At 34.8% G+C, this 251,256-nt stretch overlaps 3 protein-coding genes, 7 long non-coding RNA genes, 1 other non-coding gene and 1 pseudogene across 21 annotated transcripts; 6 read left to right on the top strand and 6 right to left on the bottom strand.

Moving 5' to 3' along the window:
• The first annotated feature begins 11,354 nt into the window (after positions 1 to 11,354).
• On the top strand, positions 11,355 to 13,113 carry LOC138857001 (uncharacterized). The gene is made up of 4 exons (XR_011395982.1): positions 11,355 to 12,434; positions 12,508 to 12,535; positions 12,607 to 12,762; positions 12,837 to 13,113. It is a non-coding gene; the product is annotated as an uncharacterized lncRNA (long non-coding RNA).
• Positions 13,114 to 13,549: 436 nt separating this feature from the next.
• Positions 13,550 to 18,447, top strand: LOC138857049 (uncharacterized). The gene is made up of 3 exons (XM_070108462.1): positions 13,550 to 13,790; positions 13,852 to 14,045; positions 18,022 to 18,447. The coding sequence occupies exons 1-3, from the start codon at positions 13,778 to 13,780 to the stop codon at positions 18,211 to 18,213; spliced, it is 399 nt and encodes a 132-aa protein (XP_069964563.1). The 5' UTR covers positions 13,550 to 13,777; the 3' UTR covers positions 18,214 to 18,447.
• On the top strand, positions 15,520 to 17,278 carry LOC106625581 (uncharacterized). The gene is made up of 4 exons (XR_001331086.3): positions 15,520 to 16,599; positions 16,673 to 16,700; positions 16,772 to 16,927; positions 17,002 to 17,278. It is a non-coding gene; the product is annotated as an uncharacterized lncRNA (long non-coding RNA).
• Positions 18,448 to 20,227: 1,780 nt separating the features above from the next.
• LOC138857085 (uncharacterized) lies at positions 20,228 to 21,396 on the top strand. The gene is made up of 4 exons (XR_011396041.1): positions 20,228 to 20,718; positions 20,792 to 20,819; positions 20,891 to 21,046; positions 21,120 to 21,396. It is a non-coding gene; the product is annotated as an uncharacterized lncRNA (long non-coding RNA).
• A 1,542-nt stretch (positions 21,397 to 22,938) lies between these two features.
• On the bottom strand, positions 22,939 to 24,022 carry LOC118682876 (uncharacterized). The gene is made up of 3 exons (XR_011395980.1): positions 23,586 to 24,022; positions 23,174 to 23,516; positions 22,939 to 23,100 (listed from the first exon to the last, which is right to left on the bottom strand). It is a non-coding gene; the product is annotated as an uncharacterized lncRNA (long non-coding RNA).
• Positions 24,023 to 56,454: 32,432 nt separating this feature from the next.
• Positions 56,455 to 176,438, bottom strand: cGlr2 (cGAS-like receptor 2). 8 transcript variants are annotated; one of them, XR_011396223.1, is made up of 5 exons: positions 176,043 to 176,236; positions 142,524 to 143,230; positions 84,811 to 85,015; positions 72,321 to 72,428; positions 70,030 to 70,107 (listed from the first exon to the last, which is right to left on the bottom strand). XR_011396223.1 is itself a non-coding variant. In XM_070109078.1 (4 exons), the coding sequence occupies exons 1-4, from the start codon at positions 176,197 to 176,199 to the stop codon at positions 57,325 to 57,327; spliced, it is 1,206 nt and encodes a 401-aa protein (XP_069965179.1). In that variant the 5' UTR covers positions 176,200 to 176,236; the 3' UTR covers positions 57,237 to 57,324. The 8 variants fall into 8 exon arrangements, 7 of the variants coding, with proteins under 7 accessions (XP_069965177.1, XP_069965179.1, XP_069965180.1 ...); XM_070109078.1 differs by lacking the exons at positions 70,030 to 70,107; positions 72,321 to 72,428 and adding an exon at positions 57,237 to 57,461; XM_070109079.1 differs by lacking the exon at positions 72,321 to 72,428 and having other exon boundaries at positions 69,693 to 70,107.
• On the bottom strand, positions 150,074 to 152,354 carry LOC138856893 (uncharacterized; annotated as a pseudogene).
• LOC118683841 (uncharacterized) lies at positions 176,177 to 184,029 on the top strand. 2 transcript variants are annotated; one of them, XR_004979682.2, is made up of 4 exons: positions 176,177 to 176,306; positions 180,857 to 180,948; positions 181,270 to 181,370; positions 183,871 to 184,029. It is a non-coding gene; the product is annotated as an uncharacterized lncRNA (long non-coding RNA). The 2 variants fall into 2 exon arrangements; XR_011396224.1 differs by lacking the exon at positions 183,871 to 184,029 and adding an exon at positions 183,746 to 183,758.
• Positions 184,030 to 184,121: 92 nt separating this feature from the next.
• LOC138857196 (uncharacterized) lies at positions 184,122 to 184,882 on the bottom strand. The gene is made up of 2 exons (XR_011396225.1): positions 184,700 to 184,882; positions 184,122 to 184,626 (listed from the first exon to the last, which is right to left on the bottom strand). It is a non-coding gene; the product is annotated as an uncharacterized lncRNA (long non-coding RNA).
• Positions 184,883 to 188,053: 3,171 nt separating this feature from the next.
• On the bottom strand, positions 188,054 to 188,815 carry LOC118683842 (uncharacterized). The gene is made up of 2 exons (XR_004979683.2): positions 188,633 to 188,815; positions 188,054 to 188,559 (listed from the first exon to the last, which is right to left on the bottom strand). It is a non-coding gene; the product is annotated as an uncharacterized lncRNA (long non-coding RNA).
• Positions 188,816 to 196,543: 7,728 nt separating this feature from the next.
• Positions 196,544 to 211,492, top strand: Rif1 (Rap1 interacting factor 1). Of its 3 annotated transcripts, none has more exons than XM_070107670.1 (7): positions 196,544 to 196,709; positions 196,767 to 199,190; positions 209,007 to 209,085; positions 209,776 to 209,963; positions 210,031 to 210,491; positions 210,599 to 210,672; positions 210,736 to 211,492. In XM_070107670.1, the coding sequence occupies exons 1-7, from the start codon at positions 196,620 to 196,622 to the stop codon at positions 211,422 to 211,424; spliced, it is 4,005 nt and encodes a 1,334-aa protein (XP_069963771.1). In that variant the 5' UTR covers positions 196,544 to 196,619; the 3' UTR covers positions 211,425 to 211,492. The 3 variants fall into 3 exon arrangements, with proteins under 3 accessions (XP_069963771.1, XP_069963770.1, XP_069963769.1); XM_070107669.1 differs by having other exon boundaries at positions 210,733 to 211,492; XM_070107668.1 differs by having other exon boundaries at positions 196,545 to 196,709; positions 210,599 to 211,492.
• Positions 205,935 to 206,040, bottom strand: LOC118683843 (U6 spliceosomal RNA). The gene has a single exon (XR_004979684.1). It is a non-coding gene; the product is annotated as a U6 spliceosomal RNA (small nuclear RNA).
• Positions 211,493 to 251,256: the final 39,764 nt, after the last annotated feature.

Below are 251,256 nucleotides of genomic sequence, written 5' to 3'. Positions count from 1 at the left end.
AAACATATTTTGATATATTTCTTAAAATAATTCAAGGGCTTGACACCATTATGGAGTCATAAAAGTACAGAATTGTGTTTTGCCGTCGGCATTTTCATATCATGTGTAAAAATATTTGTAAATTTGTCTATAAACAACATATGTACATATGTAGATATGAACACTCATTACTTCATGTGAAATCTCCGTTGACACGGTCAACCAATGATCGAAGCTCACGTTCTTTGCTTTTATGTCAAAGAGTCAATCTATCGAAGGACTGACGCGACGACAAAGCGTCACAACATTGTGTTGTTGGTAGAAAATCCGAGATGTGCCGAAAAATAACCGAACGCTCGCCGATTGTCATCGCTTTCCTTGCCGCTCTAACAGCTTTGCCAACAAATCATTGTAGGTATGTATGTTTTTATATGAACATGCATACATATTGACGAAGATTTTTGCGAGCCACGGAAAAATATTTTAAAATTGTGAAATATTTTAAATCGCAAAAGCTTTGTTGCCACTTTTGTCATTGATTTCTGTGTTTGCAGGGTTGTCACTTTTCCCTTCTATAGGGAACATCAGAAAGATGTTCAATTTATGATTTTTAGCTTTTGCCATTGTCGCGAAAAGACGCTTGTGGGCAAACGCATGCTCGGGGAGATGTGTAAGTCGTTTGCTTTTATGAATGAAACGACTTAAGTAGCTTATTGATTGTGCGCCAGCGTTCATGAATGAAAATGTTGTTGGTGTGTGACTTACTACAAATTTAGGATTTGTCAATTTGGCTGTCATATTGATTTCTGGTGCTGATGCTATTTGAGACAATTGTTGCTTTTGTACAACAATGTTTGTATTTTGCCTATTGGCTGACGTACTTACATTTGTACGCTTAAATGTATGTAGATTTGTGTATGCATTACTTATTTTGCGCGGTCGTACGCATATTTGTACATACATACTTACATATAGAGCAGTGCGCTCACATGTTTTCATTGATAATTGATAATATATTATTACAAGTATATTATATAATATAACATATTGATGATTTTGTAACAACTGAAATTAGAAAATTATGAAAATAGTAAAATATCATTTCTTGCATAAGCTTTCACATTGTATCAATGTAGCATTTGTGCAAAAAAATCATATTTTATCAATTTTTCATCATAAAAATCGTTTATATGGCAAAAAAAAATCATGCATATGTGTAGTGGCATTTGTATTTTTTGTTTTCTCATTCATTTCGCTTCATTTTTCTCTTTATATTGGGAGAAACGTAATTCGTCAGAGAACGTTGTTATAAAATCTCATTTCTGTTAAATAACAGCAAATATTACAGAAAATGGTGAACTCCTTGATCTCAATTTTTCAGCCAACCAATCGAGCATTATACAAAATTCAATTTGCACCTTCTCGTTGTTTTAAGTTCTCTGGTTGAACGATCGCAAGCAAGAAGGGGTCTGGGGCGCACTGCCACATAATTATTTCAGATATATTTTTATTAATCGGATTTATTTTAAAAACGATTATAGGTATGAATTTATTTGTATTTATATTTTTACGTATCTATTAATTATATTACATTGTGTTGTTGAAAAAAACCAAATGACGACTTTGTCGACAAACATATACATATACATATGAGCTCGCATACATATTGACGCCGAATTTTGCTCATCTGGCGGAGTTGACAAAATTTGTTTCAATGGACAATTTTACGACAATGACGGTCGGCTATGTTGTCTCGTTTGTCCTTTTTGCAGTGGTTTGCTATTGAAAGATGACTTATGCTCTTTTGAAATATTGCGATTACCGATTGTGCTGCATTTTCATAGCGTCGTATTTAGATAAAATGGGCTAAATCGAAAAACTATAAAACAATGATAATAAGTAAACATATAAAAGTACTATATGGAGTGTGCTTACAGTATATAGAAGTAGTCAATGATTTCATATACATGTCAATTTTATATAAATTTTTTAATTTAATGCCATATATAGTGCGTAATATGAATAAAATTAAAATATTATTTTAACTCGCTAATAGGTCATGTTGCCAATTCTTCTTTCTGAAGGGAACATCAGACAAATTCTTCAATTTCTGATTTTTAGCATCGTTGTGAGGAAGCAGCTTGTGGGCAACATACAAATGCGAGGGGGATGATAAGGTTTTCAGTGATACAAATTGTAAGATGGAAATTTTGCTGATTCTTCAATTTTACTGAAGACATTCAAATTCAATTTCATTCATAAACTTAATTTCGCATTTGCGGTAGGAATTCTATATGAAAACCAAATGTGGTTTACCAGGCGCACAGAAAAAATAGCGCGGCGCAGAGTTATGAACGAACGCACTATGCTTTGAAGCAGACGCACGTTCCTTATTAATGAATTTGTTGTCGTTGTAATATGAACTACTTAGAAAATATGCCGCGAGTTCGCTTAATAATTATTGGCCGATGATATGCGTCTACGTTTTTTTTGTCACTTGCGCGAATGTTTGATTTTTTGCGAAAGACATTTAGATGGACATACATATGTACATATGTGTACATATATGCAAATATATTTGGACATGCTAATGAAGGAAGGCAATTTAAAGAATATTCACATATAGACATATGAACATTTGAAGCAAGTTAACAACAATAGTTTGAGTTCACAGATTAGACAAAGTAGCTAGAATATCGTCTGTCATGCTGCTTGTATAACACACTTCCATTTTGCAACGTGAAATATTTTGCTAAGTTCAAATCCTATCAGATATTTTTATACTCTCGCAACCTGTTGCTACAGAGTATAATAGTTTTGTTCACCTAACGGTTGTTTGTATCACCTAAAACTAATCGAGGTGGATATAGGGTTATATATATATAAATGATCAGGATGAAGAGACGAGTTGAAATCCGGCTGACTGTCTGTCCGTCCGTCCGTGCAAGCTCTAACTTGAGTAAAAATTGAGATATCTTTATGAGACTTGGTAGACATGTTTCTTGATACCGTAAGATGGTTGGTATTGCAGATGGGCGTAATCGGACCACTGCCACGCCCACAAAACGCCATTAATCAAAAACAAATAACTTGCCATAACTAAGTTCCGCAATAAGATACAAGACTGTTATTTGGTACACAGGATCACATTAGGGAGGGGCATCTGCATTTAAAACTTTTTTTTTAAAAGTGGGCGTGGTCCCGCCTCTAATAGGTTTAATGTGCATATCTCCTAAACCGCTTACGCTATAATAACAAAATTCACTAGAAGCAAATGTTTTTAGCACTTCTATTGACGGTGTGAAAATAGTTGAAATCGGGTGGCAACTCCGCCCACTCCCCATATAACGGTACTGTTAAAAACTACTAAAAGCGCGATAAATCAAGCACTAAACACGCCAGAGACATTAAATTTTATCTCTGAGATGGTATAAGATGACTTTATAGGAACCGTGTTCAAAATTAGACAGTGGGCATGGCACAGCCCACTTTTCGGTGAAAACCCATATCTTGAGATCTGCTCAACCGATTTCAACCAAATCGGTGCATAACGTTGTTTTCATGTTTCTATGTCATAGTGCGAAAATGGGTGAAATCGGACTACAACCACGCTTACTTCCCATGTAACACCATTTTCAATTCCATCTGATTCTTTCACTTTCCACTATGCAAATCAGGTAACAATGATTATATCGGGGTAAAACTTTGCGTGAATAATGCAATTAAAGTATGCCACCTTGCGGCCAAAAATTGTCTAAATCGAACCAAAACTGTTCAAGCCTCTAAGTACTAAATATGTGGGCCCCAGTGCCTATAGTTGACCTTCTACCGAAAATATCAGTCAATCCACAAAGAAATCTCAAACGAGTATACCATTTGACTTTGCGAGAGTATAAAATGTTCGGTTACATCCGAACTTAGCCCTTCCTTACTTGTTTTATACTCTTTCTTTATTTTTATAACTCTTTTTTATTAAATGATATTTTAATTCTAATTTCCTTATTATTTCCTCCATTATTTACATTTCACTGAAAATCCTACCATCCCCCTCGCATTTGTATGTTGTCCACAAGCTGCTTCCTCACAACGATGCTAAAAATCAGAAATTGAAGAATTTGTCTGATGTTCACTTCAGAAAGGAGAATTGGCAACATGACCTATTAGCGAGTTTAAATAATATTTATATTTTTGCATATTATGCACTATATATAGCATTAAATTAAAAAATTTATATAAAATTGCCATTCATAAGAAATCTTTAACTACTTCTATATATTCTAAGCACAGTCCATGTAGTACTTTTATATGTTTACTTATTATCATTGTTTCATAGTTTTTCGATTTAGCCCATTTTATCTAAATACGACGCTATAAAAATGCAGCCTAATTGGTAATCGCAATATTTCAAAAGAGCATAAGTCAACTTTCAATAGCAAACCACTGCAAAAAGGACAAACGTCGATTCAAACAAACTTTGTCAACTAAGCGACGATTCACACAATTTGGTGTCAATATGTATGCGAGCGCATATATGTATGGATGTATGTATATACATATGTATGTTTGTGGACAAAGTCGTCATTTGGTTTTTTTCAACAACACAATGTCTGCGTGAACTCGCCGTTATTTCGTTGGCTTGCCACTATACACAGAGGCGTTCTAACTGAGGACTCTTAGTATATTATTATGTTGCTTAATTTGTATTGAAAAATACTAATGCATTTATGAATTACTAGCTTTTACCCGCGGCTTCGCTCGCATCGAATCCATCAAATAAATAACTGATATCCATATAAAGAATATGTTTTATATATATTCCAATTCTTAGTTATGAAATTACGACGACGCGTGGTTCTTACTTCTGCATCATTAATTCTTCTTGCCTGCAATTGTTCTTGCGTTTCCGTTGCTCTTCTAGCTTCCTGCTGCTAAGCTTGTCTTTTCGAACGTACTCGTGCCTGATGAGAAGTTTCAGCTGCTCTCAAAACACGTTGTCGATCTGCTTGCTGTTGCCTTCTCAGCTCTGCTTGAACTTCACATTCTTTATTTCGTGTAACTTTAGCCTTACGCACCGGCGTAGAATTTCTTGACAGCGCCGATTTCCGCTTTCGAGGCATTTTTATATTTAATAAGAGTAACTAATAATATTTGTGTTATTTCTCTGATTTACGTTTTTTATACATTTATGTTTTCTTTCATTTTTAATTTTTTCTAAAAACAATCATTTCTGCCAAACTTTTTTTTTCAATTTCAAAATTTTCAAATTTATTTTCCAAACATATATAATCTTCCAAAATAATTTTTTTAATAATCCGTAAAAAATTTATAAATTTTGTAATAAAAAGTATCCTATGTTCATTCTGACACCTCTAAGAGTATATGTACAAAATTTCATGATGATCTGTTAAGTAGTTTTTGCGTGAAAGCTTAACAAACAAACGGACTTTCGCATTTATAATATTAGTATAGATTTTCGTAATATAATATATATTATATATATATATAAATACACATATATTCATACCTATAATCGTTTTTAAACTAAATTCGATAAATAATATATATATAGCTGAAATAATTATGTGGCAGTGCGCCCCAATCCCTCCTTGCCTGCGATCGTTCAACTCTCAAAAAGCAAAAAGTGTGGACAAAAGTCATTGCTTGTGCGGGGCAAGAAGAAGCAAGCATCAGCGTACGTGTATTTAAGAATGTATGTGTGATTGTCACATTTGTGTAAATACGCATAATAAGGAAATATTCAATAAACCTAAACATATGAACATATTTTCCTGAAATATTTTAATTATCTCTGAAAGTAAAATATGCTATTTAAGTAATTGAATTGAGATATGCTAATTAATTCCAATTAATAAAATAAAAAAAATTAAATAAAATTTCAATTTTACGTATTTTACGATTCGAACATATATGCTCGTATTCGGATTGAACTTAACTTCTTCACGCCTACGACCTAGGCCACTATATAAATGGAAACGCGGCCGCTTAGCCACTGTTTTATTGTTATCTTTTGTTCAATAAGCAATTACTCACTTAACGAACATACATAAGTTGGAAAACTAGCCTATTAAATGTTTATTTTATTATGAATTCTGGGGTTTTTACCGATAATACAGATTTTTAATTCAGAAGGCTTTTCATAATTATAAGTTTGTCATATCATAGAAATTGAAAACATAAATCTAAATAGGCAGGCGCAACGATTTTTCATATAGGAATATTCGTTGTGTCTATTTATAGCATTTCGCATATTGTGTGGTGTATTTTTCTTTTTCGAAGTTATATTTTTCGATGTTCCCTCATCTGGAACTACTAATTAGTACTCAAAAAGATTTCATTTAACATTTGCTCCTTCTCTATTCATTAACATTCTCTGGTTAAACGTTTTGCTTATATTTTTAAACGTTTATATGCAATCATATGTATTGATATGAAATTACTTTTGTGAATATCTATGATAGCATGCATAATAGATTACACATTAATTAAAATGAACTATTTCAAAGGAATATTTGTAGTAAATGTGAAAATAATACCTACTTTTTAAATATTTCTTGTTTGATAATATAATATTATATACTTTCATATACATATGCATATGTGATATGTGTATATTGTACTATATTCATAACATTTTATCTAAATATACTAAGAACTTAATATATTAAAATAGTACTTAATATAAATCATACCTTTCGTCGTTTAAAACTTACACACAGATGAGTGCAACTAATTAACAACGATATACAAGGTGTGTTCCAAAGTAAACAGTAAAAAAGTAACAACGTAAACTCTAGTGGCGCCATCAATATGTCGACTTTTACCGAAAAGTTTCAATTGATGAAACAAGTTTATGGCGATGATTGCCTATCCCGTAGCAGAGCGCACGAGTGGTTTCAACGTTTTCAAAGTGGTCGTGAGGACATAAATGAGGACGAGCCGAAACCCATAAAATCGCGCCTGGAGAAGTCAAAAGTGAAGACTGATTTATTTTTATGATTCCAAGGGTATTGTCCACAAAGAATTTGTTCTACCCGGCCAAAACGTTAATGCGGTATTCTACCTTGGAGTTTTGAAGCGTTTGGTGCGCCGTATTCAACGTGTACGGCCCGAATATCGCGAAGATGGAAGTTGGCGTTTGTTGCACGATAATGCGCCGTCTCATCGATCGACACTTGTGGCCGAATATTTGACCACAAATCACATTTTAACAATCAACCACTCCCCGTATTTACCTGATATGGCACGTGCGACTTCTACCTTTTCGGAAAAATGCATTTGTCGATGAAAGGAAAGCGTTATGCAGACGTGGAGGCCATTCAAAAGACTTGCGCCGGCATACTGGCGGTCATACCGGGCAACGAGTTAAAACACTCGTTCGACATGCTTTTGGACCGTGCAAAAGCCTGTATTAAAGCAGAAGGATACTATTTGGAATAAAATTAATTGATTTTGCCGATAAAACCATTTATTTTGTCTTTTTTTAAAAGTCCTGTTTACTTTGGAATGCACCTTGTAAGATTAAGCAATAATATTATAATATACTTGTATATTGATTTTTTATCTGCGTCTTAAATTTTTAAACTTTGCCTTACTCACAAGAAAGTTAGGGGTACATTTAAAACAAATAACTTGCGCATCTCGAAAAACAGTTTTGTAAAAACTAGAAAACTAATTAATAATAGAAAGTATAAATAGGTCGTGCAGCTAATTAACAATGCTATACATATGAGTTAATTAAATAAGGCAATAATTTTTTCACAAAATGTCGGTATATTTAAGCAAAACTGTTCGTGTCGAGTATCTCTTGACATTTGCATGGCATTGACTCCACTATTTTATGTTAGACGTCCTGTGGAATCACTTCACTCCTTGTATGTCCCTTCGCATAATTTTTCGACATTTTTTTCTTTGTAAGGCCCTATTATTCTTCCAGGTGAGTTTATGGCTTAGATCTGAGGTCGGCTTTAGTATACCGTCCCAGGCTTTCGGCGATAATATTAGTATGAGCGGGTAGAGAAGATTCTCCAGTTCAATAACAAGAAAGTTATGGGTACATTTAAAACGAATTTTCCCTAGATCTGGACTGCAACAAGGACAGTCAAAAATAGTCAACAAATTGTCATGAAACCACTGCTAAGTGCGCCGAGTTGTGTGTTTCGGATCGTTTTCCTACACATCCTAGTACATCCATGTTACGGACATGTTGGCGTTGACAAATTGCAGCATGACGTCGTTCATAATCGATATTAAAATTACTTAAATTGGTCTATTTGTCCATTAATTTTGACAATAGGCCCGATGCCACGCTATAAAATTGCACTCCAAAACATTATATTCTTGCCTACATGTTTCAGTGCTGGAGTAGTGTGCCTATAATCCAGCACATTCTGTTTATCTTTCTTCGTCAGAAAACAGTACCTTTTTTCATTCACTTATTGTCAAGTGGGAGTATTTGAAAGCGATCTCCGAATAATGTTTTCTTTTTCGACCAGATAGCAGCGGCTTCTTCCTGGAAATACTTCCAAACAGTTCAGCTTCTCACAATCACTTTATAAGTAGTATCTATGTTACGGCTGGTGTCCATTTTGTCCAAAAATCGGTGCTTTAATTTTTCTTGGCAGCTTTGTGCGATCCTTTTTTAATTCTCTAATCATCAGATCGCCTTCTCTTGATTTCGTTTTACTCATTATCCCTCTGTGTGGAACTTTTTTTGTAGTATTATTTTTATTATAATAATGGAATGCATTCCCTTCCGAAATGTTGAGCGAATTTGCGATTTCACCAAATGACTTACCATTCTCCTGCATAATGACGTGAACTCCCTATTATTCTTAGCACAATATTTCCTTTTATCCATACTTTTATTACTAAAATTATTAAATTTAGTAATTTTAATCTAAATATGAGACCAGTTTTGCATAGAGTATCTTAATTTGCAAAAAAACTGAAAAATATACGAGCGTTGCTAATTGGGTGCACGACCGTTTTTTATCACATTTTCAATAAAAATTAAATTTCTCCGGTATAGAAGATTTTTAATAAGAATTTTTGACATCTTTCGAGAGACATTTTTATGTAAAAGAAACTGATAAAAACATAATCATAAACCTTAGTATTTTACAAATATATTTACAAGGGCATGTCGTTGGTAATTAGTTGCACGAATCTGTATATACGCAGGTATTATGTTATAACGTAATGCTGGAAACAGTCACCGACCCACAACCGTAGACCGAATCAGCTGATACCAGAGAACTTAAAACAATGAGAAGGTGCAAATTGAATTTTGTATGATGCTCGATTGGTTGGCTGAAAATTTGAGATCAAGGAGTTCACCACTTTCTGTATAGTTTTGCTGTTATTTAACAGAAATGAGAATTTTTAACAACGTTCTCTGACAAAATACGTATCTACCAATATAAAGAGAAAAATGAAATGAAATGAATGAGAAAAAAAGAAATACAAATGCCACTTCACATATGCATGATTATTTTGTGCCATATAAACGATTTTTATGATGAAAAATTGATAAATTATTATTTTTTTGCACAAATGCTACATTGATAAAATGTGAAAGATTATGCAAAAAATGATATTTTACTATTTTCATAATTTTCTAATTTCAATTTTTACAGAATTAATAATTTATGTATGTACATCAATATGTTATATTATGCTCTATATGTAAGTATGTATGTACAAATATGCATATGACCGCGCAAAATTATTAATGCATACACAAATCTACATACATTTAAGCGTACAAATGTAAGTACGTCAGCCAATAGGAAAAATACAAACATTGTTGTACAAAAACAACAATTGTCTCAAATAGCATCAGCACCAGAAATCAATATGGCAGCCAAATTTACAAATCCTAAATTTGTAGTAAAACACACACCAACAACATTTTCATTCGTGAAAGCAAACGCCTTACACATCTCCCCGAGCATGCGTTTGCCAACAAGCGTCTTTTCGCGACGATGGCAAAAGCTAAAAATCATAAATTGAACAAATTTCTGATATTCCCTCCAGAAGGGAAAAGTGACAACCCCTCAAATATGAGTATTAAAATATTTTTGAATAAAAGTGACAACATAGTAAATTTGTCGATTTACAATTCAAGAAACTTTTTAAAGAAAATATTCAATATTCCTCTGATTTATGTATACAGTAAAACCCGGTTAAGTATCACTCCTCCAATCCCTCTTATCTGCCGGTGTCTTGCTGCATCTCACTTTTTTTTTCTTAATTTTTTAAAGAAAACGGTAATTTTTTTTTAAATACATAGAAATAATTTTTTTTGGTACCACTCGCTTAAGTACCACAATCGCTTATGTACTACAAAGCACAAAAAATCTGCATCTTTGGTTTTGGCACTTAACCGGGATTGACTGTATTTGTCAAAGAATTTACGTAAGTACGTTCGAATTTTTTGTACACACATTGACTTTGCACTTGCCCATATGGGACGCTTTGTCGTCGCGTCAGTTCTTCGACAGATTGACTCTTTGACATAAAAGCAAAAAATGTGTCAACGGAGATTTCACATGAAGTAATGAGTGTACATATCTACATAAAAATACATACAAATGTGTAAACGCCATAATATATGTATGTCCTGTTACATATGTTTACACATGCATTTGAAAAGAAAAATTGAAGCATGAATGTGAAATACCGACGGCAAAACACATTGTTTTAAGTTCTCTGCTGATACTACCTATTTTATGAGAGCGCAATGTAAATGAACACTCACCACCGCTTCTACAGACCGTACGGTACGATATATGCGAAAATTGGATATTACAAGTCAGCTGATTGCTCTCTTGCAACGCAGGGTTGCCAGTCTGAATATTTTGTAGTAGTTAAAAAATCAGCATGAATATATTTGAAATATTCTTAAACTAACTCAAAATCACAGTCGAATAAATTTATTTATAAATAGCTAGACTATTTTTAATAGTTGGATTTAAGTTTTGAGCTTTTACATTAGATCGCTTTCTAAATTATAACTAAAAAACTAAATGTGTGAAAAATTGTGTATACAAATAGAACATTGGCAATATTGGTCAAATGCAAACAAAAGAGAACAACTGATTTTTACGTTGCCACTACGGTCATAACTTTTGGCAAATTGGTTTGAAACGTGCGATAAGTACGGAAGGGCGGAAAGTCGTTGACTATTTCCAGCATTTTACATGAAAACAAAAAACGTGAGCTTCGGCCATTGGATTTCCGTGGCAACGGCAATTTCGCACAAAACAGTGAGTTTACATATTTACATACATATGTTGGATGTAGATAAATTTACAAACATCCCTGCCAACCATGGCTAACCATTTTCCCCCGAAGTTTCAACGCAATAACACATTTTTTATTCAAGCATCAACACCAACGCACATTTTTGCCATATACCTTTATACCCTGAACAGGGTATATTAATTTTGCCACGAAGTTTGTAACACCCAGAAGGAAACGTCGGAGACCATATAAAGTATACATATAAATGATCACCGTGACGAGCTGAGTTGATTTAGCCATGTCCGTCCGTCCGTCTGTCCGTCTGTATATACGCGAACTAGTCCCTCAGTTTTTGAGATATCGATCTGAAATTTTGAACACTTCTTTTTCTCCCCAAGAAGCTGCTAATTTGTCGGAACGGCCGATATCGGACCACTATAGCATATAGCTACAATACAAACTGAACAATCGGAATCAAGTGTTTGTATGGGAAACTCTTTCATTTGACGAGGTATCTTCACGAAATTTGGCACGGATTATTAGTTAAGGCAACAATGTAATCTCCGAAGAAATTATTCAGATCGGATGACTATAGCATATAGCTGCTATACAAACTGAACAATCGGAATGAAGTGCTTGTATGGAAAACTTTTTCATTTGACGAGGTATCTTTACGAAATTTGGCATGTATTATTATTTAAAGCATTAATCTAATCTCCGAAGAAATTGTATGGATCGGATGACTATAGCATATAGCTGCCATATTAACTGAACGATCGGAGTAAAGTGCTTGAATGCAACATTTTTTTATTTGACGAGGTATCTTCACGAAATTAGGCACGAGTTATTGCTTAAGCAACAAATTATTCTCCACAGAAATTGGTTAGATCAGATCACTATATCATATAGCTGCCATACAAATTGAACGTTCGGAATCAAGTTTTTGTAAGGGGCCATTGTTTTTGTGAAGGGTATTATAGCAACCGAAGTTAACGTTTTTTCTTGTTTTAATGTAATTTCGAGTTTCCCAAACTAACAAAACTCTCATGTCTTAATCTTATTGAATGATTGCGAATGAGAAAACGTACATATTTGTCATTAGTGCCAATAGAAAAATCACAAAAAGGGAAAATAAAATACAAGTGAAAAATGTCATACGGAAAAGTCATTTGCGTTTTTAAGATGCAGAGGTAAGTCGACAAAATTTTTTGTAATTTGATAAATTTCTACTCTAATTCTCCATTTTTTTGTTTTCTTTTCTAGCATAACAATCAACGCAGATTTATTGAATGTCAGTCAAATATAGCAAGTTGAATAACTAAAATAATAATTTTTTGTAATGAAAACTTATTTTATTTCCAGGCATACAAACACTAAAAATGTGAGGGACTTCTACATACGCTCCAGTCAAGATTTCTTAACGATAGCTTGTCGTTGTGAAAATTTAGTGAAAATTGTAATGCTAGTTTGTATATTATCATATACCGTTGTTAAGCAAAAATGAACTCATTAATACCGGTAAATTCCTTTTTTTTAATTTGTTGCGCATTATTCATCGTTTGCGGATTATACATTTTGATTTGTATTTAAAGGAAATTAATTCTTTGCTGGGCCACAAATGGGAACCCATTCCCCCAAACAAATTAAATTCAGCCCAAAGTTGAATTCCAGCGACATATGATGTATGTACGTGAAGAATACGTCTATGATCTGATGCCCCGCGAAATGACCTATATAATGATGCTTATTAAATTCTTAAGCGAATTTGTATATGTACATATATACTGTTTGGTATAGCTTTAACAGTTTATATTTTGTTTCCTATTATATAAAGCGAGGAAAAGCGTAATAATCAGTTTAGGTTAACTTTACATTTGTAACTAACTGTAAAAGTATGTAAAATAAAATATATGTTAAAAATAAATAATTTCAAATTTAAAAATTTTGTTTGAAATTTTAAGAATTTTTAAGAATTGGATACCAAAATGCAACCTTGCGTCATCTGACAATCGGGAAAATTAAAGCAGTTCTGCTATATGTAGGTTTTTTGTATGACACTGCTGAATGAGTGAAAAAGGGTTACCTGCTCACGTACACACGTAATAGCTCAAACAGTCACCGACGCAGAACCGTGGACTGAATCAGCTGATACAACATATCTTACGGTTGCCAGTATCGGTATTTCATAGTAATGAAAAAAAAATTGAAAATATTGAAATATTCTTAAACTAACTCAATATCATAGTCGAATACATTTATTTATAAAAGACTATTTTTAATAATTGGATTTTAGTTTTAATGTTTAACATTATGAAAAATTATAACTTAAAAACTAAATGTGTGAAAAATCGTGTATACATATTGGGCAATGGCAACATTGGTCAATTGAAAGGAAACGTCAAAATAAATCAAATAGAATAATTAAAAATAATATGGACGACGAAAAATTAATATATTTAGTGGAAGCTCGAAGGGAGCTTTATGACAAAAGTAGTATCTATTATAGATTTTTGCCGAAGAAGGAAGGAAGGAGATGAACACAAGTGGTAAGTTTGGATTTGTTGTTTACGAGTTTGCATAATAAAAAAATAAATTATTTTTGTAAAGGAGAGGTTTGCCAAAGAAGATGGCTAGCGCTTCGCGATCGATTCGGTAGGGAAGTTAGAAAGGCTAAAGTACCATCAGGCTGCGAAGCGGAGTTTTATAAGCAGTGGCACTTAATGGAAGCGATGCAGTTTTTAAAGCCACATATAGTAGAGTCACCACCTCGAGTCTCACTACATTCGCAATCGGTTCTGCGCTAATGCTCTCACAAACGCAAACAAATTAATAGTCAATGTGTTTGTTTTCAAGTTACTTGATTTAATTTTTAATATTTGTTAATAGAGATTAAGTTAATTTAATTATTTACGTCTTGATTATTATTTTTTATTTAATAGACACTATATAAACATATGTGATATTTATGTTTTAAATTAAAAAAAAAAAATTATATTTATAAATTCAAGAATTCATTAAATTTTTAGTAATTTTTTAATATTATACATATGGTCCGCCCATGACAATGTCTATGTTGTTCTGGTATGGTAAAGATCCTACTTTGATAAAATTGGTAGCGAGGCTGTCTCGTAAGTTAAACGCATACGGAAAGAGTCGTAATTTTCATCCTCTCTACGTCATTCACCGACATGAGCGATTCTATCTCCTTCTACTCGATCTACATAGTTTTCCGGACAGTACCGACGATTGTGATCGTTTAACATTATAAAATTATACAAAGTTATGCAAACCAACACTATTTTTTTAGAATTTTCTGGATTACAAAATTGTTGTTTTCAAAATTTTCCATCGAACAGTCAATATTCCAAACGCATCTATAACTCTACGAGCGCGTGACAGCCGATAGTTAAAAATGCGCTTAGTGTTTGTTAGATCATTTAATAAGGGCACATTAAATCACTTCTTAACAGGAATGCAGCATCTCCAACGAAAAAGTGTCGAAAAGGTTCTGGTGACACGTCAGACAATGGCACAGGAGGTGGCAAAGGCAGATAGTTTTCCATTAACGCATGACCAAATGGAGTAACTTGAAAAATGTGTATATAAATAGTAATGAAGGCTCAGTACACTCGTACATTAAACAATTTTATAGACTGTACCTCCATCACTTTGACTTCCATAACTGCCAATACTAACTGATGTGAACATATATTTCGCATTAGATGTTGCCATCAAAACGATGCTATAGAACTTTTTATGATTGTAGAACAGCGAATATTTTGTAGTAGTTAAAAAATCAGCATGAATATATTTGAAATATTCTTAAACTAACTCAAAATCACAGTCGAATAAATTTATTTATAAATAGCTAGACTATTTTTAATAGTTGGATTTAAGTTTTGAGCTTTTACATTAGATCGCTTTCTAAATTATAACTAAAAAACTAAATGTGTGAAAAATTGTGTATACAAATAGAACATTGGCAATATTGGTCAAATGCAAACAAAAGAGAACAACTGATTTTTACGTTGCCACTACGGTCATAACTTTTGGCAAATTTGGTTTGAAACGTGCGATAAGTACGGAAGGGCGGAAAGTCGTTGACTATTTCCAGCATTTTACATGAAAACAAAAAACGTGAGCTTCGGCCATTGGATTTCCGTGGCAACGGCAATTTCGCACAAAACAGTGAGTTTACATATTTACATACATATGTTGGATGTAGATAAATTTACAAACATCCCTGCCAACCATGGCTAACCATTTTCCCCCGAAGTTTCAACGCAATAACACATTTTTTATTCAAGCATCAACACCAACGCACATTTTTGCCATATACCTTTATACCCTGAACAGGGTATATTAATTTTGCCACGAAGTTTGTAACACCCAGAAGGAAACGTCGGAGACCATATAAAGTATACATATAAATGATCACCGTGACGAGCTGAGTTGATTTAGCCATGTCCGTCCGTCCGTCTGTCCGTCTGTATATACGCGAACTAGTCCCTCAGTTTTTGAGATATCGATCTGAAATTTTGAACACTTCTTTTTCTCCCCAAGAAGCTGCTAATTTGTCGGAACGGCCGATATCGGACCACTATAGCATATAGCTACAATACAAACTGAACAATCGGAATCAAGTGTTTGTATGGGAAACTCTTTCATTTGACGAGGTATCTTCACGAAATTTGGCACGGATTATTAGTTAAGGCAACAATGTAATCTCCGAAGAAATTATTCAGATCGGATGACTATAGCATATAGCTGCTATACAAACTGAACAATCGGAATGAAGTGCTTGTATGGAAAACTTTTTCATTTGACGAGGTATCTTTACGAAATTTGGCATGTATTATTATTTAAAGCATTAATCTAATCTCCGAAGAAATTGTATGGATCGGATGACTATAGCATATAGCTGCCATATTAACTGAACGATCGGAGTAAAGTGCTTGAATGCAACATTTTTTTATTTGACGAGGTATCTTCACGAAATTAGGCACGAGTTATTGCTTAAGCAACAAATTATTCTCCACAGAAATTGGTTAGATCAGATCACTATATCATATAGCTGCCATACAAATTGAACGTTCGGAATCAAGTTTTTGTAAGGGGCCATTGTTTTTGTGAAGGGTATTATAGCAACCGAAGTTAACGTTTTTTCTTGTTTTAATGTAATTTCGAGTTTCCCAAACTAACAAAACTCTCATGTCTTAATCTTATTGAATGATTGCGAATGAGAAAACGTACATATTTGTCATTAGTGCCAATAGAAAAATCACAAAAAGGGAAAATAAAATACAAGTGAAAAATGTCATACGGAAAAGTCATTTGCGTTTTTAAGATGCAGAGGTAAGTCGACAAAATTTTTTGTAATTTGATAAATTTCTACTCTAATTCTCCATTTTTTTGTTTTCTTTTCTAGCATAACAATCAACGCAGATTTATTGAATGTCAGTCAAATATAGCAAGTTGAATAACTAAAATAATAATTTTTTGTAATGAAAACTTATTTTATTTCCAGGCATACAAACACTAAAAATGTGAGGGACTTCTACATACGCTCCAGTCAAGATTTCTTAACGATAGCTTGTCGTTGTGAAAATTTAGTGAAAATTGTAATGCTAGTTTGTATATTATCATATACCGTTGTTAAGCAAAAATGAACTCATTAATACCGGTAAATTCCTTTTTTTTAATTTGTTGCGCATTATTCATCGTTTGCGGATTATACATTTTGATTTGTATTTAAAGGAAATTAATTCTTTGCTGGGCCACAAATGGGAACCCATTCCCCCAAACAAATTAAATTCAGCCCAAAGTTGAATTCCAGCGACATATGATGTATGTACGTGAAGAATACGTCTATGATCTGATGCCCCGCGAAATGACCTATATAATGATGCTTATTAAATTCTTAAGCGAATTTGTATATGTACATATATACTGTTTGGTATAGCTTTAACAGTTTATATTTTGTTTCCTATTATATAAAGCGAGGAAAAGCGTAATAATCAGTTTAGGTTAACTTTACATTTGTAACTAACTGTAAAAGTATGTAAAATAAAATATATGTTAAAAATAAATAATTTCAAATTTAAAAATTTTGTTTGAAATTTTAAGAATTTTTAAGAATTGGATACCAAAATGCAACCTTGCGTCATCTGACAATCGGGAAAATTAAAGCAGTTCTGCTATATGTAGGTTTTTTGTATGACACTGCTGAATGAGTGAAAAAGGGTTACCTGCTCACGTACACACGTAATAGCTCAAACAGTCACCGACGCAGAACCGTGGACTGAATCAGCTGATACAACATATCTTACGGTTGCCAGTATCGGTATTTCATAGTAATGAAAAAAAAATTGAAAATATTGAAATATTCTTAAACTAACTCAATATCATAGTCGAATACATTTATTTATAAAAGACTATTTTTAATAATTGGATTTTAGTTTTAATGTTTAACATTATGAAAAATTATAACTTAAAAACTAAATGTGTGAAAAATCGTGTATACATATTGGGCAATGGCAACATTGGTCAATTGAAAGGAAACGTCAAAATAAATCAAATAGAATAATTAAAAATAATATGGACGACGAAAAATTAATATATTTAGTGGAAGCTCGAAGGGAGCTTTATGACAAAAGTAGTATCTATTATAGATTTTTGCCGAAGAAGGAAGGAAGGAGATGAACACAAGTGGTAAGTTTGGATTTGTTGTTTACGAGTTTGCATAATAAAAAAATAAATTATTTTTGTAAAGGAGAGGTTTGCCAAAGAAGATGGCTAGCGCTTCGCGATCGATTCGGTAGGGAAGTTAGAAAGGCTAAAGTACCATCAGGCTGCGAAGCGGAGTTTTATAAGCAGTGGCACTTAATGGAAGCGATGCAGTTTTTAAAGCCACATATAGTAGAGTCACCACCTCGAGTCTCACTACATTCGCAATCGGTTCTGCGCTAATGCTCTCACAAACGCAAACAAATTAATAGTCAATGTGTTTGTTTTCAAGTTACTTGATTTAATTTTTAATATTTGTTAATAGAGATTAAGTTAATTTAATTATTTACGTCTTGATTATTATTTTTTATTTAATAGACACTATATAAACATATGTGATATTTATGTTTTAAATTAAAAAAAAAAAATTATATTTATAAATTCAAGAATTCATTAAATTTTTAGTAATTTTTTAATATTATACATATGGTCCGCCCATGACAATGTCTATGTTGTTCTGGTATGGTAAAGATCCTACTTTGATAAAATTGGTAGCGAGGCTGTCTCGTAAGTTAAACGCATACGGAAAGAGTCGTAATTTTCATCCTCTCTACGTCATTCACCGACATGAGCGATTCTATCTCCTTCTACTCGATCTACATAGTTTTCCGGACAGTACCGACGATTGTGATCGTTTAACATTATAAAATTATACAAAGTTATGCAAACCAACACTATTTTTTTAGAATTTTCTGGATTACAAAATTGTTGTTTTCAAAATTTTCCATCGAACAGTCAATATTCCAAACGCATCTATAACTCTACGAGCGCGTGACAGCCGATAGTTAAAAATGCGCTTAGTGTTTGTTAGATCATTTAATAAGGGCACATTAAATCACTTCTTAACAGGAATGCAGCATCTCCAACGAAAAAGTGTCGAAAAGGTTCTGGTGACACGTCAGACAATGGCACAGGAGGTGGCAAAGGCAGATAGTTTTCCATTAACGCATGACCAAATGGAGTAACTTGAAAAATGTGTATATAAATAGTAATGAAGGCTCAGTACACTCGTACATTAAACAATTTTATAGACTGTACCTCCATCACTTTGACTTCCATAACTGCCAATACTAACTGATGTGAACATATATTTCGCATTAGATGTTGCCATCAAAACGATGCTATAGAACTTTTTATGATTGTAGAACAGCGAATATTTTGTAGTAGTTAAAAAATCAGCATGAATATATTTGAAATATTCTTAAACTAACTCAAAATCACAGTCGAATAAATTTATTTATAAATAGCTAGACTATTTTTAATAGTTGGATTTAAGTTTTGAGCTTTTACATTAGATCGCTTTCTAAATTATAACTAAAAAACTAAATGTGTGAAAAATTGTGTATACAAATAGAACATTGGCAATATTGGTCAAATGCAAACAAAAGAGAACAACTGATTTTTACGTTGCCACTACGGTCATAACTTTTGGCAAATTTGGTTTGAAACGTGCGATAAGTACGGAAGGGCGGAAAGTCGTTGACTATTTCCAGCATTTTACATGAAAACAAAAAACGTGAGCTTCGGCCATTGGATTTCCGTGGCAACGGCAATTTCGCACAAAACAGTGAGTTTACATATTTACATACATATGTTGGATGTAGATAAATTTACAAACATCCCTGCCAACCATGGCTAACCATTTTCCCCCGAAGTTTCAACGCAATAACACATTTTTTATTCAAGCATCAACACCAACGCACATTTTTGCCATATACCTTTATACCCTGAACAGGGTATATTAATTTTGCCACGAAGTTTGTAACACCCAGAAGGAAACGTCGGAGACCATATAAAGTATACATATAAATGATCACCGTGACGAGCTGAGTTGATTTAGCCATGTCCGTCCGTCCGTCTGTCCGTCTGTATATACGCGAACTAGTCCCTCAGTTTTTGAGATATCGATCTGAAATTTTGAACACTTCTTTTTCTCCCCAAGAAGCTGCTAATTTGTCGGAACGGCCGATATCGGACCACTATAGCATATAGCTACAATACAAACTGAACAATCGGAATCAAGTGTTTGTATGGGAAACTCTTTCATTTGACGAGGTATCTTCACGAAATTTGGCACGGATTATTAGTTAAGGCAACAATGTAATCTCCGAAGAAATTATTCAGATCGGATGACTATAGCATATAGCTTTTTCATTTGACGAGGTATCTTTACGAAATTTGGCATGTATTATTATTTAAAGCATTAATCTAATCTCCGAAGAAATTGTATGGATCGGATGACTATAGCATATAGCTGCCATATTAACTGAACGATCGGAGTAAAGTGCTTGAATGCAACATTTTTTTATTTGACGAGGTATCTTCACGAAATTAGGCACGAGTTATTGCTTAAGCAACAAATTATTCTCCACAGAAATTGGTTAGATCAGATCACTATATCATATAGCTGCCATACAAATTGAACGTTCGGAATCAAGTTTTTGTAAGGGGCCATTGTTTTTGTGAAGGGTATTATAGCAACCGAAGTTAACGTTTTTTCTTGTTTTAATGTAATTTCGAGTTTCCCAAACTAACAAAACTCTCATGTCTTAATCTTATTGAATGATTGCGAATGAGAAAACGTACATATTTGTCATTAGTGCCAATAGAAAAATCACAAAAAGGGAAAATAAAATACAAGTGAAAAATGTCATACGGAAAAGTCATTTGCGTTTTTAAGATGCAGAGGTAAGTCGACAAAATTTTTTGTAATTTGATAAATTTCTACTCTAATTCTCCATTTTTTTGTTTTCTTTTCTAGCATAACAATCAACGCAGATTTATTGAATGTCAGTCAAATATAGCAAGTTGAATAACTAAAATAATAATTTTTTGTAATGAAAACTTATTTTATTTCCAGGCATACAAACACTAAAAATGTGAGGGACTTCTACATACGCTCCAGTCAAGATTTCTTAACGATAGCTTGTCGTTGTGAAAATTTAGTGAAAATTGTAATGCTAGTTTGTATATTATCATATACCGTTGTTAAGCAAAAATGAACTCATTAATACCGGTAAATTCCTTTTTTTAATTTGTTGCGCATTATTCATCGTTTGCGGATTATACATTTTGATTTGTATTTAAAGGAAATTAATTCTTTGCTGGGCCACAAATGGGAACCCATTCCCCCAAACAAATTAAATTCAGCCCAAAGTTGAATTCCAGCGACATGTGATGTATGTACGTGAAGAATACGTCTATGATCTGATGCCCCGCGAAATGACCTATATAATGATGCTTATTAAATTCTTAAGCGAATTTGTATATGTACATATATACTGTTTGGTATAGCTTTAACAGTTTATATTTTGTTTCCTATTATATAAAGCGAGGAAAAGCGTAATAATCAGTTTAGGTTAACTTTACATTTGTAACTAACTGTAAAAGTATGTAAAATAAAATATATGTTAAAAATAAATAATTTCAAATTTAAAAATTTTGTTTGAAATTTTAAGAATTTTTAAGAATTGGATACCAAAATGCAACCTTGCGTCATCTGACAATCGGGAAAATTAAAGCAGTTCTGCTATATGTAGGTTTTTTGTATGACACTGCTGAATGAGTGAAAAAGGGTTACCTGCTCACGTACACACGTAATAGCTCAAACAGTCACCGACGCAGAACCGTGGACTGAATCAGCTGATACAACATATCTTACGGTTGCCAGTATCGGTATTTCATAGTAATGAAAAAAAATTGAAAATATTGAAATATTCTTAAACTAACTCAATATCATAGTCGAATACATTTATTTATAAAAGACTATTTTTAATAATTGGATTTTAGTTTTAATGTTTAACATTATGAAAAATTATAACTTAAAAACTAAATGTGTGAAAAATCGTGTATACATATTGGGCAATGGCAACATTGGTCAATTGAAAGGAAACGTCAAAATAAATCAAATAGAATAATTAAAAATAATATGGACGACGAAAAATTAATATATTTAGTGGAAAAGTAGTATCTATTATAGATTTTTGCCGAAGAAGGAAGGAAGGAGATGAACACAAGTGGTAAGTTTGGATTTGTTGTTTACGAGTTTGCATAATAAAAAAATAAATTATTTTTGTAAAGGAGAGGTTTGCCAAAGAAGATGGCTAGCGCTTCGCGATCGATTCGGTAGGGAAGTTCGAAAGGCTAAAGTACCATCAGGCTGCGAAGCGGAGTTTTATAAGCAGTGGCACTTAATGGAAGCGATGCAGTTTTTAAAGCCACATATAGTAGAGTCACCACCTCGAGTCTCACTACATTCGCAATCGGTTCTGCGCTAATGCTCTCACAAACGCAAACAAATTAATAGTCAATGTGTTTGTTTTCAAGTTACTTGATTTAATTTTTAATATTTGTTAATAGAGATTAAGTTAATTTAATTATTTACGTCTTGATTATTATTTTTTATTTAATAGACACTATATAAACATATGTGATATTTATGTTTTAAATTAAAAAAAAAAAATTATATTTATAAATTCAAGAATTCATTAAATTTTTAGTAATTTTTTAATATTATACATATGGTCCGCCCATGACAATGTCTATGTTGTTCTGGTATGGTAAAGATCCTACTTTGATAAAATTGGTAGCGAGGCTGTCTCGTAAGTTAAACGCATACGGAAAGAGTCGTAATTTTCATCCTCTCTACGTCATTCACCGACATGAGCGATTCTATCTCCTTCTACTCGATCTACATAGTTTTCCGGACAGTACCGACGATTGTGATCGTTTAACATTATAAAATTATACAAAGTTATGCAAACCAACACTACTTTTTTAGAATTTTCTGGATTACAAAATTGTTGTTTTCAAAATTTTCCATCGAACAGTCAATATTCCAAACGCATCTATAACTCTACGAGCGCGTGACAGCCGATAGTTAAAAATGCGCTTAGTGTTTGTTAGATAGATAGATTAGATGTTAATAAGGGCACATTAAATCACTTCTTAACAGGAATGCAGCATCTCCAACGAAAAAGTGTCGAAAAGGTTCTGGTGACACGTCAGACAATGGCACAGGAGGTGGCAAAGGCAGATAGTTTTCCATTAACGCATGACCAAATGGAGTAACTTGAAAAATGTGTATATAAATAGTAATGAAGGCTCAGTACACTCGTACATTAAACAATTTTATAGACTGTACCTCCATCACTTTGACTTCCATAACTGCCAATACTAACTGATGTGAACATATATTTCGCATTAGATGTTGCCATCAAAACGATGCTATAGAACTTTTTATGATTGTAGAACATCGAATGGGAATTAGCCGGGCACTTAATAGCAACGTGCTTTCCATTAATTGCACCGACACAATTCAGAATGTTCCACATATTTAAAAAAATCTTTAGCGAGGTCCTTGTATTAAGACTCTGTTGGCTCACTTACTAACTGGGGAAAGCAACCGCCAGATTATCTCACATGTCCTAATTTATAACTCCATGCAATACTCTGCACCGATACGCCTTGTGATAAATCTCTAACAACTATAAGAAAAGCACACCTAAGTATATACACATGTACATAAATTTACAATACACTATCAATTAACTTACAGTAACAACAACGAAAGCCTTTCTTCGGGACCAATCTGATGTTTTGGCTTCTGTCGGCAATGATTTCCTTACTAAGACCAGAAGCAAGTTTAATACGTCTAGCGGCATCCTTGTGTGCAAACTAATGGTTCTGGTTCGCTGTCCTTGATCTAGTTTTTAACTGATAACCACCGGTGGCAATGTCTTTACTGATTGGGCGAATTTTAAACCTTCTCTGCTTTTTTTTGTTTTCATACTTTTTATAAAATGAGTAAATTCGCACAAACTTAAAAACATTTCATCAATATCGTCTTCTTCCATTTTAGTAATCAAGTCGACAGCATGTTTAATAAAATTGTAAAAAATGCCAAATGTAAAGAAAAGAGAACAGCTGGTTTCTGCGTTGCCACTAAGGGCATAACTTTTGACAAATTTGGTTTGATACGGGCGGTAAGGAATGTCGGTGACTCTTTGAACTATAAAGAGAAAGTAGTGAAGATTGTCACGCCACCTATGGTGAGTTTACAAGTTCTTACACAACATTCGAAGCAGAGAATGTAAAATATAGAGAAGGTCCAACTACGGACCAGCGTGTGAATTGTCAAAACCTAACAAAATGCGATGAGGGTATTTCACCACAGTCGGCTCGGACGGAGAAATTTTAACAGTGGCGTGTGAACAGAGCTGAGCATTGTATGAAAATTATGCTCAGAATTATATTACAGCCGCATGTTAGCTTATATTTTTATACGTTTATATGCAATCATATTCATAGATATGACATTCATTTTCTGAATATCTATGATATCATGAAAAATGTATTACATTTTAATTAAAATATGCTACTTCAAAGGAATATATGCAGTTGCTTTTTAGATATTGCATATGTATGTATCTGCTATGTTTTACTATATACATACATACATAAGTAGTATAACACACTATCATAATATCTTAAAAATCTTAATATATTTAAATAGTAATATATGCAAATCACACCTTTCATGATTTAAAGCTTACATACATACATTTGTATATACTTATGTAAGTAAAATTCAAATTCAAATCAAGTTATTATCATTTATCAGTAATAACATTTGCGCGCACTGCTCTATATGTACATACATACATATGTGCTTATGACATTGCCACACAAATAATGGATACACAAACCTACATTCATATATTCGTACACATGTAAATATGTTACCCACAAAAACTACAAACATTGTTCTACAAAAACAACAATCGTCACAAGTCAATATGTCAGCCAAATAGGCGAAGGTCAAATTTATAGTAAATCAAACAACAACAACATTTTCATTCATGAACGCAGGCGTACTTTCAACAAGCAACCTCGCTTCATTCATAAAAACAGACACCCTCTCATCTCCTCGAGCATGCGTTTGCCTACAAGCTTCTTTTCGCGACGATGGCAAAAGCTAAAAATCATAAATTGAACAAATTTCTGATATTCCCTCTAGCAGGTAAAAGTTGCAACCCCGCAAACCCACAAAACACAGAAAATATTGACAAAACTGGCAACAAAGCTTTGTCGATTTAAAATATTTTTCAATTTTAAAACATTTTTCCATGACGAAAATCTCCGTCAATATGTATGCATGCTCATACATAAACATACATATTTACGATGGTTTGTTGGCAAAGCTGTTAGAGCGGCAAGGGAAGCGGTGACAATCGGCGGCCGTTCGTTATTTTTTTCGGCATAGCTCGGTTTTTCTACCAACAACACAATGTTGTGACGCTTTGTCGTCGCGTCAGTCCTTCGACACAGTGACTCTTTGACAAGAAAACAAAAAACGTGAGCTTCGGCCATTGGTTGTCCGTGGCAACGGAGATTTCGCATGAAACAATGAGTGTACATACTTACACACATATGTTGCATGTAGACAAATTAATAATTATAATGGGACCTTTCATATTTGTTTACATGCACACATAATTATACATATATATTGTATAAAAATATTTGGGCCCGCTTCGTCTTTTCTTATCGGGTTATGTCAAGCAAGATGTGTACAAAATCAAACCCAGAAATCTGACTGAACTGAAGCAGTCCATTAAATAGATAATTGAGGCAATCCCGAATTAGGTGTCGCATATGCGTGGTTGAGTATGGAAGAATAATTAATTGTTTAAATAAATAAAATTTTCTATACAATAACAAAATTTAATGTTATGCATTGACTAAAAAGAAACTTATTACGGTTTAATTTTGTAGCACGATTCGTTAGCCACCCTGTATAGGAAGAATATCTTCAAATTATATCCAAAGTCGTTTGCGCATTGTAAATATACGAATCTGTAAGCGTACATTTCTTAACATTGAAATTAGCATTATTTTTCTCAATTAACATTGAAAATGCTCGATTCTGCTATTTTTCAGTCCCCTGATGTTAATTGTGGACATTTGGTGAAATACCCTCATCGTTTTCAGTACCCCTTCCAAAAGTGGTGAAATACCCTCATCGTTTTCAGTACCCCTTCGAAACGTGAAATATTTTGCTAATGGCCGCACTGTGAACCTTCTCTATATTTTACATTCTCTGTTCGAAGGTTTGAAAACCTAGTGATTCACTAGTCTTTTAACCACTTTTAGCTTGCAGGGATTATATGTTCTTTCATACATATTTGTTTACGTGAATACATAGTTATATCAGAGAACGTAAATGAATAGAGAAGGAACAAACGTTAAATGAAATCTTTTTGAGTACTGATTTGTAATTCCAGATGAGGGAACATCGAAAAATATAACTAGGAAAAAGAAAAATACACCACGCAATGTGCGAAATGCTATAAATAGACCGAACGAATATTCCTAAATGAAAAATCGTTGCGCATACCTATTTAGATTTATGTTTTCAATTTCTATGATATGACAAATTTATAATTATGAAAAGCCTTCTGCATTAAAAATCTGTATTATCGGTAAAAACCCCAGAATTCATAATAAAATAAACATTTAATAGGCAATTTTTAAATTTTTTTATGTGCGTTGCGTGTCTAAGCGGGGCGTTTCCACTTTTGTGGTGGCTTAGGTCGTAAAAGTGAAGGAGTTAAGCTCATTCCGAATACCAGCATATAAGTTCGAATCTTAAAACTCATGTAAACTAAATTTTATTTAATTTTTTTTTTTTATTAATTGGAGTCTAAGCATCATAATTCAATTTCTTTAATAATATATTTTACTTCCTGATATAATTAAAATATATCAGGAAAATATGTTCATATGTTTAGGTTTATTAAATATTTCCTAATTAAGCGTATTTACACAAATGTGATAATCACACATGCATTCTTAAATACACGTACGCTGATGCTTGCTTCTTCTTGCCCCGCACAAACAAAGACTTTTGTCCACACTTTTTGCTTTTTGCGAGAAGCAAGCTGAACGATCGCTGGCAAGGAGGGGTCAGGGGTGCACTGCCACATAATTTTTTCAGATATATCTTTATTAATCAAATTTATTTTAAAAACGATTATAAGTATGAATTTATGTATATTTATATTTTTACGTATATTATTACTATATTACGATAATAAATAAAAATCATTTATGCATCAGTATTTTTCAATTAAAATTAAGCAACATAATAATATACTATGAGCCCTCAGTTGAAACGCCTTTGTGTATGGTGGCAAGCCAATGAAATAACGGCGAGTTCGCGCGGACATTGTGTTGAAAAAAACCAAATGACGACTTTGTCGACAAACATACATATATACACATGAGCTCGCATACATATTGACGCCGAATTTTGCGCATCTGGGGGAGTTGACAACATTTGTTTGAATCGACAATTTTACGACAATGTCGGTCGGCTATGTTGTCTCGTTTGTCCTTTTTGCAGTGGTTTGCTATTGAAAGTTGACTTGCGATTACCGATTGGGCTGCATTTTCATAGCGTCGTAGTTAGATAAAATGGGCTAAATTGAGAAACTATGAAACAATGATAATTACTACACATATAAAAGTACTATATGGACTGTGCTTAGAATATATAGAAGTTAATGATTTCATATGAATGGCAATGTTACTTATATAATTTTTTTAATTTAATGCCATATATAGTGTATAATATGAATAAAATTAAAATATTATTTTAACTCACTAATATGTCATGTTGCAGATCATCGAACAAAACGGCGCATATGTTAACTAAATCCGATCACTGTAACACTTTTTATAAAGCATTGAATGAATGCCCCTCAATATGTCTTTCGCAAAAAATCGAACATTCGCGCAAGTGACAAAAAACGTAGACGCCATCATCGGCCAATAATATTCAAGCGAACTCGCGGCATATTTTCTAAGTATTTCATATTACAACGACAACAAATTCATTCACAAGGAACGTGCGTCTGCTTCAAAGCAAAGTGCGCTCGTTCATAACTCTGCGCCGCGCTATATTTTCTGTGCGCCTGGTAAACCACATTTGGTTTTCATATAGAATTCCTATCGCAAATGCGCGATATGAATGAAATTGAATTTGAATGTCTTCAGTAACATTGAAGAATCAGCAAAATTTCAATTTTACAATTTGTATCACTGAAAATCCTACTTACCATCCCCCTCGCATTTGTATGTTGCCCACAAGCTGCTTCCTCACAACATTTGCTAAAAATCAGAAATTGAAGAATTTGTCTGATGTTCACTTCAAAAAGGTGAATTGGCAACATGACCTATTAGCGAGTTTAAATAATATTTATATTTTTGCATATTATGCACTATATATAGCATTAAATTAAAAAATTTATATAAAATTGCCATTCATAAGAAATCTTTAACTACTTCTATATATTCTAAGCACAGTCCATGTAGTACTTTTATATGTTTACTTATTATCATTGTTTCATAGTTTTTCGATTTAGCCCATTTTATCTAAATACGACGCTATAAAAATGCAGCCTAATTGGTAATCGCAATATTTCAAAAGAGCATAAGTCAACTTTCAATAGCAAACCACTGCAAAAAGGACAAACGAGACAACATAGCCGACCGACATTGTCACAAAATTGTCGATTCAAACAAATTTTGTCAACTCCGCGACGATTCACACAATTTGGTGTCAATATGTATGCGAGCTCATATATGCAGAGAACGTAAAATACAGAGAAGGTCCAACTACAGACCAGCGTGTGAATTGTCAAAACCTAACAAAATGCGATGAGCGTGTTTCACCACAGTCGGCTCGGAAGGAGAAATTTTAACAGTGGCGAGTGAACAGAGCTGAGCATTGAATAAAAATTATGCTCAGGACTTGCGTTGATTTTACAGCCGCATGTTAGCTTATATTTTTATACGTTTATATGCAATCATATTCATAGATATGAAATTCCTTTTCTGAATATCTATGATATCATGAAAAATGTATTACATTTTAGTTAAAATATATTACTTCAAAGGAATATTTATAGTTGCTTTTTAAATATTGCTTATGTTTGATAATATGAAATGCTTTCATATAAGTACATATGTATGTATATGTATCTGCTATGTTTTACTATATATATACATACATAAGTATATAACACACTAACATAATATCTTAAAAATCTTAATATATTTAAATAGTAATATATGCCAATCACACCTTTCATGATTTAAAGCTTACATACATACATATGTATTATTAGTTTATCAGTAATAACAATTGCGCGCACTGGTCTATATGTACATACATACATATGTGCTTATGACATTGCTACACAAATAATGGATACACAAACCTACATTCATATATTCGTAAATATGTCACTCGCAAAAACTACAAACTTGTTCTACAAAAACAACAATCGTCACAAGTCAATATGTCAGCCAAATAGGCGAAGCTCAAATTTATAGTTAATCACACAACAACAACATTTTCATTCATGAACGCAGGCGTACTTTCAACAAACAATCTCGCTTCATTCATAAAAACAGACACCCTCTCATCTCCCCGAGCATGCCTTTGCCTACAAGCTTCTTTTCGCTACGATGGCAAAAGCTAAATATCATAAATTGAACAATTTTCTAATATTCCCTCTAGAAGGGAAAAGTGACAACCCCGCAAACCCACAAAACACAGAAAAAATTGACAAAACTGGCAACAAAGCTTTTGTCGAGTTAAAATATTGTATTTTACAATTTTAAAATATTTTTCCGTGACAAAAATCTCCGTCAATATATATGCATGCTCATACACAAACACATACTTACGATAGTTTGTATGCAAAGCTGTTAGAGATGCAAGGGAAGCGGTGACAATCGGCGACCGTTCGTTTTTTTTTTTTGCGGCATAGCTCGGATTTTCTACCAACAACACAATGTTGTGACGCTTTGTTGTCGCGTCAGCCCTTCGACACAGTGACTCTTTGACAAGAAAACAAAAAACGTAAGCTTCGGCCATTGGTTGTCCGTGGCAACGGAGATTTCGCATGAAACAATGAGTGTACATACTTACACACATATGTTGCATGTAGACAAATTAATAATTATAATGGGACCTTTCATATTTGTTTACATGCACACATAATTATACATATATATTGTATAAAAATATTTGGGCCCGCTTCGTCTTTTCTTATCGGGTTATGTCAAGCAAGATGTGTACAAAATCAAACCCAGAAATCTGACTGAACTGAAGCAGTCCATTAAATAGATAATTGAGGCAATCCCGAATTAAGTGTCGCATATGCGTGGTTAAGTATGGAAGAATAATTAATTGTTTAAATAAATAAAATTTTCTATACAATAAAAAAAATAAATGTAATCCATTGACTAAAAAGAAATTTATTGCGGTTTAATTTTGTAGCACGATTCATTAGCCACCCTGTATAGGAAGAATATCTTCAAATTATATCCAAAGTCGTTTGCGTATTGTAAATATACGAATCTGTAAGCGTACATTTCTTAACATTGAAATTAGCATTATTTTTCTCAATTAACATTGAAAATGCTCAATTCTGCTATTTTTCAGTCCCCTGATGTTAATTGTGGACATTTGGTGAAATACCCTCATCGTTTTCAGTACCCCTTCCAAAAGTGGTGAAATACCCTCATCGTTTTCAGTACCCCTTCGAAACGTGAAATATTTTGCTAATGGCCGCACTGTGAACCTTCTCTATAATCTACATTCTCTGGTTGAACGATCGCAGGCAAGGAGGGATTGGGGCGCACTGCCACATAATTATGTCAGGTATATATTTTATTTATCGAATTTAGTTTAAAAACGATTATAGGTATGAATATATGTGTATGTATATATATATATATATATATATATATATAATATATATTATATTACGAAAATAATTCATAAATGCATCAGTATTTTTCAATACAAATAAAGCAACATAATAATATATTAGGAGCCCTCACGCCTCTGTGCATGGTGGCAAGCCAACGAAATAACGGCGAGGTCGCGTAACGACTTTGTCTACAAATATACATATTTACATACATACATATATCAGAGAACGTATATCATAGAGAAGGTTCACAGTGCGGCCATTAGCGAAATATTTCATGCTTCGCAGGGGAACTGAAAAAGATCAGCGTGTTTCCCCACATTTGGAAGGGGTACTGAAAACGATGAGCGTGTTTCACCAAATGTCCACAATTAACATCAGGGGACTGAAAAATAGCAGAATTGAGCATTTTCAATGTTAATTGAGAAAAATAATGCTAATTTCAATGTTAAGAAATGTACGCTTATAAATTCGTATATTTACAATGCGCAAACGATTTTGCATATAATTTGAAGATATTCTGCCTATACAGGGTGGCTAATGAATCGTGCTACAAAATTAAACCGTGATAAATTTCTTTTTACTCAATGCATTACATTAAATTTTGATATTGTATAGAAAATTTTATTTTATTTAAAAAATTAATTATTCTTCCGTACTCAACCACGCTTATGCGACAACTTATTCGGGATTGCCTCAATTATCTATTTAATGGACTGCTTCAGTTCAGTCAGATTTCTGGGTTTGATTTTGTACACCTCTTGCTTGATATAACCCAAAAAGAAAAGACCAAGCGGTCGCAAATATTCTTATACATAATATATGTATAATTATGTGTGCATGTAAACAAATATGAAAGTACCCATTATAATTATTAATTTGTATACATGCTTCATATGTATGTAAATATGTACACTCATTGTTTCATGGGAAGAGTCACTGTGTCGAAGGGCTGACGCGACAACAAAGCGTCACAACATTGTGTTGTTGGTAGAAAATCCGAGCTATGCCGCAAAAAAAAAAAACGAACGGTCGCCGATTGTCACCGCTTCCCTTGCATCTCTAACAGCTTTGCATACAAACTATCGTAAGTATGTGTTTGTGTATGAGCATGCATATATATTGACGGAGATTTTTGTCACGGAAAAATATTTTAAAATTGTAAAATACAATATTTTAACTCGACAAAAGCTTTGTTGCCAGTTTTGTCAATTTTTTCTGTGTTTTGTGGGTTTGCGGGGTTGTCACTTTTCCCTTCTAGAGGGAATATTAGAAAATTGTTCAATTTATGATATTTAGCTTTTGCCATCGTAGCGAAAAGAAGCTTGTAGGCAAAGGCATGCTCGGGGAGATGAGAGGGTGTCTGTTTTTATGAATGAAGCGAGATTGTTTGTTGAAAGTACGCCTGCGTTCATGAATGAAAATGTTGTTGTTGTGTGATTAACTATAAATTTGAGCTTCGCCTATTTGGCTGACATATTGACTTGTGACGATTGTTGTTTTTGTAGAACAAGTTTGTAGTTTTTGCGAGTGACATATTTACGAATATATGAATGTAGGTTTGTGTATCCATTATTTGTGTAGCATGAAAGGTGTGATTGGCATATATTACTATTTAAATATATTAAGATTTTTAAGATATTATGTTAGTGTGTTATATACTTATGTATGTATATATATAGTAAAACATAGCAGATACATATACATACATATGTACTTATATGAAAGCATTTCATATTATCAAACATAAGCAATATTTAAAAAGCAACTATAAATATTCCTTTGAAGTAATATATTTTAACTAAAATGTAATACATTTTTCATGATATCATAGATATTCAGAAAAGGAATTTCATATCTATGAATATGATTGCATATAAACGTATAAAAATATAAGCTAACATGCGGCTGTAAAATCAACGCAAGTCCTGAGCATAATTTTTATTCAATGCTCAGCTCTGTTCACTCGCCACTGTTAAAATTTCTCCTTCCGAGCCGACTGTGGTGAAACACGCTCATCGCATTTTGTTAGGTTTTGACAATTCACACGCTGGTCTGTAGTTGGACCTTCTCTGTATTTTACGTTCTCTGCATATATGAGCTCGCATACATATTGACACCAAATTGTGTGAATCGTCGCGGAGTTGACAAAATTTGTTTGAATCGACAATTTTGTGACAATGTCGGTCGGCTATGTTGTCTCGTTTGTCCTTTTTGCAGTGGTTTGCTATTGAAAGTTGACTTATGCTCTTTTGAAATATTGCGATTACCAATTAGGCTGCATTTTTATAGCGTCGTATTTAGATAAAATGGGCTAAATCGAAAAACTATGAAACAATGATAATAAGTAAACATATAAAAGTACTACATGGACTGTGCTTAGAATATATAGAAGTAGTTAAAGATTTCTTATGAATGGCAATTTTATATAAATTTTTTAATTTAATGCTATATATAGTGCATAATATGCAAAAATATAAATATTATTTAAACTCGCTAATAGGTCATGTTGCCAATTCACCTTTTTGAAGTGAACATCAGACAAATTCTTCAATTTCTGATTTTTAGCAAATGTTGTGAGGAAGCAGCTTGTGGGCAACATACAAATGCGAGGGGGATGGTAAGTAGGATTTTCAGTGATACAAATTGTAAAATTGAAATTTTGCTGATTCTTCAATGTTACTGAAGACATTCAAATTCAATTTCATTCATATCGCGCATTTGCGATAGGAATTCTATATGAAAACCAAATGTGGTTTACCAGGCGCACAGAAAATATAGCGCGGCGCAGAGTTATGAACAAGCGCACTTTGCTTTGAAGCAGACGCACGTTCCTTGTGAATGAATTTGTTGTCGTTGTAATATGAAATACTTAGAAAATATGCCGCGAGTTCGCTTGAATATTAATGGCCGATGATGGCGTCTACGTTTTTTGTCACTTGCGCGAATGTTCGATTTTTTGCGAAAGACATATTGAGGGGCATTCATTCAATGCTTTATTAAAAGTGTTACAGTGATCGGATTTAGTTAACATATGCGCCGTTTTGTTCGATGATCTGCAACATGACATATTAGTGAGTTAAAATAATATTTTAATTTTATTCATATTATACACTATATATGGCATTAAATTAAAAAAATTATATAAGTAACATTGCCATTCATATGAAATCATTAACTTCTATATATTCTAAGCACAGTCCATATAGTACTTTTATATGTGTAGTAATTATCATTGTTTCATAGTTTCTCAATTTAGCCCATTTTATCTAACTACGACGCTATGAAAATGCAGCCCAATCGGTAATCGCAAGTCAACTTTCAATAGCAAACCACTGCAAAAAGGACAAACGAGACAACATAGCCGACCGACATTGTCGTAAAATTGTCGATTCAAACAAATTTTGTCAACTCCCCCAGATGCGCAAAATTCGGCGTCAATATGTATGCGAGCTCATGTGTATATATGTATGTTTGTCGACAAAGTCGTCATTTGGTTTTTTTCAACACAATGTCCGCGCGAACTCGCCGTTATTTCATTGGCTTGCCACCATACACAAAGGCGTTTCAACTGAGGGCTCATAGTATATTATTATGTTGCTTAATTTTAATTGAAAAATACTGATGCATAAATGATTTTTATTTATTATCGTAATATAGTAATAATATACGTAAAAATATAAATATACATAAATTCATACTTATAATCGTTTTTAAAATAAATTTGATTAATAAAGATATATCTGAAAAAATTATGTGGCAGTGCACCCCTGACCCCTCCTTGCCAGCGATCGTTCAGCTTGCTTCTCGCAAAAAGCAAAAAGTGTGGACAAAAGTCTTTGTTTGTGCGGGGCAAGAAGAAGCAAGCGTCAGCGTACGTGTATTTAAGAATGCATGTGTGATTATCACATTTGTGTAAATACGCTTAATTAGGAAATATTTAATAAACCTAAACATATGAACATATTTTCCTGATATATTTTAATTATATCAGGAAGTAAAATATATTATTAAAGAAATTGAATTATGATGCTTAGACTCCAATTAATAAAAAAAAAAAATTAAATAAAATTTAGTTTACATGAGTTTTAAGATTCGAACTTATATGCTGGTATTCGGAATGAGCTTAACTCCTTCACTTTTACGACCTAAGCCACCACAAAAGTGGAAACGCCCCGCTTAGACACGCAACGCACATAAAAAAATTTAAAAATTGCCTATTAAATGTTTATTTTATTATGAATTCTGGGGTTTTTACCGATAATACAGATTTTTAATGCAGAAGGCTTTTCATAATTATAAATTTGTCATATCATAGAAATTGAAAACATAAATCTAAATAGGTATGCGCAACGATTTTTCATTTAGGAATATTCGTTCGGTCTATTTATAGCATTTCGCACATTGCGTGGTGTATTTTTCTTTTTCCTAGTTATATTTTTCGATGTTCCCTCATCTGGAATTACAAATCAGTACTCAAAAAGATTTCATTTAACGTTTGTTCCTTCTCTATTCATTTACGTTCTCTGATATAACTATGTATTCACGTAAACAAATATGAAAGAACATATAATCCCTGCAAGCTAAAAGTGGTTAAAAAACTAGTGAATCACTAGGTTTTCAAACCTTCGAACAGAGAATGTAAAATATAGAGAAGGTTCACAGTGCGGCCATTAGCAAAATATTTCACGTTTCGAAGGGGTACTGAAAACGATGAGGGTATTTCACCAAATGTCCACAATTAACATCAGGGGACTGAAAAATAGCAGAATTGAGCATTTTCAATGTTAATTGAGAAAAATAATGCTAATTTCAATGTTAAGAAATGTACGCTTACAGATTCGTATATTTACAATGCGCAAACGACTTTGGATATAATTTGAAGATATTCTTCCTATACAGGGTGGCTTACGAATCGTGCTACAAAATTAAACCGTAATAAGTTTCTTTTTAGTCAATGCATAACATTAAATTTTGTTATTGTATAGAAAATTTTATTTATTTAAACAATTAATTATTCTTCCATACTCAACCACGCATATGCGACACCTAATTCGGGATTGCCTCAATTATCTATTTAATGGACTGCTTCAGTTCAGTCAGATTTCTGGGTTTGATTTTGTACACATCTTGCTTGACATAACCCGATAAGAAAAGACGAAGCGGGCCCAAATATTTTTATACAATATATATGTATAATTATGTGTGCATGTAAACAAATATGAAAGTACCCATTATAATTATTAATTTGTCTACATGCAACATATGTGTGTAAGTATGTACACTCATTGTTTCATGCGAAATCTCCGTTGCCACGGACAACCAATGGCCGAAGCTCACGTTTTTTGTTTTCTTGTCAAAGAGTCACTGTGTCGAAGGACTGACGCGACGACAAAGCGTCACAACATTGTGTTGTTGGTAGAAAAACCGAGCTATGCCGAAAAAAATAACGAACGGCCGCCGATTGTCACCGCTTCCCTTGCCGCTCTAACAGCTTTGCCAACAAACCATCGTAAATATGTATGTTTATGTATGAGCATGCATACATATTGACGGAGATTTTCGTCATGGAAAAATGTTTTAAAATTGAAAAATATTTTAAAATTGAAAAATATTTTAAATCGACAAAGCTTTGTTGCCAGTTTTGTCAATATTTTCTGTGTTTTGTGGGTTTGCGGGGTTGCAACTTTTACCTGCTAGAGGGAATATCAGAAATTTGTTCAATTTATGATTTTTAGCTTTTGCCATCGTCGCGAAAAGAAGCTTGTAGGCAAACGCATGCTCGAGGAGATGAGAGGGTGTCTGTTTTTATGAATGAAGCGAGGTTGCTTGTTGAAAGTACGCCTGCGTTCATGAATGAAAATGATGTTGTTGTTTGATTTACTATAAATTTGGAATTCGCCTATTGGGCTGACATATTGACTTGTGACGATTGTTGTTTTTATAAAACAATGTTTGTAGTTTTTGCGGGTGACAAATTTACATGTGTACGAATATATGAATGTAGGTTTGTGTATTTATCATTTGTGTGGCAATGTCATAAGCACATATGTATGTATGTACATATAGAGCAGTGCGCGCAAATGTTATTACTGATAAATGATAATAACTTGATTTGAATTTGAATTTTACTTACATAAGTATATACATATGTATGTATGTAAGCTTTAAATCATGAAAGGTGTGATTTGCATATATTACTATTTAAATATATTAAGATTTTTAAGATATTATGATAGTGTGTTATACTACTTATGTATGTATGTATATAGTAAAACATAGCAGATACATACATATGCATACATATGTATGTACTTATATGAAAGCATTTCATAATATCAAACATAAGCAATATCTAAAAAGCAACTGCAAATATTCCTTTGAAGTAGCATATTTTAATTAAAATGTAATACATTTTTCATGATTTCATAGATATTCAGAAAATGAATTTCATATCTATGAATATGATTGCATATAAACGTATAAAAATATAAGCTAACATGCGGCTGTAATATAAATGCAAACTTCTGAGCATAATTTTCATACAATGCTCAGCTCTGTTCACGCGCCACTGTTAAAATTTCTCCTTCCGAGCCGACTGTGGATTTCACCACAGCATTTTGTTAGGTTTTGACAATTCACACGCTGGTCCGTAGTTGGACCTTCTCTATATTTTACATTCTCTGGTTCAACTCTCAAAAAGCAAAAAGTGTGGACAAAAGTCGTTGCTTGTGCGGGGCAAGAAGAAGCAAGCATCAGCGTACGTGTACTTATGAATGTATGTGTGATTATCACATTTGTGTAAATACGCATAAAGGGAATATGCAATAAACCCAAACATATGAACCTATTTTCCTGAAATATTTTAATTATCTCAGGAAGTTAGATATGCTATTAAAGTAATTGAATTATGATATGCTTAGATTCCAATTAATAAAAAAAAAAATTAAATAAAATTTCAGTTTCATGAGTTTTAGGATTCGAACGTATAGGTTCGTATTCGGATTGTGCTTAACCCCTTCCCGCTTACGACCTCAGCCACCACAAAAGTGGAAACATAGCCGCTTAGCCACCGTTTTGTTGCTATCCTTTGTTTAATAAGCAATTGCTCACATAACGCACATACATAAGTTGGAAAAATAGCCTATTAAATGTTTATTTTATTATGAATTCTGGGGTTTTTACACATAATAACATTTAATACAGATTTTTAATTCAGAAGGCTTTTCATAATTATAAATATGTCATTTCATAGAAATTGAAAACATAAATCTAAATAGGTATGCGCAACGATTTTTCATCTAGGAATATTCGTTGTGTCTATTTATAGCATTTCGCACATTGCGTGGTGTATTTTTATTTTTCGAAGTTATATTTTTCGATGTTCCCTCATCTGGAACAACAAATTAGTACTCAAAAAGATTTCATTTAACATTTGATCTTTCTCTATTCATTTACATTCTCTGATATTATATTATTTTCTCATTTAACACTGAAATCAGTCGCTGACAAGTGGTATGTAGATACGTAATAGTCCCTTTAATATGTATTTCTTAGACAGCTACGTCACAATGGTTAAGCCAATAAATCTGCTATTCTCTGTAGCTATTGCTACAGTGACGTATTTCGCTCATGTACTTCCTAAGGAAACACACAGGCGTAGATTACAGATATATGGATCTCCTTGTAGGCATAGCGGGACGAAATCGGACTACAACCACGTCTACGTGCTATATAACACAATTTTAAATTCCATCTTGTATTTTACGTTTCAGTATATAAATCAAAGTTATATGAATATATCGAGATAAAACTTTGCAAAAATAGTGCCTTTAAGATATTTCATCTCAAGTCTATGAATTGCCAAAACGGACCAAACCTGATCAAGTCTCCACATAATAAATATGTGAATATGGCTGACCTATTGCCGAAATTTTTGGTTAAACTGCGAGATATAATATTGAAATTCGGGGAGAATGTTTCTTTGATAATAATATACCCTTGTGTCAATTTTGTTAATACTTCCCTTAGCCTCCATATATGTACCTATTATAAGAATTTTCGAACATCCAGTTGACCTTATACCCCATATGTACATATATTGGTCAATATGTGAGTTATTTTAATGAAATGAGATGATAACAGAAAATGTGTTTTTCTAATAACTGTGTATCTAAAATGGATAAAATCGGGCGAAAATTTTCCATAGCCCCAAATATTTATATATCACTCCATGTACATTGGTGATGATATGTGAGGTACCTTAATGAAACCCAAAAAGAACATTTTTCTGTTTATAATACAATACCATGCCAAAATTAGGCAAAATCTGGTCAATACTACCCTTATCTCCCATATGCCTAATAAAAGCCATTCAAACTTTCTCTTATCTTTATACCGTATATATAATATAAGTAACCATGTAAGATATCTTAGCAAATTTAACTGATCGTATAATATTAGATCTACTATAGTTTAATGACGAAAATACATTATATGAGTCTACGAATTATTCCAACTCCCATAAGTTTTTAAGTGTACCTGAAAAATGACAAAGATTAATGCAATCAGCCCTTCCATTACTCTACCCGCAATATACCTTATATAATGATTTCCGACTTTCGACCTGTCTTTAAACCGTTTAGGTTGGTCAGAATGTGTGTTATTTTAATGAGATTTTTTTAAGTTATAAAATCATATTATTGGTTAAGTGCACCTTGGTCTGAACCTAATATACGTATAATGAATATCGATCCTTTCTTTGACGTTTTTCACATCAACTTAATATATTAAATTTAGCCTCTTGGATTGAGTTTATATCACTAAATTAAATTAAATTAAATTGTATTAATAATGAAACTAAGTGAGCATATGTCCTTCAAAATAGTTTAATAATATATTAATAATAATATTTCATCACATACATATCAATATCGCGTTTTCCTTAATTTTCATTGTTTTCCAATTTTTGTTAGTGATTTTCTACAGCAGCAACAAATTTATCTGTTCCTATATTTTTTTGGTAGGACTTCAATCTGGCCGTCTCTCTCTTTCCAATTGCTAAACGTCAGACCTCCTAAACTTTGACAGTTGCCTGAGTTCAGGAGGTTTTGACGTTTAGCAATTGCGCTGTCATTTCTAGTGAGAAATGAGTGGGCATCTCTTTATCTCTGGGCATGTCCAGTGTGAGAGCACCTCAAAATTAGTGTTTTTTATAACATTTTCCATTGTTGTCAGATCAGAACAAAAAAAATGTTTGGGCTTTTTAAATAAAACACCCAATTTGCATTTTCCACACAACCTATAAGGTACGAAAAGGGCGCGTTACCGAAGTTATTTTTGGGGGATCGGTTCCCTAGTAAGCCTATATTACCCATTATAAATTTATTTGAATAATAAATAAAAGTAAAAAAAAAATCGATAACAATTCATAAATAATACATATAAAATAAAATTAACAAAAGCAATATCACGTCATATCACAGATTAAAAAATATGTATAACCATAAAAATATATATATTTCAAATGCATACATTTAATCCCCAAAGGGCATCATTTATATGTACAAAATTTCTAAAAACGTCATTACTTTCGAGTCTTTTAAAATTTAGCTTATTGTAACCACTAAAAAAGACAACTAAAAACCTACTTAATTTTTTAAATTGGAAATGAAAATATCTTTATTAAAAATTTTAGTTACAAAATTCATATATAATACATATAATTCAATAATAAAAGAGCAATACCTATCTTGGGATCACAGTCTTCACAACACAAAAAGGCCTAATATCTTTTAATTAAGTAAATAGAATTTCTCCCATATCTATTTTATGACGATTCCTGTCAAATTCCTCAACAAATTTTATTTTTAACTTGTTAATACATATATGTAACCAATTCGTTAGGCGGCTTCACTAAGTTGCATTTATCGATTTGGTTTTGGGGCATGAAGATGAACTCATCTGAAGGAATTTCATCTCCCAAATAAAGTAATAGCAGGAGGCATGTGAACATTTTGAAAATTTTCAAATAAAGAGAGAGAGAATAACTAAATGCATTTTCTTTTTAAAAGTTAATTCTAAACTATTATCTAAAGTAATGGATTTAACAATAAAGTTGTAAATCCTGCCAAGAAAGGCCATTTAAAAGGTATTATTGCATACATTAAAAATAACATTATTGCTAAGTTCTGAAATTACTGTAGCTTCTGATTCTAAAGCTCACAGTAACCTTTGATTACGATATTTACGTAACGTAAACCCCACGACTTCCTAAATAAACTGAGAACATAAAAGGTGTTACTCTAGTACCGCCCCTACTTCTAATCTGACTAAAAAAATGTTCTAAGCTGTACTGACATAGTCGTCTTGTCTTTAGGTATGGAAATTCTGAGTGTGACAGCAATCGATATAACCGTCTTAAACTATTTCGATTAATTAATCACCCCTTTAAAAAATTGAAAAAAGTCCCAAAACACATACATTTTTTTTTATTTTCGATATAAAATTTCTTTTTATAACTATGTATATAAATATTCAGTGATAAGACGTTACTTCAAAATAATTTAATAATGCAATTTCGATGTATCGAAACACATATTTTAACACTTGTTACTATTATCAAAAACTTTTGTAACACTTTCGCACTCAAATATACGCAGAAGTACAATTTTTATTGCACTATTAATAGCACTTGCAAAACTATTAATGATATGCGCACAGTCGTTACTTCAAAATACATACAATATAGTATGTACATAGATAATTCACAAGCTTCGTCTTATGTCTTATGTCGTATTTCAATAGCTTAAAAAATACGACACTTGTGAGCACCCCTTAATTGTTGTATGTCATATTATGTAATATTTCTACACTTCACCAACTGGTAATAATAATAATAACCCAACGATTACCCTCCTCCCGCCCAACCGACGCGAGGGGCGCAATCCGCATACGTGCGGAATTAGCCGAGTCAGAAAAGGCAAGAGAGTTTTTTAAGTGTTGAGATCTAAAACTGCTCAGCTACAGGAACAAAAATCTCAACAGCCAAGATCTAAAGTTACAATATAATAAATTGTTACATTTTCATTTATTAAGAGAAAACAATAAAGTCTTTTTAATTTTGAAAAGTGAGTCAGATAAGTCAAATGTGCTGGAATCAGAATTAAAATCATGACATATACGGCGGAATGGCTCGTTTAGTTCAAAATTTGATCAACAGGGTTTTAACAGTAAAGGTCTAAACTGGCTCGAAAAGCGAATCGGGATATTAAATTTAATTTCAGAGAAAAGAACTGCAAACAGTTCCATTCAAGATTTTCACTAAGAATATTATGCCAAGCATTTCCCTACGACTTTTAAACGACTAGTGTATGGAAGTAGACTTACCCTAGAATCCTATCGGAAATGCGCTAAGGCGAAAAGAAAAATTGTTTTTGAACAGACTCTAACTTGTCAGAATGGATTTGGTAGTTAGGGTTCCATACAACAGAGCCATGTTCCAATATAGGTCTAACCAAAGTTGTATAAAGTGTTTTAGTAATATACGGATCTCTAAATTCTTTAGACCAACGTTTAACAAAACTGAGGACAGCTTTTGCTTTCAAGACCATGGTGTCAATATGGAGACAAAAATTAAGCTTAGGGTCCATATTAACTCCCAAATCAACATAGTTAAAAACTTGCTCCAGAGTATGGTGTTTTATTACATAAGAAGAGGGGTGCACAGATCTACGGGAAAAGCTCATCGTCTTACATTTATTCAAATTCAATAGCAAATTATTTCTATCACACCATGCAACCAAATTGAATAAGTCTGTTTGAACAGACACCTTTCCTCAGTTGAAGTGTATGATTTAAAAAGCTTTACGTCGTCAGCGTATAATAAAATTATTGAGAATTCAATTAGTGAAGATGTATCGTTAATAAACAACAAGAACAGAATCGGGCCAAGATGACTGAATGAAAAATTAAGAATACAAAAATGCCACGGGAAAGTTACAAAAATAAAATTAAAGTTTCTTTATGTTGAAACAGCTGCATTTTGGTTCACATTGCAACCACAGAAATAACAAAATATGTTTATATTTTACTTTTCTTCAACTTAATTTACCTGAATTCCTTCCATATTATTAAAGAAATTGATGAAATTTATTTAATTTATTAATTTTAGACACTTAAACGTCAACAATAAAAATACAGATACAGCTGATAGAATAGCACACTCAAAAAACATACCTCGCCGTGTTGTATTTGTCGCATTTCAATTTTGTACGGGAAACAACAACAGTGTTGATATGAGAGTCATAAAAAAATTAGACAATACGACGATATGACACAATATGACACCTTGTGAATACCCTAACGTAACGTTATTAACACCCTATTGTAACGTAATTTAACACTCAAATGCGTTTTTATTCAGTCGATAATGTGATATAAATCTATAAAGTAAGCATGTATACAAACAAGCAAGTAAATGCAAGCAAATATTCACATGCGGCTCGCCTAGTGCATCAGGAGGATTACTTTGATCCTTTAATATCTTCCTTTTAATTTTTTCGTTGTGAAACTCATTGTAAACTTTAGTAGACTTTATTCGGTATTTCAAATTTATCAAACACCTCCAAATTGTCACAATAGTAAACAGCTGATTCGAATATTGGTTTTGCATATGTTCGAAAAGACGAAAATCCAAGCAGATTCTGTGACACTGTTGAAAATCAGAACTGGTTTGCAATTCTGTCTTGGATTCCACAACACCCCTGATTTATATACACCTCTCGACCTGAAGAGCGGGTTCGCATGGTAAAACCTAGACCGGAACGTTCTGAACATTCCTTAAATTCGACTGAAATATTCGAGGCTGGTATTCTAGACCGTTATGTGTAGCGACGCAATCAATTAGAAACTATTTGCTATCTGCACTAAAGTTAAAATTTGTAAAATCCAATAGAAGAACGCAAGACATTGTTCACAAAGAAGAAGAGAGAGAAGATGATAACTTGCCAAAAAGTCAGGTTGCCATTCCTCTTAGAGACGGTAACCGTCTTGTTAAAAAAGGTGAAAAACCACATATAAATCGGTATAGAAGATTCATTCCAGATGCTTTAATATCCATGGAAAAATGAACAGGAAGATCTTATTGAATACGACAACGAACAAACTTGCATAGAACATCGAAATCTAATTGAGGAAAATCAAAGATAAAAAGGGAATCTTAAAAAGTATTTATAATGAAGATGCACAAAATGAACTGTATATTAATATAAGGTTCGATATATCGAAAACTATCGAAACACACATTTTACGAGTCAAAACCTCCTGAACTCAACTCAACTGTCAAAGTTCAGGAGGTGATTTACGCTTTACCTTCCAATTACATGAGAGTTGGGTATCTCTTATTTTTGGTTCTATAATAAAAAAAATTAGGTTAGGCTATCCTATAATAATTTTTAATCGTAATATATGTTGTTCTAATTTAAATGCTCTCACATTGGACTAAGTTGGCATATCATACTCTACTTCCGTGATCCGTGAAAGAATGCACCGACCCAGCTTTTTCTGAACACGATCAATTCGACACCTCAATTGTACAGCATGATACGGCCTACATGTGCCATTGCAGTATATGTAAATAATTTAGTTTAAACTAGTTTTAAGTTGAAACAAATAAAATAGCGTGCTATGAAATGCGGACGACTGGTCTCTGCCCATCCCTGCTTATGACAAAGTATTCACAAAATACATTTAGGACATAAAATCGGAAAATGAGTTAAAAACACAAATAGAATGAGAGATTGTGAAATACCCGCAACTTATATACAGTATAAAAAATTTATAATTTTGAGCTTATTCTTTTTAACTTAGCGCTTATTTCAGAAATCACAATCTTTTTATTTCTTTCTGGTTTTTTCATGTCTAAAAAATGCTAAAAACAAACTAATCAAATTCCTTTGCTTCTTCTACTCTCTTTCTACCTATCTCTTCGCCTAGTCAACTTCATCTAAATATGTATATACTTACATAGTATGTACGATGTACATATATAAAAAATACGATTTCTCCGGGGTAAGCTCCTAAACTACTGAACCGATTTTAGTACAGTTTAACACTGTGCTAATCATCAGCCAAATTCACAGGCGTCCAGATGTTTAGTATCTGTATCCTTAAGGGAATTACATACGCAAAGTTTTATTCCGACATATTCATTTGTGTTTTATTTGTATACTGTTATATGGGAAGTAGGCGTGGTTGTCGTCCGATTTCGCCTATTTTCATTTTCATTGGCTGAAATTGGTCAAGTAGTTCCTGAGATACATGATTTAAACTAAAAGTGGGCGGTGCCACGCTCATTGTCCAATTTTTATTTTCGATAACGAATTTAAATTGTTTTTAATGGATTTTGAAGTTAAAGGTATTTATTTTATGTTATAAAATGAACAAAAACTAACTTGTGTTGTAGTTATTTTTAAATCGATATTTAGTTTACCCTTTATTTTATATATTTTATGTGCGAAAATTTGCCCAAATTTGCCTACATGTGTATATATTTTCCTATACATCTGCAATATACTAACGTCATCTCTTTCATTCAAAGTCAAGTGTGCCCTGTTATTGTACTGTATTTTTGTGTTTTTCAATATTCCTGATATATCTGCCGGTATTACGGGAATTGATAATTATTTAATACTTAGAGCCTCAACCTAGTTGCAAGCCATATCTTCGGGTTACAAGATTAATTCAGCAAAATTTGGAGAATATGCTCCTAAAACCACAAAGCAGCTGGTTGGGAAATATCCCTGGTTTTGATTCCCTCCATAGGTATAAAAAAATTTCTTCATGATTTTGAAGTTATAAAACATTCCTTGGTTCCGATTGGAGAGCTTAAGAGAGACAAGGATTAAAGATATAAAAAGGCTCTGATGACAACACACACGGAAAATTTCACGTGTCGCTACAAATACGGATTTAATGAGCATATTGCTTTAAACTTGATACTAAAGTCAACTATAGATTTACTGAATGAGACGATATGAAATTTATTTTTAAAATTGTCTTCTAAAAATGTTTTCTAATTATACCATAATATATAAATGTTTTTCTTGCTAAAGGATATCATCGTCCGATGTGCCCAATTTTTTTATGATATACCTATATCATATTTTTATAGATTTTTGGTGAAAACCATATCTCATCGAGTAGTATTTATGGTCGCGGCTCTCATACAAGTAAAACCACCGTGCATCTTGAAATTTAATTGAAATTAAAGGCTTATTGAATAGTTTATTATAATAATATTTACCAGTAATGGTAATATGTAATATATTTTCATACTTCCAATTATCTATTTTATTTCGCTTTTTGTTAACTAAAGCTAACTTCTTACTTCGCCAAAGCCGGTCTCAAGCCCGTGTGGTAAAAGGAGGAGGTTGGAGGAGGCATCCCTGGCTTCTAATAAGCGTTTCGGGAAGTAGGACGAAGAAACGAACAATTCCCTCTAAATGGGTCCACCTTTACCATAAAGGAAAAATACACGAAACCAAATGAGCGAAGGTGACAACAAGAGGATTAGTACTCTTGGTGCCCCCCACACAAGTTGTAATGCACCCACAGCTTCGGCAGGGGCACGGATTCTAGAGGCCTCAGCAGGGCTCACCGACGAACGAAAGAGTTCGTCAATTACCACTTCCAAAGGAGATGAGAACCCTGTCCGAAAGACTGGGAAACGCTCCGGGGCAACTAGACGAGCAGCGAGAGCGAAGCATCATGCCTCTTGCAACCTAGGTTAGGTTTGGTTATACTGGCCGACTGTCACGCTTTGCGTACTGGTCCTTAGTAATGCCAAATGGAGGTTCTGTTTAATTTGACGTGAAGTATTTGTCATACAAGAGGTCAACGCTTTTTGCGAACTTTAAGAGTAACTTGATATCTAAGTTTGATACATGAACAAAATGATCCGAAACTCCTCTCTTTGTCTACTGAGAGAGCTCATGATCTCGTGGTTCTTCTTTGCAGGACAGAAAGTTCATGAGCTACTGAACAGATGACAAGCAAAACAACGAACTACCACTAAGAATCCTGCAGAAATAAATTGCGAAATCAGTGGGTTATTTATGAAATCAGACTTTTTAGTAACTTTTACGTATGTTTCTAATCTTTAGAGATTTAATATAGTTTTGATTTTAAGAAAGAGAGGGTATTTTTTTGCTTAGCAGTACCAATTGTCAACGTATATACATATTTTGGTTAGAATTCCTAGCAAATGTTATGTAAACTTTGACTTAAAATAAATTATCAAAAGACATTTGTTTATTGAGTAAATAAATAATAAGTAATGTTTAAGTTTAGGTTATTTAAAACTTGTAAGTGTTTTGAAATATTAAAATATTTTATTAAGTTAATTTTGAAAATCAGAAATAATTTTAATCACAGTTGTGATTAAAATAAACATGTACATATATTTAGACCGCATCTAGGATATCTAGTTTTTTAAAACTAATATTAATTATGTGTATATTTCTGTTATATGAAAACCGAAAAATACCCAAAAAATACATTAAAAATACATTAAATCTTAAAACTTATTTCTTTCCTTAGTGGCACGACTGTCAAATGTAATAAAAAATTTGGGCTTTGACAGCGCTCTCTCGAATCAAAGAGTTTCGTATCATGTCATCCTTTTAATAATAATTACCCAACGATTACCCTCCTTCCGCCCAACCGACGCAAGGGGCGTAATCTTCATACGTGCGGAATTAGCCGAGTCAGAAAAGGCAAGAGAGAAAAATTTCTACAGCTAAGATTTATAGTTACAATAAATTATAATAAATTGTTACATTTTCATTTATTAAGAGAAAACAATAAAGTCTTTTTAATTTTGAAAAGTGAGTCAGATAAGTCAAATGTGCTGGAATCAGAATTAAAATCATGACATAAACGGCGGAATGGCTCGTTTAGTTGAAAATTTGATCTGCAGGGTTTTAACAGTAAAGGTCTAAACTGCCTCGAAAAGCGAATCGGGATATTAAATTTAATTTCAGACAGGAGAAAAGAACTACAAACTGTTCCATTGAAGATTTTCACTAAGAATATTATGCCAAGCATTTCCCTACGACTAGAGAGTGTAGGTAGATTAATAAGTTTTAAACGACTAGTGTATGGAAGTAGACTTACCCTAGAATCCCATCGGAAATGCGCTAAGGCGAAAAGTAAAAATTGTTTTTGAACAGACTCTAGCTTGTCAGAATGGATTTGGTAGTTAGGGTTCCATACAACAGAGCCATGTTCCAATATAGGTCTAACTAAACTTGTATAAAGTATTTTAGTAATATACGGATCTCTAAATTCTTTAGACCAACGTTTAACAAAACTGAGGACAGCTTTTGCTTTCAAGACCATGGTGTCAATATGAAGACAAAAATTAAGCTTAGGGTCCATATTAACTCCCAAATCAACATAGTTAAAAACTTGCTCCAGAGTATGGTGTTTTATTACATAAGAAGAGGGGTGCACAGATCTACGGGAAAAGCTCATCGTCTTACATTTATTCAAATTCAATAGCAAATTATTTCTATCACACCATGCAACCAAATTGAATAAGTCTGTTTGAACAGACACCTTTCCTCAGTTGAAGTGTATGATTTAAAAAGCTTTACGTCGTCAGCGTATAATAAAATTTTTGAGAATTCAATTAGTGAAGATGTATCGTTAATAAACAACAAGAACAGAATCGGGCCAAGATGACTGAATGAAAAATTAAGAATACAAAAATGCCACGGGAAAGTTACAAAAATAAAATTAAAGTTTCTTTATGTTGAAACAGCTGCATTTTGGTTCACATTGCAACCACAGAAATAACAAAATATGTTTATATTTTACTTTTCTTCAACTTAATTTACCTGAATTCCTTCCATATTATTAAAGAAATTGATGAAATTTATTTAATTTATTAATTTTAGACACTTAAACGTCAACAATAAAAATACAGATACAGCTGATAGAATAGCACACTCAAAAAACATACCTCGCCGTGTTGTATTTGTCGCATTTCAATTTTGTACGGGAAACAACAACAGTGTTGATATGAGAGTCATAAAAAAATTAGACAATACGACGATATGACACAATATGACACCTTGTGAATACCCTAACGTAACGTTATTAACACCCTATTGTAACGTAATTTAACACTCAAATGCGTTTTTATTCAGTCGATAATGTGATATAAATCTATAAAGTAAGCATGTATACAAACAAGCAAGTAAATGCAAGCAAATATTCACATGCGGCTCGCCTAGTGCATCAGGAGGATTACTTTGATCCTTTAATATCTTCCTTTTAATTTTTTTGTTGTGAAACTCATTGTAAACTTTAGTAGACTTTATTCGGTATTTCAAATTTATCAAACACCTCCAAATTGTCACAATAGTAAACAGCTGATTCGAATATTGGTTTTGCATATGTTCGAAAAGACGAAAATCCAAGCAGATTCTGTGACACTGTTGAAAATCAGAACTGGTTTGCAATTCTGTCTTGGATTCCACAACACCCCTGATTTATATACACCTCTCGACCTGAAGAGCGGGTTCGCATGGTAAAACCTAGACCGGAACGTTCTGAACATTCCTTAAATTCGACTGAAATATTCGAGGCTGGTATTCTAGACCGTTATGTGTAGCGACGCAATCAATTAGAAACTATTTGCTATCTGCACTAAAGTTAAAATTTGTAAAATCCAATAGAAGAACGCAAGACATTGTTCACAAAGAAGAAGAGAGAGAAGGTGATAACTTGCCAAAAAGTCAGGTTGCCATTCCTCTTAGAGACGGTAACCGTCTTGTTAAAAAAGGTGAAAAACCACATATAAATCGGTATAGAAGATTCATTCCAGATGCTTTAATATCCATGGAAAAATGAACAGGAAGATCTTATTGAATACGACAACGAACAAACTTGCATAGAACATCGAAATCTAATTGAGGAAAATCAAAGATAAAAAGGGAATCTTAAAAAGTATTTATAATGAAGATGCACAAAATGAACTGTATATTAATATAAGGTTCGATATATCGAAAACTATCGAAACACACATTTTACGAGTCAAAACCTCCTGAACTCAACTCAACTGTCAAAGTTCAGGAGGTGATTTACGCTTTACCTTCCAATTACATGAGAGTTGGGTATCTCTTATTTTTGGTTCTATAATAAAAAAAATTAGGTTAGGCTATCCTATAATAATTTTTAATCGTAATATATGTTGTTCTAATTTAAATGCTCTCACATTGGACTAAGTTGGCATATCATACTCTACTTCCGTGATCCGTGAAAGAATGCACCGACCCAGCTTTTTCTGAACACGATCAATTCGACACCTCAATTGTACAGCATGATACGGCCTACATGTGCCATTGCAGTATATGTAAATAATTTAGTTTAAACTAGTTTTAAGTTGAAACAAATAAAATAGCGTGCTATGAAATGCGGACGACTGGTCTCTGCCCATCCCTGCTTATGACAAAGTATTCACAAAATACATTTAGGACATAAAATCGGAAAATGAGTTAAAAACACAAATAGAATGAGAGATTGTGAAATACCCGCAACTTATATACAGTATAAAAAATTTATAATTTTGAGCTTATTCTTTTTAACTTAGCGCTTATTTCAGAAATCACAATCTTTTTATTTCTTTCTGGTTTTTTCATGTCTAAAAAATGCTAAAAACAAACTAATCAAATTCCTTTGCTTCTTCTACTCTCTTTCTACCTATCTCTTCGCCTAGTCAACTTCATCTAAATATGTATATACTTACATAGTATGTACGATGTACATATATAAAAAATACGATTTCTCCGGGGTAAGCTCCTAAACTACTGAACCGATTTTAGTACAGTTTAACACTGTGCTAATCATCAGCCAAATTCACAGGCGTCCAGATGTTTAGTATCTGTATCCTTAAGGGAATTACATACGCAAAGTTTTATTCCGACATATTCATTTGTGTTTTATTTGTATACTGTTATATGGGAAGTAGGCGTGGTTGTCGTCCGATTTCGCCTATTTTCATTTTCATTGGCTGAAATTGGTCAAGTAGTTCCTGAGATACATGATTTAAACTAAAAGTGGGCGGTGCCACGCTCATTGTCCAATTTTTATTTTCGATAACGAATTTAAATTGTTTTTAATGGATTTTGAAGTTAAAGGTATTTATTTTATGTTATAAAATGAACAAAAACTAACTTGTGTTGTAGTTATTTTTAAATCGATATTTAGTTTACCCTTTATTTTATATATTTTATGTGCGAAAATTTGCCCAAATTTGCCTACATGTGTATATATTTTCCTATACATCTGCAATATACTAACGTCATCTCTTTCATTCAAAGTCAAGTGTGCCCTGTTATTGTACTGTATTTTTGTGTTTTTCAATATTCCTGATATATCTGCCGGTATTACGGGAATTGATAATTATTTAATACTTAGAGCCTCAACCTAGTTGCAAGCCATATCTTCGGGTTACAAGATTAATTCAGCAAAATTTGGAGAATATGCTCCTAAAACCACAAAGCAGCTGGTTGGGAAATATCCCTGGTTTTGATTCCCTCCATAGGTATAAAAAAATTTCTTCATGATTTTGAAGTTATAAAACATTCCTTGGTTCCGATTGGAGAGCTTAAGAGAGACAAGGATTAAAGATATAAAAAGGCTCTGATGACAACACACACGGAAAATTTCACGTGTCGCTACAAATACGGATTTAATGAGCATATTGCTTTAAACTTGATACTAAAGTCAACTATAGATTTACTGAATGAGACGATATGAAATTTATTTTTAAAATTGTCTTCTAAAAATGTTTTCTAATTATACCATAATATATAAATGTTTTTCTTGCTAAAGGATATAATCGTCCGATGTGCCCAATTTTTTTATGATATACCTATATCATATTTTTATAGATTTTTGGTGAAAACCATATCTCATCGAGTAGTATTTATGGTCGCGGCTCTCATACAAGTAAAACCACCGTGCATCTTGAAATTTAATTGAAATTAAAGGCTTATTGAATAGTTTATTATAATAATATTTACCAGTAATGGTAATATGTAATATATTTTCATACTTCCAATTATCTATTTTATTTCGCTTTTTGTTAACTAAAGCTAACTTCTTACTTCGCCAAAGCCGGTCTCAAGCCCGTGTGGTAAAAGGAGGAGGTTGGAGGAGGCATCCCTGGCTTCTAATAAGCGTTTCGGGAAGTAGGACGAAGAAACGAACAATTCCCTCTAAATGGGTCCACCTTTACCATAAAGGAAAAATACACGAAACCAAATGAGCGAAGGTGACAACAAGAGGATTAGTACTCTTGGTGCCCCCCACACAAGTTGTAATGCACCCACAGCTTCGGCAGGGGCACGGATTCTAGAGGCCTCAGCAGGGCTCACCGACGAACGAAAGAGTTCGTCAATTACCACTTCCAAAGGAGATGAGAACCCTGTCCGAAAGACTGGGAAACGCTCCGGGGCAACTAGACGAGCAGCGAGAGCGAAGCATCATGCCTCTTGCAACCTAGGTTAGGTTTGGTTATACTGGCCGACTGTCACGCTTTGCGTACTGGTCCTTAGTAATGCCAAATGGAGGTTCTGTTTAATTTGACGTGAAGTATTTGTCATACAAGAGGTCAACGCTTTTTGCGAACTTTAAGAGTAACTTGATATCTAAGTTTGATACATGAACAAAATGATCCGAAACTCCTCTCTTTGTCTACTGAGAGAGCTCATGATCTCGTGGTTCTTCTTTGCAGGACAGAAAGTTCATGAGCTACTGAACAGATGACAAGCAAAACAACGAACTACCACTAAGAATCCTGCAGAAATAAATTGCGAAATCAGTGGGTTATTTATGAAATCAGACTTTTTAGTAACTTTTACGTATGTTTCTAATCTTTAGAGATTTAATATAGTTTTGATTTTAAGAAAGAGAGGGTATTTTTTTGCTTAGCAGTACCAATTGTCAACGTATATACATATTTTGGTTAGAATTCCTAGCAAATGTTATGTAAACTTTGACTTAAAATAAATTATCAAAAGACATTTGTTTATTGAGTAAATAAATAATAAGTAATGTTTAAGTTTAGGTTATTTAAAACTTGTAAGTGTTTTGAAATATTAAAATATTTTATTAAGTTAATTTTGAAAATCAGTTGTGATTAAAATAAACATGTACATATATTTAGACCGCATCTAGGATATCTAGTTTTTTAAAACTAATATTAATTATGTGTATATTTCTGTTATATGAAAACCGAAAAATACCCAAAAAATACATTAAAAATACATTAAATCTTAAAACTTATTTCTTTCCTTAGTGGCACGACTGTCAAATGTAATAAAAAATTTGGGCTTTGACAGCGCTCTCTCGAATCAAAGAGTTTCGTATCATGTCATCCTTTTAATAATAATTACCCAACGATTACCCTCCTTCCGCCCAACCGACGCAAGGGGCGTAATCTTCATACGTGCGGAATTAGCCGAGTCAGAAAAGGCAAGAGAGAAAAATTTCTACAGCTAAGATTTATAGTTACAATAAATTATAATAAATTGTTACATTTTCATTTATTAAGAGAAAACAATAAAGTCTTTTTAATTTTGAAAAGTGAGTCAGATAAGTCAAATGTACTGGAATCAGAATTAAAATCATGACATAAACGGCGGAATGGCTCGTTTAGTTGAAAATTTGATCTGCAGGGTTTTAACAGTAAAGGTCTAAACTGCCTCGAAAAGCGAATCGGGATATTAAATTTAATTTCAGACAGGAGAAAAGAACTACAAACTGTTCCATTGAAGATTTTCACTAAGAATATTATGCCAAGCATTTCCCTACGACTAGAGAGTGTAGGTAGATTAATAAGTTTTAAACGACTAGTGTATGGAAGTAGACTTACCCTAGAATCCCATCGGAAATGCGCTAAGGCGAAAAGTAAAAATTGTTTTTGAACAGACTCTAGCTTGTCAGAATGGATTTGGTAGTTAGGGTTCCATACAACAGAGCCATGTTCCAATATAGGTCTAACTAAACTTGTATAAAGTATTTTAGTAATATACGGATCTCTAAATTCTTTAGACCAACGTTTAACAAAACTGAGGACAGCTTTTGCTTTCAAGACCATGGTGTCAATATGAAGACAAAAATTAAGCTTAGGGTCCAAATTAACTCCCAAATCAACATAGTTAAAAACTTGCTCCAGAGTATGGTGTTTTATTACATAAGAAGAGGGGTGCACAGATCTACGGGAAAAGCACATCGTCTTACATTTATTCAAATTCAATAGCAAATTATTTCTATCACACCATGCAACCAAATTGAATAAGTCTGTTTGAACAGACACCTTTCCTCAGTTGAAGTGTATGATTTAAAAAGCTTTACGTCGTCAGCGTATAATAAAATTTTTGAGAATTCAATTACTGAAGAGATATCGTTAATAAACAACAAGAACAGAATCGGGCCAAGATGACTACCTTGCGGAACACCTGAAGAAACATAATATCACTCGTTGTGTTCTATTATAAAGATAGGAAGCTACCCATTGAAGAAATCTTGGCTGAAAGCCCAGCAGATCAAGTTTATGTACGAGAATCGAGATATTTACTTTATCGAAAGCTTTGCTAAAGTCTGTGTATATAACATCCGTATGCTTATGTTCCCTAAAACCCAATGATACATGGTTTACAAATTCAAGCAAGTTTGGTAGAGTCGATTTCCCTTTACGAAATCCATGCTGAGATGAGGTAATTAACGGAGAAATCGAAAAGGTTATATGGTCAGTGATGATAGCTTCAAAAAGTTTAGGTATAACTGATAGTTTTGCGATACCTCTATAGTTTTCAATGTTGGATCTAAATCCACTTTTATGTAAAGGAATTATAAATGACTGTTTCCATATTGAAGGAAATATACCGTGTTTAAGAGAGGAATTAAATATCCTTGTCAAAGGCAAGTAAATATATTTGGCACTATTTTTTAGGAAGCATGAGGGTATCATGTCTGGGCCATAACTAAAAGATGGTTTTAACTTATTTAATTTAAGTAAAACATCTTCTTCAGAAATAATTGGAGTGTTAATTAAAGTATTCGAACATAGCACGTGCTTATAAGAAAAAGTTTTGGAAGAATTATTACAGTAGTTTGACTTGAAAAATTCTGCAAACATATTGGATATAATAATATTGTCAGTTGAAATGATAGATTTGTATTTCATCGCGGGCGGAAATTTTGAAATCCTGCGTTTGGAGTTGACGAAATCATAAAACGATTTTGGATTACTTACAACATTCTTTTTTACTTTATTTAATTGTAATTATTACAACATTTTTTGTTTAGGTCAAAATATTGTCGACGCAATACAGAATATTTAGAAAAGTCGACAAGTGAACCGGTTTTTCTTAAATGTTTAAAGGCTCGAGGTTTTCTGTAACTCTTTCGAAGACCACGGACTTCTACTTTTACTTTTATTAACAATTACTATTGGAACATACTTTTAAATAATTTCGTAATAATGTTATTAAAATGAGAAACACTCAATTCAATATCACCATTATAATTAGGCCATGATATTGTAGAAAGTTCTGTATTTAACTTTTTAAAATTAGCTTTTGCAAAGTTGAACCGAGTACGGAATCACGAAGTTTGATAATTATTATCGCGTACATTGCTCATGATTTCGACAGACATTTCCAAAGCAGGATGGTACGAGTCCTCTGGTAGAACAAGAAGATTACTCTGAATAACGTAACACTTTGAAGAGGTATCAACGGTTACTAAATCTAAGCATTTACCAAATTTATTCGGATTCAAATAAATTTGGTTCAGACCCAACTCGAACATTTTTTCGAAAAACTCATGAAAACATGACCGATTGCAAATCGGTACGATGTAGTCATCGAAACCTTTCCACGAAGCACACGGTAAATTGAAATCTCCTAATACGATTATTGAATCTGCATTATTTGCCATCGAAGTAGCACTATTTATTAAATAAGTATGCTGCATGTATACAGATAAGTCCGAATGGGGTGGTATATAAGACAGGGTTAAATAAATAAAGCAACTATTAACATAGACTCTAATACATTTAAATTCAAATGAGTCGGTTCCTGAAACAAGAACATCTTCAGATGGGATAGAGGAATGTACAGCAAATAGAACACCTCCTCCGATGTTGCTCAGTCGATCAGATCTAAATATTTGAAATTCGCTGTTTAAAATCTCATTATTAAAAATGTGAGGTTCTAACCATGTTTCTGTGAATCCAATTATATGGAATTTAAAATTGGAACTGTTTAAATACACGTCGGTTAATTTTGTATTAAGACCTCCAACATTTTGATAATAAATGCTTAGCGATTTTTTACCAATTAGTTCTTTTTATATCGGTGGTTGCTTTTGTAATTTAGCAATGTTTTCCTCAGTTTGACTTCTAAGTTTAGGCTTAAATTCGCGTACAAAAGCCCCAGGTGGCCAGTGTTAAGCCCACCACTTACTTGCTACTTTAAACTCCGCGTTTGCAAATTAAAGTAAAGTTGAATGTTTTTATTTTCATTTCGAAAATGTTCACAAAATTGGTTTATTTGAATATGAATAATTATAAAAAGCTTATCTGGACGCAATCACTCCCTGGTCACATACCAGTGGAGAGGTAATTAAAAGAAAATAAAAGTTATCGATGATAAAATAAAACGCGCCAAGAAAATGAGGTTACGCGCCAAAGGAAAGCTCGGTGTTTGCTGGTCAGCAGCGACAGTCGCTGAGAGAAGGGCCGTCCGCTTCGAGAACAGATATTTTTGTACTGTGTGTTGTGTAGAGATCCTAGTCGGTGTGTGTATGTGTGCGGCAGTATGATGAGTTGTGTGTGGTGTGTGGGTGTTCTGCGGTTGCCAGGTGTGGTGGGTGTGCCAGTGTTGCATTGTGTGTGGTGTGTTTGAGTTCTTCGGGGCGGGAATTTGGCCATCCCGGCCCCCCTAGGCGAATGTTCAGCCTAGCAGTCGTTGTAACTGTTGCAACGTTGCTGAGTCCGGACGTGCGGCGATAGTTCGACCTACGCCTAGTAGGTGCGATGTTTTGCTGACGCCATGGACGGGAGTCAGATCGGGATGCCGTTCTTCGGCGACGTGCCACGCGATTGGTTTGCTGCGGTCGGTTTGCGCCACGGATTCGTGTGGCAGGCTGCCGACTAACCTCTCGCCTCGGGGTATGGTGAAGCAACGTGTGATGCTGCTTGCCACACATTTGGCACAAAGCCCCGGAGTCGCATTCCTGAGTCGTGTGGGTATGTGCCAGACAATTGTGACAATGCCCATGCGCCTGGGCAACTTGCTGGCGTTGTGTCGGCGTCATGCCTTTGAAGAGACCACAGTGCTGCAGTTTGTGTGGACGTCGACAAAGGGGGCATCGGATGCGATAAGGCGCCTCTGGAGGAGACGGAACGGCTGCAGATTCTCGTGTACTGCTACGAGCGGTGGTTGACAGTGCGGTTGCGGCTGATGTACGGGGCGCCGCTGTTGGAATAACCCCAGGGCGAGGCACAGGGATGGCCGATCGCATTGTTGGCGTTGGGGTGGAATGCATCTCTGTATCCATATCTACCTGTATGGAGAAAAGGGCATGTTTAGTGACGATTCAGTGGTATAGAGTATGGATATCTTTCTATATGTGACCAACTTTAATTAGTTTGGTGATTGTATTAGTCTACCCATTATTTTATTTGTATATGATTGTAATTTGTCATATTATATTTGCGGTTTTTTATTTCTGTCTTCGGTTATTTAGACGGATATTTCGATTTTTGCTTGTAGGTATTATTGAACGGATGGTTTACTACTTGCGTTTTCGCTATTATTTGAGATTGACAGGAAGCATAGTTTAACGAGTGGTCTGGTTAGCGTTCCGTTTCGAGTACGGAGGTCAACTACTCTTATATGACCGTCGGAACCATGATGTAGCTTAAGACAAAATCTCCAAGCTTTGGCGCCTCTTCGGGAGTTTTCCAGCGGGACCTTTTATGAAGGTCCTTTACCACGCCTGGATCAGGTATGGCCAGAATGGGTGCTCCTTTTAGAAAGCGCCCTGGAGTTAGGGCTGTGAGATCTAAGGGATCTTGCGAGAGTGTCGTTAGTGGCCGTGAATTGAAAACGGCTTCAATGCGAATTAATAATGTTATAAATTCTTCATAATTAAATTTGTAGTTTCCAGTTACTTTTTTAAAGTGGGATTTGAAGCTTTTTACAGCTGATTCCCATAAACCACCCATATGAGGAGCGCTTGGAGGGATAAACTGCCAGTTAATACCTTGGGGAGCGTACTTTTGTACAATTTCAGGTGAGACTTGTTTGACAAAATTCACGAACTGTTTTTCTGTGTCTCTGTGAGCTCCTATAAATGTCTTGCCATTGTCGCTCATGAGCTTTGACGGAAAACCGCGTCGTCCGACGAAGCGAGCAAATGCCGCGAGAAAAGCCTCCTTTGTCAGATTCGTACATAGCTCGAGGTGCACTGCTTTTGTCGTGAAACAGACAAAGACAGCCACATAGCCTTTCATGAGGGTGGGAGACCTTAACATGGATGCCTTTATCTGAAAAGGCCCAGCAAAGTCGACACCTGTAATGGTGAAAGGCAGAGCGGTGCAAGTGCTGCCATAATCTGCGTTCTCATCTTCTGCTTATGCATAGTGCAGATCTTGCACATGAAAATGCATTTCTTTATTTTGGGCTTGAGTTTTGGAATATAAAACTCTTGACGGACGATTTGTTACATGAGGCGATGTTCTGCGTGTAGCAATAGCACGTGGACATAGTTAAGGTATAAGGTGGCAAGTTGCGATTTCTCTGGGATAACTATGGGACGACGTTCGTTATACGTCAGGCTTAAATTGGCAAGCCGACCATTCGCACGGAGTACTCCTTTCGTGTCAATGAATGGATTTAAGACTAAGAGTGAGCTCTTTTTATCTATCGGCTTCGATTCTCTTAGTAATGATATTTCTCGGCTGAAGTAACGCGCTTGCGTAGATGCGATAAGAGCGACCTTTGCTTTTTGTAAGTCTAGGTGCGTTACTGTATCGCATTGAGAGTGTAATGAAGACACTCCCTTAAGTTTAATTTTGAGTCGCTCTATGAACTTGAGCATGTAAGCGATTACCCTGAGGGCTCGGGGATACGAGGAAAATCGCTCAAGGATGTCATTATCCTGCAATGTTGCGTGAAAGGAGTCGATTTTTCGACTTTATGGGGCAATTATATTGCGCATGGGCGATTGTGGCCACGAATCAAGAGATTCTGTTAACCATCGGGGGCCATTCCACCAGAGGGTGGTGGTGACAAGGTGCAGGGATTTGCACCCTCTTGTACCTAGATCAGCAGGATTATCAGCACTGGCTACATGTGGCTGATCCTACTAGGTCAAGTATTTGAGACGTTCGGTTGGAAATATACGTCTTCCATGCATGTGGTGGTTTTTCTAACCAGGCTAATACAATTTCGGAATCGGACCATAGATATAATTTATATTGTGCCATGTTTAAATGCGTTTGTATGATGAACACGAGTTTGGCTAGTAGTAGCGCTCCACATAATTCAAGTCGTGGTAGACTTATTGTTCTTAAAGGAGCCACTTTTGCTTTTGCTACCAGTAAGTGGCATGTGGTCGCAGTGTCGGTTTGTGTGCGAACATATATAGTTGCGCAATATGCCTTTTCAAAAGCGTCACAGAAGCCGTGTAGTGCGACTTTGTGCTCTGGGGCATAATTCACCCATCGTGAGATTTGTATCTGTGAGATATCATTTAGATTGCTTGAAAACTGGGACCACTTTTCTAAACGAAGTGGTTTTACTTGTTCGCCCCACTCGGTTCCATCTAGCCATAATTCTTGTATAAGGATTTTGGCTTGTATCATAACTGGCGAAAGCCATCCTGCGGGGTCGAAAAGTTTCGCCACAGAGGATAGAATTTGTCGCTTCGTTATGGCGGATAATGCAGATATTGACTCTGTAGTGTATGAAAACTGGTCAGATATCGCATTCCATTGGATCCCCAGAGTTTTTGTTGTACTTTCCTTTTCGAATTTAAGGAAATTAGTATCTAACAAATTTTCATGTGGTATATTTTTTAAAATATTAGGGTGGTTCGCCGTTATCTTTTTCAACGGCAACCCTGCGGTTTTGAGGGCTCTTACCACTTGTGATAGTGACTCGTATGCTTGTGGAAGACTGTGACTTCCAGACAAGATATCGTTTACATATGTTTGTGTTTTTAACACTTGGGTTGCCAGAGGAAATTATGTCTTGGTATTTTTTGCAAATTCGTGTAGTGTTCGAATGGTTATATATGGAGCACAGTTGACGCCAAAGGTAACTGTTTTTAATTTATAGTCGCGTAGGGGACTATTGGGGGGTTTTCGGAAAATAATTCGCTGAAAATCCTGATCGTCTTTATGTACGACTATTTGTCTATACATTTTTTCGACGTCTCCATTGAATACGTATTTGAATTTACGCCAATTTAAAATGAGTAGCATTAAATCTGGTTGGAGCGTGGGTCCCGTAAATACGATATCATTTAGGGAATTCCCCGAGCTGGTGGATCTTGATGCATTAAAGACAACTCTTACTTTAGTTGTTTTTTTGTCTGGCTTTACTACTGCATGGTGCGGCAAGTAAAATGAGTAGTATTTGCCGTTGATGATTTTTTCGCATGAGCTTATTTCCTCCATGTGGTTTAAATGGAGGTATTCTTCCAACACACCATCATATTCTGGTTTGAGTTCGCCTTTTTTAAGTAGGTTTTTTTCCATACTTTGAAACTGCTGTATTGCAGAGGTGCGAGAGTGACCTAAGGCGATTGTGTTGGGAAATTGTTGCTTTAGTGGTAGTCGTACGACGTACCAACCATTATCTGATCTATTTGTTGTGGCTTTGTAAAAGTCTTCATAATACTGACCGTCTGGGGTTGTAATTGAAATGGGGGGGAGTTCTTCTAACTCCCAAAATTTTTTTAATTGTGAATTGAGGTATTCGTTTGAGATTTCCTCAACTTGAGTGGTCATAGTGGTAACTGGTTCCGTAACTAGTCCACTTAGGATTCAATCGAAAATGGTATTTTGTGCCAATAGGGTATTTGACATTTTCTCAATACCTTCGAGTATTATCTGTGGTATGAGATCGCTGCCTAATAGAAGATCTATTTGAGCAGGAGTGTTGCAGTTGGGATCTGCTAGCTTTAGGTGTGAAACCTTTTGCTATTTATGTGATAGCTTGGAAGCATATTTGTAAGTTGCGGTAAGACTATAGCTTCTGCTTGTATGTGCTTATCCGCTTGGGGGGATAACTACTCTTCCGCCCATTCCCGTGATTTCAAAATTGGCTAGTTTTGTTGGCAGTTGTAGCCTATTTTGAGCCCTAGACGCTTGTGATCCTTGGTCTATTAAGGCCCTAAGTTTAAACGGTTCTCCTCGGTGTTCGATGGAGACGACTGCTGTAGGTAGTAGTACTCTACTTTGATTTTCGTTGTGTAGCGTTTGGGTTTTTATTGCCTTTGAGCAGCATGGTGCTTCTTGGCAATTTTCGGGATTTCGCACTTCGGGATTTGCTGTTGCAACTAAACCCGTGGCTCTTTTCAAATTTGCGCTGTTTGGGGGTGATCTGGAAAAATTGTTATAATGAAGCATAGAATGATGTCGTTTATGACAATAAACGCAACTAAATTTGCTTTCGCACTCTTTAAGTGTATGCGCATTTTACAAGCAGTTTGTACAAAGTCTTTTTGTTTTTACAAAATTGTTTCGGTCGATAATATTCAATTTTTTGAATCTCTCGCAAGATTTGAGCTTATGCCCCCCTGTACATAGTTCGCATGACGTTTGTTTGTACTGTTCGGATGTGAACGTTTGATTTCTGAAGAAGCTTCTATTTAAATTGTTGTTGCTACTGGCTTGGGGACTGTGGAAGCTTCTATTTAGGTCGTGTTGAACGGTTTTCGTTCTGACCATTTTTTTATCTACCCTTTCTGCGATTTCGTATTGGGTTATTAAAAAGTCTTTCATCTGTTGCCACGTTGGGCATTTTTTTCGAGATGAGAGCGATTGCTCCCACAAAAGTAACGATTTTTCTGGTAAAGCTGCGGTGCATATATTTACCAGTATTGGGTCCCAGCTGTCTGTGGGAATATTTTGTGTGGATAGAACCGACAAGCAATTAGAAACAGTGGATTGCAGTTTTATAAACTCTTCACTTGTTTCCTTTTGAATCTTAGGCAAGTTCATTAGTATCGTTACTTGCTTATCGACCAATATTCTCTAATTTTCATATCTAGATTTAAGTGCTTCCCAAGCCAAATTGAAATATCGTCATTTAGTGCGAACTGTTTTACTATTACGCCTGCTTGACCTTTTGTTTTGTATCGAAGGTGATACAATTTTTGTGCATTTGATAATTTTGGGTGGTTCATGTAAACGGCTGCAAACATGTTCCGGAAGGACGGCCATTGTTCATAACCACCATGAAATATTTCTGTGTCATATGCGGGCACCTTAAGATGGATGCATGAACTTGCCTCTTGACTTTGTACTTGTGGCAGCTCCACTCGCTGATGTGGAGTAGGTGCAATTGTTTTTATTAGCTTCAGCTGATCGGAAATCATTGCTTTAGTGTCTTCGAACTGGTCTAAGCAGTTTTTATATTTGGCGTAAGCCGAGGACTTAAAATTTTCTGTTAGATCTGATTCGTCAGATTCTACTATGGTGTCATATGAAGCTTGGAGACGTATCCAAAAATTGTTGAGATTTTCTTTTTTGATTTCTAATGCCGATTCAGAATTATCTTGAATCGGAGCAGATGAAAATCGAGTGTAGTATCTTATTAAACTGTCACTCTCAGCAATGAATTTACTATATGTAATGTCTTCCCCCTTTTTTGTTTTGTAGCACCTTGCTTTGAGCGTGTATCTTCTGCAGGTGTACATGGACTTTTTTCGTCCGCATTATTCTTGGTACTTTTAATAATTGTGTAGATTTAGAATCTTTAGAATCCGCGTTCATTTAAAAAAATTCAATTAATCAAATGATTTCTCTCAGTGTAAAGTGATTAAATTTAAGCGAAATTCGTAATTGTAACGCGTAGCCTCTTTTATCTAAATAAGATAATTAGTAAATCGGTTTATTTTTATTTTATTTTTAAATCGGATTAAATAAGATAGCGTGCTTCGTTATTACGGTATTTATTTATTATTTATCTCGATTGTATTGTTTATTTCAACAATTATTCAAAAATTGCAATATCTATTTTTTTTTATATCTTTTTTGTGTTCGTATGTGTTATAGGGTATACCTATAAGCGAATTAGTATGTGTCAATGAGAGCTCGTATAAGAGATCAATGTACTTTATACATAAGTATGTATGCAATCCTACTTGTTTTTTGTTTGCCAAACAACAAGGGGTATTGCCGAGTATGTGCCAAATTGGACTTTGAAATATATTAAATTAAATTGTCTAGCAGCAATGTATATAATATTGTTCACAATTTTTTATTAATGTTATTTATTTATTTATAGGAATATAAATAATTATTTTTTTTTGGTTAAGAATTGGTTTTTCTTTACCGAACCGTTTAAAATGTTTTTTTTTTGTTTGGATGCGCTTTTTGAAGTTCTTTAACTTTCAGTGGTACCTTAGTAGGGTATAATAATATGTCCCGTACTTGTTTAAATACGTATGCAAACAAGCGGACGTTGTTTCTCAGTTAAGAAAGAGCGCATAAACGTAATTAGCAACAAAGTAATCGTATGTGCACTACGATTCGTAAATATGCATTCTCGGTATATGAATGTAAATATGTACGTATGTATAAGAGTAAAATAATGTACGTATATTTTATATGTTTAAAATTTTTTTATTTTCTTTACCTTTCTCTCTCTTCTCTTTTTTTTGTAGGTAAAATATGTTAATAATATTACTAATATATATTTGCATGCGCTCAAAATTATAAGTTGCTAAAAATTTTGGTATATATTGTGCAAAGTATGTAAATATGTATGTAATGAGAGATTTGGCATATAGGTAAGAAATTCTTTAATTTTTTTTGTTTTTAGTGAATATTGTTCTTATATCTCTATTTATTCGTTATATGTTGCTATGTGGGTATATGTATATGTGTCTTATTTTTTTTATCTGCCTTTGCTTACTTGTTTTAGGCAATCCTGCTTATTACTTGATCAAGCATAAGGGGTATTGCCGGATATTTTTGCAAGTAGAGTACTTGAATTTCATATATATGTATATATGTATACATCATATATTTGTGTTTTGGATTTTTAATATTTGTGTTAAACACGAAGGTAAGCTTTCCTAGGCAATAAAAATATATATATATAAATTATATATATAATAGTTTCGTTCACCTAACGGTTGTTTGTATCACCTAAAACTAATCGAGTTAGATATAGGGTTATATATATATAAATGATCAGGTTGAAGAGACGAGTTGAAAACCGGGTGACTGTCTGTCCGTCCGTCCGTCTGTCCGTCCGTCCGTGCAAGCTCTAACTTGAGTAAAAATTGAGATATCTTTATGAAACTTGGTAGACATGTTTCTTGGTACCGTGAGACGGTTGGTATTGCAGATGGGCGTAATCGGACCACTGCCACGCCCACAAAATGCCATTAATCAGAAACAAATAAATTGTCATAACTAAGCTCCGCAATTAGATACAAGACTGTTATTTGGTACACAGGATCACATTAGGGAGGGGCATCTGCAGTTAAAAATTTTTTTAGGTTTAATGTGCATATCTCCTAAACCGCTAATGCTATAATAACAAAATTCACTGGAAGCAAATGTTTTTAGCACCTCTATTGACGGTGTGAAAATAGTTGAAATCGGGTTGCAACTCCACCCACTCCCCATATAACGGTACTGGTAAAAACTACTAAAAGCGTGATAAATCAAGCACTAAACACGCCAGAGACATTAAAATTTATATCTGGGATGGTATAAAATAACTTATCAGCCCACTTTTAGGTGAAAACCAATATCTTGAGATCTGTTTAACCGATTTCAACCAAATTCGGTGCATAACGTTGTTTTCATGTTTCTATGTCATAGTGCGAAAATGGGCGAAATCGGACTACAACCACGCCTACTTCCCATATAACACCATTTTCAATTCCATCTGATTCTTTCACTTTCCACTATGCATATCAAGCAACAACGATTATATCGGGGTAAAACTTTGACCAAAAATTGTCTAAATCGCACCAAAACTGTTCAAGGCTCTAAGTACTAAATATGTAGACCCCAGTGCTTATAGTTGACCTTCTACCGAAAATATCAGCCAATCCACAAGGAAATCTCAAACGAGTATACCATTTGACATTGCGAGAGTATAAAATGTTCGGTTACATCCGAACTTAGCCCTTCCTTACTTGTTATTAATTTTTTTTTTCACAATAGTGCCATTCTGAATGGCTCGAAGGACCAATGTTAAGCGCACCACTTACTTGCCACTTTAAACTCCGCGTTTGCAAATTAAAGTAAAGTTGAAGGTTTTTTTTTCGTTTCGAAAATGTTCACAAAATTGGTTTATTTGAATATGAATAATTATAAAAAGCTTATCTGGACGCAATCACTCCCTGGTCGCATACCAGTGGAGAGGTAATTAAAATAAAATTTATCGATGATAAAATAAAACGCGCCAAGAAAATGAGGTTACGCGCCAAAGGAAAGCTCGGTGTTTGCTGGTCAGCAGCGACAGTCGCTGAGAGAAGGGCCGTCCGCTTCGAGAACAGATATTTTTGTACTGTGTGTTGTGTAGAGATCCTAGTCGGTGTGTGTATGTGTGCGGCAGTATGATGAGTTGTGTGTGGTATGTGGATGTTCTGCGGTTTCCAGGTGTGGTGGGTGTGCCAGTGTTGCATTGTGTGGTGTGTTTGAGTTCTGCGGGGCGGGAATCTTAACTCATTTGGCCAGCCAGAATGAACTATCTAAGATCTTTTTGAATGTTTCAAGAGATACGTCTATTTTAAACGATGATATACTTCTATCATAATTGAAGTTAAATTTACGGATATTGATATCATAAATTTTTAAACGTGACAAAATGTAAGACTTAATGTCCTCCACCAATGTATCTTTGGCAAGTCTAGAAATAAATATAGACTTTTTAGGTGGAATAACTACCAAATTTTTAATGGATGTTACTAAGTTATTAGGGAAGCCTCTGGAATTGTGAGACACTTATTACTATTAGATAGAGCTTTTGGGGAATTGAGCTTTTTGGAAGTTGACGGCTTATCACCTTGAAGGCAAGGAGAAGAGAGATTTATTAGGTCATTGGGCGGAGACGTTCTTTTCTGTACAGAAGAACTAAGTGTTACTTCATCGGAAGGACGTTTACGCTTAGGAGCAGGTTTGGAGGATTCATGAGAATCATTCAGGCATTTAAAAGATGAGAACAATTTTTCGTAGTGCCTAAATTTTTCAGTGAGGGTTACAAGATCTCGACCGATTTCGTTAAAGCCATTGCGTGTCTCCCTATAAACTTTAAATATATCGATTTCCATAGATCTACAATTTAAACAGGACCAACGCAATCCTTTATAGTCGAGAATAGAATCAAGCATCACAAAGCTAGCATGAAACATAGCGATCTGACTCGCCTTTAATGTTACAATTGGGGAAGTTACAAATCATCAAATTAAAGAGTAAGTAAAAGAAAATTTAATGGATGTAGAATAAATTAGTGTGTTAATAAAATATTAATAATAATAATATTTACGAACAAACGCAAAAATAATAGAATTTTTTTTTTTTCATCAAAGTTCAAAACCAAGACAGTTTGAAAAAGCAATATAGCGAGCAGTTTTAGATGCACTGGAACAAATAAAAAGCTACACGCAACATAGCTGTGAATTAAGAAGTAAATGAGGTAAATAAAGAGAGAATATAGAATAAAATAAAACAAAATGAAACAAAAAGCTGACTCGGCACCAAAAATTCGAAAATTTTAATTTTTTAATAATGCACAAAACCTTTAATACTAAGCTTGCAACTCAGAGTTAAATCACTAAAAATTGAATTACAAGTAAATCACTAAAAAATCAATAGAAGTTTAAGAATTTTGTAAAATTAAACACAATAGTTCACAGCAAAAAAATTAAAGCTTGAAGTGTTGCCACCTTCTGTTGCCACCTTCTTGGTTTGATACTTCGTCTAGGCCTTTGAACTGCGAAGCTTCTAGATACTTTAGGGGAGTTCTAGATAGTGCTGGACAGAGGCATAGGAGGTGTGCCAGCGTCTCGCTGATGCCTATCTCTATGCAATTTTTGCATGTATCGTTGTTACTTAAACCTATCCGGCTTGCATGTAATGCGAGTAGGGTGTGACCTGTCAAGAGGCCAACAAGCATCCGGCAGTTGTTCCGAGACCGTGTAAGTATCAAGCATGCGAATTTTCCCTTTGGGCTCTTGCATATTATCATGACGATCCTGCATTCTATCTCGCACTGATTCGCCTGTCAGCACTTTCGGAAATTTATATACAATGGTATATCGTTTTTAATGATTTCTGTATTCTGTTTACTCTCATTTATTGTGACCTGGAATCTTCTCTCCCAAATAAAGCGCATCACGTTACTGATTGTGTCTAGGAAAATTCCCGTCACTAGTAAAGACTAGACGCCCAGAACATATTCCTTAAGCTCTAGAGCTTTTTCCTTATTTAGGGTTAACGAGTGAAGTACAGTGTCCGTTGATCTACCTTTCATATATGCGTGATGTCCTTTCGATATGTTAGCCTATTAGGGCTTTTCTCTAAGTCGACATCTAGAATTTTTTGACATGTCTTCAGAAGGAATGAGGTTAGACTTATTAATCTATATTCTTTTGAATAAAGGGGAATTTCTTTGCCCGCTTTCGGTATGATACGACCCCCGCCTCACTCAAAAGGATATGTACGTGATTAAGCCTAAAACATCCTTCATATATTGTGATCAGCTATGGAAATTTAAACGGTTCGAAGGCGTTGATTGCTCAAAGTATTTTGTGCTTTGTTATGATGCCATTAGAGACGTACTCTACGCTACCTCCTACAGATTGGAGATTTTAGCGTCCGTACACCCTGCGTAAGTGGAACGGCAAAACTAAAAAAAAATTATCGAAAGACAACTTTCTCACTAATGGTTGACAGCCAAGGTTGCCGGGCACTCAACACGGAATATTCAAGAAAAACAATACTAGATAATAAATTCCCACGGTCCGACGCGAGATATTTCCAACCTGTCATACCACTCAGGAAGAATGACGGTCTCGTGTTATCCCCATAAATGGTTATTAAAGCGTTCAGCAGTTTCAAACCTTTCAAAGTAGCCGGTACGGATTACTACAGAATGGTACAGATCTACTGTCTCACCATGTTGCCAGTATACACAATGTCTGTGTTCGTTTAACGTACAAGTATGTGGCAAGATGCCAAAATTATTTTCATATCAAAACCGGTGAAGGAAAACTACTCATAGCCAAAATCTTACAGACCGTCAGTTCAACATTCTTTGTATTAAAAACTAAGGAAAGGATCTGCTACAATCTAATCAAACGACAAATCCCACCCAGCCGTGTGGAATTCAGGCAGCACGCGTACGTCAAAGGGAAATCGGTTGATATCTCTCTACATGAAGTAGTTAGAACAATGCAAAAAGGAGAATTCACACCAACAGTATTAATTGACGTGGAAGGTGCATTCAACAACGCTTGTACGGCTACACTGATATCGGCTATCGCTTCTTTTGACATTAATTAGAACCTGCTGGTCTGGTTACCTCATATTATATGTTAAGCAATAGACAAGGGGAAGATATAAAAGTCGCTCACCAGATCACTTGAGGCACCTCGGAAAGAGATATCTTTTGGGTCACTTTGATTCATGAATTAATACTCGACAGATAAAACTTCTTCAGGGATGAATTTTAATTGCCTCTCCCGGCTCATAGAAACGGCCCTTGACATCTTCGCCAACTTGGCGGAAAGTCCCGTCCTAACTGTCGGCTTACGACTATACATGTTCTATTGGGCCAACACAAGTGTCATCCGTCCCAAACTTACATACGGCGCAGTGGTGTGGTGGATGACATTATCGAAAAAGTGGTGAAATAATCCCCTAGAACAAATGCAATGGTCCTGGAGGTAGGAAGGTAGCTTCAAACTAAATGACTATAATTCAGTCTTTCAGGCCGAAATTCTTGGCATAGCAGAAGAGGTCAAGTGGGCTTATGTTCTAACCAACATGATCATAAAATTTCTAGTGGACAGCCAAGCCTTCATAGCGTCAATACTAAGTCTCACTGCGTTAGGTTATGCAAGCAGGCAATTACCAGACTCTCAGTGGGTAACTCTGATAATATTATCTGGGTACACAATTCCAATAAGCTGTCCTAGACCATTCAGCTCCTTCAAGTTATTAAGGGTTATTTGAGGCAATGGACCCTAGAGGAACACCTCAGGTCTTAGTACAATAGCAACACGGGGCAAACCACAAAGATACTGTGGAGTAGTGTTGATGGTGGACAGACCTAAAAGCTTCTACTTCTAGCTTCTACAAAAACGAACTTAGTAATATTGTAATGGTCATCACAAGGGACCTACCCTTAATATCCCACCTTCACAAAATTTAAAGGGTAATGCTTCAAATTAAATTGGTTATCACCCGAGACCACAAGGCGCCTAATGATGTCCTTAGAGCGGCCGATTGCGGTCCCTTTTCAACCAACCAAAGCAAAATTCTGTATTTTTATTTTATTTTTCTTTATTAATTTTTCTTTAATAATTTTTGCACGATTTTCTTTGAATAGAATAAATAATAAAATATATTAGATAATTTTTACTACTTAATAACATTAGACTTTATAATTTACATGTTTTGTATAATTCTATTCAGATTTCTTTGAGGATATAAAATTACCAAAGGCGTGAGGTCGGGGATGAAAACCCGATTTTTTGGTAGGCGGTAGCATAGCAAGAACAGTATCGTACTTTCCTTTAATAGTGTTTATTTATTGTTTTACAGCTATAAGTCAAAAGTAAAAAATTTCGATGTAGTCTTCCGTCTTGGTTATTAATGCTAACAAGTTAAAAGAAATTAGTTAAAATATTATACATCTTCTAAACACTTCACTATTTTTTTCTATTTTCTCTGCAGACTTGTCCTCAGGAACTGCTGTACTTTTTATATTATTTAATTCCGTGACTGACACTAGAAAAAGAGAATTTGTTAGTTTTATTCCAAATATTTTTATGCAATAATTTTTATGCTCTGTTACAGTTAAGATGACACAAATTTTAAGATATATTATATAATAATAGTTGGTTGTTAACAAAATTATTAACCAAAAGGTTCGTAGAACAGTTTTATCCCGGTAGAAGGGAACGCTGACCGAAGGACTAATAAACGTTCTGTGGCCGATAATCCAACTGCTTGCAAACAGTGACTACGAGAGCAGGAATTAGCAAACAGTTAAAGAGGGGTGTTTGAAAACACTAGTGAATATCCTTAAAGGACTGTCTATTGAAAACATGGAGGTGTGAGCTTTTACCCAATGATGACGTTCAAAATGAAGACAAATAACTGAAATTCTACATCCATGACAATTTTTAACAATATTTGAACTAAGTTCAGCGCGAATTCTTTAGGCCAAAAGACGTCATTGTTGAAATTATTTTAATAGCGTTTCCTGTAATAGAGGACATTGAAAAACAAATAACCGAATTCTGTCAAATTCCGTATATCAAACTAATAATTTATAAATGCTCATTTTAAATTTGTAAAATATTTGCAGTTAAAAATAATTAAGTATGTTCATTTCAACTCTCGCAACTTGGACTGCTCTCGCATTTTATACCAATAACTAGTGATGTTCCGATACCACTATGTACCTGATGCTAAGCTAATACTCATTTTAAAGTATCGGAGATAGTACTCGATGCTATGCAAAGTACTGTATGTAGGATGATACCTTGTACTTGAAAGTACTTTCTCAGCTTTAAATTTCAACTTATTTTCAAAGAAAATAATTAAAATATTAAAAACTTCGTCCATATTTTCTTTTTGCTTCTGTTTTTTTAAATAAGTTCGCGGTGATGTTTCCAAAAATCATAAAATACCTTATTATAATCATTCGAATCACTACTACTTTTTGATTCCTTTTTACAAGATCTCTCAGCCTTTGAATACTCCTAGCACAGGCCAGTAGTGAAATATACACGCTTGAATCTGAGATCAAGTATGGTAGCCATTGCAATACTACTATGGTACTCAACTTGACCAAAACGTTTTTGAATTTAAATAAGGTTGTTTTATCATAACTGAAATAGCTAGTATTAAACTTTTCGTGTCCTTAATTTGAGTATACATACAATTAATAGTTAGAATGATTTTTGTCAACGTAACATACTTTTCAGCAGGAGTTTCCGGGTTGCAAATTCGAAAGGTTTTAGTATAACTATTATTTGTTTAGTTGCCTCAATCTCACTACCCGAAAGCATTTCGGATCCATTAGAGGTAAACAAAATCATCTGCCTTTTTGTTGCACCTGCAGCAACGCCTGATTCGATCTCTTCGCGTCGACATCTATCCGAATTGATGACAATATTTCTTATCCATAAAACAATAGCTCTACTTTAGAAAATACATCTTTAACTTCATTTAATTTTAAAAAGTTTCCACAATTAAGTTTAGAGTGTGAGCAATTAAGTAGAGTGTTATCCATAAAACAATAGCCCTTACTTTAGAAAATATTTCATTTAATTTTAACAAGTTTCCACAGTTAAGTTTAGAGTGTGAGCAAAACATGGTAAATGGCCAGATTTTCCAACCAAAGAAACTGCAGCATTTACCATGTTTTCCCCATTATCAGTTACAATACAGCGTATTTTGTTTTTTTCTACATCCCCCCTGCAATTTTGTCTGCGGTGTGCCTCAATTTTAAATCCTTTGTAGCAAGACTGCAGCTTTGTATATAATATTTACGCCGCCTCAAAAATGTAATGTTACACCTATTTAACTTCTCTCTGCCATCGTATCGGGTGGTTTAACAGAAACAGAAACCAGAAAATATTTACCTTGGTGCGATACTACTTTCGAAAAGGCAGCGTGAATTGGAGCGGGGTGCTTTGGGGGAAGCATTAAACCGGTCTTTTATATTCGAGTTTCATTAACTTTGCTACGAGTAAATACTTGTACAATGTGCAGGTTGGTTGAAATGTTTCTCTCTGAGAACACATGCAAAGTTACAAGTCAATTTGTCAATTATTTCTTTGTTTGCAAGCCATTTGAAGTTGACATATCAGAGTATTTTTTTAATATGGAAGAAATTGAATATCGCGCAGTGATGAGATTCTTTGTTTTCAACGGTTTAAAAGCAAATGAAATTTATGAGAATTTGTTAAAAGTGTATAAGGAGTCCTCACCTACCAAACGCACCGCTGAATTTTGGGCTGGTGAATTTAACCGTGGTCATACTATCAATGTTAAACGTAAACGTTCCACGTGAAGGACAACCAAAAATCGCAATCACACTAGAAATAATTGAGCCAGTTCATAATATTGTTAGTGAAGATTCAAGTTTGACTAACTCAGACGAACGAGTACTTCATATTTTACATGGAGAATTACATATGAACGCACACGTTAACAATTCAACAAAAACTGGATCGAAAACAAATTTCTTAACATAATTTGGAGCGTTTTAAGCAGAATATAATGGAATTTATAACTATGGATCTACCACCATGATCTTAAATTGAAACAAGAAGTTTTTTGGGATGCAAAAGGAATTTTGTTGATTGATTATCTGCTGAAAGCTAAAACAATTAACTCTGAATACTTTTTCATTAAGACAATGCACCGGCTCACAAAGAGAAAAAAAGAATTTTTTGAAAAAATACAACGAATTAAAGTACGAAGTACTTGAGCATCCACTGTATTCACCAGATTTGGCTCCCAGCGGCTACTACCTCTTTAAAAACCTGAAACAATTCCTACGTGGAAAGCGTTTTTCGTCGAATAAAGAGCTATTACAGCCGTAGACAGGTATTTTGAAGAGCTTCCGGAAAGTCATTATAGGTGAATCATTGTGTCAATAAGTGTATTAAAGTTAAGGGAGATTATATGAAATAAAAATATATATTTCGTACCAAAAACAGTATTTTTTCAACCTGAGCTATCTTAATGAAATTCAGAGAGCGGTTTTCTGAAATAATTGATTGTCCAAAAAGGGTTATAACTAAGTCAATACTTATCTTAGCCCAAATATATTATACTTATCATAGTGATTTCCAATTTTCCAGTTAACTTTAAATAGTATATTAGGTCAATATTATCATCAAACCACAAGCTGAATATGAATGAAATCGGGCTACATGCAAACCCGTTATATGTAAGTATCCGCGACTCCAATTACTTTCCCTCTTATACCCAATATTGTTAAGTTTATATATCATATATCTGAAATAAATGAAGGAAAATTATAGATCCGATGTCTATCTATGTGTACCTTCCCCCGGCACTAATATAATATAATTATTATGGAATAAGTATTTGTGTTAGTTAGATGTAAAGTATGTCAAACTAATGGTTGTATGTATTTAAAAATTGCGTGAGTATAAAATAGTCGGACTTAGTTCTTCCTTACACCCGGAATTAGTTCTTCCTTACTTGGTCAATATTTTTTTAATTGTTAAATTTTTAATTTTATTTACTTTTTTTAATGTATCAACCAAGGTTAATTCAAGATTTTAAATTTTCTATTTTTAATTCCGGTTTTGGACTCTAATTTTTAATCCAAGATGATGTGATATGTGATGACATTTTCCAAAAAAAAAAGAATTTAATTCAATTAATTGATGATTCGCAACTCTAGCATTATCATTCAGTGCGTTCAAAATATAACGTTATTGTTTTTCAAAGTGTCTATTCTCTATTGGATTGGCGTTTGGTGACTGTGATGGCCAATCTAAAGTAACAAAATGGTTTTCTTGCTTTCAGTCTGTTCTTGCTAAAGTCTTTTACCTATATAAAGTTTTATCATTCAAGTTTAGAGCTGCTTAACATTACTTTGAATAAATGTTTGTTCTTTTCTTAGCCAAACAATGTTTGCTTTTGAATGTTTGATGCCAGTTCTCTGAAGTCTGTCCCGTATAGTATTTAGAGATACATATGTATATATAATCCCTTTTCAAACAAAATTTTTTTAGCTTCTCTTAGACTGAGCAGTGGTTTCTTCAATAGCTCTCCGCTTACAATTTCTCTATAATAGTCAGGACACTTCTTCCCAAACGTACAACTCTTATTTAAATATTTTGCAGTTTTTTTAATATTCCATTTCGGACGTTTATATCGCAATTCAGTAGTTTGATACAGTCACAAGTCTCTAAATTTCAGATTTTAAATTAGAGACAATTTTTGTGACTTGTGACGATTTTGCAAATCAGTACGTGACAGTTACAAAAATCTCTCAATTGAAAACGAACAGATCTAATCAGCTGTTACATTTCGTTATTTAGAGATGTATGTATAAAAAACCTAAATGAATATATATATAATGTCGATAAAAAATATTAAATTTTCTGTAACGCAGTCAAAAAGCATAGTTACCAATAAAAATTAAAATAAAATGTTAACTTTGAATCACAATAGTTACGACATTTATTTCAAATTGATTTTATTTTTTATGTATTTGAGTTGCTTACAAAATATAAAAAACGACAATCGATATATCTATACTGACCTCTATAAGTGAAGTGTCAGTATATTCAAAATGGGAAACAAGAATTCTTATCAGTTTTGTGACTTACTTAATATCAGGCGAAACATTTGAGATAGTTTTTTGTGATTAAAGAGGAATGTAGAGCAGGTTCGCCTCCTCGCGGTGCATCCTGGGTAACGCTAAATGACCTGCGGTCTTTACAGCCTTTCTAGAACTCCTATAGATTTGGCCTTTGCTCGACACGGAAATAGCTTGGACTATCAGATGGATCAGTTTGAACCCTGGGCTGGTAGTCGTGGTATTCTGTCACCTAAGTAGGTGTGACACCCTGCAGAAAGGGCTAATGGCCTATTGCCAAGGCCGCCTCCGTCCCGTTAAAACCATGGCAGGCCTCAGAGTACGTTCCCCTACTGTCATTATTAAGTTGAGGTGGTAGCTGTTTATTGAGATGACTCCTTCTTTGCGCTGGTCGGCTCTGAGCGCATTGCCTCATAAGGGCGTGCGTCAACCCTCGCCTTGGTCTCGTAATTGAGACAACCTTGGGACCATAAAACTCGACTACCTTTCCAGGCGATCGATAGCGGCTCTGAGTAGGAACCCAATTCAAAATGAGTAGCAACAACAACATAACTAAGGACGAGGAAGACAGCAGGTCGAAACCGGTGGCAAGCAGGCTGCTCAGAAAACTGATGGTCAGGGGAAGATCTGGATAACCCACAAGATGTGAAAGTGCCTGCAGAAACCTCGGCAATCCATCTCTCCCCACCCAAGAGTGGAGGATGGTTAGGCTTGAGGGGAACCATATCGGCAAGCGATGATACTCCTAAACAAGGAGTCCCCCGCTCCTCTCATCATTGCAATGGAGGCCATAAGCTATGGCTTCGAGAGGGTCGTTCTTAGGATACTCCCAACTGAGGCCAGGGCGGATGGCCCGCTGCCTCCAGCTTGGATGGAAGAGAGTGGGAACTCTCCCACTCGAAAATGGACATCGACCCTATCCTCTTGGATGTGATAAGCACGGAACGCGGATCGTCAGGGGATGATGGAACCATCGTTAGTCTCGAGCGCCTGTTCGAGGAGCCTGGGGTCGACAGTACGGATGACGGTGCGGAGCTCGCACAACTGGAGAGGGGTTTGGAGGATAAGGATTCTCCAAATTAACCTCCAGGACTCAAAGGCGGCCTCCGCCGATCTATAGCTTCGTCTAGGACGGGACGCAGCCGACGTTGTCCATATCCAGGAACCGTGGCTGAGCACCAACGATATCTCTGGTTTAAGGACAAAAAGCCATAAGCTCTTGGCGGCAAGCAGCATAGGTAGAACCAGAGCCTGCTTGGACGACTCGCGCCTGGAGTTAAAAACCTATAGAAATTTCAGAAATAACAACTGGGTCTTGCACTGCAGGAAGCTTCGATCAGCTCTTTCAACCGCACCCGATAGGATTCGACTTCCTATTTGCGGATTCGATTGATGAGCTCGTCGAGGCTTTCAGCTCTGTGAGTAGAACTACTCTTAAAAGCTCCTGTCATCTGAGAACTCAGAAAATTAAGGGAAACCCCCCTAGTGCACTTCGGAGCTAACAGAGATCAGATCTTCGAGCAGAAGACTTTTCAACAAAGCCCGTAAAAGTGGCTCTGGTGACGACTGGGTGTTGTACAAGGCTGGACAGGCCATTTACAAGACCGAGTTGAAGAAAACCAAGAGAGCCTCATGGAGAGCTTTCTGCGGTAGTGTATAGGGCTGTCATGAGGTTCAGGCGCATTCTTGTAAAAAATCATACTCCAGTGGGGTATCTAAAAAATGCAGATAGTAGTTGGACAACGAGCAGCGAGGAGTCGTTGAAACTACTCCGGGATGCTCATTTTCCACTAAATCACTCTGCTGAAGAAGTGCCACTGGGGGAGCTGCAGGAGGGCTGTACAGCCTTCTTGGACCTTTTGGACGATCGTCACCTTACCTGGGCGTTGAAATCCTTCAAACCCTTTAAGTCCCCGGGGCCCGATGGCATTATTCCAGCGCAACTACAGCGCACTATTAAGATGTCATGCAGCTGGCTGGCCCAAATCTATGCGAACTGTGTTAGATTGGGCCGTGTCCCGAAGGTCTGGAGACAGGTTAAGGTTACTTTTATTCCGAAGGCCGGCAAAAGCTCTCACGTCGGTAAAAAAGATTTCAGACCCATCAGCCTATCCTCGTTTCTGTTTGGACGTTGGAGAGACTTATGTCTTCATTGCAGACTTATGTCTGTCGTAGCGGAGTGGATTAGCGCCAAGTCAACCAGAAAAGTTAATAGGGGTACTCCGCAGGGAGGGTACTTTCCCCACTTCTCTGGATCTTGGCGGTAAACCTACTTATAGAACTCGAGGAGCACGGCTGTCGGGTGCCAGCCTTTGCTGATGATGTGGTTCTTATGGTTAAGGGAAAATTCCTAAATACCGTCTACGAGCTCACCAAAGGGACCTAAACGTGGTATCTAGCTGGGCGAATAGAAGGGGCCTAGCCGTCAAACCAAGTAAAAGCGAAATGGTTTTATTTATAGGAGGTATAAGATCCCAAATGTGCCTCTCCCCTCTTTCGGGGGTTCACGTCTTCAACCTGTTGATAAAGTGATATACCTAGGGCTTATCCTCGATAGGGTGGGGACTCTCACTTAAGGTGGTGTTCTGGCTCTACGAAACCGTAGTTGATAAAATAATGTTCTATGGTGTGTTCATCTGGTGGAGTGCGCTCGAAATGTCCACACTGGCTAAAAAGCTTGAGCGGCGCTCATCGGAATCTCCGGTGTACTGCGGACCACAGCTAAAACAGCTCTTAATGCTATTTTAAACATATCACCTGTGGACATTGCCGGTAGGTGCATTGCTGCGAAGTGTGTTATAAGGCTCAGGGAAGCTGGGCTTATGAAGAGGTCCGAACAAGAACACGCAGAAATTATTTCCTCCTTCAGCTGGATTCCGGAAAATTTAGATCACTGCGTCACTGGGGCCACTCAAGGCGGCTCTTTCTCTGCTCATATTTCGACAAGCGACATGTGGAGGGAAAGAAGCCGCTGGAGAAAAGGCGCGGTGAGCTTATTCACGGATGGATCGAAGCTAGGAGGGAAGGTTGGAGGGGGATTTCCTGCAAGGAGCTCTCCGTCAATCTTAGCTTCAGGCTATCGATGTAGTGTTTTTCAGACGGAAGTGACTGCGATCAAGGTGGCTCTGAGCGCGCGAACCGTGCAATCAAAGCTAGTCAAGGAATGTCTGTCCTCACTAGAAATAGCATCTGGCTACTCCAACATCAGGCTCGTTTGGGTGCCTGGTCACAGCAGAATCGTTGGAAACTGCAAAGCTGATGAGCTAGCCAGGGGGGCACCTTGCCTCGCTCACATCGGAATGGGATCGAGTTGGATCTCCTTTAACGTCTTGTCTTCTAGCTTTAGATCAATGGACCTCGCGTGCACTCAGCAGACGCTGGTCGACGACCAACTCCTTTGCGACCGCGAGATCTTCCTGGCCAAGAGTGGATCGCAGTAGGTCGGGGGAACTTCTAGCCCTGAGCAAAGTGCATCCCGCCGTTATGGTAGGAATTCTCACTGAACACTATCTAATGGGTACTCATGCGGTACGGCTTAGAGTACTACCCGATGCCAGTTGCCAAAGTTGTATTGAGAAGGGTGAGGTGAAAACATTCCGGCATTTTCTCCTCCAATGCCCGGCTTTCGCTGGGCTGAGACTGAAACATCTCGGCAATCACACTTTCGTCGGACCTGAATACTTAGCCGAAATGGATATTGGCCGTCTTAACAAGTTTGTTATAGGCACAAAGCGTTTTGCGACTTTACTTCAAAATATCTCAAATAGTGACTAGAAACTCTTACTGAGTTGTGCTATTAAGATGCTTCGTTAGAAGAGTTGCTTCAAAATGTTTCTCATAGTGAACACTCATTTTTCTGATTTCGCAATTAAACATGTGTGAAAGGAAAACCGTTATTTTTTTAACTCGAGCCCTCTGAACTATCGATTAATTGATACAATATACATTATAAATTGTTGCAGAATAGCGAGGCTCCTTGAGAACACCGGGCTGGGAGGCACTATCGTGTACTCCTCCTCTCTCATTCATGTACGTATATACATATGTACATACAAAAGGAGTTTAACGAGTTATAAGAGGAAGAAAGGAAGTGCCGAAAGTGATTTTTGTGGTAATACTTACATACACACATGCACATGCAAAAGTATTCGCTGCATTATATATTTCTGTATATTCTTTATCGATGTAATATTTTGGAAAGTTTTGCATTAGATTAGTATTTTTTATATTTTAGTTAAATGTTATATGTATATTCTTGTATTTTCTTTATGAAACATTAGAACTAGTATATATATACTGGTTTTATACATTTTACACATTTTATACAGATACCTGGCTTCGTATAATTTTCAACGTCTCTTTGCTTCCTGTTATCATATCAGTAAACAGACAGTAGACAGACGTGGGTGTACGTGTTATGCGCCGTATTAAAAAATTAAGTGCGTTAGTGAACAGAACAAAATGTGCTGGAAATAAAAACAGTAGTTTTTTGCTAATTATTTTGGTGGCATTGACGGAAAACACATCCAGTTTTATTGTAAACTTCGTGTCAACGTCATTTCCAATTGAAAAATTCACAAATTTGTGTTTTTCTTATCGTGAACTTCACATGGGAAAAATCTCCAGTATTCGAAAAATTTTCCTAATCGTAGATGTAATTTTTTTTGTGAATCCATCAGCAAGCATACTTACTTTATAAAAACTTACTATATTTATATATGAACTAAGGCTTAGTCACAAAATGCGGTTGACGTTTTTGTTCAACACTAAGGCTGAAAATCCTGATATAGGAAAAGGTTTTTAAAAAGAAAACAAGGAAAAAGTACATGTATTCTGAATGAAATTACATGATTCTTTCCATAGCAAGGACCACCATCAAAATCGATTTCAGAATGAAAAAATCGATTTTCAAGTTGCTACCAAAGGTTTTTTTTAAGTCTATTATTCCTTGAAATATACCATTACATCTTTTTTTTTGTGGTAGAGAACGCAAATTGGGCCTCGAAAACTGTTATCTGCATAACTTATGCAGCTAATACTTAGCAGATCTGATTAGATCCAACAAGATATGTTTATAATTAAAAGTAAAAACACGCTTTTACAAAGTTTTTTTCAATGCCACTAAATCAAAACAAAAACATGTGTGACAGATTGCCGAAGTTCACAATGGCATAATCGAAATCACAACATAAGCTTTTATTCACACGAAATTCGTGATACGAAGTTTTCGTTCGCGTGAATATAAAAACACATGGGATTGATTTTATTCAAACGAAGTTTGCAATAAGGCTGGTTCACATAATAATGTGAAAGTACTATAAAAAACTAAGTAAAACAAGTAGGGAAGGGCTAAGTTCGGATGTAACCGAACATTTTATACTCACGCAAAGTCAAATGGTATACTCGTTTGAGATTTCTTTGTGGATTGGCTGATATTTTCGGTAGAAGGTCAACTATAGGCACTGGGGTCCACATATTTAGTACTTAGGGGCTTGAACAGTTTTGGTTCGATTTAGGCAATTTTTGGTCACAAGGTGGCATACTTTAAACGTATTATTCACGCAAAGTTTTACCCCGATATAATCATTGTTGCTTGATATGCATAGTGGAAAGTGAAAGATTCAGATGGAATTTAAAATGGTGTTATATGGGAAGTAGGCGTGGTTGTACTCCGATTTCGCCCATTTTCGCACTATAACATAGAAATATGAGAAGAATGTTACGTACCGAATTTGGTTGAAATCGATTAAGCAGATCTCAAGATATGGGTTTTCACCTAAAAGTGGGCTGTGCCACGCCCACTGTCTAATTTTGAACGCGGTTCCTATAAAGTCATCTCATACCATCCCAGAGATATAATTTAATGTCTCTGGCGTGTTTAGTGCTTGATTTATCGCGCTTTTAGTAGTTTTTAACAGTACCGTTATATGGGGAGTGGGCGGAGTTGCCACCCGATTTCAACTATTTTCACACTGTGGGTAGAGGTTCTAAAAAAATTTGCTTCCAGTGAATTTTGTTATTATAACATTATAACATGGCGTTTTGTGGCCGTGGCAGTGGTCCGATTACGCCCATCTGCAATACCAACCGTCTCACGGTACCAAGAAACATGTCTACCAAGTTCAATTTTTACTCAAGTTACAGCTGGCACGGACGGACAGACGGTCACCCGGATTTCAACTCGTCTCTTCATCCTGATCATTTATATATACATAACCCTATATCTAACTCGATTAGTTTTAGGTGATACAAACAACCGTTAGGTGAACAAAACTATTATACTCTGTAGCAACAGGTTGCGAGAGTATAAAAAGGGATGATACGAATCTAAACTTTATCTTGACATAAGGGATTATAGCAAAGTCGAGGTTAAAAAAGTGGACGTGGACGCGTGCCCTACTGGGACTATATACGTTTTTTTTTACATTATATTGGGAGTACCAACTTATTTTCGTTACTTATTAAGTATCTCAATTAATTTTAATATTGTCTGTTAAACGGGACAGATAGACATTACCAAAACCAACGCGCAAAGTTTGCTCGCGAGCGCAACCAGCTCCTCTGCATTCACTGTGGTTGCCCAAACTTCTTGCATCAATTACAAAGCAATATATGCAAATACAGATCATTACGGTGTGTATAACAATGAATGTGGAATCGAATTTTTAACCATGTTTAAAATGAAAATTATTAAAAACTCGTAAGGAAGGGCTAATTTTGTGTTTAACCGAACATTTACACTCTCGCATTTTCCAAAGATCAAAGACTGGGAAATACTTTCACGTGTTGGCAAAACTTTATATTAACAAGTAAGGAAGGGCTAAGTTCGGATGTAACCGAACATTTTATACTCTCGCAAAGTCAAATGGTATACTCGTTTGAGATTTCTTTGTGGGTTGACTGATATTTTCGGTAGAAGGTCAACTATAGGCACTGGGGCCCACATATTTAGTACTTAGAGGCTTGAACAGTTTTGGTTCGATTTAGACAATTTTTGGCCGCAAGGTGGCATACTTTAATTGCATTATTCACGCAAAGTTTTACCCCGATATAATCATTGTTACCTGATTTGCATAGTGGAAAGTGAAAGAATCAGATGGAATTGAAAATGGTGTTACATGAGAAGTAAGCGTGGTTGTAGTCCGATTTCGCCCATTTTTGCACTATGACATAGAAACATGAAAACAACGTTATGCACCGAATTTGGTTGAAATCGGTTGAGCAGATCTCAAGATATGGGGCTTCACCTAAAAGTGGGCTGTGCCACGCCCACTGGCTAATTTTGAACGCGGTTCCTATAAAGTCATCTTATACCATCTCAGAGATAAAATTTAATGTCTCTGGCGTGTTTAGTGCTTGATTTATCACGCTTTTAGTAGTTTTTAACAGTACCGTTATATGGGGAGTGGGGGGAGTTGCCACCCGATTTCAACTATTTCCACACCGTCAATAGAAGTGCTAAAAGCATTTGCTTCTAGTGAATTTTGTTATTATAGCATTAGCGGTTTAGGAGATATGCACATTAAACCTATTAGAGGCGGGACCACGCCTACTTTTTAAAAAAAAGTTTAACTGCAGATGCCCCTCCCTAATGTGATCCTGTGTACCAAATAACAGTCTTGTATCTTATTGCGGAGCTTAGTTATGGCAAGTTATTTGTTTTTGATTAATGGCGTTTTGTGGGCGTGGCAGTGGTCCGATTACGCCCATCTGCAATACCAACCGTCTCACGGTACCATGAAACATGTCTACCAAGTTTCATAAAGATATCTCAATTTTTACTCAAGTTAGAGCTTGCACGGACGGACGGACAGACGGACGGACGGACAGACAGTCACCCGGATTTCAACTAGTCTCTTCATCCTGATCATTTATATATATATAACCCTATATCTAACTCGATTAGTTTTAGGTGATACAAACAACCGTTAGGTGAACAAAACTATTATACTCTGTAGCAACAGGTTGCGAGAGTATAAAAATTCTTGCGTAAGAATTCAATTAAATTACAATTATATTTGGTATATTATTAACTTATATTATAAGTCGTAGACTCATTTAGTTTTATTACTATATTTTGCTTCGTGTTTGCGATATTTGTCTAAAACTAACCTACATAACCTAATAAAATGAAATACAAATGCAAAAGTAATGTGTTGACAGATTTGACACATTTTCGCTATTTTCAATGTCGGGGACTATGAGTAATATTGACCCGATTTGATCCATTTCTGGCACAAGACATATTATTACCAGCAAAAGATCTTGTCATTAAGATAACTTACAAATTCAATATAGTCTCCTAAAAAAGTACGTATATGTAGTATATGGAAGCTTGGGTAATTCGTGGAGCGATTTCACACATTTTCAGAATTAAACTATAATATATCCCATACTATAAGTTCACTTAATTTTCTTTACATATCTTACATATTGACCGATATATACGGTATAATACCTACCGGAAGTTTGAAACTCTTATAGTAGGTATATGGGTACGAATAATATTGACCCGATTTTATCCATTTTTGGCATCAAGATACACCTAATTCGGGATTTTTACACGGTTTTGATTCAATATGGTTTGAAATTTTTTTTTTTAATTTTTACACGGTTTTATTTCATGTAGCATGATTCAAAATTGTTTGACCATAAATTTCATTTGTCAGATTTATTATTTGCGATATATGTTCATATTACAAATTTTGAGGATCTCTTTTTTTGTGTATACAAGTAAGTTTACTGGTCAGAGCAATTGTAATAGTTGCATTCCCTTTTTCTGCATATAAGCAAATTTCAAATGACTTAATATTTTTCATCATCATCTATCAATGCAATCAGAAGTGTTTAGTAAAGTAATTTTGTATAGGCAAATTTTCTTAGAGTATATATCTTTCTTTTTTTAGTAACAATGCTTGTGTAAATACGTATTATATATTTATTAAATAAATATTTAATTAAAAAAATATTTAATAAAATAAACATTAATACGTGTTCTTAAAAACTTGTTATTTTTAACCATTTTAATAGGTTTTAAACTAAGGTACCTATTTTTACATACCAACAACTTTTTTTTACACGTTTCTTTCTGAAGAGAGAAAAAGAGGCTCTCTGAATTTCACTAAGATGACTCACATATTGACTGATATACATACGTATATGGTATAACGTCCACAGAAAGTTTAAAAATCCTAACATTAGGGATATGGGGGCTATGGGAGGCATTGGATTGAGTTTATCCCTTTTTTCTTTTCCGATAAGATTTGCTCTCACCAAGTTTGGTTCAGTCCTTTTGTGATTCATTGCATCAAACTATTGTTTTGAATCTTAACATTTAAGCTTAGTTATAATATAATACTTTATAATTTTTCAACTATAGTAATTTTGAAGGCGAGCCCGTGGGGTGATTCCACACCAGAATTCGTAGTCTACTTATAAATCAATGTAATTATTGATTTGGGTTAGTTATCCATAGATATAATATCAATGGAAATTCTGATGACTTTGTCGTGTGATCGAATGTAATTTTAGCGCGAATAGTACAAAGACGGTACGAGTATTGACAAAATAGAACAGGAACTAAAGCGCAAATTTACTACGAAGCTGCGATTATCGGCAGCTCGAACTTTATGAAAGAAAAAAATCACGCAACAAAAAAGTGATCGTTATCATTACCTTAGACTAGGCAATTTACTCTAATATAAAGAAAGATTCTTGGATAAAGCAATGTTTTCTAATGGAAAACACCGTTGATGCATTATTATAACAAATATAAAATTAAAAGGTTCAGTTTAGGTTTACAGAATTTCGTCGTAAGCGTACCAGCACAAATGATAGGTAGTAACTTAACAAATCATTGCGAATATTAAATTAAATTAAATCAATTTAAGTAAGTTAGTTAAGATCATTGGCGTCTCAAAAAAATGCGTGGGTCATATTATTAAAGATTTTCTTCAAATAAAAATTATATACGTCTTTGACTTTCAAAAGACAATATGACACTGAATAAATGAAATAGAACGAGTTTCTGCACCGATTTGTGACAATAGATGAAACATGGATACTTCATTGGATATTTATATAAAAAAATAGGTGTATTATTTTAATATACTCACAAAAAGTTTTGTAAACTTTGATATGATCAGCTTCCGTTTTAACTTTCAGCCTTGCATAGTTTTCTAGTAATCTTGTTTTACTTCGCACACATCTTCTCATATCAGCCAATCCAGACTCTCCAATTTGCTCGTATAAATTTAAATTAGAGTCCCAATAAAAAGGGAGCTCACACTTTTCAAGGCTATTTTTAAGATCTATAAACAGCTTCAAAAAATACATAAGAGATTATAGTTGAGCTTAATTAAATGTCTTATGATAATAAAATAATAATATTAATTCGATGATATTCATTCGTCGTCGATATACATATATCCCATAAAAATCAACTGAAGGACCTCCGCATATATGGCTTAAGGGAAGATATGAACAAAAGACCTCTATTTTTAGCACCAAACTACCATATAATAACTAGGAACTAATGACCAATGTGCATGTACATATACTTACATCAAAAAACTACAAACCAGAGATGGAACATTACTACATTCGTCATATAGCGGACCGATATAAATATTGGGTTGGTAGTAATTGCAGATTTCACTCATAGATTGCTTCAGTTGAATTTTTTGATTTGTTAGCGTAGTCCAAATGTAAAACACATTTTGTTAATTGATAGTTTGCAATTCAGCTGTCAATCAGTAAAAAAAAAGTTTTTTGATCGGTTGCGTAGTTTTCGTTTGGTGTTTGTTGAAAAATGGAAGATCAAAAGAACATTTTTATTTTGTGCTGTTTATGGCGACGAATCTATAAAAGAACGGTAGTGTCAAAATTGGTTTGCCAAATTTCGTTCTGGTGATTTTTCACTCAAAGATGAAAAACGCTCTGGTCGTCCAGTTGAAGTTGATGACGACCTAATCAAAGCAATAATCGATTCGGATCGACAGTACAACACGTGAGATTGCAGAGAAGCTTCAGGTATCACATACATGCATTGAAAATCACTTAAAACAACTTACTTACTTAGTTACCAACCTAATATATACATATATACATATATATATAATAAACATAACATACTGTTTTGGCTGGGCTGCCTTGGCGTAATCTTTTAGGCATTTTCAATCGTGACCAGTTAATTTCTAATTGAGTTCACGACTTTTTGTATAAATTAAGAAAATACTGAATATGATTGTATAAATTTCAATATTTCGTCTAATGACAAATATTGAAGTCATACACAAAATAATTTGTTATAAAGTTTTGCAGATTCCCCCAACTATGTATTTCCTTTAATGTATACAAATTGTGGTAGTATATAATGTATTTTTTTCGAGTTTTAAATGCGATAAATTAACAACGTAATCTGTTATGTGGTCATAAGTTCTTCAAGTTTATGGAAGTTTAGTAAAAAATTTAATTGCTTTAATTAATTTTAATCATAAGAATATGCTAATTTTAAAATATTTGTGTATAATACCCTTTCACAAGTGTATTTCTTATAGCATTAAAGGGTATAAAAAATCTTTATTTTGATTTAGATCGGTCAATCTGTATGACAGCCATATGCTATCACACAATATTACCCGGACGCACAACACTGACATGCCGTATTCATCATATCACAACTCACATTCCACATCATTACACCACGCACCAACACACACACTCAACACAACATCCACGATGCCACACTTGCGGATTCCATAACTGTTCAACACCCAACAAAAACATTAACAAAAGGATGGACGGCAATCGGCCCGGCATCTTTTTCGATACAGCGATCGTACAGAGACAACGTCTGGAATTGCGCCCTGTTTTTCCTCGGTCGTCTGCATTTACTTACTTTACAACATCTTTTTGAATTACAACTAATTATACTTACTTTTGTAACTCTCGGTGAACAACTTTGAAAAAGAACAAGTAAGGAAGGCCTAAGTTCGGATGTAACTGAACATTTTATACTCTCGCAAACTCAAATGGTGCACTCGTTTGAGATTTCTTTGTGGATTGACTGATATTTTCGGTAGAAGGTCAACTATAGGCACTGGGGTCCACATATTTAGTACTTAGGGGCTTGAACAGTTTCGGTTCGGTTAAGACAATTTTTGGTCACAAGGTGGCATACTTTAAACGTATTATTCACGCAAAGTTATATATATAATCATTGTTGCTTGATATGCATAGTGGGAAGTGAAAGAATTAGATGGAATTGAAAATGGTGTTATATGGGAAATAGGCGTGGTTGTAGTTCGATTTCGCCCATTTTCGCACTATAATATAGAAATATGAAAATAACGTTATGCACCGAATTTTGTTGAAATTGGTTAAGCAGATCTCAAGATATGGATTTTCACCTAAAAGTGGGCTGTGCCACGCCCACTGTCTAATTTTGAACGCGGTTCCTATAAAGTCATCTCATACCATCCCAGAGATAAAATTGAATGTCTCTGGCGTGTTTAGTGCTTGATTTATCGCGCTTTTAGTAGTTTTTAACAGTACCGTTATATGGGGAGTGGGCGGAGTTGCAAAGCGATTTCTCCTATTTCCACACCGTCAATATAAGTGCTAAAAACATTTGCTTCCATTGAATTTTGTTATTATAGCATTAGCGGTTTAGGAGATATGCACACTAAACCTATTAGAGGCGGGACCACGCCCACTTTAAAAAAAAAATTTTACTGCAGATGCCCCTCCCTAATGTGATCCTGTGTACCAAATAACAGTCTTGTATTTTATTGCGGAGCTTAGTTATGGCAATTTATTTGTTTTTGATCAATGGCGTTTTGTGGGCGTGGCAGTGGTCCGATTACGCCCATCTGCAATACCAACCGTCTCACGGTACCAAGAAACATGTCTACCAAGTTTCATAAAGATATCTCAATTTTTACTCAAGTTACCGCTTGCACGGACGGACAGACGAACAGACGGACGGACGGACAGACGGTCACCCGGATTTCAACTCGTCTCTTCATCCTGATCATTTATATATATATAACCCTATATCTAACTCGATTAGTTTTATGTGATACAAACAACCGTTAGGTGAACAAAACTATTATACTCTGTAGCAACAGGTTGCGAGAGTATAAAAAGGAGGAAATACATTTGTTTCGGAAAGTGTTAAAACAGTGCATGTTTTCCCTTTTGCCTAATTTTAAACCTTTTCTTAGCCTGGTAAGTAAGTGAAAAAAGGTAAGGTGAAATCTACGTTAGAAAAGTAAACATGGTCCTTCGAGCCTAAACAAAAATCACTACATATTAAAAAAAAATTATGTATTTCCATAAATACAGTGACCAAACAGCTAAAGTGCAGTGAAAGCAAAACAAACGAGTAAGGAAGGGCTAAGTTCGGATGTAACCGAACATTTTATACTCTCGCAAAGTCAAATAGTATACTCGTTTGAGATTTCTTTGTGGATTGACTGATATTTTCGGTAGAAGGTCAACTATAGGCACTGGGGTCCACATATTTAGTACTTAGGGGCTTAAACAGTTTTAATTCGATTTAGACAATTTTTGGCCACAAGGTGGTATACTTTAATCGCATTATTCACGCAAAGTTTTATCCCAATACAGTCATTGTTGCCTGATTTGCATAGTGGAAAGTGAAAAAATCAGATGGAATTTAAAATGGTGTTATATGGGAAGTAGGCGTGGTTGTAGTCCGATTTCGCCCATTTTCGCACTATGACATAGAAACATGAAAACAACGTTATGCACCGAATTTGGTTGAAATCGATTAAGCAGATCTCAAGATATGGGTTTTCACCTAAAAGTGGGCTGTGCCACGCCCACTGTCTAATTTTGAGCGCGGTTCCTATAAAGTCATTTCATACCATCCCAGAGATAAAATTTAATGTCTCTGGCGTGTTTAGTGCTTGATTTATCGCGCTTTTAGTAGTTTTTAACAGTACCGTTATATGGGGAGTGGGCGGAGTTGCCACCCGATTTCAATTATTTTCACACCGTCAATAGAAGTGCTAAAACCATTTGCTTCCAGTGAATTTTGTTATTATAGCGTTAGCGGTTTAGGAGATATGCACATTAAACCTATTAGAGGCGGGACCACGCCCACTTTAAAAAAAAATTTAACTGCAGATGCCCCTCCCTAATGTGATCCGGTGTACCAAATAACAGTCTTGAATCTTATTGCGGAGCTTAGTTATGGCAATTTATTTGTTTTTGATTAATGGCGTTTTGTGGGCGTGGCAGTGGTCCGATTACGCCCATCTGCAATACCAACTGTCTCACGCTACCAAGTTTCATAAAGATATCTCAATTTTTACTCAAGTTAGAGCTTGCACGGACGGACGGACAGACGGACGGACGGACAGACAGTCACCCGGATTTCAACTCGTCTCTTCATCCTGATCATTTATATATATAACTCTATATCTAACTGGATTAGTTTCAGGTTATACAAACAACCGTTAGGTGAACAAAACTCTGTAGCAACAGGTTGCGAGAGTATAGAAATAAGTAGCGCAAAATAAACCTATGTGCGAAAACAGTGCAATTACACAAGAGTATAAAAAATACATATACATATATACATAAAAAGAAAATGCAGTTAAAAAGCAAAAATAGTTATATATGTATCTAAGTATAGGTATGCGAGGAAGAGATCAGCAATCGCATTTTTTGTCTTTTATTCAATTTAATCTTCCTTAACTTTAATACACTTATAAAAATAGCCGTAATAGCTCTTCATTCGACGAAAAACGCTTTTCACGAAGGAAGGGTCTCAGGTTTCTAAAGAGGTAGTAGTTGCTGGATGCTCAAGCAATTCGTACTTTAATTCGTTGAATTTTGTCATTGTGCCTTTGTGAGCAGGATTTTGTGCAGATTTTGTTATGCTGCAAACCAGGTCTTTTCTCACGAATTTTTTCATCCAGCTGATCTAAAAGGCTGCAATAATATTCTAAGTTGATTATTTTACTTTTCAGCAGATAATTAAACAACAAAATTCCTTTCACATCCCAAAAAACTGATGCCATAACCTTCTTTGCTGATCGCTTTGGAGCTGAACAACCAGCTTCATTCCACTGTAAACGTTGTTGCTACGTTCAATTTAGGACCAAGGTGGTAGATCCATAGTTATAAAACGATGCAAGAATTTTTTTTTATTCTGCTTAAAACGCTCCAAATTATGCTGAGAAATTTGTTTTCGATTCAGCTTTTGTTGAATTGCTAACGTGTGCGGCAATAACTTACCAAACAGCTTTCCATGTAAAATATGAAGTACATGTTTGTCTGAGTTGCCTATGGCATTAGCAGTATTACGCTTTGTCAAACTTCGGTCTACACTACCAATATTATGGAATGGCTCAATTATTTCTGGTGTGGTTGCGATTTTTGGTCGTCCATCACGTGGAACGTTTACTTTTAACATATACTATCCACCAGTGTTAAGATCTAAAACTGCTCAACTACAGAAACAAAAATTTCTACAGCTAAAATGTATCGTTACGATACAATAAATTGTTACATTTTTATTTATTAATAGAAAACAATAAAGTCTTTTTAATTTAAAAAGTGAGACAGATAAGTCAAATGTACTGGAATGAGAATTAAAATCATGACATATATGCCGGAATGGTTCGTTTAGTTCGAAATTTGATTTAGTATTTTAACAGTAAAGGTCTAAACAGCCCCGAAAAGCGAACTGGGATATTAAATTTAATTTCAGACAGGAGAAAAGAACTGGAAACTGTTTTATTCAAGATTTTCAATAAGAATATTATGCCAAGCATTTTCCTACGACTAGATAGATTTATAAGTTTTAAACGACTAGTGTATGGAGGTAGACTTACCCTTGAATCCCATCGGAAATGCGCTAAGGCGAAAAGTAAAAATTGTTTTAGAACAGACTCTAACTTGTCAGAATGGATTTGGTAGTTAGGGTTCCATACAACAGAGCCATGTTCCAATATAGGTCTAACTAAAGTTGTATAAAGTGTTTTAGTAATATACGGATCTCTAAATTCTTTAGACCAACGTTTAACAAAACTGAGGACAGCTTTTGCTTTCAAGACCATGGTGTCAATATGAAGACAAAAATTAAGCTTAGGGTCCATATTAACTCCCAAATCAACATAGTTAAAAACTTGCTCCAGAGTATGGTGTTTTATTACATAAGATCTACGGGAAAAGCACATCGTCTTACATTTATTCAAATTCAATAGCAAATTATTTCTATCACACCATGCAACCAAATTGAATAAGTCTGTTTGAACAGACACCTTTCCTCAGTTGAAGTGTATGATTTAAAAAGCTTTACGTCGTGGGCGTATAAAATTTTTTTTGAGAATTCTATTACAGAAGAGATATCGTTAATAGACAACAAGAACAGACTCGGGCCAAAATGACTACCTTGCGGAATACCTGAAGAGACATTAATTGTATCTGAAAGAGTATCCTCAAATATCACTCGTTGTGTTCTATTATAAATATTATATAAGAAGCTACCCATTGAAGAAATCTTGGAAGATTTACTTTATCGAAAGCTTTGCTAATTAAATATCCTTGTCAAAGGCAAGTAAATATATTTGGCACTATTTTTTAGGAATCATGAGGGTATCATGTCTGGGCCGTAACTAAAAGGTTGTTTTAATTTATTTAAATTATATAGGATGTCTTCTTCAAAAATAATTAGAGTGTTAATTAAAGTATTCGGGCACAGCACGTGCTGATAGGAAAAAGTTTTAGAAGAATTATCACAGTATTTCGACTTAAGTTATTATTATAACATTTTTTGTTTAGGTCAAAATACTCGACTCAATACAGAAGATTCAGAATAGGCGACAAGTGAACCGGTTTTTTTAAAATGTTTAACGGCTCGAGTTTTTCTGTTTTTCAATTTATATAACTCTTTCGAAAACCAAGGACTTATACTTTTACTTTTATTAACAATTACTATTGGAACATACTTTTCAAATAATTTCGTACTAATATTATTAAAATGGACACACTCAATTCAATATCAACCATAAAATTAGGCCATGTTATTGTCGAAAGTTCTCTATTTAACTCTTTAAAATTAGCTTTTGCAAAGTTAAACCGAGTACAGAAGCTAGAAGTTTGATGGTTACTATCCCGTACATTGCCTATGATTTCGACAGATATTTCCAAAGCAGCATGATTCGAGTCCTCCGATAGAACAAGAGGATTACTCTGAATAAGGGAACACTTTGAAGAGGTATCACCGTATACTAAATCTAAGCATTTACCAACTCGGACTTTTTTTCGAAAAACTCATAAAATCGTGTCCGACTGCAAATCGGTACGATATCGTCATCGAAAGCTTTCCACGAAGCACGCGGTAAATTGAAATCTCCTAAAACGATTATTGAATCTGCATTATTTGCCATCGAGGTAGCACTATTTATTAAAGAATCATGCTGCATATATACAGATAAGTCCGAATGGGGTGGAATATAAGATAGGGTTAAATAAATAAAGCAACTATTAACGAAGACTTTAATACATACAATGCAAATAAGTCGGTTGCAGGAACGAGAACATCTTTAGATGGGATAGAGGAATGTACGACAAATAGAACACCTCCTCCGATTCTGTTCAGTCGATCAGATCTAAATATTTGAAATTCGCTGTTTAAAATCTCATTATTAAAAATGTGAGGTTCTAACCATGTTTCTGTGAATCCAATTATATGGAATTTAAAATTGGAACTGTATAAGTACAAGTCGGTTAATTTTGTCGGTTAAGACCTCTAACATTTTGATAATAAATGCTTAGCGAATTTCTACCAATCAGTTTTTATATCAGTGGTTGCTTTTGGTAATTTAACAATGTTTTCCTCAGTATGATTTCTAAGTTTAGGCTTAAATTCGCGTACAAAAGCCCCAAGGGGCCAGAATGAGCTATCTGAGATCTAAGTAAAACAATAAAGTTGTTATTGGTCTGAAAATTAAGTTTTGTGTTTGTTTTTTAACAGGTTATGGGCCCAGTCTAATAGAATTTCTTTTTGGTTTTTTTTAATTAAATGCCACGTGCGTAAAATGGAAAAGGCAAAGCGGAATATAAATCCATTTGATGGCGAGAAATATTCTGTTTGGAAATCTAGAATTAGGGCTCTATTTGCAGTATTAGATGTGTCAAAAGTTATTGATAACGAGATGCCGGATGTAGTGGATGATGCCTGGAAAAAAGCAGAGAAATGTGTAAAAAGTACGCTAATAGTATATTTGAGTGACTCTTTTTTGAATTTTGCAACAAACGACAACTCGGCACGTCAACTTCTTATGCTGCTTCTACAGACCGTACGGTAGGATATCCGCGAAAACTGGATTTTTCCCGTAGAAACCAGTCAGCTGATTGCTCTTCTGCAACGCAGGGTTGCCAGTGTCGATATTTTGTAATAATGAAAATAATGAAATTATAGTTTTGAGCTTTTTCGTTATGAAAAAATATAACCAAAAACTAAATGTGTGCCTAGCCATGTATACAAATTGAGAAATGGCAACATTTATTTTAAAAAGGCTAATATAAATTTATTTCAAAATATAGACGACGAAAAATGGAAAAATGGAGGAGTAAAGTAAAAAGTTCGTTTTTTATTGATTTTTCAAAAGATGATAACTTTATGTACATTTGTCCGATTTAAGTCAAATATGCGCCGTTTTGTTCGTAAACTTGTTGCTAACTTTATTATATCCCTCTCGTAGAAGACTGCGTCCCTATTGCCAAAAAACTCGGAGAGCCAATTTTCACAGGCCTCTCTTGAGGCCAACTTCTCACCATTAAGCGCGTTCGCCATGGACAGGAAAAGATGGTAATCACTTGGTGCCAGGTCCGGACTATAAGGTGGGGCATAAGAACCTCCCATCCGAGCTGCAGGAACTTCTGGAGAGTCACCAAAGACGTGTGTGGCCTGGCGTTGTCCTGATGATAGCCTCTTCTGGATGAGTGCTGCCTTCAAGCGGTCTAGTAGTTAGCAATAGAGGACCGAATTGAGCGTTTGGCCATAGGGGAGCAGCTCGCAGTAGATGATTCCTTGCCCATCCCACCAAACACACAGCAAAACCTTCCTGGCCATCAATCAGGTCTTGGCCACCATCTGGGCCGCTTCCCCGAGCTTTGACCACGACCGTTTGCGCTCGATGTTGTCATAAGTGACCCATTTTTCATCGCCAGTCACAATTCGCTTCAGAAACAGGTCTATTTTGTTGCGATTCTGCAGCGATTTGCAGATGGAAATTCGGTCCATCATGTTTTTGCGTTAGTTCGTATGACACCCAAACATCGAGCTCCTTTTTGAATCCAAGGTTATGCAAATGGTTCCAAACGGTTTTCTGGCTTATCTTTAGTTCCTCCGCAATTAAATAAGTGCTCACCTGACGGTCTGTTTCCACTATTTCCATGATTTTATCGCAATTTTCGACGACAGGCCTCCCGACGCGTGGTGCATCTTTGACATCGAAATTACCGGATCGGAACCTAGCAAATCACTTTTGTGCTACACGTTCATTTACAGTATCGGGCCCATAAACTAAATTATTGTTTTCAGCCGCTTTGGCTGCTTTTTCGCTTTGATCGAAGAAAAATTGTAAAATATAGTGAATTTTCTCTTTGTTGGTGTCCATCTTTGACGAGCGCTCACAATGAACTGAGTAAATCAATCGAAAAACTGTCAAAGACAAACTTTTAGCGCCGTATAGTATGATATGATGCGACACGTAACACTAGTACTATGGACAATAACGCCATCTCTTAGATAAAAACCGAACGAACTTTTTACTTGACCTAATATTTGGTTGAAGCTCGAAAGGAGCTTTATGACAAAAGTAGTCCCTACTATAGATTTTTGTCAAAGAAGTATATGTTGTGGGAACAAATCGGGAAGGAGATGCACACAAGTAAGTTTGAATTTGTTATTTACGAGTTTGCATAATATAAAAAATTTATTATTATTAATATAAAGGAGAGGTTTGCCGAAGAAGATATTTAGCCCTTATTTATTGAAAGATATTAAAAAATCTGATGATGTAAATTCCCGAATGGAAATAGAAAAGGATTGATCTCCTGAATGAAAGTAAGGAATTAAATTTCTCAAATGAAAGTGCGGAATGTAAAACAAATAAACAGCCAATGAAAATGAAACTGATCAAATTGATGATATTGACCACAGCAATAAAGATATCAAATAAGTGGGTAAAAGAAGTGAGAGGCTAAAGAACAAGCCACAGATATCCTATAATGAAGACGATAACAGTTTGAATAAATGTATATATAATATATTAAATTCATTTACTATTTTTAACGATGTCCGAAATACGTTTGATGAAATAAAATATAGACACGATAAATCTTTTTGGGAGGAGGCGATAAAAGCAGAGTTGAATGCTCATTAAATAAATAATACCTGGACAATTACAAAGAAGCCAGAAAACAAAAACATTGTTGAAAGTAGATGGGATTTTTCTATTAAATATAATGAATTAGAGAATCCAATAAAATATAAAGCAAAACTAGATGCACGAGAATTTACCCAATAATATCAAGTCGACTATGATGAAACAATTGCTCCAGTTGCTAGGACTAGTTTTCCATTTATAATATCATTAGCAGTCCATTATAATTTGAAAGTTCATCAAATGGATGTAAAAACAGCTATTCTTATTGGCACGTTAAATGAGGAAATATATATGCAACTTTCTCAAGGTATATCATACAATGGTGAAAATGTATGTAAGTTGAGCAGCTAGATGCTGGTTTGAAGTATTAGAACAGACAAGGAATGTGAGTTTACTAATTCTCCAGTAGATCGTTCCATGTATATATGTACATATGTTTTTCACAGAGGTGATATTAAGGAAAATATACAAGTACATACATAGGCATATGTTGATGACGTGGTAATAACTACACGAAACATGACAAGAATGAATAGTTTCAAAAAGTGTTTATGGTAAAGTTTAGAATGACTGACTTGAAAAAAATACGACATTTTATTGGCATTAGAATAAAATGTATGACGATAAAATTTGCTTAATCCAGGCTGCTTATATCAAAAGGGTTCTAAATAAATTTATTATGGGTGATTGTAATGCAGATAGTACCCCTCTACCGAACCAACTAAATTTTGAACTGCTTAACTTTTAACTGATACTCATCCAAATTTAGTTACTGCTGTAAATATTTTGAGTAGATATAGTAGTAAAAATAATTCGGAAAAATATGGCAATGTTTAAAAAGAATACTTAAGTATTTCAAGTGAAACATTAATATGAAATTGATTTTTAAAAACAATACGGATTTTGAAAACATATTTGTTAAATATGTAAAATCTGACTGGGGTGGTAATGAAATTTGGTTCAAATCTAATTTGTTGGAACACGAACAAGAAAACGAGAAGCAGCCTCATCAACCGAAGTTGGGTATATGACCTTATTTGAACCTGTGGGGAAAGCTCTATAGTTAAAATCTCTCTTAAATAGTGTAAATATCAAAATTATAGAATCGATATCGATATTAATATAATTTTTCTAGAGAGCAAGTTGAAAATAATGTGATTTAACAAAGGCACATTGTATTGTATTGTTGTTAAAAAAAAAACTATACTGAAATTTTTTATATTTATATTTCAATGTAATGATGAGATAGATGGTAAGATATTTGAAAGTAATCTGATCTAATTTTTTTTGGATTTTCCCCGTATCCGTGCAGTGAATGCTGGATCACATTATACTTCTCAGAATCCACACAAACCACGTTAGAATAAGTCACGATAATAATTAAATTATAAATTTGTAAGTTCTGTTTTTATGTTATTTTTAAAAAATAGCATTGTACAACACTACGTTTTAAAATTCTTAAGTTGGTCACACTGTACAGTTTGAATACTTATTCACTATCCTTTGTACCATGTGATAAATAAATTCCTGCTTTATTTGTATACTGGAATGTAAAAGAAGAAAAGAGAAAATGTTTCTTCCATTTTCGCACTGTAACAAGGGATTATTGTAAGAATGTTATGTAATGAATTTGGTTGAGCAGGTTCCGAGATATGTGATTTCACCTAAAAGTGGGCGGTGCCACGCCCACCGTCCAATTTTGATACCGGCTCCTATAAAGCTCTCTTTTGCCATTCTGGGTGTAAAATTTATTATGTCTGACGCATTTAGTTATTGATTTAACACGCTTTTAGACGTTTTTAACAAAACCGGTATATTGTGAGTGGGCGGGGTTATCATTCGATTTCACCTATTTTCACCCTATCACCCCGTAAGAAGGGTTGAAAATATTTGTTGTGGGCATTGGTTTGGGAGATATATGGCTAAAACTTATTTAAGGTGAGGCCAAGTCCACTTTTACAAGATTTTCAAACCACAGGTGCTCCTCATTAATTAGATTCGTTGTGCCAAACTTGAGTTCTGTATCCTAATTTACGGGAAAGTTATAGCACTTTATACATTTTCGATTAATGACGTTTTGTGGGCGTGGCACAACTAACACGTGTACCAAGTTTCATCAAGACATCTTAATTTTTACTCAAGTTACAGTTTACGCAGACAGACAAACGGACGGACAGACAGACGTCCGGATTTCAACTCGTCTCGTCATCCTGATCATTTATAATTGTATACATAACCCTATATCTATGTACCTCGATTAGGGTGATACAAACGACTGTTAGGAGAACAAAACTATTATACTCTATAATAACATGTTACAAGACTATAAAAATATAAATATATACATGTATATATATTGGTTAAGCAATAATAAAATTATATTCAAAGTCCACATCGGCATTTATCCATCATACCCCTCGTTCTTGCGTAAAAAACTTCAAAGCATAAACAAATCGTGCACATATGTATGTATAAAGTGCAGTGATCTCTTCACGAGCTCTCACTTGTACACTAATACAAATATATATAAACTGATAACTGTAACTGAAACGCTATGGGACTTGCGGTCCCAACAAATATTAATAAAAATAAATAATTGCGGTTATTAATATAATAATATAAACATTTGTTATCAACCCGAATAGTAAAATAAAATATAAATTATGAATCGATATCTCAACAAAGATATTCATAAAAAATAAAAACGATTACTTTGGTCATTTAATCCGAATTAAAAACTCTTATTTACGTAAAAGCGTATCGGTTGCTGTTACCATTTAGAAAGTATCCCTTCATTTTATTCAATATACACTAGGGAAAATTATTTGATTAATTTAAAGGATCCAAAGCTTCAAAATATTTACAAATACCAAAGATGATTTCGACGACGATTGACGATAAAAGTCTATGCCATGTTACATCTTCAGACACTATACGCTCAAAGCAAGGTGCTACAAAACAAAAAATGGGTAAAGATATTTTATACACTAAATTCGTTTCGGAGAGTGACAGTTTGATAAGATATTGCATTAGATTTCCAATTCAAGACAACTCTGAATTGGTATTAGCAATCAAAAAAGAAAATCTTGACAATTTTAAATCCTCGGCTTACGCAAAATATGAAAATTAGACTAATGTGAAGAAACGAAAGCGATGATTTCCGATCAACTAAAGGTAATAAAAGCAATTTCACCTACTCCACCTCCGAGAGTAGAACTGCCACAAATTCAAAAGCAAGAGTCAGAAATAACATATTTCATGGAGGTTATGAACAATGACCGTCCTTCCGGAAAATTTTTACATCCGTTTACATAAACCATTTTAAATTAACACACTTGCACACAATAGCACAAAAATTGTATCACCTCCGATACAAAACTAAAAGTCAAGCAGACGTAATAGTAAAACAATTCGCTCTAAACGACGATATCAATTTGGCTTGAGAAGCTCTAAAATCTAGATATGAAAATGAAAGAATATTGGTCGATAAGCAAGTAACGATACTAATGAACTTGTCTAAAATTCACAAAGAACTAAGTGACGATTTTATAAAACTACAATCCACTATTTTTAATGGTTTGTCGGTTCTGTTAGAGCAAGAAGCGTTTTTTTACTTTTTTAAAATATATATAACTACTACTATATTACTATATTTCCAACGACCGACCGAATACCGAACTCCGGTATGCTCCTGTTAGCAATTCATTAGCGAATGATTTATTTTAAAAGTTGATCATATGTACAAGTATATATGTACATATTATTCCCTTTACAAAGTTTGAGCAAATAATAAAAAAGAATTGTATGAGTACATTACAAGTATGTGTGTGTATGAATATAAGCAGCGAATTGAATTTATACATCCTCTGAAATGAGAACTATGACAATATTTTATCCACAGCACAGTAAATGTCGTTAGGGTGACCTAATATCCCGGCCCCGTTGATATAACTATTTTTTCAAGAATCGGGAGTAATGACTAGCTTGTGTATTGGACTACGGTGTTTAGTTCTTAGAATTTCAACTCAGTGTTTGCCAATGTGCGATGTAACAACCTTTTTGCGCTCTTTACCAGTTTACTAGAGGGCCGAAATTAGGTTGCCCTGGGTAGAATTAAATTAAAACTAATAAAATCAGAGGAACAATATTTATAGATTTCATTTAACGTTTCATTCTTGAATAATAATTGTTTGAGGTCCCTTAAATGGTTAGACGCGCCCACAAAATTGGTGTCATTGTCCGAAAAGATATTACAGGGATTTTGCGGCGACCACTTATTCGCTTCAATGCATTTCTGGATAGGTCGGAGACCACCTCGATCTACACAGCTTTAGTTACGAGGCACACAAATACAGTTAAGTATGACTTGGTAGGTGATTTTATTTTGCGGTAGACTTTTGTCTGCGTTTATCACTGAACAGAAAGAACCAGGTTTTATGTCATCAATTGCATCGATCAAGTAATCCTCCTTAACTAAAGCAAATGTCTTCCTCTTTTTTCTGCGTACACAATGTTCATGTCAAGCTCATTATTGCATGCGTAAAAACTCAGGGCCAGAAAATCATATTGAAGATTTGAGCTCAGCAGCAGGGCAGCCTCGAGAGACTAGGTTGGCTGGATTTTCTTCGGTAGGCACATACTTCCATTGTCCACTTGCAGTCAGTTCCAGTATGTCAGATACCCTGTTGCGCACAAACGTTGACAGCGTGCCAGAGTGTTGTTTTAACCAATGTAGAACTATTACTAGTCAGTCCCAAAGAAAGTAGTTACGGGAACAGAGGTGAATATATCCTTTACCTTAGCATACAGGTGAGCAAGAAGGTGGGCACCGCAAAGTTCGAGTTTTGAAAGAGACTGCCTATATTACTGGTGCAACCCCTGATTTCGACGTGAGTAAATGTACTGCAACCGGTTCGTCGGAGTCTTCTGTGCATATGTAAATAGCCGATCCGTATGCACGAATTGATGCGTCGAAAATCTATGTAACTGTCGCGAGCATTGGGTAGCAGACAATAGTGAGGCAGATTGAGTGATGGAAACGAGTTAGGAGATGCTAAGCAACTATGCCCGGCTTGATGTATATGTTGGGGCACGAGCTCGTCCCATCATAATTTTAGCAGCCACAATTCTTGCATAATTTTTTTGAGGTTATCACGAGTGGTCAAAGCATTCTAAGTGGATCGAAAAGTGATGACGCGATGGACAGTATTGTGAGCTTTGTGCTTGTGAACTTGTTTTGGTGTGAATGTGAACAACAACGTGTCGCTACGTTGATTCCATGTCACGCCAAATGCACTTCTTATAGAATCATCGGGTGATTGGAATGCCATTTCAATAGAGGAAACTGACCGCATCGAAGTATCTCAATAACTTCTGCCTTTAATGTTTGTAGGGCATCAGTGTCATTCGCACTACACAAAAGATCATCAACATAAACATAAGTAGTAAAGACTTCGTACTGCTTGATATGGAGCGAAAGCAGTGCCATATGTCACAGTGTTGAGCTGGTTTATGAGACGATCTGCGTCTGGAGAAGCTCGCCAGAGAATATAATGAAATTTAGGAACATTTTCATTCAAGGATACTTGCCTGTACATTTTAGTGATATCTGCGGTGATAGCGTACATGTTGCTACTACGCTTCCGTTTGTAGGGTTTTAGTAAGCAGTGATGTGGAATGTAATAGTGTTGTTCATCTAGTTCGGCGCCTTTACTACGGACTAGTGACCAAGACGTTCTTACTCTTCCATGAACGAGACGTACTGGGTCTGGCGAGACGTACTTGTGACCAGTAAGTTTCCGGAAATTGTAAATAAAAGGAAAAATTTTTAATTTTTATCAATATTTTGTCGCCTTCAAAATATAATATGCTTCTTCTGAAGCGATACACGTATGCCACCTCTTTTTCTAATCATCGAAACATGCCTTGTATGCGCTGTACGGGATCGCCGCCAGTTCCCTCTGCGAACTTTCTTTAACAGCCTCAATCGAGTCGAAACGGATTCCACCGAGTGGTAACTTGAGTTTTGGAAACAAAAAATAGTCGCATGGGCCCAAATCCGGTGAGAATGATGGTTGATCGATATTATTGAACTAGTTTTTGGTCTTAAACGCTGGGGTTTTTGCAAAAAATTCAGCTTTTTTGGAACCAGCCGAGCGTTGACGCGTCTCATGCCCAAATTATCGGTTAGAATCAAACGACCTGCTTCACGGCCGATGTTTAGCTTACATGCTATCTCTCTAACACTCGCATGATGATTTCCGAGCACGATTCTACCAGTCGTATACTTGGGTTTTCGATAGAACCGATTCACCATAAGTCTTTTCTAACATTCGCAACGATTCTGCATACGAAATTTGGTTCGAAACACAAAATTTAATTCAAATTCTTTGTTCAATATTTTTTCCATTGTAAAAATCGCAAAACAATACTGAGGTCGACTGATTTTAACAGCTGTTGCAAACAAACTAGATGACAGATCGTGCTCATTTTTGGCATAGTAATTAAGGACAGTGCAACCAACTTAACAAAAAAAAAGTTTAAATGACAATTTCCGGGAACTTTCTGGTCTCAATGTAAAAGTGTCTGGCGAGTGCAAAAAGGAATCGGCGACGAGCGATGTCGAATTAAGCTCCAAGTGCAGCGGGATTGTCATTAAATGGCAGCCTGACAATTATGTGTCCAGTAGTACCTTGATGTGTTGTGGCTATAAAGTGACGTTCACAAATCCGATGATCAGGTTGAATAGGTTTGGGTGGCTAGTCGACAGTTTCGAGCTCCCAAATACGTTGCATGTTTGTGTCGATGAAGTCTTCGCTAAACAGCAGGCATGACTTTGAAGGTGTATAATCCCATAATGTCTTTTGCAATGTAGGTTTAATTTGACCAACAGCGAGGGCTTCAAAAAATGCCTCTGTTCCAAGCAACTGGTCGATGCGTCGAGGTTTGGAAAAGGTCTCGTCGGCCAAAGTTGTGTTGGCTGGCAAATTCCCGTTTATTGTGTCAATTTCAACTTTGGGTTGGTATGCAATATGGGGTGTGATACCAAATTGGAGAGAAAGTTGAAAGGCTGATGTGCGTGACTTCATTGTTGTGGTGGTTCGAGCATTAAGGTTGGTAAATGAATTACCTCTACTGCGAATGCCAATGTGATACTTTTTTCGACGAAGGTGAAGCGTTTGTGCGAACTCATCAGTCATGAAGTTCAGTTGAGAACATAAGTCGGGAAGAGCTCTTCCAAGCTTGTAGGAACCCATGGAATCTTAAACTAGAACTAAAGCTGTTGCTAAAATGACCTGGCCGTGGTCCGATGTCTCCACACACGAATGCGTTCCTGCTAGCTGGTTGTATGTATGAGGTTTGTTTGAATACAATGTCGACGAAGCTTGAAACGATTACGAAATTAGAGGAGGTATTGGAGCTGCAAGTGTAGGCAAAGTTGCGTTGTCATGATGCAAGAGCGTATAATGCGTTCTGTTGCAGGTGCGACAGCGATGCTTCGACCCACACTGACCTACTCTATGACCATTGCTCAGACAATTGATACAGAGGTCGTATTTCTTAACGGCATCGAAGCATTGATTCGTATTCATGTCCTTAAATTGAGAACAACAAATAAGTTTATGTTTATCGCTAGAACAAAGAACACAAAAAGGCTTAGTGATTGCGAACGATGAGTTTTGTACACGGGTAGTAATACGAATCTGTTTGCTGAAATCGGACTTATTGTGAGATGAGGAGTCAGATGAAGGCAGAAGCTGGCAGTGGTGTTCTAAAACTAAGGTGCATTGTAGCCATGTTGGAAACGATTTGTTGTCTAGCGATTCTTTCTATTTGTTACGATTTTACTGATCACACTTACCAATGACAATGTAAATTATCATTGCTTGCGCGATATTGGAGTTTGTGCCCAACGATTCTAACGAAATGAATATAGCGGATGACTTGTCAATCAAACTACGCAATTATTGATAGTTTGATTTACCGGGTGGTTGCAGCGTAAGTAGCGAGGCAATACTTTCCAAAAAAATCAGAGTAGGATTATCGAAGCGTTCCCTGATTCTATCTAAAGCCTTCGGGTAATTTTCGCTTATTAGTTTGCGCGACCAACTCCGATAACCAAATAGTTCCAATAGGTAATGTAGCGAATATGTATGCATGTAAACGGGACTACATGTTGCAAGAGTATAAAAATATCCAAAAACATGGTATAGTTGAACCTACACAGATTTGACGCATATTTGGTTTATGGTTTATTTTTAAATGTACAATCATTTAAATTAGGAACTTACAAAGAATACATTATATTTTACTTACCGCAGTGTGTCCTTCCACTTTCCTGGCTGGCTGATCGATGACAAAAGCTCGAATATAATTTGCAATAGCTTATATGCACAAATATTTGCATTTGCCGTACAGATCAGCACAGGAGAATAGGGGAACTGCACACTACAGTTTACAAACAACAAGCTTACTGTACGGCGAGAAATGTATGTATGTAAATGGAACGCGGGACAATTCAAGAACATATAAAGAAATTGGAATTGAAACATACAACTGTAAAATAATCATAGAAATTAAATATAATATTAGGGTGGGCCCAATCCTACAACATTCACGCCCCCGTGAATCAACCTGATTCACCACCATCAATGACCAGAACAGCAAGACTGCGCGTCGTTTTACTCCACTGGACGTTCGTATGTCTGCTCGTCGCGCCTCGCCATCAAGCCCAGAGTACACTCGCTCTACCTGTTCCTGGTCTGCGGTGATGGACAAATGCGTCACTGGCCGAGAATTAACGAAGCTGAGAACACTTCCATATGAAAATTATTCAGGGTATGCTCCCTTTAAGCAACTTCTTTCAAAGTGTGATGTAAAACTCGCTCGATACAGTGTACCATTCTTTCCCATGCACCACGCTCCGATGGCTTAAAAGGTGGATATTTTTCTACGATACTTCACTTTGTAGACGTACGCAGTCGGATACTTCTGTGAATCGCTTGGCTACTCGGTCAGCACCAACGAAATGATTTCCATTTTCCGACCTAATCCTTAAGGGCGCACCTCGTCGGTTTACAAAATCACAATAATACAAAAGTCGGTACTCAAGTCATGAGCCAGGTCTAGTTGCACAGCTTGCACAGTAAGGCACGTAAATAGTGCCATCCATCTCCTCTTAGTGCTGCGCCGAACACAGTTACTGGTTCAAAGTAATCGAGTCCTGTGTAGCTAAACGGTCTTATGTATGTATGTGTCCACAGAAAGTAGTCCCATCCATGGAGCCACCTTAATCAATCACGCTACGCAACAAACTTCTTAGCTTCTAAGTTCTGGTGGTATATGAGGCTGTTCTAATGTAACACCAATAGCTTTTTAATGGCATGATTTGGTTGTAGAATAATGTGACGTCATGCGCTAATTGGTAGCCAGCTAGCTGCGTCAATGCGTCGCTGTAACAATGGGCTGTTGCGGCAATTGTCCTGACAGTTTTTGATGAACTAGATCTTTATCCGCTATTATTTAAATTCAAAAAATTGCATCTCACGACGACTAAGTCAAATTGTAACTCTTCATCATTTCTAACGGCTATGACAACTTCAGGAGGCTTAACTTGCTTATCCGGCTGTAGGAATTAGACACAACAGTACCATTCAGTGCGCCAAATACTTTTGTGAATTGGATGTAAAATTGCGAAGCTCAGAACCAGCATCCATACGAATCGCTCCGACTTATTGGGATATGGAAATGATCTCTTCCGAGGAGAAGCTATCAACGAACTCATCGACATAGGTGGTTCATTGTCGCCTTAACCGCACGGGCGGTGGTTCTGCGTTTATCTTGGTGCTCCAATGCGTTAACTTTGTTGACATAATCTGCAGCACGTGGTGAACAGGCAGCAGCAAATATCATCACGCACATATCGTAAACATCCGGGGATGAGTTGCGTTACAACCACGCCAGAGAAACCGTTGTGTGCTTCTATTGTCTTCTCATATAGAGAATTGGTGGAACATCTCCTTGATGTTTCCACATGCGGCGACCGCGCCCTCACGAAAATGGAACCGACGGCAAGGGTCGATATTCTTATGGACCCTTCAGGAGCTGTGAATTAAAGAAGACTTCACTTACCTCAGCAGCGGCGTCAAATACCATACGCAGCTTTCCGGGTTTGTTGGGATTGGCAACGGCAAACTGCGGCAAATACTAAGCCTTAGGGGTAACCATAGCGGTTTCTACTGGCGACAATTTCCGAGTGTATTTCGCTTACAATTTCTGACGTAGGAGTCCATGATGTCCTTGCATTGAGTGGCGAAAATTGCATCTCGACGCATTCTTTGCTATACGCTGACTAGACGTTTCAACGCCATGTTGTTGCTGACAAGAGACTGAGCAGCTTGGCGGTTCATAAACAAACACGATGCTGGAGATGGTAAAGTAATTTAAGTTGGGCCAAACAAAACCCATCCTAACTTCGTATTGGCAATAAATGAGCCATGCAGGTTTACCTTCATATGGGTTGATGGTAATCCTAAACGGCAATGATTTAGAACAATCAATAGTCCTGGCCTGGCCTGAGCGTAAGGTTGTACTGGAAGTCGGCTTACATGTTTAGTTGTGATCCAAATCGTCTTTGCTTAAACTCTGTACAGGAAGCTGCAAGTTTAACACAGCATACACATTGCAAAGTTTGTGTTGTTTCTGCATACCGTCAGCACTAATGAGCAAGTCTACCACAAACGTTGACTCCTGCGGCATGTGCTCCAAACCACTGAACATTCAAATGTTGCTCACATCCATGCATCCCCGAGCAGTCTCGAGCAAGAGCAATGTCTATCATTGTGATGGATGAACCTTCATCCAGGAGGGCGTAAGTGTCCACACGCCTTTGGTTCCCGTATAGAGTGACCGGCAAAATACGGAACAGAAGCTTACTATCAGTGGAACTGCAATTTAAGACTGCTGGCCCCGCATCTTTTGATAGCTGCTAGCTGTCGATTGCATGTTGTGTTGATGTAGGCCTACAATTTGCATGGGTATTTGCAGGAGAAAAAGGCGTGGTTGACTGCCTTGACGAGTTTGTAACATTCCCCACAGCTTCATGTAGGAGCTTATGATGTACACTCCGGCAATCTTCAATTGAACAAAGCTTGTAGCGTTGGCAATTACGTGTAACGTGACCCCAATTGAGACAAGGAAAATACAAACGCTTTCGTTTCGCCTTTGTCCATCTGTTTGGTACTAAACATTCCAAAAAAAGCGCACACTCCACTGGCTTATGATGCCCCTGACAAACTGGACATCTCGTTAATCGTTGTTGCTGGACTGTGTATAAAACCGGGCGGTACTTCGATTTTTTGACGAACTATCAACACAAACCGTACAAATTATAATGGCTAATTTCGATAACCACTCACTGAAATGTTTCCCTTTCATATATGGCTGTATAAGCACTGCAAAACTTGCCCACTCAACATGTTTGCTCATATGCAATTTTGACACAAGTACGTCGAATAATGTGTAATGTGTTATTCGGGTAGATTATACAGTGACTTGACCACCTATTATAACAATGCAATCCACTGCCGGTTATTTTAAATATGAAATATAGGGTAATATGTCACTAAGTTTCTTTTATGAATAAAAAGACCACTCAGCAATACGTATGTATATCGCAAAGCAATCACCGTAGTTGATATTATTTATATAAAATTTGTTAAATGTAGTTTTCAGGCAAAGGATATGGATAGCGAAAATGAAACTCTCAAACAAATACATAATTATCATAAATATGAAACAAGTCACAACGGAATTAATGGGTGTTATGATGAGATTAAAAGATTAATTTATTTCCTAAAATTGAAAGTTATTATTCAAAACTATTATCCAAAATTTCAATTGACCGAAACCTCAAAAGAAGTAAATGAAATAATACACATTGATATTTATATTAATAAAAAGCATAGTTTCCTCATGTAACACATGTAATTGCTGTCAACCTCGAATATAGAAATAGCATTACAATTGTCGAAAAGTTTCAACAATTTATTGCGATAAAGGGTAAACCTAAACTAATGATTTTAGATAATGAGTTTAATTCAGTATATGTAAAAAATGTTTTGATTTTTTTTTTCATTTTCTAAACCTAATAGGGGGAATGTTGATATAGAAAAGCTACATTGCACAATTAGCGAAAAAGTAAGAATTTTAGAAAGAGAAAATTTTCAAATGTCCATACAGGAAAAAGTATTTCAAGCTATAGAATGGTATAATACCTCTATTCATTCTATTATAAAAGCACGGTCGATAGATGTAATGGAAGGAAAAGAAGATAAAAATAAAATATATAATAGAATGTTGGAGGCAAAACTTCATAGAATTCAGAAATTAAACGAAAAAAGAGAAATATTTATTTACAATAAGGAGGAGGGATATGTGAGGCACAAATACCAACCCAGATACAGAAAAATGAAACTCCAATAAATATTTAGAGAATAACGAAACTTGCAGATCAGCTTGATCTTAGCAATATTAACAATATTGGTCATTCCGATGGTTGGCAGTCTAATGAACATTGAAAAAATTGGCAGTCAATCTGGATACTTTGACATCACGATTGAAAATATCGATTTTGCGGAAGATTATGAAACTATACTATATATAATAAATCCACAAGAATTATTAACTATTATTAACGAACTACAACTAAATATTATATACAGCAGTCAGAACTTGAGGCAAGTGTTAAACCAGAGAACGTAAATGAATAGAGAAGGAGCAAATGTTAAATGAAATCTTTTTGAGTACTACTTTGTAATTCCAGATGAGGGAACATCGAAAAATATAACTTCGAAAAAGAAAAATACACCACACAATATGCGAAATGCTATAAATAGACACAACGAATATTAATAAAAGAAAAATCGTTTCTATTTAGATTTATGTTTTGAATTTCTATGATATGACAAAATTTATAATTATGAATTAAAAATCTGTATTATCGGTAAAAACTCCAGAATTCATAATAAAATAAACATTTAATATTCTATTTTTCCAACTTATGTATGTGAGTTGCGTGAGCAATTGCTTATTGAGCAAAGGATAACAATAAGCGTAAGCGGGAAGGGGTTAAGCACAATCCAAATACGAGCCTATACGTTCGAATCCTAAAACTAAAATTTAATTTAATTTTTTATTTTATTAATTGGAATCTAAGCATACCATAATTCAATTACTTTAATAGCATATTTTACTTCCTGATATAATTAAAATATTATATATCAGGAAAATATGTTCATATGTTTAGGTTTATTGAATATTTTCTTATTATGCGTATTTACGCAAATGTGATAATCACACATACATTCATAAGTACACGTGCGCTGATGCTTGCTTCTTCTTGCCCCGCACAAGCAATGACTTTTGTCCACACTTTTTGCTTTTTGCGAGAAGCAAGTTGAACCAGAGAACTTAAATGAATTGTTTTAAGTTCTCTGGTTGAACGATCGCAAGCAAGAAGGGGTCAGGGGCGCACTGCCACATAATTATTTCAGATATATTTTTATTAATCGGATTTATTTTAAAAACGATTATAGGTATGAATTTATTTGTATTTATATTTTTACGTATCTATTAATTATATTACATTACGTCAATAAGTCATTAATGTATTAGTATTTTTCAATACAAATTAAGCAACATATTAATATATTAGGAGCCCTCACGCCTCTGTGCATGGTGGCAAGCCAACGAAATAACGGCGAGTTCGCGCGGACATTGCGTTGTTGAAAAAAACCAAATAACGACTTTGTCGACAAATATACATATTTACATACATACAAACGAGGTTGCATACATATTGACGCCAAATTTTGCGCATCGTCGCGGAGTTGACAAAATTTGTTTGAATCGACAATTTTACGACAATGTCGGTCGGCTATGTTGTCTCGTTTGTCCTTTTTGCAGTGGTTTGTTATTGAAAGTTGACTTATGCTCTTTTAAAATATTGCGATTACCGATTGGGCTGCATAGCGTCGTATTTAGATAAAATGGGCTAAATCGACAAACTATGAAATAATGATAATAAGTAAACATATAAAAGTACTATATGGAGTGTGCTTACAGTATATAGAAGTAGTTAATGATTTCATATACAATTTTTCAATTTTATATAAATTTTTTAATTTAATGCCATATATAGTGCATAATATGAATAAAATTAAAATATTATTTTAACTCGCTAGTAGGTCATGTTGCCAATTCTCCTTTCTGAAGGGAACATTAGACAAATTCTTCAGTTTCTGATTTTTAGCATCGTTGTGAGGAAGCAGCTTGTGGGCAACATACAAATGCGAGGGGGATGGTAGGGTTTTCAGTGATACAAATTGTAAAATGGAAATTTTGCTGATTCTTCAATTTTACTGAAGACATTCAAATTCAATTTCATTCATTCATTTTATAAACTTAATTTCGCATTTGCGGTAGGAATTCTATATGAAAACCAAATGTGGTTTACCAGGCGCACAGAAAAAATAGCGCGGCGCAGAGTTATGAACGAACGCACTTTGCTTTGAAGCAGACTCACTTTCCTTATGAATGAATTTGTTGTCGTTGTAATATGAAATACTTAGAAAATAAGCCGCGCGTTAGTTTGAATATTATTGGCCGATGATGGTGCGTCTCCGTTTTTTTGTCATTTGATTTTTTGCGAAAGACATATTAAGGGACATACATATGTACATATGTGTACATATATGCAAATATATTATATTTGGACATGCTAATGAAGGAAGGCAATTTCAAGAATATTCACTTATAGCCATATGAACATTTGAAGCAAGTAAATAACAATAGCTGTTTGAGTTCACAGATTAGACAAAGTACCTAGAATATCGTCTGTGATGCTGCTTGTATAACACACTTCCTTTTTGCAACGTGAAATATTTTGCCTAAGTTCAAATCCTATCAGATATTTTTGTATACTCTTTTTTTATATTATAACTCTTTTTTATTAAATGATATTTTAATTCTATTTTCATATTATTTCCCTAATTATTTATATTTTCTTGTCAGAAGTCAATTTCTTTCTTTTTGATTGCTGCAATTTTTGTTTATGCGCATACCAAAGAACATCTGTGCATATGTATGTATATACATTTTGCTTATAGAGTGGTGTAGTTCGTTGCGTAAATTGATAGGTGTGGTGACATTTTATTTTCGAACTTGCGCATTTTCGATGTTCCCTTATCGTAATTAACATTATAGTACAGCTAACATGCTCCTTCTCTATTCATTTACGTTCTCTGATGGAACCTCGGCGACAACACTGTTGTTGAGTGTATCCAAGTAAGGCGCTTCATCCCGCAATCACCCGCTCCGTAATATCGCACAGACTACTCTCCAGAATGGCAATTCGTTTCTATAAAGCTTTCTTGATCTGCGAAGGCAGCAGCTCATGATCCATACCCCGGTGGTTGTAGAGCGGCTGGTTAATTATTTGCATTTGCAAACAAAAAATACAAATGCCACTTCACATATGCATGATTATTTTTTGCCATATAAACGATTTTTATGATGAAAAACTGATAAAATATGATTTTTTTGCACAAATGCTACATTGATAAAATGTGAAAGATTATGCAAAAAATTATATTTTACTATTTTCATAATTTTCTAATTTCAATTATTACAAAATTATTAATTTATTATGTACATATGTACATCAATTTGTTATATTATATAATATAATAATATATTATCACTTATCAATAAATACATGTGAGCGCACTGCTCTATATGTAAGTATGTATGTACAAATATGCGTATGACCGCGCAAAATAAGTAAAGCATACACAAATCTACATACATTTAAGCGTACAAATGTAAGGACGTCAGCCAATAGGCAAAATACAAACATTGTTGTACAAAAACAACAATTGTCTTAAATAGCATCACCACTAGAAATCAATATGGCAGCCAAATTGACAAATCCTAAATTTGTAGTAAATCACACACCAACAACATTTTCATTCATGAACGCTGGCGCACAAGCAATAAGCTAAGTCGTTTCATTCATAAAAGCAAACGCCTTACACATCTCCCCGAGAATGCGTTTGCCTACAAGCGTCGTTTCGCGACGATGGCAAAAGCTAGAAATCATAAATTGAACATCTTTCTGATGTTCTCTCTAGAAGGGAAAAGTGACAACCCTGCAAACACAGAAAACAATGACAAAAGTGGCAACAAAGCTTTTGTCGATTTAAAATATTTCACAATAAAAATATTTTGCCCTGGCTCGCGTCAATATGTATGCATGTTCATATAAAAACATACATACCAACAATGATTTGTTTGCAAAGCTGTTAGAGCGGCAAGGGAAGCGATGACAATCGGCGAGCGTTCGTTTATTTTTCGGCACATCTCGGATTTTCTACCAACAACACAATGCTGTGACGCTTTGTCGTCGCGTCAGTCCTTCGACACAGTGACTCTTTGCCAAGAAAACCAAAAACGTCAGCTTCGGCCATTGATTGTCCGTGGCAACGGAGATTTCTCATGAAGTAATGAGTGTACATATATACATACAAATACATACAAATGTGCAAACGACATAATATATGTATGTCATGTTATGTACATAAATTTAATTAATTTAAATTTATAAAAAATCTGGAATGAAAAATAAAAAGAAAATTTTGTATAATAAAAAAATATATAAATTTAATAATAGTATATAATTTTCATAAAACCGACTTTCAAAATTTGCCTACCAACATACAGCAAATTCTCACACAACCTAATCATTGAAGATTAAATCTTTTTGATACTTCTCTATTTTATATAAGCTTAAAACATATGTAAATTAATACATAATGTATTTGATTTTGGCGCAATTATCGACACTTGACAATTTCACCTATGCAGAACAAAGAAAGCTAGACACTTTCAATACATATTTACATAGAACTTACAAGAAGAAAAATGTTACAAGTTCTCTCTGGTATTTATGTGATATGTAAATGTGTATTTCTTTGATTTTGGCGCAATTATTGACACTTTATTTAATAAATATGTAAAATGGGCCAAAACTAAAAAGAAGCACATATTTACAAAGTATAAAAGTACAGAATTGTGTTTTGTCGTCGGTGTTTCACATTCATGCTACACGTTGCTTTTCTCAACTAGGGAATGCCTAGGATATGCTATGTACGAATGTAAATAATTGCGTTTTGCCGTCGGCATTTTCATATCATGTGTACATGTAAACAAATATGAAAGAAAAATATTTGTAAATTTGTCTACAAACAACATATGTATGTAGATATGAACACTCATTACTTCATGTTAAATCTCCGTTGACACGGTCAACCAATGATCGAAGTTCACGTTTTTTGCTTTTATGTCAAAGAGTCAATCTGTCGAAGGACTGATGCGACGACAAAGCGTCACAACATTGTGTTGTTGGTAGAAAATCCGAGATGTGCCGAAGAACGCTCGTCAATTGTCATCGCTTCCCTTGTCACTTTAAAAGCTTTTATGTTTATACAAGGTGCGTTCCAAAGTAAACAGGACTTTAAAAAAAGTCAGAACAAATGATTTATCGGCAAAATCAGTTAATTTTATTCAAAATAGTATCCTTCTGCTTTAATACAGGTACAGGTTTTTGCAAGGTCCAAAAGCATGTTGAACGAGTGTTTTAACTCGTTGCCCGGTATGGCCGCCAGTATGGCGGTGCAAGCCTTTTTTATGTCCTCCACGTCTGCATAACGCTTTCCTTTCATCGGCAAATGCATTTTTCCGAAAAGGTAGAAGTCGCACGGTGCCATATCAGGTGAATACAGGGAGTGGTTGATTGTTAAAATGTGATTTTTGGTCAAATAATCGGCCACAAGCGTCGATCGATGAGAGGGACCAAACGCTTCAAAACTCCAAGGTAGAATACCGCATAAACGTATTGGCCGGGTGGAACAAATTATTTGTGGACAATACCCTTGGAATCTAAAAATAATAACTTCACTTCCAATAGATGAAATGTCATGAAATTTTTACTGGAAGTCGATAAAGGATAGCAGATTCTAACGCACTAGTCGACATATAGATGGCGCTACTAGAGTTTACTTTGTTACTTTTTTACTGTTTACTTTGAAACGCACCTTGTATATGAACATGCATACATATTGACGCAGATTTTTGCGAGCCACGGAAAAATATTTTAGAATTGTAAAGTATTTAAAATAGAGAAAAGCGTTGTTGCCACTTTTATCACTTTTTTCTGTGTTTTGTGGGTTTGCAAGGTTGTCACTTTTCCCTTCTAGTGGAAGAAAAAGTTATTCAATTTATGACTTCTAGCTTTTGCCATCGTCGCGAAAAGACACTTGTAGGCAAACGCATGCTCGGGGAGATGTGTAAGGCGTTTGCTTTTATGAATGAAACGACTTCGCATTTTATCATACCGCATTTGTGCAAAAAAAATCATATTTTATTAATTTTTCATCATAAAAATCGTTTATATGACAAAAAATAATCACGCATATATGTATGAAGCGGCATTTGTATTTTTTGTTCAAAGTATTTCATTTTAATCTTTATGTTGGTAGATATGTACGTATTTCTGCAAGCGAACGTTGTTAGAAATTCCGAATTCTGTTAAATAGTAAACAGAAAATGGTGTACTCCGTGCTCGGAATTTTTCAGCTCGGTTAACCGTCCAATCGAGCATCATACAAAATTCAATTTGCACCTTCTCGTTCTTCTAAGTTCTCTGGTTTACAAACAACAAGCATTCTTTATAGCGGGAAATGTATGCAAATTAACTTTCTCCTTGATGGAAGTATTAAAAAAACATAGAAATCAAACGATTAAGTTGAGTGGTCCTGATGGAAGACTGAATCTCTTTATTTCAATTTGGTCTTATATATACATTTTTCTTATATGCTTAAGTTTTACAATAAGTGTCAATTTACAATATTCGCAATTTACAATACAAGCAAAGATGCTTATTTAAGAAGCTGTGGTCTTAGCTTTATTGAAAAGATTACTTAAATAAGCAAAGATGCTTATTAAGAAGTTGTATTATTGCTGAGTGCAAAGAAATAGTTTTGTTTATAATGAGCGTAAAGCTACTTTGTGGAGGCTGCCGTTAACTCCCCCCTCTCTAAGATGAATCGTCCCCGATTCAATATCATTTCTTGATAGGTTATATATTTATCCAAAATAGCGTTATATGATATTTTTTGAGATTCTAAATTTCTGTTTATTTTAGAATTTTTATAAGATTTTTTAAATTTTACAATCCTATAATTTATGTACATTATTAACAAAATTGTTCAGCTAAAATATTTATGTTTTCAAAGTTCATTTCTTTATTTTTTGTTTCAATATATTCTATAATTTCAAAATTATTAATATGATTGTTCTTTAAATATTTCCAAATTTTACAATCGACATTTTCATATATAACATTGTTAATATTTGTATAATTCTCAAAAGTAACAAGGTAAATTCCATTTATGGAATAATATTGCTCCTTCTTTAATTACATCTATTTCTTTATTTTTATACTCTCGCAGCCTGTTGCTACAGAGTATAATAGTTTTGTTCACCTAACGGTTGTTTGTATCACCTAAAACTAATCGAGTTAAATATAGGGTTATGTATTAATAAATGATCAGGATGAAGAGACGAGTAGAAATTCGGGTTACTGTCTGTTCGTCCGTCCGTCTGTCCGTCCGTCCGTGCAAGCTCTAACTTGAGTAAACATTGAGATATCTTTATGAAACTTGGTAGACATGTTTCCTGATACCGTGAGACGGTTGGTATTGCAGATGGGCGTAATCGGACCACTGCCACGCCCACAAAACGCCATTATTCAAAAACAAATAAATTGCCATAACTAAGCTCCACAACAAGATACAAGACTCTAATTTGGTATACAGTATCACAATAGGGAGGGGCATTTTTTTTAAAGTGGGTGTGGTCCCGCCCCTAAGAGGGTTAATGTGCATATCTCCTAAACCGCTAACGCAATAATAACAAAATTCACTGGAAGCAAATGTTTTTAGAATCTCTACCTACAGTGTGAAAATACGTGAAATCGGGTGGCAACTCCGCCCACTCCCCCTATAACGGTACCGTTACAAACTACTAAAAGAGCGATAAATCAAGCACTAAATACGCAAGAGACATTAAATTTTATTTTTGGGATGGTAAGAGATGACTTTATAGGAACCGCGTTCAAAATTAGTCAGTGGGCGTGGCACTCCCACTTTTAGGTGAAAGCCCATATCTTGAGATCTGCTTAACCGATTTCAACCAAATTCGGTCCATAACGTTCTTCTTATATTTCTATGTCATAGTGCGAAATTGGACTACAACCACGCCTACTTCCCATATAACACCATTTTAAATTCCATCTGATTCTTTCACTTTCCACTATGCAAATCAGGTAACAATGACTGTATCGGGATAAAACTTTGCGTGAATAATGCGATTAAAGTATGCCACCTTGTGGCTAAAAATTGTCTTAATCGACCCAAAACTTGTCATGCCCCTAAGTACTAAATATGGGGACCCCAGTGCCTTTAGTTGACCTCCTACCGAACATATCAGTCAATCCACAAAGAAATCTAAAACGAGTATACATTTTGACTTTGGGAGAGTATAGAATGTTCGGTTACATCCGAACTTAGCCCTTCCTTACTTGTTTTTCTTGTATTTTTTTACATTTACCTTTTTTTCTGGACAAAATATCTGATAGGCAAGTATTTGTATTCTTAATTTTACAATACGTGTTTATCATTCCTTTTTTAAAAATTTTTATATTAATACATTATTTTTTGCATTTTGCAATTTCTTTGCCAATTACTAATTTACCGTCCTCTTGTGTGACTGCTCGTACTTCATAGTATTTGCAATCATTTATAATTTTTGGATACCTAATATATATAACAATTACATCTATTTTGTAATATCTTAAAGGTAGAAATGTCCATTAAATCAGTTATAGTCAATCGTTCGGGTTCATTTTGTATTATATTTTTTATCAATTAACTTCCTTTTTTATGGAAGTACTAAAAAAATATAAATTCAAGATTTAATATTATCTTTATGTACTATTCTATTTCTGTAGTTAATTTTAACCTTATTCTCTAAATCTTCTTTTATTACTTGTTTCTTGTATCTAGGATTTAGCTTATTTCTCTCCCCTATTATTTTTTCATATACCTATAACATCTCCACATAAATATGTTTTGTTAAATCTGTTTTTATTTTGTCTTTCTAGCATCCTAGTTTGTGCTAATAAAAGTTTGTCTGGTAAATTATCATGAGAGACCTTATTATAAAGGACTTCGAATGGTTTCTTATCAGTTACCGAATGTATAGTTTTATTATATTGGTGAGCGGCTCTATATATTGATTCTGAAAAGCTTATTAAATTATATTCTTGTTTTATACATCGTGATATTTAAATTATTGTTGAATGTACCCTCTCTATCTGACCATTTGTGGTGTTATGATTTGGGTTGCAGAAATAAATTTCAATCTGAAGTCTCTGCATCAGGGATTTAAATTGTACTGTAGTAAATCCTAGTTCAATATCAATTGTTATTCTCTTTACATTAGGGAAACTTTGTAATATATCTAACACTTTATCTTCTATATTAATCTTATCTTCAATTTGTTTAATCACCAAAAACTTTAAATAACTATCGATACATGTAATGAATTTTAATGATTGTGCATAAAATATATCTATGTGTACTGGTATTCCTTCCTCTTTAGGTATAGGGACCTCTCCAATAGGTATTTTTATGGGATGTCTATCATATTTATTTTTATTACAAATTTCACAATTTCTAATGTATTCTTTAAATTGTTTATGCATTTCTGGCCAATAGTAAAAAGTTGAAATTTGTTTAATGTTTTCGTCAAAGTCCCTGTGCGCTCTGTTATGAGTTTGCTCTATTATTGTTCCCTGGTCTTCTTTGTTTGGTATATCCATGGGAAAATTTTTTGTAAATAAAAACTTGTTAGTAAATGTTTCTTTTATTTTTCGAGTGTATCATATTCAATAATATGTCTAGTTTTTTTAAAATTATTAATAGATTCGTGAATGGTAAAGCGACCTAAGAAGTATTTGTTGCTTGAATTGATTCAATGGTTTTTTTGTTTCTTGAATTTGTGTATTATCAGAACTCTCTGCTGAATGTTGTGTGTCCATTAATGAATCATCAGTTATATTATTTAAGTTTTGTCGGGATAAGGCATCCGCGACTATATTAATTTTTCCCGGTTTATAAATCATTTTTGGAGCATATTCCTCAATAATGGTATGCCATCTTTTCATTTTTACATTGGGATTTCTTGAAGAGACTGCAAATGTCAAAGGTTGGTGATCTGTATGTATTTCTAAATCTGATACTCCATAAAGGTAGTTTCTTAAAGTTTTTAATGCCCAAACTATGGCATAAAGTTCTTTCTCATTTGTTGCATAATTCTTTTCTGTGCAATTCAATGTTTTAGAGATAAATGTAATAGGTTTTCCATCTTGGCTTAATACACCACCTAATGCATCATTTGAGGCATCGGTTGCTAATATAAATTTTTTATTAAAGTCTGGTTGCGTTAATTCTACTTGATTGGTTAGTCATTGTTTAAATTTTTCAAATGCTAAAATTGCATCCTGTTCTAATCGAACTTCAATTTTCTTTGACATATGCTGAGATACATGTCCATTTTCTCCAGATAAATGTTTATTTAGTGGTTTAGCTATTGCTGCGAAATCTTTGATAAATTTCCTATAATATCCAATCATTCCCATGAAACTTCGAAGTTGTCGTACTTTTTTTGGTAATGGAAAATTACAAATCGCTTCGACTTTATGCGGATCCGTTTTGATTACATCTTTTGCAACTATATATCCCAAAAATTCAACTTCATTTTCAAAAAATTTTGACTTTTCTAATGATATTTTCATATTTGATTTTTTAAGTAAGTTGATTACTTGATTCAAATGTTTTATATGATCGACTAAATTGCGTGAAAAAACAATTATATCATCAATATATACGTGGCAGAATTTTCCAATAAATTCTCTTAATACATTATCCATAGCTCGTTGGAAAATACTTGGTGCATTCTTTAAACCAAATGGCATTCTTAAAAATTCGTATTTTCTATTATTTACTGAGAATGCAGTTTTCTCGATGTCCTCAGGCTTCATTAAAATTTGGTGAAATCCTGATTCTAAATCGATTGTGGAGAAATACTGTGATCCTCCTAGATTTGAAAGTATAACATTTGTATCTGGTATCGGATATGTATCCGAAATAGTAATTTCATTTAGTTTTTTGAAATCCACTACCATTCTTAATTTTGCTGTGCCATCATCATTGATACCCTTTTTTGGTACCACCCAGATTGGAGAATTATAAGGACTTTTACTTGGTCGTAGAACTTCGTTTTTTTAAAAGATTATCGATCTCTTTATTCACAAAAGCATTTGATGCTAAAGGATACTGATACTGTTTACTCCAAATTGGAGTATTTACCGAGGTTCTTATTTCCGCACGAATATCCGTTCGAAACGGTAAATTCATGTTTATTGAAGAATGTATTTAATTTATTTTATTTCTTATTTTTTCCCTCAAATATTTAATTCTCTCTTCATTTATGCCGGTATTTCCTTCGGCTGGTGCTTCAGAGAATTCTTCCTCTAAATTTATTTTGTTTATATAATCTCCTTTATTGCCGGTATTACCATCGGCTGGCGTTGTAGAACTTTTTTGTTCCACAATAAATTTTTTATTTTTATTGCCGGTATTATCATCGGCTGGCGTTGTAGAAATTTTTTGTTCCACATTATATTTTTTATTTTTAATATATTCATTGTGCTGGAATAAATCTTCAGTTGGCGCTTTAGGAGTCTCTGCTCCCAAAGTAATTATATTTCCTTTAATATCATGTTGCTCAGATTCATCTCCTAAGCTAAATATGTCTTCTTCCTTTTCATTATTTATTATCAACTTTTTTTCTTTCAAGTTGATCACTGCATTAATTTCTTTCAGGAATTTGTATCCAATTAAAAAGTCTGCTTCTAAATTTTCGATTTCGTAAAAAATTTGCATTTTACCAAATAGAGTAATAAAATGATAATATCGTATTATCGAAAATCCATTAATTGTTTTTTCTTTTATATATATTTAATTCGTTTTTATTCTTATAAATTCCTGATTTTATATAGCAACTTGTTGCTCCCGTTTCTACTAAAATTTTAAAGTTTTGGCCATTAACCCTGTCATGTAAGAAAATATATGGCAGAGTTAGTTTTGATCTAAAAAATTATCCTCTTTAATATTATTTATCCTTTGTGTTTTATTTGGTGGTTGATTACTTATTTGTGCGCTGGCATATGGTCGTTTATCTGTAGTATGTATTCTTGTATTCTGTACATTACTTGTATTATTTACATTATAATGTGGTCGATTTTGGGTTCGAGTACTTGGATCGACATCCATTGGGATAGGTCTTGCCTGAATGTTTTGTTGTAAGGGCCTTTGGTTGTTTTTGAAGTTGGGTTTGTGGAAACCGTAAATTATTATTAAAATTTCCGTTATTGAAGTTAGTACGTTGTCTGTAATAATTCGGATTTTTCCCGAATTGTGATGCGAAAATTGCTCGCATATTATTCGATTCTAATTTTTGTGCTTTTGCCAACGCATTTGGCAAATCACTTGGTGATAATGAAAATATTATATTGGCTAAATTTCCATTTAGACCTGTTATAAATATACGCAGCGCATCCCGCCTATTTTTTGCGTTTAATTCTTTAGTTACGGCATTATCTGATCCGTAAGTCATTATCGTTTTATTAATAAGTAAAGTTAATTTTTCATTAACCTTATTATAGTATTCTATAATTGCCCCGTCGCAAAATCTCCTGTTCGATAATATGAGCTGGTCGCTTATCCGCGTAAGCAAAATCGAGTCGTGCCAAAATAGCATCGAAATTAAGAACCGTTCCGTGATTGGATAAAATGTCGTTAGCGTTGTTTGTAATTTTATTTCTTAGTATAGTTAATGCAGCAAAATATCTACGGCTGCCCCTTACATACAAACTCATTGCGTTATTGGCTAATTCCCTCCAGCGAACGTATTTAGTTTGTTTTCCATTAAATTCTGGTAGTGACTTGACCACCACAAGTGACTCATCACAATTTATATGTGGATCAATCACTTCTATTTTATAATCAACGACTGTAGATGACTGTGTTAAGTCCTGCAGTTGCCTTCGCAACTCCTCTACCTCTAATCTAATAGAAGCATTTGTTGCAGTTATTAGTCTAGCAACAAGATTCTCGTTCTCACTATTTAAAGCCATTTTTTATTATTTTAGTTTTCAGTTCTATGGTTGCCCTTGCAATGATTACAATAGTACAGCCTTTCGTATTTTAGTGTACTTGAATTATTTCCCATTAAAAAAAATATTATCTTCTAGGAAAGAATGCTTTTTATTTTTTCCTATATGATCCTTATCTCGTTTTGTTTTTCTACTATAACCATTCAAGATTTTTCTTTTTAATTTTATTTCTTTTTTGATAATCTTCAATTGTGGCTTTTTACTTTTCCCTATATGATCCTTGTTTTGTTTCTACTACAACCTTTTAAAATTTTAATAAGATTTATCTGACCTACATTTGTCTGAGTCAGTTGGTAAAGCGTCTGTCATTTTGTCAAAGTTTTGGAAATACATTTTTTGTTTTATTTTCTTATATATATATATATTTTTATTTGTTTTGCCGTTATTACTTTCGGCTAGATTTGTGGAATCTCTGTTCCCTTTTTTACAATAAATTTTGTGATCCTTTCTAGGAAAGGAAACTCTTTTATTCTGGAGGGTCTGGAGTTCAGAATCGCAGAAATGAGCTTATGTTATAAACCGGAGGGTCCCCCTTGCGGTGCTGAATCACGGTTTCAAAATATTTGTTATATGGCTGGTCGAGCCTTGATTTATAACATGTCTTATAAATTTGAGTACTTATGCTTAAAATATTTTATATTGCTAGGATTATTACAATAAAATTTTTATAGAATTTTATTGTTATAAATTTAATATACATATGTATATTAAAATATGAACTTACTAGTTTTTCGTCCTTCTCTAAAGGGGTTTGTTGATTGGTGTTATAATTCCTTTGCTCCTGTTGATTCCTGTTCAATTGCTTCGCTTGTGCTGATTGCTGTTTAATTGCTTCACTAGTGTTGATTGTTGTTTAATTGCTTCGCTACTGTTGATTGCTCGCACGGGGTTTGTGTGCCTGTGGTCGCTGAAGTTTTTTGTGCACTATTCTTTTTTTTCTGACTCTTCGATTGTTAATATTTGATGTTATGTTTTATATTTTTTACACATTTTATTCAATTTGATTGCTTCGAAATTGGCGTAGGTATAGAGCAACACTTTTGTTATAGTTCGCTTGCTGTTATTGTTATTTCACTACATAGCGTTGCATTTTTGAAGATTCGTTTGTTCACAGCGTTTACACTTGTTTGCTTGCAATCACTTCTTCAAACTTTAAAAATCTTTAGTATTAGAACTTTTTGTTTTTTGGTATTTAAATTGGTTTTTGTGTTTTTTTTTTTTATTTGTCCACTCGCGTAGCCGTACTTTTTTATTTTGTTTTTTTGCTTTTCTCCTCCCGAGAGGATACTTGATTGCTAATTTTTGTGGTTTCGACACACGTCCCTATGACTATCCTTTCGGCTAGGGATACTTATTTTTTTCTCCCTTTCTTTTTCCGAGGATATCGCTAATACATGCCCCACGCGTTGGGCGCCAATTAACTTCCTCCTTGATGGAAGTATTAAAAAAACATAGTTTTGCGCGCGAACGCACTGAAGAAATCAAACGATTAAGTTGAGTGGTCCTGATGGAAGACTGAATCTCTTTATTTCAATTTGCTCTTATATATACATTTTTCTTATATGCTTAAGTCTTACAATAAGTGTCAATTTACAATATTCGCTTATTCAGCAATTAGTTTTATTGTTTACATTGTATGGGGGGTCTTAGCTTAATAAAAAGAATATTGGTTGCTTAAATAAGCAAAGATGCTTATTTAAGAAGCTGTGGTCTTAACTTTATTGAAAAGAGTATTGATTACTTTGTCGGGGTACTCGACGTTGAGTTTGCCGGTGTGCCAAATAAAATAAAATGTTAATTTAATTTCGACAAAATGTAACTTTAATTACTTTTAGTATAAGGGTAAAAATATGATAATTTTTGTGGGTTAATAAAGTGTTATATGTACAATCCAATTTATGTATTATTTATAGATTAGATTTAAATAAGATAACTTAATTATATATTTAATTATAACCTGATAATCCCGCGTAGATTCCTAAGTGGTGCTGCTGTTGTTGTTGTTGTGTTGCTGGGGCGATCTTATTTTCGCGCCTTTTTGTATCCGTCCGCTGGTATTTGCTCTTTTATCGGCTGATTAATTCCAATTGGAATTTATGAGCGATGTTGGTGCTGTTGAGCCTTTTGCATTGTCCTCTAATTCGTATTTATACGAGTTAGGAGAACAATGCAGGGATGTGTTCATTTGGTATGAACATCCCGGCCGCCTTGCAGGGTCTGCGAATAAAAAAGTTATTAGATCTATTTCGCTTTGGGTTAATGAATATTGTTTTAAGATGGGTTGAGTGGTTACTTAGGGTTTAAATCGCACAAGCACCGGTTAGAGTCCAACCGAGTGCGGTGTTTTGTGCGATCACGGTGCTGTTGTCTGGGTTGAATATTCCGGGTTTCATTATCCTTGGGTAGATGTCTGCTCCCAGTTCCATCATGATTTTGTCATCCTTGTGGAACATAGGGTCGGCTAGGACTAAGTGGTCGAATCTCTTAACGATTTCGCCACCTATATCACGATTGTAGGGTCGGGTCGGTAATTCCTGCGTCATAAGGCAGTTAACTTCGACATGCCAGTCGGGATCAGTTAGTGACCCTATGACGACTTTACATATGCGGTGAGAGTCAAGGTACGTTTTCGGTAACCTCAATCTCTGAGCTAGCTCCGAGGCTATAATTGTCACCTTTCGGGTCGGGTTAATTATGGCACGTATTTTATTCCATTTGCCATCGTGTTTTATTTTTATCGTGGCAGTGGGTATAAGGGTCGGCTTGGCCAGTAGTGTTGGAATCTCTTGATCGTTCGTCGCTCTTTGTTGGTTTGGTTTTCTCTTTGCAGAACAACCTGGGGTGTCCATGTAGAGTTGAATGGTGCTCTCCGTTACACATGTTGCATCGTTTTGAGCTTATGCATCTTTGTGTTGAGTGCGATCTGGCCAAGCAGTTGACGCAGTACTTATACTTAGTTACTGCGTCAAACTTTTCGTGAATGTTCATTTTTGTAAATTTTGAACATGTCACTAATCGGTGATCCTTTTTACACAATCCACAGGCGACGTGTTTATGTATGCGTTTTGATGAATGGGTGATAGTTCGTCGGGCCGTGCGGTGGGTACTTCCTCTTTCTTCTCGAATGGGGGAGAGGGTCGCTTTAAAGCGATGTAAGCGTCTAGCCAGGGTCCCATTGTCGGAGAGTGGGGTGATGCTTCGGGTGACGCTGAGTGAACGTATGGTGAAGGCTGGGCTACTCTGTCGGCTGCAGATAGATTTGTTGCTATTTTGAGGAGCCATGTCACTATAAAGAAATGAGATTAGTTATTTGGTAAGGTGACTATTTTGGTTATTGGGCGGGTAATTGTTCCCTGAGAAGTACGTATGTCAACTACTCTGGTCTTATTGTCTGCACCGAGATAGGTTTTTTCGATGCGACCAAGTTTCCATTCATTTGGGGATAGAGTTTCTTGGCGTATAACTACCATATCATTGATCTCTATATTGCGTTGAGGGTATTTCCACTTATACCGTTTGTGGAGTTCTTTTAGATATTCTTCTTTCCATCGTTTGCAGAAGTGTTGATGGAGTATCTTTAACTTTTGCCATCTATGTGCGATGCTTAGTTGTGTATCTTCTAAGTTGGGTTCTGCTGGGGTTAATAAAGGGGTACCTATTAAGAAATGGCCTGGAGTTAAAGGTTCTATATTCCTGGGGTCTTCACTTAGTGGGCTTAAAGGTCGAGAATTCAAGCAGCTTTCGATTCGGGTTAGAAGGGTAGATAATTCTTCGAAAGTGAATTTTTGGATCTGAGACACCTTTTTTAAGTGGCTCTTTAAACTTTTCACTCCTGCTTCCCAGAGTCCACCCATGTGTGGAGCTCCTGGAGGATTAAAGTGCCAGTTGATGTTTTGGTGTGCTTCACTTGTTGTTACTTGTGTTTTTAGTAATTTTATGAATTCTCGTCGATCTTTGATTAAGAGTTTAGAGGCTCCCACGAAATTAGTGCCATTGTCAGAATAAAGATCGGCGGGACATCCGCGCCTGGAAAAAAATCGTGCGAATGCGGCCATGAATGCTTGGGTGGTGAGATCGCTTGCTGCCTCCAGGTGTATTGCTTTGGTTGCAAAACAAACAAATACGCATACATAACCTTTTGTGATCAAGCACGCTCTGCCGGTGTAATTTTTTATGTCATAGGGACCGGCGAAGTCCATTCCTGTTGCTGCGAATGGGCGGGTTAGGGTGGTACGTTCCGCTGGAAGAGCTGCCATGATTTGAGTAGTTTCTCTCTTCTTGTGTAAGACGCAAATTTTGCACTGATGGATAATGGACTTGATGAGCGTTTTAAGCTTCGGGATCCAAAATTCCGTACGCATGAGTCGTAAAACTAGCTGGTTGCCACCATGTAGGGTAAGTGAGTGGGTAAATTGGGTGAGTAGTTTTGTTAATCGACTGCTATAGGGTAGTATAATCGGATGACGCTCGTTATATGATAGTGCGGCTGAATTGCTCAATCGGCCATTGACTCGCATTATTCCTTTGGGATCGATTAAAGGGTTTAGGGTCAAAATTGTACTATTTCTGTGTATGCTGGTTTTTTGAGTTAAAGCTTCATACTCATCCTGGAAGTGCTTTCTTTGGGTTAAAATAATTAACTTCGTACGGGTAGTTTTGAACTCGTCTGGAGTTATTTCCAACGTTGTGATCTGTTGGGTGACGCATTCGAGCAGAATCTGAATAAATATGCTATGACTCGAATGGCTTTGGGTAGTGATGAAAATCTATCCAGTATATCCTCTTGTGTTGTGTTGACGAAAGTCTTGATTGGCCGCAGTTCCAGTGTTGTATCGATTGATTTTCGGGTAATTGGCCAATGTTTCGGGTCGAGGTTTAACCATTGGGGTCCGTGCCACCAGAGGTCATTGTTAACCATCTCCAGAGGTGTGCATCCGCGACTACCCAGATCTGCTGGATTGTCCTGGCTTTCGATGTGACGCCAGTTTTCGGTTCCAACTTTTTCTGCAATTGTGGCAACTCGATGGGATACAAAGGTTGTCCATGAGCATGGGGGTTTGCTTAACCAAGACAGGACAATTGTAGAATCCGTCCAAAGGTGAGTGCGGTACTGAGTAATGTTTAATTGGGGTAGGGTCGCATCCACTAGATTTGCCAGAAGAACCGCTCCGCAAAGTTCTAGCCTTGGTAAAGATATACTTTTTATTGGGGATACACGAGTCTTGGATATCAAAAGAGTTGTCCAGGTGTTTGTATTTGTAGAAACACTGATGTATAGATTTGCTGCGTAAGCTTTTTCTGATGCGTCAGAGAATCCGTGGAAATTGATGATCGCGGATGTTGAAAAGTGGGTCCACCGAGGAATTTCAATCAGATTTAGGGTTTCGTAATCCTTTATGAAGGTTTTCCAGCGATGGAGAGTTAAGGGTTTTAAACTTTCATCCCAATCGGATTTATCGAGCCATATTTGTTGCATTATTATTTTGGCTGTGACTACAACGGGACTGAGCCAACCAGCTGGGTCGAACAATTTTGCTATAATCGATAATACTTCTCTTTTAGTAAACGATGTCTTATCGTGAATAGGGTTGATGAGAAAAAAGAATGTATCTTTTTTTGCATCCCATCTGATCCCCAGTGTTTTTGTGCTATTGGATTCCGGTAAACTGAGTAAATTGGTATCCAACAGGTGTTCTTGTGAGATTCCAGATAAGACTTTTGGGTCATTTGAGGTCCATTTGCGTAGAGCAAATCCTGCGGACTCCAAAGATGAAGTAAGTTCATCTCGTGCCATCTTCGCAGTTGCTACGTCATGTGCTCCTGCAAGTACATCATCGACGTACATTCCGTTGCGAAGTATCTCTGCGGCCAGTGGGTGGGTTCCTTGTACATCATCCGCTAATTTGAGGAGGGTACGGATAGCTAAATATGGGGCACAGTTAATACCAAACGTAACAGTTTGTAGTTCAAAATCTTCTATGGGGTCGTTAGGCGATCTTCTAAATAAGATTCTTTGAAATGGAGTGTGTTTGCTTTCAACAAGTATTTGACGATACATTTTTTGAATATCTGCATCGAATACGATTCGAAACATACGCCATTTTACCACTAGTATTACCAGGTCTGCTTGCAGAATAGGTCCAGTGTGTAATACATCGTTGAGGCTGTTTCTATTTGAGGTGGGGCATGATGCGTTGAATACCACTCGTAGTTGGGTCGTTAAGCGATCGGGTTTGATGACTGCGTGATGTGGTAGATAATATGTTTTCGTATTCTCTGCGGGGTCATATTCTATTTTTGTCATATGACCGAGTTCCAGGTACTCGTTGATGGCCTTGTCGTATTCTGTTTTTATTTCAGGTTTTCTAGATAGGGATTTTTCATTTCTTAGAAACTGAGCTAAAGCTATATGTCTTGAGTTGCCCAAGTCTATTTTTTCTGGGGTTTTAAAGGGTAATGTTACCACGTAGCGCCCAGTTGAGTGTCTTCGGGTTGTTTTTTGATAATCTTGCTCACACAGTATATCCGAAGTTGAGGGTAGAGGCTTTTTCGGAACTTCTTCGACTTCCCAAAATTGTGTGAGCAAATTGTCTGGGGTCGTCTTATTGAAAAATGACAATATTGAGGGTGAGATGGGTTTTTCAGGTGTGGGTCCGGAAAGAATCCAACCGAATTCTGTTTCTTGGGCTAGTAATGACCCGAGTACATTTCTCTGTACGCCACTGAGAATTATTTGTGGGTACAGATCACTTCCGATAAGGATGTCGACAGGTCTGGGTTTATAGAAGTGAGGGTCAGCTAAACTAAAACCGAATTCTTTATTAGAAATTATTCTATCAAGTGAGTGAGTGGGTAAGTTATCGGTTAAAGTTTTTAAGATAAACGCGTGGGTCGTTATCTTAAATTCCCTTTTTGTTGGTGAACGAAGGGTGAGTTCGCAAGTTTTGGTAGCTGTTGCGGAGACTGTGTTGTTCAATCCGGTCACTTGTGCGTTTTTCTTGAATGTGGGTATGTCCAATTTTCTGTGGAGCTTCTCGGAAATGAACGTAGCTTCTGACCCAGAGTCGATTAGTGCTCGAGCTGTATATAATTGCCCTTTGTAAGAAACTTGCACTATGGCAGTACCTAGCAAAACCTGCTTCCTACTTGAGTTGTGTGGGTCTTGAGTTTTATTTTCAGTGGACTGTAAGATGGTTGTGTAGGCTTGCGGATTTGTATTGGGATTATGGGTTTGGGAGGTACTACTATTGGTAGAGTCAAGAGGCGGGTTCGAGGCTCTTGATCCTTGCGGGAGGGTTTGGGAGCGATATGGGGCATCCCTATGCAGAAGAGTGTTATGTTTCTTTCTACATATTCTGCATGAGTATTTGCTCTTGCAATCCTTGAAACTATGCGATAATGCAAGGCAATTAAAACAGTAACCATTATTTTTTATTACGTTTATTCGGGTCTCAACATTCATTTGTAAAAACTTTGGGCATTCTCGAATGGAATGTTGGGTTCTACATAACTTACAACTCTCAATGTCTTGGGGTTTTCTTGAGATGATGCTGTTTCTTACAGGGTTTTCACTAGCGTGTGGAAAACTCAATTTCGAAGTTCCAGAGACGTTCGCGTGAAAGGTATTAAATTTCCTGTCTTTTCCTTTTCTATAAGGCCCACTGTCGGGTTGGGTAACTGGAACGGGGTCAGTTAGATTTCCTACTGCTTCCAAAGATTTGTATCTATGGGTGAGAAATGCGTCGAAAGTTTTCCATGATGGTATTTCGGAGTTGTCTTCTAGGGTATCCTCAAATTGATGAAGTAAAGTTTTAGGCAATTTCAATCCACATAAGAAGATTAAGATTGGGTCCCAACTAGTCGTGTCTATGTATACATTATGAAGATTTGTAAGACAATTGTTGACGGTCCTCTGAAGGTGTTTAATAGCGCTTCCACTTTCCTGGTTTGCTTGGGGTAAATTAAACAAAATTTTTAATTGCGCGTTGACTTGAACTCGTTTGTTTTCGTATTGCGATACCAGGTCCCTCCATGCCATCAAGAAACCATCATTTGTTAATGGTGCGTTTTTCACTATTGATCTTGCTTCTCCTCGGGTTTTTTGAATTAGGTGAAACAGTCTCTCCACGTTACTAATTTTGTGATTATTTACATATATGGCCGTAAACATGTCTCTGAATGTCCGTGTCACAAGGGGGTAGATGAATTGAAGATCCTATGTCCCGCGATGTGTTTTCATCTGAAGCTCGTTCCTTTATTGTGGGGGTTGGGGTCTTAAGATCATCTATAGCTTGGTTAATGGATCCCAAACATTTCAAATATAATTGATGACCTGTTTTAAATTTTTCTTTAACTTTTGAGAAGTCAATAGTTTCACCGGGTTTTTGTGGGGTTCTACGAAAGGCATCGTATGACTTGTTTGCCTTGTCGTAAATAGCGTTGAGTTCAACTCTTTTTATTTCCAGAGTATAAACGGATTCATCTTCGGGGTGGGTTTCATAATGTTCTTCGATATATTCGAGTAAATCCGAAACACAGAACTTAAATTCTTCCATTTTCGATAGAAACTTTATTTATTTGTTTATTATATAGAAATCGCAGCAATTTATAAAATTTAAATGAAACAAATAATAAATTTCAAATAATTTTTCTTTATTTAAATATCAACAAGCAAATTCCCGAATGCTAGCGAATTTCCAAAAAAAATTTTTTTTTTTTTTTGTGTGTGTGTCTTATATATGCACAATATTTAAAATTCCGATGAACGAAAAATTTCCTACTGGGTTATTTGAATTTTTCCCTACAGGGTTTTTTGCTTGCTCGCAATGCACCAGCAATGAATATTTAAGAGAGCGGGTAATGCAATTTGAATATATATATACGTGTATGTACGAATAGATACCAAGAGTAACGCTGCTTGGCTCTCAAAAATTGTATATTATATTGTAAGTACGTACTTATGAGAAATTTGAATATATCAAAAAATATATATTATATATTGTAAGTACGTACTTATGTATGTATTATGAGTAATGTGCTAAACGGAATATGGCAATAATAAATTCGCAAATACTTTGCACTTAATATTTGTTAAGCACAAGATTTATTTTATTATATATTTGTTTTCACTTTGCACTTTTATTCCGTATTGCACTGATATATTATATATTTTAAAAATTTGGGTTTATGTACTCACAATTTTTTTCACGTATGTAATCCTTGTTGCTGATCTGATTCAAGTTTATGGTTGATTGGGTGGGCGAATATATTATTTTTGATGATCCAAACGGTGGTTGATTGGGTGGGTGAATGTATAATATATAAGCGCTGATTAATTGGGTGGGTTTTATTTTATCGGGAACGGATCCGGCTCGAAGGACCAAAATGTCGGGGTACTTGACGTTGAGTTTGCCGGTGTGCCAAATAAAATAAAATGTTAATTTAATTTCGACAAAATGTAACTTTAATTACTTTTAGTATATAGGGTAAAAATATGATAATTTCTGTGGGTTAATTAAGTGTTATATGTACAATCCAATTTATGTATTATTTATAGATTAGATTTAAATAAGATAACTTAATTATATATTTAATTATAACCTGATAATCCCGCGTAGATTCCTAAGTGGTGCTGCTGTTGTTGTGGTTGTGTTGCTGGGGCGATCTTATTTTCGCGCCTTTTTGTGTCCGTCCGCTGGTATTTGCTCTTTTATCGGCTGATTAATTGAAATTGGAATTTATGAGCGATGTTGGTGCTGTTGAGCCTTTTGCATTGTCCTCTAATTCGTATTTATACGAGTTAGGAGAACAATGCAGGGATGTGTTCATTTGGTATGAACAACTTAAATAAGCAAAGATGCTTATTAAGAAGTTGTATTATTGCTGAGTGCAAAGAAATAGTTTTGTTTATAATGAGGGTAAAGTTACTTTGTGGAGGCTGCCGTTAACTTGCATGCAAATGGAATGCGAGACAATTCAAGAGGATATTAAGAAATTGGCATTGAAGCATACAACAAGACACGTTTATGGAAACTCCAGTACAATGAAGAAATTTAAGCAGAAAATAACACATACACACCGTGTAACTCATAAGCCCAACGGCTAAAAACTGGATGAACGATCACAGATCCAGACCAGTGTTTATGTCAGAATTGTCAATTGGGCCTTAAGAAACTCATAGAAACGGTAACAGAAATCTCTGATAGATAGATTGGTGCCTTGCAGGGACAATTTTTAAAATAATATTATAAGTCTATAACTTATTTAACTATTTTTTTTTCACTTTAGTTATGTATAGGATGCGTTAGAAGGAATGTTGCGGAATACTTACAATTAGGTAAAAATTTCATCTAACAATATCAAATAACATCAGATATTCATTCCGCAGTCGCAATTCAGAATTTTTGTTGCCAGGGTTTTCAAGTATTTTAATAGAATTAAGAAAAATGATGGAAAAATAAAAATTGTAAAGAAACCTTCCTTTTATTTAGTACTCCTGATTTTAGAGAATAAAATTATGAAATTGAAACATATTATGTGAACATTCTGTTGTGATCTACTTTGAGATCTCAAAATGTTCCTCTTGGCGGGGAGCTACTCGCCAACTTAAGAGGATCTCACCACAAACAAATTATAAGCTGATTTCACCAGAATTTTACCCCTGCGGAGCGCGAAAAAGCAGAATTGAGCATTTTGAATGTTAAATGAGAAAAATAATGCTAAAATCAATGTTAAGAAATGTACGCTTATAGATTCGTATATTTACAATGCGCAAACGACTTTGCATATAATTTTAAGATATTCTGCATATACAGGGCGGCTCACGAATCGTGCTACAAAAATAAACCGTAATAAGTTTCTTTTTAATCAATGCATTACAATAATTTTTTTTGTATTGTATAGAAAATCTTATTTTATTTTATACAATTAATTATTCCGCCATGCTCAGCCACGCATATGCGACACCTAATTAGAAAATTAAAGCGGGTTAAAGGGTTGAAGTCGGGATTGCCGCAAATATGTATTTAATGGACTGCTTCAGTTCAGTCAGATTTCTGGGTTTGATTTTGTTCACCTCTTGCTTGACATAACCCGATAAGAAAAGACCAAGCGGTCGCAAATATTCTTATACATATATATATAATATGTATAATTATGTGTGCATGTAAACAAATATGCAAGTACCCATTATAATTGTTAATTTGTCTACATGCAACTATGTATGTAAATATGTACACTCATTGTTTCATGGGAAATCAGAATCATACACACTCTTACAAACATACATCGAACATGGTGCAAAATCAACCCTTATTCATATGCAACGTGGCATGCGTAAATGGAAACAAAGTCATGCATATATACGGGCAGATGTGTGTACAAAAAATTCAAATATTTACATACGCACTTACGTACATTTTTTGACCCGGTTAAGTGCCAAAACCAAAGTTGCAGATATTTTGTGCTTTGTAGTACATAAGCGATTGTGGTACTTAAGCGAGTGGTACCAAAAAAATAATTTCTATGTATTTAAAAAAAAATTACCGTTTTCCTTAAAAAATTAAGAAAAAAAAACGTGAGATACTTAACCGCGGTTTACTGTATACGTAAATCAGAGGAATATTGAATATTTTCTTTTAAAAATTTCTTGAATTGTAAATCGACAAATATACTATGTTGTCACTTTTATTCTAAAATATTTTAATACTCATATTTGCAGGGTTGTCACTTTTCTCTTCTAGAGGGAATATCAGAAATTTCTTCAATTTATGATTTTTAGCTTTTGCCATCGTGGTGAAAAGACGCTTGTAGGCAAAAGCATGCTCGGGGGGATGTGAGGGTATCTGTTTTTATGAATGAAGCGAGGTTGCTTGTTAAAAGTACGCCTGCGTTCATGAATGAAAATGTTGTTGTTCTGTAATTTACTATAAATTTGGGCTTCGCCTATTTTGCTGACATATTGACTTGTGACGATTGTTGTTTTTGTAGAACAATGTTTGTAGTTTTTGCGGGTGACATATTTACATGTGTACGCACACACATATGTAGGTTGGTTTGTGTATGCATTATTTGTTCGACAATTTTCTATATACATATATAATATATGCGTGTACACATAAATCAATAAGCGCACCTATAGTGTATTGATAAGTGATAAAATCAGAGAACGTAAATGAATAGAGAAGGAGCAAATGTTAAATGAAATCTTTTTGAGTACTAATTTGTAATTCCAGATGAGGGAACATCGAAAAATATAACTTCGAAAAAGAAAAATACACCACGCAATGTGCGAAATGCTATAAATAGACACAACGAATATTCCTAAATGAAAAATTGTTGCACATACCTATTTAGATTTATGTTTTCAATTTCTATGATATGACAAAATTTATAATTGTGAAAAGCCTTTTGAATTAAAAAGGAGGATTCGGCAAAAACCCCAGAATTCATAATAAAATAACCTTTGATTTGCAATTTTTCTAACTTTTGTATATGCGTTGCGTAAGCAATATACTTATTGAACACATGATAATAATAAAACGATGGCTAAGCGGTCGCATTTCCATTTATATAGTGGCTTAGGTCGTAGGCGTGAAGAAGTTAAGCTCATTCCGAATAAGAGCATATACGTTCGAATCCTAAAACTCATGAAACTTAAATGTTATTTAATTTTTTTATTTATTAATTGGAGTCTAAGCATATCATAATTCAATTACTTTAATAATATATTTTACTTTCTGATATAATTAAAATATATGAGGAAAATATGTTTATATATTTAGGTTTATTGAATATTCCCTTATTATTATGCATATTTACACAAATGTGATAATCACACATACAGCTGTGTTCATAAAAATAGCAGTGCTCATGAGCTGCAACTTTAAACTTAATTTTATATATCAAAAAGTATATGAATGTTCACAAATTTAATTTTGTTTTAGCTTTGTGATTATTTTAAACAAAAACACATCAATTTATTATTCAAAATGTTGTTAATTTTTTTTACATTATTAATTTAAACAAAAAAGTGCTGTTTACAGCTGTTCATAAAAATAGCAGTGAGTAATGAAAACAGTGGAATTAGTTTAAAAAATTATTGTTGAACTCCAAAAAACTATTTTAATTTGTTTGCTTGGGTTAGTACTTAGTCGTGTACCCATTATTTTTTATTATGGCCTGGCAACTGCAAGGCATAGAATCCACCAAGTCCTGGCAGCGCTTGACAGGGATCCGCTCCCATGATTTTTGAACAACCTTCCAATGCTGTCATCGAGATGTTGGATTTGCATTTGCAACATATCGTTTAACATCTCCCCATAGGTTTTCAATTGGATTTAAATCCGGAGACTACGCAGGCCATGACATAAGATCGATCCGCTTTGATGCAATCCAGCTTTTGACCAGTTTGCTTGTATGTTTGGGGTCGTTATATTGTTGAAACATCCATTTTAGTGGCATTTCCCAATTGGCATAAGGAAACATAACATTTTCTAATATGTTAACATATACAGATCGATCCATGATCCCATCAATCATGAATATAGGGCCCACTCCACTGTAAGAAAAACATGCCCATGCCATAATACTCAATCCGCCGTGTTTAACTGTCTTCAAAGTGTACCTAGGATCGTACTCTGTATTAGGTGGACGTCTGACATATTGTCTGGAGCCCTTTCCACCAAATAACACAATTTGACTTTCGTCACTCCATAAAATATTTCGCCACTTTGTAATGGGCCAATTAAGGTGACTTTTGGCGAACTCCAAACGTGCTTTGACATGTCTGGTGGCTAACAGTGGAACTTTTCGTGGATGGCACGCTTTGAGATTTTGTTCTTTAAGACGTCGCCGAATAGTAACGCCACTAACATTCAAGCTTAAGTAATTTTTTATCTTGCTGGACGATGCAACAGGCTGCGTCCTGCTATATCGCACAATAGATCGGTCCTCATGAAGTGTGGTTTTACGTTGGATACCACGATTTTCGGGCATTTCTTTAAAGTTTAAAGCATTATGAATCATTTTAGCAGAACATCCACATATTCCTTGGATGTCTTTATATGTTTTTCCCAGGTTTCTTAGTTGCACTATAATGTTTCTTTTTTCAGGAGTACAATGTTTGCCTCTGCCCACTAAGTTAAAAAATATAAATTTATTTTAGTGTTTTATAATGTTAATAATAGTCACTAACACAAAACCACTTACTTTTTATCAATTAAACGTCTTACCAAAATTTTTTTGGCTTATCAAGATACGCACTGCTATTTTAATGAACAGCCAAAGACTGGTGCTTCTAGCAAAAAGAGTTGTTCATTTGCTCAAATCTCGCAAATCTAACGGGATTTTTTCGTTTCTTCCTTTTACATATTCCATTCTACGACAACAATGCGTAGACGTTGGAATAATCGTAACGGAACTTGAAAAAAAAAACATTACTTGATTGCATTTCTCGCACTGCTATTTTTGTGAACACAGCTGTACATTCTTAAATCCACGTACGCTGATGCTTGCTTCTTCTTGCCCCGCACAAACAATGACTTTTGTCCTGACTTCTTGTTTTTTTGCGAGAAACAAGTTGAACGATCGCAAGCAAGAAGGAGTCAGCGGGGCACTGCCACAAAATTATATGAGATATATATTTTATTTATCGAATTTATTTTAAAAACGATTATAGGTATGAATTTATTTGTATTTATATTTTTACGTATCTATTAATTATATTACGTCAATAAGTCATTAATGCATTAGTATTTTTCAATACAAATTAAGTAACACATTAATATATTATGAGCCCTCACTTGACATGCCTCTGTCCATGGTGGCAAGCCAAGGAAATAACGGCGAGTTTGCGCGGACATTGTGTTGTTGAAAAAAACCAAATGACGACTTTGTCGACATATATACATATTTACATACATACAAACGAGCTCGCATACATATTGACGCCAAATTTTGCGCATTGTCGCGGAGTTGACAAAATTTGTTTGAATCGACAATTTTACGACAATGTCGGTCGGCTATGTTGTCTCGTTTGTCCTTTTTGCAGTGGTTTGCTATTGAAAGTTGACTTATGCTCTTTTGAAGTATTGCGATTATCGATTGAACTTCATTTTCATAGCGTCGTATTTAGATAAAATGGGCTAAATCAACAAACAATGAAATAATGATAATAAGTAAACATATAAAAGTACTACTCGTTGTGAGGAAGCAGCTTCCACAAGTTGCCCACGCAACATACAAATGCGAGGGGGATGATAGGATTTTCAGTGATACAAATTGTAAATTTGAAATTTTGCTGATTCTTCAATTTTACTGAAGACATTCAAATTCAATTTCATTCATTTTTATATTCGCGCATTTGCGGTAGGAATTCTATATGAAAACCAAATGTGGTTTACCAGGCGCACAGAAAAAATAGCGCGGCGCAGAGTTATGAACGAACGCACTTTGCTTTGAAGCAGACGCACGTTCCTTATGAACGAATTTGTTTTCGTTGTAATATGAAATACTGGCCGATGATGGTGCGTCTACGTTTTTTTTGTCACTTGCGCGAATGTTTGATTTTTTGCGAAAGATATATTGAGGGACATACATATGTACATATGTGTACATATATGCAAATATATTTGGACATACGAATGAAGGAAGGCAATTTCAAGAATATTCACATATAGACATATGAACATTTGAAGCAAGTAAACAACAATAGTTTGAGTTCACAGATTAGACAACGTAGCTCGAATATCGTCTGTGATGCTGCTAGTATATTTGCAATTCTTTATTGCAACGTCAAATATTTTGCCTAAGTTCAAATCCTATCACAGATATAAATTAATTTAATTTTTTCTTATAAACCTTTTTTAATTAAATAACATTTTAATTCTATTTTCATATTATTTCCCTCATTATTTATATTTTCTTGTCAGAAGTGAATTTCTTTCGTTTTTATTATTTCAATTTTTGTTTATGCGCATATCAAAGAACATCTGTACATATGTATGTGTATACATTTTGCTTATAGAGTGGTGTAGTTCTTTGCGTACCCTGATAGGTGTGGTGAAATTTTATTTTCGAACTTGCGCGTTTTTGATGTTCCCTCATCGTAATTAACATTTTAGAACAGCTAACATTTGCTCCTTCTCTATTCATTTACGTTCTCTGAATATATGAATCTGTAAGCGTACATTTCTTAACATTGAATTTAGCATTATTTTTCTCATTTAACATTCAAAATGCTCAATTCTACGTTTTCGCGCTCCGCAGGGGTAAAATTCTGGTGAAATCAGCTTATAATTTGTTTGTGGTGAGATCCTCTTAAGTTGGCGAGTAACCCTCCGTCAAGAGGAACATTTTGACAATCGGCACACCATGAACCTTCTATATGATATACGTTCTCTGCTCATACATGCACCCAGAGGCATTAGTCTGCCTACAGTGCATATAGTCGGAGAGAATACAGGGATAATGGGATGCCCAACTCTTTTCAGTGTGAGAGCGCCTCAAAATTTGCGTTTTTTATAACATTTTGCATTGTAGCCAGATCAGTCAAAATAATAATTTTAGGGCATTTAAATTAAAATATCCAACATTCATTTAGATTAAATATTAATATACATTTATCCATTTAACATATGCAGAAACTATTTAAACCCTTTTTTGTGATTTGTCATATATTAAAACTTTTGATTGTTTTCCAATTTTTGTTAGTGATCTTTAACAGCGGCAAGAAATCTCTCTGTTGACATATTTTTCTGTAGGATTTCAGTCTGGCCGTACTACTTTTTCCAATTGCTAAACGTTAGACCTCCTGAACTTTGACAGTTGCTTGAGTTCAGGAGGTTTTGACGTTTAGCAATTGCGCTCTCATTTCCAGTGAGAGACGAGTTGGGCATCTCTTTATCCAGAGAATGTTGATGAGTAGAGAAGGAGCAAATGTTAGCAGTACTAAAATGTTAATTGCTAAGAAGGAACATCGAAAACGCGCAAGTTCGAAAATAAAATGTCACCACAGCTGTCAATTTACGCAACGAACTACACCACTCTATAAGTAAAATGTATATACATACATATGCACAGATGTTCATTGGTATGCGCATAAACAAAAATTGAAATAATAAAAACGAAAGTAATTGACCTCCGACAAGAAAATATAAATAATGGGGGAAATAATACTAAAATAGAATTCAAATATCATTAAATAAAAAAGAGTTATAAAAATAAAAAATAGTATAATATATAAATATATGATAGGATTTGAACTTATTCAAAACATTTCATTGCAATAAGGAAGTGTGCTATACAAGCAGCACTACAGGTGATATTAGAACATATTTGTCTAATCTGTGAACTCAAACAGCTATTGTTGTTTACTTGCTTCAATGTTCATATGCCTATATGCGAATATTCTTGAAATTGCCTTCCTTCATTCGCATGTCCAAATATATTTGCATATATGTACACATATGTACATATGTATGTCCATCAATATGTCTTTCGCAAAAAATCTAACACTCGCGCAAGTGACAAAAAAAACGTAGACGCACCATCATCGGCCAATAATATTCAAGCGAACTCGCGGCATATTTTCTAAGTATTTTATATTACAACGACAACAAATTTATTCATAAGGAACGTGCGTCTGCTTCAAAGCAAAGTGCGCTCGTTCATAACTCTGCGCCGCGCTATATTTTCTGTGCGCCTGGTAAACCACATTTGGTTTTCATATAGAATTCCTATCGCAAATGCGCGATATGAATGAAATTGAATTTGAATGTCTTCAGTAAAATTGAAGAATCAGCAAAATTTCAATTTTACAATTTGTATCACTGAAAATCCTACTTACCATCCCCCTTGCGTTTGTATGTTGCCCACAAGCTGCTTCCTCACAACATTTGCTAAAAATCAGAAATTGAAGAATTTGTCTGATGTTCACTTCAAAAAGGAGAATTGGCAACATGACCTCTTAGCGAGTTTAAATAATATTTATATTTTTGCATATTATGCACTATTTATGGCATTAAATTATAAAATTTATATTAAATTGCCATTCATATGAAATCATTAACTACTTCTATATATTCTAAGCACAGTCCATATAGTACTTTTATATGTTTACTTATTATCATTATTTCATAGTTTGTCGATTTAGCCCATTTTATCTAAATACGACGCTATGAAAATGCAGCCCAATCGGTAATCGCAATATTTCAAAAGAGCATAAGTCAACTTTCAATAGCAAACCACTGCAAAAAGGACAAACGAGACAACATAGCCGACCGACATTGTCGATTCAAACAAATTTTGTCAACTCCGCCACGATGCGCAAAATTCGGCGTCAATATGTATGCGAGCTCGTGTGTATATTTGTATGTTTGTCGACAAAATCGTCATTTGGTTTTTTTCAACAAAACAATGTCCGCGCGAACTCGCCGTTATTTCGTTGCCTTGCCACCATGCACAGAGGCGTTCTAACTGAGGACTCTTAGTATATTATTATGTTGCTTAATTTGTATTGAAAAATACTGATGCATTTATGAATTATTTTCGTAATATAATATATATTATATATATATATAAATACCCATAAATTCATACCTATAATCGTTTTTAAACTAAATTCGATAAATAAAATTTATATCTGAAATAATTATGTGGCAGTGCGCCCCAATCCCTCCTTGCCTGCGATCGTTCAACTCGCAAAAAGCAAAAAGTGTGGACAAAAGTCATTGCTTGTGCGGGGCAAGAAGAAGCAAGCATCAGCGTACGTGTATTTAAGAATGAATGTGTGATTATCACATTTGTGTAAATACGCATAATAAGGAAATATTCAATAAACCTAAACATATGAACATATTCTCCTGATATATTTTAATTATATCAGGAAGTAAAATATGCTATTAAAGTAATTGAATTATGATATGCTTAGATTCCAATTAATAAAATAAAAAAATTAAATACAATTTTAATTTTATGTATTTTACGATTCGAACGTGTATGCTCGTATTCGGAATGAGCTTAACTCCATCGCGCTTACGACCTAAGTCACCACAAAAGTGGAAACGAGGCCGCTTAGCCACCGTTTTATTATTATCATTTGTTTAATAAGTATATTGCTTACGCAACGCACAAACGAAAACTAGCTTATTAAATGTTTATTTTATTATGAATTCTGGGGTTTTTACCGGTAATACAGATTTTAATTCAAAAGGTTTTTCATAATTATAAATTTGTCATATCATAGAAATTGAAAACATAAATCTAAATAGGTATGCGCAACGATTTTTCATATAGGAATATTCGTTGTGTCTATTTATAGCATTTCGCATATTGTGTGGTGTATTTTTCTTTTTCGAAGTTATACTTTTCGATGTTCCCTCTTGTGGAATTACAAATTAGTACTCAAAAAGTTTTCATTTAACATTTGCTCCTTCTCTACTCATCAACATTCTCTGCTTTATCTCAGGAGAATATTTAGACCTGGATTGCTAATATCTGATTAGAGAACAGCACTAAAGGCAAAAACGTAAACAAATTACCATTTTTAAACAAAAATTATTGAGGTATAAAGTCAGCTCCCACAGCGGATGATATTTTCGGTAAACGGTCAGCAAATCGTGGGTCCGCATATTCTGTATCTGGGGACTTAAAAAGTCGGGGCATAACTTTTCAAGTCCCCAGATACGACTTAAATAGTCGGGACATAACTTTTCAAGTCCCCAGATACGGAATATGCGGACCTTAGTGCCCACGATTTGCAGACCTTTTTTCGGCTATATTTGGACGTGAATAGGCTTTGCATATACTACAAGGTCATATACATAAGGTATAATACAAGGTCAATATATACTTCCAATAGCCCATACACGTAATACTCGTATATGAATTTTAAACTTCCGGGAGGCTTTATTGGGTATAGCTATATTGGTTAATATGTAAGATTTCTTAACAAAACTAAGTGAAAGTTTGGTGGCGGAAATGGGTGAAATCAGCCTACGCATTACTCCTGCTCCCATATTCTATATACTTATGACTTAAAATGATTTTAGTTATTCTAGCAGACTTTATACCAAATATTTCGATTGATGTGTTATCTGAATAAATTGGGTGGAAACATGTTGTCAAACTTACCTTAGTTTATTGCCAAAGGTTAATGTAATCAGTGAAAACGCACACTGGTGCATAAATTCCTATTGAAGTAATTTCCGCTTATATAACTGAATTTTAAGCGCCTCTGTTGATTAGTACGTGTGATATTTTTATAAAATCAAGTGCACTTTTTCTAAACCAATGTGGATTAGCACTCAATATGAATGAAATATTTCTAGGCTTTGTTTTTAACCTCATATCATATTATTTATTACTTATATCCTCTTTATTTGAGTTTACATCACATAAATTTGTAAGTACAATATATTGCATTTGAGTTGATTTTGTTGATGTTTCTTTAAATATTCCCGACATGAACAATGTTTTTTTAGAAGTGAAGTTTTCAATCTGGCAATACGTTTTTTTCTGATTTGGTCTTTGTGACAACTGTTACTTGATTTGTACTCAGTTTCGTTTGCCCTTTATAATGACCTGACTTATTCCGGCAATTCGGTAATTAAATCAACCAGGGATTCGCATCACGTGTACTCTAGTAGATAATGCGCATCTCAGAGACGTCGTACAATGCGCCCCAAAGAGCAGAGTATCGAAGAAGATCCGAATGAGTCCATCCGCCATCGCGCGCAACAATTGGAGCTGTGCCCATCCACTTTATGAAAAAAGAAGGATCTTTTGTTCAGTGATGAAGCTCACTTCATTCAAATTTATCGCACTTGGAGTGATAATAATTCACACGCCATTGTAGAGACGCCGTTACATCCTCAAAAAGTTACTGTTTGGTGTGCTATATGGACAGAGGGAATTACTGTTCCATATTTCTTCAAAAATAAAGACGGCCATATTGTAACAGTCAATTAAGAATGCTTTAGAGCCATGATTAATGAATTTTAAAATAAGGGGATGTTGATGTGGAAGACCTTTGGTTCCAAGAAGACGGCGCTACATGACATACAGCCAACAAAACCATCAATTTTTTTAATGCAACTTTTGATAAGCCATTATCTCGCGTGGCGGGCTTGTGGCGTGACCTTGGATAAGAATATTCGAAAAAAATTGGACCTCTTGGCTGGAATTTTTTCGAGCTAACCACGGCGATCACTTGCAAACTCTTAACTTTATAATAAAGCTAAGATCTTGGCAATAACATTTAATTACAATATATGCGTTACATTACGTCTTTAATATAAAGTTTTGCCAACATCAGAAAATATGCCACCGTCTTTGATCTTTGAAAATTGTGAAAGTATATAATGGTCGGTTACACACGAAATTGGCCCTTCCTTACTTGTTAAATATACAATTTTCGCTTAATTTTAATTTTCTTAACAGAGTGTTGCTTGTGTTCTAATAGTGTTTTGCTTCCATCGTTATTAATTTTTCCTCTACCTGAATAATTTCTAAATTATTTCTGTTTGGCAACTTAAATCCGGTTGATAAATATATTCATATTACTTGAATTGCAAGTATGATAGATTCATTTTTGTAAGTCAAAGCTCCTACTTATTGCAAGTTAGTTGTTTTTATTAAATTTAAAATTTTACAATCTAACGACATATTTGAGATATATTTTGTATGTAATTCTACTGGTACAGTCCCAACATCGTTTAAATTTACGATAAATAGTAATTCCATCAGAAAAAGTTCAGACCAAACTTAGAATCCCCATACACCGCATATATCCATTTACGCCTCACCGGTCAATCTTATATACAGTGACCAATTTAGTGATGATAAAATTAAGAGAGTATTTTACAATTCTAACTAACTGTGGGAAAAATTTACAAACTCTGTCCATTTAGTCAACCTTCGGTAGATTTAAAAGTCGGTGTAAAATTATGAACCCAAATCAAAGTAATTATTTGAGACTTACTTGTATAACAACAAATCCTATAGGCTGGTACCAAAACTTTCCCGGCTCTCTTGATGCTCTCCACAGAAACAAAGTTTTTATGTAATAACTTTTTAAATTGTGCATATTTGTGTGTATATCCCGAAATTTTTTAATAATCCTTAAAGCGTTCTTTAAATTTTTTTTATTTTTAATCATTTCAGTTTCTAGGTTATCGTATGAAGCACGAAATGATGTATCACTGAGTAACCATTTTAACGGTTTAGGAATGGCGTCCCAATCTTTGGATATCCTTGGTAAAATGGCTTTCGAACTGATTAACACTATTGCTGGCACAAAATCCACTGAATACGTGTAAGGTTTTTTGACATAAATTGTATGCGCTGGACCTTGTTTGCTGTACGATAAAGTCGCTGTGATACCATTATATATTATTTTTTTATTCATATTATCTAACGCTTTTGTAAAACAGCTTTCTAACCAACTTTGCAGTAATTGTATGGAAAGTAGACATTCGGCGGTCACCATTTTTTTTAGTTGTTTATAAGTATTTACATGTTGCTTTTGTTTCGTAATAACATTAAGTACCTGCGATAAATCCAATTTTACATTTCCTGGTATTTTTTCATCCTTTACAACTAGTATACGTTTTTCTTCCGGCAACTTAAGACGGAATACCAGATCATACTCATTAGGATATTTTACTTTCAAATTATCAGCATAACTCCCTGGAAACGTAAGTAAAATTTTTTAATAAATTTGCATGGTATGAATGGGGAAAAATCTTAGAACTAAGAAATACGCACTACGTTACAAAGATTTTTATATTAATTGTGTCCAAAGACCAAACATCTTCGAAAAAAAACAAAGAAATTATTGAATACCCATCAAACATACACTTAAAACTTCGGACCTACAAATTATTTGAATAAGCTAAAACTGAGAATTATTATTCGAGAGAAAATATAATTGATCATATATTTGATTTTATAACTTATACTTTATTTAAAGAGTTTCTTTGATATTTATAGTTATATTACTCTCTATAATGTGTTCTTTAATCTTGTTATGATTATCACTTGATATTCTGTGCTAAACTTATCTTCTTCTATATCGTGTTATATTTAGGTATATGTATAAATGATCAAGATCTTTTTCATTGCACTAATAGTAGAGCCTGGGTCTACCAGATTGCGCAATTTTTTTCCAAAAATTATAAGTCCTATAATTATTTTCTATCATAATTTTCCAAGGCTAATTTGTAAGAAAATCGCAGTTAACCTTTGTTCCGGTTTCTCAGCCGAACTCATTGTGTCTACTTTCATAGGAGTAAGCCTTTTGGAATTCCTTGACCTATAATTTCCCCTGTTATTGCTAGTGTTGATACAAGTATATTGGGGTCTAATATTTTGTTGGCCCGTCGTTATTTCCCTAGTTATTGTCATCTGACATGTAATTTTAGATATCAGACCATTTCATTGTGCATTTATTTTATAAACAATACTTTATATCTTTATAACACCCTTTTTTTCTGGGATTTCAGTACTTTTTTCCAACTTTTTATATTCGCTGGGACTACAAGATCTATTATTAAAGTATTACTTCTACAATTTTAAACTTTCTGGGAATTAAATATACATTGCACTTCCTAAAGTTTTATAATCAGTAAGTTCTGCTCACTGGTAATTATGTAAAAATAAAATTATATACAGATGTAAATAAATTATTTGTTTGTACTATTCAATTTTAACTTAAACTCTTACATTACTCTGTATCTTTTCCTAAAATTGTTAGTGAAATTTAATGCTTCTGACGTATTTAGTGAATGTGTTATTGCAGTATCAAAAACATATATGGTCTATACATATGTATGTATGTAAATTAACTTCCTCCTATGTGGAAGTATTAAAAAAATATATTTTCTGCGCAACGCACGGAAGAAATCAAACGATTGGGTTGAGTGGTCCTGATGGAAGACTGGATCTCTTTATTTCAATTTGCTCTTATATATACATTTTTCTTATATGCTTAAGTCTTACAATAAGTGTCAATTTACAATATTCGCTTATTCAGCAATTAGTTTTATTGTTTACATTGTATGGGTGGTCTTAGCTTAATAAAAAGAGTATTCATTGCTTAAATAAGCAAAGATGCTTATTAAGAAGTTTTATTATTGCTGAGTGCAAAGAAATAGTTTTGTTTATAATGATCGTAAATCTACTTTGTGAAGGCTGCCGTTAACTCTCCCCTCTCTAAGATGAATCGTCCCCGATTCAATATCATTTTTTGATAAGTTATTTATTTTATTGAAAATAGCGTTATATGATATTTTTTGAGATTCTAAATTTTAGAATTTTTATAAGATTCTTTAATTTTTACAATCCTATAAATTATGTACATTATTAAAAAAATTATAAGTATGTACCATAAACATGAATGATGTTTAAAAACTTTCATTCGTTCAGCTAAAATATTTATGTTTTCAAAGTTCATTTCTTTTTTTTTTTTGTTTCTATATATTCTATAATTTCAAAATTATTAATATGATTGTTTTTTTTAAATATTTCAAAATTTTACAATCGACATTTTCATATATAACATTATTAATATTTGTATAATTTTCAAAAGTAACAAGGTAAATTCCATTTATAGCATAGCCATCAACTGTGTTATTTCCGGAGACTAATATTGCTCCTTCTTTAATTACATCTATTTCTTTATTTTTTTACATTTACTTTTTTTTCTGGACAAAATATCTGATAGGCAAGTATTTGTATTATTAATTTTACAATACGTGTTTATCATTTCTTTTTTACAATTTTTTATATTAATATATTCTTTTTTGCATTTCGCAATTTCTTTGTCAATTACTAATTTACCGTCTTCTTGTGTGATTGCTCTTACTTCATAATATTTGCAATCATTTATAATTTTAGGATACTTAATATATATAACAATTACATCTTTATTTTGTTATATCTTAAAGTTAGAAATGTCCATTAAATCAGTTATAGTCAATCGTCCGTGTTCATTTTGTATTATATTTTTTATCTCATCTAAATGTAAAATTGCAGGGTTTAAAATTCCTATTTTTGCCATAGCTATCGTATGAACCATATTTTGTAGTTCAGTTATTCGTTATTAAATTTTCGTTTACATTTTTAATTGTTTCTGTTATTGATTATTTTAAAAATTTCAGAGTTTGTTGTGAATTGTTTATTGTTATTTTCAATTAGTTCGTTTAACTTATTATTTATTAACACTAAATCGTCATGATCTGGTGTTCCTGCTATTCACTTCCATAGTGTCCCTAATTCATTTATCCCTCTCTTATATCTTGTATCTTTATTTTGTATTTGCTCTTATAAAGTTTCGATAATTTTAATTTCTGGTTCTGTATCTAAATCATTAATATATGCTACCTCATTTTCATTATTCCTATGTAAGTTATTATATCTTTATTTTTTATTACTATAACCTTTGTCTGAATTTATAAGTTCTCTAAAATAAGTTAAATTAGTAATGTGAAAAATGTCGCCATAGTCATTGTATAAAGCTACGTCTCCGTCCTCTAATAAGACATAATCTTCTCTTGTATAGTCCACAATGTCCGTCATTGTTTGAACAATTAATATTAGAAATATTAAGGGTATCATTTTCTGAAAATATATATTCAAGATTTAATATTATCTTTATGTACAATTCTATTTCTGTTAATTCTATAATGTTAATTTTAACCTTATTCCCTAAATCTTCTTTTATTACTTGTTTCTTGTATCTAGGATTTAGCTTATTTCTCTCCCCTATTATTTTTTCATATACCTATAACATCTCCACATAAATATGTTTTATTAAATCTGTTTTTATTTTGTCTTTCTAGCATCCTAGTTTGTGGTAATAAAAGTTTGTCTGGTAAATTATCACGAGAGACCTTATTATAAAGGACTTCGAATGGTTTCTTATCAGTTACCAAGTCATTAAAATTTGGTGAAATCCTGATTCTAGATCGATTGTGGAGAAATACTGTGATCCTCCTAGATTTGAAAGTATAACATTTGTATCTGGTATCGGATATGTATCCGAAATAGTAATTTCATTTAGTTTTTTGAAATCCACTACCATTCTTAATTTTGCTGTGCCATCATCATTGATACCCTTTTTTGGTACCACCCAGATTGGAGAATTATAAGGACTTTTACTTGGTCGTAGAACTTCGTTTTTTAAAAGATTATCGATCTCTTTATTCACAAAAGCATTTGATGCTAAAGGATACTGATACTGTTTACTCCAAATTGGAGTATTTACCGAGGTTCTTATTTCCGCACGAATATCCGTTCGAAACGGTAAATTCATGTTTATTGAAGAATGTATTTAATTTATTTTATTTCTTATTTTTTCCTTCAAATATTTAATTCTTTCTTCATTTATGCCGGTATTTCCTTCGGCTGGTGCTTCAGAGAATTCTTCCTCTAAATTTATTTTGTTTATATAATCTCCTTTATTGTCGGTAAGTACGTCGAATGGCGTTGTAGAACTTTTTTGCTCCACAATAAATTTTTTATTTTTATTGCCGGTATTATCATCGGCTGGCGTTGTAGAACTTTTTTGTTCCACATTATATTTTTTATAATTGAATTTTTTACTATTGTTGCCGGTATTACCATCGGCTGGCGTTGTAGAACTTTTTTGTTCCACATTATATTTTTTATTTTTATTGCCGGTATTATCATCGGCTGGCGTTGTAGAACTTTTTTGTTCCACATTATATTTTTTATAATTGAATTTTTTACTTTTGTTGCCGGTATTACCATCGGCTGGCGTTGTAGAACTTTTTTGTTCCACATTATATTTTTTATTTTTATTGCCGGTATTATCATCGGCTGGCGTTGTAGAACTTTTTTGTTCCACATTATATTTTTTATAATTGAATTTTTTACTTTTGTTGCCGGTATTACCATCGGCTGGCGTTGTAGAACTTTTTTGTTCCACATTATATTTTTTATAATTGAATTTTTTACTTTTGTTGCCGGTATTACCATCGGCTGGTGTTGTAGAACTTTTTTGTTCCACATTATATTTTTTATTTTTAATATATTCATTGTGCTGGAATAAATCTTCAGCTGGCGCTTTAGGAGTGTCTGCTCCCAAAGTAATTATATTTCCTTTAATATCATGTTGCTCAGATTCATCTCCTAAGCTAAATATGTCTTCTTCCTTTTCATTATTTATTATCAACTTTTTTTCTTTCAAGTTGATCACTGCATTAATTTCTTTCAGGAATTTGTATCCAATTAAAAAGTCTGCTTCTAAATTTTCGATTTCGTAAAAAATTTGCCTTTTACCAAATAGAGTAATAAAATGATAATATCGTATTATCGAAAATCCATTAATTGTTTTTACTCTTTTATATATATTTAATTCGTTTTTATTCTTATAAATTCCTGATTTCATATAGCAACTTGTTGCTCCCGTTTCTACTAAAATTTTAAAGTTTTGGCCATTAACCCTGTCATGTAAGAAAATATATGGCAGAGTTAGTTTTGATCTAAAAAATGATCCTCTTTAATATTATTTATCCTTTGTGTTTTATTTGGTGGTTGATTACTTATTTGTGCGCTGGCATATGGTCGTTTATCTGTAGTATGTATTCTTGTATTCTGTACATTACTTGTATTATTTACATTATAATGTGGTCGATTTTGGATTCGAGTACTTGGATCGACATCCATTGGGATAGGTCTTGCCTGAATGTTTTGTTGTAAGGGCCTTTGGTTGTTTTTGAAGTTGGGTTTGTGGAAACCGTAAATTATTATTAAAATTTCCGTTATTGAAGTTAGTACGTTGTCTGTAATAATTCGGATTTTTCCCGAATTGTGATGCGAAAATTGCTCGCATATTATTCGATTCTAATTCTTGTGCCTTTGCCAACGCATTTGGCAAATCACTTGGTGATAATGAAAATATTATATTGGCTAAATTTCCATTTAGACCTGTTATAAATATACGCAACGCATCCCGCCTATTTTTTGCGTTTAATTCTTTAGTTACGGCATTATCTGATCCGTAAGTCATTATCGTTTTATTAATAAGTAAAGTTAATTTTTCATTAACCTTATTATAGTATTCTATAATTGCCCTGTCGCAAAATCTCCTGTCCTAAATGTCGTTAGCGTCGTTTGTAATTTTATTTCTTAGTATAGTTAATGCCGCAAAATATCTACGGCTGCCCCTTACATACAAACTCATTGCGTTATTGGCTGATTCCCTCCAGCGAACGTATTTATTTTGTTTTACATTAAATTCTGGTAGTGACTTGACCACCACAAGTGACTCATCACAATTTATATGTGGATCAATCACTTCTATTTTATAATCAACGACTGTAGATGACTGTGTTAAGTCCTGCAGTTGCCTTCGCAACTCCTCTACCTCTAATCTAATAGAAGCATTTGTTGCAGTTATTAGTCTAGCAACAAGATTCTCGTTCTCACTATTTAAAGCCATTTTTTATTATTTTAGTTTTTGTATGTTTTAAATATGGGCAAGTTTCAGTTCTATGGTTGCCCTTGCAATGATTACAATAGTACAGCCTTTCGTATTTTAGTGTACTTGAATTATTTCCCATTAAAAATATGTTTTCTTCTAGGACAGGATGCCTTTTTTTATATTGTTTTAACGTCTTTCCCTTTCGCATACCCTAATCATAGCTATTGTTTCAGATACTATTGTATCCCTATTGTAATAGTCCTCAATTGTTGCTATTTTGTTTTTTCCTATGTATTTAAAAACTGCCCTCATACAATTTATTTTATGTTTTTTTGATGGGTCATCCTTTAGTAAATAATTTTTGGAAGGATTTTCAGTTTTCCCTAAGTTTCGAATTATTTTCTCTAGTTTATCAACATCCAAATCTACTGGTAATGCCCCTGACATATTTCTAGTATATGTATATAATAAATAATGTGCTTTTACTTATTATCTTGTTTGTTTCTACCTTATCCTTTTTTTAAATTTTAATAAGATTTATCTAACCTACATTTGTCTGAGTCAGTTGGTAAAGCGTCTGTTATTTTGTCAAAGTTTGGGAAATACATACATTTTTTGTTTTATTTTCTTATATATTTATTTGTTTTGACGTTATTACTTTCGGCTAGATTTGTGGAATCTCTGTTCCCTTTTTTTTACAATAAATTTTGTGATCCTTTCTAGGAAAGGAAACTCTTTTATTCTGGAGGGTCTGGAGTTCAGAATCGCAGAAATGAGTTTATGTTATAAACCGGAGGGTCCCCCTTGCGGTGGTGAATCGCGGTTTCAAAATATTTATTGTATGTCTGATTGAGCCTTGATTCACAAGATGCTTTTTTTTATAATTTTTGATCCTTTCTAGGAAAGGAAACTCTTTTATTCTGGAGGGTCTGAAGTACAGAATCGCAGAATTCAGTTTATGTTATAAACCGGAGGGTCCCCCTTGCGGTGGTGAATCGCGGTTTCAAAAAATTTGTTATATGGTTGATCGAGCCTTGATTTATAACATTTTTTTTTTTAATTTGAGTACTTATACTTAAAATATTTTATGTTACTAGGAATATTACAATAATACAATTTTATTGTTATAAATTTAATATATATTAAATTACCAGCTTACTAGTTTTTCGTCCTTCTCTAAAGGGGTTTGTTGATTGGTGGTATAATTCCTTTGCTTCTGTTGATTCATGTGTAATTGCTTCGCTTGTGTTGATAGTTGTTTAATTGCTTCGCTACTGTTGATTGCTCGCACGGGGTTTGTGTGCGGCTAAAGCTGAAGTTTTTTTTTGAACTATTCCTTTGTTTTAATTCTTCGATTGTTAACTTTTGGTGTTAGGTTTTATATTTTTTTACACACTGTATTCAATTTGAACTGCTTCGAAATTGGCGTAGTTATAGAGCAACACTTTTGTTATAGCAGAGAATGTTGATGAGTTCATCATCAACATTCTCTGGTTATAGTTCGCTTGCTGTTATTGTTATTTCACTACATAGCGTTCCATTTTTATACTCTCGCAACCTGTTGCTACAGAGTATAATAGTTTTGTTCACCTAACAGTTGTTTGTATCACCTAAAACTAATCGAGTTAGATATAGGGTTATATATATATAAATGATCAGGATGAAGAGACGAGTTGAAATCCGGGTGACTGTCTGTCCGTCCGTCCGTCCGTGCAAGCTCTAACTTGAGTAAAAATTGAGATATCTTTATGCAACTTGGTAGACATGTTTCTTGGTACCGTGAGACGGTTCGTATTGCAGATGGGCGTAATCGGACCACTGCCACGCCCACAAAACTCCATTAATCAAAAACAAATAACTTGCCATAACTAAGCTCCGCAATAAGATACAAGACTGTTATTTGGTACACATGATCACATCAGGGAGGGGCATCTGCAGTTAAACTTTTTTTTTAAAAAGTGGGCGTGGTCCCGCCTCTAATATATTTAATGTGCATATCTCCTAAACCGCTAATGCTATAATAACAAAATTCACTAGAAGCAAATGTTTTTAGCACTTCTATTTACGGTGTGAAAATAGTTGAAATCGGGTGGCAACTCCGCCCTCTCCCCATACAACGGTACTGTTAAAAACTACTAAAAGCGCGATGAATCAAGCACTAAACACGCCAGAGACATTAAATTTAACTCTGAGATGGCATAGGATGACTTTATAGGAACCGCGTTCAAAATTAGACAGTGGGCGTGGCACAGCCCACTTTTAGGTGAAAACCCATATCTTGAGATCTGCTCAACCGATTTCAACCAAATTCGGTGCGTAACGTTCTTTTCATGTTTCTATGTCATAGTGCGAAAATGGGCGAAATCGGACTACAACCACGCTTACTTCCCATGTAACACCATTTTCAATTCCATCTGATTCTTTCACTTTCTACTATGCAAATCAGGTAACAATGATTATATCGGGGTAAAACTTTGCGTGAATAATGCAATTAAAGTATGCCACCTTGCGGCCAAAAATTGTCTAAATCGAACCAAAACTTTTCAAACCCCTATGTACTAAATATATGGACCCCATTGCCTATGGTTGACCTTCTACCGAAAATATCAGTCAATCCACAAAGAAATCTCAAACGAGTATACCATTTGACTTTGCGAGAGTATAAAATGTTCGGTTACATCCGAACTTAGCTCTTCCTTACTTGTTATTAAAATAGTTTCTTCATCAATTTGAAAAATTTCTGTAATGCTATTTTTGATAAGTTCACAATTTAATAAGTAGATGCAATGTTTAGAAATTTGTAGTTCATTGAGTGTTTTAGCTTCTTCGAATTTATAAGTGACATTTTTGTATTCAACAACATTTTCAATTTCTGCTGTTATTTCTTTGCCTGCTGTATTTGGTATAGGAATAATAGTTTTAAATTGTACCGATTGAAATTCTTTTGGGATTTTGACCACGAACATTAACAAATTTCCTTTATACCTATTCCAAGGCGCATAATTTTATATATTGAAGTTTGTTGAGGTCTATGTTGTAATTATAAATTTCTTCATTTGTTAAAATGCTTGGGTGAAAAATACCACTTATTGCTGAAATAATGTTTTCCTGAATCTGGTTTACTGCGTCTTTGAGAATGTTTATCTTTATTGTTTGTTCATGAAGAATCAATATTTTGTCTGTTCTCTCTTGATACATTAAAGAATTCTTTCTTTCGTCTTCAATAATTTGTTTTAATTTTGTGAACGTGTTCGAAAAGAAATTATTAATTTTTATTTGGTGGTTGAGAGATGTAATTGAATTATGTAAATTTTCATCTAGTTTCTTAAGGTGATTTTCAATATCTATTCTATCTCCATCATCCATCGCTCCAAATAGCAATTTATGTACAGAACCTATACCGTTAATTAAACCTCTCTTTTTATACTCTCGCAACCTGTTGCTACAGAGTATAATAGTTTTGTTCACCTAACGGTTGTTTGTATCACCTAAAACTAATCGAGTTAGATATAGGGTTATATATATATAAATGATCAGGATGAAGAGACGAGTTGAAATCCGGGTGACTGTCTGTCCGTCCGTCCGTTCGTCCGTCCGTCCGTGCAAGCTCTTACTTGAGTAAAAATTGGGATATCTTTATGAAACTTGGTAGAGATGTTTCTTGGTACCGTGAGACGGTTGGTATTGCAGATTGGCGTAATCGAACCACTGCCACGCCCACAAAACGCCATTAATAAAAAACAAATAAATTGCCATAACTAAGCTCCGCAATAAGATACAAGACTGTTATTGGTACACAGGATCACATTAGGGAGGGGCATCTGCAGTTAAATTTTTTTTTTTGTGTGGGTGTGGTCCCGCCTCTAATAGGTTTAATGTGCATATCTCCTAAACCGCTAATGCTATAATAACTAAATTCACTGGAAGCAAATGTTTTAGCACTTCTATTGACGGTGTGAAAATAATTGAAATCGGGTGGCAACTCCGCCCACTCCCCATATAACGGTACTGTTAAAAACTACTAAAAGCGCGATAAATCAAGCACTAAACACGCCAGAGACATTAAATTTTATCTTTGGGATGGTATGAGATGACTTTATAGGAACCGCGTTCAAAATTAGACAGTGGGCGTTGCACAGCCCACTTTTAGGTGAAAACCCATATCTTGAGATCTGCTTAACCGATTTCAACCAAATTCGGTGCATAACGTTCTTTTCATGTTTCTATGTCATAGTGCGAAAATGGGACTACAACCACGCCTACTTCCCATATAACACCATTTTAAATTCCATCTGATTCTTTCACTTTCCACTATGCAAATCAGGCAACAATGACTGTATCGGGATAAAACTTTGCGTGAATAATGCGATTAAATTATGCCACCTTGTGACCAAAAATTGTCTAAATCGAACCAAAACTGTTTAAGCCCCTAAGTACTAAATATGTGGACCCCAGTGCCTATAGTTGACCTTCTACCGATAATATCAGTCAATCCACAAGGAAATCTCAAACGAGTATACTATTTGATTTTGCGAGAGTATAAAATAATCGGTTACATCCGAACTTAGCCCTTTCTTACTTGTTTCTACTAACTTCTTTTCTTGGGATTAATGTTTTGATTTTACCCCTCAAGATTTCAATTTCATTAGATAGGGTGTAGTAATGTAGATGTGAATATGTTCGCGAGATTTTTGTTATATTATTTAGTATGTAAAGAATAGAGAAAGCTGTTTTTGGTCTATCTTCTTCTTTTATTAATACCTGATGAAAGCCTTTAGCAAGATCTAATGTTGTAAAATACTGAGCTCTTCCAAGTTTGCTGAGTATTGTTTCTATATGGGGTATTGGAAATTTGTCATCTATAGTGACTTCGTTTAGCTTCCTGTAGTCAATAACTATTCTCCATTTGTTCTTCATTGAATTGTCTTGCTTTTTCGGTACAATCCAAAGAGGCGAGTTGTTCGGGGAATTACTTTCTTTAATTATACCTTGGCGAAACATCTCGTTCATCTGTCTACTAATTTCTTCTTCATGAATTTGGGGATATCTATACATTTTATTATAAGTTGGTCTACTTGTTTTTGTAACAATTTCATGCTGAATTTCATGAGTATGAGAAAGGTTTTTACCTTCTTGGAAAAATAAATCGCTATTTGATTTTAGATTGTATTCTAATTTTTGCTTTTCTTCTTCATTCATGTCACTATTTGATAAAATATCTAGCAAATTTTCTTTACATTCTGTAAGTATACTAATATTTTCGTAATTGTAAGGGCATGAGTTTATAAATTTAATTTTGTTGCCGTTTATTTCTACATACTCCTTTTCTAAATTAATTATTGCTTTAATAGGTTTTAAAATATTCTGTCCTATTATAGCATCAAAGTTATTATTTTTTATGTTGGTTAGTTTCCAATGTATATAACTTTTTTCATTGAATTCGTTTGGGGTTGGGGTGAACCCTCTTTATTTAGGGAAAAATTTTCCTTAATGGTGCTAAAGTGTATTGGTTTATCAAGCTCAATGCATTCATAATCTTTTAACACATTATATTTCAATAATGATGTTGTAGACCCTGTGCCAATAAGACATATAATTTTTGAATTTTTTATGGTCACTTCTATTTGCTTGTTCTTGAACGTGATCTATTTCCATCGGTTCGGGGGGGTTTTGTCTCTTTTGGACTGAATTATATCTTCTAGATTGTTGAGAATTATTTTGCCTATTTTGTCCAAAGCTAAATTGCTCAGAACTATTTTGTCTACTTTGTCCAAAGTTAAATTGTTGATAATTGTCAGTTTGGTTAGAATTGTTACGAAATTATCTCTGCTGATTTTGTCCAAATTGAAAATTATTGGAATTTTGCATATACTGTTTATTATTGAAATTGCCAAAATTGTGAGCCAAAGAATTTCTATTTGAAAAATTTCTATAATTATTTCTTTGATAATTGTTTTGTCTTTTATCAAATTGTATTAGCAAACCTGTTTCTTGAAGAACGCTAAAAGCCTCTCTAATGGTGCTTATATTTCTACTAATCATTACACTGCTTAAGTTGGGGTGTATCCCATTTAAAAATGTTTTTAGAATTAAACTTTCGTTGTTAATTGAAGAAAATTCTATAGGCTTTATCCTATCGAATTCATGTTTTAAATTTAGTTTATCTAAAATATCTTTTAAATTTTGAAAATATTGACTTACGTTATAGTTTCGTAGTACAATCGCCTGATTGTAAAGGGTGTGGTACGACTCCTTTACTCCAAAATTCTTTATGAGTTATTCTCTCATTTGCTGCCATGTTGGTGTAGGTCCCAAAGGCCGGCTGACACTTGCTGCTTCTCCTTTAATTTTTGTTTTGACGTGTCGCTGTGTTTCAAATTCCAACATTGATGGGTTGGGGTTGAATAAAGGAAGCATCATGTCAACTTCCCTGATGAACGATGATAAATCTCTGCCGTCAAAGTCCATGACTCTTGAAGCTTCCTTCAAAATTTGCGATCCTGTCATCTGAAGTGGTTGCTGCTCGCCTGGATTCATTGCTGATGTATCCTCTTTTGATACATTATGATGATTGGTGCACTTCGCTCTCTCTGCGTCTTCTGTGTGTGGGGCATTAATCTTTAATCCCACTTTTCCTGGTAATGTTGATGGGCGGAATAAGCTATTCTTCGCCTTCACAAATTGTAATCCTCGGAGTCGCTCTCCGACGTTCCAGATAACTTGTGTAGAAACTTAAGTTTCTTAAACTTGGCTATCTGTGCCGACCGATTTATATATTTATATATATACAATATAAGAGATCTATAAAATGGGAACTAATCTCAGGATTTGCTTCCCGTTGCTAATGCTTACGTAACTTAAAAAACTTCAGTTTTTAGTATCGCTTAACTTTGCAGTTTGATTTTACCGACTGCGCCAGTTTTGGTTGTTCGAGCGGAGGAAAAATAAAAATGCCGACGATGTTACTTCTGTGACATTATATTTTATTCAGTTTCTTTTTCAAATTATGTTCTGCTTATATAACTACTAAAGTGATTACAATTTTCTTAATCTATTTCTTTGTTTTTCTATTTGCTTATGAAATACAATATTTGTTAAATGTAATCTTATTTTCTATTGAATGCAAACAAACATGATTGTGTGGTTTACCCGATAATGTCTGGGTTATCAATACAGTCAAACATAAGGACCAAAACATGTTTGTATGCATTTGCATTATGTTCTTTATCTCTACTTGTTATCTTATTTTTTGTAATGTTTACTTGTTTTTCTTTAATCTTTTATTTTGTCCAATTTACAATATTTTGTTGTGTGGTGTCTGGTTGGGATGATAGTGTACACATAACTGGCGCACAGAAAAAATAGCGTGGCGCAGAGTTATGAACGAACGCACTTTGCTTTGAAGCAGACGCACGTTCCTTATGAATGAATTTGTTGTCGTTGTAATATGAAATACTTAAAAAATATGCCGCGAGTTCGCTTGAGTATTATTGGGCGATGATGGCGTCTACGTTTTTTGTCACTTGCGCCAATGTTTGATTTTTTGCGGAAGACATTTTGAGGGACATACATACATATGTACATATGTGTACATATATGCAAATATATTTAGGCATGCGAATGGAAAAAGGCAATTTCAAGAATATTCACATATGGACATATGAACATTTGAAGAAAGTAAACAATAATAGTTGTTTGAGTTCACAGATTAGACAAAGTAGCTAGAATATCGCCTGTGGTGGTGCTGCTTGTATAGCACACTTCCTTATTGCAACGTGAAATATTTTGCCTAAATTCAAATCCTATCAGATATTTTTTTATACTCTTTTTTTTATTTTTATAACCCTTATTTATTAAATGATATTTTAATTCTATTTTCATATTATTTTCCTCATTATTTATATTTTATTGTCAGAAGTCAATTTCTTTCGTTTTTATTATTTCAATTTTTGTTTATACGCATACCAAAGAACATCTGTGCATACGTATGTACATATATCCATTTTACTTAGAGAGTGGTGTAGTTCGTTGCGTAAATTGACAGGATGGTGAAATATTATTTTCGAACTTGTGCGTTTTCGATGTACCCTCATCGTAATTAACATTTTAGTACAGCTAACATTTGCTCCTTCTCTATTCATTTACGTTCTCTGGTAAAACTTTTGGAGAATTGAGCAGAAAACGTACATATGTATATCATAGAGAAAGTTCAATTGCAGATCAGCGTGTGAATTGTCAAAACCTAACAAGATTTTAATAGTGGATTTCACTTTAGCTAGCTCGAAAGGAGAAATTTTAACAGTGGCGCGTGAAAAAGCTGAGTAATGAATGTAAATTATGCTCAGAAGTTTGCATTGATATTACAGCCTAATGTTAGCCTTTTGGCTTATATTGTTTTATAAGTTTATATGCAATCATTTATGTATATTGATATGAATTTCATTATGCTAATTTTTATGCATGCATGACTGATAAGACTCTAATTAAATTATGTAATTTTCAAAATAATATTTATATTCAATTTTGGAATTTAATGATTTTATTTAGTTTTTACATAATATACTTTCCTAATAAATATTTTGTATTTTAATAATAGAGATTAAATTTATTGCAATATATGTATGTATATGTATATCTTTTATCATATTAATCATATTTAATCATATGTATGTCTATCTGCACAAGGGCATTTGAATGTATGCATTCAGAAATTCAAATCATGATTTTATCACTTATCAATACACTATATGTGCGCTCATTGATTTAAATGTACAGATATATATGTATATATAAAATTGTCAAACAAATAATGCATACACAAACTAACCAACATATGTATATGCGTACACATGTAAATATGTCACCCGCAAAAGCTACAAACATTGTTCTACAAAAACAACAATCGTCACAAGTCTATATGTCAGCCAAATAGCCGAAGGCCAAATTTATAGTAAATTACACAACAACAACATTTTCATGCATGAACGCAGGCGTACTTTCAACAAGCAACCTCGCTTCATTCATAAAAACAAATAACCTCACATCTCCCCGAGCATGCTTTTGCCAATAAGCGTCTTTTCCCGACGATAGCAAAAGCTAAAAATCATAAATTGAACAAATTTCTGATGTTCCCTCTAGAAGAGAAAAGTTGCAAACCCGCAAATATGAGTATTAAAATATTTTAGAATAAAAGTGACAACATAGTATACTTGTCGGTTTACAATTCAAGAAACTTTTTAAAGAAAATATTTAATATTCCTTTGATTTATGTATACAGTAAACCCCGGTTAAGTACCACTCCCTCTACAAAGCACCAAAAATCTGCATCTTTGGTTTTGGCACTTACCGGTATTGACTGTATTTGTCAAAAAATTTACGTAAGTACGTATGTAAATATAATATTCGAATTTTTTGTACAAACATTTGCCCGTTTATATGCACATGACTTGTTGACTTTGTTTCCATTTACATGCCACGTTGTGTATGAATAGGGGTTGATTTTGCACTTGCCATATGCGATGTATGTTTGTAAAAGTGTGTATGGTTCTGATTTCCCATGAAACAATGACTGTACATATTTCTATACATATGTTGCATGTAGACAAATTAATAATTATAATGGGTACTTTCATATTTGTTTACACGCACACATAATTATTTGTATGTATAAGAAAATTTGCGACCGCATGGTCTTTTCTTATCGGGTTATGTCAAGCAAGAGGTGAACAAAATCAAACCCAGAAATCGGATTGAACTGAAGCAGTCCATTAAATACATATTTGCGGCAATCCCGACTTCAACCCTTTAGCCCGCATTAATTTTCTAATTAGGTGTCGCATTAGCGTGGCTGAGCATGGCGGAATAATTAATTGTATAAAATAAAATAAGATTTTCTATACAATACAAAAAAAATTAATGTAATGCATTGTGTTTAAGTAACTAATAAGTTAATTTTACCTTCACTCACCGTTGGCAAAATTATTAAAAAAGGGAGTCGATTTAGGCGGGTGCTCGGGAAGTTGACTCAGGCCCGTAGACGATAAGCGAATTGGATGTAGCGCGCAGGATTATGGTTGGCGGAAAAACGAATAAAGACAGCAAGCAGGAAGCGTGTTGACTGACGTGTATATTCGAATGAAGTGTGTGCGATGATCCCGTCCTTTTTGTTAAGTTGCTGTGTGGTGTGTCATCATGTGTAATGTTCTCAAAAGTTGAGTGTGGTGTGGTGCGTCTGTGAGTGTTTTCAGGTGTGGTGCGTTACATTAGGGTGCGCCAATTTTTTGCGGAGTGTTTATTTACTGAGACTTAGCTCATTTAAACATCCTGGGCCCCCTAGGCAAATATTTTGCCTAGTATTACCCATATTGGCTGTAAATGTTGAAAGTATTTCGGCATGCTGCTGGTAGAGTAGCCGAGGGCGCAGAATATTAAGTGTAAGATTTTGGTTTAAATCGATTTTAAAGTACCATAGATATTAATGCTTAATGTAAGCAAATTTATTTTGCGTGTTTATTGATTCGTTATTTTGACGACTTGTTATTATAGTAATAGTATATGAGTTTTTGTGTTTATAATTTTTATTGGCGGTTATTTACTATTTATTTATTATGACTAAGTAAGGATAGCGACTCCACACCTGGCTCAGATATGGCCAGAATGGGTGCTCCTTTGAAAACATTTGAAGAGGGATCTTGCGAGAGTAAGATTTATGATTTTTACCCACTTTTTTGAAGTATGATTTGCAATTTTTAAAAGTGTTTGCCATAAACTACCCATGTGATGAGCGCTTAGATAGATGGGATAAGTGCGACCTTTGTTTTTTGTAAGATGAGGCACTGTATCGCATTGGGAGTATGGTAATCCCTAAACTTTATTGTTGAATTGTATTTGGGAATGTGGGTAATTATTCTGAGTGCTCGGGGGAACGGTCAATCGCTTAAGGATGTGAGTATCATCCAATTATGTGTATTGTGTCGCGCATGGACGAGTGTACGTGCAATTGGATACATGCTTTCTAAGCAAAGAGTGTTTTTTCTAATCAGGCTAGAATAATTTCCTAATCGGAGTATCGAGATAATTTATATTTTGCCATGTTGAAACAGAGAACTTAAAACAATGAGAAGGTGCAAGCAGAGAATGTTAATGAGTAGAGAAGGAGCAAATGTTAGCAGTACTAAAATGTTAATTGCTAAGAAGGAACATCGAAAACGCGCAAGTTCGAAAATAAAATGTCACCACAGCTTTCAATTTACGCAACGAACTACACCACTCTATAAGCAAAATGTATATACATACATATGCACAGATGTTCATTGGTATGCGCATAAACAAAAATTGAAATAATAAAAACGAAAGTAATTGACCTCAAATATATTTGCATATATGTACACATATGTACATATGTATGTCCATCAATATGTCTTTCGCAAAAAATCTAACACTCGCGCAAGTGACAAAAAAAACGTAGACGCACCATCATCGGCCAATAATATTCAAGCGAACTCGCGGCATATTTTCTAAGTATTTTATATTACAACGACAACAAATTTATTTATAAGGAACGTGCGTCTGCTTCAAAGCAAAGTGCGCTCGTTCATAACTCTGCGCCGCGCTATATTTTCTGTGCGCCTGGTAAACCACATTTGGTTTTCATATAGAATTCCTATCGCAAATGCGCGATATGAATGAAATTGAATTTGAATGTCTTCAGTAAAATTGAAGAATCAGCAAAATTTCAATTTTACAATTTGTATCACTGAAAATCCTACTTACCATCCCCATTGCGTTTGTATGTTGCCCACAAGCTGCTTCCTCATAACATTTGCTAAAAATCAGAAATTGAAGAATTTGTCTGATGTTCACTTCAAAGAGGAGAATTGGCAACATGACCTCTTAGCGAGTTTAAATAATATTTATATTTTTGCATATTATGCACTATTTATGGCATTAAATTACAAAATTTATATTAAATTGCCATTCATATGAAATCATTAACTACTTCTATATATTCTAAGCACAGTCCATATAGTACTTTTATATGTTTACTTATTATCATTATTTCATAGTTTGTCGATTTAGCCCATTTTATCTAAATACGACGCTATGAAAATGCAGCCCAATCGGTAATCGCAATATTTCAAAAGAGCATAAGTCAACTTTCAATAGCAAACCACTGCAAAAAGGACAAACGAGACAACATAGCCGACCGACATTGTCGATTCAAACAAATTTTGTCAACTCCGCCACGATGCGCAAAATTCGGCGTCAATATGTATGCGAGCTCGTGTGTATATTTGTATGTTTGTCGACAAAATCGTCATTTGGTTTTTTTCAACAAAACAATGTCCGCGCGAACTCGCCGTTATTTCGTTGCCTTGCCACCATGCACAGAGGCGTTCTAACTGAGGACTCTTAGTATATTATTATGTTGCTTAATTTGTATTGAAACATACTGATGCATTTATGAATTATTTTCGTAATATAATATATATTATATATATATATAAATACCCATAAACTCATACCTATAATCGTTTTTAAACTAAATTCGATAAATAAAATTTATATCTGAAATAATTATGTGGCAGTGCGCCTCAATCCCTCCTTGCCTGCGATCGTTCAACTCGCAAAAAGCAAAAAGTGTGGACAAAAGTCATTGCTTGTGCGGGGCAAGAAGAAGCAAGCATCAGCGTACGTGTATTTAAGAATGAATGTGTGATTATCACATTTGTGTAAATACGCATAATAAGGAAATATTCAATAAACCTAAACATATGAACATATTCTCCTGATATATTTTAATTATATCAGGAAGTAAAATATGCTATTAAAGTAATTGAATTATGATATGCTTAGATTCCAATTAATAAAATAAAAAAATTAAATACAATTTTAATTTTAAGTATTTTACGATTCGAACGTGTATGCTCGTATTCGGAATGAGCTTAACTCCTTCACGCTTACGACCTAAGTCACCACAAAAGTGGAAACGTGGCCGCTTAGCCACCGTTTTATTATTATCATTTGTTTAATAAGTATATCGCTTACGCAACGCACATACATAAGTTAGAAAACTAGCTTATTAAATGTTTATTTTATTATGAATTCTGGGGTTTTTACCGGTAATACAGATTTTTAATTCAAAAGGTTTTTCATAATTATAAATTTGTCATATCATAGAAATTGAAAACATAAATCTAAATAGGTATGCGCAACGATTTTTCATATAGGAATATTCGTTGTGTCTATTTATAGCATTTCGCATATTGTGTGGTGTATTTTTCTTTTTCGAAGTTATACTTTTCGATGTTCCCTCTTGTGGAATTACAAATTAGTACTCAAAAAGTTTTCATTTAACATTTGCTCCTTCTCTACTCATCAACATTCTCTGGTGCAAGTTCGACAGCGAACAATTTGTAGGAATTTATCAAGGAGTTCACCACAGATGCACGAGAAACAAATAACAGTTTTCGCTTCTATAACAGCGGTGAATCTGTACACATACGCTCTCTTAACATAACTAACCGACGAATATTGAGGAGAATATAATATGTGAGCAAAACTGGGCATATTGATATGCCATTTGAAATATATTCCCTTTTATCAGAGAACGTAAATGAATAGAGAAGGAGCAAATGTTAAATGAAATCTTTTTGAGTACTAATTTGTAGTTCCAGATGAGGGAACATCGAAAAATATAACTTCGAAAAAGAAAAATACACCACGCAATGTGCGAAATGCTATAAATATACACAACGAGTATTTCTAAATGAAAAATCGGTGCGCATACCTATTTAGATTTATGTTTTCAATTTCTATGATATGACAAATTTATAATTATGAAAAGCCTTCTGAATTAAAAATCTGTATTACGGGTGAAAACCCCAGAATTTATAATAAAATAAACATTTAATAGGCAATTTTTCCAACTTATGTATGTGCGTTGCGTGAGCAATATACTTATTAAACAAATGATAATAATAAAACTGTGGCTAAGCGGTCGCGTTTTCTTATATATAGTGGCTTAGGTCGTAAGCGTGAAGGAGTTAAGCTCAATCCGAATACGAGCATATACGTTCGATTGGTAAAATACATAAATTAAAATTTTATTTAATTTTTTTATTTTATTAATTGTAATTAATTAACATATCTCAATTCAATTACTTAAATAGCATATTTTACTTTCAGAGATAATTAAAATATTTCAGGAAAATATGTTCATTATTTGGGTTTATTGCATATTCCCTTATTTATGCGTATTTACACAAATGTGATAATCACACATTCATTCTTAAATACACGTACGCAGATGCTTGCTTCTTGCCCCGCACAAGCAATGACTTTTGTCCACACTTTTTGCCTTTTGCGAGTTGAACGATCGCAGGCAAGGAGGGATTGGGGCGCACTGGCACATAATCAGATATATAGTTTATTTATCGAATTTAGTTTAAAAACGATTATAGGTATGAATTTATGTGTATTTATATATATATATAATATATATTATAGTACGAAAATAATTCATAAATGCATCAGTATTTTTCAATACAAATTAAGCAACATAATAATATACTAAGAGTCCTCAGTTAGAACGCCTCTGTGTATAGTGGCAAGCCAACGAAATAACGGCGAGTTCGCGCAGACATTGTGTTGTTGAAAGTAACCAAATGACGATTTTGTCGACAAACATACATATATACATTTGAGCTCGCATACATATTGACGCCGAATTTTGCGCATCGTGGCGGAGTTGACAAAATTTGTTTCAATCGACAATTTTGCGACAATGTCGATCGGCTATGTTGTCTCGTTTGTCCTTTTTGCAGGGCTTTGCTGTTGAAAATTGACTTATGCTCTTTTGAAATATTGCGATTACCGATTGGGCTGCATTTTCATAGCGTCGTATTTAGATAAAATGGGCTAAATCGACAAACTATGAAATAATGATAATAAGTAAACATATAAAAGTACTATATGGAGTGTGCTTAGAGTATATAGAAGTAGTTAATGATTTCATATACATGTCAATTTTATATAAATTTTTTAATTTAATGCTATATATAGTGCATAATATGAACAAAATTAAAATATTAATTTAACTCGCTAAGAGGTCATGTTGCCAATCCTCCTTTCTGAAGGGAACACCAGACAAATTCTTCAATTTTTTATTTTTAGCAAATGTTGTGTGGAAGCAGCTTGTCGGCAACATACAAATGCGAGGGGGATGTAGGATTTTCAGTGATACAAATTGTAAAATTGAAATTTTGCTGATTCTTCAATTTTACTGAAGACATTCAAATTCAATTTCATTCATTCATTTTATAAACTTAATTTCGCATTTGCGGTAGGAATTCTATATGAAAACCAAATGTGGTTTACCAGGCGCACAAAAAAAATAGCGCGGCACAGAGTTATGAACGAACGAACTTTGCTTTGAAGCACACGCACGTTCCTTATGAATGAATTTGTTGTCGTTGTAATATGGAATACCTAGAAAATATGGTGGGAGTTCGCTTGAATATTATTGGCCGATGGTGGTGCGTCTACGTTTTTTTGTCACTTGGGCGAATGTTTGATTTTTTGCGAAAGACATATTGAGGGACATACATATCTATATGTACATATGTGTACATATATGCAAATATATTTGGACATGCGAATGAATTAAGGCAATTTCAAGAATATTCACATATAGACCTATGAACATTTGAAGAAAGTAAACAGCAATAGCTGTTTGAGTTCACAGATTAGACAATTTTGCTGGAATATTGTCTGTGGTGTTGCTTTCATAGCACACTTCATTATTACAACGTGAAATATTTTGCCTAAGTTCAAATCCTATTAGATATTTTTTTATACTCTTTTTTTATTTTTATAACCCTTTTTTATTAAATGATATTTGAATTCTAATTTCATTATTATTTCCCTCATTATTTACATTTTCTTTTCATAAGTCAATCATTCTCCATTTTATTACTTTAATTTTTGTTTATGCGCATATCAAAGAACATCTCTGCATATGTATGTATAGTATACATTTTGCCAGAGAATGTTGATGAGTAGAGAAGGAGCAAATGTTAGCAGTACTAAAATGTTAATTGCTAAGAAGGAACATCGAAAACGCGCAAGTTCGAAAATAAAATGTCACCACAGCTGTCAATTTACGCAACGAACTACACCACTCTATAAGCAAAATGTACATACATACATATGCACAGATGTTCTTTGATATGCGCATAAACAAAAATTGAAATAATAAAAACGAAAGAAATTGACTTCTGACAGGAAAATTTAATAATCAGGGAAATAATATTAAAATAGAATTCAAATATCAATTCATAAAAAAGGGTTATAAAAATAAAAAGGACTATATAATATATGATTGGATTTGAACTTAGGCAAAATATTTCACGTTGCAATAAAGAAGTCTGCTATACAAGCAGCACCACAAACAATATTCAAACTCTTATGTCTAATCTGTGAACTCAAACGGCTATTGTTGTTTACTTGCTTCAATGTTCATATGTCTATATGTGAATATTCTTGAAATTGCCTTCCTTCATTCGCATGTCCAAATATATTTGCATATATGTACACATATGTACATATGTATGTCCCTCAATATGTCTTTCGCAAAAAATCAAACATTCGCGCAAGTGACAAAAAAACGTAGACGCACCATCATCGGCCAATAATATTCAAGCGAACTCGCGGCTTATTTTCTAAGTATTTCATATTACAACGACAACAAATTCATTCATAAGGAACGTGCGTCTGCTTCAAAGCAAAGTGCGCTCGTTCATAACTCTGCGCCGCGCTATTTTTTCTGTGCGCCTGGTAAGCCACATTTGGTTTTCATATAGAATTCCTACGCATATGCGAAATAAATGAATGAAATTGAGTAAAACGAGAAAAATTCAATTTTACAGTTTGACAGCCACCACTGAAAATCCTACCATCCCCCTCGCATTTGTATGTCCACAAGCTGCTTCCTCACAACATTTGCTAAAAATCAGAAATTGAAGAATTTGTCTGATGTTCACTTCAGAATGGAGAATTGGCAACATGACCTATTCGAGTTTAAATAATATTTATATTTTTTCATATTATGCACTATTTATGGCATTAAATTATAAAATTTATATCAAATTGACATTCATATGAAATCATTAACTACTTCTATATATTCTAAGCACAGTCCATATAGTACTTTTATATGTTTACTTATTATCATTGTTTCATAGTTTTTCGATTTAGCCCATTTTATCTAAATACGACGCTATGAAAATGCAGCCCAATTGGTAATCGCAATATTTCAAAAGAGCATAAATCAACTTTCAATAGCAAACCACTGCAAAAAGGACAAACGAGACAACATAGCCGATCGACATTGTCGCAAAATTGTCGATTGAAACAAATTTTGTCAACTCCGCGACGATGCGCAAAATTTGGCGTCAATATGTATGCGAGCTCGTGTGTATATTTGTATGTTTGTCGACAAAATCGTCATTTGGTTTTTTTCAACAAAACAATGTCCGCGCGAACTCGCCGTTATTTCGTTGCCTTGCCACCATGCACAGAGGCGTTCTAACTGAGGACTCTTAGTATATTATTATGTTGCTTAATTTGTATTGAAAAATACTGATGCATTTATGAATTATTTTCGTAATATAATATATATTATATATATATATAAATACCCATAAATTCATACCTATAATCGTTTTTAAACTAAATTCGATAAATAAAATTTATATCTGAAATAATTATGTGGCAGTGCGCCCCAATCCCTCCTTGCCTGCGATCGTTCAACTCGCAAAAAGCAAAAAGTGTGGACAAAAGTCATTGCTTGTGCGGGGCAAGAAGAAGCAAGCATCAGCGTACGTGTATTTAAGAATGAATGTGTGATTATCACATTTGTGTAAATACGCATAATAAGGAAATATTCAATAAACCTAAACATATGAACATATTCTCCTGATATATTTTAATTATATCAGGGGGTAAAATATGCTATTAAAGTAATTGAATTATGATATGCTTAGATTCCAATTAATAAAATAAAAAAATTAAACAAAATTCGTTTTAGGATTCGAACGTATAGGCTCGTATTCGGATTGTGCTTAACCCCTTCCCGCTTACGACCTAAGCCACCACAAAAGTGGAAACGTGGCCGCTTAGCCACCGTTTTATTATTATCATTTGTTTATTAAGTATATTGCTTACGCAACGCACATACATAAGTTAGAAAACTAGCTTATTAAATGTTTATTTTATTATGAATTCTGGGGTTTTTACCGGTAATACAGATTTTTAATTCAGAAGGCTTTTCATAATTATAAATTTGTCATATTATAGAAATTGAAAACATAAATCTAAATAGGTATGCGCAACGATTTTTCATATAGGAATATTCGTTGTGTCTATTTATAGCATTTCGCATATTGTGTGGTGTATTTTTCTTTTTCGAAGTTATACTTTTCGATGTTCCCTCTTGTGGAATTACAAATTAGTACTCAAAAAGTTTTCATTTAACATTTGCTCCTTCTCTACTCATCAACATTCTCTGATTTTGCTTATAGAGTGGTGTAGTTCGTTGCGTACCCTGAAAGGTGTGGTGACATTTTATTTTCGAACTTGCACGTTTTCGATGTTCCCTCATCGTAATTAATATTTTAGAACAGCTAACATTTGCTCCTTCTCTATTCATCAACATTCTCTGCTTTTATTGAACTATTATTTATTATTTTTTAAATTGTTTTATGTTAATTCATTTTTACTTTATTATGAGAAATATATCAAAATACTTTTAAATTATTACTAATAAAGTATTTTGATATATTTCTTAAAATAATTCAATAATTGTACTTGACACCATTATGGAGTCATAAAAGTACAGAATTGTGTTTTGTCGTCGGTATTTCACATTCATGCTTCAATTTTTCTTTTCAAATGCATGTGTAAACATATGTAACAGGACATACATATATTATGTCGTTTACACATTTGTATGTATTTTTATGTAGATATGTACACTCATTACTTCATGTGAAATCTCCGTTGACACATTTTTTGCTTTTATGTCAAAGAGTCAATCTGTCGAAGAACTGACGCGACGACAAAGCGTCACAACATTGTGTTGTTGGTAGAAAATCCGAGATGTGCCATACACACTCTTACAAACATACATCGCATATGGGCAAGTGCAAAGGCAATATGTGTACAAAAAATTCGAACGTACCTACGTAAATTCTTTGACAAATACAGTCAATCCCGGTTAAGTGCCAAAACCAAAGATGCAGATTTTTTGTGCTTTGTAGTACATAAGCGATTGTGGTACTTAAGCGAGTGGTACCAAAAAAAATTAGTTCTATGTCTTTAAAAAAAATTACCGTTTTCTTTAAAAAATTAAGAAGAAAAAAAGTGAGATGCAGCAAGACACCGGTAGATAAGAGGGATTGGAGGAGTGATACTTAACCGGGGTTTACTGTTTACATAAATCAGAGGAATATTGAATATTTTCTTTAAAAAGTTTCTTGAATTGTAAATCGACAAATTTACTATGTTGTCACTTTTATTCTAAAATATTTTAATACTCATATTTGAGGGGTTGTCACTTTTCCCTTCTAGAGGGAATATCAGAAATTTGTTCAATTTATGATTTTTAGCTTTTGCCATCGTCGCGAAAAGACGCTTGTTGGCAAACGCATGCTCGGGGAGATGTGTAAGGCGTTTGCTTTTATGAATGAAACAACTTAGCTTATTGCTTGTGCGCCAGCGTTCATGAATGAAAATGTTGTTGGTGTGTGATTTACTACAAATTTAGGATTTGTCAATTTGGCTGCCATATTGATTTCTGGTGCTGATGCTATTTGAGACAATTGTTGTTTTTGTACAACAATGTTTGTATTTTTCCTATTGGCTGACGTACTCACATTTGTACGCTTAAATGTATGTAGATTTGTGTATGCATTACTTATTTTGCGCGGTCATATGCATATTTGTACATACATACTTACATATAGAGCAGTGCGCTCACATGTATTTATTGATAATTGATAATATATTATTATATTATATAATATAACATATTGATGTACATACATAAATTATTAATTCTGTAAAAATTGAAATTAGAAAATTATGAAAATAGTAAAATATTATTTTTTGCATAATCTTTCACATTTTATCAATGTAGCATTTGTGCAAAAAAATAATAATTTATCAATTTTTCATCATAAAAATCGTTTATATGGCAAAAAATAATCATGCATATGTGAAGTGGCATTTGTATTTCTTGTTTTCTCATTCATTTCATTTCATTTTTCTCTTTATATTGGTAGATATGTATTTTGTCAGAGAACGTTGTTAAAAATTCTCATTTCTGTTAAATAACAGCAAAACTATACAGAAAGTGGTGAACTCCTTGATCTTAAATTTTCAGCCAACCAATCGAGCATCATACAAAATTCAATTTGCACCGTCTCATTGTTTTAAGTTCTCTGATGTATGTATGTACATTTTGCTTATAGAGTGGTGTAGCTCGTTGCGTACCCTGAAAGGTGTGGTGACATTTTATTTTCGAGCTTGCGCGTTTTCGATGTTCCCTCATCGTAATTAACATTTTAGTGCAGCTAACATTTGCTCCTTCTCTATTCATTAACATTCTCTGCTTTTATGACTCCATAATGGTGTCAAGTACATGAATTATTTTAAGAAATATATCAAAATACTTTACTAGTAATAATTTAAAAGTATTTAGATATATTTCTCATAATAAAGTTAAAATAAATTAATATAAAATAATTTAAAAAATAATAAATAATAGTTCAATAAAAGGGAATATATTTCAAATGGCATATCAATATTCCCAGTTTGGCATACATTTAATATTCTCTTCAATATTCGTCGGTTGGTTATGTTAAGAGAGCGAGAAATGTTATTTGTATCTCCTGCGTGTGAGGTGAACTCCTTGATAAAATCAGAGAATGTTAATGAATAGAGAAGGAGCAAATGTTAACTGAAAACTTTATGAGTACTAATTTGTAATTCCACATGAGGGAACATCGAAAAATATAACTTCGAAAAAGAAAAATACACCACACAATGTACGAAATGCTATAAATAGACACAACGAATATTCCTATATGAAAAATCGTTGCGCATACCTATTTAGATTTATGTTTTCAATTTCTATGATATGACAAATTTATAATTATGAAAAGCCTTTTGAATTAAAAAGGAGGATTACTGGCAAAAACCCCAGAATTCATAATAAAATAACCTTTGATATGCAATTTTTCCAACTTTTGTATATGCGTTGCGTAAGCAATATACTTATCAAACAAAAGATAACAGTGGCTAAGCGGCCGCGTTTCCATTTATATAGTGGCTTAGGTCGTAGGCGTGAAGGAGTTAAGCTCAATCCGAATACGAGCATATACGTTCGAATCGTAAAATACATAAAACTCAAAATTTTATTTCATTTTTTTATTTTATTTATTGGAGTCTAAGCATATCATAATTCAATTTCTTTAATAGCATATTTTACTTCCTAATATAATTAAAATATATCAGGAAAATATGTTCATATGATTAGGTTTATTGAATATTTTCTTATTATGCGTATTTACACAAATGTGATAATCACACATACATTCTTAAATACACGTACGCAGATGCTTGCTTCTTCTTGCCCCGCACAAGCAATGACTTTTGTCCACACTTTTTGCCTTTTGCGAGTTGAACGATCGCAGGCAAGGAGGGATTGGGGCGCACTGGCACATAATCAGATATATAGTTTATTTATCGAATTTAGTTTAAAAACGATTATAGGTTTGAGTTTATGTGTATTTATATATATATATAATATATATTATAGTACGAAAATAATTCATAAATGCATCAGTATTTTTCAATACAAATTAAGCAACATAATAATATACTAAGAGTCCTCAGTTAGAACGCCTCTGTGTATAGTGGCAAGCCAACGAAATAACGGCGAGTTCGCGCAGACATTGTGTTGTTGAAAGTAACCAAATGACGATTTTGTCGACAAACATACATATATACATATGAGCTCGCATACATATTGACGCCGAATTTTGCGCATCGTGGCGCAGTTGACAAAATTTGTTTCAATCGACAATTTTACGACAGTGTCGATCGGCTATGTTGTCTCGTTTGTCCTTTTTGCAGTGGTTTGCTGTTGAAAATTGACTTATGCTCTTTTGAAATATTGCGATTACCGATTGGGCTGCATTTTCATAGCGTCGTATTTAGATAAAATGGGCTAAATCGACAAACTATGAAATAATGATAATAAGTAAACATATAAAAGTACTATATGGACTGTGCTTAGAATATATAGAAGTAGTTAATGATTTCATATGAATGGCAATTTTATATAAATTTTATAATTTAATACCATAAATAGTGCATAATATGAAAAAAATTAAAATAATATTTCAAATCGCTAAGAGGTCATGTTGCCAATTCTTTTTTCTGAAGGGAACACCAGACAAATTCTTCAATTTCTGATTTTTAGCAAATGTTGTGAAGCAGCAGCTTGTGGGCAACATACAAATGCGAGGGGAATGGTAGGATCAGTTGTAAAATTGAAACTTCTTCAATAATAATATTCAAGCGAACTCGCGGCATATTTTCTAAGTATTTTATATTACAACGACAACAAATTTATTCATAAGGAACGTGCGTCTGCTTCAAAGCAAAGTGCGCTCGTTCATAACTCTGCGCCGCGCTATTTTTTCTGTGCGCCTGGCAAACCGCATTTGGTTTTCATATAGAATTCCTGGGCAAATACGCGAAAATTAAGTTTATATTTATAATCAGGGGTGTAAGGGAGTAGCGAAAGCAGAGAACGTATATCATATGATATCACATGATATACGTTCTCTGGCGAAAGTCCCATTCACAATAGTTTCGCCACCTCTGAGGCGTACGTTCACAATAAAACCAACATGGTGGCCATGGTGAGTTAGGGTGGCGAGGGGTTAAAACGGGTTGCGCATAGCAGAAAACGCCTAAATAATTATTTATATATATTTTAAATTTTGGTTATTAATTGATGTTTAATGCTTACAACATATATTATACCTTGTTGATATAGGTAAATATGAGAAATGTTTTAAAGCATTTTAAATAACTTATTAATGGGCAAACTAAAAATTCAATTTAACTATGAGTGGACGGGAAGAAATAACTATTGTAACAGAATTTGATACTATAAGTAATAATAATTTATATAATCAAAAAAGCAAAACATATCATTGTCTTAGAAGTGATAATAATTCATTTAAACAATGAAGCAAAATTTATCATTGTACTTATATCAAGAAATAGTTACTGTGCCAATATTTTCTCTAATTTAAGTATAGATTTATTTAATCACAAATTTTATTTACGTTTTATATATCAGCAATTAACGGTGGATATATGTACAATAGTTTATTACAACTTTTGACATACAAAATTGCCATATTATTATATAGTTCGTAGTTTAGTTTTTAAATATATAGACTTCTAAAATAAATTTATAATATAAATTAAGTTGCAATATCTTTATAGTACAAAATACGGTAGGCATATCAGGTAGCTGTCTCTGTATTTCAACATGTAGCGATTATAATATGTACAATATTTTACATATAACTCTTTACATAAATAATTTACCAAAGTGTTATATAGTTCTAAATTATGTCTTTAAATATATAGACTCCTAAAATAAATTATTTGTTGAAGTTGCAATATCTTTATAGTATAAAACATGGTATAAGGGTATAAAATGCGGTAGATATATTTCTTTTTTAAAAAGTAATTTAAAATTAGCTTGTGCAACACTGTTACGCAATGCTCAATAGCAATACTGGCATTTGAATTTATTAACAACTTTTAGTCAAACGCACTAATACACACCTGCTTATTGATAAAAATTCTCGTGTGAGCAGTTTTATCAGGAGCAATATTAAATATTCATTATTTTACGAAGAGTATGTTGCAAATTTATGAACATTGCCCTCAGTTTCGTTGAATAAGCATTTTCTGCATCCCGTTATTTGACATGGTTGCTTAATTGCACCTTACATTTTTCTGTGGTGAATATTTATTAAGTTACCACAGTTAAAATAAAGGCATAAATATATATCGTAATTACTCTAAAATTTGCCAATAATAGCCGCTCCTTTAAGAACATATATTAAAATAAACTTATATTATTTTGAAAACATATTAAAGTTTTACATATAACCAATATTTTTCGGACAACTTTTTCACAAATTAAAAGAAAATAACAAGATGCAACCATTTTCTGGTTAAAAGCCGGCCATCTTGGATGTCAATAGAAACTCAACCCCTAGGCCAGGGTAGGCGAACCTTTATGCATCAACGTGCCATTTTTTCTAAAAAAAAGTTTAATGGGGTCATTCGCGTGCCATCAAATAATTTTGACTTTCTGATTATTGGGAAAATAATAATTATAAATACTATCAAAACTCTTTATTAAATAAAGTAAGCAAAAGAGGTACATTTTGGTATGTTTATATTAAATTTCAGTAAAATTAGTGTGACTTCTGTTGCTGCAGGTTAGATGACAAATAATTTATGTTAGGGTTGTAAGATGTTACTTTTAGCAAAATGCATGCTGAACTAGATTCATCTGTCAAACGGTTTCTAACCGAGTTTTTAATCTTATTCATCTCTGAAAATAATGTTTAAAGAATCGATCACAGAAATAAATTCTTCAGTAATTTTTTCTTTGTCTGTTGTCTCGTGAACCTCACCCTGCGCATCGAACACTCCGCAGCGTAGGAGCATCGCGTTCGATCGTCTTAAAATACCTAATTCTGCGACGTGCCCAAAATATTGTGTCGCGTGCCATCAATGGCACGCGTGCCATTGGTTCGCCTACCCTGCCCTAGGCGGACTTGACGTTTCTCCATGGACCCCTCTCAGCTGTAGCTTTGTTTACATCCATCAGCTGATTCTTTCTCTACTCCCCCTTTAAGATGCTCATAGTATATTATTATGTTGCTTAATTTGAATTGAAAAATACTGATGCATAAATGACTTATTTTCCTAATATAATAATAATATACGTAAAAATATAAATACAAATAAATTCATACCTATAGTCGTTTTTAAAATAAATTCGATAAATAAAATATATATCTCATATAATTATGTGGCAGTGTGCCCCTGACTCATTCTTGCTGCGATTGTTCAACTTGTTTCTCGCAAAAAGCAAGAAGTGTGGACAAAAGTCATTGATTGTGCGGGGCAAGCATCAGCGTACGTGTATTTAAGAATGCATGTGTGATTATCACATTTGTGTAAATAGGCATAATAATAAGGGAATATTCAATAAACCTAAATATATGAACATATTTTCCTGATATATTTTAATTATATCAGGAAGTAAAATATATTATTAAAGTAATTGAATTGCTTAGACTCCAATTAATAAATAAAAAAGTTAAATAAAATTTCATTTACATGAGTTTTAAGATTCGAACTTATATGCTCGTATTCGGAATGAGCTTAACTCCTTCACTCTTACGACCTAAGCCACCACAAAAGTGGAAACGCGGCCGCTTAGCCACCGTTTTATTGTTATCCTTTGCTTAATAAGCAATTACTCACGCAACGCACATACATAAGTTGGAAAAATTGCCTATTAAATGTTTATTTTATTATGAATTCTGGGGTTTTTACCGATAATACAGATTTTTAATTCAGAAGGCTTTTCATAATTATAAATTTGTCATATCATAGAAATTGAAAACATAAATCTAAATAGGTATGCGCAACGATTTTTCATTTAGGAATATTCGTTGTGTCTATTTATAGCATTTCGCACATTGCGTGGTGTATTTTTTTTTTTTCGAAGTTATATTTTTCGATGTTCCCTCATCTGGAATTACAAATTAGTACTCAAAAAGATTTTATTTAACATTTGGTGCTTCTATTCATTTACGTTCTCTGATAAAATGTTCGCTGTCGAACCTGCACCTTGTCGTTCTTCTAAGTTCTCTGGTCAAACTACCATAATGACAGTTTATTTTATAAATTATTAAGACAAGTATTGCTTAACGTAAAAAATTAACAAGCATTTCCATGTCTCTTTTTTGATTTTATAAATTTTCGATTAAAAGAAATCTGAAAATCTTAATTATATTGTGCTCAAGTAACTTCGAACACAACATTTAATTTAATTTTATATTTGCTTCGAGAGAGAGAGAGCTATCAAAACTCACATTCTTTATAACATTTGTCAAGAATAATACTGTCGACATAAATAGATTGGGTATTTTAAAAATTACTTTTGGGCATTTTACATTAACATATATATTATTTTTAGGTGCTCGGTTTCCGAGTAGATCTATATCGCGCATACACAACCCTAAATACGTGTATTCATATAAATAAATACTGGATAAGTATATAGATAAATTAATTTAAACTTTTTCAAAATTCATATGACATATAATAATATATAAATAAAAAAAATTTTGACACAGAAATACAACTCATAATAAAATATCATTTTTTTATGAGGAACGCTTTAAATAGAATACTTCGCATTTATAACAAAAAAAAAAAAATAAAAACTTTAGTTTGCACGGAATTTAATGCAACTGTGTCGTTTTTTAAAATTTCGTTTCGAACTGATTTTGTCAGCTACTTTTTAAGTTTATTTCTGGTATTCTGAATTTTTTTAGCTGATCAAAATTCCCTAATCTTAATTGCTATGAACATAATCAGGGAACGCGTTTGAGAGAAAAAATGAGGGCAATTATCATTTATTACTATATTCCCTGTTTTTTTTTTTTTAATTTATCTGTTGAATATCACTTTACTGAATTGCAGTTTACGCAACAAACCATAAAACATCGGGCACTGGCTCTGATAAGATTGTCAAGATAATAATTATAGTCCGTAGAGTCTGCGAGTTAAGAATGTTCCACGTATTTATTTAGAAACATACATACATGTTTGATAACAAGTCAATATACATAGCTCTTAAAACATAATATTTACCTCTCAAATAATTGCCATTATAGAGTGCAGCAAACGTTTGATTCTTCTTTAGAGCAGTAAATATTGTATCACGCAAGACCTCAAAGTGCGACATATACTCTTGTTTGTAACGTTTTATGTTTATTTCTGAGTTTATTTTTCCAAAAATTTCGTCCATTTTTACTGATTATTCAATATCGGTGGAATACTATAATAGTAAAATATTTTCAAAAACTCTAATGCTAGTCCAATCTCCTTTAATTAGCGGAGCTCCTTAAATGACCGGTAAATCTGGTATAAAGTGTAAAGTAGTAGTAAATAACCATTCTTTTAGGATGACACAAATTACAAAAAAAGCGAATACAAAAGAAAATAGAGTAAAAAAGCTCAGGACTTGGCAATCAGCATGGGTTTCCTACTAACCAGAGATAAAGAGATGCCCAACTCGTCTCACTGGAAATTAGAGCGCAATTGATAAACGTCAAAACCTACTGAACTCAAGCAACTGTCAAAGTTCAGTAGGTCTGACGTTTAGCAATTGGAAAAAGAGGGACGGCCAGACAGAAATCCTACAGAAAAATATGTCAACAGAGAGATTTCTTGCCGCTGTTAAAGATCACTAACAAAAGTTGGAAAACAATGAAAATGAAAGAAAACGCGAAATTGAAATTTATGTGATAATATCTTTTGTGATGTCATGCTAAGTGGTATTGATTTTCAATTGAAAATTTTTAAAAACATTTATTAATTGAGAGCTAATACATTTATTCATTTGATTACGTATTGAAAGTTCAAAAATCAATTGTTTAATAAATCACAAAATCACAAAAAAAAAAGAGTATAAAAAGTTTCTGCATATGTTTAACGGATACATGTATATTAATATCTAATCTTAATAAATAATGGGTATTTTAATTTAAATTCCCAAAAATTATTATTTTGTCCCATCTGGCTACAATGGAAAATGTTATAACGCTAATTTTGAGGCGCTCTCACATTGGAAAGAGTTGGGCATCCCATTATCCATGCTACTAACATATTACTACTAAAACTACACTATTTATACGCAACATTGGGATTCTAATTGTCGTACAATTGTTGTGGAAATTGTATTTCGATGTGATCACTACAATTTCAACATATTTCCAAATAAAGCTTTTAATGAATAAGTGAAACAATGTGATTCCAAAAACAAAGTTTTTTGTGTTACACATAAACAGGGTTGCGAATTTTTTAATTAAAAACTTTAGAATGAAAAATTAAGCTTTAAATTAAAAATTATATTTTCATTTTTAATCCTGATATTGGCATTAAAAATAAGTTTTTTATTTTTTAATCCAAGATGTTTGGGATTAAAAATTGAAAATGGAAAATAATAATTTTTATTTCAACGATGGCGAAAATATGTTAATTCTAAAACAAGTTCTTTTTTCGATTCTTATTTACATATATGCTTGAGATAAAAAATTTTATTTTTCTATCCGGTAGTTAGGATTAAAATTGTTTTTTTTTATTATTTTTTGGTGGTTTATAAATTACACAGTGAACAGGAATTCAGCTGTTTTTTAATGTTTGTGAGAGCACGCAAAAATATGTAAAATATCATAACTGAAAATAAAAAATTGAAATGTCAAACCAGACGCAATGAAATAAGAGAGCAGCAACAAAGAACGTATATCATAGAGAAAGTGCAATTGCGGACCAGCGTGTGAATTGTCAAAACCTAACAAGTTTGAATAGTTGATTTCACCTCAGCTAGCTCGGAAGGAGAAATTTTCACAGTGGCGCGTGAACAGAGCTGAGCATTGAATATAAATTATGCTCAAAAGCAGAGAATGTTAATAAATAGAGAAGGCGCAAATGTTAAAAAGTACTAAATTGAGCTTTTTGCAAGAGGGAACATCAAAAAATACAACTTCGACTCATTTGAAATACACCACGCAATGATCGAAACGGGGAAAAGGCTATAAATAGACACAAAAAATGTTCTTAAATGAATTATGCGCATTCTGATTTACATTTGCATATTACAAAAAAATCATAATTTTTTATTTATTTTATTATTTGGCATTTAAGCTAATTTCAATTCAATTACTTTAATACACACAACAATGACTTTTGTCTACACTTTTTGCTTTTTGCGAGAAGCAAGTTAAACAATGGCAAACAAGGAGGGGTCAGGGGCGCACTGCCACATAATTATACCAGATATATTTTTATTAATCGAATTTTTTTTTAAAACGTTTATGTGTATTTATATTTATACTTAAATATTATAATATTGTGTAACTAAGTCCTAAGATATCAGTATTGCTCAATACAAATTAATCAATATGATAGTACAATATAAATCCTCCGTTGAAACGCCTCTGACCATGTTGGCACGCCATGGAAGTAACGGCGAGTTCGCGCGGAGAAGGGGCGGAGCAAAAAATTGAGTTCTGACAAAACATTGAAAAAAACCAAATGACAACTTTCCCCACAAACACATATACATACGAGTTCGCATACATATTGACGCCGAATTTTGCGCATCGTCGTGGAGTTGACAAAATTTGTTTGAATAGACAATTTTGCGACAATGTCAGTCGGCTGTGTTGTCGCGTTTGTCGTTTTTTCAGTGCTTTGCTAATGAAAGTCGACTTATGCTCTTTTGAAATACTACGACTACGGATTGGGCTATATTAAGCCCAAGGAACTAATATAAGTAATAAGGAATTTCATATAAATGGCAATTTTATATAAATTTTATAATATAATGTCATATATAGTTCATAATATGAAATAAATTAAAATAATATTTCAAATCGCGAATAGGTCATGTTGCCAATTCTCCTTTCTGAATTGAACATCAGACAAATTCTTCAATTTCTGATTTTTTACATCGTCGTGAGGTAGCAGCTTGTGGGCAACGTACAAATGCGAGGGGAATGGTAGGATCAATTGTAAAATTGAAATTTTACTGAACAAATTCTAATTTAATATCTTCATTTTATTTAAACTTCATTTTCGTGCATTTGTAGTAGAAATTCCATATGAAAACCAATTTGGTTGATCAGGCGCACAGAAAATATAGCGCGGCGCAGAGTTATGAACGAGCGCACTTTGCTTTGAAGCAGACGCACGTTCCTTATGAATGAATTTGTTGGCGTTGTAATATGAAATATGTAGAAAACATAGCGCATGCTTGCTCGAATGTTATTGGTCGATGATGGCGCGTCTGCGATTTTTTTGTTGCTTGAGCGAATGTTTGATTTTTTTAACAAAAGGCATATTGAGGGGCATACATACATACATATGTACATATGTGTACATATATGCAAATATATTTGGACATGCGAATGTCCAGGAAATACAATTTCAAGAATATTCACATATAAATTGATCATTTGAAACTAGTAAACGACAATAGCTGTTTGAGTTTACAGATTTGAAAAGATTTCTCTATCATGTCTGTGGTGCTGCTTGTTATAACAGCTCGTTTTCGCAAATTCACATCAAATATTTGCCTGAGTTCACGTTCACATCCTAGCACAGATGTAGTTTTATTCCTTTTTTAATTTTTACAACATTTTTTTATTAAATATAATTTTTTTCTCATTATATAAATGTTCTTCAAAATCTATTATTTCTTTTTGTTATTCTAATTTTACCTAGGTGACAATTTACTTGGTTCCTACTTAGAGTGGAGTAGTTTGTTGAATTCTATTATCATGAGGCGAAGGTACCTTTCTGATGTGGTGTAATTGAACTTTCGAATTTGCGCATTTTCGATGTTCCCTTTTAATAGTTTACATTTAAGTACAGCTAACATTTGCGCCTTCTCTATTTATTAACATTCTCTGCTTTAACAGAAGGCTGTGATAACACTACCGGGTGATTAACCGGTAATTTAACCGATAGTTGGATTAAGGGGACAGTTGGTACTGAATCGGTGATTTAACCTGTAGGTGGCTTGCAGGCAGAACAGATTACCTGCCCATAAAGCCAAGTTAAGCAACTGCCTAGGACGCAAGAATTTTAGAGCGTCATTTTGGCTAATTTTCTTTACATATTTAATATTTTTATTTTGCTAATTGTAACAATTAAATATTAAATATTTGCAAATTTCATAAATACGATGATTTTTTGCAAGGACTGTGATGGATAAGTTTTTATAACAGCTATATACTATAATGGTCCGATATCGGCTGTTCCGACAAATAGCAGCTTCTTGATGAGAAAAGTACGGATACAAAATTTTATATCGATATCTCAAAAACTGAGGGACTAGTTCGCATATATACAGACGGATAGACAGACGGACATGGCTAAATTGACTCAGCTCATCTCGCTGATCATTTATATATACTATACTTTATAGGGTCTCTAACGGTTCCTCTTGGGTGTCATAAGCATCGTGACAAACTTAATATACCTTGTTCAGTATATATAAAGGTATAAAGCAAATCAAACACAACAGTTTTCGTATTGTGAGGTTTTCCTTTAGACATCACATATTTATGAGGAAATTGTAAGCATTTAAGCTTTTGAACTTACGCCAGCATAAGATAACCCTCCCAAAATTCAAAACCACACAATAGTGATTTTGTGAGGGCATGTGAATAAGGCAATAGACTTATCAACGATTTTCATAAAATTTGCTGAATTTCACTCAATAAAACTACATAATGATAGGGTCTGATAAGACCTAATGTGAAGTATAATTCTAACATGGTCTCCTAAAAATCATCTTTTTATTCTTGGCTAGGTTGCGCTCATGTAATTTCAAATTCGTTAGTAGAGAACATTTTTAAACTAAAATACAAAGTATTAAATTTAACTATTTTTTACAGTTTAATTAGGTGTTGGATACGTTAGAAGTTTTTGCACTTTCATTACGTGTTGGATACGTTAGAAGGAATGTTTCGAAAATATTTACAATTAGGTAAGAATTTCTAATGTTTTTAAATGCCGGCTGCACCTCACCTCACTTATTCAGAGGTGTCGCCGCAATTCAGAATTGTTGACGCCACGGTTTTCCTGAATTTGAATATGAATTATGAACCGTGAAAAATTAAGGATTTTAAAGAAACTTTTATTTTATTTAGTACTCCTGATTTTGAAGAATAAAACTAAGTAATTGAAAATATTATGTGAACATTCGGTATTCACAATATAAATATATACTCATACATACACTCAGAGGCATCAGTTAGCCCACACTGCATATAAATGAATATCATGTTAATTAATTTTATATTTACAGGGTCTAAGAGAATGTTTAGCCAGCTGGATTTCTAATATCATATAGGCAAACATCACTAAAAGCTAAAAACAGCACATATTACTGTTTTTGAACAAAAACAAGTAAGTTATTTAAGAGAATGGATAAAAAATCTACGTTTTTAGAACTCGTCAGCTCTCAGAGCAATTTATATAGTAACATGAAAAATTTTATATGTAACTTTATAATTTTTTTTATTTTTCCGCTATTGTTCATGCTTTGTTTTATAAATACATCTAAAAATTATTTCATAAAAATTAAGTGTACAAAGCCAAAGTCTCTTAATTTAAATCAGCGATAAATAAGTAGATTTCAAAGGGGAAACTATCGATATTATCGATAGTATATTTTTTAACTATCGAGTGGTTCAACTATCAATAGTTTTGCAGCTCTACACCACTGGACGTTTTAAATTATATTTGTTAACACAATAGAGATAGATAGTTAATAGATATCGTTCAAATTTAATTTATGGTAATACGTTCTTACACTTTCTTTGTTGGTAGCAAGTGTTTAGACCAGTTTCTCTAAATTGAAACTGGGGGTCATCATCAACAAGAAAAAACTTTAACTTCGGTTGCACCGAACCTATAATATAGATATAGCCGCTGGAAACTTATAGTTTTCGAGATATTTACGTTTAAAGTTGAAAATTTCAACTATTTATTCCCGAAAGCCTGGGACGTTATTCTAAAGCCGACCCAAGATTTCTTCGAAAATAGCACCTTTGACACCCATACCAAATTTCGTGAAGATATTTCGTCAAATGAAAAGGAGTTCCATACAATCAATTAATTGCGATCGTTCAATTTTAATGGCAGTTATATGCTATAGTGGTCCCATATCGGCGGTTCCGACAAATGAGCAAATTCTTAGGGAGAAAAGGACGTGAGGAAAATGTCAGATCGATCAAAAACAGAGGGACTAGTTCGCGTGTGTACAGACAGATGGACATGGCTAAGTCGACTCAACTCTTAAGCAAACTTAATATACCCTCTTCAGGGTATAATGAAGTGGCACAAACTATTAACATTAAAACAACTGTGTCTGATTTTTCAAAATTAAAGGCACCAAAGGATTTAAATAATTAACTTTTGTTTGTTAATGTACTACTTATTATAAACTTTCCAAAAAATTAGGATAACCCTTTGGAATATGAGTGCTTTTTAAAAAAATTACCTGAATAATTTTCCAATTTGTAACTTATGTTCAATTTTACTTTAAACTCACCCTTAAGGCCAGAAGGTTGAATAATAATAACTAAGCTAAAATAGATTGTGACTAATATAGTTTATAATTTATTAAGCAAAATATATAAGCTGTCTTCGAATCGCAATTTCTCTGCTCGCTTCTGCTCTTTTGTCGAAAAAAAATTAATTATATGCAATAATATGTAAAAGCAACAACAAAGTTATCGAGTTGAATTCGTACAAGAGAGTGTACGGATACATCATTAAAGTCGTATTGCCCATCGCAAAGAGGGAAAGAGTTTTACATACAAGCACTTGATTCCGATCGTTCAGTTTGTATGGCTGGTATATGCTATAGTGATCTGATCTAAACAAATTTTTCGGATATTACATTGTTGCCTTAAGCAATAATTCATGCCTAATTTCATGAAGACACATCGTCAAATCACAAAGTTTCTCATACAAGGACTTGCTTCCGATTATTCAGATTGTATGGCAGCTATATGCTATAACTATATGCTGCTTCTTAGTAAGAGCTTCAAAATTTCATAGCTTAAAAACTAAAGGACTAGTTCGCGTATATACGGACATGGCTAAATCAACTAAGCTCATTAAGCTGATCTTTTATGGATATATTTTAAAGAGTTTCCGACGTTTCCTTCTTGGTATTACAAACTTCGTGGTAAACTTAATATACCCTGTTCAGGGTATAAAAAGTGTTACATATTGTTATTTTCTTAAAATTTATGAAAAAGTTGTCCCAAAAATATGGTTTATATGTAAAACTTTAATATTTTTCAGAATCAGTTTATTTTAATATACAAGTATATTCTTGAAAGAGTGGGTATTATTGGCAAATTCAAGAATAACAAAGATTGATATTTATGCTTCTTTTTAACTGTGGCAAATTAATTAATATTCACTACAGAAAAAGTAAGGTGCAATTAAGCAACCATATCATAAAACTGAATCCAGAAAATGTTTATTCAACGAAACTGGAGACAAGTTTTATAAATTTACCTATATAAAAATAATAATTATTTTAACAAAAAAATAATCAAAAAAAACTAAGCGTAACAGTATTGTTCAGCTTAAGAAGTATACAGTCTATATTTAAAAACTAAACCTATAACTTTGTAATAATATAGTCATTTTTTTATGTAAATAGTTGTTAGTAAAACTTTGTACACATTTTCATCGCTAAATGCTGAAATATAAAGCGTAATAATTGTGATTAAAAAATATATACATATATTCTTAAATTACAGGAAACATCGGCTCTGTAATTATCTCTTGATATATCTTACAATTATAATGTTTGCTTTATTCTATAATAATATTCTTATGACTTCTAATACCAAATATATTATATATGTATATTCTTAAATTACAGGAAACATCGGCTCTGGAATTATCTCTTGGTATATCTTACAATCATAATTTTTGCTTTATTCTATAATAAATTCTGTAGACTTCTAATACCAAATTCTTTTACAATACCATAGTTATTTTTTCCGGTCCATATACATCGAAAACCATTCCTTACTCTGGCAAAACGCAATGCAAATAATACTTGGGGATTGGAATGTAAAGGGTGACCCATGTCGAGGTTCCTTACCTTTTTAAAGAAAATAACACAGTCAATTCAAATTTAATGGGCAATGTTTATTATCATTCGAAAGAACATTCTTTTTTTTTTCAAGATTATCTCTTTCAAATGTTGGCCGCGGCTACGTCTCAGATGGTCTATCCGTTGAGTCCAATTTTCGATTACTCGTTTAAGCATTTCGACTGGAAGCTGGCGTGATGTTTTGCTCCAAGGTCTAAATCGAAGCGGGATTGTCCTCATAGACTTTAGACTTTACATATCCCAACAAGAAAAAGTCTTACAGTGTGATATCACACGATCTTGATGGTCAATCGACCGGCCCACAACGTGAAATTACCGAAGTGTTCTCTCAATAAATCCATAGATTAATGTGATGATGGGAAGTGGTGCCGTCTTGTTGAAACCAAATTTCGTCGAGATCACTAGGTTAATTTTCAGGCATCAAATAGTCGGTTATCATAGCACGATAACGGTTGCCATTGACGGTTACGATGATGACAAACCACATCAAACCGTTGTTCTTACTGGATGAATTTGCAGCTGTAATTTTTTGGCTGTGTACTTTTGTGTTTTTATTTTAAAAAATGTTTCAAGTTTCATTGATTTTTTTTACCGTATTATCTGAGTTGCAAGATAAGTATTAAATGTTCTTAAGTTTTGTGCAGTATTAAAAAGTTTAAACTTTCGAATTATTGGTGCCGAGTCAGCTTTTTGTTTCATTTTGTTTTATTTTATTCTATTTTCTCTCTTTATTTATCTTATTTACTTCTTTATTCACAGCTGTATTGCGTTTAGCTTTTTATTTGTTACAGTGCTTCTAAAACTGCTCGCTATATTGCTTTTATAGCCAATTGTCTTGGTTTTAAACTTTGATAAAAAAAATTGTTCTTAATTGAATTTATTATTATTAATATTTTATTAACACACTAATTTATTATTTATCTATTAAATTTTGTTCTACTTACTCTCTTATTTGATCTTCATTCTTGTGGTTTATTATGTCTTGTAACTTCCCCAATTGTAACATTCAAGGCGAGTCAGATCGCTACGTTTCATGCTGGCTTTGTGATGGGCTTGCCCATATTAAATTTGCTGGACTGACAGGTACAATCTTAGATTCTATTCTCGACTGTAAGGGATTGCGTTGGTCCTGTTTAAATTGTAGATCTATTGAAATCGATCTATTTAAGGTTTATAGGAAGACACGCAATGGCTTTAACGAAATCGGTCGTGATCTTGTAACCCTCACTGAAAAATTTAGGCACTATGAAAAATCGTTCAAATCTTTTAAGTGCCTGAATGATTCTCACGAATCCTCTAAACCTGCTCCTAAGCGTAAACGTCCTTCCGATGAAGTAAAACTTAGTTCTTCTGTACAGAAAAGAACGTCTCCTCCCAATGACCTAATAAATCTCTCTTCTCCTTGCCCTCAAGGTGATAAGCCGTCAACTTCCAAAGAGCTCAACTCCCCAAAAACTTTATCTAATAGTAATAAGTGTCTCACAATTCCAGACGCTCCCCCTATTAACTTAGTAGCATGAGTTAATAATTTGATAGTTGTTCCACCTAAAAAGACTATATTTATTTCGAGACTTGCCAAAGATACCTTGGTGGAGGACATTAAATCTTACATTTCGTCACGTTTAAAAATCGATGATATCAATATACGTAAATTTAACTTAAATTATGATAGAAGTATATCATCGTTTAAAATAGACGTATATCTTGAAACATTCAAAAAGATCTTAGATAGTTCATTCTGGCCACCTTGGGCTTTTGTACGCGAATTTAAACCTAAACTTAGAAGTCAAACTTAGGAAAACATTGTTAAATTACCAAAAGCAACCATCGATATAAAAAAACTGATTGGTAGAAATTCGCTAAGCATTTATTATCAAAATGTTAGAGGTCTTAATACAAAATTAACTGACTTGTATTTGAACAGTTTCAATTTTAATTTCCATATAATTGGATTTACAGAAACTTGGTTAAAACCTCACATTTTTTATAATGAGATTTTAAACAGCGAATTTCAAATTTTTAGATGTGATCGACTGAACAGAATCGGTGGAGGTGTTCTATTTGCCGTGCATTCCTCTATCCCATCTGAAAATATTCTTGTTTTAGGGACCGACTCATTTGAATTTAAATGTATTAGAGTATACGTTAATAGTTGCTTTATTTATTTAACCCTATCTTATATACCACCCCATTCGGACTTATATGTACATGCAGCATGATTCTTTAATAAATAGTGCTGCCTCGATGGCAAATAATGCAGATTCAATAATTGTATTAGGTGATTTCAATTTACCGTGTGCTTCGTGGAAACCTTTCGATGACTATATCGTGCCGATTTGCAATCGGTCATGTTTTAATGAGTTTTTCGAAAAAATGTCCGAGTTGGGTCTGAACCAAATTAATTTGATTCCGAATAAATTTGGTAAATGCTTAGATTTAGTATACGTTGATACCTTTGCAAAGTGTTCCGTTATTCAGAGTAATCCTCTTGTTTTACCAGAGGATTCATATCATCCTGCTTTGGAAATCTCTGTCGAAATCTCAGGCAATGTACGGGATAATAATCATCAAACTTCGTGCTTCTGTACTCGGTTTAACTTTGCAAAAGCTAATTTTAAAAAGTTAAATACAGAACTTTCTACAATAACATGGCCTAATTATAATGGGGACATTGAATTGAGTGTCTCTCATTTTAATAACATTATTAGGAAATTATTTGAAAAGTATGTTCCAATAGTAATTGTTAATAAAAGTAAAAGTTAATAAAGGACTTGCTTCCGATTATTCAGATTGTATGGCAGCTATATGCTATAACTATATGCTGCTTCTTAGTAAGAGCTTCAAAATTTCATAGCTTAAAAACTAAAGGACTAGTTCGCGTATATACGGACATGGCTAAATCAACTCAGCTCATTAAGCTGATCATTTATGGATATATTTTAAAGGGTTTCCGACGTTTCCTTCTTGGTATTACAAACTTCGTGGTAAACTTAATATACCCTGTTCAGGGTATAAAAAGTGTTACATATTGTTATTTTCTTAAAATTTATGAAAAAGTTGTCCCAAAAATATGGTTTATATGTAAAACTTTAATATTTTTCAGAATCAGTTTATTTTAATATACAAGTATATTCTTGAAAGAGTGGGTATTATTGGCAAATTCAAGAATAACAAAGATTGATATTTATGCTTCTTTTTAACTGTGGCAAATTAATTAATATTCACTACAGAAAAAGAGAGGTGCAATTAAGCAACCATATCATAAAACTGAATCCAGAAAATGTTTATTCAACGAAACTGGAGACAAGTTTTATAAATTTACCTATATAAAAATAATAATTATTTTAACAAAAAAATAATCAAAAAAAACTAAGCGTAACAGTATTGTTCAGCTTAAGAAGTATACAGTCTATATTTAAAAACTAAACCTATAACTTTGTAATAATATAGTCATTTTTTTATGTAAATAGTTGTTAGTAAAACTTTGTACACATTTTCATCGCTAAATGCTGAAATATAAAGCGTAATAATTGTGATTAAAAAATATATACATATATTCTTAAATTACAGGAAACATCGGCTCTGTAATTATCTCTTGATATATCTTACAATTATAATGTTTGCTTTATTCTATAATAATATTCTTATGACTTCTAATACCAAATATATTATATATGTATATTCTTAAATTACAGGAAACATCGGCTCTGGAATTATCTCTTGGTATATCTTACAATCATAATTTTTGCTTTATTCTATAATAAATTCTGATGACTTCTAATACCAAATTCTTTTACAATACCATAGTTATTTTTTCCGGTCCATATACATCGAAAACCATTCCTTACTCTGGCAAAACGCAATGCAAATAATACTTGGGGATTGGAATGTAAAGGGTGACCCATGTCGAGGTTCCTTACCTTTTTAAAGAAAATAACACAGTCAATTCAAATTTAATGGGCAATGTTTATTATCATTCGAAAGAACATTCTTTTTTTTTTTCAAGATTATCTCTTTCAAATGTTGGCCGCGGCTACGTCTCAGATGGTCTATCCGTTGAGTCCAATTTTCGATTACTCGTTTAAGCATTTCGACTGGAAGCTGGCGTGATGTTTTGCTCCAAGGTCTAAATCGTAGCGGGATTTTCCTCATAGACTTTAGACTTTACATATCCCAACAAGAAAAAGTCTTATAGTGTGATATCACACGATCTTGATGGTCAATCGACCGGCCCACAACGTGAAATTACCGAAGTGTTCTCTCAATAAATCCATAGATTAATGTGATGATGGGAAGTGGTGCCGTCTTGTTGAAACCAAATTTCGTCGAGATCACTAGGTTAATTTTCAGGCATCAAATAGTCGGTTATCATAGCACGATAACGGTTGCCATTGACGGTTACGATGATGACAAACCACATCAAACCGTTGTTCTTACTGGATGAATTTGCAGCTGTAATTTTTTGGCTGTGTACTTTTGTGTTTTTATTTTAAAAAATGTTTCAAGTTTCATTGATTTTTTTTACCGTATTATCTGAGTTGCAAGATAAGTATTAAATGTTCTTAAGTTTTGTGCAGTATTAAAAAGTTTAAACTTTCGAATTATTGGTGCCGAGTCAGCTTTTTGTTTCATTTTGTTTTATTTTATTCTATTTTCTCTCTTTATTTATCTTATTTACTTCTTTATTCACAGCTGTATTGCGTTTAGCTTTTTATTTGTTACAGTGCTTCTAAAACTGCTCGCTATATTGCTTTTATAGCCAATTGTCTTGGTTTTAAACTTTGATAAAAAAAATTGTTCTTAATTGAATTTATTATTATTAATATTTTATTAACACACTAATTTATTATTTATCTATTAAATTTTGTTCTACTTACTCTCTTATTTGATCTTCATTCTTGTGGTTTATTATGTCTTGTAACTTCCCCAATTGCAACATTCAAGGCGAGTCAGATCGCTACGTTTCATGCTGGCTTTGTGATGGGCTTGCCCATATTAAATGTGCTGGACTGACAGGTACAATCTTAGATTCTATTCTCGACTGTAAGGGATTGCGTTGGTCCTGTTTAAATTGTAGATCTATTGAAATCGATCTATTTAAGGTTTATAGGAAGACACGCAATGGCTTTAACGAAATCGGTCGTGATCTTGTAACCCTCACTGAAAAATTTAGACACTATGAAAAATCGTTCAAATCTTTTAAGTGCCTGAATGATTCTCACGAATCCTCTAAACCTGCTCCTAAGCGTAAACGTCCTTCCGATGAAGTAAAACTTAGTTCTTCTGTACAGAAAAGAACGTCTCCTCCCAATGACCTAATAAATCTCTCTTCTCCTTGCCCTCAAGGTGATAAGCCGTCAACTTCCAAAGAGCTCAACTCCCCAAAAACTTTATCTAATAGTAATAAGTGTCTCACAATTCCAGACGCTCCCCCTATTAACTTAGTAGCATCAGTTAATAATTTGATAGTTGTTCCACCTAAAAAGACTATATTTATTTCGAGACTTGCCAAAGATACCTTGGTGGAGGACATTAAATCTTACATTTCGTCACGTTTAAAAATCGATGATATCAATATACGTAAATTTAACTTCAATTATGATAGAAGTATATCATCGTTTAAAATAGACGTATATCTTGAAACATTCAAAAAGATCTTAGATAGTTCATTCTGGCCACCTTGGGCTTTTGTACGCGAATTTAAACCTAAACTTAGAAGTCAAACTTAGGAAAACATTGTTAAATTACCAAAAGCAACCATCGATATAAAAAAACTGATTGGTAGAAATTCGCTAAGCATTTATTATCAAAATGTTAGAGGTCTTAATACAAAATTAACTGACTTGTATTTGAACAGTTTCAATTTTAATTTCCATATAATTGGATTTACAGAAACTTGGTTAAAACCTCACATTTTTTATAATGAGATTTTAAACAGCGAATTTCAAATTTTTAGATGTGATCGACTGAACAGAATCGGTGGAGGTGTTCTATTTGCCGTGCATTCCTCTATCCCATCTGAAAATATTCTTGTTTTAGGGACCGACTCATTTGAATTTAAATGTATTAGAGTATACGTTAATAGTTGCTTTATTTATTTAACCCTATCTTATATACCACCCCATTCGGACTTATATGTACATGCAGCATGATTCTTTAATAAATAGTGCTGCCTCGATGGCAAATAATGCAGATTCAATAATTGTATTAGGTGATTTCAATTTACCGTGTGCTTCGTGGAAACCTTTCGATGACTATATCGTGCCGATTTGCAATCGGTCATGTTTTAATGAGTTTTTCGAAAAAATGTCCGAGTTGGGTCTGAACCAAATTAATTTGATTCCGAATAAATTTGGTAAATGCTTAGATTTAGTATACGTTGATACCTTTGCAAAGTGTTCCGTTATTCAGAGTAATCCTCTTGTTTTACCAGAGGATTCATATCATCCTGCTTTGGAAATCTCTGTCGAAATCTCAGGCAATGTACGGGATAATAATCATCAAACTTCGTGCTTCTGTACTCGGTTTAACTTTGCAAAAGCTAATTTTAAAAAGTTAAATACAGAACTTTCTACAATAACATGGCCTAATTATAATGGGGACATTGAATTGAGTGTCTCTCATTTTAATAACATTATTAGGAAATTATTTGAAAAGTATGTTCCAATAGTAATTGTTAATAAAAGCAAAAGTATAAGTCCGTGGTTTTTGAAAGAGTTATATAAATTGAAAAACAGAAAAACTCGAGCCTTTAAACATTTTAAAAAAACCTGCTCACTTGTCGACTATTCTAAATATTCTCTATTGCGTCGACAATATTTTGACCTAAACAAAAAATGTTATAATAGTTACTTAAATAAAGTAAAAAAGAATATTGTAAGTAATCCAAAATCGTTTTATGATTTCGTCAACTCCAAACGCAGGATTTCCAAATTTTCGTCCGCAATGAAATTCAAATCTATCATTTCAAGTGACAATGATATTATATCCAATATGTTTGCAGAATTTTTCAAGTCAAACTACTGTAATAATTCTTCCAAAACTTTTTCTTATCAGCAAGTGCTGTGTTCGAATACTTTAATTAACGCTCCAATTATTTCTGAAGTAGACGTCCTACTTAATTTAAATAAGTTAAAACCATCTTTTAGTTATGGCCCAGACATGATACCCTCATGCTTCCTAAAAAATAGTGCCAAATATATTTACTTGCCTTTGACAAGGATATTTAATTCCTATCTTAAACACGGTATATATTGCAAACTATAGAGGTATCGCAAAACTATCAGTTATACCTAAACTTTTGAAGCTATCATCACTGACCATATAACCTTTTCGATTTCTCCGTTAATTTCCTCATCTCAGCATGGATTTCGTAAAGGGAATTCGACTATAACAAACTTACTTGAATTTGTAAACCATGTATCATTGGGTTTTAGGGAACATAAGCATACGGATGTTATATACACAGACTTTAGCAAAGCTTTCGATAAAGTAAATATCTCGATTCTCATACAAAAACTTGATCTGCTGGGCTTTCAGCCAAGATTCCTTCAATGGGTGTCTTCCTATCTTTATAATAGAACACAACGAGTGATATTTGAGGATACACCTTCAGATACAATTAATGTTTCTTCAGGTGTTCCGCAAGGTAGTCATCTTGGCCCGATTCTGTTCTTGTTGTTTATTAACGATATCTCTTCAGTAATAAAATTCTCAAAAATTGTATTATACGCTGACGACGTAAAGCTTTTTAAATCATACACTTCAATTGAGGAAAGGTGTCTGTTCAAACAGACTTATTCAATTTGGTTGCATGGTGTGATAGAAATAATTTGCTATTGAATTTGAATAAATGTAAGACGATGTGCTTTTCCCGTAGATCTGTGCACCCCTCTTCTTATGAAATAAAACACCATACTCTGGAGCAAGTTTTTAGCTATGTTGATTTGGGAGTTAATATGGACCCTAAGCTTAATTTTTGTCTTCATATTGACACCATGGTCTTGAAAGCAAAAGCTGTCCTCAGTTTTGTTAAACGTTGGTCTAAAGAATTTAGAGATCCGTATATTACTAAAACACTTTATACAACTTTAGTTAGACCTATATTGGAACATGGCTCTGTTGTATGGAACCCTAACTACCAAATCCATTCTGACAAGTTAGAGTATGTTCAAAAACAATTTTTACTTTTCGCCTTAGCGCATTTCCGATGGGATTCTAGGGTAAGTGTAGTAATGGAAGTAGACCATACACTAGTCGTTTAAAACTAATTAATCTACCTACACTCTCTAGTCGTAGGGAAATGCTTGGCATAATATTCTTTGTGAAAATCTTGAATGGAACAGTTTGCAGTTCTTTTCTCCTGTTTGAAATTAAATTTAATATCCCGATTCGCTTTTCGAGGCAGTTTAGACCTTTACTGTTAAAATGCTGTAGATCAAATTTTGAACTAAACGAGCCATTCCGCCGTATATGTCATGATTTTAATTCTGATTCCAGCACATTTGACTTATCTGACTCACTTTTCAAAATTAAAAATACTTTATTGTTTTCTCTTAATAAATGAGCTTGGCTGTTGAAATTTTTGTTTCTGTAGCTGAGCAGTTTTAGATCTCAACACTTAAAAAACTCTCTTGCCTTTTCTGACTCGGCTAATTCCGCACGTATGCGGATTGCGCCCCTCGCGTCGGTTGGGCGGGAGGAGGGTAATCGTTGGGTTATTATTAAGAATATTTATATTGGCTTGTGAAAACCTATCTTAGCTCGTCTATTGAACTAAGGAAAATGCCAGTTCATCGTTTTTTTGAAGGGAAACTTCTAATGGGAATTCGGAAAAGGTTGCGTTAAACGTTTAACGCGCAGTGGTTAGAGTGTTTGCCCACTATTGAGTACAGAAAAGTGAGTGAAGCTCACATATATACCAGCAAAATTATGAAGCGCATTTGTTCAACCGCGTTTAGCGCAGCAGAGCAAGAAATTCCGAATCACCACTGTTTAAATGAGTATAAACTCCTCCCGCCAAGTACACCACTTTACCCGGAAAATAATGGCACACCCTTGTATAACCCACTACAATACACCACACTCATACATCACCACACGGGACAACACAACACACCACAGCATCGCGCCTGTACACCACCACAAAAAGGATGGTCTCCGCAGCAGATAGTCCTCATTCGAAATATTAACGATTCTGCGCGCAACTCGACTTTTTGCTTATACACCTGATTTGACTAGGTAGTGATGCTGCGCGCAATTCCTTTTCAATTCGCTGACAACCATTGGACACTGTTACCTCCGATTCTGATCGATTTTTATTAATTTGTATAAACTTTATTATTGTTATTTTACATAAAGTTGTGGTTAAGTTTAACGGATACCTTTATTGTAAAGTTTGAATAAAATATAAATCCCGGTAAATTTGGTACGCAAATAAACAACCACTAAAATTTTCATTCCGCTATTCTATCTAGCTACTTTAAACAAGCTGCTTGTGTGCTGAACAAAGCATACTCCGGGGCGAAGCTTAGTCATTGCACTTCGGCTGAGTTGACCTTCGCGATTATTCGTAATGAGAATAACTCGTTGGTGTAATCTTTGGTAGTCGGTACAGTCGGTAGTACAAATACAATTTGTGTGGTTTTGGAAAAAGAAAAAGAATAATGTCAAATGAGGAATTTTGTCAACTTATGCGACCAACCAACGGGGAAAAATTATCAATTTTACTACAAACTATTCATTATTTAACATCACAGCAACTTAAACCATTATTGATATTCCTGACGGGCCTAGCCGGATGTGGAAAAATATTCGTCATCCATCTCATCATAAAAATCTATAACTAATATGGAACCACTATCGCACATTGCAATGCTTACCTGACATGTGCTTCATAATGCTTGGTCGTTATCAACCAGTATTGATAATGGTTTGAGTTCTGAAACATTACAGCAATTCAGATCACTGTTCCAACACATTCGCTTGATTTCGATTGACATTGTATGGTTTGCGCGGAGCTCTTAGAAAGAATCGATAGAATATTAAAACTAATAACAGGAAAAGCAGATACGTTGTCGCGGGCTCGAGGTTATTCTAGTTGGAGGTCTGTGGCAACTTCCATCTGTCGAATTTGCACCAATTTTTAAGCAATCGGTGGTTAACAAACTTGGAAACGAACTCGTCCAAGTCATGCTGCAAGCAAATGTTGTGTTTTCGACAATATTAACTTAAATTGGGAATGGAGATCGACTGAATGATGAAGAACTCATCCTAGTGGAATAAAAATTTGTAACAGAAGAAGAAGCTGATCGACTATACCCTCATGGAATACGTCTGGCGTATTCCAACCAAACCATCGAGAGATACAACCATCAAGTATTAGGAAATCACCAAGATCAGATTATATCTGAAGCCGTAGACTTCATCTTAGAATGTGAAAATGATGAGCAACTTGAAAGTGCGCGTAAAGCTCTTGACATGAAAAAATTACCTGCTAACACCGGTGGATTACTACAACGACGAACACTCGTCATGGGGCAGTATTACATGATAATGGATTAGCAAACGGTGCCATAGGAAAATTGATAAAACTGGGGTAAAAGCTTGTATGGAGCCACGTACATTCGTTACAGCGAACAATATTAATCCTTAAGCTGTTCCCATTGGTCGTCGAAATGCAACTATCTATCTTAATATACAAAAAAGTATTTCAACTAAAAGGAACCACTATTCATTCACACCAGCATGTGAATTGACGATTCTCAAATTGACGATTCTTTCAATGAAGCAGTATAGTACTATTAAAAGGTTCAATCTCAACAGTTAGTTTACGTTGCCATGTCGAGAGTTGTTTTTATTGAAGGCTTGTACATCATTACAGTTAACAAACACAAGAAATTTTACCATTGTATAAATCTGCAAGTAACCAATCCTAAGATTTTCGCTAATACACACGCACAAATGTCACACTTGGAACGGGCTGCCTAGTTATATTCTACTACTAAAGTCACACTTGGTATGGGTTGCCAACCAATATTCTACTACTAAAACGTCCAAATGACACAAATCAGCTATAGTGTGTTGCCGTGTTAAGTTTTTAAATTTATAACTTTAAGAATGTTTTCATTACATATTCAAATATTTTTCGGTTGTTATAATTCGTAAAGATTCAATTTACATAGTATTATTTATTGTATTGAAATATTATTTAATGTTTCCAATTTTATCAAAAATATTATTGTGATCGGTAACGCGCCAATCTTGCAACCTCAGAGGTGGTGAGGAAAAGCAATAAAACTCATTTGTTTCGATAATATTCTTGAAAGTTTTCATTATTATTTCCTTTACGAATACATGTTCATAAACAAATTGTTAAACTACATCCTTTTATTTAAAAATCTGTGTCAAAAAAGGCATATTCGATCAGGTGATCACAGCTGTTTCACACACATAGGAAAACAGCTGATTCTTTGGTTACTTGTAGGCTTATACAATGAATTTTACATTGGATACGTTTGTAATGATCGGTTGTGCGTTGCTTTGCGATATCAGATAATCAAATTGCGGGGAAATCCAATTTGCACATTAGATAAACATGTATTCGACTTTATTAACTCGAAAAAAAGACATTTCGACAATGGTATATAAGTGTCGAAGTTTTCGTGCACACCGTAATGATTTCACCGATCGAGTCTTCAAAAATACGAATATTTTGATGTTATCTGAAACGTTTATGAGCGATGAAGAACCTCCTGTACAAGTATCAAATTTTGAATTTGTTGTGAGATTTCTACGTAATGAAATTCGAAATTCAGGTGTTGCCATCTATCGTAATGAAAAGAACAGATATAACGTTCTTACTCCTCATTTGCGAATAAAACCAGAGAACGTATATCATAGAGAAGGTTCAATTGCGGACCAGCGTGTGAATTGTCAAAACCTGACAAGATTTTAATAGAGGATTTCACCACTTTTGGCTCGGAAGGAGAAATTTTAACAGTGGAGAGTGAACGAGCTGAGCATTGTATGAAAATTATGCTCAGAGACTTGCTTTGATATGACAGCTGCATGTTAGCCTTTTGGCTTATATTTTTATACGTTAATATGCAATCATATTTATTGATATAAATAACATTTTACGAATTTTTATGAATGCATGCAAAACTGATAAGATCTTTTAAATTATGAAATTTCGAAATAATATTTATAGTCAATTTGGGAATTTAATGATTTTATTTAGTTTTTACATAATATACTTTCCTAATAGAGATTAAATTTATTACAATATATGTATATGTACATATGTACATCTTTTATCATATTAATCTTATATACAATCATATGTATATCTGCACAAGCGTAATTATGAATTAGCGGAACCTTGGCATCTCTGATTGTAACTTGACTTGGCATCACTGAATAAAATTATTAAACATATCTGCTGAAGGTTTCGCGCGCATAAAATAAGCTTGTGTATGAAACGTCTATTGACAATAAAATAGGCTTTGATAATGGATTCTAATTTAGGTCGAGGTTTTTATGAGGTTTATAATTCCTCGAAAGAAATACTAAAAAATAATCAAACGCACTTGTATTGTAATGTGAGTATATAATTATTAATATTTGGTAGTATATGTGAACTTACGTTTAATTTTTAGATGTTGGATTTGCTAGCCAACACGAGTAAAAGCACTCCTTCATCTGCAATTGGAAAGATTTGTTCTGTTGATGAATTAGTACGTTTTTGGGTAGAAGATATACTTCCGCTAGCTTTTGATGACAACTCGACGGTACAGGGCAGTGCTGTATCAGCTTTGGAACAAGGTTTATTAACTTTAGATATTGGCAATATTCCAAATCATAGTTGTTGGAATAATTTAAAAAATGCAATTGTGAAGGAATTTGCATCCCGAGTGCACCAACTTCGAGAAGACCGAAATCAATATTGGCATCGAATATGGTGTATACTTGTTCGCCTGTTGGATCGCGAAATCTTGAAAAGTGCAAGCACTATAAATTTGTTTCTTTCTATTGTTGAGCTTGGATTTCGTAGTCCAGATAACTCAGTAAGAGCAGAAGCGTTTACTTGTTGGCATCTACTAATTCAAATCTTTGCAAATCATAATCAGTTATCATCTCCCAAGCGGTTAAAACTTGTGTGTATTCCTCTAAAATCATCACAGTCTAAAACGCCTTATGTCGCTGCTGTAAAATTACGTATTTGGTGGTATTTGATAACATGTTTAGGTCCACAAAGTGAGGATAACTTTGAAAATGTTGTTGAATCATTTTTAGTATTTTGCTTTGGGTCGCAATCAAAAAGCTCTCTAGGAATAGCCCAGCAATACATTTCTGTACGAGAATTGGCATTGACATGCCTAGTAGCCATAGTGTGCAAAGGACGGGATGAATTTGTACAAAAACTATTGCGGGAATACGAGTTAGAATTCATGTGTCAAGATACGCAATTGATAACTTCAATAATTGTTGAAAAACATTGGAAATCAATATTTTATGCTATTTTGGAAGCCTCGAATTTGATTGTCGAAAGTGAAAAACGGAGTGATATTGAACAACGACTGCTAAATATACTGACCAAAAGTGCAACTCGCATAATGATTAATAATGATATGTCTGTATCATATGAGTATTATTGTTTCAGCTTAATCCAAATGATTGCAAAAAGCAGTAGTCCTATAACAATAGCAGCTAATATAATTGCAACTGAAGGACTTCGTTTATCACGTTCTATCCTGGATTTTGAAAATTACATTAAAATAATACAATGTTTGGTAAAATTTTTAACCACTGGAAAAGATTTTCTTTTTTCTAATGTTATTCAGCAGTGCACCGGTAAAATATCTAATTTAGATGCTTTTCTACCAAACCAACTTTGTTGGCGTGCTGTGGAGTTGGTAGCTGATTATTTCATCAATACACCAAATGATGAAGGTTTTGAGTACTTTGAAGTAAAATTCCTTATATGGCGTAATATTTCTTCGGAAATGGTAAATTTATTAAGAAATAACTCCTTTGGTCGTACAGCGCAGGAGTTCGTTCATTCATTAATATCCTGGAGTTTATGGCCGTTACGCATGGTAATTGAATTTACTGGATATCGCAATAATTCTATTTTTGATGAACAGTTCTATTTGCTCTGGCATAATCTGTTACAACTTACAGAAAACACTACTGGTAGATCACAGCAATTGAATGAAACAGGGAACGTTTTAAACGCTATTTTAGATACTGGTTATGAATCTGAAGTTTTTATTAATCTTCTTAATGCGTATGCGGATGAAGTGATCAAACATGATTCCAACAATTATTCGACACACTTTGAACAATTATTTGCTCTCCTAAACAAGTTGATTAAAAAACAAATGACAAAAAGAGAAAAGGAAAAATTGCTTACAATTTTTCGATGTGTTCTCCACGGTTTAAAATTACCTGAAAGTAGCTCTCTGGTGGAGGCCATTAAATCTACACTTAAAGATGCTATAAACATGTCATCAAAAGACGGCGTAGATTCAAAGTTTTATGAAGAGTGGAAACATTCTGTTATAAATATTACTCGTGCTTCCCTGAGTAAAAATTTCGCAACTCAGGTTTTAGATTTATTTAAAGATGACGTGTATGTCATCATACCATCGGTATGGAGCCTTAAGCCGGAAAAACTAACAGATAGACAAAAGGAGCGCATAGCAGAAAAGACAAACATACCAGCACTATATAACGATATGAGTCAGTCGCAGGATTCGTTAATAAAACCTTGGACACCTAAAAAAATAGTTATAGCTAAAGAGGACCAAAACGAAATTGTTATAGAAGACCCCTATACACGGCAGAAACATTCCATTGAAAACAGTTTCTTTAGAGTACCAAATTCCACCTCCGATGCAAAGTATCTAAATAATGATTCAATAATTTTGGGGAAATCCAGGAACAAAAACCAAGATTGTTTTGAGGATCTTCCTAACAGCACGGCAGATAAAAGTATCGATCGAAACATTATAGAAGTTATTGAAAATGTAAATTCTTCATCTCTACAAATTGAGGTAGACAAAATCGACAACAAGCAGGTAAGTGTTAATTTATAAAGCATTAATATAACTTTTGTTGCAAACTTATAACATGAAACAATGCATTAGTAAAGAATTATTGGTAAATGTATAAGTTAGGTCCCCCAACGAAGGAGGTCGCGAAATAAATAATTTTTCTTAAATCGTCTTATTTTGACGCGAAGATAACAAATCCGTAAGCGGAAAGTAAATTTTTTCAATAATTCTATTCTTTTGTAGTGTGACAGTATAGTATGGGTGAACTGGCTGACGAGTTGGCCCGCTCTGCAGCCTCCACGAAAATGGTAGGACCAGAACCATGCGTGGACCAACCGCTGTCCACACACCATTAAAGCGCTGCTCCGTAAAGAGGAAAGAGCAGGCAGGGAGAGACATTGGCAACATCTCCAAGGCATGCGTCATGCCAGGTTGTTGTTGGGGGGTTATGACCTCACGGTTTAAAACCGTAATTAATCTCCCGAGTAATAACTTTCGGCTACTTGTCGCGTTCCACACCGGACAATGCAGGCTCAATAAGCCTTTATTCAACATGGGCTTAGTCTCTTCTGCAAACTGCCGGTTCTGTGACATGGAGCCGGAAACCCCTGAACATCTGCTGATGAACTGCACAGCAGTCTGCAGACGCAGAATTAAGGTCCTGCGATCCATGTTTCCAAACAGGGATCGCATCGCTTCACTAGCACCCAGAAGAATATTGGAGTTTATCAATATGCTGGGGCTAGATGAGTCGTTGTGACTTAAGGGAGAGCACAATAGACCATAGGTTATGGTGCATACCTCTATCCATATCTATCTATCTATGGATGTGCGAAGTAATTTTCAAAATACCCTTATTTTTTTTTATTAAAAAATACTATAAATTCGTATTTGGACATACATATTGCACTCATTTTTCAATTAACTTGTAATTGTTGTAATGAATTTTGAATTTTTTTAAAAGGTACTTATTCATCAATATCTATTTTATCCCCTTCAAAGTTATCCCCCTCGAATATAATACACTTGTACCTACGCTTTTTCCAATCCTCTAAGCACTTCTGAAATGCGCTTTTCGGCTATCAGTTCTGACTTTATGTTGTTGTTGTTGTTATTGTTGTTGTAACGGTTACCTAGTCGCCGTTTGGGTGATAAATTCCAGTTTCGTTGTCGTCGAGGTCATCTAACGGGAGGCCTAGGAAACGAGCTGTTTCGACGGGGTCGGACCATAGGGAGAAGGGTGTTAGATGAGTGGGGTTTGTTGGGCATGCAAAGAGGTGGTTAGTGTCATGCGGAGACTCATTGCACGCAGGACATGTGTTTGGTATGTCGGGGTCTATTCTGGATAAGTAGGAGTTTAACCTGCTACAGTATCCAGAACGAAGTTGCGCAAGGGTCACTCTAGATTCACGTGGCAACTCGAGCTCTACGTCTGCGATGAGTGGTGGTTTGACTCCTAGTACGCCATTCACTGAGAGGGAGTCGGTGAAGGTGTTGATGGCTCCACTGTGAATGGCGTAATCAAGGAAGGACCTCTTTAGGACCGACCGGCCGATTGCTTTGTAAGTTGCCAACAAAGTTTATTTGTATTTTCCCCAAGAGCTGTCGGCAAGCGACTTGAGGATTTTGTTGCGGCTCTGTACTTTGGCAGTTATCGCGGTCGCGTGAGGAGTGAAAGAGCACAGACTGTCCAAAGTGACGCCTAAAATTTTAGGGTTATTGACTGTCGGAATTTTTGTGCCATCGACTGAAATGTTCAGGTCCAGTCTGTACTCCTTTGTCCAATTTGTGAAGATAGTCGCTGTGGATTTAGTGGGAGAGAGTGTTAGGTTCCTTGCAGAGAAGAAGCTAGAAAGATCGGAGAGGTAGCTGTTTACTTTTGAACACATGCCATCGATTCCATTTCCCGACGTCAATATCGTACAGTCATCAGCGTACGAGGTCACTGAAACTCCCGCTGGTGGCTGGGGTAGTTTCGAAATATAAAAATTAAACAGTAGTGGAGAGAGGACACCGCCCTGCGGAACCCCCTGTTTAATTTTCCTAAGTTTGGAGTTTTGACCTCGAAACAGTACGGATGAATGCCGACCGCTCAGGTAGTTCATAGTCCACCGCTTCAGCCCTGGAGGGAGCGTTGATTGTTCTGGGTCCTCAAGTAGCGTTGTGTGATTGACTGTGTCAAAAGCTTTTGACAAGTCCAACGCTACGAGGATCGTCCTCTCGCAGGGTGGCTTCTGGTTCAGGCCATGAACTATCTGGGCGTTTATGACGCTTAGTGCTGTGGTGGTACTGTGCACTTTCCGGAAGCCATGCTGATGATCTGCTAGGCTCAGGTGGTGAGTGAATGACGGGAGTAACGAGGCCTCAAGTGTCTTCGCTACTGGGGAAAGGAGAGTTATCGGGCGATAGGACTCCTTTGTTGGCAGGTTTCCCAGGTTTCGGTAGTGGGACCACTCTTCCGACTTTCCTCACATCGGGTATTTGAAGTCTGCGATGCTTTAGAAACCCACGATACCGCTCCATACGTGATAATCGGTCTCACGATCATGGTGTACATCCACCTGATTGTCCTTGGGGAGCACCCCCAGGATTTTCAGCAATTCGGTTGCACACCATGCTTTTGTAGCTTTGTTTAGGGTCTGGTCCACGTGCCAATTCCATCGTAGAGTGGAATCCAGCGTGAGGCCCAGATACTTGACCGTGCTGGCCATCTCCACCACTCTGCCGTCCAGGGATATATTTCTGAGGCCCGGCAGTGACCTCCGTCTGGTGAAGGGAATGATTGTAGTTTTAGCAGGGTTGATGTTTAAGCCAACCCCTCTACACAATCTTTTGCCAGTCCCAGTCCCCTCTGAACGATATCGCAGAGTGTGTCTTCAAATTTTCCCTTAGCTAAGATAACAATGTCATCCGCATATCCCTGACAGCGGATTCCATTGCTAGTCAGCCGCTCAAGGAGATCGTCCACAACTAGGCTCCAAAGTAGGGGGGATAGCACTCGACCCTGTGGGCAACCTCTTTTTGTGCCCAGACGAATTTTAGTGTCTTCTACTGCGGTTTCCGCCACCCTAGTGCGCAGTACGGCTGCAATCCATCTGCGCACTGGTGCTGCCACATTCCTTTTCTCCAGTGCTCTTAACACGCTCTCATGAGACGTGTTGTCAAAGGCACCTTCGATGTCGAGGAAGGCGAATAGCATCACCTCGCCCCCATCTAACGAATTCTGGATCTCTGAGGTTAGCTGGTACAGAGCAGTGTTTGTTGACCTGCCTGCTCTGTAAGCATGTTGCTTCGCATGAAGGTGAAGCCTTCAGCACCTTCGATCGTAATTCGTCGTCTATGATCTTTTCCATACTCTTAAGTAGGAAGGAAGTAAGACTGATTGGCCTGAATGATTTCGCCAATGAGTAGTCTTTCCTCCCTACTTTGGGTATGAAGATCACCTTTGCAGTGCGCCATGGTTCTGGGATATATGCTAGCACTAGGCTATCTCTCATCAGCCGAACAAGGTGGGGCTGTAGCACCTGCTCCCCCTGTTGCAGAAAAGCTGGAAGGATACCGTCCGCACCCGGGGACTTTTATTTTTCAAAGGAGGCCAGAGCCCACTTGATGGAGTCTGCAGGGAAGAGCTGTTTTGCGACTGTCCAGTCCAAGCGTGATGGCCTTCGTTCCACCATAGGTCGAAACTGGTCTTCTTGAATCGTCTCCGGGAAATGCGCTAGTAGAAGAGCCGTAGCTCTTTCTTCTGCGCTGGACGTATAGGTCCCATCAGATCGTTTAATCGCTAGTAGTGTGTCCGTCTTGCCTCTAGCCGGAGCCTTATGCAGTCTAGGTGCCTCTGGGGTTGAGGAGACGCTCTCACAGAACTTCCTAAAGCTCTTTTGCTTCGCGGTCCTAATCTCCTTATTATAAGCAGTTAGGTTGCATCTGTAATCCTCCAAGTTTCCGGTGCGCTTAGCCTTATTGAACAGCTTGCGCACCGTTTTTCTTAGTACTGAGAGCTTACTAGACCACCAGGAGCAGTTACTGCTCTTGGTGGTTGTCTTTAAAGGGCAGCTGCTGTGATACGCCTCTATAATGGATTGGTTTAGGGCAGACAGTCTGCTCTCCAATCCAGAAGCCGTTGCGCTTCTATCCAGCTGCTCCCTACTGCTAACATTTGATTCAAGCGAGTCCCTAAAAGCGGCCCAGTCCGTGTCCCTAGGGATACGCTTGGGGGGGAGTTGTTTGACCCCCATCCCCAGCACGAATCTTATGATACGGTGATCCGACATGGAGGGTTCTGATGATACTCTCCATTGTGAGATCAGCCCTATCTCAGACTCGTTACTGAGAGTAATGTCAAGCACCTCCCTTCTGACACTAGTTATAAAGGTGGGTTCGCACCCCACGTTTGCTATACTTAAATTCTTACTGGCTATAAACTCGATAAGAGACTCACCCCGTGTGTTGCAGTCCGTGCTGCCCCATTCGGTGTGGTGGGCATTAGCGTCACAGTCCATGATGAGGGGCAGCTTATTCCGTCTGCAGTACTCTACTAGGTTGCCAACTGCCTCTGGGGGTGCCGTCGGAGTCTCCCCCCGGAAAATAGGCCGCTGCCACGACGAAGTGTGCTCCTTCGTCGTTCCTGGCTTGTACAGCGACCAGGTCCTGTGTTAGGAACTCTGAAATACAGAATAAATCAATACCGTTCCTAAGTACTATGCAGGTTCTAGGTCTCTCACTTGAGAGATCCCAGATTACCTCATTTGACTCCATTTTGAGGCCCCTGACCTCTCCTTTATTGACCCATGGCTCCTGGATCAGTAGTATGCCCAGACCATCCGTCGTAAACCTGCTCCCGATAACCGCCGAGGCTGACGCCGCGTGGTGCAGGTTTACCTGGGCAACTTCTATGCGCGGCCCCACTACAGGATCGGCTCCATGAGGAACTGGTCCTCGTTCTCACCGTCCTCCGCGATGTCTCCCGCCAGGTTCGTGAGCCCCTCCAGAAGCTCCTGAGTGGAGGGTAGCGCCCCCCTTGCTCGGCCGTCTTCTCGGAAGGGACCTCAACCGATGTCTCGGCAGTTGCCGCCTGCTTCGACGTACTTGCGCAGGGATGAGTCGCAACCTCATCCACCTGCTTTTTTCTCCTGCATCGCCCTCGGTGATCGTTTTAGGCCTGAATGGCCTTAGGACCACCGAGCTGAACCTATAGTTCAGGCGGAAGCTCACCTTCCTGACGAATTTGAACGATTCGTCATCTATGGAGAGGTTGAGCCTCCACCCTGAATCCTCCGCATTGCTGCTGGTCACCCGCCAGGCCGATGTATTGAGGCCATCGTTTTGATTGCGGATGAGCCCGAGAGCAAACTCGTATGGCTTGCCTGCGCATCTGGGGACGAATACCGTCATGCTATGCATAGGCGGAATTTCGTCCCTCTTTTTTGCGCAGAGGATGGGTCCATTCCAGCCTGCCAGCTTGGGAGCGATCTCCCTCAGCCAACAAGCCGACCTTTAAAATACACTCAATGGAAGGAGGCTTTGTATCCAGACCCTCTGAATACCTCCTCCATGAGCAAATCTTGGAGCACGGTGAGCTCCTCTGACCCCAGCAACTCCGCCGGGTAGTTCAGCGGCAGCACAGCCATACGAATGCCTTTGAGGGCATCTGCATACTTGCGCTGTCCCTCCACAACGTTGCTCCTCTGCCGCTTGGTGTTGGGCGGCTCCTGCGGCGTCAGCTGTCCGCTGTCCGCTTCGCCGCTTGGGTGGTCGAGGGAGCTGCCCTTTCGCAACCTCGGCCTGCGGGCTGAGTTGCGCTTACTGGGCCGTGGCCTCGATTGTTGCCATTGCGCTTCCTAATGGCCGCGGTATTACCACCCCTTTGGTTTCCTGAAGCCGGGGAAGTGCTGTCACCTCTCACCCTGTTCCGCGCTAGGTTTTCGGCTTCCTCCGGAGTTCTTCCCTCCTGGAGGTGCCTCAGGTACCACTTCAGGCTGGCACCGCTCATACCCTTTTTTCTGGGATCGTCCTGTCCTCCCGGACATCCCTTTGGTGGCAGGGGGGTAGTCTGCCTCCCCTCTTCCTTCTTCGTTTGCGAGCCCCACCGGAGGTCGCGCGTTGCGACTCCTCTGCATCCGAGCAGTTGCTCCTGCTCGAGAGAGTTTCCATGGGGTTCTCTTTTTCCGCAACGGCCGCAGTGCAAGTCGCCTGCTGAATGTCGCTGCACAAGGGCATGTCATCATCGTTATCCCTGGCATGCTCCTCGAACAGCGCTCGCTCCTCTGGCGAAAGGGCGTCCAGGAAGCTGAACTTACGTTAAGCCCCTGATTCGCCCTTACCTGCACCGCTGCTTATGTCGTTAGCATTGTCCAAAGTCGTCTGCTGTTGTTGTTGCCGAGTTCCGTTTGTTGTTGTTGTGGTTTTTGTTGTTCATCTTGTTCGTACGACTCTGGCCGTCAGGTCAGCTTTTGTTAAGGGGAACAGAGAGTAAGCCGCGCCAGAGCCCCTTGACGCGGTAAGGCCACCGTTACTTCCCAATGCGGCCCGATGTTGGGAAGGCTCCGTTAAAATACAGCCGAATTTACCTCCTGGCTGCAAATTACCCAATGGGCACGGGAGTCGCATAACACCCAGCTCCTGGTTGTCGCACGCATACGGCTCCTGACAACCAGTGTGAGGGTGCAAGCACCGCTCGCACCAGTTGGGAGATGCCGAGAATGCCTTGCGACTTAAGCCCCTGCACCACGGCAAGGTGCCTGCCATTCGCAGAGGCTAAAAAAAAAAAAAAATGTGGAACGCTTCACGATTTTGCGTGTCATCCTTGCGCAGGGCCATGCTAATCTTCTCTGTATCGTTCCAATTTTAGTATATGTTCTGCCGAAGCAAGAACAAATGGGCAGATGGTCTGATGCGAGAGTTAGCATAGGTCGCCAGGTTATACTATCTATCAGACTACCGCTAGCGATGGTAATATCTGGCGAGCTATTACAGGTGCCCATAATTCTGGTGGGGGCTTCGTCATTCATTGTGCAGAATCTCGAATCGTCTATCTGTTCCGCCAGCTCCATCCCCCTACGATCGTTTGACAGGCAGGAATGCCAAAGATTTGCGCGTTAAAGTCGCCTAGCACCAAACGGTTTTCACCACGAAGTAGCGCATCTATGTTCGGCTGATATCCTGTTGGGCAACATGTAACTGGGGGGATGTATATATTAAATATTTCGAGCTCGACATCGCCTGGTGCAGGTTGCACAGCCGTTGAGGCAGATGTCGCATTATTGCGTTGACAGCATGGGGCCACGTAACTTGTGGTCCACTCCCTTGGTGTCTTAAGGCCTGAACAGGTTTTAAGATGGCTCCATCCATTGCATGTATTGCACCTAACCGAGGTGGAGTTTGTATGGAGCCTTTTAGCGCAAACGCAGCAGTAAAATTCCTCGGGGCCCGGGTTGAACTCGATGCCAGCACGGGTTAGGAGGACACGGAGCAACCCTGCTGCTAGGCGTTGCTCCATAGACGAGAAACTTAATCTAAAACTCACCGATCTAAACAGGGTTAGATCGCCGAAATAACAGCCCTTGGCCGGATAAAATCCGGGTCAATTCCGGTATCGCAGAACCGGCTGTTGTGGGAATTGATTCTTACTTTATCTCATCAAACGCTTACCTTTCATTGGTTTCTTCAGTTTTGGGAATAGAAAAAAGTCGCAGGGAGCTAAATCAATCGTTTGACGTCATTCAATAACTCCTGATCGATACTAATGCGACATTGCTTTTGCATATGCCAACTTCTGGTACAAATTCCCTATCCTGATAATATTATGTCAAAAATGAATTGAATCGGGTCAATATTTCTCTTGACCATATACATAATGGAAAGATTTTCAAACTGCTGACTGACTTTATATAGGATAACGGGTGAAAACTTGCCCTACCCTCATATAACTAATCTGGTTGACCAAATTGGGTCAATACTACCCCTATCTCCATATGCACATAAAATTATTTTTGCTATTTTTTTTACAAACCTTATACCGAATAAAAATTATTATTACTTGTAATAATTTAGCGCTGAATATGTAAACCTTGGTAAAAACCTCATATCCCTAATATGATGAATTCCCATCATCTGATTTGACGTTTTTGGTTGTTCAAAATGTGTGATATTTTAATGAAATTAAGTGAACAAGTATTTTTAAAAATTATTTAATAATTTAGCGCTGAATATGTAAGGATTTGGTGTAAACCTTAGTATAAACCTCATTTCCCTGATATAATGAATTGCCATAATCTGGTTGACGTTTTGCACATCATCTCAATATATTAAATTTAGCCTCTCCGGTTGAGCTTATATCACATTTGAAGATGTTTTTAATATATTGTAATTTTAGCCGACGCGAAGTAAACTACAACAATAAAACTAAGTGAGTCCATGACCTATAATATACTTAAATAAAATACAACTTAGTATAAAATAGTCGAATAATAAATATTGAATTCTTTCGCAACATTTTTAAAATAAAATTTTGCCATACCTGAAAATGTTTAGCCGGCTTTGATCCTTGCAAGTTGCAAGAGTATAAAATGTTCGGTTACATTAAAACTTAGCCGTTTCTTACTTGTTAAATTAGATTTTAGAGATCATGGATTAAAAATTAAATTTTATTTTGTTAATTATAACTATTATATTTATTTATAATTATAAATAATAGTAACAAGTACTATTAAATTAAACAAAACTTTTTTATTTTCAATGTTTAATCCCAAATCAGAAGTAACAAGTACTATTAAATTAAACAAAACTATTTTTTATTTTCAATGTTTAATCCCAAATCAGAATTAACAAAATAAAATTTAATTTTTAATCCATGATCTCTAAAATCTAATTTAACAAGTAAGAAACGGCTAAGTTTTAATGTAACCGAATGCTCGTTTGTTATCTTATTAAATCATACTATTAGCTATATATTGCCTTGGCGTTATTACTACATTTTGTTTTATATCCGAAATAACTACTTGTATATTAACCTAGTGCTGTGGCAAGGTATATACCGGTATCCCTAATTATACAACTCAATCAAAATATGCTTATTTATTTTTAGGTTAAATTTTAAAATAAAGATTTAAAATTATATAATGCAAATTTTAACAATATAATCTAAATTTGTATTTTGTTTAGGGTAAACAACGGTTTATCTAACCGGTAATATTAATAACGGCCTAAATAAAAATACTACAACTTTTGTGTTTACACCTTTTCCATTCTCATAATATATGTGAACATTTCAAATAACCCTGTTTTTGGATTTTTATTTTTATCTTTTCATTTTTTTTATTTATTTAAGGAATTTGATGTAAATGTAAACTTATCCTTTTATATCCCAAACGCACTATGTTTTATTTCAAATATTTTTTTTCACCTTAGTTGGAGTTAATATCGGAAAAGCTAATTATACCTATAAAATATATTAATGATCAGCATAATGAGCTGAGTCGATTTAGCCATGTCCGTTGTTGTTGTTGTAGCGACTGAAAACATTCCTGTAGTAATATCAAGGAATGGAGCTTAGTTGACAGTCCTTGGCCGGATAAAAATCCGGGTCCGTTGCGGTTACTTAGACCCGGCTGTCGTGGGAACGGTCCGTCTGTCTGTCTGTCTGTATATATGTATAGAGTCCCTCAGTTTTTGAGGTATCGATCTGAAATTTTGCACCTAACCTTTTCTCACCTGCTCATTCTTCAGCTGCTCATTTGTCGGAACAGACATAGTTTTGAGCTACGGGGTGCTAAATCCGGTTGTCATGAAATCAGTGTATTGACCAGTAATATAGGTAAATAATACGTTTCATTATTTCAGGTCAACGAAGTCGGCGTGGAAGTTTTGACAATAAAAGCTGTGAATCCAAAAGTATCGAATATAATAAATCATGAATCAAGTAAGTATAGGGGAAATTGTTTATGTATATGGTAGTTCTTGTATACTAAACTTATTAATTACATATTTTCTTAAGATTGCTTTCGTAGTTTAAAACTTCTTCTTTGTAATTAAACCTTGAACAGATTATATAAAGTTTGTCCTATATATATCCTATAAAGTTTATACATTTATAAATGATCAGCGTGACGAGCTGAGTCGATTTAGCCATGTCCATATGTCTGTATATACGCAAACTAGTTCCACAGTTTTTTTTTTTAGATATCGACCTTAATTTTTGCAGACGTCGTTTTCTCCCCAAGAAGCTGCTCAATTGTCAACCTCCGATATCGAACCGCTATAGCATATATTATAGCTGCCATAAAAACTGCCTTGTATGGAAAACTTATTTGACAATATATCTTCACGAAATTTTGTATTGTGTATTGTTCAAGGCAACTTTACACTCTCCGGAGAAAATGTTCATATCGACTGCCATACAAACTGATTGATCAAAATTAAGTTCTTGTATGGTATTCTTTTGTATTCGTGAAGGGTATTATTGCTTCGGTGCAACCGAAATTAACATTTTTTCTTTTTATTTGTTTCGTTATCTCGACCAGCAATCACATCAAAAACAAATTAAAATTCCGAAATATGTAATAACTTTATGGTCGGTTTATTTATATATAATTTATCTTTTATTTCAAAGCGTGTCACACACAATCTCCAATAAGGGTATGCGGAGATACATCAAAAACGCAGTCTAGTGATGTAGAGCAAGATCCCCATATGGACTGCGTAGAGGGTAATTATACCGAATTGACAAATCCTTGTTATGGCGCGGACACAATTAAGGAAATTTCACCTAAAAAAACATTAACAAAAAACTCTCTCTTAGTAGGTTGACAAAATCCTACAGCGTTCAGTTAATTTCATTATAGTTTATATATATTTTCTTATATAGTTATCACCACCTGATCGTAAACTAACAAATAATAACACTAGCCCCAAGTTACGACCTAAGCCACCAGCACACCTCACAGGAAGAGGTGCACAATTAATAAACATGATACGCAATAGAAAAATCGATGTACAACCACCGCAAACACCCATGCCCAGACTATTTGTAGGTAAAAATGACAGCATAGATCGTACTGTTTCGGATATGGAAATGGTTGGCGCCGAGAATACAGCAACACCACTTAGTAACAAAGATATTTTAACATTCTCTAAAAGGCTTCCTTCTCCATCCGCTAGTCCTTCAACAAGTATTTTGAAGAGAAATATTCGTACGGAAAGCCTCGAAGATATCACATTTGAATCCCCAGCATGTAAAAAGAAGAGGGTTAGTTTTCATGACCCACCGGTGTCAGTTACGAAGGAATATATAAAACATAATGATGAAAACAAAACCAAGCCTAAACGGTAAGGTCGATGTAAATAAATATATTTATTTTGTTTTTGCGATAAAAAAAAAACCAAATTAAAAACGTTATACTCAATGTAATATTCAATCTATTGAATCGTTTTAGATGTCTGAATATGGATAAATTACAACAAAGTGGGGAAAAGTATATGGAAAATAAATATTCGCTTAAACGAAGAAGTAAATTAGATAGCATTATAGAAATTGAAAAATTTACAATCCAACAATCTAACAAATCAGCAGGTCAACCGACAAATACTGATATTAGGACCGAAGAGTTTGATGATGACAATGTATGTGGTATGGATCTTTCCACGGAAGAAAACGGGACCAGTGTAAAATTTGTTCCAGAATTTCCTTCGAACAATGGTCATCATAAAACATCGAAAGGTAGTTCAGAGTTAGGGATTACCAACAACTTACTTGAAGTCGTATTCGAAAAGCATTCTTTTGAAGAAGTACTGCAAAAATATTTTGATTGTAGCAAAGACTCTAAGTTGAAGTGCTATGACACAATAGCCAAGATGATATCGAGGGGAATGAGCGAAGATTCTAAAATAAAGGAGACCCTTCTTGAGGCACTTTCGGAAAACCATTCGAAAGACTTTTTAGATCATGCGATAAGAGAAAACCTTGCTTCCGTCGTATGTGATAGGCTGAATTTACCTTCAGTTATAGAATATGTGTGTGAAAAATCCAAAATAAATACTTCTTGTCGGACAAATATTTTTTCACAACTTCCAAATATTCTTAAATATTGTAAACAAGATGCTGAGCGCCTAAAAGTTGTACAAACAATATTAAATTGCATTAGTTTAAAGGATTCGGATATTTTAGATCTGATCAATGTTTTGTTACGCGTACGGCAAATAAATAAACCAAACTCAGTCACTGTGTCGGAAGCAGCAATAGATTCTTCTTCTAACCTATAAGATGTAGCTTTAATATATTATTAAAAACACGGAATAAGAAAAATAAAATTTCTCGTTTGCCAAAAAAATTGTTTTAATTAAAATTGTGATATACGGTTGGGGAAGAAATTGTTGGCAATATAAGAAATGGTATAAAATTTAATTTATTATACTCGCGCAACATGTTGCTACAGAGTATAATAGTTTGGTTCACCTAACGGTTGTTTGTATCAGCCAAAACTAATCGAGGTAGATATGGAGTTATATATACCACTAGCGAACCCGACAGACGTTAGGATAGTTATGTAGTTTAGGAAAATTTTATGAAGAATTATTTAAAATATGTACTTCGAAACAGTAACAAATTTCAAAATAAATAGTTTTAAGTAATATTCGTAAGAAGAAAGTAATAGATGTACGAAAAAGTAACAAATGTATTTAGCCGAGCTATTCTTTATGAATCTTCATTCAGATATGTATCGTATAGAGTAGCATAGCAGTATGAATGTTTAGACACTACACACCATACACATGTCTATAGTCTTCATAGTTTAAACTATACTTCTGCTATCTTGGAATCTGATCTCAACACCATCTATCTTTTATATAAAAGATCAGAATGACGAGACGAGTTGAAATTCGGATGACTGTCTGTCCGTCCGTCTGAAAACGTTTAAAAAGTGGATGTTGCCTTTAATGTTCATAGTAATGATTTCCATATCACTGGATGATTTTTTCCTCATACCCAATTTAGACATTTGAGTTAACTAGGTTAATTTATATACCTAACATATCTCAGATATGAAGAACATTGTAGTAATGAGACTAATACCATGTTTCGACCGACACTTAATCACGAGATTTAGGCTGTTATTTTTTTATTGGTAGGAAGAGAATATATAAACCTTTGAAAAACAGTGGGTCAAATAGAAACAGTGGAAGAAATAGGACAGGGATTTCACAATAAAATGGAGTGGCTAAGATCAAACCTGTCCATTCATAACAAATTACTTTTGTATAAAGAAATTATTAAGCAGGTATGGACATATGGTGCGCAACTGTGGGGTTGCTCCAATAGAAATAGAAGTATAAATATTATTCAATGTTTGCAAAATATGGTGCTAATAAGCATTGTTAAGTCTCCCTGGTACATCAGAAATGCTAATATTGTGCCGGAGAGGTGGTTAGTGCGGAAACTCATTGTATGCAGGACATATATTGGGTATGTCGAGGTCGATTCTGGATAAGTAAGAGTTTAACCTGCTACAGTATCCAGAACGAAGTTGCGCAAGGGTCACTCTAGATTCACGTGGCAACTCGAGCTCTACGTCTGCGATGAGTGGTGGTTTGACTCCTAGTACGCCATTCACTGAGAGGGAGTCGGTGAAGGTGTTGATGGCTCCACTGTGAATGGCGTAATCAAGGAAGGACCTCTTTAGGACCGACCGGCTGATTGCTTTGTAAGTTGCCAACAAAGTTTATTTGTATTTTCCCCAAGAGCTGTCGGCAAGTGATTTGAGGATTTTGTTGCGGCTCTGTACTTTGGCAGTTATCGCGGTCGTATGAGGAGTGAAGGAGCATAAGCTATTGAATGTAAAACCTACAATTTTAGGGTTGTTGACCATCGGAATTTTAATGCCATCGACTGAAATGTGTAGATCCAGTCTGTACTCCTTCGCCCAGTTTGTAAAAATTATCGCTGTGGGTTTAGTGCGGGAGAGTGTTAGGCTCCTTGCAGAGAAGAAGCGAGAAAGGTCGGAGAGATAGCCGTTTACTTTTGAGCACATGCCATCGATTCCATTACCCTACTGTGTACTTTACGGAAGCCATGCTGATGGCCTGCTAGACTCAGGTGTCGGGAGTAGCAAGGCCTCAAGTGTCTTCACTACTGGCGAAAAGAGAGTTATTGGACGATAAGACTCCTCTTTGTTGGCGGGGTTTCCTTCGGTGGATAGGTTGCAGGACTTCAAGTGCTCTATCAATTTTGTCCGCCTATGCTGATTTCCCATTTGCCGAATCTCCAAATTGAGATCCCTTTTTCGGGGTTCACAGGATTACACAGAAATTAGGGCGGAGTTCCGCGATTCTTTCAGCCGGTATAAAGCGAGCAGTAGCAGCAGCGACCACTTTGCGAAATTGACGCTCGCCAACGATGACGTCCGTAATGGGTGGTGCGGTGAAGATGCTCTCAGTTAATTCTGTAAAGCGGGCCCAGTTAACTTTGTTAAAGTTAACAAATGTGCAGTTGTCCACAGAAATTAAGTCGGTAAACATAGGTCGCCAGGTTATACTATTTATCAGACCGATCGGGTCTACGTAACCGGAACGGACTACAACAATAACAACAACAACGATATTGCACGGTGTTGTGCAGTAAGAAGGCTGGGCCTCCACCATTATCTCGCTTGCGATCCTTACGCATAACGTTGAAACCTTCACAACTTAGAAGATCTAAGTGGCTGTTTGGCTTGGTTTCTTGAACCACAGCTATCGATACGCGTTCCCGGCTCATAAATACAACTATCTCCTCGATCTTCTTCTGGAGTCCGTTGCAGTTAAACTGTAGAAGTCGGGTTTGTCTCGGATGTCTAGTCGTGATACTGGGGTTGAGGAGGTACGTGTAGGTGGGGGTTGTTGCAGCTGCAGAACCCGAAGGGGCGGTTGTCCCACTATGGTGTTGTTTGGCGACACCACTATATGGTAATGCGGGGGCAGACTCCTACAGCACGAGGCAACATACGACGCACTCTTCTCATGTGTGGAGCGCAGGCCGGAACACGACGGAAAGTGACACCAGCCAGTGCAAGAATTCCACATGACTGATGCGACGTTCCAGCGTATGACGGTCTGACACACCGACAGGACTATGCGAGCAACCAGGAGTTGCTGAGTGGTTCTCGAACGAGGATTGGAGCAGGATAAATAATGTGGGGGGATTGGCCAGATTGGGAGTTATGCTCCCTGTGTGAGCTTTTTATGCTGTGGAGGTCTTGACTTGAGTGGCAGCGCAGTGCGCGAACAAGGTGCAAATTGCACAAGTGTTGAGGCAGCTGTCGCAGTGGTGCGTTGGCAGCATGGGGCCACGTAATTCGTTGTCCACTCCCTATGTGTCTTAAGGTCTGAGGAGGTCTTAAGATTGCTCCATCCATTGCATGTATTGCCCCTAACCGGGAAAGAATAAGACACACATATAGATTTACCATTTTTCATCAACAATGGCCGGCATTATGTGGAAAATTTTTTGAGGTAACCGTGTTTTCTGCATTGTATAATCCTATTATACCAATATATTTTGCAAACGAAGAAAAATAAAATAAAAATAAAGATAATACCCCAATTACAGGAACTATAATCGTTGATGGACACTAATAAATCTTTTAGTTTTTTCCTTCACTTCTACGTTCTACGCGAAAAAGTAACATTGTCATAGAGGGTATAACGTAATCCTTAACATCAATGTTCTCTAATATATTATATTGCTAGGTTTTGGATTCCTGTATTTGAGGTATAATCTATTTTCATTTCTTTCAGTTCATTTACAAAAGATGTCGATAAGGTAAAACTGGTTATTTGACATTTTGCAATTCTTTTGTTATTGTCAGAAATAATAAAATTGTATAATGATTTGGGAAAACTTTAGTATAACGTCCCACGCTTTCGGGGATAAAATGGGTATGGGCGGATAGATTAGATCCTCCAGATCAAGAATATATATAGATATAGCCGCGGGAAACTTATAGTTTTCGAGATATTTGGGTTTAAAGTTCAAAATTTCGACTATTTAAAGTACACTTATTTTGCAGGTGTGTCGTCAATTAACGCAACATTGAGTGTGGGGCGTCGAGAAGGCTAAGAATGCGCAGTGTCTTTTGGAGCACACCACTTTGCGGAAGGTAACGGCAACACTGTTATTTATACGCAGAGGACTGTCATCTCGGAAGATCAAGAATATGTAAATGGCAACTATGAGGTGAGGATCAAGAATTCGTAAATGTCTACTTTGAGATGCCCGATTTCAATCCGAAACGCATTTCGTCCTGGTTGCTGCGTATAGAATTGAAATATTCCAAGTTTTGGGCATAGAGAAGGATGCGGTTGAGAAGGATGCTTCTGCTTTGCTGAAGTTCTACGGCTTGTACGTAAACTATGTTATCGTCCTTCGGCCTTGTGTGAGGTAATGACAGCTTACTGAATACGAGTAAATAAGTTATATATTCCAGATGCTATATATAATTTAGGCAATATGTCGGCATTATAATAATAAATTTATAAGTATAAATAATTTATTCATAACTGGTCAATGTTGTATATTTCTATGTTGAATATGTATATATACTTTCATTATATATTTTCAGTAAAATTTTTGACGTTTTTTAACGAGTAGTCAAGGTAACCATCGTAGATAACGTATCTATGTTAAGTACCATTGTAAATATTGTAAACCTCAACTTTTTATATTAGTTGTGTACACACTTGCATGCATTTATTTTTAAAACATATTCTAGATATTTTACTACAATAAAAATATATAAATTAAATAATTTTTAATTTATTCATAACTGGTCAATGTTGTATATTTCTATGTTGAATATGTATATATACTTTCATTATATATTTTCAGTAAAATTTTTGACGTTTTTTAACGAGTAGTCAAGGTAACCATCGTAGATAACGTATCTATGTTAAGTACCATTGTAAATATTGTAAACCTCAACTTTTTATATTAGTTGTGTACACACTTGCATGCATTTATTTTTAAAACATATTCTAGATATTTTACTACAATAAAAATATATAAATTAAATAATTTTTAATTATTTTTTATTCGTTTTAGATATTTGCAAATTGAGATGGAAAGTTCTTAAGCCGGACTTTAATATCATCATTTTGGTTTTTAAATTATAAAATTTAAGACACCTATTAGTATTAAGTACTAAATTAATTAATTAAAAATATTATTGTTTAATTAGTTTACATGTATGTACCTAATGTGCCAATGTTAACAATTAGTAATTTAATGTTACTATCATTGTAAACTATAAAAGTTTAACAATCAATATTAACTATCTATAAACCAGATATGAGTTTTTACCAAAAAAGTTATGATAATGTTGTATATGTATAAATGGTAGCCAAAAAAATTAATGTAAGAAAGAAAATTTAGTTTATGATGTATATATGAATAAATGCTAATATTTGAAATCTAATCTAAAATATTACTAACATTTTTTAAAAATTATTGTAAGAAATAAAATTTAGTTTGTAATGTATAAACATATATAAATGCTACTAATTAAAAGTTAAACTAAAATAATTATTAAAAGTTTGTAAAAATAGAACGATAATGTATAAACATGCAAATTAAAAAAAAATTAAATAAATAAAAATAAAATGAGAATTTCAATTGTTTTATTTATAAAAAAAAGGTAACCAATGAATAACCAAACAAATAACCCATAGAAGCTGACGAGGTAACAGATCAACCAGTTTTCTGTAATCAATGGCTAACCAAACAAATAACCTATGAACCAGATTTCTGTAACTTGTATGTAAGCATAACAATAACCAAACAAACTATTTACAGTAACAGATAGCTAACCAAACAAATAGCCAATGAAAGAGTAACAGATAGTTTTCCAAAATAGTTGGCCAATTAGAACAATAAAATATATGTAGAATTTGCGCAAAAGCAATGAGAGAGAGCGAATAATCACACCGACGTGTAGTGCAAGAGGAGAAACTTTTTTCCCGAGGCTAGAACAAAAGTAACCTATCGGATTACAAATGCATTCATTACTGATAACCTATCGGTAATCAGTTAGCTAACTTTTACCCGTCTTGTAGGAAGGTATATTGTATATAATCCAAACTAATCTTTCTTAATATTATTAATGTGAATGTAAGTTTATTTGGTATGCTTTCACGCCAAAACAACGTAACCGGTCATAATGAAACTTTGTACGTATGTATATGTCTTATGGTATTAGGAAGGACATAGGATATTTCTTATTAAAACATAATATATTATTTATGAATTGTGAAAAAAATCCCTTTAGTAGATCGTTAATGTTTGCAAAGCAAATATAGAAATTGAAAAAAAATATTTTGCCAGTAGGTATTCGTATATGGTACATACTACCCAATAAGAAACTGCTGATGGGTTCACCAATACACTCACATTTTTTATATCAGTCGTGACGTACAATTTAATTCCCAACTGACCGTCACTGTTTTTGCTAAAAAGAGACAGACACGACTTACCATATAATGCTTACTATGGCTTTACATATGTAAGAATGAAATATCTGATTTCTTTAGCACTGTTACCACTGACAGTGAAATGAACAGTAAAATAACAGTCAATGTTTACGGTTTTGCCAAAGCAAATTTTGTATACGTCAAAAAGAGACAGCACATTTCCAAGGCAGTTTCGAGAAATAGTAAAATTCCAAGAACGGTATTCTTTGCGTAACATCAAAAAAGTTGCACGTTGCTCAGATTAAAATTTGCCGTTTTATATTTAAAAATATAATATAAGTGAAAGAAGGTATATGCAAGGCATAAAAGTTGAAAAACTAACTAAAAGCACATTATAAATTAATTTTCTTTTTAATTTAGACTTGCATATGAATTTGTGAAATGGAGAAATAATTATTAAGCTGAGACACAACAGAACGAAAAATGATTGGGTTGGAATTTATTAATTAATTTTTCGTTGTAAAGCTTTTTAATTTTATGTGTATTGTTTTTAGTTGTTTATATACATATGTATGTATAAATACAATATAAAGAAGTGTTATTAAAGAAATCAAAATTACATATATACAAATATATATTACCTACTGCGCAAAGGAATTTTCATTTGTGATAGATTTTCAGTCATTATAGACACTTTTCAACTCTGATAGATTTAGATACATTACATACGTTTTTTAGCTATGATGGATTAATGGTAAGCAATGGCTCAGAAAAAGGCATGAGAGTGAGCAGTATAGATATATAGTGAATCAATTCCGAATACCTATGTGTTAAAGAGAGATGCAAACTCAGACATTTACATTTGTTTACATCAGTTTTTGCACAAGGCCCTTAAGAAAATTAAAGAAACTTTGTTCTGAGCGATAGCAAAAATTTTTCAGCTGTGACTGTCATATTACTGGTCAGATGACAATCACTGTTCTTGTAGGGTATGTATTTAGTTATTTAGCTTTGTTAATAATCTTTGATATTTATTTAAGGGAATCAATACGAACAAAGCCGCGGGAAAAGCTAGTAAAATATAATTATATAATAGTTTAGTTCGCCCAAGGTCACCGATAGAAACACCGGGCCCATAGGTAAAAAGGTGGGAGCCTCCTCCTTGTAGGAATGTTTCTAATGCTTTATAAATTTTATTAACTATCTTTCCGCTTAATACTTCAATGGTTTTGAAGAACAAGTCAAATGCGGTGTAGTGTTTTATGCTCTCATCATATCCAACGCAAAATTCATAGAATACAAGGTTACGACAACTTTGAAATCATATTGTGACGAAGACGGATGATAGAACAAAATCGAATCGACGACAGATTGCCGGAAGAAACTAGTTAGCGAATTCATAGTTGCCAAAATGTTTTAGAAACGATGTTTTGTTAAAGATCTACTATATAAGGGCTGCCGGATTACGCAGCAAACACAATTCTAATTAGAGTGTTGTCGTGTTAAGAGCAATTGAGACATCAGCAAGAAGTTGTAAGCTCGAATAACGAGCAATTAGTGTAAGGTTGTTGGAATTACAAGTAAAGATAAGTGTATAGCCATTAAATTGGGACTTTTATTTAACAATCCAGTGATCGAACTCAAGAGTGAGTTATAGGTAGACGATTTATCGAGAAATCCGTTACAATATGTTTGATGGTAGGTATAAACGGATAATTTCTATGTAAGCAGTATATTTTAATTGTAAATCAAGTTTTAATATTTCACAAAAAATTAATCGACATATGTTAGCAACTCAAATTGTCTGATGACATTTGAAAGGATAACATATTTAAATAAGTCAATTTCGCTATAAAATTTGTAAATTCGTGGCGGGCGCGCATTGTTTATAAAAAACGAACATGAAAATTGATTTCCACAAATTTTTTTATAAGATCCAGTGCGTTTGTGAAGTGGTAAAGCCTTAAATTTTGCACAGATTGATTTTAATTGCTTGATTTAAGATTCGTTGCTGTTATGATCAACTTGGTTTCATGTTTTATATTTATTTACTGGTACATGGTTTCATGAGTTCTACTGTAGTATACATTGTAGTACGGAAACCATATGTCTGTTTTCAGCATTACGTTTTCCTCTTAAATTTCTTAAGATTTCCCAAAAATGAAAGTTTAAAAAAACTTTGGGTTATCTATTGCGATTCAAGACATTGCTCCAATAATTTTAAAGTGGAGGATCCTATTTAAATTGGGTTAGTTTTACATACATAGTTGTGTTTAAGTCGTATCTTATTGCGCATAGATATCTGTATAGTAAATAATGATTTAAACAAAAAACGCAAAAATAAATAAACAGTAATACAACTAATGCTATTTTTTTACAAATTCGTATGTAGGTATGACGATGTTGGTTCAATGATGTTAATGTTGTCGTATCTTGTATTATATGAACGTTGCATTATATCTGTATTAAATTTACGTCCTTGTTTGTTGGTTGGAACAAATTTGTTTTGTATGATTTTGAAAATCAATAATGTATAAGCAAGACTTGACAGTTAACAAGAAGACAAAAACGTCTTATTCAAACATTTATTTATCGGTCTAATAAATAAAATTTTTTTTTAATCTTTTGACTAAAATGATTAAATTTTTGAACATGCAGTTTAAAATCCTCCAGTCTTCAAATATTTGGAGCTTAGAAGTGAGCTTTTCGAGTTTTGGCGGCAGCGAATGCGTTGATAATAGCCTGGAAATCCAACTTCCTCTAGGCACCTTGTAGGTAGTTCTGAAATCCTGCCCTGTCACAAGCATGATCTATAAAAATTTTTGATCCTTGCTAAAGCACTAAATAAATGTTCACCATTTGAAACTGAAACGGGTAAAGTGCAAAATATTCTGAAAGCGATGCAAATATTAGGGAAAAATATTCCTTTTTTTCAAGCACTGATGGTATTCAATCTTACTCCATATACGAGTTTCAAAATTTGCATCATAAACGTGTCTGAGATGAATACATTCATTGGAGAACTTATCAGATGCATCAACAGAATACTTTTTTGCCGCTGTGTTGAGTTCATCTTCTTTCATATCATGGTACTGCCATATAAATGAGAATAATTTCTTTATGTCACTCACTGCGGGTAACAGAGAACGTATATCATAGAGAAGGCAGAGAACGTATATCATAGAGAAGGTTCAATTGCGGACCAGCGTGTGAATTGTCAAAACCTAACAAGATTTTATTAGTGAATTTCACCAAATCTGGCTCGGAAGGAGAAATTTTAACAGTGGAGAGTGAACAGAGCTGAGAATTCAATGAAAATTATGCTCAGAGACTTGCTTTGATATTACAGCTGCATGTTAGCCTTTTGGCTTATATTTTTATACGTTTATATGCAATCATATTTATTGATATGAATATCATTTTGCGAATTTTTATGAATGCATGCAAAACTGATAAGACTCTAATTAAATTATGTAATTTTTAAAATATTATATTTAGTCAATTTGGGAATTTAATGATTTTATTTAGTTTTTACATAATATACTTTCCTAATAGAGATTAAATTTATTACACTATATGTATATGTACATATGTACATCTTTTATCATATTAATCTTATATATAATCATATGTATATCTGCACAAGCGCATTTGAATGTACGGATTCAGAAATTCAAATCATAATTTTATCATATATCAATACAATATATGTGCGCGCATTGATATATATGTACACGCATATATGTATGTAGACATAAAATTGCCGAACAAATAATGCATACACAAACCAACATACATACATATGTATATGCGTACACATGTAAATATGTCACCTGCAAAAACTACAAACATTGTTTTACAAAAACAACAATCGTCACAAGTCAATATGTCAACCAAATAGGCGAAGCCCAAATTTATAGTAAATTGCACAACAACAACATTTTCATTCATGAACAAATTTCTGATATTCCCTCTAGAAGTGAAAAGTGACAACCCCTCAAATATGAGTATTAAAATGTTTTAGAATAAAAGTGACAACATAGTATATTTGTCGATTTACAATTCAAGAAACTTTTTAAAGAAAATATTCAATATTCCTCTGATTTATGTATACAGTAAGCCCCGGTTAAGTATCACTTCTCCAATCCCTCTTATCTGCCTGTGTCTTGCTGCATCTCACGTTTTTTTCTTAATTTTTTAAGGAAAACGGTAATTTTTTTTTAAATACATAGAAATTATTTTTTTTGGTACCACTCGCTTAAGTACCACAATCGCTTATGTACTACAAAGCACAAAAAATCTGCATCTTTGGTTTTGGCACTTAACCGGGATTGACTGTATTTGTCAAAGAATGTGCATATGTAAATATTCGAATTTTTTGTACACACATCTGCCCGTATATATGCACATGACTTGTTGACTTTGTTTCCATTTACGCATGCCACGTTGTATATGAATAGGGGTTGATTTTGCACTTGCCATGTTCGATGTATGTTTGTAAGAGTGTGTATGGTTCTGATTTTTCATGAAACAATGAGTGAACATACTTACATACATATATTGCATATAAACAAATTAACAATTATAATGGGTACTTTCATATTTGTTTACATGCACACATAATTATACATATATTATGTATAAGAATATTTGCGACCGCTTGGTCTTTTCTTATCAGGTTATGACTGAACTGAAGCAGTCCATTAGATAGATATTTGAGGCAATCCCGACTTGCAGCCAGCATTAATTTTCTAATTAGGTGTCGCATATGCGTGGCTGAGCATGGAGGAATAATTAATTGTATAAAATAAAATAAGATTTTCTATACAATACAAAAAAATTAATGTAATGCATTGATTAAAAAGAAACTTATTACGGTTTAATTTTGTAACACAATTCGTGAGCCGCCTGTATATGCAGATTATCTTAAAATTATATATAAATTCGTTTGCGCATTGTAAATATACGAATCTGTTGGCGTACATTTCTTAACATTGAATTTAGCATAATTTTTCTCATTTAACACTCAAAATGCTCAATTCTGTTATTTTGCGCTCCGCAGGGGTAAAATTCTGGTGAAATCAGCTTATAATTTGTTTTTGGTGAAATGCACTAATGTTGGCGAGTAACCCTCCGTCAAGAGGAACATTTTGACAATCGGCACACCATGAACCTTCTCTATGATATACGTTCTCTGGAAACATTTTCTACGTAATACGACATCTATGAAATGAAACATTTTCTACGTAATACGACATCTATGAAATGAAGAGAAGATTACCCGCATTCGTTTCATGAAAAATCAGAACCATACACACTCTTACAAACATACATCGAACATGGCAAGTGCAAAATCAACCCCTATTCATATACAACGTGGCATGCGTAAATGGAAACAAAGTCAACAAGTCATGTGCATATATACGGGCAGATGTGTGTACAAAAAATTCGAATATTTACATATGCACATTCTTTGACAAATACAGTCAATCCCGGTTAAGTGCCAAAACCAAAGATGCAGATTTTTTGTGCTTTGTAGTACATAAGCGATTGTGGTACTTAAGCGAGTGGTACCAAAAAAAATAATTTCTATGTATTTAAAAAAAAATTACCGTTTTCCTTAAAAAATTAAGAAAAAAACGTGAGATGCAGCAAGACACAGGCAGATAAGAGGGATTGGAGAAGTAATACTTAACCGGGGCTTACTGTATACATAAATCAGAGGAATATTGAATATTTTCTTTAAAAAGTTTCTTGAATTGTAAATCGACAAATATACTATGTTGTCACTTTTATTCTAAAACATTTTAATACTCATATTTGAGGGGTTGTCACTTTTCACTTCTAGAGGGAATATCAGAAATTTGTTCAATTTATGATTTTTAACTTTTGCCATCGTCGTGAAAAGACGCTTGTCGGCAAAAGCATGCTCGGGGGGATGTGAGGGTATCTGTTTTTATGAATGAAGCGAGGTTGCTTGTTAAAAGTACGCCTGCGTTCATGATTGAAAATGTTGTTGTTGTGCAATTTACTATAAATTTGGGCTTCGCCTATTTGGTTGACATATTGACTTGTGACGATTGTTGTTTTTGTAAAACAATGTTTGTAGTTTTTGCAGGTGACATATTTACATGTGTACGCATATACATATGTATGTATGTTGGTTTGTGTATGCATTATTTGTAGGCAATTTTATGTCTACATACATATATGCGTGTACATATATATCAATGCGCGCACATATATTGTATTGATATATGATAAAATTATGATTTGAATTTCTGAATCCGTACATTCAAATGCGCTTGTGCAGATATACATATGATTATATATAAGATTAATATGATAAAAGATGTACATATGTACATATACATATAGTGTAATAAATTGAATCTCTATTAGGAAAGTATATTATGTAAAAACTAAATAAAATCATTAAATTCCCAAATTGACTAAATATAATATTTTAAAAATTACATAATTTAATTAGAGTCTTATCAGTTTTGCATGCATTCATAAAAATTCGCAAAATGATATTCATATCAATAAATATGATTGCATATAAACGTATAAAAATATAAGCCAAAAGGCTAACATGCAGCTGTAATATCAAAGCAAGTCTCTGAGCATAATTTTCATTGAATTCTCAGCTCTGTTCACTCTCCACTGTTAAAATTTCTCCTTCCGAGCCAGATTTGGTGAAATTCACTAATAAAATCTTGTTAGGTTTTGACAATTCACACGCTGGTCCGCAATTGAACCTTCTCTATGATATACGTTCTCTGATGTTTCTTTTGAATTTAATTACTTCTTTTTTGCAATTTTCATCTACTTCTTCATGTAGGTAGGAAAAATATTCAGCAGAAGACGGCAATTTCCGTTATTATCGGGAAAATTGTAGTCAGTATAAGCGCGCGATCTTGTATCGATTGCCACTTTACTACATTTTTTAACGCACATTCTCCTACACTATTTATTTATTAGCAAACAACGGGATTTTGTAGCAAGGACTGCAATTTTTTAAAAGACACAACTTTTCAGTGATATTTCATTCGAGTGTTGCTGATGATTCTACGGATACGATAACACCGCGACAGAATTTAAATTTTTCATAAAAGTGTTTAGAAAATTTACAGCTGCATATACGACATACGGGCCCTTCTAAGTCACGAATATTTTCAGAAAGCTATTCAAACATATCAACTCATCTTTTAGATAGCTTTCTAACTATTAGTTCACAAAACTGCTTTGGCCTTTAGCGAATCACATTCTTACTCGAAGCACCGAGCTCAACATTCTTGGCGCTCGAACAACTTCAAACAAAAAACGTAAATTCAAAAGTTGGAAACGTCAATGTCACGATTAGGGTTAGATGTATTTTTCCGATTGACACGCATGCATTTCGCTCAGAGTTAAATGTTTATAGCTCTTACACCACTTAAGCTAAATAAACCAAATTGGTTAGTGCAACTATTTTTGGCACCTCCTCCGACAATCTGAAAATGGTTGAAATCGGATAATAATCCCGTCCTTTTAAAAGTGCGATAAATACACACGAGATGGTGTTCGACAATGGGCGTGGCACCGCTCACCTCATTCCATATCACAGGACCTATTCAACTAATTTCAACAAAATTCAGTACATAACACCATACTGACATTTTTATTTTACAGTGTGATAAAGGGCGAAATCAGACCACAACCACCGCTATTCCCCACATAGCACAACTTTAAAATCTATCTGATTCTTTCACTTTCCTGTATACAAATCAAGCATGGAAAAATAGTGCTTTTAAGGTATGGCATCTCGAGTCTAAAAATAATTAAAATCGGACCGAATATGGGGACCCCAGTTGCTATTGTTAAGTTTTTGCAGATATTGAGATTTAATATGTTTCTATCGTCTCACACAATAATAACTAGAATATTCATATGCTCAGTATTTTTACACTCTTGGAATATGTATACGAGTTTTGTTCACCAAACGGTTGTTTGTAACCCCTAAAACTAATCAAGATATATACAGATTTATGTATATAAAAATGACCATGTGTCCATAGAAGCGGTAACTTGAGTAAAAATTGAGAGTACACAAGTTCATTGGCTTCTAGGGATTGTGCATATGGACGAAAGTGAACCATTGCCACGCAAATATAATGCCGTTAACAAAATAAGTTTGTTTAATGTACATATTTCACAAAATAAAGCTCAATCAACCAAACTAAAAATAGGAGCAATCGGATAATACAATAACCACATCAACTCACCATATGGTGATTATGTTTAAAATTACTGAAAGTGCGATAACTCGTAGCATATACAAGTATGTACCTCTAATTCATAGTACATCTTTTACCGATAATTATGGCAAAAATGGGTAAAATCGGGATAATTGTTATCTTAGACTGAATATACCTAATATACAAATTTTGGAGCTTCTGGTTTTTTTATTACGCTTATATCGATCAATGTATGAGTTATTTCAGAGAATTTCAGAGTGCGTGTTTCTGTGACAATTATTTGAGCTTTAGCCGAAAATGCTTATAATCGGGTCAATTCTTGTCCTAACACCCATATATGTTGTGTTTTTAACAGTTTATTAGGTTAATATGTGCAATATTTTAAAGAAATTAAATGTTCTTTAACCATTTCATTATGTAAGTGTTTTCTTACCCACTAGCTGTGAGAAATCGGTTTAAACCCTCATATACCCAAAGTTAAAAGTTCGTCTCTTTTGTTGAGTTTAAAACCTTCTTCCATAGATAATGAAATAACAATTAATCAAACAAAATTTTAACACATGCTTTAGTGCGAAAGGTAATCACATATTCGTGATTCGAACGATGCTCAGTTTCGAATCCTGACAAGAGTTTTTTTTTTCGCATATTTTATTTTTCATAGCATAGTCTATGAGAAAAGAGTGCTACGGTCAGCGAAAGCCAGTATATTGGTGGATCAGCGAAATCCCTGATAAGAAAAGTAGCTGTGACAAAGTCAGGCGGCAATATCAAAGAAGTAAAGGTACTGTGGAATGTGAGCGACTACGTGAGATTAAAATAAGCGGAAAAAAACATTAACAGCAATTAGGAAAAGCAATTCTGCAAGATTTGAAGAACTCTACTATAAAGCGGATTAAAACCCATGAGGGGGATCGTATAAAGTATTAATGTCAAAAGTAAGAACCTGCCCTCTATTTTATTAAAAATACCTGAGTTGGGTATTAATTACTGCTTAAAAGTTTTCCGTAATCGGGCGGAGGCCAAAGCTACATCCTTCAAATCAAGAGAGTAGCATAAGATAATCTGTACGCGAGGTACGAGAAAATGGCATGGAGCGTTGGAGAGTGTTCCTTCGCACCAAGCACCACCCCGCCGTCAGCAACAAAAACACACTAAAGAAAGGTGAAGTGAAAATTCAGAGTAATTAGATGGATGGCGTAAAGACATGGCACCTGCGAGAGTTATATACTTTCGTAAATGTGAGAAGTAAAAATATAACGGTTTGCTAAGTCGAAATGCGAGCTGTTTATTGATATTCTTAAGACTGGCTTAACATATAAATTTTACAGCTATTTATATTATACTACTAAGATCATATGTATCTCATATGTTTATGCTGAGATGTGACGGTTGTTATCTTCTATGTGATTTATGCTTTGTTGTGTTGATATGCGGTTCCTATCTAGTGAAACCTTTATTTATTTAGTGCATAAAATGATAATGCATTGTTAAAGTATGTTTGTTATGATGCGTATTGTTGTTCACATAGTGCGCTTTTACATTGGGACTCAAAAGAGTCTCATTTTTTTCAAATTCTCTTTTGGTGTCGCTCTGTGCATTCACACGGTCAAAAAGAGTCCAGCTACTCGAGTCTAGTTTTTCTGCATTCCTTTTCACAAAATTTTCGTAAATATTTGTGCGGTTCGACTGCGCAATGAATTAGCATGAATGTGTTAGAACAATATGCATAATACCTACTCGCTTAATAATTTCAAAGAAATACTTAAGACGAGAACTCCCTAATCCACCAGAATGTATTGAATATCGCTACTAATATTTTCAAGGCCAAATTTATAACAGGAATTTTTGAAAATGGAGAACGGAGTTGATGCGGGCATATACTGTACGGAATTAGACATAAGACAAACTGCCGGTCCTTTGCAATATATTTCAAGCAGAGGTTTTTCTTATTGCGAAAGCCGCGGAGCTAGCCTCTAAGGCACCAGCAAGCAACTCCTGAGTTAACATCTACGTACATAACCAATCAGCAATCAAGGCAATAACCTCGTTTCGCACATCGGCCAGAAGTGTCGTGCGAAGCATGGTAGTAGTGGGATATGTCGCCAGGTATAAGCGATTTTATTTCTACTGCGTGCCATGTTTCAAAGGCATCGATGGCAATGAGATAGTGGACGAGATTGACAAGAGCGGTGTTCGGCTGCATGCAATTTCTTTACGACGATGCAGTTGCATGGCACTAAAGGTCAAAATGCGATGAAATGATCCACCGATCCATATAAAATGTAAAAATTAATGATATATGTTTTTTTTTTTAATATTTCCATTACAACCCGACGTATGTTCATATATACCATATATTCTAAAGCGAACCATACTCTTCCATTGAGACTCGCAACCTATTCAATATTAAGTCTATTGAAATGTTTTTTTGACTTATCTGCAAAAATATATGTACATTAAGATCTGCTAATTAGCTACAAAAAAATTGTTTTACTTCTTACTTAAATAACAAAAATTCAGAAGAAGACAAGAGCTTTCCTTATTAACAGTATAATTCCTGTATTAAATGGGATAAATAAATACATAATTACGAGTAAATCTCATTCTTTATTTATTTATTTTATTTATTATATGAAAAATAATAATAAAATTATTATTATACAAAGTAAAAGGAGCACTAGCTACAGAGGCTTTCAGCTCCTCATTCTTTATAATTTACATGTTTTGTATGCAACAGTTCCTTTAAATTCGTTTCTTCGTGAATGCATATCTGTAATATCATTTATAAGTTGTCAATATTTTACCTAAATCCTGAGCTGTTTAAAATTCTGATATTGTCAAAAATTTATTTTCATCTGGCAGAATTTTAATTTTTCTACCGTTTGGCACACAGCCTAATTCGCCTAAAAACTTTCTCTATCTGCTTGAGTTCCGTCCGGTTACTTTATTTAATACTCCAACAATTTCCGAAGGAGTAGTCTTTATTAAAATAAGTTGAAATCATGCTTCTTCGCCAATATTTCTTATAAAATTAGAGGTTATTTAGGTCACTCATTGAAATATATAAGGAAATATCGGAACTATCTAAACTTTTTGAAGCTATTATCAGAGATCAAACAACTTTTTCGGCTTCACCAATAATTTCATCTTCTCAGCTCGAATTTCGAAAATGGAAATCTACACTACAAATCTGCTTGAATTTATGATCCATATATCAGTGGGTTTTAGAGAGAATAAATATACTGATGTAGTACAGTGTACAATGGCTTTAACAAAGCTTTCGATAAAGTGAATCTGTAAATTCTCTTACTAATATTTATTAATGGTATTTCTTCATTAATAGACTAATTTATACTTTTTAACTTTTTGGATTAGAGCATTTCTTTTGTTATAAATCTACCTACCATCACAAATCGTAGTCAAATGCTTGGCATTATTTTTAAGTCAAACTACTAATGGATTAGTTTAGTTAGTCATTAATCTTGTCTGAAGTTAAATTTAATATTCGGCTAGCTGAAGCTATAAACCTTTACTTTTAAAATCATCCAGAAGACATTTTGAACTAGACGAATCATTCCGCCATATACCATGTGTATGTATGTTATAATGGTAAGTCTCACTCACTTTTCAACATTAAAAAAGAAACTATGTACATATTAACTTAGCTGTTGAAATTTTTCTTTCTATAGCTGAGCAGCTTAGATCTTAACTCACTTAAAAACTCTCTTGCCTTTCAACACTCGGCTAATTCTATTATATATTCAATATTATACATTCATTTGCTAACATATTGATATATATAAGAAAGTTTAAAAATCCTTATATTAGGTATACGGGAGCGATACGTATATGAAGTAACTGGAACATAATGATTTCTTGATGGTGTTATGCACTAAATTTTCTTAAAATTTTTCAAGTAGTTGTATGTGATATGAGATGCCAGATAGAAGTGGGCGCTGTTAATAGAGTAGAATAGATAATATATGAGGTATACACGGCGACCTAAGGTCTATTGTGACCTCCCCTAAGTCACAATGATTCACATACCCTTGCACATTGATGAATTCCAATATACTGCTAGGTGCTATTGCTGCTTGACTATCGCTGAGTATGGCGCTACTTTCATTGCGACAGTTGCGGTGGAGGTTTATCTCTGCACAACGACTTATAGCAAACACTTCCGCTTGGAAGATGTGCGGAAAACTTCCCATAGGTATGGAGAGTTTGGTACATGGTACTGCAATTCCTGCACCAATTCCCTCCGAAGTTTTCAACACCGTCAGTGTACCAATTAATTGTGCTTTCCCTTAGCAGTAGGCCGAACGTGGAATCATAACATTCAGCATTACTGCCAAGAGTAACTTTAAACTTCCTAGTGAAGTTTACCATTTTTGTAATGCTATTGTCAATTGAAACATTGTATGTTTGGCTGTGTGATTGATTATAATGTGAAGCGATGTAAGTTCCAGCATGACTTCAAGTGTTGCTTTCGGGCACATCCGCTTTGCACCCGACGAGCAGATGCAGGCAATTTGCTGCAGCTTCGATAGTTGAAGTCCTACCGAAGTCTGCGATGCTTTTGAAACCCAGGATCATACACCACACACAATGCAACACTGGCACACCCACCACACCTGGAAACCGCAGAACACCACACACAACTCATCATACAGACGCACACATACACACACCGACTAGGATCTCTACACAACACACGGTACAAAAATATCTGTCCTCGAAGCGGACGCCCCTTCTCTCAGCGATTGTCGTCTAACAAACACCGAACTTGCCTTTGGCGCGTAACCGCATTTTCTTGGCTCGTTTTATTTATCATCGATAATTTTTATATTCTTTGAATTACTTCTCCACTGGTATGCGATCAGGGAGTGATTGCGTGAAGATAATCTCTTCATAATTATTAATAAATAGACAGTTTTGTGAACATTTTCAAAACGGAAAACCATACAATTTTGATTTAATTTACATACGCAGAGTTATAAAGTGGCAAGAAAGTGGTGGTGTTAACATATGGTCCTTCGAGCCCTAGTGGACGGCACTATGGGTTACAAAACATAAAATAAAAAGTTTTAAAATAACGTGAAAAAACCAGAACCGGTGAACCGGGTTACAGTGACAAAGGGAACAAAAAAAAAAATGAACAAATAGTGAAAAAAAAGAGCATTTATTGACTAAAACAAAAAAAACAAGTGCAGTGACAAAGTGAAAACAAAAAATACATATATATATGCTTTTGGTGCAGTGACCACAACAACAAAAAAAAAAAAATATATATATACATATGCTTTTGGTGCATAAAAAAGTGCAGTGACCACAACAACAAAAAAAATATATATACATATGCTTTTGGGGCATAATTAACAGTGCAGTGACAAAAAAAAAAACGGGCGCGCAAAAACAAAATACAATCAAATGAAAACGGGCGCGAATTAGAACCCATATATATGTATATATACATATTAACATATAAAACGGGCGCGAAAGTAATACAACAAAAACCTCAAGGAACATCCCAGGAAAGGATTGGATACACCTACAGGCAAATACAGGCTATAGTCCCCAAAATCCCTTGACGGATATTCAAGTGAGTTGTATCGATTCCGTTTTGTACCTCATTACTGCAGGGTATATGTATATTTATTACGGTTTTCAAAAACGATTGCTAAACTATTGTATTTGCGGTATTTCGGGTTTTACCGAAAAAATTTATACACATAATATACATATATATATTATATATATATAAATATATATATAATTTATATATATATACATATATCTAAATATATATATATTTTTATTGCCTAGGAAAGCTTACCTTCGTGTTTAACACAAATATTCCAAATCCAAAACACAAATATATGATATATACATATATATGAAATTCAAGTACTCTACTTGCAAAAATATCCGGCAATACCTCTTATGCTTGATCAAGTAATAAGCAGGATTGCCTAAAACAAGTAAGCAAAGGCAGAAAAAAAAGAAAAAAAATATATATATACATATACCCACATAGCAACATATAACGAATAAAAAGAGATATAAGAACAATATTCTCAAAAAACTAAAAAAAATTAAAGAATTTCTTACCTAAATGCCAAATCTCTCATTACATACATATTTACATATTTTGCACAATATATACCAAAATTTTTAGCAACTTATAATTTTGAGCGCTTGCAAATATATATTCGTAATATTATTAACATATTTAACTACGAAAAAAAAGAGAAGAGAGAGAAAGGTAAAGAAAATAAAAAATTTTTAAACATATAAAATATACGTACATTATTTTACTTTTATACATACCTACATATTTACATGCATATACCGAGAGTGCATATTTACGAATCGTAGTGCACATAAGATAACTTTGTTGCTAATTACGTTTATGCACTCTTTCTTACCTGAGAAACAACGTCCGCTCGTTTACATACGTACTTAAACAAGTACGGGACATATTATTATACCCTACTAGGGTACCACTGAAAGTTAAAGAATTTCAAAAAGCGCATTCGAAAAAACATTTAAACGCATTCTTAACAAAAAAAAAAAAATTATAATTATTTATATTCCTATAAATAAATAAATAACAATAATAAAAAATTGTGAACAATATTATATACATTGCTTCTAGACAATTTAATTTAATATATTCCAAAGTCCAATTTGGCACATACTCGGCAATACCCCTTGTTGTTTGGCAAACAAAAAACAAGTAGGATTGCATACATATGTATAAAGCACCTACATTGATCTCTTATACGAGCTCTCATTGACACATACTAATTCGCTTATAGGTATACCCTATAACGCATACGAACACAAAGAAGAATTAAAAAAAAAAATAGATATTGCAATTTTTGAATAATTGTTGAAATTAACAATACAATCGAGATAAATAATAAATAAATACCGTAATAACGAAGCACGCTATCTTATTTAATCCGATTTAAAAAAAAAAAAATAATAAATAGATAAAAGAGATTACGCGTTACAATTACGAATTTCGCTTAAATTTAATCACTTTACACTGAGAGAAATCATTTGATTAATTGAATTTTTTTAAATGAACGCAGATTCTAAAGATTCTAAATCTACATAATTGTCAAAAGTACCAAAAATGGTTTCGGACGAAAAAAGTCCATGTACACCTGCAGAAGCTACACGCTCAAAGCAAGGTGCTACAAAACAAAAAAGGGGGAAAGACATTACATACAGTAAATTCATTGCTGAGAGTGACAGTTTAATAAGATACTGCACTCGATTTTCATCTGCTCCGATTCAAGATAATTCTGAATCGGCATTAGAAATCAAAAAAGAAAATCTCGACAATTTTTGGATACGTCTCCAAGCTTAAGTCCTCGGCTTACCCAAATATGAAAACTGCTTAGACCAGTTCGAAGACACTAAAGCAATGATTTTCGATCAGCTGAAGCTAATAAAAACAATTGCACCTACTCCACAAGTACAAAGTCAAGAGGCAAGTTCAGGCATCCATCTCAAGGTGCCCGCATATGACACAGAAATATTTCATGGTGGTTATGAACAATGGCCGTCCTTCCGGGACATGTTTACAGCCGTTTACATGAACCACCCAAAATTATCAAATGCACAAAAATTTTATCACCTTCGATACAAAACAAAAGGTCAAGCAGGCGTAATAGTAAAACAGTTCGCCATAAATGACGATAATTTCAATTTGGCTTGGGAAGCACTTAAATCTAGATATGAAAATGAGAGAATATTGGTCGATAAGCAAGTAACGATACTAATGAACTTGCCTAAGATTTAAAAGGAAACAAGTGAAGAGTTTATAAAACTGTAATCCACTGTTTCTAATTGCTTGTCGGTTCTATCGACACAAAATATTCCCACAGACAGCTGGGACCCAATACTGGTAAATATATGCACCGCAGCTTTACCAGAAAAATCGTTACTTTTGTGGGAGCAATCGATCTCATCTCGAAACAAATGCCCAACGTGGCAACAGATGAAAGGCTTTTTAATAACCCAATACGAAATCGCAGAAAGGGTAGATAAAAAAATGGTCAGAACGAAAACCGTTCAACACGACCTAAATAGAAGCTTCCACAATCCCCAAGCCAATAGCAACAACAATTTAAATAGAAGCTTCTTCAGAAATCAAACGTTCACATCCGAACAGTACAAACAAACGTCATGCGAACTATGTACAGGGGGGCATAAGCTCAAATCTTGCGAGAGATTCAAAAAATAGAATATTATCGACCGAAACAATTTTGTAAAAACAAAAAGACTTTGTACAAACTGCTTGTGTGGTCTCTTCAAAGGGGTGTGGGCATTGTCACAATTGTCTGGCACATACCCACACGACTCAGGAATGCGACTCCGGGGCTTTGTGCCAAATGTGTGGCAGGCAGCATCACACGTTGCTTCGCCGTACCCCGAGGCGAGAGGTTAGTCGGCAGCCTGCCACACGAATCCGTGGCACAAACCGACCGCAGCAAACCAATCGCGTGGAATGTCGCCGAAGAACGGCATCCTGATCTGACTCCCGTCCATGGCGTCAGCAAAACATCGCACCTACTAAGCGTGAGCCGAACTATCGCCGCAGGTTCGGACTCAGCAACGTTGTGGCAACGTTGCAACAGCTACAACGACTGCTAGGCTGAACATTCGCCTAGGGGGGCCGGGATGGCCAAATAAGTTAAGATTCCGTCCCGAAGAACTCAAACACACCACACACAATGCGACACTGGCACACCCACCACACCTGGAAACCGCAGAACACCACACACAACTCATCATACAGACGTACACATACACACACCGACTAGGATCTCTACACAACACACAGTACAAAAATATCTGTCCTCGAAGCGGACGCCCCTTCTCTCAGCGATTGTCGTCTAACAAACACCGAACTTGCCTTTGGGTTGCATTCATATTACTCCCAGTTCCCCCTAAGTTTGGCCTGCTTGAAGAGCTTACGTACCCTTTTCCTAAAATCTGAGAGTCTGCTTGACCACCAAGGACAGTTGCGCCTTTTGGTGATCGTCTTTAGGGAGCAGTCACAGTGATATGCGTCTATGATGGACTGGTTAAGCGCAGGCAATCTGTTTTCCAGTCTTGAAACCATAGCACTTCTGTCTAGCTGCCCCTCCCCACTGATGTTCATCCCTGGCGTAATTAATTCGTGTACTTAAAAATACATTTGGGGGGAATCACTTAACCACTACTTCTAGCGCGATACTTATGATTCTATGATCTGACAGGGAGGGTTCTGATGACACCCTATATCTGACAAATCAGTCCAGTTGCGGGTTGGTTACTCAAAGTGACGTCCAGCACCTCCCTTCTACTTCTTGTAACGAACGTGGGTTCCCAACCACATTTTCAACGCTTAAATTACTACTAATAATAAATTCCAATAGAGATTCACCCCGTATGTTGCAGGCTGTACTGCCCCTTTAGAGAAGGACGAAAAACTAGTAAGCTAATATTTTAATATATATATTAAATTTATAACAATAAAATCTTATTATTGTAATAATCCTAGTAATATAAAATATTTTAAGTATAAGTACTCAAATTTATAAAAAAGCATGTTATAAATCAAGGCTCGACCAGCCATATAACAAATATTTTGAAACCGCGATTCACCACCGCAAGGGAGACCCTCCGGTTTATAACATAAACTCAATTCTGCGATTCTGTACTTCAGACCCTTCAGAATAAAAGAGTTTCCTTTCCTAGAAATGATCAAAAATTATAAAAAAGCATCTTGTAAATCAAGGCTCGACCAGCCATATAACAAAATATTTAAAAACCGCGATTCACCACCGCAAGGGGGACCCTCCGGTTTATAACATAAACTCATTTCTGCGATTCTGAACTCCAAACCCTCCAGAATAAAAGAGTTTCCTTTCGTAGAAAGGATCAAACAAATTTATTGTTAAAAAGAGGAACAGGAAGTTTCCACAAATCGAGCCGAAGGTTATAACGGCAGAAAATAAAATGTGTATATATAAAAACTTTGACAAAAATGACAGACGCTTTACCAACTGACTCAGACAAATGTAGGTCAGATAAATCTTATTAAAATTTTAAAAGGTTGTAGTAGAAACAAAACAAGGATCATATAAGGAAAAGTAAAAAGCCGCAATTGCAGATTATCAAAAAAGAAATAAAATTAAGAAGAAAAATCTTAAATGGTTATAGTAGAAAAACAAAACGAGATAAGGATCATATAGGAAAAAATAAAAAGCATTCTTTCCTAGAAGAAAATATTTTTTTTTAATGGGAAATATTGTAATCATTGCAAGGGCAACCATAGAACTGAAACTTGCCCATATTCTAAACATACAAAAACTCAAATAATAAAAAATGACTCTAAGTAGTGAGAACGAGAATCTTGTTGCTAGACTAATAACTGCAACAAATGCTTCTCTTAGATTAGAGGTAGAGGAGTTGCGAAGGCAACTGCAGGACTTAACACAGTCAACTACAGTAGTTGATTATAAAATAGAAGTGGTCGATCCACATATCAATTGTGATGAGTCACTTGAGGTGGTCAAGTCACTACCAGAATTTAATGGAAAACAAACTAAATACGTTAGCTGGAGGGAATCAGCCAATAACGCAATGAGTTTGTATGTAAGGGGCAGCCGTAGATATTTTGCTGCATTAACTATACTAAGAGATAAAATTACAAACGACAAAAAACTAGGCGGGATGCGTTGCGTATATTTATAACAGATCTAAATGGAAATTTAGCCAATATAATATTTTCATTATCACGAAGTGATTTGCCAAATGCGTTGGCAAAAGCACAAGAATTAGAATCGAATAATATGCGAGCAATTTTCGCATCACAATTCTCAGCACTTCCACCGGAACGCTGTAACTTCGCTCTGCCTTTCACCATTACAGGTGTCGACTTTGCTGGGCCTTTTCAGATAAAGGCATCCATGTGAAGGTCTCCCACCCTCATGAAAGGCTATGTGGCTGTCTTTGTCTTTTTCACGACAAAAGCAGTGCACCTCGAGCTATGTACGAATCTGACCAAGGAGGCTTTTCTCGCGGCATTAGCTCGCTTCGTCTGACGACGCGGTTTTCCATCAAAACTTTTGAGCGACAATGGTAAGACATTTATAGAAGCTCAAAGAGCCACAGAAAAACAGTTCGTGAATTTTGTCAAACAAGTCTCACCTGAAATTGTACAAAAGTATGCTCCCCAAGGTATTATCTGGCAGTTTATCCCTCCAAGCGCTCCTCATATGGGTGGTTTATGAGAATCAGCTGTAAAAAGCTTCAAATCCCACTTTAAAAAAGTAGCTGGAAACTACAAATTTAATTATGAAGAATTTACAACATTATTAATTCGCATTGAAGCCGTTCTCAATTCACGGCCACTAACGACACTCTCATCCCTCAGATCTCACAGCCCTAACTCCAGGGCACTTTCTAAAAGGAGCATCCATTCTGGCCATACCTGAGCCAGGCGTGAAGTCACTATCCTTACAAAATAGATGGGAAAGAATTAAAATTCTCCATCATGATTTCAGCCGCCGATGGTACCGCTGGAAAACTCCCGAAAAGGCGCCAAAGCTTGGAGATTTTGTTTTAATCTATGACGCTGGCCTTCACCCTACAGAATGGCGGCTTGGTTGCATAGAGAAGCTACATCATGGTTCCGACGGTCATATAAGAGTAGTTGACCTCCGTACTCGAAACGGAACGCTAACCAGACCGCTCGTTAAACTATGCTTCCTGCCAATCTCAAATAATAGCGAAAACGCAAGTAGTAAACCATCCGTTCAATAATACCTACAAGCAAAAATCGAAATATCCGTCTAAATAACCGAAAACAGAAATAAAAAACCGCAAATATAATATGAAAAATTACAATCATATACAAATAAAATAATGGGTAGACTAATACGATCATCAAACCAATTAAAGTTGGTCACATATAGAAAGATATCCATCCTCTATACCACTGAATCGTAACTAAACATGCCCTTTTCTCCATACAGGTAGATATGAATACAGAGATGCATTCCACCCCAACGCCAACGATGCGATCGGCCATCACTGTGCCTCACCCTGGGGTTATTCCAACAGCGGCGCCCCGTACATCAGCCGCAACCGTACCGTCAACCACCGCTCGTAGCGGTACACGAGAATCTGCAGCCGTTCCGTCTCCTCCAGAGGCGCCTTATCGCATCCGATGCCCCCTTTGTCGACGTCCACACAAACTGCAGCACTGTGGTCTCTTCAAAGGCATGACGCCGACACAACGCCAGCAAGTTGCCCAGGCGCATGGGCATTGTCACAATTGTCTGGCACATACCCACACGACTCAGGAATGCGACTCCGGGGCTTTGTGCCAAATGTGTGGCAGGCAGCATCACACGTTGCTTCGCCGTACCCCGAGGCGAGAGGTTAGTCGGCAGCCTGCCACACGAATCCGTGGCACAAACTGACCGCAGCAAACCAATCGCGTGGAATGTCGCCGAAGAACGGCATCCCGATCTGACTCCCGTCCATGGCGTCAGCAAAACATCGCACCTACTAAGCGTAGGCCGAACTATCGCCGCACGTTCGGACTCAGCAACGTTGTGGCAACGTTGCAACAGCTACAACGACTGCTAGGCTGAACATTCGCCTAGGGGGGCCGGGATGGCCAAATAAGTTAAGATTCCGTCCCGAAGAACTCAAACACACCACACACAATGCAACACTGGCACACCCACCACACCTGGAAACCGCAGAACACCACACACAACTCATCATACAGACGTACACATACACACACCGACTAGGATCTCTACACAACACACAGTACAAAAATATCTGTCCTCGAAGCGGACGCCCCTTCTCTCAGCGATTGTCGTCTAACAAACACCGAACTTGCCTTTGGCGCGTAACCGCATTTTCTTGGCTCGTTTTATTTATCATCGATAATTTTTATATTCTTTGAATTACTTCTTCACTGGTATGCGATCAGGGAGTGATTGCGTGAAGATAATCTCTTCATAATTACTAATAAATAGACAGTTTTGTGAACATTTTCAAAACGGAAAACCATACAATTTTGATTTAATTTACATACGCGGAGTTATAAAGTGGCAAGTAAGTGGTGGTGTTACGAGTTAGGTTGCATTCATATTACTCCCAGTTCCCCCTAAGTTTGGCCTGCTTGAAGAGCTTACGTACCCTTTTCCTAAAATCTGAGAGTCTGCTTGACCACCAAGGACAGTTGCGCCTTTTGGTGATCGTCTTTAGGGAGCAGTCACAGTGATATGCGTCTATGATGGACTGGTTAAGCGCAGGCAATCTGTTTTCCAGTCTTGAAACCATAGCACTTCTGTCTAGCTGCCCCTCCCCACTGATGTTCATCACTGGCGTAATTAATTCGTGTACTTAAAAATACATTTGGGGGGAATCACTTAACCACTACTTCTAGCGCGATACTTATGATTCTATGATCTGACAGGGAGGGTTCTGATGACACCCTATATCTGACAAATCAGTCCAGTTGCGGGTTGGTTACTCAAAGTGACGTCCAGCACCTCCCTTCTATTTCTTGTAACGAACGTGGGTTCCCAACCACATTTTCAACGCTTAAATTACTACTAATAATAAATTCCAATAGAGATTCACCCCGTATGTTGCAGGCTGTACTGCCCCTTTAGAGAAGGACGAAAAACTAGTAAGCTAATATTTTAATATATATATTAAATTTATAACAATAAAATCTTATTATTGTAATAATCCTAGTAATATAAAATATTTTAAGTATAAGTACTCAAATTTATAAAAAAGCATGTTATTAATCAAGGCTCGACCAGCCATATAACAAATATTTTGAAACCGCGATTCACCACCGCAAGGGAGACCCTCCGGTTTATAACATAAACTTAATTCTGCGATTCTGTACTTCAGACACTCCAGAATAAAAGAGTTTCCTTTCCTAGAAATGATCAAAAATTATAAAAAAGCATCTTGTAAATCAAGGCTCGACCAGCCATATAACAAATATTTTGAAACCGCGATTCACCACCGCAAGGGAGACCCTCCGGTTTATAACATAAACTCAATTCTGCGATTCTGTACTTCAGACCCTTCAGAATAAAAGAGTTTCCTTTCCTAGAAATGATCAAAAATTATAAAAAAGCATCTTGTAAATCAAGGCTCGACCAGCCATATAACAAAATATTTAAAAACCGCGATTCACCACCGCAAGGGGGACCCTCCGGTTTATAACATAATCTCATTTCTGCGATTCTGAACTCCAAACCCTCCAGAATAAAAGAGTTTCCTTTCCTAGAAAGGATCAAACAAATTTATTGTTAAAAAGAGGAACAGGAAGTTTCCACAAATCGAGCCGAAGGTTATAACGGCAGAAAATAAAATATGTATATATAAAAACTTTAACAAAAATGACAGACGCTTTACCAACTGACTCAGACAAATGTAGGTCAGATAAATCTTATTAAAATTTTAAAAGGTTGTAGTAGAAACAAAACAAGGATCATATAAGGAAAAGTAAAAAGCCGCAATTGCAGATTATCAAAAAAGAAATAAAATTAAGAAGAAAAATCTTAAATGGTTATAGTAGAAAAACAAAACGAGATAAGGATGATATAGGAAAAAAAAAAAGCATTCTTTCCGAGAAGAAAATATTTTTTTTTAATGGGAAATAATTCAAGTACACTAAAATACGAAAGGCTGTACTATTGTAATCATTGCAAGGGCAACCATAGAACTGAAACTTGCCCATATTTAAAACATACAAAAACTCAAATAATAAAAAATGGCTCTAAGTAGTGAGAACGAGAATCTTGTTGCTAGACTAATAACTGCAACAAATGCTTCTCTTAGATTAGAGGTAGAGGAGTTGCGAAGGCAATTGCAGGACTTAACACAGTCAACTACAGTAGTTGATTATAAAATAGAAGTGGTCGATCCACATATCAATTGTGATGAGTCACTTGAGGTGGTCAAGTCACTAACAGAATTTAATGGAAAACAAACTAAATACGTTAGCTGGAGGGAATCAGCCAATAACGCAATGAGTTTGTATGTAAGGGGCAGCCGTAGATATTTTGCTGCATTAACTATACTAAGAAATAAAATTAAAACGACGCTAACGACATTTTATCCAATCACGGGACAGTTCTTAATTTCGATGCCATTTTGGCATGACTCGATTTTGCTTCCGCGGATAAGCGACCAGCTCATATTATCGAACAAGAGATGAGTATTTTGCGACAGGGCACTTCTTCAATTATAGAATACTATAATAAGGTTAATGAAAAATTAACTTTACTTATTAATAAAACGATAATGACTTACGGATCGGATAGTGCCGTAACTAAAGAATTAATAAAAAAAATTTAAAAAATTTAGCCAATATAATATTTTCATTATCACCAAGTGATTTGCCAAATGCGTTGGCAAAAGCACAAGAATTAGAATCGAATAATATGCGAGCAATTTTCGCATCACAATTCGGGAAAAATCCGAATTATTACAGACAACGTACTAACTTCAATAACGGAAATTTTAATATTAATTTACGGTTTCCACAAACCCAACTTCAAAGTGGCTACAATTAAAGGCCCTTACAACAAAACATTCAGGCAAGACCCATCCCAATGGATGTCGATCCAAGTACTCGAATCCAAAATCGACCACATTATAATGTAAATAATACAAGTAATGTACAGAATACAAGAATACATACTACAGATAAACGACCATATGCCAGCGCACAAATAAGTAATCAACCACCAAATAAAACACAAAGGATAAATAATCTTAAAGAGGATCATTTTTTAGATCAAAACTAACTCTGCCATATATTTTCTTACATGACAGGGTTAATGGCGAAAACTTTAAAATTTTAGTAGAAACGGGAGCAACAAGTTGCTATATAAAATCAGGAATTTATAAGAATAAAAACGAATTAAGTATATATAAAAGAGTAAAAACAATTAATGGATTTTCGATAATACGATATTATCATTTTATTACTCTATTTGGTAAAAGACACATTTTTTACGAAATCGAAAATTTAGAAGCAGACTTTTTAATTGGATACAAATTCCTGAAAGAAATTAATGCTAATAATTAAATGGCAATAAATAATTAAAAGGAAGAAGACATATTTAGCTTAGGAGATGAATCTGAGCAACATGATATTAAAGGAAATTTGAAAGATGAAAGCATTAAAGGAAATATAATTACTTTGGGAGCAGAGACACCTAAAGCGCCAGCTGAAGATTTATACCAGCACAATGAATGTATCAATTATAAAAAATATAATGTGGAACAAAAAAGTTCTACAACACCAGCCGATGATAATACCTGCAACAAAAGTAAAAAATTCAATTATAAAAAATATAATGTGGAGCAAAAAAGTTCTACAACGATAGCCGATGATAATACCGGCCACAAAAAAATAAAATTTAGTGTGGAACAAGAAAGTTCTACAACGCCAGTCGACGTGCTTACCGACAAGAAAGAAGATTATATAAACAAAATAAATTTAGAGGAAGAATTCTCTGAAGCACCAGCCGAAGGAAATACCGGCATAAATGAAGAAACAATTAAATATTTGAGGGAAAAAATAAGAAATAAAATAAATTAAATACATTCTTCAATAAACATGAATTTACCGTTTCGAACGGATATTCGTGCGGAAATAAGAACCTCGGTAAATACTCCAATTTGGAGTAAACAGTATCAGTATCCTTTATCATCAAATGCTTTTGTGAATAAAGAGATCGATAATCTTTTAAAAAACGAAGTTCTACGACCAAGTAAAAGTCCTTATAATTCTCCAATCTGGGTGGTACCAAAAAAGGGTATCAATGTTGATGGCACAGCAAAATTAAGAATGGTAGTAGATTTCAAAAAACTAAATGACATTACTATTTCGGATACATAACCGATACCAGATACAAATGTTATACTTTCAAATCTAGGAAGATCACAGTATTTCTCTACGATCGATAAGAGAGGGCTCTACTAGTATTATTTCGCGTCGTATTCATCTGTGGCTATATTCATTTCAAAGGTACTGCCATTTCGCGTCGTTTTCAGTAGATATAAATTGTTTGAGCGTGAACAACAATTTGTTTCATTCATTTGAAAATGTCGAAATTTGTACCAGATAAAGTGTTTTTGCGGGGAGTTCTTCTTCATTATTTTAACATGAAGAAAAGAGCAGCCGAAAGCCATCGTATTTTACTGGACGATTATGGTGACCATGCTTTAGCCGAACGAACGTGCCAAAAGTGGTTTGCACGGTTTAAAAGTGGCAATTTCGACTTAGACGACGGAGAACGACCCTGACAGCCAAACAAACTTCAAGACGAAGAATTGGAGACATTGCTCGACGCAGATGCATGCCAGACGCAAGAAGAACTTGCAAAAGTATTAGGAGTTGATCAAGCAACCGTTTCCAGACGATTAAAATCATTAGGATTCATCCAGAAGCTTGGAAATTGGGTGCCTTATGAATTAAAGCCAAGAGACGTCGAACGTCGATTCTGCATGTCGGAAATGTTGCTTCAACGCCACCAAAAGAAGTCGTTTTTGCATCGGATTGTCACTGACGATGAAAAATGGATTCATTACGATAACCCAAAGCGCAAGAAATCGTATGTGAAGCCCGGCCAACCATCAACATCCACGGCAAAGTCGAATATCCATGCTGCTAAGGTTATGCTAGGTATTTGGAGGGACCACAAGGGTGTGCTCTATTATAAGCTATTGAAATCGGGTCAGACGATCAATGGGGACCTCTACCGAAAACAATTGATTCGTTTGAAAAAGGCCATCGCGGAAAAACGACCAGAATATGCGTCCAGACACGAATCAATAATTTTTCATCATGACAACGCTCGGCCACATGTTGCAAGGCCAGTTAAAAACTATTTGGAAAACTGTGGGTGGGAAGTTCTACCTCACCCGCCTTATAGCCCAGACATAGCACCTTCCGATTACCACTTGTTCAGATCAATGCAGAATGCCCTCACCGGAGTACGCTTCTCTTCAGAACAGGGTATCAGAAATTGGATTGATTCTTTCTTGACCTCCAAGCCGGAGAAGTTCTTTTGGGATGGGATCCACAAACTGCCAGAAAGATGGGCAAACATCATAGCTTCCGATGGGCAATACTTTGAACATTAAATGTATAACAATTTTTTCACAATAAAGTCCTAATTTTCGTAAAAAAAACCGCACGAATTAATGCATACACCCAATAGAATTAGGATTTCACCAAATTTTAATGAAGCCTGAGGACATCGAGAAAACTGCATTTTCAGTAAATAATGGAAAATACGAAATTTTAAGAATGCCATTTGGTTTAATTAATGCACCAAGTATTTTCCAACGAGCTATGGATAATGTATTAAGAGAATTTATTGGAAAATTCTGTCACGTATATATTGATGATATAATTGTTTTTTCACGCAATTTAGTCGATCATATAAAACATTTGAATCAAGTAATCAACTTACTTAAAAAATCAAATATGAAAATATCATTAGAAAAGTCAAAGTTTTTTGAAAATGAAGTTTTTTGAATTTTTGGGATATATAGTTGCAAAAGATGTAATGAAAACGGATCCGCATAAAGTCGAAGCGATTTGTAATTTTCCATTACCAAAAACAGTACGACAACTTCGAAGTTTCATGGGAATGATTGGATATTATAGGAACTTTATCAAGGATTTCGCAGCAATAGCTAAACCACTAAACAAACATTTATCTGGAGAAAATGGACATGTATCTCAGCATATGTCAAAGAAAATTGAAGTTCGATTAGAACAGGATGGAATTTTAGCATTTGAAAAATTAAAACAATCAAGTAGAATTAACGCAACCGGACTTTAATAAAAAATTTATATTAGCAACCCATGCCTCAAATGATGCATTAGGTGGTGTATTAAGCCAAGATGGAAAACCTATTACATTTATCTCTAACACATTGAATTCCACAGAAAAGAATTATGCAATGAATGAGAAAGAACTTTATGCCATAGTTTGGGCATTAAAAACTTTAAGAAACTACCTTTATGGAGTATCAGATTTAGAAATACATACAGATCACCAACCTTTGACTTTTGCAGACTCTTCAAGAAATCCTAATGTAAAAATGAAAAGCTGGCATACCATTATTGAGGAATATGCTCCTAAAATGATTTATAAACCGGGAAAAATCAATATAGTCGCGGATGCCTTATCCCGACAAAACTTAAATAATAACACTGATGATTCATCAATGGACACACAACATTCAGCAGAGAGCTCTGATAATACACAAATTCAAGAAACTAAAAAAACATTGAACCAATTCAAGCAACAAATACTTCTTAGTAAAGGTCGCTTTACCATTCACAAATCTATTAATAATTTTAATAAAACTAGGCATATTATTGAATATGATACACTTGAAAATTTAATGACTATTCTAAAAGAATTTTTACAACCAAATCTTGTAACTGCAATATATTGTACACCTGAAGACTTATATGAAATAAAGGTTAAATTAAAAGAAACATTTACTAACAAGTTTTTATTCACAAAAAATTTTCCCATGGATATAACAAACAAAGAAGACTAGGGAACAATAATAGAGCAAACTCATAACAGAGCGCACAGGGGCTTTGACGAAAATATTAAACAAATCTCAACTTTTTACTTTTGGCCAGAAATGCATAAACAATTTAAAGAATACATTAGAAATTGTGAAATTTTTAATAAAAATAAATATGATAGACATCCCATAAAAATACCTATTGGAGAGGTCCCTATATCTAAAGAGAAGGGAATTCAAATACACATAGATATATTTTAAACGATAGTTATTCAAAGTTTTTGGTTATTAAACAAATTGAAGATAAGATTAATTTAGAAGATAAAGTGTTAGATATATTACAAAGTTTCCCTAATGTAAAGAGAATAACAATTGATAATGAACCAGGATTTACTACAGTACAATTTAAATCCCTGATGCGGAGACTTCAGATTGAAATTTATTTCTGCAACCCAAATCATAGCACCACAAATGGTCAGATAGAGAGGGTACATTCGACAATAATTGAAATATCACGATGTATAAAACAAGAATATAATTTAATCAGCTTTTCAGAATCAATATATAGAGCCGCTCACCAATACAGAAAAGCTATACATTCGGTTACTGATAAGAAGCAATTCGATGTCCTTTATAATAAGGTCTCTCATGATAATTTACCAAACAAACTTTTATTAGCACAAGCTAAGATGCTAGAAAGATAAAATAAAAATAGATTTAACAAAACATATTTATGTGGAGATGTTATATATGAAAAAATAATAGGGGTAAGAAATAAGCTAAAGCCTAGATACAAGAAACAAGTAATAAAAGAAGATTTAGGGAATAAGGTTAAAATTAACTACAGAAATAGAATAGTACATAAAGATAATATTAAATCTTGAATTTATATTTTTTTAGTACTTCCATAAAAAAGGAAGTTAATTGATAAAAAATATAATACAAAATAAACACGGACGGTTGACTATAACTGATTTAATGGACATTTCTAACTTTAAGATATATATTACAAAATAAAGATGTAATTGTTATATATATTAAGTATCCAAAAATTATAAATGATTGCAAATATTATGAAGTAAGAGCAATCACACAAGAAGACGGTAAATTAGTAATTGGCAAAGAAATTGCAAAATGCAAAAAAGAATATATTAATATAAAAAATTGTAAAAAAGAAATGATAAACACGTTGATGGCTATGCAATAAATGGAATTTACCTTGTTACTTTTGAGAATTATACAAATATTAATACTGTTATATATGAAAATGTCGATTGTAAAATTTGGAAATATTTAAAGAACAATCATATTAATAATTTTGAAATTATGGAATATATTGAGACAAAAAATAAAGAAATGAACTTTGAAAACATAAATATTTTAGCTGAACGAATAAAAGTTTTTAAAAATCATTCATTTTTATGGTACATACTTGTAATTTTGTTAATAATGTACACAATTTATAGGATTGTAAAATTTAAAAAATCTTATAAAAATTCTAAAATAAATAGAAATTTAGAATCTCAAATAATATCATATAACGCTATTTTGGATAAAATAAATAATTTATCAAAAAATGATATTGAATCGGGGACGATTCATCTTAGAGAGGAGGGAGTTAACGGCAGCCTCCACAAAGTAGCTTTTCGCTCATTATAAACAAAACTATTTCTTTGCACTCAGCAATAATACAACTTCTTAATAAGCATCTTTGCTTATTTAAGTAATCAATACTCTTTTCAGTAAAGCTAAGACCACAGCTTCTTAAATAAGCATCTTTGCTTATTTAAGCAACCAATATTCTTTTTATTAAGCTAAGACCAGCCATAGATTAGATTAGTTTCGAGGTATGCACCGCGACCTATGGTCTATTGTGCCCTCCCCTAAGTCATATCGTATCATCTAGGCCCAGCATGTTGATAAATTCCAAAATTCTTCTGGGTGCTAGTGAGGCGATACGATCCCTGTGTGGAAACATGGATCCCAGGGCCTTGATTCTGCGTCTGCAGACTGCTGTGCAGTTCATCAGCAGATGCTCAGGGGTTATCGGCTCTATGTCGCAGAACCGGCAGTTTGCAGAAGAGGCTATGCCCATGTTAAAGAGGTGCTTCTTGAGCCTGCAATGGCCGGTGTAGAACGCTGCCAGTAATTATGGCTTTAAACCGCTTGAGGTCGTAACCCCCCAACAGCAGTCTGGCATGGTGCATGCCCTGAAGTTGTTGCCAATGTATCTCCCTGCTTGCTCTTTCCTCCCTTCGGAGGAGCTCTTTGATGGTGTGTGGACCAACCGCTATGTATGGTTCCGGCCCTACCATTTTCGTAGAGGCTGCAGAGCGGGCTAACTCGTCAGCTAGCTCGTTCCCAGCTATACCCCTATGGCCCGGCACCCAAATAAGGTGTACTCGGTTTTGCTTAGATAGGCTGTTCAGCCGTTCTATACACTCCATCACTAGGAGAGATGTGACCTCATAGGCTGAGATCGCTCTTAGTGCCGCCTGACTATCGCTGAGTATAGCAATACTCTTATTGCGATAGTTGCGTTGGAGGTTTATCCCCACACACCGACTTATAGCATAGACCTCGGCTTGGAAAATGCTTGGGAAACTTCCCATGGGAATGGAGAGTTTGGTGCTTGGCCCAGCGACCCCTGCACCAATCCCCTCCTCCGTTTTCGACCCGTCGGTGTACCACTTGATGGTGCTACCCTTTTGCAGTCGGTCCAGTGAAGAGTCATTCCATTCAGATTTGCTGCCAAGGGTTACTTGAAACTTTCTACTGAAGTTTACTACTTTGGTAATGCTATCCCTTGGGAGAAGGGCTAGTGGTATTTCCTCACTTAGCTCTTTCATCTGTTGGGATGAGATTACCTTCCCTTTGCCAGCTCCCTCTGCTGTCATTTGGAGCAGAGTTCGTTTGGCAGTCTGTTTGATTACCAGGTGTAGCGGTGAAAGTTCTAGCATGACTTCCAGTGCTGCGGTCGGACACGTTCGCATTGCTCCCGACGCGCAGATGCAGGCAAGTCTTTGCAGCTTCGACAGTTTAAGTCCTACCGAAGTCTGCGATGCTTTCGAACCCCACGATACCGCTCCATACGTAATAATCGGTTTCACGATCATGGTGTACATCCACCTGATAGTCCTTGGGGAGCACCCCCAGGATTTTCCAGCAAGTCGGTTGCACACCATGAGTGCTTTAGTAGCTTTGGTTAAGGTCTGGTTCACATGCTGATTCCATCGTAGTGTGGAATCCAGCGTGAGGCCCAGGTACTTGACCGTGCTGGCCATCTCAACCACTCTGCCGTCCAGGGATATACTCCTGAGGCCCGGCAGTGACCTCCGTCTGGTGAAGGGAATGATTGTAGTTTTAGCGGGGTTAATGCTTAAGCCAACCCCACTACACCATCCCTTTGCCAGTCCCAATCCCCTCTGAACGATATCGCAGAGTGTGTTTTCAAATTTACCCCTAGCTAAGATAACAATGTCATCCGCATATCCCTGACAGCGAATTCCATTGCTAGTCAGCCGCTCAAGGAGATCGTCCACAACTAGGCTCCAAAGTAGGGGGGATAGCACTCCACCCTGTGGGCAGCCTCTTGTTGTTCCCAGACGAATTTTAGTTTCTTCTACTGCGGTTTCCGCCACCCTAGTGCGCAGTACGGCTGTCATCCATCTGCGCACTGGTGCTGACACGCTCCTTTTCTCCAGTGCTCTTGACACGCTCTCGTGAGACGTGTTGTCAAAGGCACCTTCTATGTCGAGGAAGGCGCATAACATCACCTCGCCCCCATCTAACGAATTCTGGATCTCTGAGGTTAGCTGGTACAGAGCAGTGTTTGTTGACCTGCCTGCTCTGTAAGCATGTTGCTTCTCATGAAGCGGTGAAGCCTTCAGCACCTTCGATCGTAGTTCGTGGTCTATGATCTTTTCCATACTTTTGAGTAGGAAGGAAGTAAGACTGATTGGCCTGAACGATTTCGCCAATGAGTAGTCTTTCCTCCCTACTTTGGGTATGAAGATCACCTTTGCGGTGCGCCATGGTTCTGGGATATACGCCAGCGCTAGGCTATCCCTCATCAGCCGAACAAGGTGGGGCAGTAGCACCTGCTCCCCCTGTTGCAGAAAAGCTGGAAGGATACCATCCGCACCCGGTGACTTATATTTTTCAAAGGAGGCCAGCGCCCACTTGATGGAGTCTGCAGTGAAGAGCTGTTTTGCGACTGTCCAGTCCAAGCGTGACGGCCTTCGTTCGACCATAGGTCGAATCTGGTCTTCTTGAATCGTCTCCGGGAAATGCGCTAGTAGAAGAGCCGTAGCTCTTTCTTCTGCGCTGGACGTATAGATCCCATCAGATCGTTTAATCGCTAGTGCTGTGTCCGTCTTGCCTCTAGCCAGAGCCTTATGCAGTCTAGCTGCCTCTGGCGTTGAGGAGACGCTCTCACAGTACTTCCTAAGGCTCTTCCGTTTCGCGGTCCTAATCTCCTTATTATAAGCAGTTAGGCTGCATCTGTAATCCTCCCAGTTTCCGGTGCGCTTAGCCTTATTGAATAGCTTGCGCACCGTTTTTCTTAGTACTGAGAGTTTACTAGACCACCAGGAGCATTTACCGCCCTTGGCGGTTGTCTTTAGGGGGCAGCTGCTATGATAAGCTTCTATAATGGATTGGTTTAGGGCAGACAGTCTGCTCTCCAATCCAGAAGCCGTTGCGCTTCTATCCAGCTGCTCCCTACTGCTAATTTTTGTTCCAAGCGATTCCCTAAAAACGGCCCAGTCCGTGTTCCCAGGGATACGTTTGGGAGGGAGTTGCTTGACCCCCATCCCCAGCACGAATCTTATGATACGGTGATCCGACATGGAGGGTTCCGATGATACCCTCCATTGTGAGATCAGCCCTACCTCAGACTCGTTACTGAGCGTGATGTCAAGCACCTCCCTTCTGACACTAGTTACAAAGGTGGGTTCGCACCCCACGTTTGCTATACTTAAATTCTTACTGACTATAAACTCGATAAGAGACTCACCCCGTGTGTTGCAGTCTGTGCTGCCCCATTCGGTGTGGTGGGCATTCGCGTCGCAGCCCATGATGAGGGGCAGCTTATTCCTCCTGCAATACAATATCCAGGTTGCCGACTGCCTCTGGGAGTGCTGTCGGAGTCTCCCCCGGAAAATAGGCCGCTCAGCAGTTGCCGCCTGCTTTGACGTACTTGCGCAGGGTTGAGTCGCAACCTCATCCACCTGCATTTCCTTTCCCGCATCGCCACTAGTCGCCTGTGCGTTGTTGCCCCTCTGCCGCTTGGTGTTGTTCGGCTCCTGTGGCGTCAGCTGTCCGCTTTTACGCTTAGCCGCTTGGGTGGTCGAGGGAGCTGCCCTTTCGCAACCTCGGCCTGCGGGCTGAGTTGCGTTTACTGGGCAGTGGCCTCGATTGTTGCCATTGCGCTTCCTAGTGGCCGCGGTATTACCACCCTTTTGTTTTTCGGAAGCCGGGGAAGTGGTGTCACCTCTCACCCTGTTCCGCGCTAGGCTTTCTGCTACCTCCGGAGTTCTTCCCTCCTGGAGGTGCCTCAGGTACCACTTCAGGCTGGCACCGCTCATACCTTTTCTTCTGGGATCGTCCTGTCCTCCCGGACATCCCGTTGGTGGCAGGGGGGGTAGTCTGCCTCCCCTCTTCCTTTTTCGTTTTTGAGCCCCACCGGAGGTCGTCCGTTGCGACTCCTCTGCATCCGAGCAGTTGCTCCTGCTCGAGAGAGTCTCCGTGGGGTTCTCTTTTTCTTTTACCGCAGGGGCCGCAGTCGAAATCGC

The sequence above is a fragment of the Bactrocera oleae genome, chromosome 4 (genome assembly GCF_042242935.1).
Source record: "Bactrocera oleae isolate idBacOlea1 chromosome 4, idBacOlea1, whole genome shotgun sequence".
NCBI classification, from domain to species: Eukaryota; Metazoa; Arthropoda; class Insecta; order Diptera; family Tephritidae; genus Bactrocera; species Bactrocera oleae.
Note: the sequence above shows the minus strand (reverse complement) of the source record. Positions and strands in the feature narration are given on the sequence as shown.

What these genes read in the sequence shown, in the direction of transcription:
- cGlr2 (XM_070109076.1), bottom strand. Translation starts at nt 176,199, where the DNA reads ATGGACGAAATTTTTGGAAAAATAAACTCAGAAATAAACATAAAACGT. An exon ending in TAATGGCAATTATTTGAGAG is followed by an intron (nt 143,231 to 176,042) that starts GTAAATATTATG and finishes TTACGTTTCCAG; the next exon opens with GGAGTTATGCTGATAATTTG. An exon ending in TAGGATTTGTTGTTATACAA is followed by an intron (nt 57,462 to 142,523) that starts GTAAGTCTCAAA and finishes TTCTCCATACAG; the next exon opens with GTAGATATGGATACAGAGAT.
- Rif1 (XM_070107668.1), top strand. Translation starts at nt 196,620, where the DNA reads ATGGATTCTAATTTAGGTCGAGGTTTTTATGAGGTTTATAATTCCTCG. An exon ending in ACAAAATCGACAACAAGCAG is followed by an intron (nt 199,191 to 209,006) that starts GTAAGTGTTAAT and finishes TCATTATTTCAG; the next exon opens with GTCAACGAAGTCGGCGTGGA. An exon ending in TAACAAAAAACTCTCTCTTA is followed by an intron (nt 209,964 to 210,030) that starts GTAGGTTGACAA and finishes TTTCTTATATAG; the next exon opens with TTATCACCACCTGATCGTAA.
- LOC138857049 (XM_070108462.1), top strand. An exon ending in ATTCGCAATCGGTTCTGCGC is followed by an intron (nt 14,046 to 18,021) that starts TAATGCTCTCAC and finishes TGTAAAGGAGAG; the next exon opens with GTTTGCCAAAGAAGATGGCT.